Genomic DNA, 205,038 nt, shown 5'->3' with positions numbered 1-205,038 from the left:
CAATACCTGATCCACTTGTTGGAGAATCAGAAGCATGAATCTGAAACCAACTCTGCAGGTCTGCTGCTATGTTTGCAGTCCTTGGATGACTCCAGAGCAGAAGTGCCCAATCCTTCCCATTTGTATGTTGTTATACCCTCAGCAACATGCACCTCTGGAGTGGAAGGGGCAATTCAGCATAAATTGAAACTTCCTGTTGATGCAATCTGGATGGGCTGAAGGGAGGGAGGACAGCCAGGACCTGCCAGGAGCTTTGCCAAGATGAATGCCAGCACATCAAGCCCAGATTGCCGCAAACCCTGCAACCTGCAGGGGAATACAGCAGGACCTGCTGTGCTCTTCCCCTCGCTGTGATTTACAGGAGATGATGGATGCTGGGCTTTGTTTGCAGCCTGAAAACTCAAATCCGTTTCACCTCTCTGTATGCAGCCTGAATTGTGCAGAGGCCTCTGGAGAATCTCCTGGGAGGTGACAACAGGGCTACCTGTGACTCCCATGGCTTCTGGTCCCCTGCCTTGTGCCTCTGTCACTGGAAAAATCAGCGTAGCTGCGTATTCCTGCAGGTCTCACAGGAAGCCCTACCTGCCCTTGCTAGGCATGGCGTGTTGCTTCTGTGTAAGAGGGAGGAGTGAGCACAGCAGGAGCTACAAGGAACCACTTCACCTTTATGAAGAGCTTTTGAGGATGCTGCTCCTCAGAAGGCAGCGCCATCCACACAGGAACATGCATGAGGGCAAAGCCCCCTTGCCTGTGCATCCCTGTTTTTCTCTCAATTCCAGCAGTTTCCGCCCGACTTTGCAGCAGCTGCTCGGTGGCAGCACCTCCTTGCAGACCCGATTGTTTCCTCACATCTAACCCACCTCTGACACCCTCTGGAAAAAAACAAACCTGAGTCATCTCTCGCTCCGAACGTCTCACACCAACTTCCCTTCTTCCCCCAGCTTCCAGCAGCAAAGTGCACAGCAAAAGGTCTTCTTTTTCCCAGGCATTCCTGAGTCACTCTTCAGCTACAGGAGAGCAAATGGTCTCAAGGCAAAAGATCTATTAAAATTATTTTCCTGCTGTTTTCTGGCATTCTCAGTTTGGGATTTTGAAGCAAGTTGGGAAGGGAGTGGGAAGGATGAGGGGATGGTTGGAACTAGATGATCTTAAGGTCCTTCCCAACCCTAACCATTCTACGAGTCTATGAAGTTCCATAGAGGTTTGCATTTTACTGCCGGCAGAAAGCTTGCTTTAGGGCTAGGAGATAAAAGCAGCACAGGAGATTGTGTTTCCCCTTCTAATACAAGATTCATGCCCAATCTGTCTCTCCTTACACAATGGAGTGCAGGCATGCCATTCCAGCAAGCCTCTCCAGGCACCAGAGAAGGAGCAGTGGGCTCTGTTGTAGCTTTTCAGGACAGCTTTATTTTACCTGCTTGTCCGCAGGAGCTGTTGGCTTACTTCATTAATAGCAGGGCTCTTGCACCGTATCAGCTTTCATCTGGAAATGCAGTTTTCCTTTGAGAAATTGCTAATTATTTTCCAGATGAGCAGACTGAAAATGAGTAGTACACCCAGTGTTAAGGGAGAGATGAATTGCTGCCCGGCAAAGGGCAACCGCTCCCTCTGTGCCACAGAGGAGATCGCTGACCTTTACAGGTAAGCCAAAGGAAATGGGTTCTGTCCTCCTTGGTCCTTTCAGAGAAAACCAGAGCTGGAGGTAAACAAGGGGCCAGGGTGAAGCAGTGATATTGTGTTGACAGCGATTTGTGCAGTGTGTAAGAGCCAGCCCTGCTCTGAAAAATGAGACTCTGAATGAATAAATCATGGGCCCTCTCTTAGTAACTTGACAACTCAGTGCAGCCCTTCTGGTGGTGGGAGCTGGCTGGAGCCCTGAATGCAGGGAGGGACTCATCGTCCAGAGGCTTTTAAGGGCAGGATCCACCTGCCTCCAGCTTAGGAGCTTCTCTGTGGGAAGCCTTGCTGTGTAGTGTGGGACCATGGAGGGAAACGCGCACCTCCTGCAGGTCATCTGCAAGATGCGTTCCCAAATCAACAAGCTGGAGAGGGAAAACAGGGCCCTGAGGGGAGAGCTGCGGGTCTGTGGGCAGAGAGCTGAGCCACCGGAGAGAGAGGCAGCAGGAGGAGGTGGGAACAGCAACGTGAGGAGTCTCACCGATGATGATGGGGAAAGACCAGGTGGCTCTCCAGCATCCCTGCATGAAAGCGTCGTGGCTGGTCCTGCTCCAGCACCAAAGGAGCAGAGAGGTACTGAAAAGCCAGGGCTGTCCACGGCACACACATATGCTGCCTGTGCAGTATGTCCCAGCCCAGCTGTTACGTGTCTGCAGGGAATGGGAGACAGCCACTAGCTGTATGTCTAGTTAACCTGATGGAAGAGCCCAGGACTCACTCAGTGCCCATACTCAAAATCATTTTAACTGGGTGTCTCATTCTGTGACCTGTTTAGTGGGGTACCTGCATCTCCCAGGCTGAGCTTAGCAGAGTATTTTGTGGCTGCTCCAGCAGAGTTCAGCTGAAGGAATTTAGCTTGTCTTTGTTAAGCAGAATTTTACTTACTGCTTTGAGTTTTCATGGGCATGCACTATCTTTCCTACGCCTGTCCTCTGCCTGTTCAGACAGAAAAGGACCAGCAGTTGTAATCATGCTGTAACCCTTCTTGCCTTAGCAAAAGGTGATAAAAACTCTACAAATAGCAACAGACACAGATGGCATACATCATGCCAGATGTGCAGTTTGTTTTTGCAGATAATGCAGTCGGTTTTGGCTGAAGGAGAGCCAACATACAGGAGTACACTCTCTTCACAGTTTTATCAGAGGGAAAAAATGGAAATATTCCTCAGTTACAGAAGGCTGGTTGGGACTTGGGAGGATTTAATGAAGCAGGAGTTGGAATAAAATGTTGTTTGGTGTGAGAAGTAGTTATCTAGAATTGGATGTGGTTATTGGCAGCGTCAGGCAGTTGCCTCCTTGTCTGATGTCTGTCTTGTCCAGTCCAGTGGAAAAGCTGCTTCACTAACACAACTTCTTGGCATTAGTGTGGTGTGTGTTATGAGTTGCAGCTGCTGTTACAGTCCATGTGCTCCATAGGTCTGGAGGGTGACCTAGCCTGAGCCCTGAACCATCCTCCTAGAGAGGTCCGGGCCGTGGAGAAAAGCTCCCACAAATTTTGGCAGAGACAAGTCCATGAAAATGAATGAGATGAGAGGCTGAACAGTACAGCCAGATGGGTCCTGCAATCAAGTAATGCCCACTGACAAGCCCACTGAGCCTAGTCCTCAGGTTACTAACACTGGGCCTCTTAAACTGGGGCTGCTGGTGGCTGTGGATGTCTCAGCTTGGGAACAGTTGACTGGTCTTCCATCACACATGAAAGACGCGCACAGTGCTTTCCAACCTCGTGGCATTTCCTCTCCAGCTGACTTTTAGGGGCAAGGGTGGGATCCAAAGGGGCTGCTTGATCTTTCTGCCTGTCAGCCTCCCCACATACAAAAACTTCTTTAAGCCAAAAGAAAGTGATTAAAAATACATCGAGGATATCTGAATTTTCATAGTTATTGTTGTTCCTAACTCTGCTTTTGTCTCTACTACTCAGATACCACCATGACCGTGCGGCGCTACTCCACTGCGCCACCAGCACCTGCTCCTGCCAGCACGAGGGCTCACTGGGTCAGCAAGACACCTCCAAGCAGTGGGCTCTCAAATGTGCCACCAGCCCCTCCTGCTGCAGCACAGCTCTCCAGGGGAGAGGAGAAAGGGCTTGGAAAGACTGCAGCAAACTGTCTCTCCCACAGTCATTCCAGCAAAATGAAACTGTGCCAGGAGCACGTCTGTAAGTGCAGGTAGGTTCAGTTTGCCTGGGCTGATTGCAGGTTCCACCTAATAGCATCTATGGATGTTGCTTTGGGGTTTAGTTTGTTGTCAGTTAAATCTTTGTTCAAATGTATATGGGCATGGGGCAGATGTGAGACGCCTTTTGGGTAAGTTGTCCTTCTTTTCTTTGCAATGCATGAAGATTGCCAGGTTTAGCAGTGTAAATTTGCTAGAAAGGAGAGGCTGAGGGGGGAGAGAAGGGGGTTGAAATCTCTCTATTAAAGCCAGGAAGAGCTTTGCAGATTGATGTGTTGTTCTGACAAGCTAAGCTTGAAAAGGATTTTTAAACTTTGAGCAAAAAGTGTGGACATATCAAGGAACTCTGAACTACACTTTTGAAAGTGTGATTAATGTGGTTCATGGATTTAGATGTACCGTATCATATTTCCACTGTAATTGAAGCATTACAAGTTAATGCATTCAGCCCTGAGAGATATATTCTCAGGACAGCTTCTAAATTAAGTGAAATGGCTGCTGGACAAGCCCGGAGTGTCTCTGCTCACTGATGAGAAGCTTTCCAGCACAGGGCAACAATCAAAGGTAGGAGCACTAATAATGAGACTGTGACACATGATAACCCCGGTCGTTTCCTGGTGCTGATAGACACACCCTGGGATCTGCGTGGATTGCTGGGTTTAGTGCTCGGAAGAAAAAGAATCCAACACAAAGGTGTGTGTTTGAACAGGGAAAAGCCCATGGGTCTGACTGTCCCATGCATGTCCCAGGGCAGGGCTCCAGCGGCCTCTCCTTGGGGCTGCGTGGCTGTGGCAGGTTGTGCTGCCTGGGCTGACATACCCATCCACATGGCACATCATGTCAGGTTTTATTCTGTAGCACCCGCACACAGCAATGTGTCCTCAGAGCAGACCAGTGCGCAGCCCCTCTCACTTCCAATTAGGAGCCCAGCTCCTTGCTGAGAGGCTAGATGGGACAATGAGGTCAAGTTTTCATAGTCACCTAGGTTTTCTTGTAAAGATGTTTGAGAGGGAGATGTTTTACAGCATTTAAACACCTAAACTGAGTCCCTGGCAGGGAACTCATATCGTTTTCAAAAGCACCATGACCCTCTAACTCTGGATTTCAGCATATGCTCCACTGGACTCAGGGAAACTCGAGACTCCCAGTGCACATAAATGTTTCTGAGAGGTCTGCCCTGAAGCCAGCTCACTTGGAAAGCATGTGTCAGGAAACACAGGGTCAGCATGCAGGAGCAGGGACAGCAACAACAAATGCTGCTGCTTTCTCATTAGGGGACAGAGCTTTCAAAATAACAACATAGATCTATTACGACTAATGCCTTGGGACCTACAGGTTTAAAAGCACTGGTTACCCAGCGGCGACAGGAATGGTGCTGATTATTTTATCTCTATCTTTAAAGCTGCCTTGTTAGGTTTGAACAGCAGTGAGTGTGATATTGTGACTCATGCCCACTCAGTGTTGGCTGCTTTAGGAGAAGAAACGGCTATGGAAAGAGCTTCTTACCTAACCCTCTCAGCAGACTGGGTGATACCCTGAAGCACGAAGCTTTGTGTTTCTTATATCAGAGAGAGTTCAATATCTTTTCTGCTCATAATGGTGAATGTTTCTATTACATACACAAAGGTCAAACACAGGCATCGATCTTAGTAAGCTTTTAACTAGTAAGATAATTTGTGACAATGAGTTCAGCGAGCTAATTAAGCCTATTTTTTTTTAGTAATGACATTTTTGCTTCCCAGCTTGCTGGTGCATATCAGTTTTTTGTATTCCTTGCTTATTGCAGTTTACTCACATTCAGCTCCAAAGCTATAATCCTATATGTAAAGCTGAATATTTTTGCTTTAAAATTAACTCTGTAGAAGTATCATCTTGGGTTTATTTAGAGTGCAGTTGCATCTAAGTAATAAAATAACAGCACTGCTAACAAATCATCACTGATTTGCATGTCTACTGCATTTTCATTCATGCTAAAGTATTATTTATACATGCAATTCCCACTTCTTTGGTAAATTAAAAAAAAGAACAGGGAGTCTAAATATCTGAATACCTTGGGGGGAATAAGAGAGGCTGAGAATAGTTTTCAGGGCTATTTTAGTAAAATTACAAAAGGTACAAGGCATCTTTGGTACAAACTATTGTGGTGTTCAGGCTTGATGGTTTCATCTTCCAGTGGAACAGGTCTAATTGGCAGGTGGGAAGGGGTAAGGAAACCTTGGAAGTCCTCTGCCCTGCAGAACACCTCCCAGTAACCACCAATAAATAGTTTCATGATTTTCCTGTCTCATGCTCCTCGAGGGCCTGTGTGAGCTGACAGCAATCGCAGAGGGCAGTCAGAATGAAAACCAAAGTTCTGCAAAACCCAACCCATTAACTTGCCAAACCAAGCAGGCCTGGGACACGCAAAGGAGCATGTTTTCACAGCTGGTGTAATTTACTGTGCAGGCTCTCACTGCTTGAAAACCTTTTGCAGTATGTAGGTACTAATGCATATAAACATCTTCAGTGGCTTTACTGTAGAATTACAGGATCCAAGCTACTTGATTCTGTGATTCTATAAGGCCACTGAAGGACCTTCTGGGTCCATCTGGGTGCTTGTGCACTCTGAGACGTCTGTATGCAAGTAGCTTTGTACATACGGGTCGGGCGCTGATGGAGAGATGTGAGGCTCAAAGGTAAAAAGCAGATGCTTCCAGCAGATGAACAGATAGGCAGACGACACTGTGCTCGGTCCCTTGTGAGACCATGTGAGCAGCACGAAATCCTGCCTCCATACAACATGTAAGTGCTGAAAACATTTACCACCTTCTTGCTGTTGTGTTTGGGTTTTGTTTGTTTGGTATTTTTTCACTCTCTTTGCACATTTTATACATCTGTAATCCTCATAATGCTTTCTCTTTTTTCTCTAGGGGAAAAATCAAGGCTGTTACTTTCCTTTTACCAATGGATATGTCATCATATTCTGAAAAGCAAGATTCCCTCAAAAGCCCACAAAATCAGAGCACAAAACAGCTAACCACCATCGCTGAAAAGGATATGTAAGCTGATGAATTTTTAAAGGCCCATTGATCCTCAAGATAAATTGGCCTTAAATGATAGCTGTGTGTCGGGTTCCTCTCCTGCAAAACGCTTGGCAGGATGCCTGCAGAGAACCACCCAGCTTGTGTTTCGGGTCACTGGCCTGATGTTTAGCATGGAAATGGAAGCCACGACAAAGCCATCTGGAAGCCCATACACCATGATGAAGCCACATGATAGTAAAGGCACCTCCACAAAGCTGCTTCACAACATGCATCGAGGATCCCTTACCTTAAGACTGCTTTAACTAGTGTGTTGAAGCTGGTTTTCATGTATTTGTCACAAAAAGTGGAAAAAATGTCACCACTTGTGTTTGCTGATTCCCTTGCTAGGAAGGTATTTTGATGCGAATGACTAAATAAGAGCTATTAAAGAGCCTGTGAGGTTTTCTATCTACATAAAACTTCACAGTACTAACGCAGCAAAGAAGATGTTTGAGAGTCAGTTAATGTTACTCTGAATTTCTGCAAAGCTTGGCAATGACTGTTCATGTCCATTTAGGTTTCACCTCTAAGGGAGTGCAGGGGAGAGTAAGCGCTGATCAGTATAAAAAGCTGACTATAAATTTGTTTCTGGTGTGTTCATCCAGACAGACACTAAAGACTCATGTTTGAACACAAAGGCAAAATATGGAGAACTGTGAATGTCAGAATTTTTTCAGGAATGGATTGTCTCAGCACAGTTTGGATCTAAAATCATTAGCAGGAAATCAGGAAATAGGTGCAAAGTAAATGCGAGAGAGGACTACAAACAGCTTGTAAAAAATGAGGATTTCTTGTTAGTTCTGTTCATGTGAGTAAAAAAGGTGTCCCACGTGTTTATTTTTATCACTAGTATTCATGGAATCAAAATACTGCACAGTGCTATTTCTTAACGCACGGGCAGCATGATGATTAAATATTGTACAGAGGATGCATGAACAGTGGATGTTTGCACCAATAACTTTAAGGAAGACTTTCACCTCATTATCTACTTCCACTCTTGAACTTTCAAAAGTGAAAGCAAAGACCTGGTGGTAAAAAGTCCCTTCTGGATTTTCCATGATGTTGCATACTTGTATACAACTCTGTGATGTTTATTTCCTTTCGCAATTCACCATGTTTTATATAGTCAGGTACAAATTCAGTATATTCTCACCACTGAAGTAATAATTCCAATTTCACTGATATTTTATTAGTGGATTTTTATGTTCAGCTTGGGTCCACAGAGGGCTGCATTGTAACGTCAAAAGTAATGAATCAGACTGCTAGCAAAGGAGGTTACCATTTGTTCAGTAAAACTTACTGAACAGCTCATTTTAAAAGGCATTTACAAGAAGCAACTGTTTAAATGTTTTAAAGAAAGCTTCATTGTCAGAAGATGTGCTTTCAGTTAAGTACCTAAATCCAGCTGATTTCACTTAGCAAAGTAACTATAAACTTTGAAAATCTGGCCACTACACGTTTAAAGTGCCTGGGTTCTTGAATATTCATGTTTGAACACCAAATTTAACAGGATTTGGGAATCCATATGCTTTAGACAGCTTTCAGAAGTCTCAACTTTTAACTTTTCTAAGCCTCAGTTCCATGAAGCAGCAGTGGGAATTCTTTTCTTCCACCCTTTTTGTATCAATTCAATGTAGATAGATCACTGACAGTAAGATTGAATATTGGTAAGCTTATGACAATGTCAGTTGTAGTGGGCTGCTGATTCTGGTGTCACACAAATACATGTAACTTTGCGTATGGTCAAGAAATTAAGCTCACTGGACATGCATTAGAGGTATAATGGTCTTGAACTTTTGTATACTTGTAGGGAAAAAGAACAGAAAAAGTGGAAGGTAAAAGAGGGAAAGGAATCAAAGTAGTCATAGGCAAATGTCAGTCAGCATATTAATGGAAAGATTTATTGTTTAATGATATTTTTGCAGTCTTTAGCAGTGCCCACAGATTTAAGAAGACAAGATGATGCACAGGTACATTAATTTTTAAAAGCAGTTGTGCAGATTTGACCTAGCTCTGCACCTCCAGAAGAACCAGTTTGTAGCAGAGGTCACAGAGAAACCACTGAGCACATCAGTTTTACCACAGCACAGCATGAAGTCACTTACCATGGAGCACTTAATGCCTATTAAAACATTCCAATATAAAACATTCATAGATTGTTCAGTGCAGAAAGAGCAGGTATAAGCAAAGCAGATGTTAAAATTTGGACAGAGAGATGCAGGCAACAATTAAGCCATGGTATTTTTCTTCTTCCCAAGAGGATCCATACAAGTTCAGAGGAGCTCTGCATTTCTACCTAAAACCACACTGGAATATATCTATATTAAGCCTGGAATATATACTAGCCCCTAGTCATTGATGGCCAGTCTTGTTGAACAATTTCCAATTGAAAATTCTTCCTTTAGGAGAGGTGGTCAGTGGTATTCAGCCATGCAGGCATGGGACTGCAAGAGCAGCTGAGACAGCAAGAGGTTCCCTCCTGCATTAGCAGTGGCCACTGAGAGATGTACACTCCTGTGTCACACTTGTGCCTGGGCCTAAGGGGCTTTATATTTCTGTAGCAAATGCCAGTAAAGATGGTGGTGAAATTTAGATGCTGTGTGTCTGAGAGTAGCACACAGTTAAATGTTTGAAATCTCGATACTCACTTTAATAATCCTGAGATGCATCTTCAACCTACAGTAGATCTCACCCTTGCCAAAACAGTGAACAGTGCCTAGATAGAAAAATCCTTATAAATAAATAAATAAAGCAATCCTGCCATTTGTAAAACTGCACTCTCCCAGAATGTTGCTGCTCAGCTGTACCGTGGAAAGTGCTTATGTTAAAGGGTGTATCCACATCAGCATTTCAGCCAGAGTCAGGAGTACTCTCCTGAAGGAATTTGCTGGTCAAACCCACTCACTGTGCTTTGTTTCACATTGTAGAGTCGTCTCAAATCACCCAAATGGATTTCTTACTGTTGAAACTAAGTCAGAGAATGTGCTTATAAGGTAACGGGTATTTAGTGCATGGGAGCACAGTAGCAAGCCCTCTGAAATATCTATAGTGCGGACAACAACACTGTTTTTCACTTGACACATCCTCCTCTGCTGGTCTGAACTACTTCTAATGTAGAAAGAGCTGTAGAGCACCCAGACAGGGGAGCTGCTGTCTCACAGATTTAAAAATAAAATCTAACCAGGTGAAATTTCATCTTCTTGTACTATAGAGAGGAGGAAATGCCTTTCATCAGCCTTACCTCTCTGCCTGGTGTTTAAGGAGCTTCACTCTTGCTGCACACACAGAGGTGGAAATGTGATGCTCCAGACTGTAACAGAGGAGTAATATTATCATCTTCTCCAGTGAGTTCTTGCTTAAAGTTCAAATGGTGTGCATCCTTAGACAATGAATCCACATCCAAAGTGGGTATTGTTATGTGGGGCACATCTTCTGTCCAAATCACCCTGTACAAGCACATTCCACATACTCCAAGCTCCATTTATTTAGGAGTGAGGGCATAATTTATGTGTGCCAAAATTGCCCACAACCTTTATATCCATTGTAGTTTTGCTCCTATGTCTTAAATCACTGACAGCTGAACTTCAGTTTTTCTCAAGCATAACCTAAGGATGTATCAGCATGGAATTAGTTCAGCTGAGGAGCCTCTGACACAAGGTAAGTGATGTTGATCTTTCATGCTGTTATTTTCCATGACACTGATGACATTAATTCTAGCACTGACAGGCTTCCTCTGTAGACCTGAAACTTCAATTTTGTTTAGCTGAGAAATTACATTGCAACTTATTTGAAGGTCTCAAGTAGCTCATAGGCCTTGAACAGTCCTTCAGTGTTGTGATGGATTCAATGCTACATAACTCCATTAAGTGCATATCCTTCTACAATTATCTAAGCACAGCGTGGTTCAATTGTCTCAGATCTTGTTTTACTGTTGGGTGCTATAAAGTGCACAATATTTTCTCTTCAGGAAGGAAAAATACGGGTTGTAGTAATCTATTCTGCATGTCTACTGCACAATGCCTTTACCCAACAAAAGACCTGTTAACAGATTAATCTGTCATCACAGTGAGTATGTAGATCAAATTCTGCTAACCTTACACAGGGAAGTTGTTGGCTGTGTCAAGTCAAGACAGATGGTCACTTCAGGGAATGTTTCTTTTATGGAAAGTGCTTGTTTGAGTAGGAATATTTCAGCGGGATGAGTCACCTCTTTCTCAGTTGCTGCATCAGATAGCAAAAAGCTATTTTTACATAGGGATATTCAAAGACATGGCAGAGGCTGAAAAACACATCTTCGAAGCATCTTTCAGTGGTTTCCTTCTCCAGCAGGAGTATTATATGGCACATATAGATTGAGTAAAAAAAAATAATCCTCCATTGTTTTCTTTTTGCTGAAAACCGTGATGTCTTTTTTCTTTTTGTTTGGTTTTGTGGTGGTTTTTTTTAAAAAAAATCATGTGGTACTTGATATACAAATCAGCACAACAGCAAACTGCACAAAATCATAATAAAGTTGCTTTGTTTAAATGTAAAAAGTAAGAAACTTAGAGTAAAGTGCAAAAATTAGAACGAATGTTTCTATTCCGTGGCTCTTCAGTAGCAGGTTTGACTCTTCCCTGGTTTGGAGGACAAGAACCATCATCTGCATGCTGGTTGCCATGGAGACTCCCATCACTTTTGGTATCGTAAGTTTTGCCTGAAAGGAAATACTCATTCAGTGTGAGTTTTTAATGACTGTAGGTTTGTGTTTGTCAGCACCGTGGATTAACCACCACATCTAAGCAGGTGGGAGGAAAGCGAGTAAAACATTTCCTAGTAATCAGCAACAACATATTTTGTCTGTATAAAATGCACAAAATACATCAGTAGAGTTGCATTAGATTAGACTATTCTGGCATCAAATGCATACCAAATCATGCAGTGTAAATCAAATGCATTAGATTAGACTATTGGCATCAAATTTGATCAAATTAAGTATCAGCTACTTCAAAAGAAAATGAACTTGGGGCATGGCAATAAATCCTTCTGACTCCTGCAGGAAACCAGCTTGAGGACAGCCAGGTGCATAGCCAGTGATGTCTCTCTTTCTCGGGCTGGAGTCAATAAGGGCTTTCCCATAACTACAAATAATGACAGCTTTTCTAGGAGAAAAAAAAAGTATGCGTGAACAAATGGTGCTGTTCATGGGAAGAGCGGTCTAACATTTAGCCATTCTGTTCTGCACTGCCAGAAGGACTCTGGGGTTTGACAGCTATGTCAGCTTCTTTCTCCCTAGTGCACAATTAACACCTGGGATTGCTCTGAAAGTGTATTTGTTTGGCCCTGAGCAGTGTGCAGAATGGTTAGTTTCACCAGCATGACATGTTGGCATGAATTCCTGGTTCGAGTAAAACAATGGTTATTCAGAAGAGGAATATAATGATGCTGCAAGATTAAGCCTCAGTTACTTCCTAGTTCTGTTGTCTTTGTTGGATGGTAACTGAATAACTACCTGTTAAATCTGCAATTTTGGCTTGATTTCTTCTTTTGAGGCTGTTCTGTTCATCTGTGGGGCCATCAGTATATTTCATTGCAATGGCTGGAGTCTGGTCTTTCTCTGGCTGAGTCTGAGTAGCTGAAAGAACAGAAAAAGATACTTAACTGAGTTGTATTAACATTCATTTGTTCAAGAAGGAAAAGCTATGTCAAGTTGACTCTACCTGGTGTTGTTTCCATCCTGCCTTCTTGAATGGACTGAGCAGATTCGCGGCCAGAATCTAAGTCTTTCATTGGCCTTCCCATTATCTCATTCTCAGTTGCAGTTTTATTTCTAATGAGGAAGTATGTGTGCATTTTCCCTTTGCCTTTTACTTCTATTTCTCCTCTTTCAGTCATCTCAAAATTCTTGTATTTTAGGCATCTAAAGTATCAGAAGCAAAATGACACATGAAAATTCAAGATTACTAAAACTGACACCAGTGCTTTAGATAAGATATTGTAATCTAAGCAATTTAATCACAACAGTCTGGGAAAACCAGTATTGATCCATGAAAAACTGAGAGTTTGTTTCGACTGTTTATTCAAGCCTGCTGTGCTTTTATAGCTTTCCATGTACAGCCTGATCAAAAATCAATGGATCACATAGTCAAATACTCTAGTATGGTGGAGGGTTCTTACTGACCAGTAAATAGAAATTAAGAACTGAGGCAGCCAATATCAGTTTGACAAAACTATCTCCATTTATTTCATCAGAGAAGGCAATCATGATTCAATCAGTTCATCAGTCATGATTTACTGGCAAATCCAGAGTGGCTATTCCCAATTGCCTTCTTCATGTGTCAAAAATGGCTCCCAAGAAAACTTGATTTTCACCAGCTGACATGTCATGTGGCTGACATGAGGCTGACCAGCCTATAGTTCACCAATGTCTCCTTGCCATTTTTCTATATAGATGTAACATCTGGCTTTCTTGAGTTCCTACACTGCTGGTCTTCATGACCTTCCAAAGATGACAGCAGCACTGTAATGCCATCAGCCAGCGCTCTCATTACCTTTGGAGGCATCCCATCTAATCCAATACACTTCAATAGATTAAGATTTCTCAAAAGACCCCAGCTCTGATCCTCTTCCAGTACTGGTACTTTACCTACTCCTTGAACCCTGACTCTAGGTGCAAGAACCTTGAAGACTTTGTCAGTGAAGACAGAGGCAAGAGAGGCCTTGAGTAACTCAGCCTTTATTCAGGGCACTGTCACTAAATCACCTGCCACAGCAGGACCATGTTTCCATTTATACTTTTCTGATGTCACAGCAGAAGCTCCTTTTACTGCCTTCAAACCTTCCTTGGCTATTTCAATACTAGTTGAGCTCTAGCTTTCCTAATATCATTCCTATGTGCCCAAACAATGTTTTTGTACTCCTTTGAGCTTGTCCTCGCTTCCACTTCTGGCATACATAAAATCCTTGAAATACAGTATTTGATTTTAGTGACATGAGGTTTAGGAAAGTAAATTACTCCCTGCATGAATAGGACAGTGGTTTAAGCAGTTAATTCTTTCTCACCACAAATTGTTGTGCTCAGAGAGATATGCAGGTTATTAAATGTTCTAAGTGCCTTTCTAGCATCCACATCATTCTATCCGTACTTCTAAATAAGCTATCACAATTATTTTTTTCCCACAGTTTGTTCTCTAGGATCAAAACTCAAACCTCTGGCATTTGAAATAGAATGAATAAAACTCTTTGCAAGCCATGATTTTTGTCAGTAAGCTGCAGAAATCAGTGACTGAACACAGCGCCATCTACATGAAACACTGAAAGCTGCAGTTGCCGAGGCAGTTGGGTTTAGCCCAGATTTTAACCGGGAAAGTGTCCATCACAGTTACTCACTGATAGGCACTGGAGCTTAGATGAATTTTACTTGGGACACCATGACTCTCCATCCGGGAAGCTATATTCACTGTGTCTCCAAACAAGCAGTAACGAGGCATCTTCTCTCCAACAACTCCAGCCAAAACAGGACCTGTATGGATCCCAACTCTAATCTTTACAAAGACATAAAACACCCCCCAAAAATGTCACTTATTATTTAACATCTTTCTTAATGCTATCCAGCCACCTAAGAAAATCATCCTAACACAACAATGGACATCAGTAAAATATCAAATATCCACAGGGAGATGCTGTTCATGAAAAATGTACCCATGTGGGCCTTTCCCAAAGTCACAGAGGAGTCAGAAGAAGCTCTTTGATATCCTACTGCAATATATTAACCGTAAGACCAACCCAAGAAGCAGACAGACACACATGCACCTTTGTGTTAACAACTTACTTGGATAGGGTTTCCAGAAACTGGATTCTGCACATCTTTAGCTGCTATTATCATCCCCAAGGCAAAGTTAGCAACTCGCTCAGCATGAGTGGATACAGGCACAGGGACCCCACCTACTACCATATAGGCATCTCCAATTGTCTCCACCTTTAATTGAGAGGGACAAGTACGTCAGCATCCCATATGTCTTGCTCAGGTTAGTGCTTTGCTGTCTGGGGCTTTTCTTCTCTGCACCAACTCCCCCTTTCTTCTAAATGATGTTTCCAATCACAAAAGAGGTCTAGCACATGTGACTTTCCTTGAGATGGGATCTTTCTTGACTTCACATTAAAAATTCCAATGCATTCTGTCCCTGCTTACCTGACACATTTTAGATATCAGCATCACAGATGCTAAGGAGAAAGAGATGCTGTGAAAGTATCAGACTTTTTGTCTTTCTCTTACCCAGGGCAGACCTATATGCAAAGAGCTATCTCCAGGCACAGACTCCTGAGCCAGGAGGTTATCTGCCAGCTGAATCCTCTTAATTAACTCTAATTCACCAGTGGTGTTAAAAGCATGTTTCTTCTTCAAAAGACATCTTTTTTCTTAAAGCCACAATACAGCAAGGGAGCCTACTCACTGCTGATTATTATTACTAAGGGGTTCACATGCAATTAAGAAATCTCCAATCTCCAGTATGTCAGAGAATGCAAAGTGTTAACTAAGCAGTTCAGGAGCATCCTTCCTTACAACCAGCTGTTTTCCCACAACAAGCTGCAGAATGTGAAACAAATGGTGAAGGGTTTGTCCTCCTTCAGGCATCCAGTTCCCTTGAAGTGCATGATAAGGCACCTGAGAAATAGTTTGGGCTTTGTCCCTGGGAATAGAATAGGCCTGTTTGCAACAGAGAATTCTCAAATGTCTAAAATTCACTGTAAAAACTGTTACACATTAAGGAAATTTTCTAATCTGCTCTTACAAGACTTCACTGTTACATTTACAACCAATAAGTAACAGATCAGTTTAAATCAGATTAATTTGATTTCCTAAAAATGAACACCAACAGAGGAGCAGGAACATAATTTCATCTTTGGGTTTGTTCATTAACATAATGACTTAAAACTGTTCAGGTTGTTAGTCTTGAAAAATGCGTTCTTGTATGTGCCTTCTGTCAGATAGCCAACCCCATAGTAATGCAGTAATTTTCTGTAGCAAATTAAAAACAACTGTAAAAAGCTACTAATGCAAATAGATACCCTAATTATTTTTCAGTCATGGCAGGAGATTTAATTTGACAAGATTTTTATTCATACCTTCAGATGTTTATAAGCTTGGGCCAAGTGTCTTTGATCAATTTAAGTATTTTATTTCTTTCTCAGTTCCCTGAAATAGTAATCTCAACCTCACTCCTGTACCCTAGTCACCTCCTTCAATATTAATAAGAGTTATATACAGGCATCAAAAGGAGATTATTATAGTGACAGATAATTTACTCATGACGGATGATTTAGAATATAATGCTAATTTATCCCCAAATCTGTGGGCCATATCCTGAATGCTTCAATTATTAAGCACAGTTTCCTCGCCAAGTCAGAAATGCTTCTGATTTCCTACTACAATGTATTGCAGGATGAACTGCATGCCTTGCCTGAGCAAGGAATGAATGAGACTTGGATTTCACCCTTTACTATTCCTTCCTTCCTAAATAATTAATGTGGTGGGGACAGACAGAAACTTAGAACTGGCTCTTCAGCTAGTCAAATCTGTGTAGTTCTGGAGATGTTAATAATGCTATTATTATATGTCAACCAGGGCTCTGACCCTTCCAGCACAGTTTGGAGACAAGACATACATTACAGTTTAGATCTATTCAATGCTCTCTGGGGTCAACAGGAGATCTATACCATTGCTGGAGATCTCCATGAAGCAAACAAAGTTGAAGTATTATATGGGTAGAGTTTATAATGTCATTTCCCACTGAAGGGGACATAGTGACCTATTTACAACAGATTGGAATAAAAGAACTAGGAAAATTATTCAAATTGGTCCATAAACTAGGATATGCCATTGTGTTGGTAGGCATTTGAAAGAGATGTATGAAAGAACAGCATCCTGGTGCAATGCTGTGGAAAGCGACTAACCCATGACTGACATGTCTGAAAATTTTAAACATATTTAATCACACCTCTGCCTGTTTTTCAATTTCTCTCTGTGGCCACTACAAATATGCAATATTTTATGGCTTACTTGAAATCATGCTGGAGCAAAGAGGATTTAAGTGCATGTAAACATAAAACAAACAAAATAACCTGACAACAGCAAAATCTTTTCCCAGGTGATTTCTACAGCCTTTGTCGATGAGTACATACCTTGTACACATCATGCACCGTGGTCAGTCTGTCAAATCGCAGGTACATTGAATTTAACATGAGAACTATCTGAATAGGCTCACATTGGGCACAAATGTTGGTAAAGTTCACAACATCACTGAACAATATAGTGCACTCCTTGAACTCTCCTGTGAGCAGAAAGACCAGTAGTAAGACCAGTACTTGTAATAGCTGGACAACCACACCATCTATTTGAGACCTATTTGCAAATATTACTTTCTCATCATTTTTCTGGACATATGACCCATCAATTGTAATACTCATATACGGCTGCTGATATGAAAGAGAGATGTCGATCAAATATAAGAATCATCGCACATTTCAATCCAGGCATCTGAATACATCCCTTTGTTCATCCATATTCAGGATATACTCAGCTCTTTATTCCTAACTTCATATGTATGCTTACTAAAGGAAATCAAAACATCCTCTTACTTGCTGTCCTTAATAAAAATGGGAATCATGATGGTGCTAGCTTTATAGATAGCAAAGATGAACTGTGAGAATTTTCCAGGAAAAAGCAATTTCTTTATTCCTTTCATTTTTGAGACCCCATTTCCTTTTATGACCATGTTAAAAACAAAATCTCAGTTTACTGTTGAAACACTGAATTTTGTTCCCTGAACGGTCAGTTACTACCACCTTTCACCTCCTAGGAAACTATTTTGCAAACAGCTTCCAAAGCTTTGTTTAAGAGTAGTCTAATCTTTATTACCAGAGAGATTAAGGGTCTGTGATCCTCCTCCTACCCATGAATGTCACCAAGTTGAAAATGTACTCCATGATAGTGGCAAAGGACTGTGCCAGCAGCCCCCGTCCCTCTATCACCATCACCTGGTGCATGAATGCATCCTGTTCATTCACCTGCCTCAACTCTCTTCCCCTCTTTCAGCTGGTTGGCCACATGCTGAGGAAGCATGGCATAGAGCAGAGCTTCAGTCTTTTTCTTCTCTTCCTCCAGGTGCTTTGACAGTATCCGCAATTCTTCCTTCTTCCTCTCCAGCTGGTTAGAGAGCTCCATCTCTGCCAGTCGCTGCTGATTGAGAAGAATCAAATCCCTGGTCACGTCATGAGGTGCAATGTCTGCAATATGCATCTGTCGCTCTTCCAGTTCATGCAAAGTGCGAAGCAAAGGCGAGCAGAGATAGAGCATGCACTGCAGAGACTCCATCCAGATCATCTGGCCTGTTTGAAACAAGTACTGGTAAGAGTTTTCAGCAGCTTAGACTTTCACATGATACTCAGCATTGCTGATCTCAATTTTAGGGGGCGAGTTCTAAGGACAGTGTCTTTTGGTAGGGTCCGGATCAATATAGTAATTACTCTGTTTCAGGGAATTAGAGCTGGACTTGTTTAGAGGAGGTACACGAGGCAAATAAAAAGATAATCAGGACCCAGAGAGCAGTCACTCACTCACTGCAACTGCTAGGCAGAGCCCAACCATGCTTCAGGTCCCTCCTTTTCATGAGGAACCCCAGTGCTCACAGCATCTCTCCTCTGCTACTAGCTCTTGAGCTGTTCCTGAATCCAGTCAGTCAGCATCATGCACAGGGGAACTGAGACTCACATGATTAAGTGAAACATTCAAAGTTTAATTTCATAGTGGATAATATGTAGGCCAAATAAAATCAGCAGAGCTTTCCTTCCTGGGAGCTGGAGCTTTCAGTCACTATGATCACCTAAATAAGCATGTACAAAAATGCCTGAAAAGTAGAATTGATTTTTGGTGGGGGGGTGAGTTGTTGTTTTCTCAATTGAGATTTGGTTATGTGTTTGTTACTATTTTTTATTTGCTTCATAAGTATCCTCAGTTTCTGAACAGCAATCTAGGAATTCCTATTTATTTCTTCTTCTCTCACCCCATCCCCAGGGCTACTGGATGAGCAGCAGATTGGATCAGTAGGTATACCATGTGAATTAACCCTGATAGCATAAGAGGAAGTCAAATTGTACCTGTGACTAAAGTTCCTTGTTTTGGTAGCACTATTTTTTTTCAAGGTCTCCCTTATCTCTATTTCTTACTGAATCTCAGGAATACCAGATTTGGCACTCATTATGTAAAGGTGAAAGGAGAGAAGGGAAAATTAGGCCATGTTACATAGTTCACAGGAGCAAAATTGAGGTCACAGAACACTTAAACCAAATGCCATTACAGTTACTTGCACACAGGAGAAAATCATTCCAAACTCATTCCTCTCAGAAAAATCAAGCAAATAAAATAATTCCAATTTGTAAATTCTTATGTAACATTGGGGGGTGGAGGGGGCAGGGGGTGAAGACAGAAATCAGGATCTGAAAATGTGACTACAAAAACTAAAAGCACAGCTAACTAATCTATTTTTATCCGCACTTGAAACCCAGCCAATAGCACATAACACCCCTCAAAGGCATAAATTAAGAATGAATCATGTATTCACATTTTAGGAATCAAAATGCATGAAGTCACAGGGGAAGCCGTTTCTTTCCTCCAACAGTAGCAATGTTATCAGGACTTTGTCTCTAAGCATTTCCCTTGCCTCTGCCCCTCCTTGCCCAGCAAACAGGAATGGAGCATCACTGGTAGGAGTGATGCTTTAATTGTATTATCATGGAAATGCTCACTGCATGTTTCACTACTGTCTGTATGTGGCAGAGATGGAACCCAATATCTGTGAACTGGCACTGCCTGTGCTGGGTGGCTGGGTTTAAGATGCTGTTCCATGTGCAAAGTAGTAATTCCTTCGGCAAAGAAATTAGCAGGGCAAAACAATTCTGTATCAGGTGCATAGGCTGGACCATATGTCATGTAAAGAGAACCTAAGAGAGCTGGGGTTGTTCAACCTACAGAAGACAAGCCTCAGGAGGGAACTTATCAATATTTATAAATAACCTCATAGGAGGGAGTAAAAAAGATTATTTGTTTTATCCAATGAAAGGACAAAAGACACAAGACACTAACTGAAATGCAGGAATTCCATTTAAACATAGAAAAAACCTTTTAACTGTAAGGGTGGTTAAACACTGGAATGGGTCACCCAGGGAGGTTGTGGAGTCTCCATCTTTGAACATACTCAAAACCCAACTAGACACAGTCCTAAGTAACCTGCTGTAGTTGATTCTGCTTTGAGTTGGGATGGACTAGACAATCTCCAGAGGTCCCTTCCAAACTCAACTGGAGTTGAGTCAATTCTGTGACTCTGAATAACTGAGATTAGAGGTGGTTCAGAAAACAATCTAATCCTCCTTTGACCTTGCCTCTGTTACTCAGGAAACCTGCAAAGATGATTTTTCAGCATTGGGAAAACAGTGTCTTTCTAAGCCTTTCAAATGGAAACACAGGTGTTACTTCGACTGAAAGCCTTCAAAATCTGGTGAGGTAATAGCTGAATTTGTCTACAAGTATCTTATAGTACTGTCTTTAATCAGAGCCATGCAATCTTCTCCTCACTGCACAAAGGCAAAGCCATTTATAGGATTTATGTGAAACGAGGAGCCTACAGAAATGCATTAGTTCAACTCCAGCATAATTCCTGATTTAATATGAACACTTAGCTACTGAAAACAGTGATGTACCTCTCAGCTCTAGCATTGGCCGTTGTTTCCATGACTCTGGCATCATCTCTCTTCTAGTCTGGAAAACAAATTGACTGTTGATGAATTTCTGGATGCTAGAGATGGTGAAGGGTACTTCTGGGTGAACAATACTGAAATAGTGATCCAAGCAGATGCCCATGTTCTGAAGGCCAGGTACAATCTTTTGAATGCTCACACCAGCTTGCTTCACTCTGAGCTTAAAAAGAGAATATGGACAATGTATTATAATTCACATCCTGTTTAGGTTCAGGCCAAGCTATAGCAGATCATTGTTTATACACTTACATGCACTTTGGTTTGCTATACTACATAGCTTATTTCTGAGCAAAGTTTCTATTTTATTAGTGGTTTACCACAAAGCTCTGAATGAGTGTCCTTCACAGCAAGACAAAGTCCCCAGAAAGGAATGTTATTATCCAAATGCTCTTCCCTTTCGATAGTTAAAAAAAAAGAAGTTATCTATTTACATTTGTGCAGGCCTAACAAATAGCTTTACAGATAGCTGCAAGTGAAAATTAGCAATATCACAGTGTCCCTTGTGTTCCAGAAAGAAAATAACTGTGGCATAAAATGTTTTGGCAAATATTAATTTTCTAATGGATGCCATGGGTTGCCTTCTCTTAACTATTGCTGTGTAGAGGTTTAGTTATTCTCTTTTAGCCTGCTGACCATACATCAGTGTTTAACTCTTGCAGAAATATCCACACTGCCTTCACTGCTTGTCATCAGAGTTACTGAAGCTCTGACGTAGCTACCAGTATGCAGGACTTGCCCTCTCTCCACACTAGTAATTTTATCAAATTATGCAGACTGGGTGTATTGAAAGGTTTAAAACTCTGGCTAATGTGGACAGTGGCAAAAAGCGGACTATGCATTCTGGACTATGTGTTCTGGAATCTCTATTGGTATGATGCCAAAACATGTGCCCTGAGTGCCTGTATTCAGCCTTTTTTTTCTGCTGTCCTATTTTCCTATTCTCAGCTTCTCCTTTCTTTGCTCCCTTTATCTTAAGATAAAATTCTATGTACAGAATTGTGAGCAAGAGGAACTGTAGCTTGGTGGGAACTCGGGCTGGCTAGAAACCAGACTCAGGGCAGTCCCTGCCAAGACAAGGGCAATCCCATTGCTGTATAGTATGTGTGCACAGAAGAGGACACTCAATCCTTCCCTGGAAGATACAGAGATTTTTGGGTCTAGTTCCTACTAGATGAGGTTGCATGCTGCCAGATTTAGTAGATAGCTGGCTTTTTGCAGCAGGAACATGTAGAGCCTCAGCTGACGGCAAAGCCTTACAAAAGCCTTTGGATAGATTAATAACTGGGAAGAGAGGGTGACTAGCTACAAGTACAAAAGTACAAAGCCAGTTTAAAGGATGGGTCATGTCTCTGGCACATCCAAGTACAGGAAGGTGGCCAGGAACCTCAGAAAATTCTGTTCAGTGTTTGGTAACGAATAGGCTGCTGCAATAAACCTTGTTGGCATATTTGCAGCTCTTTCAGATGTGGTAATCTCAATAAATTCAAAGGAGATCCCTCTCTGAAATGATCCAGATCCAATTGTTATGAGTGACTTCCTATTACTTGTCACTGTATGGAGCACTTCTGCAAATCCTGCAAATGAGTGTGCGCTGTATACAGAGCACACACAGCAGTGAACCGTAGGACAGTCAAAACAGGAAAAAGTTACTATATGTTTTATGCAAACTAAAGGCCCTTACCACATGCTTGTCCTACCTGTTTGTCAAAAACCATATGAAAAGGAAGTCCATTGCAAAATGTTTTTGTGTCAATCCAAAGACTCTTAGGATAAACAGGATCAAATCCTCTCAGGAGCTTACCTGTGGCAAGATAAATGTGTAGCTTTTAATTGGGTCGCACCTCATGAAACCAGTCAGCATTACCTTTTAGCACTGAGACTGGACCCTATATCATAATGAGCAAAGACAAAGTAAACTGTGTGTGGGTCCACAAAAGTGCATACATCTGTGCTAAATGCTCTGCAGTTTAATCCACAGCTGATTAGGAACCGACCTGAGTAGGCTGAGAGGTCAAAATCTAACCACACAAAAAGCACAGAGCATTAGGTACATGAAGTTACGTGGAAACAAACAGTAAGACTAGACGAACAACTGTAGACATTACTGCTCTATGAATTTGCAGATATCATAGCAATATAATACAGCTGTATCACACAAATAATGTACACAGAAGTACATTTAATATATTTTGCTGGCTACTAAGGACCACTTACGGATAAAAAATCCAGCATGGTCTGGGTTTCAGTCTCCTATAATAAGAACTGTAATTCATAGCACAAAGATCAAATCACTGTTTGGTTTCTATTTTATTTACCTGGAGGTTTTTTACAAAATGGTCACAGATCTACAGAGGAGCTATCTACAGATCTAGCAAACAGATATTTCTCTAAAATGAATGAGTAAAACGAAAGGACTTATCTAACTGAAGCGCCTAAAGCCTTTGATCTTTGCAGTATAAACTGGATTATCCAGTAACCCACAATGATCAAAAGGATGATTAGTTCAAGTGATCTCTGTCCCCCAGAAGGTGGCTACAACAGTTACTACAGTAAATTCTTTGATAACAAATGTTCAAGTCATTTAGGAGACTAGTGAAGAAGATTACAAATACAGGCCCCAAGTTTATACCTTTTACTGCTTCAGGGTAAGTCAGCATGGGTTTTTCATTTTTCAAAGTCTGGATCTTGATAACCCTTGCACTTATTGTTAAAGGATTTTATTCTGTTTTTAAGTAATAATGCTACTCTAAAGTTTTATTTTGAGTATATGTTAATTCATTACTCAATATATCTTCCCTTGTAATGCATGTGACATTGCACCAGATGGTAGCAGGTTCAGTTTTTCACTCCACACAGAATCCAGATATTTTGGCAATACTGAGCTAGATCCTCATTCCTCTTGGGGAGTTAAAAGATCCTAACAGAAAAAAATCCTTCTGTTTTGCAAAGATATATAAACATATCATATATGAAGGTATAAACAGAGATTACTAGATTGGCAGTAGATTTTTGGTAGCAGTAGGTGTAATTTGGCTTTCAGAATTAACTACAATTGGTAACTTTGGAAAGGATAGCAGCTACTAAGTTAAACACTCTTAAATTCATCATCAGGCTAGATGATGTCTGGTGACATGAGAAGAAAATATCAAAAGTACCACACAATGTCATTTTATAGAAGAATACATTTCAGATGAAAATCCTGTTTAAGAGACAGAAGTGACAGGTCATATTCCATGTAAGTGTCTGTCATTACTAAGCATGCTTATTATCTGCAATTTTCCTTTGATAACCAGTGTCTAACCAAAAGAAACATAACCAGAAACATTTTGAAAAGAGGCAGAGGAAATATGAATGGTAACTTTAAAATGGTTCGTGGAGAGGGGGAGGCTTACTGACTGTCTTACTGAAGACTCAGAAATGGTGACAAGATCCCTTTGAATGATCTCTCACCTCTTCCTACTGTAATTATTCCTCTTATTGTTTTCCAGTGACTTTTCTTGACAGGACAAACAGAGCTTCCTCTGTCTCTAACTGCATTCTTGCCTTTTTCAAGGTCCTGTTGAAATAAATCCAGAGGGAAATTCAAGGGTGTTTTTATTTTAATCATATCTTAATAATACAATGATAATGACTATTACAATACCTCTTTATTCTGTTGGTTCTCAATTTGTTTTGCAGAGTCAGGAACATGTTGATGTGAGGAAGAAAATTCACTTCTTTCCTTGTATGAAAATACAGGGGTTTGAGTAACAAGAAAAACAATATGTTCTTTTTTCCCAGTTCTTTCTTCTTCTTCTGTTTGATTGACTATTTCCATTGAAAGCTCAATATTAAAAAAATCCAGGGCTGCTGCACCAATAATTCCTGAAGGAGAAACAAAAGACAAAGTATTGCCAAGAACAAACCCTTTCCATTTCCCCTTTTAAGAGGGCCCACAGTGGAATTTCACTGTTCCTAAAATCATTTTTCCAAAAGACGCTGGAAGTAGAAAGCAACCTATGTCATTCCTACTATTATTGTTGTGATAAGAATATGTGCATAAGAGATAAGTTTTAAAGTTACTGTTTCTTTTTCCTTGTCTGATGCCAAATACTTATTTTCACTAGAAGCAGCTCAGCAGGATATTAGAAGAATGTGTCCAAGCAGTCATACATACCAACAATATTAATTCCTATTAACTCAAAAAGTGCAGGGATTCTAAAGAGCTTAACAATCCATTGCTGTTGTTGCAGACCATTTTCTTTTGAAAGGAAGGAATTATCTTTCATGAAGATGTAACATCAGTCCTCTCATTTCTGCTTAGCTATTAGGTGAAATATTGGACAATTACATGAAAAGCTCTGTCTGATATTCCAAATAGTTCTGTGCTTCAATAGGAATATGAAATGAGTTTTGACAAAGAGGTAAGTTTTGGTAAGCTTCTAAATTCAGCGGTATCTATGAAAGAAATGAATATGATCATCTCTAACAGACTTACAGTTATTTAGCCCTTGCAGAAGTACAACTGTGGAGATTCCTAAAAATGCTGGTAAAGGATTCAGTTTTGAGCAGGGGTCAATACTAGTTTTACAGACTGCATATACTGGAGGACTATTTGTTACCGGATGAATGGGTGGATGTCTTCAACTATCATTTCTATTTCACTGTAATTTAAGGAGCAGGAGTCTCTGAGAAAGGATCAACAGTTGGACAAAATACACACCATGCACTTTATTTTTTCTTCCAGGAAGGCAATTCTATAGGCGTTCTATAGCAGGAATGGACCCTTATGGCCTGCATTTTTGTATCATAAGTCTTGATAGAAGCTACTGGGAGCTAGGAGTGATCAGGCAGTAGGAAAATAGCAAGGGCAGGTATCTGGTGACTAAATTCTATCAGGCTCCAATTCTGTGGCCAGTCCTTAGCTGAAAAATGATTCTGAAATCTGATCAAAGTGTGACTGCAACTATATGATTATGCAGCATATATAATGCATTACCAGCTGATCTGCACTCTGCATTCTATCTGATTACCTGGCACAATATGGCACAGACCTCTTCTGTCTGAATAGTAATGTAAATGCATTGACCCATCTTCATTCTTTTCTACCCTAAAAGATGGTGCATTCATCTCCTGAGGAAAAACAAACAAAAAACTCTTCAGTATCTTTTTTTGAGGAAGAAAACTGGTGAATTCCACTTGTACAAAAGCATCCCATGTCTTAGTAAAATAAGCAGTCATGTGAATAAGCTGAATACCAGAAAATTAACTATGCTTACCTGTGAAGGAAAATCTACCGTGCATTAGAGCCAATGGTCTAAATAATATCTAATGCTGAGGACTACTCAGAAAAAAAAAAAATATTAAAACAGCCCTAACACTTTGGAGTTATTCATTTCAGAACGTAGGAGAGCCTGTTATAGCCTTTTTTCTATTATTTATGTATATATATTTTTATATATTCACACCTATGAGATGCTGTTCCTCGGGCTGCAACCTCTGGCAGAGTCTACCCATACCTGCTCAGTAATTACTAGTTGAACTTGCCTGGTAAGAAAGGGACAGGTAGCTGTGCAATGCATCCAGGTTCTCTATGAACTCATAGAGATTTCCACCCAGTGTCCTCAGCATGTGGTCATAGCCTGAGCGTTTACAGAATTCAAAGAAATACTCTCCAAACTCTCTCAGAACCATGTCAGCAGGAACACCTGGCAAAATAAAGGTACCTTGAAGAATAAGAAAGGAATGGAAGCTCTTGAAATGTTGTCAGGTGGATTAAGAGTGAATGCAGAAAAGCTGCCACATAGGGAAAGTATTCCAAAGAGCACAGGAGACTAAAAACTAGGCTGCAGTCTCAGGCTTAACCCAGGATGGTTCATTTTTTTGAGGCACAGTGACACTTACCTAATATTTTGCAGGCTTTGTCAACGAGCTGCATTGTGATCTCATCTTTGTAAACCTCAAAAGTCAAGAAAGAATCTTGGACTCCAGCCTGCAGTCTGCAACAGAGAAGACAATATTCTGGTCCTAGCTGTGCTGTAAATATAACATGCTTGGGTGACTCAACTGGCACTCATTTAAGCACTGTTTGCTGTTAAACCACTTCTCAACCTCCTCCTTCAAGCATTATATTGGAACACACTACTTCCCCTAATGGTTTAAAGGTGTTGCTGTAGCATGGCTGAATGGTGGCATCTACCTCTCCATTTCTGCTGTTTCATGTTGTGATATTATGGTAAACTGTCTCTAGCATCATACTGTGGGGTGCTCAAGCAAGAGGAGTCTTAGTTTGTCTTCTGCTCTACTGGGTCATTGTTCCATATGCCAAAAATATCAAGCCCTTGGGTCTCCACAGGCTTGACAAAAAACTTATTTTTTTTATATTGGCTTCAATGGCTATTGTGTGTTTGTATATAAGTATCATTTATATATCTTTATATCTTAGAAAATACCACAGAGCTCATAAAGTAAGGGCAAAACCAGAGATGATACATTCAGTTGCTTTTCTGAAAGTGCTGGAATTAAACTGACTTCCTATCAAGGATGACATCTTTTCAGTGTAATTACTTCTCGATATTGTCCCAGTAAGCCAGTAAATCTGTTTCACAACTGTCTGCAAGACTAAATGTCATCCTTAGTTATCTGATATGACAAATTAATTGGGACAAATCAGTAGAGTGTGAAGGTAAGAAACTCTTCCTTTTGCTCTGCTAGTTACTTCTTATAATTACTTGAGGTACACATCAGCTGCTGTTTATCAGTGAGAAATCATAATCCTCTGCTCCTAAATTCCTCAGCATTTTCTTTCAATGCACTACATTTATTGGGAACACATTACCTTAGTTTTTCCCATGTTTCTTCACCATACTTTTCAATCACCAAAGACTTCAGGCATGTATTTATAAATCCATACTGTAAAAGCAAACACATGAACATGGAAAAGCCATACTTATTTTCAAAATACAGCCCAAACATGCCATCTTTTTACATTTAAGATTTTATGTGGCAAAAGAGGAAGCAATAACATTTGACAGCAGTTATGCCTTCCAGTGAACATCACAGCCTTTACCTCAGCATTTCACAAGCATTCAGAAAAACAGCGCCAACGCACTCAATTTTGCTGTGCAGAGAAGGGCCCAGAGGCACCAGGTCCGGGATCACCCAGCCTGGAGCACGCTCCCGGCGGTGGCTGAACCGCAGACACGCACCGCTGCCGCAGCGCAGGTAAGTTTGGCTTTGCCGTGACTGTTATTTTTCGCGTTAGTACTGACAAACGGCACGCTCGAGATGGGGGTGGGGGGACGTAGGGAGAATAACCCTAAGTAGCACTTTCACAGCAGCAACAGCCTAAGGATGGTGTGGTTCACATCCCCCAAAGCAACGCGGGTTAGCCTCCTGCCCCCCGCTGGTCCCTCAGGTAGGAGCTGTCTGCCCCCAAGAGCCGTCTGTCCCGATTCCTCCCGCCCATCTCCTCCCGCTGCCCTCCCCCGAGGCAGCCCGGCATGGCCCGGGGCTGGCGGCGGGGCCGAGCTGCCCGCCCCCTCCAGCGGGTCTCCGCAGCCCGGCCCGCGGAGTCCCTGCAGCCCGCCCGCCGCTCACCATCCTGCCGCCGCCGCCGCCCACGGGCTCCGGCCGCCTCCCCAAGCGCCGCCGGTGGCGTCCGCCCAGCTGCTCGCCCGGGGGGCGGCCGCACGGCCAGGCCCGGCCCCGCCGCTCTCGCCCGCGGTGGCAGCCGGTGGCCGCAGGCAGGGACGCTCTGCCGAGGCTCCCTCCGCCTGCCCGCCTGTCTCTCAGCAGAAAACGTGGGTTTCCCGTAGTTGCCGGTGTTGCAGGAATTCCGGGGGATGCCGAAGAGCATCTCGGTGAAATGGCATCACTGTCACGACCGCAGTTTCCCGATCCCGCTGGTTCCCCGTTGCTGGAGCCTTTGGCACAGCCAGGCGGGACATGGTGCGGGTAGACCCGACGGGGGGCTGCCCAGCGCAGAGGTACACCGGGCCCCACCTCTTGAAGCCCCGGCTGGGCCAGCAGCTGAGAGGGTGACCAGAGGAGGTGACTCTTGACAAGGCTTTCTTAAAACCAGTCGTAGCAGAGCAGGAGCAGCAGTGGTGGAGTCAACAGCCACACATGCCCCAGGATAGGTTTGTAGGGAGAATCAGTGTCTTCCAGTTGGCTGGTGGGTGATGCTGAGACATGTATTGCAGCCGCAGGCCTGACAAGAAGCAGGAGATGAAGCCACTTGCCTATAGCTCACATCATCTAGGCTGTGTTTGCAGCCACTCAACCCATCTGAGAGGGAAGGACAGCAGCAGGGACATTAACAGGAATACAATGATTGGTTTTAGGTGCAATGAGTCAATGGAGTTTAGTGCCTGGCTCTTATCCCTAGTTATCTCATCTCTAGGTTGGGAGGGCTTTTTTGGGGAAAAATTATTCATAGGTCACTTCGGAAAATGAATCCTGAGAGGAAATAATGGAGAATTGTCTGGGGGAAAACACTCTCCCCTGATAAAGATGAGTTCCTGTCCCCTGTCAGCCAAATTCGTACAGGCACCCCTGTGGGTGATGAAAGCCCTGTTTTACCCACCTTGTTGCTGCTGTTTGATGCTGGGTTGTGGGACCATGTACTGAGCCAGTGTGACAGTCTGGCAGGGAGGGTTTTGCTCATGCTCTGGTGATTCTGAGATGTACTTGTCGTTCTGTCTCCAGTCGCTCAGCCCTCTTTACAGGTGCTGTACGTGTTCAGCATGCACATCGAAATCCGTGTGGCAGCCCCCAGTGGGCATGGGCGCTGCTTTCTTAATGATCAGAGCACTCCCACTAGCCCTGCTGTCCCTGTCCTCCCGCAGCCTCCTCTCTGCTCCCCTCAGCCCTTCTATCCTGCAAACACTGGTGACTCTACCACAGCCTGAGTTTCTTAAGAGCTGTGAGGTCGGATCCAGGCTCAGGAAAAGAGAGCTAACGGAATTCCATGTCCCTGCTGTATTCCCACAGCTGGGTTTAGAGGGCTTGCTAAGCATAGAAACGTAACTGTAAACCCCGCTGTATTTCCTGGACAACACCAAGTATGTGTGGAAGCACAGGCCTGAGAGGCCAGCGCGGCAGCAGGTGACTTCTCTCTTGGTTTGCTGTCTGTGCTGCACCCGTGTAAGGAGCACCCTTGCCCGCTGCCAGGCAAGAGGCAGTTCCGGTCCCCCAGACCCCAGACCCCATCCCCACTGCATCCCGGCCGGTGACCCCTAGGGGGTGCTTCTCTCCGCCGGAGCCGGCGCCCCGCTCCCCACCCGCTGTTAGCGGCGGAACTGCGTTCGGTACGGCTCACCCCGCAGGAAGGATGAAGACACCCTCATTTCTGTCACCTTAAACACAGTGCGTCGACGGCGCAGCCGGGCCGGCTGCTCCATGGCAGCCTGCAAAGTAACTGAAACCAAACCTGGTTAGGAGCTCACGGCTGTCAGCGCTATCGATACTAATGTAAGTCACTACGAGGTTACTGATTTTTTTGTGTGCAAATTTTACCCACATGAATCTGTTGCTGCTATGAGTGCAAATAATTTGAGACTAGAAATGACAAATCAGAATGATAACTCTGAAGGAAATGAAAAATTTATAAATTAATTTCTATTATACATAAATAAAACTAATTTTCAGGTTTATAAAACTTGAATGATTGGATAGATTTTCAAGTAAAGTAATTATTTTTGCTTATTCTCTTCTAGTACTTTACTATCTTTACTTTTTCTTATCGTACGCATGACACCTAAATATGCAATCCAATGATTTTTATCAATAAAGATTAGCTACTACCTAAAAGGTTTGGGGACGCAATTCGGATAAGCTATCCAAAATTCACATTAATACCTGTATGCTAAATCTGTATTGCACAAAGTAGTTCATACTGGAATGAAATTTATCATTATTGCTTTAGACCTTCTTTGGTTAGAGAATTAATCCTACTATTTTTTCAGATCTGTTTGTTGTTATGAGAGAAAATTGGATGAAGACTCTGCAAGTCAGGATTGTTTGTGTGCAAGTCACTGGGCTGCTCGCCCTTTGCAGTTCATGGCCCATGATGTGCCCTCAGCCACCTCTGTCATCTCCAGCTGAATAACAGAAGCCTTCCAAGTAAGATAACAGAAAATGAGAGAAAAATTAACACTACTTGTGGCATGACTTTGTAAAAATTTTCTTTATTCCTTTGGCAAAATGTAATTGGTACTTCCTAGAATTTTGAGACCAGCAGTTGTTTATGTGTATAATCACCAGTCTTTAATCAAAGACAAAACACCCTACTTGTTTCTGTATCTCTGCCCACTCTGTATGAAATGAAGACAACAATACTCCCCTTTTCAGTCTGTTACTGTGCTCCAGTGACAGTGATGATGGTCTCTCTTGGTGCAGTCTATTCAGGTCTCCCAGTCTTTACTGGGCCCCGCCACAGTGGCCTGACATTGACACAAACTACCACCTGCAGCAGAGCAGTTGTATTTGGGGGAGTAAAGGAGAGGCTGGAGCAGGATGTCTTTAGTTTCAGAGGGCTTCTTGCTTTCCAGAACACATAGGGTGGGTGGGGATAAGCTCAGACAGAAATGCACACTGGTATTCTGGTCTCTATTCTGTGAGGCTGAGCCTTGTTGCTTAATGGCACAGGATACCTTCAGCTGAAGTATGTCTGAAAAGTTGCGGGCTTCATGTGTGCACAGCCTATCCTCCCATAGCCAGCTCAGTGTTTAGTGCTGAGGATGGGGTCAGCTACTCAGCAAGTGTATCAGTCCCTTATAGATTGCTAAAAGTGACGTGTCTAGGAGGCAAACGGCAGCCTAGAGCACTGTACTGCTAACCCCATAAAGTCCTGCAACCCTTCCCAGCAGTATGTGAGAAAACTTGTCTTATATTTCTTTTGCCTTTGTGGCAGAAGATCCATTAATTTGGAAAGGGGGTGCTGTGGCCTTGCAAAAAAGATACTCACCCATACCTGAAAAAAATAACTATACTGGAAGTCAATTTCCCTTGGCCTTTTGTTGTGCTTGTACCCAGCTTGTACTAAACAGCATCCTTGAGCTCTAAGTAGTTCAGCAAAATAAATGGGCTAGATGCAAAATATATGCTGTTTTTTCAATAAGATGAGAAGCAAAAATATGCAATATAGCAATTTATAACTTCTGGTTACAGCCTTGGAAAATGCAGCCATAGACTTTCATCGTCTGCGTATGCAAGGATGTCCTACTTTTTACTTCTTTTTCTTTCTGTTGTGTGATTATTAGCAACAGTGCAAAGCCATATGTTAGTCGCCATGGTGGAGGGGCTGCTCCCACAACCGTCTGAGCAGAGCACATTCTAAACATTGCCGTCTGGAGCCCCAAATACCACAGCAGTAACAGAATCCTTTCTCCAAGTGGTTGCCAGCACTCTCTCCTACTGAAGACCCCTAGGACACAATCCTTTTCTGCATACTTCCTTCAAATGCAGCCTCACATCAGTTGTTCAGATATCATGCGTTCACATTTGTCTTGAATTAGCCTGAACAGTGACTTTGTAGTGACTCAAAGAGAAAAAGAATCTGTCCTTCTACCAACAGGAACCAAAAAGGAAGTTTTATATATGTATGTATTGGTAGGCTTCCAGTACTTCACACTATCAAACCACAAGGACAGCTGATGTAAAGTCTAGATTAGGAATAAAAATAAACACTGAAGATGTGCTGCCCTGCATAGTTCAGATGGCTCCAATTTTTGAACTAGATATATAAAAACCCCAACAGTTATATTTGAATTCCTATTAAAGACCCTGAGCAAAATTTAAATGTCATTAATGTAGATGAACTCAACAGCAGTGAAATTGTACTAGTGCAGGTTTTATCCTCAAGAAAGCTTTCAGAACCCCAATTCTTCTGGTTAACTGTTAAGATGAGCTGGTGATGGGAGGCTGGGTCAATAGTATTTAAATTGGCTTTGCAAAACTGTTGGGAAAAGTTACCGGCTCAGGTCCAAAATCTATTCACATGTGCCCTTTACACACTGATGGGAGGGAATTGAAGAAAAGAATGATTTGCTCTAAGAGCTGGTTCGCCTTTGGCATCGTTCCTTCTCCCCTGGCTTTCCACGTGTGCTGCCATGGAATTTCTTTCTCCCTGTGCATGACCTGTCCTGGCACTCATCTTCTCTGAGCTGGGGAAGTCACGGCTGCTTCCGTGAATGTATGTGTCATGAAGAAGGCGAAACAGGCCCTGTGGGTATGTTTGCTGTGTGAAACTTTCTGGTTAAGTCTTTGTGCATGTTGCTCTGGGTATTTTCTTTAGCTTGCCTCTTGTATCACTGCTTACGTTCAAAAGCTATCATCTAATATCTTTGTTTGCTACACAGAAAATAGCTCATTACTTGTATTTTTGACTCTGATTGCTATTTAATGAAATTTGTTCCAGCTTTAACATCACTGCAACAAGCCACAAAGAATCATTTGTCTCAACTGCCTGAGTCAGGCTTGCTCCTGCTGCAGCTCCCAGACGGCACAGTTATCCAGGAGACAGGAAGAATGAAGTCAAGAATGATGCAAAAATGGGTAAAAGCCAAGTCTCATCAATCTTTGGTGCATGCTATTACCTCTGCATTGTTCTCTGAGCCATATAGCTCAAACGTATTAGCATACAGACCGTGAAAGTGGGGCCTCACGATCCTTCTGGCTTTTTGGGTTTTAAGCAGGAGGTGTCAGAAAAGTTACCACAAGGATAACTGGCTTGTGGTGGCCAAGCATTCATAGCAACATCGCTTTTTGATCTTTCGGTGTTGAGTCTTCCTATCATTGTGAAGCAGAATTCACCAAGTGTTGGATTGTTCACCAACTAATAGGGAACGTGAGCTGGGATTAGACCGTCGTGAGACAGGTTAGTTTTACCCTAATGATGATGTGTTGTTGCAATAGTAATCCTGCTCAGTACGAGAGGAGCCGCAGATTCAGACCCCTGGTGCGTGTGCTTGGCTGAGGAGACACTGGCGCGAGGCTACCAGCTGCGGGCTTATGACTGAACGCATCCAAGAACCCTCCTAGGCACTTGTTGTGCTATTGCGTCATTGGTCACTTGTGATTGACCCAGGAGATGACAGTCTTGTTCAGAATGCATGGGTAAAGGTCTTCCCGAATCTTCATTAGTGAAGATTTCCATCCTCATAGGAGAAGGAAAACTCCTTTCTTCAGACCCGGGCTGATGGAGCTCATCTAGCCTTGTATGGTCTTCCATCGAAGAGAAGGACACTCTTACAAAACCTACAACCTGTGGACTTTGCTGTCACCGTCCTAGCTCGCTAGGCCGTGGCAGTTAAACCTGAGGTGTAAAGGGTGGGGCCAGGTCTGCGCAAGCTGTGCTTCACCTAAAAAATCCACTGCGCAGGCTGGAAGGGCTCACTCTCACTTGTCTGTATGGACGGGTGAGGGTCTAAACAGTAGGTGACAAGGTGCATGGGAAGCTGCAGATCCAACGCTGCATGTGGGTGGACCAGCGCATGGGTAGCTCGAGTTAGCTTAGGAGTTGACAGTCCTGGTCAGACACTTCCTGATTGCCTAAGCACCCTTTTTGCCAACCAGATTTGGATATCCCACTTGCCCTTGGTCATCGTGCTTGTAGTAAGCGCGGTTAAAGCCCTTCCCAAATCTTTGCTCATGAAGCCAAGCCATCAATCAATCACTCAATCAATTAGCATATAGAGCTGTTTGGTCACTTTCTGGTGTCTTGTTCCTTTGGAAAAGTAACTACAGACCTCAAGGTGCTTATAATAGTGCAATACCAGACCGTGCAGGCTGTGCTGTTAAACAAGGTTGTACCTGAGGAGTCTGTGGTATATTTCTCTTCCATCCCATCAGTGTCCCTTCCCTGTGCTTTGAAAAGGGGGCTTTTCAGGTACTATTTGTGTCACCTATCATCTAATAGGTGAAATCAAAAAGTTCAGCTCAAGAGCCTAGAGCAATTTAGCAGCACATCCCTAATAATGTCAAACCAGTAACAGGCAAATGCTGGCAGTAGCTTTATTTGGCTTTAACATTGTGAGAAATTGCTGCATTACTTTTGGAAATGATAATCCAGCTATCCTCCGTTGTGGCATAGTAGATATCTGGGGTTTTGTTCTTAAGAGGTAGCCTCAGGTTTTCTGTAACTGTTAAATTGCATATCTTATTGAATATGCTGATGCCTTTACTTTCCTCTTGGCTGAATTCTGTCCCACCCTCCATTGCATCCATCTCTTTCTTTTAGTAAGCTTTCACCTTGGCTACCTTTTCCCACCAAACCACTTACCATGGATGCTCTCTTGGCACTTTAAATGTAACATTCCTCTTCCTTGCTGCTTTTACTCCTCTGAGCAACATTTTGCGAAAGTATTAATTATACAGTGTGCTTAGATACATCATAGCATTATTAACAAATACATGTTTACTCTAGCTTTCCTCGTTTGAAAGCTCCTATCTGTGAGCTATATCCCATGTGTTATCTTTGACTGAAAAATACCTGGATACATTCTGTGCAAAAGCAAAGTGTAACATCCTTTTTGTCAATGGGGGCAAACTGTTCTACAGCTTAAGGAGGGGAAAAAGTCCAGCACGGTCTCAGTTTTCAAAGGACTGCAGTTCCCATGATCCCCACAAAGAATTGGACGTGAGCTTTCACAGTGATGCACATTGAGAAAATAAGGAGGCATAAAACAAATTTCCCTTGCTTAAGCAACAGAATTTTGTACGTAATTAGGGAGTCTTAAATAGGGAGTAGTAAACTCTGCTGGAAAATCCAGGTGGAAATCTGTGTGATGGTAAACTGCGAGAGGTCCAACTGAGAGAGCCTGAGAGAGATGGCTAAGGAGCTCTAAGGAAACTCTGTAGATTTCAAGTAGAAGGGCTATTAACCAGGAGTGTTTAAATGTCCAAGTAAGGATGACTAACAAGTTACAGGAATGTAAGTTTTAAGTAAAAAAGCTTAGATCCTAGTGAAGTGGAAGGGAAAGGAAGACTGAAAGAATGAAGTGCTTGCCTCCATGCTCCATGTGGGCCCACGGGTCTTTAAAGGCACAGTGGGATGAAGGCTCCTATTTTTCCTGCACCAGGACAAATGCTGTGATCAGGAGTGAGGAGTTGATAGATGCTGGTTGGTTGTTAGAGCAGCTTTAGTTTTTGTAATGGGCTTTACAAGGGGCAAGAGCTTAAGGGGCGAATTAAAAGTGACCTCCCTGTCTGTGATAGGGTAAATTGGTGGGATAAGAAACTTGGATACAGACTTGCTGGTAGCAAGTGGTAAGAGAGACAGTTGAAGGTAGCCTTGTGTTTTCTGCATCTCCACCTACAACTGCAATCTCCATTTTGATCTCTCCTTTCGAAACTGCAGGTGTTGGTGATGATCTAACCAGCACCTGACTCGCCACCCATTTGTCCTTGCAGTGCTGGGTAGGCATGAGGGCAGCTGTATGGTGTGATGGGAGTGGCTGTCACCCTGGCAAATCCCTTTGAAGGATTACCCCAAAATCTCCATAATTTTCCTTTTGACCTTAAACCACCTCCAATTCATGATGAACAAACTTGAAAGGCACAGGTGTGCAGAGCAGAGAACATCTAAGCTCCACACTACCAAAAAACCACAAGGAATGATTCCTCTGATACACTTTCTGATGTTTATTGTGTACTCTGTCCTCCCTGTGTATCTCTATACAACGAATTTACTGTAATGAAGGAAGGTCAGCACAGGCTGGATGTGGCTTGAGCAACCTGATCTAGTGGAATGTGTCCCTGCCCATGGCAGGGGGGCTGGAACTTGGCGGTCTTGAAGGTCCCTTCCAACCCAAACCATTCTGGAGTGTTCTATAATGTCCTTCCCCCACAGATCAGAACAATATAGCTAAACCAGCTAGCATTAGATGTTGGAAAAGATTCCACCCCCAAATTAAATTGCTGGCCTGACTCCTGCTGTGGTTGATCACACTAATCCTTAGGAACAGAAAGTACCTTCCTGTAAACTAGCAGTAGTAAAAAGAAAAATCTTACTAGCCCAGGCTAGCTACTGAAAATGCACTGCATCTTTTTGGTCTGTTTATAATGTACTGTGGTTACCCAACAGATCACATGGGTTAATTCAGGTACAACAGCAGTCTTTCTTTTGATTTGGGATTTGTGCTTGGTTGTGTACTGATAGGAATACAAGATACAATACAATTGACTTATTAAGGTTTTAATATTAAACATGGACCTACATATATTTGCGATCTCCAGCAATTCCCCTTGTGATTGATTTTTTCCTCTGATAATTGGTCTTGCCAAACCCAGTGTTTTCCACTCTTGACTTGGATCATCTTGGTTTCATCAAAACTGGTTCTATATAGAGTGTATTTGAGTGAGGATAGGGAGTAAATCTCTCTCTTATTTTAAGATTAATTATTTTGTTGAAAGGCTATTTCGTTTAGAATAAGAATGTGTATCTGTGCACCTCTTGTTTGCTTCTAGTAGTTCTGCCCCAGCTGGATGAAGTACTTCAGTTGTAGCTACAAACTTTACAAAGACAAAGACTGTAAAGGCTGTCCAAGAAGCAGGATAAATAGCTTGAGCTCAACTCTGGGCTGCTAGTAGGATCAGAATTGGCCAGTTACAGTATGTGTCCCATGTTCCAGTATAGACTTGTCATATATTTAGAAAATGGCATTGTCCTCATGATGGAAGTAGCAGAAAGCTGCCCAGATTCGGACATGTCATCAGCTTTTTAAAACATTTTTTGTAACTGCGGCTAACTCCTTACTGCTGTGTGTGTGTGTTCCAGCTTTGCTCCTTTTTCTCCTGACTAGGACTGCTGCATTCACTGCTGAAAGCAAGGGAAATCTATGTCCTGGTCTTTCATGGAGGGCAGGGTGGGGCAAGAGCTAGGATGGGACATGCTGTGGAATTAGTGAAGTGGGATGGTGTGCATATGCACATGTAAAACAGGAGCTCTACTGCAATGCAAATTACAGCTCAGAGGTGTAATACTAACTTCGGTTGCATGAGATAATACGGAGACAGCAAACACACTGTATTTTGTTTGTGTGGTCAGCAAGCACGCTGCGATTTATTTGTGTGCATTAACTATTTCAAAGTGTGCAGAACCACACTGCTGTTGGAGTAATTTGTCCTCTCTGTTGCATGTACAGTAGTGCCTGCAGCCCCTCAAGAAGCGTGCTGTGGCTTTCTTTGCCTCCTTTGTTGCTGCTTGGCTAGTTTCCCCCTTTTTCTTCTCCCTTCTTTTTCCTACTCTGATGGAATAGCTTTCTGGGAAAGCTGAGTATTTCTGAAGCACTGCAATGCAAGCAAACCAGCTTCAAATTAACCTTGACTGGGAAAATCTGTGGCACACAGCATAGCCATCCCAGGGTGCAGTATGTGTGAGCAGCTAGAAAAGACTGCCATAATGGTGAGGAGCCCAAAGGACCATGCATCCTCACAGTCCTTTGCCAACAAGAAATAGGTTTAAACTAATTAGTGAATTAGTTTTAAAATGTTAATTTATTCTTATTTGATAGGCCTGTACACTGTATAAAGTAAACATCAGTTACCAGAGTATGCTATACCACCTCTTCAAACCCTCGTACAAGTGGTATTTGTAATGCAGGTGAATGGTGATGTACACATTATCCCAAGGGGAAACAGAAAAGCTGTGCAACATGCAGTGGGGTACAGGGGAGATGATTCAGTATATAACTCTAGAGCTTCTGGCCAACAGATTTGTACTCTGGACCTTCTTTTGTTAGCTGAAGTAAACCAGTACAAACATAAAACGGGAGAGATGTGAGTTTCTAATTGAGAAGCAGAACCACCAAGCAGCTAACTAGGAGGAGGCTAGTTCCAACTTGTCCAGCTGTTCTGTCCCAACAGCTCACCTGATGATGTAATATATTAAAAACATCAGTAATCCTCCTGTCCAGTAACGTGTGTAGGCTAGTTACTACAGCTAAAAGCAGAGATGTAGGAAAGAATATCACAGGTAAAGCCAACCCAAACCTATGGCAACAAGTCTTTCAAAGGATTGGCCATTGAGATGACAGACTCTTAAGTTACACTGTCTTCCACTGCTTACCAGACTGCTGCTTGCTGCCCCTAAGCCCTCAGCTTCATTCCTCATTTTGCCCTGTGGCAACATCCAGCTACCAAAAATTGTAATGCAGTTTTATGCGTGGAACTTGCTGGGGCTTCTAGGGCAACATGTCTTCCCTTGCTGCACATGTAGGTATGGGCATTAAAGAGAAGACATCATTGCCTGCTTCCACACCTAAAGCGAGAGAATTGTTAATTGAGTAGGAAATATTAGGCTACCTTTTGAAGCTGTTTTTCTAATTTAGACTGACACCCTTAGCTGTATGCCTTGGTTCCCATGCTTTGGGGAAAAGAGGTAGAAACAGCAATGGAATATTCTGATGACAAAGCCGCACCTGGTCCTGAGCAGCAGGGTTGCTGATGTCATGCAGGCTACCAGGGCACTGGGCTTGTCTGATGAGTACTGCTTATGGCATAACTGTCTGAAAATCTGTCCCATATTCAGGATTGTTCCTATGACCCTTGCATCTTCTTGTGCATTGCAAATATTTCCTTGCACAATGCTTAAGCAAAGGGAAAATGAGCCAGAGCTGTTTGAACATCAAGCCATCCAGCAACAGAGCACTTAGTGCTTAAAGTAATCATGAAGAATCTTTCACATGCCACCAGAATATAATTAAGATGCAGGATTACCCAACAGACTTCTTGATTCATAGGACTAGGACTTACAAGCATGAGAAAAGTAATAGATTTTATTGGGTAATCTGTGTGTTTGGACGCACAATCCTTCAAGCTAAGTCATTCTTGTAGGCCTGGGAAATCCTTGAATGACGATTTCTGCCATTGCCACAAGTCTTTATTAAAACACAGAGCAAAATCCTCTGCATTCCACTTATCACGCAATACCAAGGAGAAAACACTGTCAGTAAAAAATCTTCTCTAATGGTTAAACTCCTGCCAACCTAAGTAGATATCTTTTTTTCTTATGGCTGCAGAAATGAGTCCTTGGATGAAGCTCCTGTCAGCAATAAGTGATTAAGCACTGTGTGCATCTGACTGCCAGCTTGAACACCGCCTCCCCAGATGTAGCAGCTGGGCTCCAATGGATTTCATGTGCAAGTAGTCCTGAAAGGCACAATAATTTTTAAATAAGTGTTTAAGTTTCAAGTTTTGAAGGGCTCCTTAAGATACCTGTCAGTAATAGGTAGGTCTTAAGCTATGTATTGCTGGTAAGCAAACTAAAACTCTCTACTGAGAATAAAAGTACATCTATATACATGTGTATATATGTGTGTGTACATATATGTGTATTTTTGAAGAAAGACATCTGGCAGAAGCAACGTCTTGCAGCAATGAGAGCCTCCTGCCTTGCTCTGGTTGGTGTGGCAGTTTCAGAGACCCTGATGGCTGAGGCAGCTGTGCACAGGAGGAGTAAGCCACAGATGTTGGTACAAAGATCAGAAGGGAAAATCCTAACAATAATGTCACAAGCTAATGCTGACACACATGGAAAGAGCTTGGCAGAGTTATGTGAAGGATTGTTTGGTATTGTGTAGATTTCTATGCAGGGAAGGCTGGTTGGATGTTTTCTGTTTTTTGGTGGCAAATATCTAGGAAAGAGAGAAGTGGAAAGGGACATGAAGAGACAGAGACAGAGAGTGTTAATGGTTTGGGTTCTGGAGAGCTATGACTAGAAAACTATTTTTTCCCTATGGAAAGAATTGCATCTATTTTTTTTCAGCTATTCAGCCCTCTTCAGACCATACTGGCTTTTTAGGAGTTTGGCAGAAGGTATGCAGAGCCAGACTTCGATCTTCCTCTCTTCTTTCTGCATGCATACTAAAAAGCAACTCTGGAATGTCCTAACATTTCTTCACATAGGTATCTTTTGGTTTTCTTGTTAGTAAGAACCATATGTCACTATTTCAACAGCCCAGTACTGTATTTACTGGAACCCGAGTGTATGCAGTAACACCACAGCTCCTGTATATGATGTACCAGCTATACATTACACCAAACTTCAATAAAGAAGTCACTTTTAATCATTTCTCCCATCTCAGAAATGCATTTATATATGTGTTCTCTTACCCACGGTGAAGCAGTGTTTGGAACGTGCTATTAAGGGTAACAGATGTATTTGAATAATGGGGTTATTTTGATGCCTTATCGATGATTGGGATAATTCCTTGAAGTCAGGGCAGTTCTGAAACATGAAAGCAGCATTAAATAAGAAATTTAAAAAACAACAACAAACCCATGACACTCTCCCTGAGTGAAAACCTACAATGAAATTAATCACTCTTTTAACCAACTGAAAAATTCTTTAGATGTGTTTCTGCTATGGCAACCGGGCCAGCATTAGGCTGGCTGATGGGGTTTGTGAAATCATCTTTAGAACCTTCCACTCTGATCAAAAATCTGTCCAACTCCTAATAGTCCAGCTGGCCCAGTCTCTTTCAGCAACGCAAGTATATATAAGTCCTTGGCTCTTTTCCAGCCACTCACATAAATAAGACCATGTATTGAGTGCTAGGTGTGAAAGAAATATACATGTCTTTAAAAGTTAACAAGAAAAGGATTTTTGTTTTTTTAATTTAGAAGCCAGCATTTTCCTTCCTGCTTTTTCTAGTTGCTAATAGCAGGCAACTTCAATCTCTGCCAGGTCCTGAGAACAGCTAGAGGCACTGACTATACAAGAGGACAGGATTTACACCTTTCCATTTGGCTGACTTTGCCTAATTTGGCAGAAGAAAAATCTTTGGCATTCCTGAGAAATCTGCAAACTAAGCGAAGCTTGGTGAACTGTTGTCTGAGGTCTGGGTGTTGCTAAACTGTTACAGCATTTTGGAAATGAATTGGCTAAAATGGCACAAACATTGCTTCTGTTATTCCTAAAACACCCTAGAATTTACCTGCTTTTATTTTCCTTCACAAGCCAGTACTGGGACAAGGTCTGCAGTTAACAGTCATCCCACGTGTATTTCATCAATACACATTTGTTCAGTTCTTGTTCTGCTAAGATGAATACTTGATTGAAAAACTAAAATAAATTTGGAAATCTTTGAGGAGGAGAATTCTTGAAGGTCTTTAGCTAAGGTGAACCCAAGCCCTTTCAAGTTAATTAAGAGCCTTCTTAAAGGCAAGCAGATTGATGGCAAGGTCACAAAAGAACATTGGCCTGTTTGGGGGGGAACTCTTCATGCCTAGATCAAAGATTATTTTCTAGAAAATGAAAGGGAAAGAAAAAAAGAAACCTTGCTCAGTACCTCTGTATACCTGGAAAGCACTCAGTGCCTCGGCCTGGCACTGGACATGCTGAAAAGTGCTCAGGTCTGAGACCTAGCCTGTAGGTCAGCTTAGTCTTGGTTGGACCCTCTAGAGAGCAGAGACAGTGACAGGCAGAGCAAGGCATTGGCATAGCTTGGCCACTTCCCACAAGTGGCTGCTGCTGGTGGGCGCATGGGGCTGTGGGAAGGTGGATGTGGCCTTTCCTTTGCTAACCTGCTACAGAGAGGCCCCTCTGCCCAGGGTTGCCAGCCCCCCTTGCTCCCTACCAGGAGGAGTCCAGAGGAAGAGTGGTATCAGGAGAGGAAGCCCTGATGCCTCCTGGCTAGTCAGTGACCACAGGTGCCACCATCCAGGTATGCCTGACAGCCCTCCCGGGTCGGGACTGGCTCTGCTGCTGCACCTCCTGAACTTGGAGGAAATATTTGCTCAGTGACTCAGGGAACAGGGGCTGGAGCCTCAGCCAGCCATAAACACTGTTTTTTCACAGGCAAATGAATGGGAAGTGTTTCTAATGTATGTATATACATACAGTTACCCTCCACATTGCAGACGTCAGAAATAACCCTTACAATGGCCTTTAAAGTAAAATTGAAGGGAATGTAATATTGGTCAAAAAAATGGAACTGTATCATTTTGAAAATGCCAGCATATTGTGATTGTTTTGTATTTTCACCTCCTTTTGTTTGTTTTTTTTTTATACTATAGTCCTGAAACACATAGAAAGTAATGAAGCATATAACTAAATCTGTATTATTGGTTGAAAAAAGTTTCTGAGGATAGCACATGCCTGTTCCTAGTTGCTATAACTTCTCAACTAGAAGAACCAGGAAAGTAGGCAAGGGAGATAATAGTCAAGCAATTTGCAGGATTTTGTTGTTTTATTTCTCCACTCCCAGGCAGGACTCCATTGAACTAAGAAGACAAAAATTATATTCCAGAAATAATTCTTACTGCCTGTCTTAAATTTACTACTAGTATTCTCTATATATATTGAAAGAAAAGTGTTTTACAGATTGAGATTTTCTTTACAGTGAAATCAAACTTGCTGTTTGCTCAAATTAAGGAATATCATGGATATGTGCACTAAAGAGTGCTGTGCACAGGGTAGCTCATCTGAGGAACATTGCTTGGCTTATGCCATACAGGCGGATTCTGCACACACTCTAACGGCATTTTAAATCAAAATAGTGATTTTAGTAATGACATGAATATAGAATCATAGAATAATTAGGGTTGGAAAGGACCTTAAGATCATCTAGTTCCAACCCCCCTGCCGTGGGCAGGGGCACCTTACGCTAAATCATAACATAACATCCCCTAGCCAGGTAGCTGGAGCCAAATAAGCCTGGTGATATGGCCACAACTGATTTCAAACCCTAGAAAGAATTTGGCTCAGAAAGACACACTAAGAAATGTGATTGCCAACTTGAGTATCACCTGGAAAAGCTGTTACTGTTTATTACAATATCTTTGGGGCTTTTTATCAGCACAGAGTGTTGTATAAAATACATCAGTAACAATGAGCTTTTGTTATCATACGCTGCATTTATACTAGGAAGATTTTGCCACATATCTGATACATCCATCCTGGGAAAATGGTCTTGAATATACATTTTCACTCTAGTGTATGTAGCTTTTCATCCATTATGAACTTCGGTTTTTACTGTACTTTGTCTTGTAATATCTTGAGAAACAATAGCCATTTCATGGGAGTTGTGCTACCAAGTATTAATGTACCAGGGAACTATTTATTTAGGGAGTTCCTGAAGGTGAAACAAAATCTTTTGGCATCAAAAGCTTATCCTTACCTTGCATCTGTCATGACTGCTCAAAAAGCCAGCCTCAGCACACATGGGCCTGATTTACCAAGCCTGCTGTACTCTCTGCACACATAGATGATATATGCACACATAGATGAGCTTGTGCATGTTCACAGTAGGTTCAAGATATCTAGTATGGGATTTTTTGTCTCTCCTTTACTTTAGGCCTTCCTTCAGACTGAAAGTCCAGGAACCATAATCCCATTCCTGAACACACACACACACCTTCCTTCCTGCCACACCTTCCCCATAACCTGCCTTATCTACATCATTTGTGAGCTTTTCTATAGAAGACTGTCTATTTTTTTGTGTTTGTCTAGTGCTGTATAAAGTGCTATAAAAATACTGGGTTTTGGCCCTTCGATAACAGTGTAGTAAAGGTAGCAGCAATAATCTTATGGTTTAAAGAGGCATCTTGCCTGAATTTATTGTCAAGGTATAAAATTTGTTAAAAGGTCATTTTTTTGCATTGAACTCAACCTCGTCAGTTGAGAGCTGTTTAGCAGCTGGACTTCATGTTTTACATGGATTTCACATTTTTTATGCAGAACTAAAGAAGTGAACTTTGCAATGTACTTAACTCTTTGGAGGTTATGCGCCATCACCATTTTGCAAACACCTTTGACTGCTGAAAGTCTTGCTCCAGTTTTGCATTTTCACCATAGCCAGGAGTTACCACTAGCCCAACTCTGTCAAAAAAGTGTATCCAGGTTAACAAATGCACATCACTCTGTTTCAGGCAAGTTCTGCTGGGTTAGTTCAAACAGCTGACAAAGGCAGGCTTGCACTAACGAACGCAGTTTGTCTCAGGCAGATTAGGAAAAGAGCAGCACAATTCCAATTTATGGAGCTGCAGGAAGGGTCCCGCTTTCCGCAAATGTACATTCTAGATGCTTGGCATCTTTAGCCTGCAGAGCCAGGTCTGGAAGAGGATGTTTACCGTCAGCCTCCAAAATAATGACTGCTTTGTGAGGCTACAGTCATGCGGTCATTGTAGAAATGGCTTTGTGGCACTTGAAGACATTCATTCCCACCCATAAACTGGAAATTACTCTCTTCCTGGTACAGCTCAAATGTCAGAATAAATCATCTGGGCATGTGTTTCAGCGCAAAGGCAACAGGTTAGTATTCTGGTAAGAGTGATGCCAGTTCACCTACCTGACTTTCCTCTGGAATTTAAACACTGGTTCTTTTATACAAGTCTTTTACACTAAGCAGCAGGGCTGACTGTACAGCCGCTGCAGAGCGATGACAAACACCTGGATGTCAGTGCCATCTTAAACTGACACCTCTGCTTCCCCATTAAATATCTGACCCAAGGCTGAAGATTAGTCATGCTGCTTCTCAAGGCTTTCTACTGCACTGGAAAGTATCTGGAAAGTATGCAAAGTACAGCTGGCTTAGAGATTTCTCCTGTGCAGAAGCTGCTTTTAAAACAAGTCGTATCTCTCAGAAGGAGGAAATTCCCGTGTGGGAAACCTAGAATTCTTACCTGAATGTGAAAAGGCCACAAATGTACAGGCATTTTAAATATGCCAGGCGACAAATTCTCTGTCACTTAGCAAACAGGAAATGTCAAAATAGCTGAGGTGTGAAAGTCAGTAACAGCCACAAATAAAATAATCTCTGGTGAGTGTAACTGTGAAAACTCTGACATGTGTTTCTCCCTCAACTTTCAAAGCAACTTCCTCCAGTCCCAAAGAAATGGAATTGGTGTTAAGAAAGTAGATCTCATAAGAATAAAATCTGTCAACTGTTGAGGAGCACATATTCTCTACCAGCATCTTGTGTGCCACAGCAACACAGTGGGTGAATGCTACCAAATAGCTATAGTGCTACCAAATAGCTCCAGTACCCACCTGCGTCTGCATATGGTGCCAAGAACTGCTGATGATATTACTGCTGAAGTGAGTGCCTCAGCAATTCCAGAGCTTCTGTTTGGGAAGAAAGTGGCAGTTAGCTAGTCCTGACAAAATCCACCTTGTTGGGACTCTGACTTGGTATTTAGTAGGTTACAGAGCTTCATTTGACAGGTTGAATAGTGAAGGATGTGTCACATCTGTAGGTAAATAGTTTTAGGGAACCTTTGGTGTTGCATCGTTTTTAATCTTGCTTCACTTTCCAACTGTTTTGTTGAGCTGTCTTTTCCTACTTGATTTAAATGGCAGTACTCTCAGAAATCACTTTCCCACATGAGTGCTTTATACACCAAGATCAGGTCCCCCCTAACCTTTTGATAGGTGTTTGTGTAGTATGATGGTGCAGTGCAACCTTTCAGTTTTCACTTGGATTTGTGCACAATATTTTCTGCCATGGTTTTTAACAGAAACTTTTTTATTTTCCTGAAAAGTTGCCTTGAGTGTTTTGCAGCATGGCTCTTTCTGGCCACCTTCTGACACATTATGTACGCGCTTGTTTGCCTCTCAGAGCAGATTGTCGTGGTGCGGTAGGAAAAATTTCTGAACCTGAACCATGTGTCTTGCTGCACCACTGCAGCTTTCACTGTTGGTTGCAACTGCTGCAGCATGAATTTCTTTTGTAATGTGAGTATTGCACAAAAGATTTGCTCTGACCAAAATCTCCTGTCACACTACTAGAAGCCAGTAAAAACTCTCCACTTGACAGTGAGGCAATGGTCTCACAGCTAGAAAATGGGTCTGTTAACATAAGAGTGTCTTTTCTCAATGTGGTAGCATCTCCTGTTCTAGCGGTGGCAATGTAGAGGAGACACAGTCATTTATCCTGTTACATTGTACTGCTGTAGTCCTTGTTTGACAGAGACCAGAGTGTGTGTGAAAGAAGCTGATGGTGCAGTAGTTACAGCTATAAGAGAAGCTGCAGTGCTGGTGAACTACAGGCCATCATTTTGCTGGTGTATTTTGCAGTCCTACTGTGCAAGATGACTGTCAAAGGCATGCATTACAGAATTGAATTTTTACTTGAACTGAGACTTGACTTAATCTGTTAAGCACTTCATTATTATTCCATGTGTTATTCCAACAATCTTGAAGTGGGTCAGGTACTGAAAGGGAAGCCAGTGCTGGTTGGACAGCATTAATTTTGGTTATTATGAGCATTGTCTGGTTAGACCTGTTTTTAAAATGTGCCACTACATGATGGGCTCATTATAGCAACCTCATCATCTCTGCTGCCAGTCCTGTAAACAGTCCACTCCGAGTCTGCTGGCGCTAGGGGCAGGTCTTGTGCAACAAGTGGTGGTGGAGTCCGCTGTTGGGTTGGCTGATGAGATGTAAAGGAATACACAGAGCTCTAAGGAAGAGCATGGCCTAACAGACAAAAACCCTTCTTGGTAGGCACAGCTGAACTCAGGTCAGTAATGAGAAAAGAGGGTTGAGATAGTACCAACATCTCTTTTTCTTCCTGCCTGCAAAAGTATTTGAAAGTACATTAGCCTGTGTTAATTTGGAAACTGTTGAGCTGTTTAGACTGTCATCTTTTAGCATTTACTCTATTTGTGGTGGTATTTAAATGCATCAGAAATTAAATTTAAACACAGCCCAGCCAATGTTCTAAGTAACAAGTTTCCATGAGGGAATAAGCAAATAACTTTATGCTGCCAGTTTTGTTTCTTGCCTCTTCACAGCCTTTCACTGTACCCCCATGCATCTCAGCCAAACCCACTGCCTCCAGCATGTAAAAAAAAAAAACCAACCAAAAAAACCCACAATAAAATCTAACTGTGCTCCTTTTTAAAGAAAATAAAATATTATTTACATTATTTTTGTAGAAGGAAAGAAGCAAAGGGAAAAAATATTACATATTCTCCAATATTACATATCTAGTTTTATTATGTTGAATTATATTTTTCCCTAAAGTCCTTTGAAGCAGTGATGGAGGAAGATAAAAACAAGCTTTTTCTTCATCCAGGATATGCAGAAACGAGGTCTCAAAGTGGATAGAAATGATGTGAAACAGTATACTTTGTAATAATTCTGTTTCTTTGAAGAGAAATGCAATATGCCCTGGTAAATCATGTTTCTGAATATTTACCATCTTTTTACAGGAACCTATTGTCCTGGTACCTGTTGTAATCTATCAACCTTGTACACAGATCAGTCAGTAACTGGTGTGATATGCAGGGGAAGGATTAAGGCACTAAAACCATACATTTATCTGGTTGTAATGAGCTTTGTTGTTCTTTCAGTGATTTGGAATAAGATTTTTTTGGTAGAATCCTCAATGCGATCTATTAAAAAACACCCCGTGGTTCATTCATTGGATGCTTGTTTTGCTGGTGCATACCTCTGTGTTGTTACAAAAATATATACTTTTTTCCCCTGAGTTTATAGAAATCGTAGAAAATTAATTTGTTACTGTATCTCCCAAAATAGTATCATGGGAAAGTGAGAGAACTGTCTTACACATTCATTACTGTGTCATCATTCATGCAAATCTGAACGTGACCATCACATGCAAAGTGATGCAGGCACTTACAGGAAGAAAAAAAAAAAAGGGGGGTGGGGGGTGGAACACGGAAGGATGGGTAGGGGAGAGAGGAGAATAAGCTCCCTTCCTGATTCTGGGCTTTAGAAGGAAAGAAGTCACAGTTTTTCCTACCACAATATACTGTTTCTGTTTTTTTTTCTGCAGTAGGTCCTTAAAGAGAGGTCAACCCTGAAATGCTCACACCTGCGTTTGCAGTCAGGCACCTCAGTGCTCTGCTGATCAGGATGCGGTCATTCTGTTTCCTGCTGCGATAGAAGTGCTTGTGTATTTCAGTGGTCACACACCACTGATGGTTGCAGCAGTGAGGGAGTATGTAAGGAAGACCTGAGAATATGTGTGTATAATTCCATGGAGGTGATGGATACTTTAAAGAAAAAAAAAAAAAAAATCTAAGTTCCTGGCTTTGGTAGAGGATAATTAAGCCTATAAAATATGATTTCTTTATTTCAAATGGTGACTTTTGACATAGTAAAGCTTGATTTTTCTTTTTCCTGTAAGTTAAAGAAGAGCCACGTTCTGCTTTTAAAGGCCTGATTATAAAAATGTAAATTTAGATTGATTCTAATGTAATGTACTCTTCACATTCTTCTAAAATTTCCGTCACCCTTTACATGATTAAGGTAAGTGCTAATTCAGATAATAAAAACAGTGTTTAAATAATTAAAATTTGTTGCTGCTTTCAAGATGCATGTGTCCATGAAAAATGTCAGTCTGCATGGTGACATGTCATTCCGGTGAAAATATTCTGTGTGGATTAGTAAGTACCACAGCAACTTCCACTGTTATTCATCAGTATGTAAAATCAGAGGACTGATAGGACCTCGGAAAGAAACCCAAATCCAGTAAATGACTGCTGTGAATAATGCTGAGCTCTTTTCTGCACACCTTAAGTTATTTGGGGGGCTTTCATATCTCTGCATGTTGTGATTGATGTAAAAGGTGTTTAAGGCTGCTGTAACACAAAGATATGAACTTCCCAGCAGTGACGACCATTCTACACAAGAACCGTTACTTCACTGCCAGGCTAACACAAGATACATAAGATATGTATGTGAGATAGCAGAGGTGACCCAGTTAGACAGTTGGGTGGCTAGCTCTTCCTATGCTAATCTATCCTCCTCCACCCGCCTGTCTTCCTTCTGGCTTGGACCTGCCTAGAACTACTATTACATGCACTTAGTGAACCTCTAAATTAGTTCTTTGTGTAAGCTCAAAGGCAAATTTTTAGTGAAACTTCATTTTGTACATTATGCATAGAATGAGAAAATTTGCACTAGAAAAACAGTTACTGTCTCCACCTAGGACAGCCACAGAACAGAACTCAGACACAGAATCATAAGCTATGGATATGCTAGTATGTTGTAGGTATAAGCTCACAGTGTAAAACAAAACTATTTGACATGAGAATTGAGATCACTTGGTGGGAGAGTAATTTTGGTTTCTGTTGAGCGTACTGTGACAGACTGAACAGTGTCTAAGCATGAGTCAGCACTTTTCCAACTTTCAGATAAAAATGTGCATTAGTAGCAACTTAGATGAAGATAAGGCAAGATGCCAGTGGTCCTGGGCTGCCATAAGCTTAAGGCCGGTAAGAGCAGGCACAAAAGCAATAGTTAGGGAAGTTAATCTAGGACAATCTGCAGTAATGGGTACAGTAAAAGTTGCTCTTTTTCTTCTTTCTTGAAAGAAGAAATGCCAGTTAATCAAAAAATGTGGGGAAACTTTTGGGTTTTGACAATGGCACTAAATTTGTTGAAAAGTACTCTTGTAACATTTTCAAATGGAAAACTCTGTGTTTCAGTACAAATTTACTTCTCACTTTTGTTTTTCAAACTGTTTTTACATGAGTCAAAACTAAACCTTTTCAAATGACTCAATCTTAACTGTCATGGAATGCAAAAAAAACACCCAACATATTAACATAAAAGGTTGTACTCATTTGCCAAAGGAAGTACTTAGGAGGGGAAATAAGACTGAAATGATATTGAAGCAATGTGGAAGCTGTGTTCTTCATATTAACAAATGGCAATCTTTCCCTTGTCCTTTTTGTTTCATCTGCATTTTGACTACACTGTAATTTTGTAAAGCACTGGTTTGCATTGCAGAGTCATGGCGCAATCATTGTTTATTGTGTTGCTGTTATATAACATCTTTTATAGGCGTATATACTTAATTCTGATCAGATTAAAAACCACGTCGTATATGAAAATGTATAGGGAAGTGGTTGTAACAAACTCAGAAAGACAAAAACGGTGAAATTACTCTTCACAGAAGGTACACTAGCTCAGAGAAGGTACATCGCTTCAGTACCCTGAGGGCAGTTGCTGCGTAGAGGCACCTGTAGGAAAACAGTAATGACAGAGGTAAGTGGAGCTGGATGCAAAACGTACATTACAAGACGTCTTGGTATTCAGAGTCCAGTTCGAGAGTCACCTAAAAGAAATTCTTTTCCTGGCTATGCCACGTACTTCCTCTGGGGGATCTTGAGCAAGGCGTATTTTGACCCAGATTTCAGTTTCATCCACTAACTTTTCAGTTAGTCCCCTGGTGACCGGCACCTAGATTTCCCTGGCTGAGCAGCCTAGCTTTCAGAGGTACCATGCTGCTGCTAACTTACAGTCTGACATTTCCAAGACACGCTTCCTTTTACAGCCACCGTCCTTCCCTGAATGACCTATATTTAACTCCAGGCTCATGTAAGAGCTGCCTTAGGTGGCACCCTCATCTTTCAGGCATGCATTGCGACAAAAGCACAAAACATAAATAAATAAACCCGCCTTGCATCATGCCATCCTGCGAGCCTCCGCGGAGGGATACGCCTACCGGTGACATGATTCAGACTGGGGGGGACAACTGACATCCGGGAGACTTCAAAGGGCAAGAAATAGGAACAAACCGCCTCTCTTTTTTTAGCTGTGCATAGCAAGGTTCATACCAGTTAACCAAAGCACGGGGTAGGTGCTGTCTGTATGGGGCCGCAGCCCGTTTTCCACAGGCAGCGCCCACGCCACGCATACTGCCCGAGGCCCGCTCACGCGTGGGTGCCGACACCTGCACTTTAGCCCTAATGAAGCACGGCCCACAAGCACAAAAAGCAGGCCACCGACGGAGCGGGAAACGCCGCCCAAAACAAAGCACAACAACTCTACAGCATCCGCGCGTCTCCCGGCGCCCCTCCGGACGGGAGGCGCCGCAGCCGCCGGGCCCGAAGATGTCGAACCTGAGCAAGGGGACGGGCAGCCGGAAGGACACCAAGATGCGGATCCGAGCCTTCCCTGTGAGTACCGGGCCTAGGCCGGGCTGAGCGGCCGCGCCAGGCCCCGGCCTCCGCCTGCTCGCAGGCCCCGCGGCCTCGCCGCCCTGTCAGCCGCGCCGTGTGCCCGGGACCGCGGGACGGGCGGGCTAGGCCGGCCATGAGCAGAGGCGGCCTGGGAGGGTGCCGCGGGTGCGAGCGGTGCCGGGTGAGCTGTCAGCCGGCCGGCGGTCTCGGACAGTCCTATGCGAGCTGCGGGGGGCTCGAGGGGGACGTGCGGGACCTGCATTCTGGGGAGCAGTGGTGTCTACCACACGGCGAGTGGGAGGTGGAGGAACTGGTCCCCGTGATTATCGTCTCCCTCATCAGTCAAACAAATCAATTACGAAAATCCAAGTACGGCTTGGGGGGGGGAGTGGGGAGGGGGGATCGCTTCTTTGTTTTCAGGGAAAAAGCCTCAAAGAAGTCCGAGATTATACGCCTACATCAACGAAATTAGTTAGCCCCGGAAGGTGTGTGTGTGGGGGGGGTGTATTTATTTACGTCTTCTGGAGAGTTTCCTCTTGATGAATTTACCGCACTCCCTGCTCTGTAAAAGAGGCTTTAAGTCGTATGATTATGAGATTTAGGTGGCACAATGCCAGCTATTCAGAAGATGTTACTGTAAACATCTAGGTGTAGGTAACTTTCATGCATGTTCGGTAGAGCCATGAGCGTGCCGTCCCTTTGAGTTACAGAGGGGAATGAGCCAGATGATTAATTTAAACTGCCATAAAGCTTGCTGTGTTTTGACAGTTGGTTCAATTAAAGCTTACAACAGCATTAACAACTACAGTGCTATTAATGGTATTGAGAAACGAGAGAAATAGAAAAGTTTCAGTCTGCCAGAGGATGGCCAGAAAGTATGTATGTATGTGTTTGTCACTGTATACATTAAAAAGAAGATACTTGGTTGAGTCTCTGGCTTTTAAGGTTTAGTGTTAACTTTTTGATGCTATATCTGATCCCAGTAGGCAGTAGTGTAGAACTAATGTGGCTTGCCTTTATAGAGAAACTGGACATACCTGTTTATCTTCTCCAAGGAATATATCAATGTGTTCGTTTCATCAAAACTTTTACTGATGAAATTAGGGAATTCCTTATATGCTCAGCAGCTAGCTTAATCGTAGCAACCTGATTTATGCATCTCTTACGCTGTCATCTACTTTTAATCATTGACAGTTCTATTTAATGGTAAAAGTTAAAAAGAAAAAATGGCCTATGAAGTTATGAATTTCAGCTGATGAAAGGTTTTTGATCTCCAAATGATATTTACTTCTGTAAACACCATTTTCAAAGAAGTGTTGGATTGTAGGAATAAAGAAAAAGACTTACTGCAACATGGATAAGGCTAGCACACACCTGTAAAAAATAAACCATGACAAAACCAGTATGTGTATCTTATTAGAAACTGTACTAAGAATATGGCCATATTTTAACTTGATAAACTGATTCATTTATTCCAACTGTGAGTATGTCAGTATGGATCAGCCAACAAAGGCAGACTTAGCAATAGGATGAACTTTAGTTTGTGTTTTGCTTTTTTCACCAATATTGTAAATGAGCATCTGCAGTTTGTATAGAGAATTGCTCTTGCATAAGGTTAAGTGTGATCATCAAGGTTTTTTGCTTCCAAAACTGTTTTTGCTAGCATTGTCTGGCTTTTCAGTTGCTTCAGGAATGTCTAGGTTAGAAGTTTTTTTTTTAAAGTCTTCCTCTCCCTAAAGTAATTCAGTAAGTCAGTAGGCATCAATACCTACAGATCTTAAATGTTGACATCTCTTGACAGAATTTTTACAGGTGTCCCCTTCAATGGATTTCCTTTAAGACATTTAATTGACAAGTCTGTTGATGAAGTCTTTACAGAAAAGAAGCATGTACTTGGTTGAGAGATCTGGAGGGTTTTCCTTTCATAATTGCAGAAGGGAATAGCTGCAGTTTGTGCAAAAATTTTAATATGGATTTTGTGGAGGCCTAAGGGGATGTATAGCTTTGGTCCTGCGAATAGTGCCACTGGCTGCAGTGGGATTATTCCTGTCAATGAGGTTGCATAGGTGTAGGGGATAGAGCCTATATTTAGAAAGTGTACTATTTGTACTTCAGCTACTGAGATTCACTCTTTTATTTCAAATTTGGTGGCTCTGCACTTCAGTTCTCAATTAAAATATGCTTCCAGAGGTGACTTCATGGGCTGCTTCAATTTGTCTTATTGATCATCTTTCTTCAGCAGGTCTGTCCGTTGTAAATTAGTTTGCTTCTTGCATGGAGGTAGCTATTTACTATTGTGTTAAATTAGAAGTAGCCAAATTGGACAGGAGGCAGCTACCCCCATGTAGGTTCTTTAATATTTTTTTCATAATGTTTTTATATTTCTGGTATTGATGTATTCTATAGTAGCTAGAGGAAAGGAGAAATAGTCATATATTACTGCACCAAAGTTTTCCTTTTCTGCCTTACTAGAAACTAAGTAGAAATTGAGCAAAACCTTTGGAAACCACCAGTGTTGCACATAGAGGTTATAATGTTCTGGAATTAGTTCTATTCTGTATTCTTTCTTTATTTTTTTTTGCAATTGGTGGCAGCTTATCTGTCACCCCAAGTGTCCATTACTGTTTGCTAGCTCCTGGTATGTGCTCTGTGCTTTTTCTTACCTCAAGGGCAATGACTTTGAGTACATGGCGTACTGTTTTGAAGCAGGTTGTAGAGTAATCAAAAGTGCTTGAGGAAAATAGTTTTCTGTACATTTAATCAAGTTTTCTGCTCACAATAGAAAAAATGTATTTATTTTTCTTTTTTAAACATGAACTTAGTAAAAAGAAGTTTCTTGTCTTCTCTTGGTGGTCTTGACTTAGACAGCGATAAACTTTGCATCAGAAGTAATCCAGCTGAGGATGCAGTCTTTCTTGAGACTTCAGACTTGGACATTTAAAAAAAAAAAATCTGGAAAGAATAATGAAATATTTTTAATGGAAGTACTGTATGTTCGGTAAAACGAACTGATGAGATTGTTTGTGTAGTGAAGTAACTGCATGTACCACTGTAGAAGACTTTGATTGTGCTGCTTTCAATAACTGCTCATGATATTTTTTATAGCTTCATCATATATAGCTGTTCTATATTTGTATAAGGCCTATCCAGGTAGCATTCAGAGCAGAGTTAAAGGGAGAGATGGAATAGAGTAAGAGTGCTTTTGAGCGAGTGTAGTTTTTTTTGTTTCTTAAGCAGTCTTTAAATAAACTTTCTTGTTTCAAATTCATACACATTGCAACAAATAGGATTATGTTGAGGTTGGACACTAAAAGTAACAAAATAGAATGATTGGGTTGGAAGGGACCTGAAAGATCATTTAATTCCATCCCTCTGCCATGGGCAGGGACACCTTCCTCTAGAAAACTGATTTCTTAAGTGTCAGGTAATTTTCAGTGATGTAAGTTGGATGTAGTTTGGAAGTTTTTAGGTTTTTGGTTTGTTTTTTTTTTAATGATTTGGAGGAGTGCGGTAGTATTCTTGCTGAAAGCACAGTATGTACATTATGCGAAAGTGCAGGTTTGGTACTTTTGCAAAACATGAATTAAGTGCACCTATTCTGAGAAGTGTTGGGAGTTGTTTTCTTACCTTCTGTGGTTTAGTATATAATATTCTCAGGGTCTCAGATTGGCTTTCTTTGTTTAACCGTCAGTGAGCCCATTACTGCTGGCTACAAGAATACTTTAAAAGCTCTCAAACAAGCTTGCAACAAACTTAGTGTGTGGATGATTCAGTTGATTTGTGAAAAGTGGTGCCAAAGAATGTTAAATTTGCACATAAAACTTTCGGAAAGATGTGATGTCTGTACCAGAGATATAGCATGTATAAATTATGTTTCCTGTAAGCGTTTGAGCTGTGTTGCTGTGACTGTTTAGCTAGTGGAAAACAGTAGCTTTAAATGTGGTTTTGATGGAAAAGTTCTACAAAATTAAATAATGCACTTCTTACAGAAGTAAACAAGGAGAATTTGGAAAGCATTTTGGGAATTTATTTTCAAAAATCATGGAAGTAATGTTAAGTTGTGTTGAGTGAATGTTTTTGCAAGAACATACAGCCCTTTTCTCAGTGCAATGTGTCGGTTGTCACCATAAAATAGTTTGGACAGATCTGTCTGAAAACCAGCATGACTTGGTGTAGGTTACTGGGTTTGATCTTTATAGTCAAGGTTTTGTTGAGTGCTTTTAATCATTTTCATTTCCTGCCGAGCTATATCTTCTCTAGAGCAATGCTACAAAGTAGTGTTTTGCCAGTTCTCCAACTGTTCCAGTAGATCAGTATTGCATGGTTACATTATGAATTCTGAAAAGTATTTAGAGATATCCTACATATGTATTTGCAATAGAATGTCTTTCAAGTATGTGTGTTTATATATATGTATATATGTATAAAAACTTCACTGATTCATTTTGTTTGAAATACCTGTACCATAGAAAATTCTCATTTCATCTGGTCTTGTGCAAAAAGGCAGACAGCCTTTTGTTTCTTTCAGACCCATTTATCAATTGATGTTGCTTCTTCCTCAAAGTTCTGTAAACTTAGAAGTAAATGGCTTCAACTGTTCCATCAGAAAGTATTAAGACTCATATTTTCATTGCCACTGCACCATTCTCCTCAGATCTAACAGCCACTTGTTTCATGCTTTGTGTAGGCAGAAGGCTTTTTTTTTTTTCCTCAGGGAATGCTGACTGCTTCTGTGTTTTGTTCTGAATTTGGGGGAACTGATGCAAGTTGAGATGAGGTTTGTTAAATTTACGCTTCAACCTAAAATGTGTAGATCTACCAATTCAAGAGGTTGATCTACATTTGGTGTCTTCTGTGAGCATTTTATAGCAGGTAAACCATAGAAAATGTGCTGAACTGTAATTAAGTTTTTATGTGTTCCGATTGTGTAAGCAATGCTTATATTTCTTCTGTGGCCTATAACCAATGCGGCATGCGTGCTATACCAGTGAGTGGATAGAGTCATGGAGGATGGGATGAGGTTAGAATTGGAGACAGTTTACTGCAGGCTTTTTCAGTTCTGATTAAAATAATGTAAGCCCACTCTGTGCAGCAAGATCTTTTGGTCAACTTAATATTTTACAGGGTTGGTTTTGTGAATCCTGATTGCTTTATATTCTCAAACATGTATATATATAAGAGCATCTTAGCTATTAACTCATATAGTTTATACAGTAGTACAAAGTTAATGTTCACAACTAAAATGCTAATAGGTTTAAAGCCTAGAATTAAACCAAAAAACCTAAAACACTGTTTATCTTTTTCAACGGGAAAAGGTGGCTTGGTGTAGGTCTCTCTGCCCCCTCATTCTTGTGTTATACAGTAGTGCATTATTAAACAGGAGTTACTGTTTTTTCCCTGGTAGTGGTAGGTAAAAGGGCTTTATGAGAGTTGCTGTAAAACTGATCAGAGTTTTTGGTGTTCTGCGTAAAGAGTTACAATAATAGTAAGGAACATAAAAATTTAAGTGAGTTTTCCCTTAGGAAAAAAAGTTACATTGTTTCAAAATGTTTCTTTTTCTTAATCTGTTTTGTGCAGGTGTACACAGTGTAAGTGGCAGCCTTTCTCAATTTCATACATGTATTCTGAAGTCTTTGATCTATAGGGCAATTAATCAGTAGTATAGGTGCTTTTAAATTTTCATCATCTCAACTGATCTTCAGTGTCTGATAATCTCTCTGTATGTGATGAAAACATTTTGTGACAGACTGGGACAGATTTTCTTAAGATTAAGTGCTGTCATAAAATGAATGGTGATTCTGTTAGAGTCTGAAATAGGTTCTTGACCTTATGCGTATGATCACTGGAGGTTATATTTGGGTTGCTGTACCTGTGGAATAGCAACTCTTGAGAAGTGAGCTTGTGTTTCTCATTCTGAGTCAGTTTTTGCAGAAAGAAGGAGTAGGAAAGTGCTGTAGTAGAAAACAATAGCATGGCCAAGCATACTTCTTATCTATAATTTTTCTTAAGTTCAGTTAAAACCAGTAGAATTTTTAAGTCACTAATGACTCTTTCATGAGGGTGAAAGTACTGGTGTATCAGCAGAAGTACCTACTGTTGGATGACTTAAAAGGACTTCCTCATTGATGTTTTTAACACGCATTTTGGGGAAGGAGAAAAGTGCCTTTTATACCCAAGTATAGGAAGGAGAACAAAACTGTAATAAACATGTTTGGATGGTGCATGCTGTGGAGTTGCTGGGATTCTTCAAGTAGTTTTAGGCAAAATTAGTGTTTGAGGGCTTGAAACTGTCTTGCTTGAAGTTTAAATAAGGTATAATAGTATGGAAAAATTTGCGCAGTTACTTGCTTTATTTGTTTATGGTTATGGATGAGGTGTATTTGTGGAAATGCCAATTTTTGGTTTAGTACTAATGAGCATAAACATTAAATACAATAATAAATTATGCATGTGAATGATATGAAGTTGGCTAGCTTATATAATAAAATTCACAACATTCATTTCTTGTACTACATATAGTCTGAGTACAGGCTCTGTGTGTCTCTTACATTTTGCATGGAACAATCTTTATTGAAATAAATTCTTTTTACTTCCACACTACTTCTGCTTTTAAAGTGTTGGTAGCATCTGGGCAGACCAATTTTTTGATAACTGATATTTTTGGGGTTTTAATTAATTATTTTTTTTTCCCATTGCACTCATTCTGGTGTAAGTCTTGCTCTTTCAAGCACTGCTGTTTTGTGCATCCAGTCATGGTGCAAAAATCCCCCCAGAAAAAGGTTATTGTCAGCATGCAGTGGTATTGATTATCTGTAAATGTGTAAGTAAATTATTAAGTGTATCTTCCTTCTCCTTCTGAAGTAAGCAAAAAAGAAGTCCTCTCTACTATCATAAAATTTTATCTTATTTACTGTACAAATCCTTGTATTGTTACGGTGATAGCATAATGGAGGAGGAGTTGTCATCAAGCCCCCAAGGTCTCTAAAAGCCCTCCTCCCCTCCCTTGCCCTTTCTTCCTTTATTCCCCCCCCCCCAATCATTCATTGTGTTCCTTGTTTTGAAATGGCCTCAGGAAATGTGCCTACAGTCTGTATAAATTGGCGTCTATTTCGCGTATTTTCTCTTTAAATAGTGTTGATTTGTGAACAAATGTAAAATATTGAACTACTTGTAGGTTTATCTACAAAAAAAAAAAAACAAAACAAACAAACAAAAAGCACCCACCCACCCCCCTGCAAAACAAACCAAAACAAAAAATCCCCAAAACGAAGAAAAAAACAGAAATGATTCTTGTGGGATTTGCACTGAAGTTCAGTGGGCAAGGAGTGGGCCATTTGTGGTTCAGGGAGGCTTTCTGAACCTAGATCATTGAGGGTGGAAAGTTAATGAACTAATGGATTTGTTTTTTGCAAAGAGACGTGGTACCCCTGAGGAGACTCTACCTTCCACAGAAGGTACATGTGTGCAGAACAGCATTGCTCTTTCCACTGGCAGTTCTTAACTGGGATTGAGGCATGCAGCATCCTCGTTATTCTTTAAAGTCATTAAAATGTTAATATTATACAAATCGTCAATAGAAAAGATTTGCCAAAAAAAACCCACCATGAGTTTACCTTTTCCTAGATTAATGCTGTGGATTTCTACTTTGTAGTGTTGGAATAATGTGATCACATACTGAATCAGAGTTTTAAACTTAGGTTTGGTTTGGTATTTTATCAAAAAGAGAGGAAATATTTCTGTGGGTTTAGGGTTAGGTGTGATATGAGTAGCAGGCTGGGTTCTGATAGTGCTGCTTCTGTGTTCAGTGACCTGTTGTCTGTTATGGGTACTGCATTTTACCTGGGATGCTGCAGTCCCATGCTTGGGTTTTAAAAGGAGATGGAGTGTCAGGGACCTAAATCAGATTGAATGTTACAGCTATTTTTAATCTTTGCTAGTAAGTCTTGTTAAGTTGTAAGTAAACAATCATCTTTCCTTTCTTAAGACTTTTGTGGGTTGGAAGTCATTCTAGTGGAAGAATGAGCCACCTTCCATATGCTGCAGGGTAAGGGTCTGCACATGGGCAGTTGTCCTCAAAGCAGCTTACTTGGGGTATTTGCAGTTGAACAAATAGCTCGCTCATAGTCGCATAGTTCTTGGGTTTTGAAAAGCGTGTCCTTGGCTGTTCTAAGATTTTACCGCAGTGCAATGCAAATGACTTGAATGAAATTTTTAGGGTCTGTCCTTTTTTTGTAGATGAGGAAAGGCAAGCCCAGTAGTTTGTAAAATTTTGTGCCACTGTTTCCACTGTCATTTCACCTTTGACAGGAGTGTATTTAACAGCTATGGGCACGCAGCTGAGCTCTTGAAATGCAGATGTACCTGTCTCTCCCTGTGCCTTCTAGACCTCCAGGATACTGCTGACATATGAGGGTGATGATTCATTCCCAGAAATTCAGCTCTTCTTCATTCCATTTCTGCTGTTCTCGTTATGTTCAAGTATTTTCTTTTAACACTGACTTCATTTAGAATTGAAAACTTAAAGCTATTGTCTTTCAGGAACATTTTTCCTGCTGTTGCACAAGCCTTTCAGACTTTTTCCCCCCCATAACTTTGAGTGAAGTTGTTTTAGGATTGCTGCTTCTAAAGTGGGTCAAGATGGCTCTGAATTTCTCATTAGTCTTCAAAATATCAATACTCATTTTTATTCTTTTGGTCAGGAGAGAGGAAGTAGGCATATTTTTGGTGTCAAATCTTTATATTTGTTCTTCTGTTTCATTCAGAACGGTTTGGTTGGGTTTTTTTTTGTGTTGTTTTTTAAACAATTCTTAAAAGTCTATCCTGACATGACTTCTTTTTTTCCCCATACATGTTATTTGAACTTTAAATAATCAATACAACTACAGAAATAAGACAGAAACTTAATTTATGTCTGAAAATCCTTTTCTTACCTTGCAGAGTTAAATGTAAAAGATCAGACTTTCTGAAGTGTAAGCTTAGATCTAAACTTCAGCTCTGATGGTTTCCAAATTAGTACAGAAGTATAGACAGTTGTTCTATACTACTGTTAGGTTGCAGTGTTCTTAGGAAATAAGTAGTTTCATTGTAGGTGTTTTATAATCCTTCGTTTTCAGGCACTATAGTAATGAACACTGGAGAAATGTTACTGAATGTGTTAAAAAGAACCTTGGTAATGTCACTACTTTGGCTATGTAAGCACTTCCATTCTGTAGTAGTGTCAACTATCTTTTGAACTAGAACTTCCTATATTCAGCCTCTTACCAGTTCAGTTCTTCTAGAAGCTTGCACAAAAGCAGTTGTTACCTTTCTAGAGACGATGCTTTTAAAGCAAGTTTCATAATGGGATGGCAGGTGGGCAGGAGCTTGTACCACGGCAAGGGGAGATTTAATCATTTACAGATGATGCTTTTTCAGAGGCATTTATATTTGTCTCCAGGTGCTGGGATGGGGGAGGTAACTTTAAAACTGGCATTTCTGTATTTTTAATTAAATATTGTTCTGCTAGCCTCTTTAGGCAAAGCATGCAGTTGTAGAATAAGATTCCTGGTGTAATCAGTAGCGTCTTTGAAAATTTACGTTGAAAAGAAGTTAATATTGTTTTTCCACAGTATCCAATCCTTCTGGAGGACAACATCCTTCAGGCCTTCCTGACTAAAGCGTATAGAATCATAGAATAGAATCATAGATATGAAATAAACACGTGTATTTCAAGATGTTTGGGTCTTGTGGAAAATAAATAGTAAGACAGATGAATGTGTAAGAGACAGTTAAGCTTTGTTGAGGTGACTGTAAGTACTGTAGTTACTGACTTTGATTATCCTATGATGTTACTTAACTTACTGATGAAGTTTTTATACAGAACCTTAAAGACTGGTTTGTATGAATCCATATATACCAATAAGTGAATGAAAAATGAGGCTGGTGCGCTATCATTCATTTTTCATTGACCCACTCAGACGAGTAATATTCTGTATGAATATCTTCTGTATGAATGAGAGTTCTGTTTGTATTGGTGAGAGTGACTGTTGGAAGATGTGCTTTGTAAGTTGAGCATTATGAATTGCAAATTGAACCTGTAAGTTGACTTTTAGACTAATGTAGATTGTCCTTAATGGACCTGTAGGAGAGGAAAAAGAAAGGTAAGTTTGTCCATGAACTTGCATGTGTTGTGCAAGAGTCTGAATCTGTAATGGAAAAAATGAAAGAATTGCTAAATCAGAGAGTCTGAAGTGTCTTAGAGTAGTGAATACTCATGGACCTTGTTTTGGATTAAATAGGTGCTATTAAATAGTATGCTCCAGCAATTTACTGTTGACTAAATATGTTGTGTTCTACAGTTGAGAGATGATGTCTTCTGAAAGGCTGTTGACCTTAGTCTTTGTGTATACCATGCATTCTTACAGTTGATCATTAGTAGTTATAACACAAAGCATGAGCTAGTGCTGGGAAGGTGTGGGAAGGTCTGTAAATGGGGAGATGTCTGTCTTCACAGAATCAGCACTGTGTAATTTTGTGTTTCACTTTATGCTTATTTGTTTGCCTCTCCAGGTTGTTTCCATTGTTTATGTATTGTTTAAAGAAATGAAACAATAAGTTTTAGATTACCCTTTGCTTTGTGTTTATTCAGTAACTGCTCAAATTTACATAGTTCATAGTCACAGTTCAGATGAAGTAGGTCATTGGGAGGAGTTGGTGTTCTCATTTTTCCCCCATCTTTCCTCCAGGATATAATGTTCCACAGATTTGTAAGACTAAAGTTGAGGAAGAGCATTTGGGGGAAAAAAGAATAAATTGTATTAAAAGTTGAAATTTAGAGTAAATGAAGTATGTTGGCAGTTTAGGGTTAGTTTCTTTCTTAATCAGTTCCTAAAATGTGAAATTAGTCTGATATTTCTTTCAATTTGTTCAGTCTCCTAGACATGTCAAAACTGTTGCTGCAGTATGACATTTTCTGTTAAGGACTTCTTTTAAACTTTTCATATAGGCTGTTAAATTGCTATTGTGTGGTGAAGCTCTTGTCAGGTCTACCTGTAGTGCTGCCAAACGTTACCTTTTGAGAGGAGGAACAAATCTTTTTTTCCTGGGCTTTAGATTTACTAGAAAAGGAAGTTCTTGGAGGATATTACAGTTTGCTGTAAGGCTTATCAAAACCAATCAACCAAACCCCTTCCTCTTCAAGCTCTCACCCTGAAGCAGCACTTGTTTTGTGATGAGACCAGTAGTACTCCTAGACAATGCCTTGGAGGTAGACCAAATCTGTCAGGCACTACACAGGAGGTACAACACCATCTTTTAAGGAACAATCACATTTTAATCTAGTTACCTCTTTTGCTCCATGCTAGCAGAATAGCTTTTAATTGCTGCAGAACCATTTTAAGCAAAGTGGGGAAGGAAGGGGTTTTGCTGCAGCTCTTGGGTGTATCAGTTGACAAAGTTGTGTGTTTGACTTGCTTCTGCTGCATAAAGCCTGACAGAGCTGGGAAGGAGAGGTGGATATTGTGGTTCCTGCATTTCTGTTACTATTGTCATGGAGCCCTGCCTGTTGTACAGAGGTTCACGCCTTTTTTGGGGGCAGCCTAGAGATGTTTTTTCTCTTGACCTTTATGGGATTACTGTCAGCACTGGTTACTCAGCTCATCTTCTGAGCCCAGAATGGAGCATGGTGCAGGCCGTGAATATTTCTTGCGGGAGGAATCTGGAGAAGTTTAGTGTAGAGATTGCCCACCCAAACAAGGATAAGGCTTGTATCTTAAGGGATGAGTGAAGAGCAAAACACATATATAAAAAAACATACATCAATACTTAATATTGTAAATGATAACTGCCATATGCCATAAGCAAACTACAGACATAGATTCCCACCACCACACACACTCCTCTGAGGGAGTATAATAGTGCAGTAGGCATTTCCTGACACTCCTAGGAGATGTGGATAATACTGGATCATCATCTCCAGTTTTGTTATAAGTCACCTTTGAGCAAAAGCCTAGTTATTAGGATCAGTTTTGATGGCACATTGCTATGACTTCCCTGTCACTCTTTCAGCGGATGGCCAAAGTGAGCTAGATGCAGGAGAACAGCAGTAGGTTATGGTGCCCCTTACTTTCTTCATGCTCCCTCTCTTAGCTTCTGGTTATGTTTTTTGGTGTATAACAGTCAACCTGTTCAAATAACACTATAGAGGAATTTTATACCTGGTTGTTTTGGTAGTTCAGAGATTAGTTGTTTTTATTTGTAAGTGTGTTACAGAGTTGTTAGCTTCTTGAGTGCTGATGTTTCTTAGGCAATGAGGTGTAGCCAGTATATCCTCTTCCAGATATGCTCATTGCTGTACAATGATCAAAACCTCAAAATTTGGAGAAGTATAAATGTTGAGCTCTCCGTTTATCATTAATAGGGGTGCATTTTATCTGCTCTGTAGTTGAAGAATGTGTAGTTCCATATCTTAATATGCTATTTTGAGATATTCTTGGAGCAGACACTAGGCAATGGATCTCCTGTCATTTCCAATACTTGTATTTTAAATTTAACAATATTGGAAGGGTTTATAAAATTTCAAGTAGTGATTAGGTTCTGAGGCAGAAAATGTGTTGCTCTTGACCTTTTCTGGATAACCTCAGCCAAGTTTCATTCAGAGGGAAGGATCCTGGCTAAGGATGCTGAGTTATTGTGTAACAGATTATTTAGTATTATATTGGTGAATGCCCTGTCTTGAAATGGAACTAGACTGTTAGTTCTGTCAGCCTCCCTTGCCTTTTGGACTGTAGGTCAGGACCCCTGTGGTGGCAGTTTTAGATGGCAGCGGTCAGCTCCTGCTCATTTCGTCTGCTGAGGGGCAGGAAATGAGGAAGTGAGAACAGGCTGCAATTACTAGGTGCAAATGTTTGCTCTCAGAACTGCTAACTAACTTTGGTATCCACTCACTTCCTTCAGGGTAGAGAGCGTAAACACTTGAATTCTGTACTTTCAGTGGGTTCTCAGTGCAGTGCTCTGGTGCATTAGACCTAAAGGATTTCATGAAAAGGAATGAGGCAGATGATACTTATGTTTTCTGAAAACTTTGACAAATACTGTGCTGCAATAATCATTTCCAAATTGGTCTGTTTCACCTGGTAGTGTATAGAATTGTGGTAAGTGCTCTGCAGCTGGTCTGTACAAAATTTCAGTAGTGGTGTTTGTGCCCTGTTCTGCAAGTGTGTTTGCAGTCTGTTTAAAACTTCTGAGAATTAACAATGCCCTATTTGGTCTGAGATCTTTGTGAGAACTTTACAGAACTTGTCTAGAAACTTCTTTTGCAAGGATGAGAAGCTATGTCTAGTCTCTAGTACTGTGATTACTAGTTCAAGTGTCTCCTGTTTTTACTGGTTGGTAAATTCCTGCTGGATACTCTTGCTGAAATTCTGTAGGCCAGCTATAGGCTCTTCCTCACTTCCTTCTTAACCACCTCTTGCTTAAGAAGACGAAGTAGCTACTTCTGGTAAAAAGAAGCTGGTGTAAACAATCAAGAATTCAACAGATTCTTAACCGTTTACTGCTGTAAACTGCCTTTCCTTACAATTAATCTTTTAAGGAACTCTTCTAAGTAAGAGGAGCAAGTTCTGTAGTGTTAAGGTCAAAAACACCAGCCAGTTGGTTCCAGCATGTATTAATGCATCATGGGGTTGTTTCTCCCAGGGACAGGATGTTGCACTTCCCTTTAAACTAAATGAATAGGAGGTAGATGGTAATATTTTGCATGAAGTTTTATGTTAGTACCAAAGCTACTTGAATAGAGCTGTTTGACCCTTTTGATTTAAGGAATGACAAAGTTATTTGGAAGAGCTGATGTCTACTTTTAGCTTCTAGGAGGGAGAGATGGAGAAACCTATTCATGACTGTTACTAGCTTTACCTGCTGATGTCATGCTTTTCAGGTGGCAGTAGACTGCTGACAGTGATTGTTCATTCTCAGAGACTTCAATAGGATGGACAAATGTTGAAGAAAAGGGCTTGCATGTGTCTGATCCTGCAGTATGGCAGTACTGTGGCATAAAGGATCTTTTGAGTCTTTTGCTGACTTTTTTTTTTGGTGGATTGATTGCACTTTCATTGTACAATGACATTTTAGTCTAATTTCCTCAAGATGTACTTCTGCTACACTTTGAGCTCAGATGTTTATGTGTTAAAGTTGCATCTTTGAATCATTAGCATTTGGGCAGCGGTTTGTGGAAGTTTTCCAACTAGTGGCTTCTTATAAACATCTCTCTCTTCTGCCAATAACAGACTTGATCTCTCTCCCATTCCCCAAGAAAGGTAATGTTCAGATAAACTGGAGTGCATTTATGTATTTCCTCTCTTTGGACACTGGTTTCTTACTATCTTGATGAATCCAAGAGTAACCACTACTGAAATTACTGGGACTTTGCTTCTGAAAGATTTTCTCAACCTGGGAGTTTGTTTGTTTTGGTTTTTTTTTTTTTTTTTTTTGTTTTCTTCCCAAAGCACCAGCAGAAGCAGTAATCTAGTTTTTGCTTAAATCTGCAAGACTGGAAGGCACAAGCAAGGCATTACAAGTACAACAACTGCAGAGTTCAATTTTAAAATATAACCATTGGAAGAAATCTGGGAATGAGCATGGAAAAACATCTGGATTCTGATCCTGTATTCATATTTGTGGATCACTTACAGGCTTTGTTGTTGATGGGGATCTAGAGAGTTGCATAAATCTTCACTCCTGGGTCAGACTGGGAGATTAGAATCACAGTTGTCTAATAGTGATTTTAGAGATACTTTTGTACAGAATTCTGAAAGATGCCAAATTGTTCTAATGGCATCACAAACTTTATTGCTCAGTTGTCTGTGGGGGTTATGTGTTTGGCTTTTTAGTTTGGTTTTCTTTTTAATCTGCATACAAGCCTGATTTAAGGAAGGGGGGTGAAGAAACATGAACCTGTGAGTTAAATACTCCAAGGGTAGACTTAATCACTGTGATTCTTACATAGCTTTGAGGGTAAATGGTACAGGAAGGCCTCTTCTGTTCAAAAGCTAAACAACTCTTCAGCAGTGGAAATAGTAAACTTTTGCTAAAGCTTTACTGCAGTGACTTACTGTCCAATAGAACTGAGTTATTTAAAGCATTAGGAGTCCTTGCTTTGTTAGAAAAACACTCCTGCAAACAAGCTAGGTCTTTTTTGGAAGATAGTGCTCTTCTAACTTAGTATCTTAGAACTTTAGCAAACCTGATCCCACAAAGCTTCACAGATGCTAATCTGAAGTCAATAGCAGAATAGGAAGCTGCAATGAGAAGCAGAATCCTTCACGCTTACTCTTAAAAGGTAGTAAGATAAGTTCATAATACTATTTCAGACATTTCTGTATATTTATCCCATGGACACGTGTACCCTTTAAAGTTACCTTTTATGGATCTCTCTTGCATTTCCAAAGCAGTTCATGGTGTGTTAATTGTTAAGAGGCAGAAAGCTCTGGGTTTGCATTTATGTTCAATCAGTTCGGAGCAAATAATGTTACAATCATTCCTTGATTTTTATTTATTTTTTTAAAAAAGCATTAGGATTGAAAGTAGGAGGGTTAAACAGTTCACTTATTTAGCTTTTTCTTGAAGAGATCCCAGTTATTAGATGTTAAAGATCGCAGATGTTAAAGATCTTGAACAGATCCCAGTAATTAAATGTGCTTATGTGTAATATACAGAAATGTTTACTGGCTGACCAACCCAGTAAACATAAAAGCAATGCTGCAAATACCTCTTCAGACTAGTGTCTGGTGATTTGCTTGTTTTATACAGGTCACACTACTTTTTTTTTTTAATACAGCAGGCAGTTAAGTTGCAGTTGAGATAAAAAGGTTGTCATGTTGGTTGGGAGATTTTTGATTCACAAAGGGGGAAAATGGCATTGGGAAGTGTTGGTTTAAGTCCATGCTTTGTTTAAAATCAATTTTATTTTTTTTTAAGGAAAACAGGAAAGCTTTCTACTTGGATTACTGTCTGCAATTTTAAATGATTGTCTTCAGTATCAGTTCTTGTAAAATTGCTTGTTCAGGAAGGCTTTAGAAAAGAATTTCCCTGAAGAGGCACCAATGTAGCAAATGTAAATTAAAAAGGCAGTAACTGACCTTTCAATATTACACATAGCAAGATAAGCAAAAAGCGGGGAGGATGACATTCCCCAATTTCTCTGTTACTTTCAGGTTTTGGTTTTTGGAGATTGGGAGCTAAGAATTTTTTTTTCAATGGGTTTGTGATTTGTTTGGTAGGTTTAGGTGTATTGTGACATACCTCTTAAGTTACATACTTGGTTCAGTTTGATTACATACAGGCTAGTAGTTCTGATATCAGGAGAGTGGGAAAAATAGCAGTAGGATTATTTTTATTCTTAAAATATTTGTATTTAACCAAACCTCAAAAAAAAAAAGAGGAGGATGCAGCTTGTTTTGATTTTGTTCAGCAGCCCATTCCCTCCCAATGCAGCAAATGACCTACCCTTATTATGAGCTGTAGTTCTGTTTCTAATACCTAGAAAAATTGACGTTTTGAAATTGCATGTAAAAGTGTACTTTTACTGAAAAGAAGTTCTGCCAGTCATTATGTTTTATTACAAATGCTGGCAAATCCACTCTTCTGTGTCCTTCCTCTACTCACTTGGTGGGTTTTGGGTGGAAGGTGGGGGAGAAGCATACCAGGACTGGTCATGATTTTCTTCTATAATGTCGTACCTTTACTCTTTTACTACTTACAGCTTCTGTTTTCAAGGCTGCTTTGACAATATTTGTAGACTCAAGGATATTTTCTTTCTTCACAGTAATTCTGGGAATAGTGTTTTTTTTTTCCTTAGATGTAAAATGTTAGATCAGTTCTTTTTTTGTATAAAGTAAACCAAACTTAACTTTAAACACTTCATTTTAAATTTTGTTAAATTAAAATGTTTTTGGTGGTTTTTTTTTTTGTTGGGGGGTTAGTTTTTTTTGGTTTTTTTTTTTTTTTTTTCATTTGGCTCAATCGCAAACTTTAGGCAATACTGACATCTGATACCTTGTTGCTACTCTTGCTTGCTATCCCAGATGCTTCTTTATCTATAAAGCATCTTATTCGAAGCACCTTGCATTGGTAAAACACAGTTGTAAACTGATTCACACTAAGCACTAGATAGTAAATTTCAAAAGTTGTTTTGCTGTTACATTGAGACTATTTCTTGTAAGAGTTTCTCTCATTCTCTGATTTCTTCTTTATTGCTGTAGCTTTATGTGAAATACTTACTGAAATATATAGTGTCTGAATAACAGACCAAGCAGATGCATATTCTGCTAACCACTTGATGCATATCCTGTAGCAAGTTATTTAACCACATTTGTGCAAGGGAAATATGTTCAATACAGTTGTTAATTTTGGACATTTGTGGGGTATTTCAACACCTCTAAGTACTTAAATTATAGGGCACAGTATTGTAGGCATGTAATTCTTTGGCCATTAGTACATTGCTGTAAATAAAGAATACCTAGTTAGCTCAAACAGATGACTAAGTAAGTTTGCTAGTTTGCTAACTCTGTGTCAGAGACTATTATCTTCTATTGTACAGGTTGATTTGGGGTCTGGTTAAGCAGAGCAGTGTTGCATTATGATTTATGAGCTGTCAAGCAGCATGTTAGTATGGGGCGAAACTATGAGGACAGTCATTGTCAACACTGCAGAGAAAGTGTAGGGAAGGAGCTCATGTCTGTGATTACCTGCCTTCCCACTGTACAGGCTCTGGAGCTGGGTTCTGTGGATTTGCAGCTCTGAAGTAGAAAAGCATTAAAATTTTGCAAATCATGATTTCGATAACTATTTCTTGAAATCCCCATGAGGTTCATAAGTAGTTTTTCTTCTGATAAATTTTGAGAAACCTTGTGATAACAGAATCAACAAAATGTGGCAGAAACACTGCTCCTGGAGTTACATTTTCCAGAGATATCTTTCTGTAGTTATCATTCTTGAGTCTAAATGATACCGTATTGTTCTGTTTTTACAGATGACTATGGATGAGAAATATGTGAACAGTATTTGGGATCTTCTAAAAAATGCAATCCAAGAAATCCAGCGTAAGAACAATAGCGGTCTCAGTTTTGAGGAGCTGTATAGGAACGCGTATACAATGGTGTTGCATAAACATGGAGAAAAGCTCTACACTGGACTAAGAGAAGTGGTCACTGAGCATCTAATAAACAAGGTATGTCATTTTATGAATTAAAATCAGTGTCTTACACAAAAGAATTCTAAATAGGTACTTAAATGACAAAACCAGAACTTAATTATACGATTGTGATTATATTATTATGTTGCCTTGTGTTGAAATGGTATTGCCATCCTCAAAAATGGTAGCTTAGAGCTAACACCAAGTTTAAATGACTTCACATTCCAGATACTTTTTGCTGTAAATTACTGATGGAGGTCAGACCATATCAAGTATTCGAAAGTGTATAGTAGGAAACAACTTAAGCTGAGGCATAACTGTTGAGAGCTGGGACCTTTTAAGAAAAGGTTTGTGGCCTTTTGGTGGAATTTTATGACTTTCTCAGAACAAATTTTGTTTCGTTTTCTAGTCAGTTTTCTTTTGTTTGTTTGTTTTGGGGTTTGGGTTTTTTTTTCAGTCTGTGGAGCAAAATAAATACCAGTGTAAGAACATGTTTGTTATGGGCTAATGAACTAATTCATAAGTTAATGAGAGTTGTGCTAGGATTACACAGTTTGAAGAGGGGGTAGGCAATGTACAAAAAAATCAGCGTGGCAGCAACGAAAAGTCCTGAATAGCCTGCATTCTAACATTTTAGCCTTTTCAAAACCATGTAATTTGGTCAAAATGTTATGCAGAAATTTCTTGTTTCTGAATATGTGAAGAGCTCTTTTCTCAGATGATACATCTTGTCTTGAATCAGTCTTTGTAAGGAATGGTTAGGGTTGACTAATAATATGTCACTGAAAAAAGTTTAAAACTCATTTTTTAGGAGTCTAGATAATATTTCGTGGTAATAGGATCCTAAGTGTAGGGAAGATGCCTTACTCTTTGTGGTAATATCCATAGCTGCCTGTCTCTGAAAAGAGATAAATATCCTTGTTTGATCCCATACGCTGACTATGGGTCCAGATGGAGTATCTGTTCTGTTATTATAGTATTTGGAAAGGAAAGTCATGTGTGTTGAATGATCACTGCTGGCTGATACACAGAATGCGGTTGGGAGGTTAATGTCTGAATAATGGGGAGTTTCTTGTTCTAACTGCTGTGGCACAGGAGTGTATTATTTCTTCTAAAATCTTAGTTTTTAAAAGTGTGGTCCAGACAAGTATAGTCTAAATTGCTTTGCATGTGGGTCTTTTTAATTGTTTGCATGAGATGAAACATCCTGTATGAAGTAGCTAAATAATTTATGGCTCTCCTCTATACTTGTGGCACATCTGTGGCTCTCAAACACTTCTGTTTTCATCATCTGTGCATTCGTAATCTGCGCTATTCATATAAAATGTGGCAAATGGCTGAGGCTTTTTGTGCCTTGTTCTTGTATATGGCCATGTTTAAAGTCTATACTTAATCATGACACTAACCTTTTGTTCTTCCTCTGCTTTAAATTCATCCTAGTTTAATTAGAGGAGAGCTGCTTATCTTTGTGCTTAGCTATTCTACATGTTAAAAACCACCCATGTGCAAAATTAGTTATTCTGAAGGGCTGATGGGGCAAGCTGACAAAAGAGCAGAAGATCCTTTGAGTTTGTTGTGTTACTGCACTGGCTGAGAGGGTTGCACAGATACCAGCATAGAAAAAAAATGACAATTAAATGCTATTGTATCTGATGCTTAAAAAAATCTAGAGCATCTTCTCTAGTCATCTACTTTTCTAATCTTTAATATGATTAATCAAATTATATCTGTGTGTCCAGGTAACATAAAACAGATGATGATCAGAAGGTTGGATGTTTATTTTCTAAATAAAAATGCTAACTACTGAATTTTAGTAGTAAAATGCTGTAAAGCTTAAAAGGTTAATTTATCCAGGTGTCTGATGATGCCAACCTATAAATGAAATAATCCCAGGGAAAGATTAAACAAAAATAAAAATTGACCTCTGTCAGAAAACTCTGAAGAATAGATAACTTCTGTAGGCTCAAAACTACTCCTTTTGGTGGTTAGCTTAAGAAAATTGAGGTGGTTACAGATGGAGGTATGGGAAAAATAGTGCATTGTTTATTAAGAAATAGGATCAGTTCTATAACAGCATCTTATGATTGTGCCATTAGTACTTGTGAGGTTAAACAAAAACTTTCTCTCTTACACTTATGTAACAGTAGTTTTAGAGGAATCTTGAATTTTCAGTGCCTTTGCAAAAGCAGTTCTCTGTTAAATGTTAAGTAGCTAATTAATAATAAATGCTCTCATCACAAGTCTTTGTAATCTTCAATTCAGAGATTCAATGGATGCTAGAGTTTAGAAGAGGGGGATTTTGCCAACTGAAGTGTTGTTCATAAAAATCTCTTAACTTTTTTATCAAAATGAAAATGTGCAACATGAATAGATTTTAGGAAAGGGCTACATTCAGTTCAGGAAGTATATCTGAGGAGCCAAACCCAAATTTTGAATTGCTAGAATCCTTGAAACATAATTGTAATTTGCTGTCCACAGCTGCTGGTTATCTTCCTACAAAAAAAGTTACATGCCTGTAGTATTTCAGTCATGCTGGTTAATTAAATGTAATGTAAAAGACTAGGTAGAGGCAGTGTATTTGTTCATGTATTTTTACAAATAGTTTTCAGACTTGGAAAGAAAAAAAATCATTTTTGGTGTGGCACAGTTAAAAGAGATATTTATGCTTATTTAATTGCTAGATGAAAATTGTGCTTACTTAGCTTGCTGTTTATTAGAAAGAAACCAAACACTTTAAAGAAGAAAATGACTTGACTTCTGAACAAGAAAACATAATACTGTGTATTGTCTTTACAGCCTGTTTAATGTAAAATGATAGGTGCCAGCATGATCTGTACAAGATACAAGCACACAAGCAAGTTACTAAAAAGTATGCTTGGTTTTGAACATGCAGACCCTAATGGCTTGTAGTTGCAGTCACCAGGTTCTGGCTGCTTGATGAAGGTAAGTAGTAAGCCAAGTAGCTTACTGCACATCATTGACAGGAGTCAGTGGTCTTGAACTACCTTGGCTTTACTACAGGGTAGTAAAAGCTAAACCTTGTCTTTGCCTGTGTATTTACATCATTATTATAGTACATTTAGAACTGAATTTTAAAATAGTGTGGAATAAGAAGTGCTGAAACCTTTTATCTTAATTTAGACATTTAATTCTTGTGCATTTGGTACTTCATTGATTCCTCCCCTTCTTGTCCTTTGGCAATCCTGTAGCTTGATGTGGACACTCTTCCTTCATGTTTCTCAAGCCTAGTCTCTTACTTTTTCACTCAAATGTTGTAAAAGTGTTTTAAAAAAATAAACACACAAAGCTTAGTTTGCAGTTCTCTAAATCACTTGATGATAAACAACATCACTTGTGTTGGAATTAAAAAACTTCAAGTTAAAAAGTTTGCAGGATAATATTTTTAAAGTTTCCTTAGTTTTTACAAACACTTCATAGTCTAGTGAAATCTAAACCTGTGACTTGCAAAATACTGTGCACCCTCTGTGTGTGTGAGTCAAAGGAATTGATTGGTTTGTTTGCCAGGCCCAGTACAGTTTGGTTGTTTCTTCTGTCCAGTGTGTGTGTCAGATTGAGGTGTAGGAGACTCTTCTAAACTTAAATGAGCTGAAATGTGCTGGTTTGAGGAGGTACTAGAGCATTACTGAACAGGCAGAGGTGCTTGGGATGTTCTCATGCCTTGTAGGACTTCTTGATCTTACTGAACATTTGTATTACTTTCTGTGGCTGACATGACCAGAATGCGTTACAACATGGTGGTCATTGCTCTTGCAGCTGTTAGAGTTCAGTAGCAGCAGTGCGTGCAATTTCAGAGTAGTAGTGAAGGCACACATGTAAGAAACTCCTTCGGTAAGGAGGGTATGGAGCCAGTCATTGTGTTAAGTATAGAAGGAATTGTAGTGGTACAGAAGATTTAGGGTGAAGAAAGTGTTTCTACTCTGGGGCTTACAAAATAATGTCTAGAATCCTTGGCAAGCTTTAAAATTTGCTACAGTGCTGTTGCAGAAGGAAGGGGAGAGAGAAGATAGGAAGTAATTTCAAGCTCCTTTTAGAGTTTGAAATGATGTCTATGAAATAGGAATGGCATGAGGAGTTGTGTAGGAGACGAATTGATTAGTGAGCATTACAGTTTACTGTAAGTCTGAAGTCTGCAATTTTATGGAGGGCAAAAAGATGCAAGGGAATTCCCAGGTAGTGAATGCAATTCAGAATTGTCAATATTCTTCAGTTGTGGTTGGTTTGTTGTTGTTTTTTTTCCTTTCAGTGAACAGGTGGTTTTGGTAAAGTTAATCTGTTGGGATGGTAAGATTTTAGAATACTGTTTCTTGCACTACTTGGACTTTTGTAGAAGATGAGGAAACTGTTAATAGAAGTTTTGAGACTTTGAGCCCTTGATTCAGCAAGTGCTGTTCTATACTGCTGCTGCACACAGGAGGTTCTGGCTATCCTTACAGTAGTGGAAATTATGTAATTGAGCTATTTGTGTTGCTGTGTCAGGCTAGGCACTGTAAGAGAAAAAATATAAGGCCATAAGTCTGCTTTGTGTACATTTAGTAGAGAGTTATTTAAAGGTATTGAAAGCTTATGCCAATTCTTCAGAGATTGGCGGGGGAGGATGCTATATTTCCTTGAGAGTTGAGCCTGAAGTTATGTAGAAGATTTCATTCTTGCAAATACAAGATGACCTTACGTATGTTATAAAGTTGTTTAGTTTTGAGACTATATGAACAGTCCTTTTTAAGCTGGATGTGCCTGCCAGTTTACTGCGTAGCTGCAAAGATTGTCATAGAAATCACTATAAGCTCAGATAGTTGAAAGTAGCACTCTGCTGATAAAAAATCCTTTGGGATTCAAATTTTCTAAGGCTTTGGAAGAGCAGCAGCTCTGTCTCTGAAGGAAGGGCTTCCTCCTCTGTAGAAGAGTTTGGATTTCCAGGGGTTTTTAATTACAAGTCATTTATTGCACCACAGGGGTCTGACTGCACCTTTGCATGGCTAAGATGTTTTGTGCGTTATACTAGTTTTCCTGTACTATTGCCTTATTCACAGTCCATAGAAGGAATGTGTTCAGTGCTCATTAACTACACAGCTATTGTAAGCAGTAATTTGGTTGACTTTTGTAGCAACCGAAAGAACAGCTTCCCAAACCTGTCTGCAGCTTAAAGTAAATGTAGGAGAATGTCATTGAGAAGCTTCACAGAGACTTTTAGAGTAGTTTTGTTGTACTGCACCCATTCCTGGATTTAATATATATTTCCATAGAGCCACATGGCATACTATATGGAGCAGAGGGGGCACAGATCTCTGCATTCCTCTGTCTATTTGGAGGCTTGTAGCAAAAGGGGGTGCTTGCCACCAGGTGGCAATGACTACAGTTTGGTGTGTGATTTGGCACTGGCTGGTCTAGGAGGATTATTCTGATGGATGTGTTACAAAGGCGTGCTGCCTCTGTGTTTTAAAAAAAAAAAATCCCTACCCTGGTTATCTGTGCTTGTAAACTACACAGGTGTTTAGTTTTGGTTTGGTAAATTTTAGTAGTGTAGTTGATCTACCAATGTTTTTCCATATTGACTAAAGAAGTGAAAGCAACTATGCCATGATTGTTTCTTTTTTGGAAGATTTCTCTTTTGGAAGATTTTGCACACACTTTACAAGCACAGTTGGTGAAGTTTTTAATGCGTATTTACATTTTAGCTAAAACCTACATAGATTCGATGACAACAGAGCACACCTTTGGGAAACCCAAGGGTAAATGATAATCACTATCATAAGGAATGGCACTGTGACTTACAACTTCATACTGTGTTTTCCAAAAGTAAGGAGGAGGGGCCTTGCTCAGGTCTTGGGAGTAGGTGTTTGAAGATTTTGCAGAGCTTTGAATAACCTACAAACATATCTGTATTACCTAGATTCAATGAAAAGGTGAAGAGCTTCTCCAGAGGAGACCATTGTGTTTGTATGCTATGCTATGCTGTGCTATGTTTCTGGTTCATCTAAGTTTATGGAGTATATATATAGTAGTGTGGCAGACTGTTGTTTTTGCCTAATAACATTGTAAAAATTAAATGACAGAATGAAGCCTGTCAGATGGTTGTGTCTGATGTTGGTGCATCTTGTGGCTGCTTGTCATGTGTGTTTCGGTTTGCTCTTTGAATGCTCTGTGCTATATCACACAAGTATAAATGCAAATCTGTAAATGTAAAAATATGTTCTGTTCCATTACAAAAAAGACAGGATGTATTCTGCAACTTGTATCAGAAGTCAGTTGATGCAGTTAAACTCTGAAATATTTTTTTTTTTACATTCCCTCAGGTTTCTCTTTTACATGTGTTTAAAGCTTGAGCACTGTTGTATGTGCCTACTGTGTGAAAATCAAAATATGGAACTGAATCTTCTCTGGTTTTATGAGTGAGGAGGAGTGTCAAAAAGAATAAAGCTTGAAATTGATGGGACAAATGAATCAACTAACATACACATTTGTAAAATGATGACTTTAGTTTGTAGTATGGAGTCTTGTTGGCAATTATGGACTATTAGTGTAAGAGTCTGGTCTTTACCAAGTGATTGTTTCCTTTCAGAACTGTTGTTTGCTGTAACTTTGTGCTGTCTCAGCATGTCTTTCTAAATGTCATCATGGCCAGTTTTCCACCTGTACTTACTCCTGTTTTAACATTCACCAGTACTACCCAATAATCTGAGGTTACTTGTGATAGTAATGTTAACATTAATGGGAACACTATAGCACTGGAAATGAAGCATTTGAGTTGTAGAAAATACTTTTAATATTAGAGTTTTCAGGTATTCCCTTGAAATGTAATATCCATGTTTATTTTGTTGCTCTTGTTTCTAGCCTGTTTTTTCTTACTTGTGTGAAGTCTTACTTTTCCACAGAAGTGAAGTACAAAGTGGGGATGATCAGCCTCCAGGAAATGCAAGAACTTGTTTGGAATATTCAAGTTCATAGAGGAACAAGATTTTTTTTTTATTTTTTCTTTTTCAAGCAAAGCTTGTAGAAATACAGGTGGTGCAGGAGAAACTGACTTGGGTTTATGACAATGTGCTGCTTTTTTTTTTGCTTCAGGTGCGAGAAGATGTTTTAAACTCCTTGAATAACAACTTTCTACAAACACTAAATCAAGCATGGAATGATCATCAAACAGCAATGGTGATGATTAGAGACATTCTGATGTATATGGTGGGTATTCTGCTTTTTCACACCTTTAACTTGATGCAATAAATTGTCTCTTGTCAAAAATGAACAGATGAGATGCAGGGGTAAAAAACCAAGGCATCCTTACCGGTCTTGTTCCCAAGACTGCTCTCTGTTCTTTGTTTTGAGTTTGCTGTGTGCATGCAAGAATTATTACAGGTGTGTGATAAATTATAATTGGATTCTTCTTTGAGGTTATCTCATTATCACTTGAAAAATGCATCTGAAAAGTGGTTGGAATTCACAATTCTTAAAAAATGTCAGACCCATTCTGGCAAGTTACAGATGTTTTTTGCATGTGGTGCTTTCTTACTGTGGGAAGTATGGTGTAAAGTGTCCTGAAACTTACAATACAGTTGTTCTTTAAGCTTAAGGGTTTGAAAAGGGTAACTTTGCTTAGGTACAGTCTGTGTCCTTGAATGTTGAATTTTAATTTAATCCTTTGCTATTCATCTACAGCTTGGGTACAGTATTATTTTATGCTCTGTCCCTCACAGTGTTCAAGACCAGGTTGGACGAGGCCTTGGGTGATATGGCTTAGTGTGAGGTGTCCCTGCCCATGGCAGGGGGGTTGGAACTAGATGATCTTAAGGTCCTTTCCAACCCTAACGATTCTATGATTAAGCAGTATACATAGTTTTTAGTTCTAAAAGAAAAAAGAAAAGCATTCCTTGCTTAATAGCTAATAGAAAAGGCCTTTTTTGAGAGAGAGTGCCTTAGATTTTTGTGTCTGGATTGTGTTATGCTTTAGGTAGTTGGTATATGTTTAAATTGCCAGAGTGGTGGGCATGTTCAGAGGATGCAGGAGAGTGTATTTTTGCATAGCTTCTAGCTAAAGGCTTTACCTTCAGGAAGGAAAAGAAATATGTGTTGAAATACTGTGGTTTGTTTGGTTTTATGTAATATCTTGTTTTCCGAACTGTCATGCTGAAGGTAGAGCTTCATGCAGTATTAGCCAGTGAAGGTCAGGTAATGCTTTCTTTTTATTTGTCAAAGGCAGGGTGATGATCTGAGATTGTACTCTTACCTGCTGAGCAGTTGATCTTAAGATCTTGTAGCTCTTAAAGTTCTCATGCTGTAACATTGAACTTCTTTGTATTAGCTGTGAAATCCTGCTTGGTTAAAAAGCTACTAAAAGCTGAGGAATTTCAAAGAGTAATTGTTGAAGACACAGTTTAAAATTTAATTATTTTTTTGTTAATGGATTTACTCGCTTTTGTGCTGTGGGGTTTGGTTTTGGTGGTTTGGTGGGTTTTTTGGAGGGAGGAGTGGTTTTGTTTGGGTGGTTGAGTTTTGGGTATTTAAGTTGGGAAAAGACCACATATCTAAAGATAGAGGACTGGACAACATGCCTTCAGTGATAGTTAATGATCTGTGTATCTTATCTTGGAAGAAGAAAGATTGAGAAAGTCTTATTTTGAAGATGTACGATTTTTACTATGAGAAATCCTGGAATCACTGTTATGTCCTCTACAGAACAAATACAAATCAGTTGCTGCTAGGTGCATCTGGACAAAGTCAAGAGTAGCTAACAATTAGAATAATGCTCACCAAAGCTAGTGGTGAATTTTCAGAGACATGAAGACATGGAATTCAAAGCTTTTTAAGGGAGTAGCTGATTATGTTTTAGCCATATACATAAAACTGATATGTTTTAGCCATATACTATGTATTATTTCAGTACCGAAAGTGCTGGATGCTTCAAGGTGTGTAGGTGGTCAGAGAGGATAATGCAGTGTTATCTGTTGCTCTAGAATTCAGTAAATCTTTGACCCTTCAGGCAGGGTAAGAGAAAGCTGTCTTATCAGCTATTCCTGTTTTATTTGGGTTTTTTTGTGTATTGACCAGAAAACTGAGGATGAAGCCTTCCCTTTGGGGAAGGGTTACATGCTTCAGTTAGCACTTTTGAGGGGAGATGAGAGCTATTTCCCGAGTATTTCTTGTGCTCAGGAGAGCAATGTCTTAACTTTTGTTTGAAGCTTTCAAGTGCAATTAGGACAGTCTTCTCTTTTGCCAATGAAATTCCAGAAGATGGCGACCTGAAGCATTTGTGCAAGTGCAAATTGGACTTCACTGTGTTATAATTTAGATTCAGAACAGAATAAAAACCAAAGAAATATGAATATATAGTCCTTCATGAGCTATTTGACAGTTCCTAGTTTCAAGTGGGTGTGCAGTTGAGACCTCCACGACTAATTATTTGCCTCTTGTAGACTTGTACCAAAATGAGACCCAAAGAAAGAGAAAAGAGGCATCCACAATAAAATGTATAGTGTAAAAGTAAAAATATAGTAAATTTTTATTTCAGAATGTTTGTATAAAGTTGTCAAACTTTAGAAGCTTAAACATAATGTAACATGGGTTTTATGATTATAAATTGGATCTTTATTAAATAGAACCGTCTAACACAAGGAACTGATAGAATGGGCAGACTCCTTCTTTTCTTTGACTTGGAGTGCATAATACAAATTGTCATTAGAAAACACATGCTTTTTTTTTTTACAGACTAAAGTATAAGCTATGGTTTAAAAGAAGACTGGTCTGAAAAATTTGAAGTTTCAGCTTTGTCACTGGGGTATCCTGTTGAGTCAAAGGTGATTCTGCTCATTGGAAAGACTAAGAGCAGGAAACTTCTAGTCTTAGTATGTGTTTGTTCAAAAAGCTTGAAAAAGCTGCTAGTATCACAAAATTATAAAGCAAGGAACATCTGCCAAAGATGAGACCTGACTGCTCTTCAAAGCAACAGTTTTCAATAACTTCATAAAATAAGGAATGATTTGTTCTTTTTTATTACTTTGAGTCTGAATCAGATGTAGTTTTATAGTGATGTGTTTGTCAGCTGTTGTTTATACTTTTTTACTCAAGTGCGGCTAATATAATTTACATTTAAAGTATTTTATCTTAAGAAAACCAAACACTGTAAACTCAGTCACCAGACATTGTTAATTGATATGCTTGTGTTCCACCAGAAGTATATTCAATTATATAATGCTTATAAATAAAAGATAACCCAGTCCTTCTCCTCATATCCTGTAGGCTGTCTTAACTCCTTACCCATTGGTTTCAGGAAAAATACCCATTGGTACCCAGCAAACCACAGTCTGACATTAGCATCCTCTTGAATTCTGATCTTACAATCACTAGGCTGAAGAATGTAGGAGAGTACATTTTAAACTATATCTGGTTTAATGCCACATATGTTTTCAAGTTTATTTTCACCCCTTAGCTCCTACATGATCTAAATCAAAACAAATACCTTTTTGTCTTAATTTTCACTCTGTTTAATTTTGCCACTTCTAAATTAAAACTAATTCAAATAGATGTTTTTTTAGAAAGGTGTATGTTTTGTACACTGGGGTTTGTGCATTGTTATGATACGTGCTGTCTGGGGTTTGTGGCAGGATTTTGTTTTATATGCACAACATCTTCTGCAAGACACTCATAAAGCTTGCCCCATAGCTGCATTTTTAAGCATATTATCTTCTCTTGTGTCATGGTTACTATCTGGTAAAAGTCTGCTTGGTTTCAGGTCTGTTGCATTTCCACTGTAAGGTTTTGCAATCTTGAATTGCACAATAACGCTAAATCCAACTTTCTTGAGACGTTCCAGTTCCCACAATTGAATTTGAAGTTTGCATGGTTCCACTGTATTTTGTAGGGTATGTGCACTAGCTCTCCTCCTTCTATTTTACATATTTAGGCTACAGGAATCAGTGCCAGAATAGATGTAGTAGTCTGTAAATTCATGGCACTGTGTAGCAAGCAGTGAGGTACCAAAGCAGTGAAGTCATGTCCTAAGTAGCGTCTTCAGTGAGTCAAACCATGTACTAAGACATGTTGAAGTAGTGAAGTAATGTATTGCACTTGGGCATATCTGAAATTCAGTCTCACTTTTGGCTGCAGCATACCTAAAGTAGTTTCTATTTAGCTACTGTATGTAACAGGAGCAGTGGAGGTTCAGTTGTTTGGTCTTCTTTTCAAGCTGCGTAAGTGTATTTTTGGAATGTCTTGGGGAAACTGGGCTAAACTGGATTCTGTGGTGTCCCTTCTTTACTATTTGTACTTGCTAAATTTAAAGCAGTTTCAGGTATGCAAGCACAGCAGTCACACACCCCTGGCTGCATTATAGGCATGTGGGTAGTGCCAGTTAGTGTCAGAAGTGAACAATTACTCTTACTAATACAGCTGTGTGTTTTGCAGAGGGCAGAGCATTCTCTTCTTGCCTGTCCAGTGCACAAAGCCAGTGTCTTGATTTAAGCTGGCACTGAGATCTGCAATGTGAGTTTTGATCTTAGGGCCTATGACTCTCATTGTTCATGGCTTATGCACAAGGTAGTAAGGAGAAGGGGTGTTTTTATTTTGAGAACAAGGGACCTTCCTCTCTCTCTCTCTCTCTCTCTCTCTCTGTATGTGTGTGTGTATATATATATATACACACACACACACAAGGGTGTCTGAAGGCTACATCATCCAGGTGCATCTATGCAGAGATGGGCAAAATGTGGCTGGTGATACTTAACAGTAGGTAACTTGGTTTATTTGAGTTCAGAATTACTCTGCAGTTTAAGCAACATTGTAGTTCATGAATAATTGCTCTCTGAAACTCCACCCTTGTCTCCTGAGAGTTACTCTTACCTTTAAGTACCTGCTGCTTCTCCCTCCAGGAAGTGATTGCTGTTTGGTAGCATGTAATCTTGTCAGTCAGACCTGTTCCCAAATGGGGCTTACTGTCTCGAAGACTACTGTTTTTTTTTTTAAGTTGGAGACCTTCCGGTAAACAGTAAAATTGCTCTGTTACCAAGGGTAAGCAAATCGGCAGTATCAGAAACATTAATGCTGCTACTGTGATTTGGGTATTTTAGAGTGGTCTGGCTTTCTAAAGAGGTGTTGCTGTTACATTGAGACAAATTTCTAGTGCAGCCACTATTTCATAGTGGCAACATTTAGCAGTGCCACAACAGAAGCTGTGCAGATGAGTCAGGGCCATGGCTTTGATTCATTTTGATACCCTGTTGCCTGTTCTTCACAAGCCTGAATATTTTTTGATAATAATGTATATATTCTCAAGTTATATAGTATATTAGATACTACTTTTTAATTTTCTCTTTCATCTCTTTGAAAGTGTACTTTAAGCTTGTCTTTATTTAGAATCATATTTCCTTCTGTTCTTGGCACAAGGGAGTGAAATAAATAACTTTCTTTCTAAATAACAGAAAAAATAGGGTAACGTATTCCAGAGATCTAGACTACTATGTATTATTAAATTGACTTTAGTAGACCAGTTACTAAACTTTTTGCTTTGAGGCAGAACTGAGCTTGCTTCATGGGCAACAGAGTAGGCACATTTGACCTGTTCCCATCTTGGTTTTTCATTTAAATGAAGTGCTGCATGTCTGAAAGGAGTGAGTAGGAAATCAGTCATGAACACCGTGTTTTGTGTTCCTTTGGTCATCAACTGGCGATCTGGCATATAATTAGTATATGAATAATTTTGCCATGTAAATTCAGCTGCTGCAGTAGTAAGGGTGTGGTGTCAGTTCCTTATGGGTTGTTGTTTGGGTTTTTTTTCTAATTGCAGAATTTATAAAAACTTAAAATTCATATTTTTTTTAATACTCTGGAGCATAATTTTTTTTTAATAGTTTTGTTCTCTAGGTGTTTGAGTAACTTTACACTTTAATTCTGAGTGCGGTAAAGTACTTAAGAATTGATGGAACTAGTGGCGAAGCCAATCTTTCTACTCTATTTCAGACATTTTCTTTATATTCCATTTTGAACATTGACCTCCATCCTTTATAGAATTTGTGGGTTTTTTTGTTTATAGCTGTATAAATATTCAGAAAACCTTATCACAGATTTGTGAGTTGTACAGACACCTTAATTTTCTCTAATATCATCATCCTGAGGCTTAAGTGGTAGTAAAACAGTATTTTTAGTAATTACCCAAGCTATTACATTAGAAGAATGGATTATGTCCTGACAGAAATGAAAAAGTAATCATTGTTCATCACAGAAATAGTTTGTAAAACAAAATTTCTGTTCTTAATGTTGTTTTAAATGGGCTTACCTGGTACAGCACTCCTGGATATTAAGTGAATACACTGATTTTCTGTCTGCTACTAAATTTATTAATAATTTTCCTTTTCTAGAGAGTTGGTAAGTTGGGAAAGAGGAATATAAAGGGGAGACCAATTTTTTGAATATTTCTGCAAGTAGTAGTAAGAAACTCAGGGTTTCTGCTCAGCAGTGTCTCGATCCACTCTGGATGATGGGTTTTGGGTTATATAGACTTCGAACACTGTTCTGAGGACCATTCTCAGTTTATAAATGTAGGTAGTATAGGGGTAGCAGATGAGAAGCTTGATTGTTTCTATATGCTACGATTATATAGGGAGATAGAATTTAAACCCATATAGATACACAAAAATTGTTCGTTCTTCACTGCCTTCTCTTCTTTTTTGGGGGGGGGGGTGTATGTGTGAGATCTTAAGGAAACAAGATAGTTTCAAGATACTTGCTCGAGTTGAACAAAAGTGAATTTTTTGGGGGGAGGGATGCAACAGAAGTTCTTATGTACAATTTTACAATAACAATTTATAAACATTTTGACTGTAACTATTCTCATTTTGGCTTTACTTTTTCTTTTGCTCATCTAATGATGCTATTTCAGGAAATTTCACTGAATATTGAGGGGGAACTTTCTGCCTGAAAGGAAGTGGTAGGAAGATGCATAGGAAATGGTGAAAGTGAATTATTTTTTCTCAGAGAACAAAAAGGGGTGGATGGAAGTGGTTTGAGTAGGTAAAAGTAAATAATAAAGTAAATAATAAATAAATAAAGGTAAAATCTCTTGAGTAGATAACTAAAACCACCCCACCTGGAGTACTGCAGTCACACCAGTCCATAAGAAGGGCAAGATGGAAGACCCGGGTAATTATAGACCGGTCAGCCTTACCTCCATCCCTGGAAAGGTGATGGAACAACTTATTCTTGACACCATCTCTAGACATATCAAGGATGAGGGGGTCATTAAGAGCAGCCAGCATGGTTTTACCAAGGGCAAGTCATGTTTGACCAACCTTATAGCCTTCTATGAGCAAGTAAGTAGGTGGATAGATGATGGTAGAGCGGTAGATATAGTTTTTCTTGATTTCAGTAAGGTATTTGATACTGTCTCCCACAGCATCCTCATGGATAAGCTAACAAAGTGTGGGCTTGATGATCAGGTAGTGAGGTGGATCAAGAACTGGTTGGAAGGAAGAAGGCAGAGAGTTGTGGTCAGTGGGGCAGAATCTAGCTGGAGGTCTGTGACTAGTGGAGTCCGTCAGGGTCGGTGCTGGGACCAGTGCTGTTTAATATTTTCATCAACGACCTGGATGAGGGAACTGAGTGTACCCTCAGCAAGTTCACTGATGATACTGAACTGGGAGGAGTGGCTGACACACCAGAGGGCTGTGTCGCCATTCAGCAAGACCTGGACAGGCTGGAGAGTTGGGCGGAGAGGAGCTTGATGAAATTCAACAAGGGCAAGTGTAGAGTCTTGCATCTGGGGAAGAACCACCCCATGTACCAGTACAGGTTGGGGGTTGACCTGCTGGACAGTAGTGAAGGGGAAAGGGACCTGGAGGTCCTGGTGGATAGGAGAATGACCATGAGCCAGCAATGTGCCCTTGTGGCCAAGAAGGCCAATGGCATCCTAGGGTGCATTAGAAAGGGTGTGGTTAATAGGTCAAGAGAGGTTCTCCTCCCCCTCTACTCTGCCTTGGGGAGGCTGCATCTAGATTATTGTGTCCAGTTCTGGGCCCCTCAGTTCAAGAAGGACAGGGAATTGAGTGAAGGAGTCCAGTGCAGAGCCACAAAGATGATTAAGGGAATGGAACATCCCCATTATGAGGAGAGGCTGAGGGAGCTGGGTCTCTTTAGCTTGGAGAAGAGGAGACTGAGGGGTGACCTCATCAATGATTACAAATATGTAAAGGGTGAATGTCAGGATGATGGAGCTAGGTTTTTTTCAGTGATGTTCAGTGATAGGACAAGGGGCAGTGGGTGTAAACTGGAGCATAGGAGGTTCCATGTGAACATCAGGAAAAATTTCTTTACTGTGAGAGTGACAGAGCACTGGAACAGGTTGCCCAGGGGGATTGTGGAGTCTCCTACGTTGGAGATATTCAAGGCCCGCCTGGACAAGTTCCTGTGTGATGTACTCTAGGTTACCCTGCTCTTGCAGGAGGGTTGGACTAGATGATCTTTTGAGGTCCCTTCCAACCCTTGGGATTCTGTGATTCAGCTCTGGGGTCTCCAACACAAGAGGAACATGGACCTGCTTGAGTAAGTCCAGAGGAGGCCATGAAGATGATCAGAGGGCCAGAGTACCTGTTCTATGAAGGCAGGCTGAGAGTTGGGCTTATTCAGCCTGGAGAAGGGAAGGCTCTTAGGAGATCTTAGAGTAGCCTTTCAGTACCTAAAGGGGCCTACAAGAAATGTGGGGAGACTTTTCACAAGGGCCTGTAGTGCCAGGACAAGAGGGAATGGCTTTAAACTGAAAGAGGGTATATTTAGATTAGACATTAGCAAGTAGTTCTTTTCTGTGAAGGCAATGAGGCATTGGCACAGGCTTCCCAGAGAAGCTGTGGCTGCCCTGTCCCTGGCAGTGCTCAAGGTCAGGTTGAATGGGGCTTTGAGCAGCCTGGTCTTGTGGTAGGTGTCCCTGCTTTTGTGGCGGGGGGTTGGAGCTAGATGATCTTTAAGGTCCTTTCCAACCAAAACCATTCTCTCGTTTGACGATTATGTGATCCTGCCCCTTTGCTCTTCCTGCCCCTTTACTCTGCTCTTGTGAGACCTCGCCTGGAGTGTTGTGTGCAGTTCTGGTGTCCTCAACATAAAAAGGACATGGAACTGTTGGAACAAGTCCAGAGAAGGGCCATGAGGATGATCAGGGGACTGGAGCACCTCCCGTATGAAGACAGCTGAGGAAGTTGGGGCTGTTCAGCCTGGAGAAGAGAAGGCTGCGTGGAGACCTCATAGCAGCCTTCCAATATCTGAAGGGGGCCTACAGGGATGCTGGGGAGGGACTCTTCATTAGGGACTGTAGCGACAGGACAAGGGGTAACGGGTTCAAACTTAAACAGGGGAAGTTTAGATCAGATATAAGGAGGAAATTCTTTCCTGTTAGGGTGGTGAGGCACTGGAATGGGTTGCCCAGGGAGGTTGTGAATGCTCCATCCCTGGCCGTGTTCAAGACCAGGTTGGATGAGGCCTTTGGTGAGATGGTAGAGTGTGAGGTGTCCCTGCCTGTGGCAGGGGGGTTGGAACTAGATGATCTTAAGGTCCTTTCCAACCTTAACTATTCTATGATTCTGTGATTCTATGACTTTCAGTCTGTGCCATGAATTTTGTCAGTGTTTGGAGATTCCCCTGCCTGCAAACTAAAAAGTGTCAAGGCTGTAGATGGTCCTGGTGTGCTTTAGTCATAAATACTGTGTGTACAGCGTTCAGCAAAGTAGACTTTCTGTGTAAGTGAAGTTTTGTAAAATGGAACTGATTTTTTTGAATTTGAGGGTATTCATAATTTCATTTTATGGCAAAAGAAGAGAAGATTAATTTGGTCCTTTCTACAGTGGAAATATGACCAGTCTCTTGCAATTGAATAGCATGGGTGTACTGAATTTTTAATTTGATTCCTGTATGTTCGCTTTGTAGGACCGTGTATATGTGCAACAAAATAATGTGGAGAATGTCTACAATTTGGGCTTGATTATTTTTCGAGATCAAGTTGTACGCTACGGCTGCATTAGGGATCACCTGCGGCAAACGCTGCTGGATATGATCGCAAGGGAAAGGAAAGGAGAAGTTGTAGACAGGTAAGATGTTTGTATGTGACTGTCATTTGTTGTAAATAATGCCTGTCATTTTTTTGAGAGTGAATCATGAATGTACACAAATAATTACTTAAAGTTGCATTCCTGATTGCAAGTAAAAATTTTTTTGGAATCTGGAATAATGTATTTCTTTGTACATTAAGGTTTAGCTTAATGGTAAATAGAGAAGCTTGTGAATACATTCTTTTAATACTCATACTGTGTTTTTTATTAAAACTTTAATTAAATCTCTCCATTACTGCCTTGTGCCAAAGCATTTGGTTATAAAGCTGAGTATTGACAGTTCTCTGCCTCTTGCTACCCTCTATCTTCTCTGTATTGAGGGATGGCTTAAATTTTCTTGTACCCTTTTTTTTGTGTTTTGGGCAGAGGGGAAGGTTACTTTTGTTGTGGGTTTGGTTTTTGGTTGAGTTTTTTTGTTTGGTTGTTTGTTTTTTTGCTTGTGTTTTTTTTTCTTCATATTTCTTACTCATGTTTTGACCCATCTAGTTTTGGTAGTTCACTTACATCTCTGAGCTTTCAAATTTGTTCTTGTGTTCTCCAGCCAGTTTAGTAGATGTGAAGTTTTACATCACACACTGCAGATACTGCAACTGGAGTTGAATTTGCAAGTTTTCTTGCGCTTCTCTAGTTTCAGAGCAGCTGTTGGGTGTGGAGATACATAAACTCCCAGCTACTTTGGCTGCAATTCTGGGACTGAGATTGCCCAACACACTATTTATGAAGAGAAAAATACTCCTTGGCAAGAGCTGTGTATTGTCCCCTACTGCCAGAAAGTGGAATTTTTTCCTGGATGCATTTCTTTTGTTTTCACATTTTATTGATGTGTTTCTATGCCTAGCCAAATATTTAATTTGCTGATACATTTTTCATTTTGTGACTTGTTTGGGATTGGCTTTTTTTATATGTTGTGGGGTTTGGTTTTTTTGTTGTTTTTTTTTTTTTTTTATATGGTTGGGTTTTTTGTTTTTTTTTTCAACCAACCCAAACCCCCAAACTTTGCACAGTACCTTCCATCTGTGCAATTGTTTTGAATTGCTCGATTCCAACCTATGTGTGCAGTTTTCTTTGAAGTAATATTTTTCTTATTTTCTTGTGTGTTGAAATATACTTAATAGTTTTCCAAGTTAATAAAACTTGAGACCTGCTTCCCAGTGTTTAAAGTATTTAATGAACATCATCAGCTTCTTAGTTTAGAACAAAACCAGCCAATCTTGTTCCTGTAATGTTCTTGAAATCCTGACATGTACCATACAGACTTAGGATGGCCTTTCTCTAATTATATTTGACTGAAGTTTGTATTTTATTCTGAGTTGTTATTCTGCTATGTACTCTGTCTTGCAAGCATGTAGATTTCTCAAGTTGTTAACAACTTACTTTTTGGCAGAGGCGCAATAAGAAATGCTTGCCAGATGTTAATGATTCTAGGTCTTGAAGGAAGGTCAGTCTATGAAGAAGACTTTGAGGCTCCATTTTTGGAAATGTCAGCAGAATTTTTTCAGGTACAGCAATGTTGTAATATTGTTTGGAATGTCGTTAAAACTTCCTGGAATTGTGAGAATTGGTTGTACTTTAAGTAATTGCTGCTTATAAGTATGTCCATCACCATTAATTGAAATGAGAAAAAAAATAACAAACTTTGGAAAAAGTAATACAAATTTTGCAGAATTACCATAATTTGAACATAGTTCAGACCTGCTTGTGCCAATAACATGTAAAGTCATTATCATGCCAACCTTGTGCCTGCTTTGGGCTATTTCACGCAACTTAGTCTATCCCTGCATTGCGGCTACAGTCTTTTTGAAACACAAGTGGCATGAAAGGTTCAAACTGTTTCAGGCTGGGAATTGAAAGGGAAGACTACCTGCCAAACTGCCTTTGAGGAAGCTTTGTTTCCTTCATGGTTTCTATATTTGTGGGTTCATTTTTTTTGTAATAAAATGAAGTGAATGGAGAAATTAATCCAGATGGCTGTCCATTTGTTGACCAGCTACTGAATAACACATTTTAAATATTTTTTGAGGATTTTTTGTGAGATAGTTTTGGAGGAAAAAGCCAGTTGAATGGTGGTTGCGTGTGATCATGCTCCTCTATTGTTGGAAACTGATAGAAATTGTAAAAGCATGTTAAAAGATATCTAGATAAGATGGTTTTTCAGACTCCCAATTCTTATGCAGGATCTACTGTCATATCCTCTGATCTCAAGATTTATTTGGTAATCGGAAACATATGTTACACAGTGATTTAGAAGTCATTATATTCTGTTTTTCTTTAGTGCTGCATAAAATGAAGAGAATCATAGAATAGTTTGGAAGGGGCCTTCAGAGGTCATGTAGTCCAACCTCCCCCTACAATGAACATGATTACTTTTATTTAAGCTTTATTTTTTAGCTCTGCTTTGGAAAAAGTTATCTTTCCTCTGAAAGACTATGTTGACCAGTATGGATAAAAACGGTTTGATATGGAATAATGTTCTCAGCATTGTCACTAATGAAAATGAGAACTGTTGATCCTCACTACTCATAAATATGCCATAAACTGGTATTTGAAAGGAATTTTTTGCCTTTTCCCTCTCCCCATCCTTCTGTTTTCTTCGGACATGTAGCTAAAACTGTAGTTGGTAACTGGAAGCTAAGTTGGCTTAAATTGTTTTATTATGAAAAATACTGTGTTCATATTGCATGTACCCCCTTGTGTATGCAACACAGGGTAACAGAACCTTTATTATGTGATAAACATGTATGTAAATCTTGGGGGTATGATGATCTCATTTCTTCGGCATGCTGTTTGATTTCAACTTGTTTATAAATGCTGATCTGAAATAAATAGTACATTTCCTTTTCTGCTTTTAAAAAGAAGTCTAAAGTATTAATTTATGTTAATTGCAGATGGAAAGTCAGAAATTTTTAGCTGAAAACAGTGCTTCTGTATATATAAAGAAAGTAGAAGCTAGAATTAATGAAGAAATAGAACGGGTGATGCACTGTCTGGATAAATCAACAGAAGAACCAATTGTGAAAGTTGTTGAGAGGGAGCTTATTTCGAAGCATATGAAAACGATAGTGGAAATGGAGAACTCTGGGCTTGTTCATATGCTGAAAAATGGGAAGACAGAAGGTAAGACTGCATCGTGTGTGAGACAGAAATACGATACTTCTTATTGCTTTTAAACTTAGGATAAGTCAAACTTAAAAGTTGTGTTCCTGTATAACTGTAAAAACACTTTGGTGGCTCTGTTTCATAAATATCTGAGAATCTTACTTCAGAGAGTTGGAGGGCTCTTAAAACACAGTCCATATGTATAACCTGTTTCTGTTTCGTTCCAGACACAGGTACATTTTTGGTAAGCCAGCTATCTCTTAAGAAAAGTACAAATTTATGGTAATAGGTTTTGTTACCGGTTTTCCATGAGCCATTTTATTACTTTCATTCCTCTAGAATGTAGCTGTCAAAATGCATGGAAGTTTTTTGGCCCATAGGCAGTTATTTAAAAAGTACTAGTGTAAATGACTTACTTAATAGAAGTATTGTGGGACCAATTCTTGGGGAAGGGGCTTTGCTGCAGAGAAAAAGTTGGCTGTTTTTAAAGGGTATGAAGCAGCTTATTGAAGTGGTTGAAAAAGAAGGACTTGGCTTGGTTTGATTTTCCTGATAGAGGTTAATGTGGGACAGAATGACTGAATGAAAGTTACTATGGAAAAAAATAGAGCATAAGTTTCTAAAGCAGCAAATGAAGAAAGTGATTGTAGTATCTATATTTAGAAACTGGTGCTCACGCTAAAGCCCTGAGAATGGGGAACAGACTTGCTGCTTAGATTAATGGCCTTTGTTCATTAAAGCAGCTTCACAAAGTGATAGAGTGACAGAGTGAGCAAATTTCTTGGCTGTAAGAAAAAATTACTATATTGAAAAGGAAAGTGATGATACTATACTTAGCGTTTTTTTTCTTTAATATCTAGTTAAGATAGCCTTCAGGGCAAAGGTACAAGGATATTGAATGGTATTTTTAATTTAGAGGGATTAGTTTAACTTTTATGACCTTGGTTTGATTTAGTTAAATACTTGAGAGAAAATACTTGTTGCGTTGTGAAGACAAGATTTCACATAAATGCACAAGGATAATTCTCTTTTGCAAAGTTGTGTTTAACATAACTTCTCATGATATTAGACAGATGAAACAAAGTAGTGTAAAATTATATGGCTGACTTGAAGACAAATATTAATTAAACTCAAATTTTTACCAGTTTTTGCTTTTAATACAGATACAAGCATCTGTTTGCTTTACCTTAGATTTTTGAAACAACTTTTAATATGGTATTCGACTTCTAATCTTGGAAGCTACATTCTTACATACCACTTGAAAACATAGTATTACTGAAGCTTGAAGTGTGCTATCCTTTAGTACAAGCATAGACATCTGCTGGCCTGGGTATCAGCAATAACACATTCCTTGCTGCAGACAACCTGGAATAACTGAATGCAGTCTTTAGGTTGAATTTGTGACTGTTGTGGTCAACATGTTGTCAGGAGTGAAGGAAAGAAGATTCTAGTGCCTGAGGTGTTTTGGGGTACTTTTTGTGGTTCAAGTGGCTGAACTTTTATTGCTGTGTCCTGCATAATATCTTACCCTTGTTTCCAGACCTTGCTTGTATGTACAAGTTGTTTAGCCGTGTGCCAAATGGTCTGAAGACAATGTGTGAGTGCATGAGCTCATACCTGAGAGAGCAAGGCAAAGCACTAGTTTCTGAAGAGGGCGAAGGAAAGAATCCAGTCGACTACATTCAGGTAGTTAACTTATTTTACCTTTCTTTTCTTCTGTCTTTCCCACAGTTAACTTATGTGATTGATAAGGTAAAGCTTAATATTGATTCAAAAGGGATTCTTTCTAATAAGCTATAAGTTTGCTTCTGAATTCTCAGACATGTTTAGAACGCCTTTTTTACTTAAGTTACTTGAAAAGTGCACCATCAGTTTTCGTGCTTTTTCGTAACTGCTTTTATTAAATGACGTTCAGGCTAATTACCTAATTGCTGAGAACTTCTTGGATTATCCTAAATGATATTTGCTTCGAGTGACTTACATGTGTGCTTCCAAATTGCTTTGTAGTGTCCATTTTATTTAATTTTATGTAACAATAGCTATCAATGTTTGAGACAAAAATCACGTGACATCAATTCGTGGCAAGAGTAACTGAGAGGTGAATGTGATATAAATCAAAACTAATTGCTTGGTTAATTCTCAATCTCCCTGAGAACAGAACACTTCTGCATGTTGAAAGACCTAAGTGTTCATTCTTGTTCTCTCACTAGAAGTGATGTGTGCCATTAACTTATCAACATCACAAGATACGCTTCAGGAGTGTTTGTTGTCTTTTTTTCTCCCATTGTCTCTGAGAAGATGGTTTTAAATTTGTGCATTAAAATCTTTAGAGGTCACTGAACTTTAAGGAGATGTTTTTATAGCTGAAAGATGTTTTATACTTAATGGAAAAATGTTCATTCATTAAACTTTTAAGATTTTACTTTTAAATGTGTAGTTGAAGTCCTTGTGTCTGTTCTTCATGAGAAACATTTAATGCTGTATGCCTATCACCTCTACTGCTTTGTTTGAAATCAGTAACTTTGCTAGAACTGGTTACTATTAGAAGAAGCCAGTTGAGTGTAAAAAGATTGTTGATTGGATTATTAATTTTCTGGCAATGCTGAAGCAAACTTCTTACCAAGCTTAGACAAGAATCACCTCTCCAAAGATTGTTAAAAAGAAGAGAGAACACCCTTCGAAATTTATTCGGCTTAATGATTAAGGACTGTTATGCTTTTTGTGATGGTATGATTAAAAAAAAAAAAGGCAAATGATGTGGAGAATAAGTGTCTGGATTACTTTGAAGTAATTTACACTCCTTTTACATCCTGATGAACCTAAAAGAGGAATATCATTAAAAATTTAACTGAGAATGAGTTAAAAATTCTAAAGATGCTATCGATTTTTTTCGTGCTACAAAAGCGAATGGGATAATGAAGCTGAAGGAGACTTAGAGCTATAACATGTGGGCTTTGGCAGAGCTCATCCTCTCAGCCCATTAGTATGTACCCCAACCACCTCATGAAGATGCCCTAGGGAAGAGATTGATACATTATTACAGCTGAACCACCCCACCACCCCCACCACCCCCCAAACAGGTTTATCCTTCACTACCTTTGGGACAATGGAAGAATAGAAAAACACCTGCGAATTGAGAAACCTCACTCAGCCGCGTTCATCTGAATCTTTCAAGGACTTAAACAGCAGTAAGACGACAGACAAGGAAGCTACAGTATGCCATCAAGGAAAAAACTTCATAAGAGTCCAGCACTGCTTCTGCTTCATGACATCGCCAAACGCTGAGCGTAATTGGCAAGATGATTGCAAAACCATTGCCAGGGGATTAGATTTAAAACTTATAATAATTTGAAGGGATGTTGAAGTGCTGCTGTAATTTAAGGTAGTAACAGTTTCTCCTGTTTAACACCAGGTTGTTCAGATGGTGTACTCCTGGAGGGGAGACATAAGCTAACCTTGGTTAACAGAAAGATAGTGAGATTTACTTTGAATTTAAAATTTCTAATATGCATTAATTAGCCTGCCTAAAGATCATTCCTTTTAAGTGAGACGGTGAGTTCCTAAGAAACATTACTACTTCTTTAAGTAGTTCTTGAATGGCTTCAAGTAACCACATATAAACTACTTAAGAAACTGAGGATTTTAAGAGCATTTAAGGTGAACAGTTTTTGTGGGCACTTGTTACCCATGATAAATTTAACTCTCAAGTGAAATTCCTGCCCTCCTCCATACTGTCTTAGTTATGTCTAAACCCTGTGCATATCACATATATAGTTAGCAAGGTGCTCAGGTGATTTTAAGATGCTTCCCCCTTCTGTACTCAGTTGTTTTAATTCTGGGTGAAGATGGTGCAAACTGTAAAAATTATGTTAAGGATCTAATAAATTTAGCTCAGAGGAAGTACTTTAGGCCTGTGAACTTCACACTGATAACTGGAGAGCTATTGCTTGTATCTAACTTCTGTATGTTCACAGTGACTCTTAAAGATCAGTAGAGAAACATGTGACTAAATAATGTGGTGTCCTTAGATTGAAATTAGAGGGGGAAAAAGCCTGCAAGATTGGGCCTGTTGTTGCAATGTGTTTTCTCAAACTTGTTTAAGTAGCCCTAGGGATGTAGTTAATGGGTGCCTAGCCCCAGCTTTCCTGCATCCTGAATTTATGATAGTGACTTTGTCAACATTATTCCAACAAATTACTCCAACAAATATAACAAATACCTCTTTTAAGTTGTGGATTTAAAAATAAAATCAGCCTGTTTAACAAGGGTAATAAAAAACTTCCTTAATCTTTGAGTAGCTTGTTAAGGCAAACTGCTTGAGTATTTGACACCAGTATGTTAGCCAGCTTATCTGAAAATTGCTTCTATGCCAAACATAGAGAGCTTTGCAGAATCTCTGATTGTAGATGTGCTCTTTTCTATAACTTATGACATCACATCACTGAAAATGTTTTTTTCCCTTTTTTTTTAAAGGGTTTACTGGATTTGAAGAGTAGGTTTGACCGCTTTCTGCAAGAATCTTTCAATAATGATCGACTCTTCAAACAGACTATTGCGGGTGACTTTGAGTACTTCCTCAACCTCAATTCTAGGTCTCCTGAGTACCTCTCATTATTTATTGATGATAAGCTGAAAAAGGGAGTCAAGGGAGTAAGTATAAATTAAATTAAAAGATTATGCTCTTTGTCACGGAAACGTGGATGAAATTAAAATAAGCTCCTTTCTGAAGAATTAATTTTGCATTAAGATAACTGGCAATACTGCCTTAAAGTATATGTAACACAATATGATCTCATAAAACTTTAGATAGAAATGTAAGGTCTTTTGTATAGCAGAGGATTATTACCTGTCTCTTCTTTCTTAAGTACAACTGTGTTCTTCAATCTTACTTCATAGCTTCTTTCATGAAATTTTGTGAGGTATGGCACCTGGAGCTGGATAGGATGGTTCAGCTGAGGCTTCAGTGGCTTTGAATAAAGCTGAATATTATTATATGCATCTTATGCTTTCGCAATCAAGTTATCAAATTGTACTTATTTATAAAATAAGTAGTCATTTTATTTGTTGTGGCACTAGATAGGCTTTGCAAATGAGTCTTAACATATAAAATCTTTCATTCTTAGCTGACTTTCCATACTTACAATGCTGCATTCCATCTGTGCTTGTTTTTTTAAAATACTTAAAAACTCACCCAGGAGCTTTTACTGTATTTATTCAGACATTAAACCCTTCTGTCATTTTCCCTCTGCCTCACAATTGCTTTTCCATCCATTTTAGCTCTTATCTTCTTCTCCACTCTGACTTTGTGCACTGTTCTTTTGGCTCGTTTATATGTTGGATGAGTTTTGTGGGCTTCTTTATATGCTACTGCTAGACCATATGCTTGCTGTGAATTACTTTAGGTTGTATAAGACACTTGTGCTGGAAGATTTAAATGAGAAAATTCTTTCTTTTACAGCTAACAGAGCAAGAAGTAGAAACTATATTGGATAAGGCAATGGTTTTGTTTAGGTTTATGCAAGAGAAAGATGTTTTTGAACGCTATTACAAACAGCACTTGGCAAGAAGACTTCTCACAAACAAGAGTGTTTCAGATGACTCTGAGAAAAATATGATATCTAAATTAAAGGTAAGACAGTATCTGCATAATTTTACTTGATTTCCCCCCCCCCCCCCCATAAATACAGTTTCTTTTGGTTTTACATCAGGGATATGTAGATAACATACATCTTGATTGCTATTAAGTACAGGTTTGATTTTTTAAAGCCCCAGCAGAAAATATTAAAGGCTTTTGTGAATAATTTTGTGGAAAAAAAAAAAAGGAAGAAAATAGGAAAGCACCTGTGATGCGAGCACAATCTTGGAAAACAAGGCTAGTATTTTTCACAGTTTAAGACTTTCCAAATTAGAGGATAACTCCTGTTTATCTAGTAACTGGATTTGAAGACAAGGATGTGCTTTATCCTAGGTTTTCTGTTATTCACAGTAGAATTTTCTATTGCATGCACAGTTGGTTTTTTAGTTGCTTCCATCTACAGACTGATGATAAGACTCAATTCCTTTTTGTTTAAGTAGTTTGAGATAGATCACGGAAATACAAAATCTTCATATTGGTGGGTGGAAACATGTTTCCCTTAGTTGCTTCCATTTACTGATTAAATACGCCAAGAGATGGAGAAAAAAAAGTAAAGCCTAAATGTGAACAGTCCTTGAAGCACCTTCTAGTGTGGCTTCTTCCTAAGTGGCATGATAAATGTCTAGTTAACTTCCAAACCAGAGTGATTTAATCTTAAGGTCAAACTTTACTGATCCTCATTTTTGGTCTTTGTATTCTGTCAGTGAGCAAAGCCTGATTGCATCAGATTACTCCAAATTATCAGTATTAATTACAAATTATCAGTACTAATTCCTTCAGTTACCTCTCTACCTCTTCTAGCCTGGTGATTTAGAAGTGCAGGGGATACATTTGTGATATGGGCCATCCGTTTTCTTACGCAGAGTGTTTAGGATGCTCAAGTTAATATACTTTTCCTTTGCCGTAGACACCTAAGTATGTGTTAGAAACAAAGTCTTGTAGGCATAACTGAAATGCATGTGTTAGTACATGTATGTGTAAACATATTCACAAAAGGTGTAGTAATCTCACCTGGTAATCTGCAGTAAACTCTTAAAATGATACACTTGGGGGACAACAGGTTTTTTCCTTACACAAAGAAAGTTTCTTTCCCTTTTATAGTATCATGCTCAAAAGCAGGTGAGAGTGTGTGCCTCGGTCTGATAAGGTTTAGTTTTTTTCTTTTAATAAGATGAGGTAGGCAGCTAAAAATAAATCAGAAATCCAATACTGGAGAAAAGAGAAGGAAAGCAGGTTTCGTTACATGTAGGGTCAGATCCTTATATGAAATATGAAACTTACGATAAGATCTGAAGTAAAGCAAAAGGGAATCCCAGTAATCAAATGCAAAAAAGTATCATTTTTAGTAAGATTTATAAGCTAACTATAAACTAACAGAAGCTCTGTATTCCTAGTGCTGGCACAACAAGATATTTTTGTATTTTTAGACTGAATGTGGATGTCAGTTCACATCTAAACTGGAAGGAATGTTCAGAGACATGAGCATCTCAAACACAACGATGGATGAGTTCAGGCAACATCTTCAGGCAACCGGGGTAAGAGTGTGTGGTCTGTGTGCTTGTCCTTTTACTTCAGTGCAAACCGTAGACTTTTTATCAAGGCTTGTGGTTTTTAATTTGTTTGCACATGGGAAGAAGGATTTTGTTAGCACACTCCAATTGTACTTATTACTGTGTTCGTTATCTTACAAACTTCGTTACTATTTCCCGAAATACATACGTCAGTTCGAAGCTGGAATGGTGCCAATCTCGTTCCGTAAAATCCGGTTTCAACTTCCACTCTATCTACATGCTCTTGCGAGGGCCTCTGCAGCAGGAGCCCCGGCCCCGGCCCAGTGCCGGGCGGCTGTGCCGTCGCCGGCCGGCAGGGGGCGGGCTGTACCCACCCGCCCGCTCTCTTGTGCCTTGTCACCGTGTCACCACCGGTGTTCCCTTTCTCATTCTTTAAAGGTAGCCTTCCTTGCGACACGGATTTTATGCTAACAACAGGAAAAATCTTGCGTGCTGCAGGTATTTGGAAAACACACCATCTCGTTTTTAACTGTCCTGATGCTACTGAAAACCAGACCTGCCCTTTTATTCAAATTACCAAATATGTACATAATTGTTCAATCCGGAAGTGTTACACCTTGTTGTAAAAGTGGACCTCCGGAATGTTGCATAATGGAGAGATTGCTTATATTTGAGATCAGTTTGCATGCTCTGAACACACTTTTTCTATACTGATACTCAGTAGCACTTCATAATATATAAGCAGCCGCTGACCTTTACCCTGCAGGTAAGTAAGTCCACTTATCAAGCATGTTTGAATCAGTTTCAAGAATGTGAATGCCAGCAGCAAGTTTGTGGAAGTACTCTGCCCCATGTCCCTGGTTGTACAGGGTGGTCTGAAATCTTTGCTGTCTTGAAGCAGTAAGCCGAATTCTTCCTCATCAATATGCTGTGAATCATCATGAGTGAAAGAACAGGATGTTCTTAATGTAGTTTCAGAAAAGGTTGTAGAGGATATGGATAGGTGTATATTAAGGTGCACAGGCAGCTTTACTGCTTTTTTGCTTTAGAGGCTAATCATGTTTTCTCTCTGAAATGCTTGAAATATTATTTTCAAGAAAAAGGTTGTTAGAGCACGCCCTGTTTTTAGGTACCATGTGGGACTTGTACATGGTGGGGCATATGTTAAAAGATTCATGTGCTTCACATGACAGTTTTAAACTGAGTTACTAAATGATGTCTCTGTCTTCTTCAATGTAGCTACATATGGCTAATAAGATGAATTCAAAATGTTAGTAGATATTCTTCCAGGCCTTATTTGAAACTTCTTCTTATTCTTGGCAAGGGACCAGCAGTTCGCCTGATGGTTGGTTGCCTTTGGTCAGCCTAGTCATGACCACCTAATGAAATTTCTGGTGTACTTACTTATGATGGAAATGTATATATTTCTATTACTGTCAACAATATTTGAGAGGAAATACAAACAGGAAGATTTTGGAAATTTTGTGTTACTGATAACTTGCTGGTGGTACTGTGTTTTGTATGAAGTAGTTTATTCTACTCCTTTTTAAACAATTTGTGTACCTTGACTGTGTCTGGTGCCTCCTAGAGGAGTTGGGCATCTGCTCTTCTCTAAATAATCCTACCTGCAGAGTCTCCTGCTGGATTCTATGTCCTGAGATGCAGGTAGTGCCAAGGACTGTGCAGGTGATTGGTTTGCTGTCAGTAAATGGAAAGTTCAGCACCAGGCAAAGTCCCAGCTTATAGATGATGAATAATTTCTGCAACTGCAGTCCTGAAACATCCATTTGTTATATAAAGATTAGATCACTTCAGGACACTTTCCATTAGTTCATATCATTTTTATGCTGAAAAGACATCTTTTAAAATAAACTGTTTCCGTTCATTGAGGTGAGGCATTCTAAATTAATGCTGTCTTCTGGTCTGTCTAAGGGTAAAAAAATTTGGGAAACAGTTGCCATATTAATTAAGATGTTTTGGTTATAGATGAAGTTGTTTTCTGTGGCTTTCTATCTGCATTGATGACCTTTCCCTACTCTTTGGCTGGGGGGAGAAAACTGTTGAAGCTTTTTTTTTTTGTGATTCACAGATGAACTAGGTTTTTGTGTCTGAATGCCTGTTTGCATTTCTCTTCTGAGCCTCATGACATCGGTGATAAGAAATTAGAAGCAGAGCAGTAACGTTGGCTACAGAACAATCTTTACATAGGTGTTTACATACTTGTACAAATTGTTCCTCTTAAAGCTTAATGAAATTCAGTCAAAGGGGTTTCTGTACGAGTAGCCTGTCACCGGTCTCTCTAGATTTTTCAGAAGTTTCCTAGGCACAAGATTGCTGATGCACACAGGCATTCAACAGGCACAGTATAAAAACTCCTATGCGGTGCGTGGAGGTACTACTCTGCTATTTAATAGTGAAAGTTTCTGAGTTCATATGACAGTTTTGACCTACTGAAATATAATATGCTCTATTTCTGTGTAGTTGGTTTATAACAGGTTGGATATAGTATGCTTTGGGTTTTCTTGTGCTTAATTTGTGTTCCTTGAATTAAGTTTAATAATATTCAGCTTAGCTAAGATACCTAGTAAGGATTGTGCCTTGCTGATAGCCAGATGTTTATCACCTTCTAATACAGATACTTTATAGATCAGCAATTCAACTGTAGAATGTTTCCTGACGAGTGCTAAATATTTATAGTTATAGCTGTCTTTAGGGAATGTGCCTAGGTTGTGTCTGTGAAAGTGAGTAACTGTTTACATTGCAGTCCAGAGGTAAATTGCAGGGAAAGCTCCCTATGGTTTAACGTTAGATATTCAGTATTACTCTCTGATTGCAGAGAGTAAATTTATGAACAGTTGCTTTGAAATAGATACCTTTAGTAACCTGGCTTTACTGTATGCAGTCAAAAACCTGTTTAGAAAGAATTGTTATATGTATTACGAGTTCTGTTTATGATCACAGACATTTCATTCTTGATTAAGAATTTATTTTGTTAAATTCTGTGCACTCCTAAATGCCAGAAGGAAATAATGTGGAGGATTTTTGCTGTACCATTTATTCTGATAATGATGAATTCATTTGTCTGGCTTCATAAAAAATAATAAGCATAGATATATGTCTGTATTTTTCTTAGTCTGTGAAAATTCTATACATTCTATGCCGATACAGAAAGATGATGAAACATGGTCCTGTTTTAAAATAGTGTATGTTTTTTTTCAATTATCCTTAGGTCTCATTAGGTGGTGTTGATCTTACAGTGCGGGTCCTCACAACAGGGTACTGGCCTACGCAGTCAGCTACACCGAAGTGCAACATCCCTCCGGCTCCCAGACATGCTTTTGAAATATTTAGAAGGTATCTATTAAAACAGATTTTTTCAGTAGAGGTTTTAAGAAGATACTTTATAAACTTAACGTACAGATATATTTTACCATTAAAGACATGCTAGCATACTGCCGCTCTTCATGCGAAAATTGGGGACTGCAATAATCACATTATGAGGCTTGGGTTTTTGGGTGCTACTACTTAAAGTAGAAATCTAACAAGAGTTAATGTTTTGAAAAAGCAAAAGTTAGAAGTTTCTAACTTACTGTCAAAGCCTATGTAACTGTTTAAAGCAATTTTCTCTTGGATAGATGAGCTATGTATTAAGTTTTCAATTCAATTATGTTACAGATTTTATTTAGCCAAACATAGTGGGCGACAGCTGACACTCCAGCACCATATGGGTTCTGCAGATCTCAATGCCACTTTCTATGGGCCTGTTAAAAAGGTAAAGTATCAAGGTTATGAAAATATTGCATCTTTTTTAAAAATAAGCAAATGCACATTTGTGATAACTTCAGGATTTTATAAAACGAAGGCTTAGCCACTGATAGTATCACGAAAAAGATGCCCGTCATAGGCTTTATAGTCTGATTCTTCCTTTGTAGCAGTTTTGTCCAAATCTAATTTGAAATCTAATTTGAATGCATCGCTCCGCATCATCTCTTCATTACCTTGTAGGAAAGTAGTAATTTTGATCTTGAAGGGACCTCAGTGGTTGAGTATTTGGGGGATTTTTGGCTGTTAATTGGTCAGAAGTGAAATGAAACTTGTTTCTCTGCAATTTTTTTAGTGTGAAAAAGTGTTTTTAACCCAAATTTAGCCTGCTTTTCATATGCAGAGTGCTAGCAATGTAGACAACAGTTTTTTCAAACTCAAGAATCTTAGTAGAGTTACTAGAAGTATTAATGCTTAATGTTTATGTATACCAGAAAATGATTTGCTAGTAATTTAGACCAGCATCACCTCTAGCTTAGCATTTTAGAAATGGTGTGATACTTGGGAATGTAGAAGGAAACGCAGAATGAAAAATTATTATAGCACAAAGTGTTAATAATATGCTTTTATAAGGGTGTTAAAATTGTATTACTTGATAATTTTAAAGCTAAGAGAACTGAAGTAATGGAACAGGGGCCAGAGAGGTGGTAGAGTCTCTGTCCCTGGAGATGCTCAGTGCTTGAGTGGACATAGCCCTGGGCATCCTGCTCTAGATAGCCTGACTTTGAGTGATGGCTGGACCATGGAACCTATAGAGAAGACTCCAACCTCAATCACCCTGTGATTCTAAGCTACTGGAGAGACATTGTGGTTATGCTGGCAGGTGTATGCTGTTCTGTCACTTGTGTACACTGATCTCCTAGGTAGATATTTCATCATAAAAATTCACTGTAGTGAGGTAAGATATTTTGCAGTGGGGAATAATCTAATAGCAGTTTTGGAATTTTAAAACAGGAAGATGGCTCAGAGGTTGGCGTAGGAGGTGCCCAAGTAACTGGCTCAAATACACGGAAGCACATATTGCAAGTCTCCACTTTCCAGATGACGATATTAATGCTCTTTAACAACAGAGAAAAATATACCTTTGAGGTAAGCATTGTGGTATTATCATATGATGTTAAGTAACCGTTTCAGGCACTTTCTTGACCTCTTGAATAGACTTTTGAAGATCAGCTGTGTCTCCTTCTATTTGAATGTGGATCAGACCAATAAATACAGGAAGCAGATCATTAGCAATGCACCTGGGAAGCAGTCCTAGGGGAGGGAATTATTTGGGGATAGGAGTTTTCAGAATGTTGAAGAATTGTGAGTGTGGTTATTCCTAGGCCAGAGAGCTTTAGAAAAGCTGAAGTTGGAATGCAGACGGTGGCTCCATTTGCTCGTTTTATCTTTGAGAAATTAGATTTAGAGGCTAAAGGGCGGAAGAGTGTTTGTACCTTGGCTTTTTAAACACTGAAGTGCTTAAATTGGCAGGTTGGAGTTAGCTGTAGGATGAATCAAAGAAATTTAATCCCTTCTCTGACATGGTGAGCCAGACAAGACAATAAAGAAGGTCCAGATAGATTCTTAACAAGGAGACTTGAGGGGAAATACTGGGAAAGGTTGAAGCACTCAGCTGATAGACAATGATGAAGGTGGCTTTCAGAGTGGAGGAGGATCCTGTGCCTATGAGGTTTGACCATTGTATTTTAATGTCAGTAGTTTTGCTTTAGATGTTACCTTCTGTTTGAGAGAGCATTGGCAGCCTTGAAAAGCAGTGTGGGTGCTATTTGAATCAGACTGGTTTTCCAGGTTTTTCATCTAGTTTTGACTGTGCTGTGCATAGTAATCATTTGCCTTTTTGTTTGGATTTTGTTTTCAGCTTATTGGCATACTTCTAGCCTGTTAATGAAGATGTTTCTTTGAAACAGTCTCAGTTGGGATTAAGGAAGGCAGGTTTTGATAAGAGGCTTGTAATAAGCTACTCATAGTTCAAAAAAAGATTATTTTACAGCAAAAAAAGTCTTGTGTATTCTGAAATCTGTTGTAGGAGCATTACAGCTTTGAGTGCTTTCTCTGCATAATTCTTGGGGACAGAAGGGGAGTCAGTGGGAGGGAGAAGAGGGGGACTTAACAGCTCATTTTTTCTTGGTGTTGAAATTGGGCTGGTGGCTACCTTATTGCACAAAATTGTAGGCTTGATGAGTAGTACAGTCTTACACATATATGAAAAAAATGACATGGTAGAGCAGTGAAAAGTATAATTTTTAATACGTGCTCTAAATTACAGTTTGTTTTACTTAAGACCAGATGATAGATAAATATGTCCATGTGCTTTTAGGTAGTATATATGCTTTGTTTGTTTCTGGTTTGGAAGTTCTTAAACTCTCACTTAGTGTCCCACTGTAACTAAAACATTAAGAAGGCATATTTGTTTTGTTTGGTTTCTTTGGTGAAGTGTGTGGGAGTTGTGTTTAACTCCAGCCAGGAGAGCTTATGAGAACTTAGAGTAGAATGAATTTTATCTTTGTTCATTGATTATTGAATACCATGATAAACTGCTGAGTGCTGGGCAACTGTTATTTTTCTGTCATATCACATTAATGCTTTTACAGTAGCATAGCATGAGAGATGACATGGTATGTACTTGTATCAGCACAAAACTGTCTGATATACAAGTGTTTCTGCAAATTCTCGGCTAAACAGATTAATTTGAAGCTACCTTCACAGCTGAGCACTTTGCTGTTTTGTTTTGCACTCAGTATGATTACCAACTGCAAAATTGACAAGATCCTCACAATAATCCTAATAGCCATTAAGCCATGTGATTACAAGAAAAATGGGATAATGATGATACAGAAATGCATAAGATACTACAGTTACTTAAAGGATTGTTGCAAAGTAAAATTCCTTCACAAAAATATACATATTTGTTGTATTCCTGTACAGCAACATTTTATATATGCAAAAGAACTGGTGGACATACAGTTCTAAGTTAATGCTACCTGAATCTAAGAGAAAGGAACTCCATGTAAACCTTCAAAGAATGCTAGTATTTTCAAATAATTCAGTTTCTTCTAATCAAGTCTCATCTAATACTTAGCATATTTTTCTGTTAGCTTACAATACATCTCAATATTTTAAAAGGTGAAATAGACAATTTTTAATGATAACATAAAAAAAGGGAAGATTTTTGGATCTTCCTTCAGGTTTAACAAAGAAATACATATGTGACTGTAGTACAAGTTGTTGCGTAATTCTACAAAAATAAGATTACTGTTCAAAACTGCCTTACCTCTTTTCTCTTGCTGATCTCTGCTTTGGAAGATACACAAGTGGAAATCTGCAAATAAAAAAAAAAAAAACTAAATTTTCAACATTGCAACAAAATGACATGTTTTCCTTCTGATTGCTTTCCACACATCTTCCTTCTAATAAGCTTTTTTCTTGTGTAGAACTGGACAGAGGCAGTTTTATACCTAGAATCGTCTCTTTTGTAGCCTCCAGATAAAGCTCAGCTGGTAATATTTTTAGAACTAAGACTGGGTAATCAGTACTGCTCTTGTGCATGACTCCAGTGTGGTCTTTAAGGCATTTTTGGAGATAGGAATAAAACGTATAAATTTTTCAGTGTTATATCAAAGGCCTATATAAAAATATGTTTGGAAAAGTGATATGCTACAGACCAAAGGAAAAAGAGAGCACAAGAACATCTGTTATCCCCATTTACATTCATAATTATGCACTTTTTTTATCCAACTTGAAGTTTTTGCCTTCTTCTGAGGCAGCATATTGCAGTGCAATTCTTCCTGTCGTTCTTATTTTAATGCTAGCTTATAAATTCTGAAGCCCAAATGGTTCACATACGTTAGTGGCTGAGTTGGAATGCTGTGGAGTGAAGTAAAAAAAAAAAACAACAGAAATACATAGTGGTTAGTGTGAAGTTTAGCATAAAAAAACCTTGAATTCCTTTTTAGCTCTTTGTTTCACTTCCATCAAAAGCAGGATATATATATTTCCTTGTAGAAGTGATTTAGTTTTGAAAGAATTCATTTTAAGTCTTGATAAAAAAAATGTAGTTTGCAAACATGCATGTCGTTAATAAGCTGTATCTGATTTGTAGCCTCAAGATTTTACTTTCACCCAAGTCCTAAAATCTAAATGTTGCCTTTGGTTTGTTAAATTTATGCTGATCAGTCTGTTTCAGTAAGAATATTTGCTGTGACCATGTAAAGGATTATAGTGGGTTTGGGTGTTTGTGGGTTTGAGGTTGTGGGGTTTTTTTGTTTGGTTTGGGTTTTTTTTTAATACTACTGTTTGCTGGATCTGGAAAAATTTTGGGAAGGCGACAAAGGTGACAGCTGTGTTTTCAAATAAAGCAAGGTGTAGATGAGGCCGTCAGTGATATGATTTAGTGGTGGCCTTGGCAGTCCTGGGGGAATGGTTGGACTTGATCATCTTAAAGGTCTTTTCCCACCTAGTTGATTCTATGATTCTGTAAAGTGAAGAAACAGTAACTTTCTGTGTGCTGCTTGGGAAGAGACATTTTGTTACTAGCTAATAGGTAAAGTATGAGGATGCCTAGTGAGATGCTGTGTTTGAGATGCGCTGTCGTTAATTGCAGCGTCTGAATAGGTGCCAATACATCCGGATTGTTTTTATTGCATGTTGTCCATGGTGGGTGACCACAGAAGGGTAGCATCTTTTTCTGGATTGATTTTAAAAAACTTGAGTGTACTCAAGAAATGACATCATTTAATATAAACTAGTTGTACTCCAAAGTCTGGGGTTTTTTTCTGGTCAGTGTTTAAAGAACTTTTTAACAAGTTTTTTTATAGTTCTTCACAGATCTTAGCATTTTGATCACTGGGAGTTGTTACTGCTGCTTTTAGCCTGAAGGTCATCAGTTCGACTTGTGTGCCATGAGAATTAGGAAGTTATGGGGACAGTGTAAGAGTTTTATTGCTCTTAGAACTGAAGGTGTCAAAGCTGAGAAAGTGACAGCTCATGTGGACAGTTACATGTCTGTGAGGTTTATTTTTTCTATTTGGTAGTTTAATCTTTAGCTGCTAGAGGTCCCTTGTCTGAATGGATATGTCTGCAGTTTCCTCAAACTAGAAAAAGGAAGAAAATAGAGGTAAGGCTAAAATGAACTTCTAATAAGTGGGAGCTCAGTAGACAGGTTTTCAGGAAGCAGTAGTAGTTTCCTTATTCCTAGAAAGTGCTTGCACATCATTCTGCACCCAGTATAATTTGCTTACTAATTCATGATCACTGGTGACTTGCCTAACACATAGGCTCTCCTTTGTCAAGATCTTATTTTCAACAGTGTTGCTGAATGCAAATGCATTTACACAGTTCTTAGGAATGCTCATGAACACTGTGGATGGTTTCCATTACTGAGTTAATTAGAAGGTGAGGTTTCACTGTTCAGCAAATGTTGGAAACAGTGAACAAATCCTTTCAGCCTTCTCAAAAATTGCAGTGAAATGAAACTGCTGGTTATTAATTTCTGTTTCCAGCTCATGGTGACTATTTACATGACAGAATCACTGTCAGTATGTTGACCCAGGTGGATCATTTTGCTACTGAATGAATTCAAACTTTTCAAGACCTTCAACTGTCACAGAAATATTTTGTATGCTTGAAGGTGGACATTAAGCGATCAATGCTGTCGGTGCAAAACATGGTACTTACTCCTGCCATAGCCATAAACTAACTAAGATATTTTTCTTTAGGAAATTCAACAAGAGACTGATATCCCCGAAAGAGAACTGGTTAGAGCCCTACAGTCCCTTGCATGTGGCAAACCAACGCAACGTGTTCTCACAAAAGAGCCTAAATCAAAAGAAATAGAAAATGGTCATATATTCACAGTGAATGATCAGTTCACATCTAAACTACACAGGGTCAAGATTCAGACGGGTAAGTGAGCTGTATGTTCTACTGTCTTGCAGTCCCAAAACTGTCTTAAAATGACAAATTATCTTTTGCAGGATTGACATCCATCCAAGTAAAAGAAATAAAGTAATATATCTCTTTAGTTGATGATTAGTTGCATCAAAGTGAAAATTTAAATACTGAGAGAAGTGTGGAAGTCATAGTTAAGCCTTTTACGTTACAGAATTTGCGATTAGCTATTAAAATGAAATGTTGAAAGAAATAAAATTAAAATTTTAATAAAATTAAAAATATGGTACTGATTGATTCATGAATAGGAAAATTGTCTTATAAGTTGCTCTGCTGCTGTGAAATTGAGTGATGTTTTTACAGCCCATGGTGTAACAGCCATTTCGAAGTGCCAGGTAGCTGTAATGTTTTTAGGCAATAATTTGGGTTTAATAAATAGAACCTCATCAGTACAACACCACTTCATGGAAGTGTTGGCTTGTCTTTTGCATAAGTAACATTGATACCTTTAGTCTGGAAATAATTTCTGATTTGTAGCATTGGTGTGGGTACACCTCATAGAGTGTTTTGGAAGGTTAGTTCTTAGTTTTAGTACATCTAAAAATATTTTCTGACTTTGCAGGTCTCTGTATATAGCATCACTGGCAGTGTTTTAAGTGCAACATTGGTAATTCACATGCTGTTTGTTGCATGTAGTATAACTTGCTGGGCTTTTGTGCAGCACAGTGTGTGCAGGGACGTACGCATGTAAAACACAGTACCTACATACATGACATTGTATGTATCCCTCTGCATGAGAGCTAGGCTGTCTCTCCGCACACATGCAGGGTGCTGTGATATCAAGACGTTTGCCATGTTTTGAGAATTTTTCTGGGGAGCAGGTGAGCAGCAACTAAATGAGGATGTTGAGAATCCTCTGATCTAGGCCCAAGGCATTTCCCTGGCATAATTAAAGCAAATTCTGAGACAACTGCTGGAGCTCTAATGGAATTCTGCTTTTTATTTTCCGCTCCAAAATTGTCTGTGAATAGAGAATATGTTTTGGGGTTGAGGGTAGTTTTAGAGCAAAACTTGATTTTGTGATTTTATGTTTCTGTCTTACACAGAAGACTTTTTATGTGAATCTCTTGAAAATTGAAAAATACTTGAGGCTTTGGGGTGAAGAAGGGCGGGGGGGGGAAGTGGTATAGTGGTGTCGGTGTTGGAGGAAGGCTTGGTTATAATGATGTTTGGGTGAAAGGGTAAGAAAAGCTAGACATAAGGGTAGAAATAAAACATGAATAGAAGAGCAGAACAGAATACAAAGAATATAAATAACTTGGAGAAGATAAAGTTGGACTGTTTCCTCTGACTGACAGACTTTTAAAGTATTTAGCTAGTTTGTGAAGTAAACTTTTAATCCATTTCTATTTTAATTACTGTATTATTTGCTATATTAAAGAAAAATAATGGGAGCATGGGGGTTGGTGGTGCCTGTGAGCAGATTTGAATGCTGTTCAAATTTTAACATAGCAATAATAAAACAACAGATTGTTACCTTGTCAGTTGCTATCAAAATATGCCAAAAAGTGTTATATGTTCTTAAGGCTGCTTTTCATCAAAAAGAACAAGTTTAAGAATGTCAAAACTCAGGAAAATATAACTTGATGAAATAAATAGTGAAAGCTAACACACAAGGAAATCAATTTAAATTTTGCTAATACGCTTTACATTCTCTTTCTTTTCTTTAAGTTGCTGCCAAACAAGGAGAATCTGATCCAGAAAGGAAAGAAACAAGGCAGAAAGTAGATGATGACAGAAAACATGAGATAGAAGCTGCTATAGTTCGGATAATGAAATCTAGAAAGAAGATGCAACACAATGTGCTAGTAGCAGAGGTATACTTATACACCGTTTTGATACGGGCTTGGGAATTCTTTTTGGTTTTCATATTAATTCATGAAAGTTATACAGCTCTCGTGTGATCCTGAAGGGCTTTGAGAGATGTGTTTAATCTGTCCTTTCCCCTTCCCCCCAACCCTTTCCTTACTCTCTGTATCAGATACTCTGTGTATCTGAAGAGATCTAAATCCTTACCCTTCAGTTTAGGATGTACTCCTGGGTATATCTAATTTTACTTCCTCCTTTTAGTCCTGTTGTGGTGTTATCAAATTCTTTGAAATAAGTTGGCAACAAAACCCTCTGTACTTAACGTGAATTATTTTATGCTTTGATGCTGTTACTGGCTGTTGGGTCCAGGTTTGAGACCTTTGAGCTCTTAGGAAAGAGAAAGTCTTGCTGCTCTTAACTCCCGAGTTCTGGCATCTTTGGGAATAGTACACGTTTTCCATTCTTGAACTCCTGTAGGGTTGTGAAATTGAGAGGATTCTCAGGTTGTGACCATGCCTCAGTAGAGGTTCAGTTCCTTGAATCATACCCAAAAATGATCAAGCAGGTGATGGGGCGGGGGGAACTGTCAGAAGTTTGCAGACTGTACACTTCACAGTTGTAGCCAGCCCTGCCTAAATGTATTTTTCTGATGATTTTGGTCAGTTAGGGTACTTAATGATCTTACTTGTCCTGTGGTGTCTTACATTATTGGTTTTGACCTTATTTTTTTAGGTAACTCAGCAGCTGAAGGCCCGATTCTTACCAAGTCCAGTTGTTATTAAAAAACGTATTGAAGGACTTATTGAGAGAGAATATTTGGCACGAACACCTGAGGATCGCAAAGTATACACTTACGTAGCATAAAATGCGTTCAGAAAATTTGATTTATTCTTGGACTATACTCTTCGCATGAACTGGGAAGTTCTTTTAAATCATTAATATTAAGACGACCATCTCTTCTATTAAATTACAGTACATGTTCTAGACCATTCAGATCAAGCCTTTTACTCCTTTTGAGAGTTTTCAACATCAATTGATTGAGCTTCAGGCTTTTCAACGTTATCCCTGTAGAGATCATCCTTTACAATTCCTCGGGAAAATGTGAATGTGCCGCGTTTGTTTTCAATACTGTATGAAAACAGAAAAATAAAAACAAATTTAGAAAATACAGCTCATTTAAAAAAAATAAAATTGTTGGAATTTCATTTCCCCAGGTCTTCAGTGTTGATGTAAATGTGTTTCTGTAGTGTTGCTTAGCACTTCGCACATTGTATAAGTTGGGTTTAAAAGAAACCACAACTGGTAGGGCAGAATTCTCAATTTTATTGCTCTGCTTCCAATGTTTCTTTAACTAGCCATGTTTAATTTAAATATTTGGTAATTTTTTGAAGGCCCAAGAAGACAACTTGAGCATGTTTCACTCTTCCAGCTGCACTCACTGTTCCAACAACATGAATCAGGAGCTTCTGGGGGCTCAGAAATGACCATAGTAATTTTGGCTTTCCCTTCTGTAATTTGAGTTCTTCTAAATTAAACTCTATATTGATTAGGTTTGTTCTGGTTTCTTTATAGGAAGAAGGAAAAGATTTTAGTGTGTATAAACTGTATAGTAATTTTCGCTGTTGTACTCACTGCTGATGGTGGATTGTACAGGGCTATGTTTTTATTTCACTAAATGTAGACAAAATAAATTTAAAATAAATGGATTTAGTGTACACAAACAAATAAGTGTGTTAGAGTACAGGGTCAACAATTTTTTGGAGCTAAGTATTGTCTCCTGGGGAAACATATTGGGATTATGTTTTGTTCATAAACGTCATAGATGGATCCATAGCCCCAGGGCTTCCCATTTTAAGTGTATATTTCAGGAGATTAAAGAGAAGCCAGCAAGAGCTATTTAAGTGCATTTTAAACATGCAATAAAAAATTGTTACTGTAATGAATTTTTTAGTTTTTACCCTGGAACTTTTTTCTTATCAGTATACTGCAAAAATAGATTACAAATTGCAGTTTAGTGGCATCATTATTCTCAGAGTTAGAAATTGTTTGAAGTGTGCATTGTACTGCAGAGCTTTTATTAAACAATATTTCTGACATTCCAGTGCACATATTATATATCACATGATTTCTCAGCTGTCGCTTTTTCTGTTCTAATTCAAAACAGGTGGTTTGGGTTTTTTTCTTGGTTCACATTACTTTCATAAACAGATATAAAAAATTATAGTTGGGATGTGCTTCCCAATGTGTAGTACTGCAGTTGAAACAAAAACTTAGTTTTAGAACATTAAGATACTGCCAGAGCGTTTCTTGATTGACTGTATAAAATATGTGGTGTGATGTGATGCAGCACTTGGACTGGAGAGTGTTGTTCAGCATGTGTCCCCAGTTTCACACCTCTCTGGACTGTTAAGATACAAACCCTGGCTATTGTTCAGTAGTAGGATGTTTCTTCTACAGAGAAAAGCCTGGAATTGGGTGATATTTTTAGCCTGACTATTCTGAAGCTTTTGTAAGAAGCTTTTACTTAAGTACTGCACACCCACCAGCACACACATCAGCTTTTAAGTAATCAGAGGGGAGGTGGCTGAGGGACATTTCCTGTGTCAAGAATTTCCTGTTCGTCAAGAATTTAGCTCCAAAAGAAAACATCTAGTCCATAGGCCATTCTAAAAATGTGATGCTGACCATTGTTAAAATGCCTGTGTGTCCCTGTACAGTATATGCAAACCTTAAGTAGAAATGTAATCACTGTTCAGCCGTAGTACAAGGCTAAATAGAGGTTGAATGAGTTCTGGGGTTTGGATTGTGATTTAAGTCATCAGAAGCATCTTCCTCAAAGTGTAACTCACTCTTCTGTGTATCAATGTGAAGGTTTTCTTTTATGCATGAATGTTGTGATAATTGCATGTTAATGCTTTCCCATGTGTTTTTCAGGGACAAAGGTGTTCGTCTGTTCTTCCCCTGTGAAGCTTATACAGATACTAATGTTGCTATCCATGATAGGAGGACTTCATCCTTAATGTTGTGATTGCACTTCTGCTGTGCATCAGCTGAAGTTTCTACCTCTGCTGGCTTTTGGAAGTGTTTAGCCTGACTGTTGTATGAATGACTGTATAATTATGTGTTTAAGGGTGTTTATTTTTACAAGCTATGTGGGCTAGAGTGTTTGCTAGAATAGTAACAGGAGATGATGGCTATCTTCAGTAACAAATACTAAGAGTCTAGTTTCCATTAGAGTTTTGAAGACACTAATTATTCAGAAAATGATTTTTGCTGAAGTCACCTTTTGGAAATACACCCTTTACCACTGAACAAGATGATCTGAAGAGAATGTGAAAACTGGTTAGAACAAGATGTCACTCAGACTTTGTTTAAGGTGAGTTTGATGCATGTGCCTTTAAGCTCTGTGTGTATTTGTGGGACTTCTCTTACAGTCCATAGCAGAATTCTGCTATGCCTTATTTCACTTTTGCTGCCTTTCTTAATTTACATTTGAAACTCCTTTGTAATTTTGTTTAACATTTCATTGGTAGGATTGTAGTTACACAAATTGAGTGTAGTTATTAGTAAGTTTGGTTTCTTTGCCTTAACATGCAGCTAAATGCAGTAGCAAGACATAATTAAGATGGAGTTTACAACTTCTAATTTTTTTTATTAAAAGTAGGAGTTTTTGGAGTTTTATAGCTATTTGAAGGTACGAAGGCATGTGCTTTGCTTGTCTACAAGTTCTATTTTAAAGGGTTGAGAGTAGACTTCATTTGCTATTGTAACAAATAAGATTGTTCTGTATCTCCCTCATTAAGTTCTTGCTGTTTTCGATCTTCACTGTCTTTACAGCTTTGACTTGCTCTTTTTGTCTCCTAGAATTAATCCATGCAATTTCCCTGTTTGCTGCAGAATAAATTGACGTTAGTCATGTCTGCAAAGCAGACTGAGTCTTGGATGCTAAGCTACTCCTAAATTAAATGTCTTTTCTCACCTCCTTTCCTAAAGACAAACTTTGCCCAGTTGACCTTAAAGCTCTCAGTATAATACTGTCTGGTTTTCTTGCATTTGCTCATTGAGAATTGGCAGCTATCAAAAGATTGATTTTTCTGGACCTTTAAAAACAGAAGCATTGCACTAAAAATTCCGGATTACTGAAATATTGTCACTCAGGTGTTTTGTAATTAAATTGTACAGGTGGCACATGTATGTATGGTAATAGAGTCTGTCATGATGCATGGTTTAGGGGATAAGCTTGCACAGAGATGGGGTTCCCCTTTTGTCAAAAGCAACAAAAACTGGGACTGTGTGTGACTGCTAGTTGTATGTCCAAACCTGGCCAGAACCCTTATAGCTAAATTGAAATCCGCTTTGTTAATCGCAGTGGTTAGAGGCAAGGTGGGCTCTCATCCTTGGCTCCCAGTTACTCAGAGCCCCTGTGGCTTTAGAACAAAGATTTGACAATCCAGAGCTAGGCTCACAGCTGTGTGTAGTGCTGGTAAGAGGCATCATCTTGTGTCTATACCAAAGTCCAGTTTTGGTTAATAGTCGTTTTGTTACCTTGAACGGTAAATAAAATAACCAATGTGCTCTGAAGCATGAGTTTAATGGCTCCTCTGTCTCGTAGAATGTGTCATGTTTGTAAAATATGTAACTTTGTATGTATCCAACTGAAAGCTGGGTAAAAGAACAGGAGAATTATTCACCCAACTTTCTGTTCTTCAGTGTGTGGGGAAGTGTTCCCAGAGTGTGCCTGAGCTGGACTGAATATTCTGAATTATTCAGCTGGCTTTATCCATGTTTTAACTCTGTATCTGGCATGGCAGAAATGAATGTTAATGTAACAACGTAAAGATGCTGTTTTAAGTGAAAATCATGGCACACCTTCAACAAAGAGTGGTGCTGAACAGGCATTGTGCAACAACAGTCACATCAGTGCAACCTGGCTTATGTTTTGGGGTATTGTGGTCTCCTTCAGAGCAGCAGGTCTCCGCAGGTGTGGTGTGACCTTCCCAGTGTGACTGGAGCTCTCCCTGCAGGAACGTGCTGCTGTGTTGGCATTAATACGTGTCAGGTTTGTAAAACAGCTCCATTTCGGTCAGGGTCTTGCTCTTCGTTTCTCCTCCAAAACTGGAACTCTGGGGAGCGAGTCCATGGGAGCTAATGCATTTAGTTTCACTGAGATGAACATGAAGTTTATGGATAGGAAAAGAAATAACATTTGAACTTACAGCAGTGATGTTTTATTTATTATTCTTCTCCTGCAGTTCAAAACTCAGCTTTTACTCCAGGTACCACAGCCACTGAGGAACCTTCCAGTCTTAATGACTGCTATTCTGTTCTTCCTCTTTGAACACCGTACTGCTGCCATTCACTTGATTTGTATGCCTCATCCTTCAAACAGTTGCAAAGCATTGATGTTTGATCTGTCAGAAGCTGAAGCTAAAGCAAAGGTGGTGCAGTGCGCACACAGGAAAGCAATGTTTAGGCAGCAAAGTGACATGTGCTTGCAGTGGGGGGGCTTTTCTGCTCTCACCATAGCACACCGGCTGTCATGCAGGGAGGAAGGTGCATCTCTGGGGAGAGCAAGGGAGGTGTGTGGAGCAAAGCTTGCTCTGAGGTGATGGTGGGCAGGTGGTTGTTAAACCTTGAGCATTTTATTATGTATGTATTCTCGTTATGTTAGTACCTGAAGCCTTTGTTGTGATCATATTTTATTTATCCAGTATGTGGAGAGCTACAGCATTGATTCTGGCTTTAAGGAGCTTATCACTGTATTTCTTTATTGTTACATTTGGAATTAAGCCAAGTTTTTCAAGGACAGATCAGTTGTTTTAGGGAAGTCCTCTCACAAGCTGTGGTTCTGCCTCATTTCATGCTAAGGCTTTGAGGTTCAGGCAGATACTCCTGGTCCTTCAGTCTTCTCATGCCAAACACAAACTGACCTTTGTTTTCACTGTGTTTTTTGCCTTTAAAGAAAATCTTGCAAATGTGGTGTGACTGAAACTAACACAGCAGTATCTGCCTGAGTCTCCAGGCAGCCTGACACTGCCTGCCTGCTCTCAGCAGCTGTTTATCCTGAAGCAAGAAGGTGTATTGTTGTTTAAGAGAGACAGGCCTGTCTCATGTCCTTGAGTCCTGGAACTGCTGATGTGGATTACCTGTGGACAAGAAACTGGAGAGATGGTGCTCCGAGAGCCCCATGCTGCTGTTTGCCTGAGGAGAAGCTGAGAGGGAAGGGGAATCCACCAGGAGGTACAGATTCTGTTCATTGTTGATCAATAGCTTCTAGCAGTCCTGTTCTTGGGAAGAAAAAAATTGCAGTGGAGAGTCCTGAAGTCCTCAAAGTGAAGCTGCATCAGAGCCTGATAGTGCCTTACTATGGTCTTTGAGTTCGTAGTAGTTCATAGCTTGGAGTGCAGCTTTTTCTTTGCAAAGTTTGCTAGAACATGCCCTAAATACCAGTAACACGTAAGTAGTTTCTTAGACCTTGTGAGCCACTTCTGCTAATACCTGGTGTTTGGGTATTGCTTCTTTCGAAACTCTATTAAGGATGAAGCTAATAATCCTGCAGCTTGTCTGCCACACCATTTGTTATCAACTTAATTATGCACGTCTGTAACTCCAACATAACGTGTGATGCAGGCCAACACTTGGGTTTTCTTAATTAGAATTTGGGGTGTATCATTCTGTATCTTGGGAGGGTTGTCCTCAGGAAAGGGATTAATTAGAAGTCTTCACTCCATGTAGGCCTGGCTTGTTTGTTAAGCTGGAGGTTGGACTTGTTGGCGAGCTCACAAGCTCCTGGGGATTTGCTCTTATTAACGCTCGGTAGGGTGCATTTTCTCAGCGTCTGCTGCTGACCTTCCAAGAATTTTGCCTTGAGTTGTCTTCAGCAATGCTGAATGTAAGCTGGTTAAGTAAACACTTTGCTGGGCCCTGCAAGTCTTCGTTTGTTTGAATGTACCTGCTTTCTTTTTCTGGGAGGTTTTTAATGGAAATGTAACTTACGTAAAACTTGGTAGGTTAAATCTGTCAGAAATGAGGCGCTGAAGCAAGGCGCTTCAATTCACATGTAGGCAAGCTGTCTGCCCCCTTGTCCCACACAGACCTAGGTGGGAGTTGCGTTGATGCTGGGGATGTGAGCAGAGGGCTCCCAAAGATACCATCTCAGGTCAGTGCTGGATTTTGGCTCTGTGTAGTCAAGTCAACAGATTTGACTTTGTTTCCTAATAGTGATTTCTGCTGTAACCTCCTTTTGGCTCGTTGTGTTTAGTGGGCCTTGGTTTGTGTGTGTGGAGCGCTTTGGGGGATTTCTGATATATTTTAAACAAGCTGAAAACTGAGGAAAAACCTATCTGTCTGCAAGCACCCCATAACTTGCTGGAGACACATAGCCCAAATTTGGTTGCAGCTGAATGCAAAAGCTGCCTTGACCAGGTCGTAGAAATCCAAATCTCTCAAACTCTGTGTTTGTGGCTCCAGTGGCATGTCTGTAGTCAGACAAAGACATGCAGTGCCTTTTTGTGACCTATTTGTTACTAAAGGGCAAAGTGTACTTCACAGCATGTTGGGGCATGCAGTGTGTGCCTGGTGTGGGCATCAAGGCTTGAACTGCATAGGAGTTTCTGCTAAGAAACTTGTGCGTTTTTGATTACATGCACTTAACTTGGCAGGCTTTCTACTTCTACCCGAGTTCAAACTGCTTGGATTTGAACCATCTGAATGAATGGAGCCTCCTTTCTGCTGTTTGTGCTGTTTGTGGCTGTAGTGGCCACCAGCTGTGTAACTGGAAGGGCACCAGTATCTGTCAGAGGCATTTGTATAACCATGTGTGTCTTGGGCATCTTAGGGCATCAGGAGTGGAAGAGCTGACTCCCGTACACAGAGGTTCTTGTCCTGCCATTGAGTCTCTGAAGAGGGGTTGGAGGGTGGTGGTGTTGGTGCTATCAGTGGACTAGCTCTCACCTGACACCATTACAGACTGCAGCAGCATCCTCTCTCTCCCCATTGCCTTTCCCTTTGCTGAAGCAGATGGGAACTTGCTTGGGCTGGCAGCTGCAGTGTCAGTCTCATTCACATCGCTGCAGTGACTGGTTTAATGTGAAGGCTGCAAGATGCTGTTGATGTTGGTATGTATTTAGAAACTCAGTCCTTGGTCTCAACTTTCCTTTTCCTGGGAGATCATTCAGGTACCAATGGTAAAAGCTTGACTGCCTCAAAGACAGTGGGAGTTCTAACATGGGCTTCAGCAGGGCCACAGTTTGGTCTGTTGCCAGTGAATCTCTCTCATCTCTGTGTCTCAGTGCTGCTCTCCCAGCTTTGCACTTGCACCAAGGTCCATGTAGCTTGAGGATAATTTATTTGCTTCACTTTTGTAAATGCAGTCACTAAATGTGCAGGGAAAATGTGGTTTGATCCTAGTTGTTCCACTGACGGTGTGTGCTGTAGTGCTGCAAGGATGCCGGTTCCCGCAGCTGCTGTGGCTGAGGGTCAGGAGGAGCCTCTCTTATTTAGTTTACCTTTTGTATCCCATGAGCCTTGAAACTCTGTCTTGTCCATGCATCTCCCAGCATAGTGTTTCTCTGGGCAGGAGTCTCAAGTCATTGGGTCCCATCAATGGAAGGAGTTGCAGCCTGCTACATCAGTGCTACTGCTGCCAGATCAGAGCTGTGATTCCCAGCAGCAGCTGAGTGTCAGCCCTCTGGGTAGCAATGCGAGTTAAGGCAGGCTGCAGCAAGCTTCCCTGGCATCTTTGTAACGGGGTTTGTTTTTCCTTCCTTTTCTTTGTTGTGCCCATATATGCTTGGATCCTGATTCTCAGTGTGCAGTGGAGCTCTTTATGTGTCTCCTGACACACCTGTCTTGGATTCCTGCTCCTTGTTAGGTGGTTAAAAAGAAGGAACAAGAACCATTTGGGAGAGAAGTCTACTTAAATAAATGTAGTAGGTTAGATGGGTTTTTACTCTTTTGGTCATTGGGGTTTTACTTTCCTCTGAAGTGATGTTGGAGTCACAAGGTTTGGAGCAAGACACAAACTCTTTGAAAAGCTCATTGCATTCAAGTAACACCTTAATCCTGATTTTTGTCTCAGTACTGCCTATGCTGTAGGTAATTGTCACCTAACTGGTTAATTTAGTGTTTTTGTCCTCATTACACGCAGAGTTTGAGGTAGGCATAAACCAAAAAAATATCTTTTAAAAGTTAGTAAGCCTAAGACATTGCATGTATTTAATGAGGCCTGCTCCCGAGGTGCTAGGTAATTCACACCCAGTCTCTCTGAAGTTAATTATGTGCTAGTATACAAAGCCTAAATCCTTATAAAGTAGGTTCCTTACAGATGATACTATGAACTTATTAAACCTTGTGATGCATCATCAGTCTTGTTGGTGTCGGTGAGAGTGAAGGGCTCTGAGCACTCTGGAGGACTAGGCACATCTTAAGAATTCATTATGAAAAGGCATTTTTAATTATCTTGCTGTGCCTTTCCACCACAAGAGTTGAAAAATACAGCAGACAGTATTCTCTGAGGCTGCACGCAATAAAGCGTGTTAGTTACTTACATTCAGACTTCATTTTATTCAGGGCTTACTGGTGTTTATATTGGTGGTAGATTCCAGTATTAATATTTGACCTGCTTTTATGCAAAGCTGGACTACCCTGGCAGTCTGCTGTGTTGTCGGTCACCATTATGTGGGAACAGGGCTCTGATAAACCTTGAGCACCATATTGCGACTGTTCTTCCTCCTGCCTTCCCTCAGCAGAGTGACTTCACATAAGATTGAACAGCTGTTTTTCTAGCCTCTTAAATAAATCTTTTTTGGCATGTTCAGTAGGTCACTATGGATAATGGGCTTCTCCATTTGGCAGCCAGACTGGAAAGGTAGGGAAAGGGGAAGCAGCGAGGAAGGTAAGGACTCATTACTGTGGACTGTGCATAGCCAGGGTGGTGGGGCTGCCCTCCGAGGGATGGGCTCAAGCAAAGGCAACCCCAAGCAAAGGTTCATCTCATGCTGCTCATGGTATGAATGTTGGTGGATACCCCTGACTTGGAGCTGCTGGAGAGCTTATGGATTCGAGAACCAGGCCTAAAACTGTTCTCTGTGCAACTCCATCAGATAGAGCTCACAGGTGAGACTGCTTCCCCATCCCACTCCAGCAGGTGTGCTGCTCACAACACAGCATGGTGGCAGGGTTCAGGATTTATCCATCTTTGTGTATAGGCTCAGCTTCTTGGCTGTTGTAAATCTGGTGATGCTGGAAATGGATGGCTGCTAAGTCCCATCCCATCTCTGCACAGGGGAGATACTGGTCACCTTCAGCAGTCCTTGTGGGAGGCTCCTGTCAGTTTGGAAGCCCTCTTGGGAGCTGGAGGGAGACATGGTGTCTACAGTGTTTCCTAACCCCACTCCTCCTGGCCCTTACTCTCCACAGCTTCTTTTCAGGAGTTCACATTACCAGCACTTTATCTTCTTTCCTATGATATCTTCTTTGCTACAATAATGCTGCTCCCACAGGGTTTTAAACAGCCAGGGCGATGCGATTCAAGTGAAGATGGAGGCAGAGAGCTGTGCTATCCTGTAGTGATGGATGGCACGGCACCATTGCCAATAGGGACCCTGAAATGCAGCTCATGCTTCCAGCTACAAACTGAGCCCCATGAACTTTCTTAGTTTTGGTGTTTCCTTGCCGAAGCAAAATTTCCCTTTTCCTCATGCACAGGAAAGGCAGATGAGGGCTTGCCCCTGCCCTATAGCAAAGAGTTGATGAATCATTTCCTTCTCCATATTTCAGTAAAATTGTGCTGTTCAGAGCTCATGTAGGGTGCGTTAATGTTTTGAGCACTTGCACTCTTCTCTTTGTTCTCTTCCTGCAATTGTCCAAAGGCTGGATTTTTTGTCTCCATCGCAACAATTGTGCTATTTGCTTGGCAGTGTTAACGGATGGGTTTGCCTCTATCAGTGCAAATTAGGGGTTTTTATGCATTTTCTAGTCAGTCTTTTAATATTAGCAATATTTTTTTTTTATTGTGCATTGATGTTCCGTCAGTCCAGTTTTAAAACATGAATGAGTATTTCTAATAGAGAGAGTGATCTTCTACACAAAGGAAACCAGGACACTGCTACTTTTACCTTTAGATCTTGGAGGTCTTGTTTGGAATGTTGAATATAAAGCTAGCATTGTATTTAAGAACATACATAGTTCAGAGTTTTGAGTAACAGGCTCTTTTTAAAGCTGGGCTTTCTACATGGTGAACTACTGCTTTGTGTGCCTGGCTGTTTGACAGAGACATTGGTATGTCGGAGAGATGTGCTGCTCTTAATTAGATGGAGCTGGATGCATTGTCAGAGGCCCTAGTTTTGATTTAAATACTGGCTGCAGTGGGGGTACTTCAGTATAGAAAATGGGGGTTGGCTTGCCTTGTATGTAATGCTCTTGGGTTGGCAAAATAAGGAGATGAAGGTACAGTGCGTTTTATTGTCTAGGCAGCTGAAGAGACCTGGGAAGAGGTGTTTTTTCAGCATTCGTATATTGTAGTCTACACAATAAGCTGAACTAAGTTCCAGTCTATAAACCCAAGGAACAAGGAAAAATGCCTTAGAGTTTGCTTGAGGGTCCTGATTACATGAGTATCTTGGAGAAGGAGGAGGAAAAAAGAGGCAAAACCAGGGCACTGAAAGGAGGGAGCCTGGTACCCAGCTTTTATGGGCTATATATTACAACTCAGGACCAGCTTTGTAGCTGGTCAGCAAGCTACTTGTGTTGTGAAATGCTTAACTAGGAGCAGAGGTTTTTTTCCCAAAGCTCCTCTTTCCTAAAGCTGATCTGTATCTGCCCTCATTGTTATCTGTTGTGTTCACACGGTGGTTTTTTTCTTTTGTTAGCCTGCTTTCCTTCCTCGTTTTTAAAGAATAGCTTATCTGCATGCCCCAGAAGGGTGTGCCTCACAAAGATCACAAGCTTTTCACAGTGAGCTGCCGCCAGCCTGCTGACTACCAGAAAACACGCTGAGCTCTTCAAAATCGGTGCCACATCGCCTTTGAAAAGGTGGGGATTGCACTGAGATGCGCACTGGTGCGACTTGCCTGGATCTTGAGCGTCCATTTCCACTGCTGGCAGGCAAGTGCTCCTACAGCATCAACTCATCTTGGAGAGTTACTCCTTTTGTGTTTCAGAGCTCTTAATCTCTGGTGCCCTATGGAGGGCAGGAGCAGTAGGACACGGGTGTTTCTGGACATGCCAGTCGCATCTACACCGTGATCAGAGTTCAAGTTTTGGAGTCAGAAGATGAGCCTTCGGCCGATCTGTGCTGTGATGTAGATGACCTGGGAATGGGCACATAATGCCTCGTTACTCTTTGCCTGCCTCCTCATGTACATTAACTGCATACCTGCGTATTTCATTGGGTTACTGCAAAGCCAGTAGGAGATTGAATTCATTCTGTTGGAGTCTTACAGTACAAACCTCACATTACTGAGGCCCCAGCAGCAGAGGAGAGGGAAGGCACCCTCTTTTTTCAGGAACCTTTGCGATGGACGACGGAGCAGACTCTCTGACAGTGCATCTCCTCGCCAATTCAGGACATTCATTGCTTCTGCAGCAAACTTTGGATCGGCTTTTAGAATGGATCTGCCTGGACATTCGCCTTTTCTTTGTGTCTGAGAGGGTTACTCCACTGAAATACTGTGAGAGATATTGCAAGAGAAGCTGTGGCTTTCCTGGAATATCTGTTCTTCTTTTTCTACATGAGGGATTGGGAGAAGAACGGATTTTCCAGGTCCATGAGCAATTCCAGCGTCCACCCTGGCGCTACCGCTGTGCCCAGATTGCTAATGGGCAAAGCTACCCCTATTCCCTCACTCACCAGGACTTCTATAGCCTGGATGACCAGATGCCTGTGTGGGGCACCAGGCGGGTGCACTGTGGCCCTGAAATCCTGCGTGTCACCCTCTACTGCAGTTTTGACAACTACGAGGACGCAGTGAGACTCTATGAGATGATCCTACAGAAAGAAGCAACCATGCTGAAAAGTAACTTCTGTGTCTTTGTGTTGCATGCAACCCACACTATTGTTGTGCAGCTCTGCTTGAAGCAGCTGCCCATCGGAGTGGCTGCTGAGCCGAAGGAGTCATCAGCCTTGCAGTTCAAGGTGCAAGAAATAGGGCAGCTGGTGCCTCTGCTGCCTAACCCATGTATTCCCATCAGTAGCACCAGATGGCAAACGCAGGACTACGAAGGAAATACAATTCTGCTTCAGGTATGTGTCTGTGGTGCTCTGAGAGGAGGTTTTTGCACAGATCATTGGAATGTTTTTATATTGTTAAATTCACATCATTGCTGCTTGTCTGACATTGAATGTAGTAATGCTTTTTTGAGCAGGATAGTTTAATGTCTTCCCTTCCCTGCTTGAATTAAACAAACATAGCAGCCTATTCTTTTCCTGTAAGTCATTATGTTCTAAATGGTTTCGAAAGCAGATTTTTGACATCCAAAACCAGATGTACTGTAAGTATAGTGGTTGACGCAGCACTACATGCAATAGAGTTTGTGATCTTTTGAGTGAGTCACTGTTGGGCAAAAGTGGCAGAGAAATGTCATAGGAAACCTCTGCCTTGTCTGTTCAAGTGTGTGGTCCTGATGTTTGTGAATACAAATAAGTAAAAACTGATGAGAGGCTGTGCAGAGATGATACACAGTGGGAATTATGTATGTGAGCAGGGGGGCAGTTTGGGTCAGTGTGTTCTTCCATTCAAACAACCCCTCCCATCTCTGGTTGGTTTTTCTTGTACTTTGGGTGTTTAAATGATTTGCCCACCCTCTGTTATTTCTTTTCCCTTCCAGAGCTCATTTGTAACAAATCAAGTTAATTATTCTGCACAGCCTATTTCCATGCTACTCTGAACACTAATCCTCAGGGCTGCCTTTGCATACTGCTCATTCAGTATCACTTTGTAAACTGTTTTGCCACCCGCTTGGATTGCACAAGGCCCTGAGCACCTTCGTGTCACTTTGAAGTTGGTCCTGCTGGAGCAGGGGACTGGGCTCCAGGGACTCCAAAGGTCCCTTCCCAAATTACTCTGTGGTTATTCCTGCTGTAGACACAATGTCGTCAAATTACAGACATACATGAATTCACTGGCAGGAAACTTGGAAGCTTTTTTGAGGGGTGTAGCTGTGCTGCACTGTGCTCATGGTGAAGGAAGCTGGAGCCCACTTGAACTGAGGGATGTGTAACTCGTGTCCCTGCTCTACTCAGCATGCTGATAGCCTAGCACATGGCACTTCATTCTTAAGTTCTTCAGTTAATGCTGTAAATCTTAACTCTAAGTACCTGAAAATTATTCACACGCACCCCCTGCACACTTTCTGCCTTACTGCAAACCCAATCCAAGGGTCTGCTTGTGAATGCCACCCACAGGGAGTTATCATTCCCCCTGAGCCTACAGGAAGTCTTGGTTTTATTGATGAGATTTAACCCAGGCCACCTAGTTTGATAAAGAAGCAAATAAACCACATCCTCTCCCTTTTTGTGCTGAAGTTTCTCACTAATTACTGTTTAATTTTTCCCCAGGCTTAAAATTCCCATCGTACACAATTGTTCCTTTACTGTACTTGCAGTTATCCTTGTTTTCCATTTCTGAGCATTTCCAGATCCATGACACTCTGTTGTCTGCTGCAGGTGAGGGACAGGCACCATGGTCCAGCTTTGGAACTAAAGCTGCACTGAGCATAGCAATGTTCTCCATTTTGTTTGGAATAATCCTTGAGGTTTCATTTGTTTTCCAGGCTGCTGTCAGGCATGAACTGATGCTAACATGGTGCTGTCTGTAACAGAAATGAGATCCCGAGTTAGTCAGCTTGCAACCTGGCACTTTGTATGTGAAGCGGGGATTGTTTTTCCTCCATGTGCATCACTTTGTCTGCATTAAGCTTCATCTGCCATCACCCAGGCTTGTAGGACTCCTATGCTGTTCTCTAGCGGGGCTCTGATTCACACTGCAGGTGATTTCAGCACTTGGTTAAGCTAGAATGATATGTTAATGGAGTTCTCTCCGAACTTCCTTCAACAGGTTCAGGAGAGCTCCAAGCCCCATGAAACAAGTGTTGGGCTTTCCCATCGGCATGATAATGCAGGCAGTGACGAAACCCTGCAAGACTCTGTCACGGCTCAGCTCCCTGTCAAGCGGGGCAACCCTGGGGGACGAAGCCAGGAGGTAAGAACCGCAAAGGGCAAAACAAAACCCGACCAGAGCAAAGCTCTCGCTCCTGATCCCACCAGCGGTGACCTTCGCACGCGCTTCTGCTCTTCCCTCGGTGGTGCAGCAGCCTGGCCGTGGTGGGAAGCCACGTCCCTGCGCAGGCAGGGGAGCAGCAAGCTGCAGGCCTCTCTGCAGCAGGGCCGTGCGCCCCGGCAGGCAGCCGAGACCAACGTGGACACCGGGCTGGCCGTGAGCACCGCTGCGAGCTGCGGCGCACTGAGCCGCTTCCATAGGGACCTGCGGAGCAGCCTGCTCCAGCCGCGATCCGGGGCTGGCAGCACCCTGCCCTCTCGAGGCTGCACTCGGCGGCTCCAGGCTGCAGCCAGATGGGACAAAAACACAGGGCAAAGAGTGTGGAGCTGCCACTCGCAGACACAACGCACCAGTCCTGACAAGAGAGTGGAGGATGATGAGGAGGAGTTCTTCATATGACTGAAAACAACCGTGCCGCATGGGGCTCATCGCTTCCAAATGACAGCGGAGCACGTGTGTGCGTGCGTGTGTTGTGCCTGCTTGTGCTGTGACCGTTGATGCTCAGCTTACCTCTGAAACCGTGACTACATTTCAGTAGTGGGTTCACTGAAGTATATGCTTACTTTCCATTGAGTGATGCTGAAAAGGCTGCAGGCAAAGCAGGAACTGTAACACTGTCTTTACAAAAAGGTTTGGCTTTTTAATGCGGAATAGATTGGAGGATTTTTGTGCAATGAGTAGGAATAAGCCATATGACTCTATTCCAAGATGCTAAAGATAGCCAGTGACATCTTCTGATGGGGTTGGACAGTGCAGTTTGTCTAAGCTGCCCAAGCAACTGGATGCCCTCAGGGGGGCTCGTCATCCCTGTCTGACATATTGGAAACAAGGTAGTTGTGTTGTCACAGTGGTTACATCAATTTTCTCTGTGTCCCTTCTCACTTCCTCTGTTCATGGTATTTAAAAGAATGTTGTAAATTTTATGCAAAATGTGAAACATAAGAATGTTCTTTTAAAATATTTTTGAAGAAAAAGCAGTCCTAGAGAGAGCTTTTCCCCCAGTTAGCACAGTGCACACAAAAAGCAAACCCTTGCAGAGCACAGTTTGAGCTCCAGGAAGACCTGTGGCTACCTATTCATGACACTCACCAAAATAAACTCAGCAACAGGCTGGGCTCTGTTAGACCAGTGTGAGTTATCAGCAGGCAATCCTACTTGTGTTTTAATTAACAGAAGACAACAGAAGCTAATAGTCTTGGCTGAATGCTGGAGAGTAAAAAGGATACAAGAAGTGAAGTAATGTTTCAGCAACAGATGACGAAATAACTCCCATCTTGATCAGCACTTCCTTTTCTCAGGTGGGATTAAGTAAATCTCAAAGGGAAAGAGATGGGAAAGGTATGACAGAGGAATGAAATTATAAAGAGAAAAGCCGAATCTGCTCATACTTACCTTCCAAGCAGCACAGCAAAGAGGTGTTTTCTCCTTCAATGTCTGAATTCTGCTTTACATGAAAGTGTGAATTTATTGGAGACTTCCTTCTCTTTGCCTCTTCTTTGTTCATAACTCAAGTTTGACAGGCAATGGCTTCTAGTGGCCCAAGGGGAGGCAGGGTATGATGTGCAGCAGCAGGAGTTCTGCAGGGGAGTTCTGCACACTTTTATGGGTATTAACTTGTACGTGTGCCAGCTGAACACAGCCCACACTGCGCTGCCGCAGCTTCAGTACCCAAGAACATCCAAACCCACCCCTCTGCTGCTGGTGGGCTCTGCAGTCCGGTGGGACTGGAGCGTGGTGCTGCTGGTGTGTGTTAGCTTGGCCTTTGGGAATGTTCTGGGGAAGTCTGGAAGTGCAGCTGAGCTGTTCTGAAGAGCTGTGGGTGGGAGTAGGCCAGTCCCTGCTCTGTGCCTCTGTGTCCTCCCTGCTGGTGTTGCCCTGGAAGCACTCCTCATGTACCCTTCAGTGCAGGGAGCACACCCTGCAGAGCGCTGAACAGGACACTTATTTCATGGACATCTACAACCATGTTTCCGTAAGCTCTGTAAAAATTCTGGAGTTTTTAATAAATCATTCTGTGATTCTTTACATCTCTGAAGGTGATGATTTAATCTTACCTAGCATGCTAGGAACAGCCAGTGCTTTTCAGAGCCAGAGAACATGTTTGGTTAACTATGAAAGCAGCAAACAGGAGAGCTTGCAAGTGTGTTGGCTCTCTGGGTTCACTGCAGTGTGTGTGAGGGTGGGCTGGGAGGGATAAGGAGAGAGGAGGAGGATAGGGGTAGGGCAGCAATCTATACAGTGGGCATAGATAGGATAGTCATGAACCCAGGAGAAAAACCAAAAGTGAGATTCCTGGAGAAGCAGCTTTACAGAGAGATTTCATGGCCTTCTCTCTACTCAATCATGACAAAGGCACTTAAGTGTGAGCCTAATCTCATTTTCCCTACGAGGGTGCTTAAAAGGTAGAAGGTCAGTATCCAGCATGGGGGAAATGCTCTATCATGTAAAACAAAAACAGAAGAAAATGAGACACAGGATTTGAAGAAGGCTGAGGTTCTGAATGACTTCTTTGCCTCGGTCTTCACTGGCAAAGGCTCTGACCAAACCACCCAAGTCTTGGAAGGCAGATGCAGGGACTGTGAGAATGAAGACCTTGGGCCCACTGTAGGAGAGGATCTGGTTCGAGACCATCTTAAAAACCTGAACGTGCACAAGTCCATGGGACCTGATGAGATCCATCCGCGGGTCCTGAAGGAGCTGGTGACTGAAGTTGCTAAGCCGCTGGCCATCATATTTGAGAAATCATGGCAGTCAGGTGAAGTTCCCGATGACTGGAAAAAGGGAAATATAACCCCCATTTTCAAGAAGGGGAAAATGGATGACCCGGGGAATTACAGACCAGTCAGTCTCACCTCCGTGCCTGGCAAAATCTTGGAGCAGATTCTCCTGGAAGGCATGCTAAGGCACATGAAAATCAACAAGGTGCTTGGTGACAGCCAGCATGGCTTCACTAAGGGGAAATCCTGCCTGACCAATTTGGTGGCCTTCTATGATGGGGCTACAGAATTGATGGACAGGGGTAGAGCAGTTGATGTCATCTACCTGGACTTGTGTAAAGCATTCGACACTGTCCCGCATGACATCCTTGTCTCTAAATTGGAGAGACATCAATTTGATGGATGGACCACTCAGTGGATAAAGAACTGGCTGAATGGCCGCACACAAAGAGTTGTGGTCAATGGCTCAATGTCCGGCTGGAGACCAGTAACGAGTGGTGTCCCTCAGGGATCGGTGTTGGGACTGGTCTTGTTCAACATCTTTGTCTGTGACATGGACAGTGGGATTGAGTGCGCCCTCAGCAAGTTTGCCGATGACACCAAGCTGTGTGGTTCGGTTGATACGCTGGAGGGAAGGAATGCCATCCAGAGGGACCTTGACACGCTTGTGAGGTGGGCTGATGTCAACCTCATGAAGTTTAACCATGACAAGTACAAGGTCCTACAGCTGGGTCGGAGCAATCCCAGGCACAGCTACAGGTTGGGCAGAGAAGAGATTCAGAGCAGCCCTGCGGAGAAGGACTTGGGGGTGTTGGTTGATGAGAAAATGAACATGAGCTGGCTTCAGTGTGCACTCACAGCCCAGAAAGCCAACCGTATCCTGGGCTGCATCAAAAGGAGCATGACCAGCAGGTCGAAGGAGGTGATCCTGCCCCTCTGTTCTGCTCTTGTGAGACCTCACCTGGAGTATTGTGTGCAGTTCTGGTGTCCTCAACATAAAAAGGACATGGAACTGTTGGAACAAGTCCAGAGGAGGGGCACGAGGATGATCAGGGGACTGGAGCACCTCCCGTATGAAGACAGGCTGAGGAAGTTGGGGCTGTTCAGCCTGGAGAAGAGAAGGCTGCGTGGAGACCTCATAGCAGCCTTCCAGTATCTGAAGGGGGCGTATAGGGATGCTGGGGAGGGACTCTTCATTAGGGACTGTAGTGACAGGACAAGGGGTAACGGGTTCAAACTGAAACAGGGGAAGTTTAGATTGGATATAAGGAGGAAATTCTTTCCTGTTAGGGTGGTGAGGCACTGGAATGAGTTGCCCAGGGAGGTTGTGAATGCTCCGTCCCTGGCAGTGTTCAAGACCAGGTTGGACAAGGCCTTGGTTGATACGGTTTAGTGTGAGGTGTCCCTGCCTATGGCAGGGGGGTTGGAACTAGATGATCTTAAGGTCCTTTCCAACCCTAACTATTCTATGATTCTACATGAGGTTCATCTACCTGCAGTGGATCACAGAAGAGAAGGACTTCAAGTCAAAGAAAAACTGCTCTGAAAATACTGCTTGTAATTGGTATACAAAATCCATGTATTTTAAGTGCAGGATAAACGTAGCGCAAACGCCATATTACACAGGCAGCTGATAAGAGGGCGCAGTTTCTCCCTGAATGGACTCAGCACTTGAAGGCAAAGATTCACATTATCCATAGACAGTTCATATCTCTGCCACCTTTATTTTACATTTCTTCCTTGCACACTTGCCATTTCTTTCACGTTTCATATAAAGGCTAATGAGAGTGCAGGTTGGCAGGGGTCTGCTGGAGCTCTGTGTTCCAAAGAACATGTGAGGAGGTCACAGGTAAGCAATCAGATCCCACAGCCTCTTAGGAAGGGGCAGAAGTGTGAGGTGTGCAGGGTTGGCAAGGCTTGGCAGCAGGCTGAGCTGGGGGCTGCCTGTCCCATGTGCTCATCCCAACAAAGCATCCGGGGAACAAGGCCTTGGTGGAAAACTGAAGAGGGAGTTTTGAAGTTATGCTTAGGGATAAGGTGGCATTGCAACCCTGAATGGAAGAAAATGAGGTGTGTGGGGGGGATGTTCTTTTTTACCATTTGTATGTGTCGTGCTTGATATAAATGATTTAGTCTGGTAAAATGCTTCTAATGTAGTTGTGGCCATCAGGGGACACAGCACTGCACCAGCTACTAGGAGAAAACTGACTGCTACTGCTGAACCCAGGACAAGGGGCGATGGTGCTGTGGATACTGAGTTGCTGACTCCTCTCATGGACACCTTGACAGACAGCAGCCAAGGGTGGTCAGTGTGGGGTGGTACCTGCTAACCAGGATTTTAAGATGTGCCCTTTTTGGGGGTGGTGGGCATCATGCATTGTGCTGGTCTGTCTGTCAGGAGATGTTGCATCCGGGAGCAAGAGCATGACCCTGGGTCTCCTGAAAGCTGTGCTGTTGGGTGACCCTGTTCCTAGGAGGGAGCAGAGATGTTGCTGTGTTGCTCTTCTCACAACCGATAATGGTGAACAATTCCAGGCCAAAGGGAACAGCTTTTCTCCTAGGCCAGTTGCACAGTCTGGGTGATGGAGTAGGGAAATCTCTCTTTGCAGGAGCAGGAAGCGTGCTGAGAGTGGTAGCCGCTTGCAGCCAGTCAGGTGGAGCTGGAGAGCTTGTTCTGGAATCACCACAACCCAGAGGCAGCTGCTGTTGCTTTTGTTGTTTTAGCCCCTGGCTAACAGGAATGGTCTTTTGTCTCCTTTGAAGCAGCACAGTGGTATTCCTGAGGAGATCGGGAGGAGCGGGAGTGCTCCCCAGTGCAGCCCACTCCCTGTGCCTGGCAGGGTACTGGCGGGCACCCAGGCAACCCTGACCTTGGCAGGCGGCTGCTGGCATCGGTAGTGATGCCGCAGGCTTGGCCTCTCCAGCTAAGGAGAAACTGGCAAACTTGATTCTTTCGGGGAAGCAAGTGCGCTCTTCTTTCGTGGGTTTTGGGCCAAGTTCAGCTTTCGTCAATGCCTGGGTAAACCCTGATGCGGTACAGCGAGCACAGCCGAGCTTTCCAGAGTTACACTGGCAGGTCTGGGAGGGGGAGTTCCTATTCTCTCAGCTCGGGCAGGCTATTCTTCATCTGCATGGATGCTGTGCTCTGCGCCCAGGGCAAAGCTTCACGGCCACTTGGTGGAGGAAAAACGTTGCACGTATCAGAAATCCTGTGTTTGTGATGGAATCACAAACCAGAAATGCTCCCTGTGAGCCGAAGAATGTGCAGCAGCTCCCCCTCCTCCTTGGGCTGCCCCATGGTGTGCTCCTGGCTCCTCCACACAGCACAGCCACAGCACTGGGTCTCTGTTGCCATAAATTGCATGGAAAGGGTGTGGGGTCACTGCCTGATGGGTCCCTCCATCCATCCAGTATGTGCTGTAAGCAGTAGTGTAAATTTTCCTCTATTGCTGCTCTGCTCTGCTTGGAGTCCAGCCAGGTGCCCCATCCCCTCACCTCTTGGCATTTCTGGAGTGTGCAGATCCCCTCCTTATTTTTTCCTCTTTTTTTTTTTTTTCCTTATTTCCTTTTTTTTTTTTCTGTCTCTTCTTTCTCTTTTCTCTCTTCTTTCTCTTTTCTCTCTTCTATCTCTTCTCTCTCTCTCTCTCTCTCTCTCTCTCTCTCTCTCTCTCTCTCTCTCTCTCTCTCTCTCTCTCTCTCTCTCTCTCTCTCTCTCTCTCTCTCTCTCTCTCTCTCTCTCTCTCTCTCTCTCTCTCTCTCTCTCTCTCTCTCTCTCTCTCTCTCTCTCTCTCTCTCTCTCTCTCTCTCTCTCTCTCTCTCTCTCTCTCTCTCTCTCTCTCTCTCTCTCTCTCTCTCTCTCTCTCTCTCTCTCTCTCTCTCTCTCTCTCTCTCTCTCTCTCTCTCTCTCTCTCTCTCTCTCTTTCTTTCCCCTTTTTTAAGGGCTCATGTCTCTGTTTCTCTACTTTTCGCCTAGCCTGGCTGTCGCGGCCTGGGGTGCCCTGGATCGGTTCCCGAGGGTGCGTGATGGTGGCTGCAGGGTCGGGGTGCGGGTGAGGGAGGGGGGCTTAGGGCCGTATTGCGGGCGCCCATGGCCGCCCGTCCCTGACGCACCAGCTCCGCCTGGTGCCCGCAAACGGCATCGATTCACCAGCGGGTGCGGTGCCGGTGGGGGCTGCGTGCTCCGGGCTTCCCCCCCCGGGAGCAGCAGAGGACTGGAGCACGGGGGGCTGCCTGCAGCCCACCCTGCCCAGGGGACCCCCACCCGGCTCTGCCTTTCTGCAGCATCAGGTCTTCAGGCTCAGCTGTGGTCCAGTACCAGAGCTGCTTATAAGCCTCTTCAGTCCCCCCTGCCTTCCAGTAATTGAGGGTTTTAATCCTCACTTTTGTGAATGTTAAAATAACCTGATATGTAAAGGAAAAAAAAAAAATAGAGATATTAGCAACAAAGAAAGTAAATTTCTCTCATTTACTCATTTTTCTCTGCCAGCAAGCTAGTTAATTTGGGAAGACCTGTTGTCTAAGTGATAGGGAAAGAGAGTTCTTCCTTACCGTGCTTTACTGTTTTAATGGCAGCCTCAGACATCGATGCTCTGCAATTTTATATGCCTTTGTTACTGTGTATCCGCTGAGTGCAGAGAAAAATAAGGCACAGTACTGACATGCTTGTTACAAAGACGTTTTGCTAAAAAATATGGCAGATCATTTAATAACTGAAACAAGCAAATAATTAGTTTTAACTGTGAATAATTTAATTTCAAAGGTTAAAAAATTCGACTTTTCCCGTTTTCATCAATAGTCAATCACCCAGGGTTGCCCTTGGGTTGTCATAAATTAATCCCATTCCCCTTTGTGAAGGCAATGGTCCATTGTGCCGTGGAGCAGGGTGGGAAGAGGGACCTTTGTTTTGGTGGGGCAGAGCAGGAGGAGATGCAGAGCACTCTGGGGTCATGGCTGTAGACACTCAGTGCCTTGCTTGCAGAGCAAATTACGAAGCTCAAAGGCCCTTAGGCTTTGCTTTTCTTCAATAACAAAGAATAGCCAGGGAATAAGAAATCTCTACTAAAGAAGAACAGGAAATTTCAGCTGAAACCAAAGTGAAGCCAAGAGGTTTGGGCTGTGAAAGGGAGGCAGAGGGCTTGGGGGTGTCCCCATGGCAACCTCTGGCACATCCTTCTCTCCTTTCCCCCTGCCAGGCCGTGTGTGTTAGTGGTTCACCTCTCAGCACAGGAGTAATGGAAAGATGTTTCAGGACAGGGAGGATTCTCCATGGCCCTTTTGCCCACAGACACTGCTGGGGCTTGGAGGAAGGCCACTGCCCTCTTGCATGCCAGGATCTCCCTGCCCATTCCTGTGGCATCTCCTGCAGACAGGCCCAGCTGTGCAGCAGGTGGGAGGTCCCTGCTGCTGGGCTTTGAGAGAGAACCCTAAGTAAATCACCAAATACTACTGGTCATGTCAGCCTGACTGGCCAGTGTAGGCAGGCAGGAGTGGAGTGGGAATGTGCATGTGTCAGGGCTGGGGACTCAGAGCTGCCGTCCTGCATGTGCTCCTAACAAGGGTTTGTCCTCCTCTTCAGTAAGTGTTTCCATGCAAAGCTCACCAGGACCTTTCTTTTGTTCTTAGGGAGTTGAAAACTCTTTTCACCTTCAGTCTTTTCAGCCCTGATGGTAAGTGCAGAAGGCACATCTCTGCCTCAGGGCGCTGCTTGCTTGTGGGCTCAGGGAACATGGGAGAGGGACTCAGCAGAAGGGGCTTCCTGGGGATAGGTTAGCATGTATGGGAATGATGCAAGTATCCCATCTGGGCCTTGGTAAGAAACCTGGCCTATGATGCACTTCCATTCCAGCAAAGTGCCTGTATGGCGGTGGGTTTTATCTAATTGTGGGGCTGGTTCATCTCTACCGTGACTCAGTGCTGCAGAGGTGCTCTGCCACTTTGTAACCCCTGTGGTCAACCACACAGGAAAGCTAACACAAGAGAACAAAATGCCTTTTAAAAGACCTGCCTGATATACTCCTGCAGTGTATTCCTCGGGGTGATAGCTCTTAGTCAGGCTCCTCTTCTGCCACAGTCAGGTGTGCCTGCAGCCTACACGTCAGCAGCAAGTGATGCACTGGTTGTGTTCCCTTTTTGGTGTCAGGCATTCCCCATCAGCTCCATTTTCAGGAAGAGCTGCTCATTTTCAGTGGCATATCTCAAGCTGAACACCTCCAATCCTTAGTACTCAATTGAAAATGTAACGGCAGTCATACACAATAACAAAATACAACAACAGTCACTGTAAGTGATTTATCTCCTGTTTCCATGTACCAGATTTCATTAAGCACAGGGGATGCACCCGATCAACCTGGATTAAAAATTCAGCTATCCTGTATTTCACAGAAGAAACAGGGATCACACCCAAGTTTGAGAGGGTGCCTGCAGGTTAAAATCGGTGTGTTGGGAAGCAGTTGGTACAGGTCCGTGGTCATGGGCACTGCCAGGAGTCAGTGATACTTCCACTGAGTTTCTCATCCTCCTCTCCTAGCAGATTCCTCCTGACACCACAGCTGCACTGCAGGGTGCTGTGCTGCTCTCCTAATGCTTAATTCTCATAATTTGAGAGAGGTTTTGAGAGGTTTCCAGCTCCTGTGGAGCACCTGCTTAATATTCCGGCTCAGGATCTCAGTTCTGCTGCTGATTACAGGCAAGGACAGATCTGATTCTTATTAGTGTGAATTAATATTCTTTAAGAGTCCTGAAAGCTTTCTTCTCCCCTATCACCCTCCTTCAGGCACTGGCAGCCTGGCTATGCTGGGAGGTGATTAGGTTTGTAAATTTGCTCCTGCAGATACTTGGTGACACCATTAGTTTTCTCATCTCACTTGTGCAGCTGAAATTGTGACAGCCTCGCTGCTTTAATTGGGATCATCTCAAGTTCCATCTCACCATCAGAAGGAACCTTGTAGGGTGCAGGCCTGAGTAGGCATGGAGCAGGCAGGAGCCGCTGGGGCTTTTAGCTGTCATAGCTGGTAGGATTGATCCTCGCTTTCCAAAAATGGAAGATGGGATGAGAGAGAACCTGACAACTGACTGGAGGTGGAATATGTCCCTTGCTCTGAAGTAACCCCCTCCTTTTGACACAGCTGGGATTCTTGGTGTAGAATAAGAGGCAGAAAGTTCCTGGAGTACTGGAGAAATTGCCTCCTCTGCCTCTTGCCTTAGGTTTTGCTCATTGCTGCTCCCTTGGGAGTGGCAGGAGAGGCGGAGGGAGAATAAGGCACCAGAGGCATCACAGCCTTTGTGCCACTTCTGCCCCTGTGCCACTGGCTGTGACATGCTGGTAGCTGAGATCATGCCTGGTGGGTGTGGTGGTGGGAACAAGTGCAGGTCCTGCATCATCTCTTTGCACTCGGGCATCTGGGATAAGAAGGGGTGTAGTTGGAGCTGTGACTCCTTGCCCTGCGCCTGGGCCACCTTTGTTGTTTCTTCACGTGGTGGCAGTGAGCACCCCTGCTGGGCTGGGGGGGGCAAAGGTCTCTGCAGAGCTCCACGCAGCCCTGAGTCACCCTTGGTGCCTGCGTGGCAGGGAAACACCCAGCCAATGCTGCAGGCAGCACCCATCGGCCAGTGCTGCCTTTGCTCTGCTGGCTCCCAGGTCTGCCTTGGGGAGAAACCTCTTTAGTTGCTGTCCCCACTGCTGCCCTGCTACCAGAGCATCTCTTCTTGGCCCCAGCTTTGTATTCCAGCATCATCACTTTTCCTTCCCTGTTCCCTCTCCGGCTGTCCCACAGGTGATGCTCATGGGGTCTTGCAGCTGATGTGTAGGAGAAGGGTCCAGCCGGTGGAGGGCAGGAGGGCAGGCAGCTCCGTGTCTCTGCTGGGGGCAAAGGACAGTGCCCTGACACTGCGGTGGTGTTCCCAGGAGAAGGGAACGGGGTGACCTACTTGGTGGGAGCTTAGCCTTAAACCACAGTGTGTCTTTGAGTACCAGTAAGGGAAAAACTTTGGGTAAGCAGTAGCCTCTGCAGTGTCTCTCACTTCTCTGGAACTAGATGAGCTTTAAGGCCCCTTTCAACCCAAAACATTCTATGATCCCATATGAAAGAATTTTTCTAGGGCCTGAGAATTACTGGCTGATGGGATAGGTGACTGCAGCTTAGAGTGATACTATATATAAAACAAAGCATTAGGCTAATCTTCCCTTGTATCTCCTAGTTTATCCAATCCTGTCCACAGATGGTGTGCTGCTTGGTCAGAGGCTGCAGACGTGGGAGGGCTGTCATCAGCCCCTAGCTGGAGCTCACCACACTCAAGGCCCTCACAGGAGTGATTGAATTGGGTGGTTAGGCCATAAATGTGCACCTATGATCCTGTCATTAAACACCTGCCTGTTCCCATAAGCTGGTCTTTCACCCTACCACAGACGGAAGTGGTAGGGTGTTTATTGCAACCAAAAACCGGAGCTGGGAGAGCATGTTATCAGGGTTGGAGTGGCTGGGACACAGTGACAGCTATGGCCTGCCCTAGATGTTGGCAATGAGCCTGTCTGGCTTGTTGGACTTCCCTCCTCAGCTAGATCCTGCATTGAGCAACACCGCTGCCAGTGGTGTACTGTGTGTCAGGCTGCTTGCTCCAGCCCTGCTCCGAGCCAGGAAGCACAAACCCAGCATCCATAGGGAGCATTGCTGTGTGCTCTGCCCTGCCTTCCTGTGTGCAGGCAGCTGCCCCTGTGTGGGCTGGTGACTCCTTGGTGATGGAGAGGTGTACCTGCACAGTGGTGTTTCCATGTTGCTTTCTGAATCTGAAGCTTCACTGGTGTATGGTTGGAGTGGAAACATGGTTTGTGGTTTTGCTTTTGTTTGCCAGAATTGGCTTAAAATGCTCCAAAAGCATGTGAGTCCCAATTAAAACAAACAAAGGAGATTGATTATATTCAAGGACACTCCCAGAGCAATGTGGGAAATGTAATTCTGAGAGTGAGTACAAAGGGAACATGTTTTGGCCATCCCAAAAGCTAGAGGTTTTGTGTCTAGTGAATCTAAGCAAGCAGATCTCGGTTGTGTTCCTCTCCCTCCCTTATTTCTTGGTCATGTTAGATGGAAGCATCCTCACTGCATGACCACGTGTATTAGGAATGGCACGAAGAGCACCTTCCTTTGAACACAACTGTGGGGAAACTGGTGATGGTTGCTGGAACGGGTGTAGGTAACTGGGATGAAGTAGAAGTGTTGTGAAACCTTGTGCTGTACATCAAATGCAGCATTTTGAGGCATTGATAGCCCACTTCCCATGCATTTCCTTACCCATTGGGTATGGTGGTGGTTGTGCTGGCCTCCTGCTAGTCCAGCCGTTGCTTAAGAACGTAGATACACTTTCCAGAAGTGAGTTGAGTTGTTGGAAGGTGATTCATCAGATTGGTTCTGGCACCACCAGAAGTGTCTCAGCGGATGGGATGCTGAATCCCGATGCCTGGGTTCCGTTGAGGGTCCTGCTTGGTTCCCACTGGCCTTGGTAAGGGTGGTTTGGCCATCAGCTGGTTTCACCTGCAGGTTCGGTGGCTTCACACTGCAGGCAGCACTGGGCTCCCCGCCCTGCAGCCTGGTTCCCCAACCCTACAACCATGGCCTAAGCCAGGCTGTGAAGGTTTCAGCCTGTCCGTGTGAGCTGGGGGGCCAGGGAAAGGGGTAGGATGGGAGCAGAGGTTCCCTGACAATTTCACTGCGGTTTTTCATCTTGATTTAATTCAGAGCTACTGGGCTTTGAGGAGGGAATAGCTGGTTTCAGAAATGCCTCATGCTAATGTTTACCAGATACTCTTTTTAGACGGGAAAGTCATTTTGTGTGACGAGAAGTCTTGCAAATGTTAGTTTTTGTTGCAAATCAGAGTGAAACCAGATTTCAAGAGGTTTAGACTTCTCACAGACTTGAAGTTTTGGCCACCTTTAGCTGCAGCTCTCTGACAGCCTGCTTGAGCTGCTGAGCCACCTCAGTCTGTAGCACATGGTACAAGGTGCTAACACAGTCGAGACAAGATAGGTGCCATGGGAAGCCAAGAATTTTCTATTGTGGAAAAGCAAAAGTTTTACTTTTTGTAGCTGTATTGATTCAGCAATTGTTCTTAGTGGAGACGACTTCTTCCCCCCCCCCTCCCCCCAGTTTCATTGTTTAACTCTGGTAATAACTACTGTTGTGTTTGCAAGTTTTAAGCGATGACAGGCCAAATGCCTCTCCAGCATTTCGTTTCTTCCTGTGTCAGTGTGCTGGCTTTGCCTCCCTTCATCAGCAGCCAGGGCTTCCTCTCTCTAGCACCGCTTGATGTGTAACTGAGCTGTGGGCAAGCTTTATCTTGTACCATGCTGGCATGTGTTACGCAGTCCCTGTGCCTCCCCAAATGGTCAATGCCTCTTATCAAGGTGCCTCTTATTCAAATAGATTATATTCAGTCTGTAATTTGCTGACACCAGTAAGGCGAGTACTTGATGTGGGGGTCCTTAATGGCCTTCATGCTCCTTCTGGACATACTGGGGGCTGAGTATGGCCCCTTTCCATGCACCAGGCCAGGCTGGGCACAACACATGCCAGGAATGGCTCCTTCTTCTTCTCATAGTCCACATGTCCTCCTGGCACAGCTCATCCCCACCGAATCCAGCAAGGGGAGTGCAGCATAAGCAAACCCAGCAGCAGCAGCCGGTGCAACCCAAGAGGAACCACTCATGGTAGCTGGGAGCCGACAGTTCCCGGGATTCAGATTTCAGGATGGAAGCTGCCAAGTCATGGGCTGACGTCAGTCCGGTGGCCCCCCTGCAATACCAGACAGCCCTGTCACGGCCACTTGCACAAGCTGGGTTACTTAAGCTCACTAGAGATGTGGAAAGCCATGCCCCAAAAAACCCTTCTGCTTTTAGTCAAACAAAAAAGGGAGGAGAGGAAGGAAGGAGGACCCATAAGATGCTTTCCTGTAATGTCTCCCAGATTCACAGCCCTTGCCCCACTTATCTGGCTGCTGGGTTTCATTTTCAGCTGTTTGATTCATAAGAGTGTGTCTCAGATTGTTTGGAAGTGTCTGGACTACTTCTATTTCCCACAGTGACTCACGCCATCTGTGGTGAGTCAGCCAGGTAGTGATTCCACAGCCTTGCTCCCTGGGGAAGGGGGAATGGGGTGTTGGGAATGTGGGGGCTGCCCAAGTCCCGGAGCCCCTGTGCAGTTTGCTGCAGTTGGATAGTATGCAACTTAGCAAAAACAGGCCAGGATGGGAATTTTTCAGGCTTAATTTGTGCTTTTCTTCATTCCGGTGTAGCTGTGGGATTTGATGGTCTCCTGAGTTTTCTGCGTCCTGCTATGCTTTTATGGCAGAAGCAATGACGAACCTCAGATCATCATCAAAACCTGGGTTTAAGTTGTTCGTGAAGGAAAGTGTATTGACAATGAAAATACTTGGGAAGCATTGCAAAGCCAATGCTGAATGGAGATCTCCCTCCACATCCACCACAAGGATCTTGGGCCTCCGAGAGGTGGGTGAGGACAGCAAGCAGTGGGTGCCCACGAGCAGCTGACCCACGGTGCACACTGGATATTTGTCTGGATCTTTCAGTTGCTTTTCCTGGGTAGGATTTGTCCGCAAGAGAATCTATCATGGTGCAGTTACTATTTGGGGGGTGATTATTTGAGAGCATTTGTTCTGTGTGTTTTTCCTTTGTGTTCTGTCTTGTTTGATCTGCACACAGAAATGCACATTGGCAACCTCAGCCTATCCATCTATTTTCATTAATGCTCCAGCATGTGTTTTTACTTTATAGGGGATTGCACGGTGCTGCTGATGGTAATGGAAAAGGAGATGTTATGGGCATGCAGCAGCCCTTTTAACACTGACAGCATCTTTGCCAATTTTTAAAAGCCAGAGAAGTCACCCTTATGTTCTAAAAGTTGTTTGTCTGTAATGTTAACTTGTATATAATAATAATAGTAATAACCCTGCTGATGCAGAGGATGTGTGGGAGAAACTGAAAATTTCCTATGAGGCTTTGCCAAGATTGAAGTGATTTTTTTTTTTTATTTTATTTTTTTTTTCCTTTAATGACTGAAAGCCATTTCTCACAGCAGTGGGTAGCAGTTCCAGCTGCGCCATGTCAGAGCTGAACACAGGACCAGGCTCCGGAGGCAGCACGACTGTGTCCTTTTGCGAAGCGTGTAGGAGGCAGCGCAGTAATTTCCCCAGAAATGTGGGAAATGAAGCCCTGGATGTAATCGCCCTCAGCCCAGCAAGGCGTCAGCAGAGCGATCCCATCCTCCCAGCCCAGCTGTTCCCAGGTCCTGCACATCTGCAGCTCTCACAGCTCAGACTTGGACTCGGCCTTTCTTCAGAAACCCCTAGTTCATTCGGCACTGAGACTGCAAAGCCTCTCATCTTGCTGCAACGGATGCAATGCACCCACTTGTTCCAAAGAAGCAGCAGGTTAAGACTCAGTTATCTCTGTGGGACCATGGAGGTCTCAGCTGCATAAATGTAGTTTAATGCCTTGAAACGCAGGGTGTGCAGGGCAGGAGCTGGCAGGGGTGCAGAGCACGCCCCGGGCTCCAGCCATCCCCGGGACCCTGAGCTGAGGCACAGAATTGATGAGATTGTCATAGGCGCAGCCCTGCAGTCACGGTTGAGGAGGTGCTCTCGTCCCCAGCCTCTCTCCTGGGGCTTCCAGCCTCTCCAGAAAATTACCCTGCAGAGTGTAATTTCTCATGTTTATTCCTAGCCTAATGGCGTGCAGTCAGTTTGGGGTTTGGAAGCTGGATGAAAGTTAATTTGAGTTTAAAAATTCAGTCGATCAGACGTGGTTGGTAGAGTTGTGTTTTGTCTTTCATCTCATGCATCATAGATGTGGTGGGCATTGTGAGCAGTAGGGCCAACGTGATTTCGTGGTGGGCTTCATAGATAGGTGGGCGTTGTGAGCCTTAGGGCCAAAATGATCTAAACCTCTCCACTGGGTAGGAAAATAGTATTATTCCCATTTTATTCCGAAGGAAATGGATTTTGCCCAACAGCACAGGGAGAGTCCTTTTAACAAAACCCATATCTCTCATCTCTTAATCTTACACATTAGCTGCAACAGCATCCTCCTTCCTTAATTCTCCTTTCATACGCTTCAAAACTTTGCACTAACACTTTGTTTTTATTGAGCATGGCCTTGATAAGCGATTTCTTTGAACAATAGCCAATTCACTGTCTATTGTTGAGTAGTAATAAGCTGGCTTAACATAGATGCAACAGTACACCAAGACTTCACACCTGAATAGGCATCCAGGGGTCTGAACCCTATGTATGACGTATGAAAAAAGTCCCCATTATTGTTTGGAAGAAGGATGAGAACAATTAGGAAGAGGACGAATGCAGATGTATGGCATAAATAGAGACTGCAATGATCTTGGGTACTTATGCTGGTTTCTCTGCTTTCTGATACCATACCACCACTCCCTGTTTCAATCCTTATAATTTCTCTTTGCCAGAGGGGTAATGAGGTGAAAATGTCACCTTTGATCAGGGATGCTGGGGGCTGAGAATGGCTTCATGAAGGCTAATCAGTGATGGGTGGAATGGAAGTTTTGACATCTGTAAGAAGGGGAAGAAAAGGGATTTTTGGATGACAGTGAAGAAGTCCTTCTTGTCTGGATGAATGACAAGCTATTTAGTGCATCTTTCTTCCATGTCAAGTACAGGCAACCAGACTACAGTTAAGGTATTTCTTGGTGAATCTTAGGATTTCTAGGTAACAGGACAACTCGGAGAGGTGTCAGTGGTGGGATCAGAAATAATTCATGAATGTTGGGTTTTTTTCTCCATGCTCCTTTTGTGTTTACAGGTGTTCATGGAACTGTTTCTGTCTTTTTCCTGCCTTTTAAGGTGCTTATTACCAAAGGCTGCTGGAAGATCCTGGGCACTGCATGGTCCTACTTTGGCAGAAGCATTGATTGTGCTTGAAAATTAAGTTCTAGCAGCACTTAGATTTTTTTACCCTTCCTTTAGTCAGGAAGTGCTTGTTAGAGTTGGGTACTGTACAATGATTTGAATACTAGGGAGGTGGATCCTAATGTATCTTTGTGGTGCTTGTCTCTGGTGGGTTTAAGTCAGTCATCCAACGTATTGTTGTTTTAGAAGTTATACGTCTGTGGGAGGCTCGCTTCTTCCTTTGGGTGCTCTGGTACAGAGGTCCATGTCCACCCATGGGTGCTCCCTTGGTGTGCAGGCTGGGGGTGATCATCTCCCGGCCCCTACCTGTTGGTTGCAGAAGGATGCTGATTCAGCAGCACTGGCTTTTGGGAATATCAGGGCTGCCCCTCCTCACGTGTTGCCCTGCAGAGTTGTGTTGCAATGCTGGTTCTACAAAGCATTACTATATACTGGTTTTGTTTGTTGTTCACAACGATTTTCTCCTGGGGCCATAGATTAGGCAGATTTGGTTTGCTCTTTTTTCAGTTTGGTTTTCATTACTATTGGGCCTCTTTGCTGCTGTTTCTCTTCTGCACGTGCTGTAATTGTAGTTATTTTGCCCTGTGCTGTGTTCTGAGAAAAACTAGGACATACTCAGGGCCTTTGGTAGATGTTATGCTTGGAAGGTGGCCCAGTGCTGTAAGAAATGCTCCTGACTGAGTAATAGAAGCCAAGAAATGAAAAGTTACGATAGCGTTCCAGTTAAAACATGGGAGTACCTCACACAGTTTCAAAGTGGCTTACCCTGTGTCATCACCGTACCAAAAGAAAGGCACGTCCAGAGTACTGCTGTTCTCAGGAGGATGTTGGTTGTATAAATAATCACTCGCATTAGGAGTTTCCAGTGATAGCCTAAAACCACACCTTCTGTCCTGCTCATGTCCTTTGCTAGTTTAGCTGGCAGACAGGCCATCGCCCCTTTATAGGGACATGTCCTTCTCTACAGGGACAGTGTCCTCACATGCAAAGGACATTACTGCAGGCTCAGTACTTATTCAAGAGGCAATGCATTGCCGAACTTTCTGATGGGTGTAGGTTTAGATCTAATGTTCTGCTGTGCTTTCTCTGTCTGTAATTGCTTAAATCTTTTCCATGTGTGCTTCCCAGAGTGATAAGATCTCAGCAACAACAACTGAATTTAGCCCCATCGCCTTTCAAAAGACTCTGCTGTCAGGAGCAACCAGTGGCTCCTCCTCACGGGTGGAGGAGCTCCTTGGGAATGCTGCCTGCAGCAACATGTTTCACTGAGATCATGCTCAAGCAGCAAAGCTGGAACGGGCCATCCGTGAAGGCAAACAGCTGAGAGTGAGTGATGGAAGTGTTAAATGAGATATGGTTGTGCCTATTAAACTCTCCTCTGGGTTAAGTAGAAGGTCGATGTTTGTGCAAGGTAAACAAATACCATTTCTCTTAGCCCACATTCAGAGGATGTGATAATCATTACTTCCAAATAGGAGTTATGGGATACGCAGGAGCTTACTCCAAAGCTCTTGATTTGACCCAAGAGCTGGAAATATCCACCTGGAATAACAGGAATCTAGGTGGGTAAATGCAATGGTGATAGAACCTTTGGAGAAGATGCCTAAATCGGTCAGTTTCCAGTGTGCTTTTGTTAGTGTGACTTCTCTTGACAACAACTGGATCTCTTGTTATATGTTTATAAAGTTCTTCATGTAACAGGGCTCTGACTTGCTGGTGGTATTACTAAGTGACGGCTGAATATTTAGATTTTATTATCGAGTGCTGAACAGGCATAAACTTGCTATTTTATCATCCCCACTGAATTATTCTTAGAATACTGTTGAATAAAACACTAACTTGTCAGCATGACACCATTTTTATTGCATTTGCGCATTGAATCTAACCTACAGACAATGGCGAGCTTCACGCTGTGCTGTGGAAATGCTCCTATCCTTTGTCTTGTGCTCTTCTAAACAAAGCAATCTGTGAACTGTTTAGCTAGAGGTATAAAAGCCTTCCTGTAAATCGAGGCACATCACAGCTTTATAAGTCTTGCATATTAATTTGCTTATTTTCCGTCTGAACAAAAGACCTGGGGAACCCACAAAGAAGGTCACAATCATCTTGATCCAATTTGCTGCATAGTTTTGCTTGACTGCACAGATGTTTTCTATGTGTTTGGCAAAAGAGGGGTCAAACCCTGTATCTCAGCCTACTATTTCTGGCATAACCCTTGATGTTTTTAATCCTTCTTGAACATGAATCGTGTGAGAGCTTATTTTGATTTATTAACCTGATTGTTTGAACACAGAGAAACAATCTGGAATCGTGACCTTCCTTCAGGAAAGTGCATTCTCAAGTATGTAATCTCTGAATCCTTTCAAGCTCGGTGTAGTGTGTGAAGGACCCTGATGTGCACAGCAAGGCTCTTCAGAGACACGGGTAAGCCTATATGCATCTCCATCTGCAATGTTTGGGTATGGTCAGCTTGTAGTCTGTATGGGGTAGTGGGTTCTGCACCATGCAGTTACCTCGGTGAGGTCTGATGGAGGGCTCTGGTGGTATCAACAGACCTCTTCATGGCTGAGGATCCCCAGCCCAGCCAGCATCACATGGGGGTCTCCCCTCTGGAGCGATGTTGAGGTGGGTTGAGTTTGCCTGGAGACCATGACAGGGAATAGCACCGCATGTATGCACTGGCCATTGGCAGGTTTGCTGTCTCAAGAACAGCTGGGTTTTGGAGGATGTGTCCCCACACAGTTTCATTAAATAATCCTCTCTGTTTCACCAGAGAAGTTGAGGAGCTCACTTCTTCCTACGTGCTTTGGGAATGTGTGGTGACCTAGTCTCAGTATAGCTCACATTCCTCACATGTCCCATGGAGGTATTTGAAGGGTCTCCAGTGTAGGTGTTATGCAGACACTGCAGAGGAGAGACAGGCACCATCCTGCAGTGCCTTGCAGTGAAAGTGTATTTCCCCAGTGAGTGGCAGGATGAATAATGATCTCAACATTTTCTGCAGAGCTCCACAGCCTGTGTGACGAGGCAGCAGTCTGGGTCCTTATACCTCCCTTCCTGTTACTCACAGACTTACTGACAAATTCACACATTTCTGGCCAACGCTTTTCCAGCTTGGCTGCCTCAAAGAAGGCACCTCTGATGAGAGTGGATGAGTTTCAGAAGGTGCTAGGGAGTCCCTGCTGCCAGAGTCAATTTTGCAACTGCTAGCCTACATTTTCTGTATAATTGCAAACTCTGTAAGCATTATCATTGCACTTGGAGCCGCGCATCTCTTCTAATCCCATGGAGCTGATCTGAATGTGCTGCAAACAGCCCGGGCAGACCCAGGAGCAGTGAGGATGCACAGTGAGATTGCCACCAGCCCGTGCTGGAGCTGTCTCTGTGGGGCAGACTGCAGTGCAGCTGCTGCTGACAGAGTGAAGTACATGGTGGGTATCTGGGGGGGGTGTCTGCTGGATGCAATTAGCGCTTCTTCTGTGACTGGATGTTGGAAAGGAAGCCGATGGAAACAATAACGGGAGCCAGTAAACAGCCTTGTATACAGCAAACTTTTACATTCTCTATCTTGTGAAAAATAGCAGTTGTTTGGGCCCAATATCATAAACACCCATCTCAGAGTGCTGCTCTCCAGGCTGATGATGACCAGATGTTTAGTCAAATCTCACAAGTTCAGGCTTTTCCTGTGCTCTGGGCCAAACCTAAAGCTCATGGGTATGATGGAGGGCCTCTGTGGGATGTGGGGGCTTTGAGATGTTTTCAAAGCTCCGAGGTTGTTCACATAAATATTGGAAAGTGGTTCTCAAGCGGCTCTCACTGAATTTTGAGGGTTGTTCACTTTTGGGCTTTGAAAATGTGTCAGATGTAGACATCAGAAAAAACACAGCTTTGTGAGTGACGCTGGAATGAAACCTGGGGATAGGGAGAGAGACGATTAGAAAAGCTTAACTCATGCTACTTGTGTTATGCCTTGAATACATTTCTCTCCCTCTTCTCCAGAGAAATCTCAGTGGACACCACGGAGGCTGCTGTGTTTCAGACATTAGTAATAGATTTTATGTACTGACTTAAAGAAAATTAAATTTTGTCCCTTTCTGCTCTTTCCCAAAGCACATACTGCAACTGTATTTTTGATTTGGGGATGATTTGCCATGGCTTTTAATTATCAGTCTTCACCGATCCCAATATGGCTTTGTTACCTCAAGAACCCTTTTTGTCATGAAAGCTGTCTCCAAGGCTAGCTTCATGGGCCTGCGGGTGAAGTTCAGTGGCAGCAGGTCTTGTGGCCTTGCCTTCTCTTTTTTTCTTTAACACAGAAGAATAGAACCAGACAGCTGGTGGCAGGGGAACACTCACTGCCTTTGGCTCCCAGCAACAATGAGTTATCATTCAGATAAGTGTTTCTGGAAATCCTTTTTCACCCATCAGTGCTCCCACTGGTGGAAGTGGTCCTAAAGGAGGATACATACCCAGACTTGGATTCATCTGTTATGGTCTGGTCTGCCTAATGGCCAGGACTGCGAGATCCTCAGCTGGATCAAGACTGAAAAGGTCTGGGAGAGATGTTGCATTTCATGCCTAGGTTGCTTCATCGTTGGCATGTAGCAGCACAGTGTGATTGACTTGGACTCAGAGCTTGTCAGGGACATTTCTCTTTTAATCCATAAATGTAGGGCATCTGTCAGATTTATTCTGTTTTCACTTATCCCATGATACCTACTGTGGCCTCTTTGAGGTGATGGGATGGCTTTGGTGTCCTTTTGACAATTGTCCAACATGTAGGTATGTCCTGGATGTGCACAGTGAAAATGCAGGCAGGATATTTAAGCATAAAACTTCAATGCCTAAATTTCCTCTATAAATCCACCAATTCACATACTCATGAAATCCCCAAATATTTTCATTTTATTCTACCCCTTCTCCTGCCCAACACATTCTCATCTTTTGCTCCCTATTGTAACAAGGCTCAGCAGAGGCAGCGGAAGGCTTGTCTGTAGTCTCTGCAGTCTGGGTCTGTAAAGCGTACCTGAATTATTCTTCACCTATCTAAGGAGCCCTGAAATTCTTAGATATTGCATGTGCACACCAAACAGCACATTTAATTTTATTTTAAACCACTTCTCTTTCAATTGAGCTCCGATGGAGGCAATTCTGGAGGAGGTATCTGTGTGCTTTCCTGAACCACCATGCATTTTCCAAAATTGCAGCCTTCATGCCTACAGCTTGTTTCCGACACAGGACAGCCACATTCAGGAGCTTGAACTGTGAAGTGATGAGCAGAACCCTCAGCTGCCCCATGTGTTTCTCCCCGAAGATGAAGATCAGCACAATGAAGCTGGCTTGGTGTGTCCAGATAAGCTTAGAGGAGGTTTAGCAGGTCAGTAAATAGCTGTCTGTTAGAGAAACTTGGGGTGGAGATTTTCATGGTGGAGAATGAATCATGAACTTGTGGACTACCCAATGTTCTTGTCTAAGAAAACAAACAATTTGTATCCAATCTGGACAAACAGGGATCTATTTTTTGAGCAGGACTTGTTCTAGGCCAATGATGACAGCATGTCTCATCCCAGGTTGTTACCAGAAATCCTACGTTCAGCTCAACTCTCTTAATAGACTCTCTGCCTACTCATCTGCTAGGAACAGAAATGATAGTAAGTGCTTTGTATGTTTTTTTTCCCCTGGTATTTCATATAACAGCACCAGCACTGATGGCTTGCACTGGTGCATCCTAAATGCAAACTGTAAGAGCAATGTGCTGCTGTTGACAGCGATGCTAGCAGGATCTAAAAGGCTGGTTGTTGCTCTCCTGGCAAGCTCTTTCAGGTCCCTTGGTCCCTCTGAAAGGCCAGATGGTGCCTCTTGGATACATACGGCTGTCCCAGGCAGTTGGGGAGGATTGGAGGGGACCAGGGCTGTGGCAGCACTCAGCCTGTGCACCAAGCCACCATTGGGCAGAGAGAAAGTGACCTCAGTAGCACCAGAGACCACTCTTGTTCTCAGGAATTGATTTGATGTGGACCAAAACACCCCCGTTGTTCAATACCAAATCTTGCAGGCAGCACAAGGGATAAGTAACCTCCATGTGTTTATCTGTTGATTGATCAGTGTTCCTCTGGGACAGATTAAGCTGTCTCATAGATCTGGCCTGGCCTGGCCTCTTGTCTGCTCCTAGCAGAAGGAAATGGAGCCACCAGTATCTATTTGGTTTCCAATGACTTTTGAATTTACCTGTATCCTGTGAAGAAAGAGCCCTTTGTGCACCCCTCATGTTAACCATGGTAGGATGAGGCATTAGTTTTGCTCCTGTCTACTTCCAGGCAAAGTTCCTGTGTGTGGGCAGAAGGAAAGCAGGTTTGGGGAGTGCTCATCCCCCTGCAGGCTCCCGTGTCAGGATGCACAGTGCTCCCTCACCCCTGTAAAGGGCAATGTATGTCACACACAGCTCTCCATTTCTGCCCATGTGTCTTCCCTTAAGAAAAAGGATCTCTGTCTTAGCACTGACTGTAAAAATTAGGAAACGTTGGTGTTTTGTAGCTTGTCAGGCATGGAAGCGGGGGCTTGACCGCTGTGCCGTGAGGGGACAGCATGTCCTCCCTTTCACTGTTTAAAATAGGTTGATTTCAACATTAGAACAGATTAAGCCTCTGTGGGTGTTTAACTTTCAGGATGATTGATCACCTCTCGGAGAGAGGCAGATGGTACCGTGACGAGTTCCAGATCCTTTCAATTGAGCATCTCCAGTGAAAGCTTTATGGACCATGCTGGGGGGGAGGGTGCTCTTAATTAAATATATTTTTTAAAACAATGTAGGATTTCAAAGGAAATTTCAAAACCAGTCACTATAAAAATCGGCTCATTTAGCACAAACTGTCCAGGACAGTTGAGGGTGTGGGTCAGGTGAAAGGGCCTCAGTTCACAACCCCCTGAAGGGACCCCAGGTCTTGTCACAGCTACATGGTCTTGGAAGTTGACCAGTACCACTTCCTTGGCTCTGCTAAAAGCGTCTCCAATAATGCCCCTGTTTGGAATACCTTACTTACACACTTTTGAAACTTGGAAAAGGAATGTGCTTTCAGACCCACTTAAAATGTTCCAGCGGCTGTACTGGAGCTGTCAGCCCAATGACCCCATAAGTGGGCTGATGCTCAATGAGTTGTCATTGATCTTCACCAGTGAAAAGCCATGAGCAACTAATGAGCAAAGCTCAGCAGCTTCCCTAACACATCCCATCTCCCTGCTAGCCTTGGTTGTCTGAGGCGGGGGAGAATTGATTAGAGTCATTTGCTTTCTTGCTTTCTGGTATTGCTTTTAACACTTCCCAGCAAGCGTGCCATGTTGCAGTCAGCCTTCGCTTCAGCTGAAACAGGTTCTCCCCAAGCATTCCCAGTGTCTCAGAGCAGTCGCATGTGCCTCCATGTTGGAGGCTGCATCTCCACATTCCTCTTGGTCCCCACCATTTGCCAGGGAGTAACACGCTGGCTTCAGTTCCCAAAGTGTTAGCTGTATGGGTGTTCAAGGAGTAGTTAGGTTTTCAGAGGCAGTTTCTGGCCTTTACGGTGATGTGAAGTTCCTCTGTAAGCCAGTTGGCAGCAGCGCCTGGGTAAAAGCCCGTGCTGTGTCACTCTTCCTTGAAGCACATTCCCAACCTGCCCAAATCCCAGCTCTGTGCCTGTTTGGGCTGTCTGGCTTGACTTCTGCAATTAGTTAAAGGTTATTGTAGGCTTAAAATGTTGCCTGCTTTGGCAGTATCTGCAATCCCTTCAGGCAAAGATGCCTGTTTGCTGTTATAACACCAACTAAGCACAACACAGTGAAGTCTCTGTAGAAAACAATATTTGAAAAGTGATATGGATTTTTCTTTTAAAGAAGTCCTGGCTGGTCTCTGAAAAGCCATTGGAAAATAATACTAAGTTGTCTGGGTTTTTTTCCCTACATAAATCACACCTTGGAGCTTTTGTTACTCTGCTCTCTACCTGTCATATCTTCCCAGCACTGATAAAGAGCACTTAGCTGCTGTCCTGGATCCCCAGAGGGGAGCAGAGCTCCTGGGGCTGCTGAGGGTTTCCCAGGGACTGAATGAGCTGTGCTCTGGCCCTCAGGCACCACACGGGATGAGACTGTGGTCAGCCGGTGCCACGGCAGCAGCCCAGTGTGCGGTGGTGCTTTACCAGTGCTGATGGCCCCGTCTTCTTATTTATTCAGTCACAGTGCTTCTGCTGCATAAGCCTGTTTGCAAGCCAACTTTGGAAGCAGCATGTTGGGCTGGGGAGTAACGAAATGACTTTGCACTAGGTGCTGGTTTGTCTTCACCAGGGTCCATCAACAGTGTTTTGTGCTTTACATGAGCATCAGTGGTGTTAAGACGGTCTGCCTGTGTAGTCTTGTTTCTTTATGCTGGACGATGGAGATAAAACCCCTAGTAGTCTCACTCTGCTTCTGGCCCTGGCAGACAGGGCTGCACAAGTGTAGGGCTGGTGGCAACATGGCTCTGCTTCGAAAAGGCCAAGAGTTCTGGGGGCTGCTGAGCTGCCTGGGGCTACTTGGCACGTATTAGTGGCAGAGGTGACAGCATTGTTCCCTGTATGCTGGGGGGTGGCTGATCACCCTGCTTAGGGCACCCAGGGGTGCCTAACTCTGCTAGGGGGTCTGTTGGAAGACACCGCATACCAGACCTTCCACAACACCTCCTCTGTGTCTTGGTGTTTTTAACACCAAATACTCAGCCACCAGGTGAGCCACCTCCAAAAGGAGGATGTCCCACTGTAGGATGGGCTTGTATATGTGTTAAAATAAGCAAACACCCTGAAATCTATTTTGGGCTTATCTTCAGAGGAACTGGAATATCCAGTTTGGTATGAGAATCCCTGCATTCCTCAGTTGAAGTGAGGGATGGCTGGGAAGCAAGAGCCTGTCTGTCAGGCTGCTTCAAGGGTTTGAATGCTTGTGTATTTTTATATGTCAGAGCAGAACCATATATATATGTAATATATGGGCTCATCTTTGAAGCCTTCCCTGCATTCCACTGGGGCCACGTGGAGAAGGAACCAACCCAGTTTTACTGTGTGCCTTTGTTTGAAGCACATTGATGTGAAGATGTTAAATGAGAGGAGAATTCAGTCCTCCTCCTGCTTAAGCTCAGGTGGGTGTAGGTGGCAATCCTGCTGCTTGGAGAGAGGAGGCAGCCCTGCTGCTTTTTCTGATTATTCTAAGCCAGGTAATTCTGGATCATTGTGACAATTTGGAATACATACTGAGGTCTTTTTAATTCTCCAGCTCACTATAGCAGACACTGATGCATCATTCTGATCCTTTTCTACTATTCACCAGCAGGTTAACCACAAGTGAAATGGAAATATGTCTGTGTAGTTCATACCTGACCGTATAGCCTGTGTGCTGGTTGGCTGCCTGCTTGGAGTGTCTACTGACGATTTTCCAGTGATCTGGCACATGATGAACTGGAATGATTTCTGATTTCACTCCTGATCCCCCTCATCATGCATGCATAATTTACCAAGAATAATGAGCCACATCATCATGATACCCCAGCTGATGAAATGGCCTATCATCTCTGCAGATAATAGTGCACCCTGATGAGAGCAGTGGTTTGAATGTTGGCTTTTACTGAGAGTGCCGAAACTTCTTAGTGGTTTCTTTTGCTTTTCTCCTTGCATTTGATGTGAACTTCATGCTAATGCATCTCAACTCTCTTGATATCCCTGTCAATATTCCAACTTTCACACCTTTGCCAGTGAGGAGCAAATCAATCAGGTCCCTAAAACTTCACAGGACTGATGGTTTCAAAGCAATTGCTTGTAAACACATTACTCAAGGAAGATTATTAGCAGAATATTGATGGTATAGGTTTATCTTCCAGAAGGAAAAAAAACAAGTTTAAATATTTCTGTGTGCTTTATCTGTCCCACTTTACCTTTAGGGGCTCTGTAACTATTTGAGATTCTAATATTACATAAAACTCGTATTTTTGAAGAAGGGATAGAGATTAAATATCTGCCTAAATCCTGAATTGTACCTTTTTTTTTCCTGCTTTGTTACATGGCAACTGTGATAATGATCTTCTTGGAGGATGAGGTTTTAATAGCAGTGGATATTATAACAATGTTTTTCTAAAAGCATCAAGTGGAATTTACACTTAAATTATCATTTGATTAAAAGCAGGATTACGTGAACTCACAGTAATGACTTTTCAGTGAGGATAATTTCTCTCTCATGTCTCTGAGGGAATGCTGGGAGCAACCCTCCTGCAATAATCAGGGTCACAGTGTTATTGTAAACCTCCCCTAGTTTCAAGAAGAACTTGGGACAATATTTATTTGGAATACAGTCATAATACATGCCTGTAAAGTTACAGTGCATCCACTGCCTTTCTTTATGGTGGGTTGCAAAAATCCCTTTAGACCTCTTTTTGGTAAAGATGAGTCTGAATATTGTGATTCTTAAAAACCTTTTATAGGGGTAAACAAATCTATAATCCCCTATAAAGTTATCTTTTAAATTTAAATTTAGTTTAAATTTTAGTTTAAATTTTAAAAGTCTCTGCCAGCTCTCAGCTGGGCAGGAGAGGAGCTTCCCCTGCAGCCCTCTGCTTGGTGAAGTCCCACCACTTCACTGCTTTCTCTCTGCGTTTTAGGAACCATGCGTGTCTCTCAACCCTTTGGGCATGTAGTTTACCAATGCTTTGCTGCAGCCCGGAGCCAGGGACACGATCCTGCAGAGCCTGTCAAGCCACCAGAACAAGAAACAGTTCCTCTGCTTTCTTTGGTCTCCCTAGTTTTAGAGATAAGCTGTTTTTCTCCCAGCTCTGTTTGGATGCCATCTTCAGAGCTTCTTCCCTGCTTGAGAAGACCCTGTAGATAAATGCCTCTCTGGCACTTCTCCACTCATATGCATAATATAGGGGTGCCTTGTGTGTGCCCTAAATTACCAAAGCAGAGCTTCGCTACTTTGTGTTGAGGGATTATGGAATCCTTTGCCATTGTGCACATTGGACCTGAGACTCCATTGGGTGCCTGTCCCACATGCTGTTACTCAACCAGGGGATCAGTTGACATTTCACAGGCAGCTGGGGGTGAGCACCCTTGCAGCTTGCTGTTGACAGCTCGGTGCCTTGCGCTAGGGATGTAGCTGGTTGCAAATACAGAGACTTCTCTGGAAAGACTTTGGAAGGTTATGATGTCCTTTGAGAGTTATGGTTGTACCATGGGCTTTGTATTAATTACTTTTGACACAAATATTAAGTTTGATGGGAGAACTGAACAGAATGGTTTGGGGGTAGTTATGTCAATGCTAAGCTGCTTTCCCATGTTAATACCCCATAAATAAAAGGCAGACAACATATTCTTTCTCAGAACCATACACAGGCTGTTGCACAATATCCTTGCTTACTGGAGAGGAGCTTCATTTTCTGTGATTTTTGACTCACCATGGCTGGAGCACGAGCAGCCAGGAGCTGGGGCTGATCAGAAAACAGGCCCCTGGGATGGAGCAAGACAGGACGCTGCAGCAGAGCTGGGCCAGCAGCAGGGTGACCATGGTGGCTGGGGAAGGGTGCATGGGCTCTGGGTACATGGTGGGAGCTGTGCCCCGTGAGGGGAGGAGTAGGTCTCGATGAAGGTGCTCCTGCATATCCACAGCAGCTGATGGTGTGCAGAGGAAATGACTGGTGCTAAGTGTGGTGTTTCCTATGTCAAAATTGCAGCTGGTGGCTTAGGCTGGGGACTAGAGACAACTCAGCAGGGAGGGGATTTGTCTGACCCCTCACCAGCTGACTTCCAGCCCTTTGCCATGTTTACAGTACTTGTTGGTCAGTGTGTATCAGGGTCCCTCAGTTAGCTGGCAAGAGCCGCACTGATATCCTTGCTGTAGTGGCTGTCTACACAGGCTTGCAGTGCCATGGTGTACCCTTGCCCCACATATTCTGACACCACAGCCCCTTTCCAGATCTTAATGTCCTTCCAACCCTAACTATTCTATGCATGACAGTAGCTCTGCTTAATCAGGGGCCTGATCCTATAATGCTGGTGCGCAAAAGGAACAATTTGACTGCTGCCAGCATTTAGATGCGCAGGAAACCTCTTGTCTTGATGAGTTCTGAGCAGCAGCACACAGCAGAGGGCTGTGAAGTGGGATGCTGGAATGCAGTTATCCAGTGAAGTTGTAATACTGACATGAACCTCCTTGCCACGATGCTTCAGGGCCAGTGATTTCCAAAGTTACACCGGGTAGCCCCAGAATTAAATCATGTGCACAGGGCTGCTTTTGCAGGCAGGCCACAGCAGGCTCTGCTCAGAGTAAGTCTGTCTGTGTAGAACAGCTCAAGTCTGTTATTCAAATTATTTACATACTCAGCAAAAAATCACTGATGTAAGCACATTTGGTCATTAGAGGCAGCCCTAGGACCTTGCACAGGGTGTGACCTCAGATGCCACTCGTGTTTTTAAGCTCACTTCTTGTGCTTCAAGTAAATACCAGAAGAGCTGAGGGACACAAAGTACAGGAGGATACCAAAATGAGCTGCCACTTCCCTTGTGGTGAAGCTTTACAGAGGCAGTAGGGCCTTGCTGTCTTGCAGGATAGCACAGCCCTTATGAAGGGCCAGGTTCCTCCTTTTGCTCACTGCCTGGCTGCTTGCCTGCAGATTTTAAGCATCCATTCAAGTAGAAGCTAAGCAAAGCTGCCCTCCCTGCTCACAGGCTCCCAGTTTGTCTCTGTTGGCTGTACACTGCTGCTAACGGGAGCTGGCAATGCCGAGTACCAGCAGATCTCATGGCAGTGCAGATGGAAAGTCCAACGGGGGAGTGAGCACGTGCTCTGTGCCTCGCTTTCCAGCTCCAAGCCAATACGATTGAGCTGCCAGTGCCGGGCAGAAGCCTGAGAGAGCCTGTGGGTCGGGAGAGGCTGAGCCGAGTTTCCACAGGAGAGGTCCAGCAGGCTCTCCTCCAGCTCCTGGCATCACAGAGGCTCCCAAGCTCTTGGTTCACTTCCCGGGGTGTTGTTCATGCTCTATCTCAACCAGTGCAGTTTATATGTTCCATATATTTTGTTTTTTCCCACCATCCTTCAGCAAGGTCCCAGAGTAAGCAGCAGCAGCAGCAGATTCCCAGTGTTTCATCTGTAGGCAACATTTGGAAGGGATGGAGTACTTGCTTCTCCCTTGGATATCATGGGCAGATGAGTGACAGACAAGTTTCAGAAACTGGCTCTGTCTTTGGGGATATTTGCAGTGATGATAGCTCCTTTCAAATGCACTCATCCCAGCTAATATCCCTGTGTTGGGCTGCTTTCCTTCTTATCTCTAATACCCCTAATTTCTCCTTCTAACTTCCTGTCTCTCCCCATTGCATCCCCTATCCTGTAGCTGGGGGACAGTTGTGGCTGGGTGTCTTTCTGTAGTGGTATAGGATGTAGCCTATTGAAGCAGGTACTTGCAGAAACACTGAAGGCTGCTGAGAGCACCCCTCTATGATGCCAAACCATTGCTCTGCATCCAGATCAGCCACTGTAAGGTTTTAACTGAGTCAAAATGAGTAATTTTCTTTTTCCTTCTTATTTCTGATGCAAACATTCCCACTAGAATCTTCCCAAAAAACAGCCTCAGGGAAACACGTGGCTTGGGAAAAAGCTCTCAACATGATTGATTTCAGTGGTGCAGCTTTTAAAAGCAAATGAAAATGAAAGGTTTGGAGGCAGGAAGCACTAGGCAGTTGGTGGCTACAGCTACCTGCAGCACCTGGGAAGCCTTGGAATGGTGAGAAAGCAGCTGGATGGAGCATGCTGCTTGCACAGCACCAGTGGCCAAGGCCAAGAGTGGACCTCAGCTCCCACTTCATCAAGAATTAAAGCAAAATGCTATCAGGTTTGCCTTTCTCATTTTTGCTTTTCAGGGGCCACACAAATAAGCATTAAGCATGTAGCAGCAGAGCTTTTAGTGCCTTTTGAAAGATTTCTTTAATACCAAGCCTGATTGGAAGTAGGTCAACTGAAAAATGAGTAAATTACACTTGCAAGAATGCATTAGGGGCTGTGATGTGCATAAATCTAAATGCCATTTAGAAGAGGTCCTAACAAATTAGAGATTAAAGTTTTAGATAGAAAAGTTTTCCAGGCTGCTGTGGGCAAAGCAGCCCCTGCCTCTGGGCTCTTTGCTTGCCCTGATGTTGCTCTCCACCCTGCTGGAGAGCTGCAGGAGCAGCGTGCAGGGCAGCTCGTGGCATGGCTTCATGTGTCAGGTCTCCTGTCCTTTTTAAGATTAGATTATTCCATATAAACTTATTTCTTGGTATACTCTTTGTAAAACGGAACAACGATGCTACCACAAGCAACACCCTGTTCAGGGACAACAGTTGTTAGGCACTCATCTGAAAATCAAAACCTGCAGCTTATGTTGACACAGGATTTGGGCAGGACCAGGGGTTTGAAGTTGAGAGCCTTCAAAATCCTTCCAGCCTTGGTCACTAAAAAGCCAAGCTCTCAAACATGCAACTCTTGCTGTTTTTCTAAAAGGCAGGGGAGGGGGGGGGGGGTGTCAGTGTGGGAAGAGGCCAAGAGAAAATACAGTTTCAGCAACGAAAGCTGAGTCTTTTTTAGTTTCCTTTTTAGAGAAAAAAACAAAGCACCCTGAAAACCCAACCTTTCAAAACTGTAGCCTGAGTATGCCGCGCCAGAAATACCAGCAGATCTGTTTCTCAGAGGATGTTCTTTAGTCTCTAACAAACATTTTAAATACCAAGTCTCCAAGCAAAAGCAAAGCAGGTTAATGTAAATACGTTGGGTGAATTGTGATGACAAATACTTGGAAATAAGCATTAAAAAAAATAAAAAGTGGTTTCTTGCTCTCAAGCTTGTAGTTTCTGGGTCAAATACCTTCAAACTGCAGAAAATCATGATTTTTCCTCCTCTCCCTCCCCTCCCACTTAATCCGAATGTTTTTCTCTCTTCCCCAGTGTGGTTCTTGTTCTGCTGTCTGCCAGGCATGCTTCCTCCTCCAAAGTGATACAAAACTAGTGATGTATTTAAAAATCGATGTTTGTTATGCCCTCGAACCTGTGCTCATCCAGCTTCAGATTCATTTGGAGGTTAAGAAGTACTTGGTTTTCTTTAAAAGGTAGCAGAAGACTAGTAGACAAGAAAACAGCTTTTAAAAGTGCCTCCCTTCAAACACCTTTCGGAATGCTTATTTTACTGACTGTACATGCTTTCAAATACCCAGGCAGGGAAAGTCCTTCAGCCTGTGCTGCTGAAATCAGTTAGATAATTAAATTCAAAGCACAATGTGTAAGCGCATGCTCACCTATATTGCAGTTATGCCACACTAATCACAGTCACTGGGGAGACCTGAGTGCTGCCAAAGGCAGTTGGGAAGGAAGACTTCTAATTGCTACTTCAGTTTATGTCATATTACTTTCACCAGTGGTAATAGTATGTAAGCCTGGAAAATTTCAGTTTAACTCTTCATTGCTGCTAGAGCTTCTTTATGGTTTCATGGTGAGAAAATTCATCCCGTACCACAGACAATGTGGAAAACCCACAGTGCTGTGCTAAGCCCTCTTGTAAAGCAGAGGCATGCTTTGAAATGTCAAGAGACTTCTTCCTTGCCTGTCTTCATTTCCTCCTCGCTTTCACCAGCTGTTCTGCAGTGAATTTGTCATCCTTCTCACTGCATCAGTTTCAAAAGCAGGGCTGTGGAGTGATGCCACCACTGAATTCTTTCTGGTTGAAGGGGAAGTATTTACCTGAGTTTTTCTCATAATATCCTAAAAGAGAAGCAAATATGAAAACTGCAAAGGTGTTTACAAATGCAGCAGTTCTCCTGGACAGAGCATCCCTATGACCCTGAGGAGCAGGAGCTTCTTGCTTTGCTAGATTAATGGTTTGTGTGCTCTAAGGCTCTGGAGGTCTGAATGCTAAATGTACGACAGTCAGCACTGGAGTCAGGAAATGTAGTTACAGTTGCAGAGATTAACATCTTGTCAGCTCATGAAATTGCTGTCCCTTGTAACCATTACCCACATGAGACAACAAGGCCTTGTAGTAAAGTTTACCTGCTTACCAAAACCCTGCTGTTACCTGTTTTCTTACATCAGCTGCATTTTTTTTGGCAGTAGCTTCTACTTGGGGCCTTGGTCTGAACTTCCAAAATACCTTCTTGTGCCAGAACCAAGGGTCTGTATTTGTTACATTGTGCTGACTGTCAAGCCTGTGTCTTTAGGTCTCCACAAAAACATTAGAACACTGAGAAAGCTATAGCAATTCTACTCTAGGTTAAATGTTGTCTTAAATGCAGGAAGGGAATTAGTTGTGGACAGCTAGCAGTTTCATTGTATTTTAAGTGTGTTTTCTCTCACTCTTAAATGTTTAATTAAACAGTTTGCAGGTATTTCTATCTCTGTTCTTGTTTTCATACCAACGCATGTGTTTTGGGGTGTTATTGTATATACTACTGAGACAAAGGAGGAAGACATAAGTCTGTTTCATGATGCAGAAGTATTTCTGCATCCTCAACGCCATATGTAGAAGCTGATGCCTGACAGAAATTCCATTTCTGAGCAAACTCCGCAAATTTCTCCTGGGACTGGAACAGAGGCACATGGTGCTAGGGATGAGACTAGGGCTGCATACCAAATCACACGTGTGCCACTGATGGCTTTTCATCCTTGCTTGCACTGGGGTTTTCAGCCTTGTTAACGGAAAGAGCACTGAGCCTTATGAGTGTGTAGAATCCTAGGAAGAAATAAAACCCCTGCCCAGGAGCTTTGCTGAGGCCCAAGCTGCAGGAGGTGGCTTTGGCCAATTTACTGAGAGAGGTAAATGAATGGGAATATTCTCCAGCTTGCAAAGGCTTTGCCACAGGAATCCCTTATGGATCTGGAGTGTTTTGGCAGCATACAGAGTCTTCAATCCATATACATACACACAGCAGATGGCTGTGCCTGTGCATTCAAGGCATCTTTCAAAACTGCTGCTGTGATGTGACTTTAAACTGATGCTTTCCATGCTCCCGTGCCCTGGCGTGGTGGGTCCTGCCTGTATAATGGGATTATCTGGGGAAGGCTGAGACAATGGAAAATGAAAAAGCAGTTTTGTTTAAATACAACAGAATACTTACCTGGAAAGAGAAGCGATTCTGCTACTATCAACAAGGTCAGGCCTGTGTACCAGTAATGTGTCAAGTGCAGGACTGTGGTCTTCTGGTTTAATTTTGTTTGAAGCTTTTAAAACCATGGCCCTTCCTCTCCTTGGCAGCTGTAGAGTTGCACAGCTCCACTGACTGCCGCAGATCTGTGCTGGTTTGCGTCATTCGGATGTTGTTTTGCTGCTGAAGGTGATGGTGAGTGCTATGGAAGCACCAAGAGTGCTATGACGCTCAGCAAGGATGGCAGCCCTGGAAAGCAGCCTTGTCCTCTGTCTTGCTGCCTGACTTTGCTCTGCACAGCATGGGCTGGCATGCATAGCTTCCTTGAAAAGATTTATTGGTTTCCCTCTAAATAGGGATGAAGGCACTTTGGTGCACTGCTGATCGCACTGCTGATCGCACTGCTGATCGCACTGCTGATCGCACTGCTGATCGCACTGCTGATCGCACTGCTGATCGCACTGCTGATCACAGTTTGGGTGAGGACTGGTCTCTCTTTGCTTGGCTTTTCTTAACAGTTACCATTCAAAGAATTCACCATTTCAGAGGAGGAGCAGAGACTGGCATAAAGCCCATGGGACTGCCCTTCTTTTCTGTATGCAAGTTGCTTATTATTCCTATACATTTTGTCACTTGGATTGTACATAATCTGAAATCAAAGGCAAGCAAAATCAGGATGGTAAATACATTACCATAAGCAAAACATACAGAATATTTGTGTTCTTTCAGTTAGCCATTCTGCACAAGGTATTTCAACAGTAATTTCTCTTCTTCAGTTAATCTGTGTAACTGTATTAGCAGATGTTGAACTAATGATTGCTAATGATAGGTAAATTACTGTTCAGCCTGGTGAATCCCACATGTTTTTGTTACCTATTAAGGTTTATCTGTTGAATATTCCTCTACAGGGGGCGAAGAGAACTGGCCCTTCAGATCCAGGTAACCAACTATCTTGTGTCTATTACTAGCAGAGGTTATGATCTACTTAAAGTCTGACTTATTCCAAATGTCACTTCCAGATGATCCAAAGAGAAGTGCTTACAGATGCCTGAGTTGAGCAGAACAGCCAGCGAAAGGGTATTACATACATCCGTCTCATCAGGAAGTTTTGTCACATTGCCAAAACCCCAAAACATCTGAGTTGCCAAACCCGGTTTCTCTCATCCTCTAAATCAGTTCAGTATGCTGTGCAGAAAAGCAGCATGAACAGCAGTGTCCTTGAAGGAGCTAGTATGGTTCACTTATGTTTAATTGAGAATAATGAACCAGGCGTTCAGCATGTACTGGGAAACACAAAACGCATCGCTGCTGCTGTGGGGCCAGACCTGTGACTGGTGGAGCAGAACCACATGTTGCCTGCAGCACTTTCCTCTTCTGGAGCTGCTTGATGTCCCACTCTCTTCCTTGCATGTCATCCTTGGGCCACAGTAGGGCTAAGTGTTTGTGCCCCAAACCTTTCCCTACCCCATCCCACACTGCATCATTGCTGACCCTAATCCCAGCTCCCAGTGACTCAGCCCTTTTGCAGGGCAGCTGCTCCTGCCTGCCTCCCCCTCCAAGCCTGACCTTGCATACACCCAGATGCACTTCACCGTTGCATTTCATTTTATATGCTTATTTGGAGTCACAAAAAGCATAAGTGGAAAAATAGCTGCTGTAACAAGTTACCTGACTTGTCCTTTTCTATGTGGCTTGGCTGCCACCCCAGCACGCCAGAGCAGTGCTCAGTAGTCCCCAAGCCTCCCAAGCTCTCACATCTGGTCGACTGTCAACTGGAGCAGAAGCCAGCCATTTACAGAGGAACGGTGCTTGTGGGAAATGTTTGCATGTGGTAATGTGCTCAATGGCTCTCAGTATAAGTAGTGAAAAATGCAAAACACCCTGGAAAAACTGCTGGCCTTTGGTACTTAACTCTTTGGAGATCATGTAACAAGCAGCTAACAACTGTAATAACTTGTTTAAAAGTGCATTTGTTTCCTCTTTTGCTGTTTACTTAAGAAAGAAGTTAAGTCTGACTTCCCAGCCTTGTTTAGGAAATCTCTGTAGACTTTTCTTGTTGATATAAGAGATATTGATATTTACTTCACTCTTTCTATTCTATTTCAGGTTTAATATCCTAGAATTTATTAATTTACCATTTGTGTCATTAAAAAGTTATCAGTTTTCAGGTCCTAGCAAGGATTAATCCATCAAGACCCTGCTTCAGAGACATATTTTCACTGGGACTTGTTGCATTAATCTTCCAAATCACATGTTGTATATGAGCATCATTTTAGTGACATTTATCTCAGGTGTCTCTTCTTTGCAATATGAAAGTGGTCCAGACTTGTACCACCAAGGAAGGGTGACAGAAAAGTGATGCTAACATCTCTGCAGGTAATGTCTGACAACAAGGTAGGTGATGGCTGGAGCATTCACAGTGTGCTGTGGGAGAGGGCTGCCCAGGCTTGAGGCAGTATTCCCACCACGCCCATTACAGGGCAGTGGCAGTGGGGCACTGGGAACACAGAGGTTATGTCAGAACTAAAATGCTTATGAGAATTTCAAGGCCTAAATAGAAAATGGATTTGGGTACATAATCTTTATGCATAAACACGTGTACAAGAATGTGTATTATAAAAACACATTATAAATTCCAGTGTACTTACAGGGTGTATATACCCTTAACATCTTCAGCCTTAGTCTTCTGTGTGAAAATGCACAAGCTCCTCCATGAACTTCTGCTGATCTTTGGTCCTTCTTCTAGCAATCAAGTACATTGTTTAATTTTTGTCGACAGTGTGCACATCACTGACAGGCACCTCATAAACATAGCTAAATCCATCCTGGCAGGCTTCACCTCTAATTTTGCAATGTGGTTTTCTGTGTGAGATGACTGAAGTTTTTTCCTGTTCTGACAAAAGCATTCAGCATGATTCAGGTTTATTCTCCTGTCAATTGTACATGTTGTGCATCCAAAATGACCAACTCTGTCATCTGGAGGGCTGTACAGTGCTCATGAAGCAGCAGGTGAGATGCTTTAATCTGAGATTCCTGTTGCAAAGATGGTGCAATCAGTCTATCTGACTTCTCAAGACCTATGAGTGGGTTTTTTCCCCTCTGTCATGAGGAGTGACTCACTGACTTGTAACTTCCCTGAACTTCTCTGCAGAAGCAGCCTGCTTATCTGTGATACTTGCCCTGCTCCTGTTTCTCTCGCTGTTGGAAGCAAGTTGTTGAAGAGGTGCTGCAGTTTTGGTCAGTCTCTTGGTGCTCATAGAGCCAAAGGTTTTACTGGATTTTTTTAATGTGTTTTGCTTTCCTCCCTGTATGCATGGTCTCCTTCTACAAGCTTGGAAAGCAGAAGCATTCAGAAACAGCTGGAGCTGCTGGGTGAGAGGAAAACCGTATCAGCAGTTGATTTGAATGGGAGTAACAGAGCTGCTGTTGGGAGGTCAAGGCTGCAGTATGTCATGTCTAACTGGCCTGTTTACCTTCTATAGTTCCTTCAGAATGTTTCTTCACTGCTTTTATTTTTTCTTAATGGAAAATCTGGGGGTGGTTCTTTTCTTTCTGCTTGTAATCTCTGGGTTTAGTTAAACCCACAAAAATGCTGAGAGGAATTGCTTAATCCCACTGAAGTCTGTCATCATCTTTCTGCTCAAAATAAATTTTTGTTTGATTTTTCAGGAAACTGTCATGTAAAGTGTTTTTGGGGCCATGGCAGAAGATAATATCTGTATGTCTCATGGGAAGATTTTTAATAAGTACAACTAACATATTCTACACATTCAGTTCTTAGTGGTAGGTCAAGGAAAGGTCCTAGGGTCAGGCTGAGCAGGCTTCGTGTGCTACACTCAAGCTAGCACAGGTTTCACCGTACATGACTACTAAGAGTACATACCTGTAAAGGGTTTGCTTTCTGCTGTGTTTTGCTTTTATATGTCAAAGAACTCACTCTTAGTGCAAAGCTCAACTTCCAGGCTTTATGGCATTGCTGCAGCCCGCTCCAAAGGAGATACTTCCTGTGCTCTCCCGTGTTACTTCTAATATCACCTTTCATTGAACATACATGCTGTGCTCTGGGTGGTTACAGGTTTGGCAACCTGTCCATGCGCTTGGTGGGACAAGGTCTGTAGCAGAACAAAATAGATTCATAGATGTATATAGGCCCTGGCTTCCCAGAGGGGTTATCAGTAAGAACCCTTTTTTGGCCAGAACATCCATGGCTTAGCATCCATCACTGATCTCTGAAAGTTGTCATCATACCTGTCAAAAGTTCAAGTTTTCTACAGTTTACAAGTTTCCTAAAGTGCTGTATAAACCTTCTTTAAAGTTTGTTGATGTATTGAAAGGACAATCTCTATTATCTGAGTAAGCACTATATCTCCTTCCCTTTACCTTCCGTCCTTCCAAAAGATCTGCTTGTAACTATGGCAGGTGTTTGTGTTCAATTTAACACTTCAATAAGAACAATAAGATGATCTTGTACATAGTGCTTATGTCCTTATGGATGTGTTTCAGACTCATGGCTGACACTGAACTGAACTTGCTGTTGAATTCTGCAACAGCCTGAAAACATCTGGACTCTTGTGACCAGACTGCAAAAGCAGCAAAACTCTGTTTTTCTGTTGTTTTTTGTTTGTTTGAGATACCCATGTGCTTTTGTATTACAGGTTTCCTGTGTTTTTTCCAGGTTGAAGCTTTAGTGATGAAAAGGCAACACAGTATAGTATTCCAGGCTGGCAAGACACCTCTTGAATGGAAAGCCTGCATCTCTTGGTGTCAGATGCTGTACAGAAGATTGCTTAAGCTGAGCTATCTGGGAAGTTACCCTCACAATTTCCTGAGAGAAATAACGTGGTTTCAGTAAAAGGTAGTGTTTCTTTTTTTAGAAAAGAAAAAGCGAGCGCTTGATGTGGGGGAGGAGGGGAATGCAATTCTCCATCAGGGAAATCAAGAGGAGAAATTTCCTCTGGGAAATGTTGATGAAATGTTGATGCTTGTCTGCTTTTACAACGGTGGCTCTGTGCCAGCATTTTGGCTAAACCACAGTAGCTTAACACCCTCCTGTGACTAACTCACTGTGGGGTAGGTGCTCTGTCAGGAGTTCAACGCACATGTGCAGTGAGGAGCATGGGGCCTTCGAACCCAGCTTGACAGCCGCTCATCTGAGCAGGTTCATGTGGTTGATTCCCCACAAGAAGCATTTGAGCCAAGAATGCTCTGAGCTCCCACGCTTCAAGGGAGGTTTCAAAAATGTGACCTTTTGTGTTCCAGTTTAGGACAAAGCCAAATGGAGTTTCAAATGGGATTAAACAGCGATTCTTCAGCTGTCACCCATGGCCCACCTTAAGGTCTGGTAAAGCAAGCTGGGTAGTACAGATACACAGGCCCTAGAGACAGTTGAAGGCTGAGCCAAAATATTTTGCCAGGACTGCAATAGAAATGGCCAGGGTAGATTGTTCTTCTGTCATCAGCTCTGCCTTAAAGAAAGCACTGCTATTTTAAATGAAGAGTGAAAAACTGCATTTGAAAGATACAGCAGTTCAATACATTGGCTACGGACAGCAGCAATAGCTCTGACTTCGCCTTATGCAGAGTGTTTCCACCTTGCGGAGCACAGCAGCAATAAGGTGCATTTAATCACATCTGTGTGCATGCCTCCACGAGAAAGGTCTTGCCTGGGACTCTGTGCTGACTGCAGTCCCTGGTTAAGGTGGAAAGCATCTCATTGCATTGTTGGGAACTTTGGTAAGGCAATAGGAGCATGGGGAAGTGAGAAGCAAGTGCTAAACTTTGGGATGGAAGAGCATAGGAGCCATCACTGGCTTGCTTAGAAAGGTGTGACATCAAGTATCAACATCCCACCTTGCTCTCTGTGTCACAGGGCTGCTGCTGGGCAGTAGGTGAAGACTGAGCTTTTCCACCTAGTTTCCCTGTAGTTCTTCCCAGCTGTTTTTCTGTTGACTGTGGACATTGCAAAGATTGACAAGAGGCTTTGCAGCACTGAGTTATTCCTAAATGACTGCAAAACGTGTTCCCTGCAGCTCAGAGGAGGTACATAACACATACAGCTGGATTATTTTGCCTTAGTAGAAATCATACCTCTGGGTCATAACAGATAAACCAGACTTGATCCAGTGGGCAAACAGAAGGCTCACAGCATCACCCCACTCACATCCCACTTGGAGGTTTGAATAGAAATGAAGTTCTGACTACAAATACCCTTTTTCATGGGAAATAAACTATGCTTCCTTATGGAGGATTAACATAAAGCTGAAGCTCTACTGATTTCCCTTGAAAATTCCTTAGGAAGACCAGTTGCAGCCAGCTCTTGAAACTAACTTCACTTACAGCATCTTATAAAATGATGTGATAGATGAGGAACATGTGTCTCTTTTGCCTGTTTTATTCTGACCTACTTTAGCTCCCTTCTTTCACAAAGCCTGTCTTTTGCAGTATGCCTTAGCTTGATGTAAGGGCTCCTTCTCAAATCTACATTGTTTCCACTCTAGTTAAGCGTGGAGAAAATATTGCTCAACACAGCCTAAAAAATGAGCATAAGAAAAGTCTCATCTGGATAATTTTTGATTGATTGGGTTTTTTTTTCTTTCCTTTTTTTTTTCCTAATTAATTGAGTTAAAGTAGTCACAAATTGTACAAACCCTTGTGGAAAAATGCAGCCAGCATTAAATGTGATAGTTAGGAAACACCCATTACAGGGCTGATGACTGTAATGGTAAAAACCTGACAGAAGCCAACACCAGCTTGTTGTTGGTATTTGTTGGTATTGTTGATATATCTGTACTTCTAGGCAGTAAGAATTAGCTTCCCCGTTCCTTCCTCATGGCATCTGTCTCACACTAACTGTAAAATGAGGATGCTGTGTGGCAAAAGGTAAGGCAAAAGGTACTTTTGGGGGCTCTGGTGTCCAAGGCTGAGAACAAAATACCATGACAAGATGAATCCACTGAGTCATCTGTCTTGGGAACAGTGTGTGCTTCTGGAAATCGTTATAGCTGTTAATTTCCCAGGACAACCCTTTGGAGCAGTTCGTTTTCCCTGACATGAAGCATTCGCTGTAAGTTTAGGCAGGAGATTAATTGTTTGCATTTCTGATCAGAAGGGTCAGAGGGATGACTTGGACAACCAGCCTTTGGCCCTGCAGTCTGGATGCATGGGCAGCATAGCAAAGATGGTGATCATCTCGCTGTTTGGGAACAGATGAAGCAGCTTGGCGAGGTCACTGCTACATTAGTCCCTGTAGCATCTTCCCAGCTTCCTGGCAGCCAGTATTTACCTGGTGTTGAGAAATGAGTGTTCTACCCCATGCACCCTTTCTGACAACCAGATAAAGAACTGAAACATGAAGCTGCCAGCAGCAGTTTCTGGTGGGCTCCAACTGTACCTCTGAGAGCAAGTGTCCATCTTTGGGGCCTCAGCATCTGACTTCAAGCAGGGATTGCCCAAAGCTGAGCTCCTGCTAAGAGAGCATGGGTAACCTTCAGGGCTTTCTGCACCAAGGAGGTCTTTAGCAGGAAGGAAATGAAGGGAAAAACAAAACTCAGGCTTTTAGAGCAGATGAAAACCGCCTCTCTGATCCGAGAGCCAGGATTAGCTCTACCTGTGTACAGAATAGGAGGAAGAAGCAATCATTTCCTCAGGCCTCTTTGTGCTTGTTAAATAATGAATGTCTCTCTAGATCTATAAGACTAGTTTAAGCTTGAGCACCTGGAAAGCTTTAGGTTGCATATAGGCCAAAGAAAACATGGGTTTGCTATTAAAAGCAATCTCATTTTATCTCGTCATCTTACCTAAGCATTTCTTGCAGCCCATGCTAATGTTTGCAAAGGTGAGTTTCTTTTTCTTTCCCTTTTCCTCACATGGAATTATTTAGTTGGCCAAAGGTAACAGAAGGTCTCTGGGGAACACCTGACCTCACTGGAGAGAAATATCCTGCTCTGGGTACAGAAGGTAAAAAACCTCATTTAGCTTATTGCAACTTGTGGTCACCCTCTGGAACAGCAATACCAGTGCTGAGGGCAGTCATGTATGACTCTGTACAGACCTGGCTGGTGGAGTCATCAGGACCTGATACTGGCAATCCCCAGCAAAGTTTCTGAGCTGACCATAAGCAAGGCAGGCGCCACTGTGGGATGGGAACTCTGTTATGAGGTGACAGGAAGGAAATCTCAACCTACCGCCAATAGCACAAGGGAAGAAACTTACCTTTTCGTAATGAACTGAAGTAAGTGTGAGGCTGTGAATGAGTCTATCCTTTTTTTTGTTTTTTTTTTTCCCCAGTGTTACTTCATAGAGCACCTGTAAAAGATAAGGTCTTCCACAGAGTTTGTTTCTCCTTAACTTCAGGAATTTATAATAGGGAAAGATGCCCCTGATCCAGTATGTCACTGGTTAATCAAAGGATATCCTGTCTGTAAATCTGCCCTTGTAAGAAGGTGTCCTACAAGTGGGTGAAGGCTGTTGGATGCTGTGCTGCTTTTAGTGCCCAGCTTTCACTAGTTGCACTTGTCCTTCACTGAGATGCTGATAACAGAGCCAGGGCTCTACTGGTGGAGTCCTTACTTCAGTTAACCTGCTAGCATTTCATGCAAGGTGAATCATTTTTGCTTTTGGGGATTGCTTTTATCTATAGTTTAAGCATTAATAGTCTATTTAATATTGGTGAATTAGCAGTAGAATGAGGAAATAACTTGGTAAATTAACCCTTTCAAACTGAGGTGTCCAAAGTTATGTATACAGCGCAGCAACTTGGTTTCCAAATGCTTTGGAATGAATGTTGGCCTGGTTTTCATTAGCCTTTCTGTGTCTGACTATCCCTTGCCACCCAAATCCGGAAGCTGAAGCTGGACACTAGCCAGGGGTGAGGCAGGTGGAGCCAGCCCAGCAGCCAGGCTAAGGAAGGGAAGGAAGGGCCTCCAGGATACACCCTGGTTGATGCTGGAAGGGAAGAAGCCTGCAGCCTCTTCACAATGAGCACCATCTTGGGCAGGCTGTGCACGGGAGTGATGCTGTCTCTCCACAGTGACCTTGGGAGCTAGGTGTAGTGGTGAGGGAGGTGAAAGACTGGAGTAATAACTGCTAATGCACTGCGAAGGGGCTTGGGCTCTGGAAACTGTTACCATTAGATTTTACTTGGTTTGGAGAAAATATTCCCATTCCATCTATGTTGCTGGTAACAGCTGGGCTATCCACAGGCTCTGTGGCAGGCTGTGTTTGCCAGCATCCTTCCCTTGCCTGTCTGCTCTTGCTCGTGTTTATGGTAGAAGAAGAAAGAGATGTTAGGAGAGATACAGCCTTTAAAAGACACATGTCTCCAGGTCTCTTACTCCCATGCCTCTGATGGGAATATTTTTCCAGGCTTTTCAGGTGTGCAGCTGTTGTAGATAGCCCTTGGTACCCTAGCTGTTAATTTAGAGAGCTAATAGAGCTGCTCTCTTTCCTCAGCCCCTGAAAAGCTGGCACAAAGGGCTCTCAGCGCAGCACTGGGAAGAAGCTATTTTTACTTTGACTGTTGTTTTCTCCTGCAGCATTTCAGCTGGGAACAGGCTTGATCTGCTATCCTAAACAGAGAGGACCCATGGTTTTCCTGCATGGTTGATGGAAAGCAAAATCTGCATGGCATCCCTGGCAGGGCTGGGGGGAGCCACAGCAGCAGTCAGAAGAGGGAAACCCAGATTTCTCCACTGACTCCAAAACCAGAGCTAATTGCAGGAAAGGGCAAGGTGTGAATGGAAAGCATGCTGTGCTGCTGCACCCCAGCAAGCCCTGACATGCTGGGGTGGGCAAGGCTCCTAGACAGGAGCCCAGCATCACCCTCAGGTCTGCTGCTCAGTGGAGCACTCACAGCTCCCTGGTGACCGGCTGGGAGAGGCTCAAGGAACTCTGATTCGGCAGCCTTCCCATGCTCCATCAGGCAAAGTCTGTGTCTTGGGAATGGCTGTTGTGCGGAGTTATTGCAGGGCTTAGGAGTGTTTGCTGTGGCTTGTGCTCCCTGCTGTGCCTGCTGCTGTCAACGATGAATAAAGTGGGATGATTCCTGCTCTCAAAACAGTGAACCTTTGTGGGTTAAGTGATTAATGGAGCTGTTCCTACTTTTATTCCTACAAGGTCAAACCATTTGTTTTCCTGGGATATGCTAATATAATCTATTTTTTTGTTCTTTTCAGCCATCTCTTTAAAAAAAAATCGTTCTTGGAGGTTTGTTTGAGGAAGCATTGCAGATATGCTTCTACGTGACAAATTTATGCATACCATCACTGATCTGAATTCAGCCCTGAACTACAGTAATAACTGATAGGTTGCAATGTTTATAAACATGGCTTTGAGGTTTAAATTTAAGAGACAGGCATAGGAAATAGATCTTATCACAACACGCTGTAGCCAAGTACTATCCCAATAAAGACAAATAAGGAAAACAAATTTTATATCTGGACATTAACATTCTCCCAGATGTTGGGTACCATCTGCCAGAAATTTTTAGCTCTAAAGTAAGCTGCTTTGTAGTGCCTCTAAAACAGGTGATTTCTTCCCCTCTTCCTCCCCTGCCACTTTTGCAAAGGAAGGATATAGATAATAGTAACTCAGGGTGAAAACTTTCTGTTGGTGTATGTGGAAAACTGCATGGCACATTCAGGGGGACTTGGCTGCATGTGCACCACCAAGCTGAGCACTGAGAGGACTAAGTTGAATCCACTCTAGCAGTGAGCAGAAGTAGAGCCTCAGTTCCAGCTTCCCATCACAGGTGCAATGGAAGGTGATGCTGCAGCCAGGGAGGAATCTGCTGCTCCATCGTCATTCCCACCTCTGGGCTACCCCAACCATCAGCACTGCTGGGAAGGAGTTTTGTAGGTGAGGAGGTTTTTATCTTCTAGGACATTCATGTTTGAGATGCTCCCAGTTTACTCTGGCTGGCAGCTTTTTGCTACTTCCAGATACTTGATGTCTCAATTTTGACCTTACAGCTATGTGCTAGCTATATCAACAGCATATTTTGATTCCCTGGAACTCAAATTTTTACTGGAAAGAAGTTGATATTTACTGAAATATTGAAAAGTGTTGTCTAGTTTTGTTTCCATTCTGGATCCCAGCGATTCCACATAAAGATGAGATTTATTACAGGCTTGAATGCTCAGTTGTGTGCATTATTTCCATTGGATTGGAAGCAGATTGAAAACCGGAGAATTGGGCATTCACATGGTCCAAGAAATGAAAGGTACAACTGGCACTGAGATTTTTTTTTTTCCCTCCTCTGAGTTATGCTGACAGCAGCCATACCATTAAGGCTGAGAAGTTTATTTACTATTAAAAAGCCATATTTTCCCTTCTTATCCCAGCTTTTCTTGGCTTTCCTTGCTTGGCAGTATCCCCTTAACCACCAACACCCAGAGGCGTGGTATTAAACTGGGGTGAAAAATGAACATGTAGAAGAATACTGGAGATTTAAGTGGGTACGATTCTAAGAAAACTGGTGGAAAATATGTTTACTCCAAGCATCTGTAGCACCTAATTGAGGCAGTGATATTTTCTGTGAGAACGTGGGGAATGCTTTTCTGCTTTCTCTTTGGCTTTGAATTTCACTTTGAATCGACGTGACATAATCCATGGCATTATTTTCTCACAGCTGCAATGGAAACTTTTTGCCAATAGACAAGGATGTGTTAATCGGGGTGAAAAAGCTGACATTCAGTCCAGCTTTGTTGCTTTCTGAGGTCTTTGTTAGGATCTCTTGCTTCCTCCTAATTTATAGAAATCTAGTATACAGTAAACACCATTATTTTCGAACTATTAGTGTTGCTATAAATTTGAATGGCTAGAAAAGTGTGGCAGATTGTGATCAAATGGGAGGTGATCTACAGCTGTGTGTGAAATCATCGCCGATACTAAATGTGACAAAATGAAACACATATTTATGCGCCCACAAAGGATGATGTAGCACTCCTGGGCCTGCAGTATTGGCATCATCAAACGAATTTCTGTGAATCTAATTTAGAAGAACATAAAAGAACCCATACCACCTCTAGGGCATCCACCAGTGCTGCTGGTTGGTAGGTTGTTGTCTATTCATATCGCTAATTTCTCAGGCATTGCTAATTTGAAGGCTGGGGTTCCCTCCTGTGGACATGCAAGACTGGGGAGGGTGCGCAGTCCTGCTGGGATAGGGGACTGGCTACGGATGGCCAGCAGTGCCACCTGGCCAAGGGAAAGCTCCTGGCACAGAGGTCTTCCTCTGGAAGAGGTGATGGACTGAGAGTAGGTCCTTCATGGGGAGCTGCCAGAGTGCTGCACACTGCTCCCTGTCATTGCCTTGCTAATGCTATGAGTGTACCTGAGTCTTAATTAAATACAGCTAAGTCCTGGTCAGCAGTTTTAGCTCATTAAGGTCATTACTGGTCTCGTGGTTCTCCAGTGCTGTTTCGAAATAAATAAATAAAAGGCACTCTGTATGTCTGATGGGAACACACGGGCAGGGAATAACCTTTCCTGAATCCCTCTCTCCTCCTTTTTTGAGGCAGTGGGGTCCTGCAGCAGCTATCTCTTCTAAAAGCTACCCATTTAAGCATCCAAATCTTTTTCACTGCATTAATCTGTATTTATACAGGTCACTTATCTTCCCAGGGACACATCACAAAATGTGGGCAGTAAACAAGCCCAAAGTGCATTCGCATTGCCCAGGGAGCCACAACAGTCTCAAACAGGTAGGGACTCCTCCAGCCTCTCACCTCACAGTAGCTGCACAGCCAGGTGGGCACATCCGCTGCTCACTGCTTTCATCATCCTTTCACTCTTTTCTCTAATCACCTGAAGACAAGCTGCTCCTGCCAGAGCTGTCTAGGGAACAGCCTGGTCCTTCACTTGGACCATGCCTGTAATTACCAGGTAGGGTCAACCCTGCAGTGCTGCCCACTGTGCCAGCAGTGACGGCCCCAGCCACTCAACAAAAGAGGGAAAAAGGGCTTCCACACCTTGCTGGTCACTCTGGCTTTCCATTTCCTTGTCTTTTGTCTCATGTGCTTAAACAGGAGCTGTTTCAAAAATGTACTTTTTTTTTCTCTCCCAAAATACAGATTTAAATTTTTTCAGAGAGCTTTGAAGATCTAAATCAAACAAGATAAATTATAAAGCTCTTCTAATCCGCATCACAGCCCTGGTTTGTGCCATATGGAGGCGCAGAGGAACAGACTGGAGATGAGAGCGAGATGGGGTGGGTAATGCACCAAATGGTCACACCAGTGCAGATAAGCCCAAACTGGGAGACTTAATGGGCAGTCATGGCCATCACAACAGGGCATGACAGTGCTATCAGGGTGGCTGGAAAAGACTAGATTTTCTCATTTAACCAACTTGTGTTTTGAAGATTAACGATGAACGGAAGAGGCTACTGGTGCAAGCGCTTGAGGGACAGCGACTTCTACCTGCAAAACGGTTATCAAAAGCCCTGACTGAAAACAGCAGTGCAGTGTTCAGGCTGCATGAGCAGGGCCAGCAATAGGCTTTGAGTAGTGTCATGAGCGTACCTGTGGGGAAAACGGTCAGAGTAGACAGCCCCAGGTGCACAACAGCAATGTAATACCCATCTCATTACAGGGACTAGTTTCCAAACGTTTGCTCAGTGAACCATTGAAAGAAAAGCTAATGTCACTTCTTGGACAAATTTTTTCTACTCTTCTTTTGGCCGGCTGTCAGCCTGAGAGGTAGGCTCTGTCTTTGGTGTGGGGTACCATGCCAGTGAGGAGGTGGCTTCACAGCTGGCTTACAGCATTTCGTGCAGCAGAGAATGCTTTAGGGATTTGCTTTGTCTGCCAGAGCTGCATGTTGTGAAGGGAGGAGGCTGGCTCCCTATCTCTGCCAGTGTCACTGCAAAGCATTTTGTTGTGGGGTAACTTTTGGCCTGGTGAGAGAGGGCTCTGACCTGCTGAATAGCCGTGTGGTTGAAAGCCCCAGGACAGAGCAGCTCAGGAGGGTACAGACCACAGCGGGGATGGGAAGAGGACTCCTGCTCACCTAAGGATCGATTGTCACACTTCCCATCATGAAGGGCAGGGCTTTATTTCAGATTTAGCTCCTGGGCATAAGCATGGCTCTTTGAGGCACTGGGAGCAGGGTGGTGCAGAATTCAGCTCCACAGACTCTGTTGGTGTGCACAAAGAGCAGTTGAGGGGGAAGGACTGTGGTACCTATCACAAAGCAAAAGCAGAGGTGAAAAGAAAGTCCTTGATTTAAAGAAGACTGTTCAGACTTTGTCTCCAGCTTCCCACACGTTCAGTGCGGAGCTACATTCCCTTCTCAGTCTTAAAAACTCTTCAAACCCTGTCTCACTCTGAGTGCAGAAAGGGCCTTGATTCTACCACTCTTTTCCACCTCTCAGTCCTGTTGCATAGTTCAGGTTTGGTTTTGTTGTGGTTACTTTGTTCTCAGCAAGATTAATCAAAGTGTAAACTGATGGGCTCAGAAGGGCAGAGCTCTTCCCTGCCTTCCACCTGTGCCTGCAGTGGAGACCTGTGCCTCTACCTTACAGGGCTGGCTGCTGGGAAGCTCCTGTTTGTTGACAGCTCTTCTGGGGCAGCTGGACTTTCACAGCTCTGTAGATATCCAGACACTGACAGGGATTTCTAAAAATGGTTTTGAAAGTGTGTTTTTACTATTGCAAGTACCATCAGCCCTCGCTGGGACCTCTGAGTTGGGCTGCAAAGAGAGTCCACAACGTCAGGCACTAAAATAGAGAATATTTATGTAAGGAAGTAAACCATTATAATTCCTTCTCTTTTCTGGTAAGTGTAAATTAATGGCAGCTCAGTGCTGTGCTGAAATAAGTGGGGTGAGATTGTGGGAGAGCTATTTTTAGGCAAAAATATGCAACACTTTAATTGTCACCCACTCATTTGCTTTTTAATGTGAGCAAGGCTTCAGCAGGCTCCACAGAGCACATACCCACTACTCACACCAGCCCTGCTCTGGAGCGGCCTCATCCAGGGACCTCCAGTGTGTCCACAGGCAGGTTTTTAGAAGGTAGAAGATGTCTGCTCAAGGAGACAAATTCCACTTCCTGCATCTCTGACTGGGAAAAGAACTCTGTGCTTTCCAGTAGTGGTAAGTTAGCAAAGGAAATCTGGGACCCCCCCTGGTTTCCCACAGGACATTAATGGTTGCTAATCACCTCATCAGCTTCTGTGGTGAGGATGTGCACACAGAGAATGGCAATCCCGTGCTGTAATGGAAGGTGGTCAAGCTTTGGGTATTTTCTTCCCCATGTCATGATGGATTTTGGAAGGGGAAGGAGGGCTGCTCTGTGTGTGAGGGGTTTTCAGAATCCTCTTGGTGGCCTAATCCTGCTGCCACTGGTCTCAGCTGCAGAAGAGTCTGAGCACTGCTAGGGATTTCTGGAAGTTAGGTCCGAACACCTAAGTGATAATCCTGCATGGGAGAGGGGCTGGACACCCCGGTGGTGATGAGTGATGATATTAGCCAAATAACTCTTGAGAACCACCTCTTGCTCTCTGTGTTCCTTCGTATCAATGTGCAGATTTAGCTTGAGTTTTCCTTGCAATTTGCTACCAGGGAAATGGAATAATGATCCTCTCCATTGGTAGTGGAGTTTGAACACCATCCTCAACAACGCACAGAGGCCTGCATCCCTGGAGCTGTACTTGCTCCTGGGACCTTCCCACACAATAATGCAGAATAACCCAACACTAACAAACTCTGTGTGTTCAGTCAGGATCAGACCTGCCGTCCTCCTTCCCAATGAAATCACTGCTGATCTGCTAGTGTTGTTTTTCCAAGTGTATGCTATTGCTATCTATTTGAGTAAGTCTTCATTTTGTTTCAAGCTTTATTCTGAACTATCCAATGAAGCCAAAGAAAGGCAAAGCCAGGACAACAAAGCAGAGATGAATGCGTTTAAACTGGAAAAATAAACTAAATAAATAAATAAATAAGACAAGACCCATGGTTCTCTTTAATTTGCAGTTTATCTGCAATTTAAAAGAGTAAACACAACCATGCTGAAGGTGCATAAACACAGCTTGGAGAGCCATTGAAATCTAGGTCAGGGTTTCAGCTCTGCCTGGGGATCTCATTATGTGAATCAGGGAGACTCTGCGCTGCTCCATGAGCCAGGTGAAGAATACTTCTTCAAGGGAATAATGAAAGCAGGTAGGTTTCTGCACAATCAACAGCAGCTCCGCTGCAAACTGATAAGCAGGGCACATAAGCCATTGCTGCACTGAGATTGCTAAATTATTACCGAATCACACCGTGCAGCAGCGGCTAAGGAAGTCTGCCCTTTACTCTCTAGCGGCTTTGGTCTACAATTGTGTTCCAAGGAGGACCTAAAGCATTTGCCAGCAGTAACCAAATTGCCTTCCAGGTGCTTGGAGAAAAGTATAGAGCTGTCAATCTGACAGTTGTTAACAAGGTAGAAGTTTTTTGGGAGGGGGGAGATTGGGGAGGAGGAAGCTTGCACTGACCCAAGTTCATTTGATTTGCAATCTGAGCATATGACTTTTGCAGAGCATGAATCTCTTCTGTATTTGAGACCCAGTCTGTGTTTGTATTTAAAGCTAGTCTTCCAAGCAAAACATGTGAAAAGAGAACATTCAAACAGGAAGGGTTTGCTATTTTTTTTTCCCTCATAAATTTCTGTAGGTCTTGTTGCTGCTAATTACTGGAGATCTCAGCACAAGAGCTTTCCTTTCTAGCAAACCAGCTTCTCATGTTTCCTGCCCTTCAGTTAATCAGTTATAATCTCCTGCTCTGTTTGTTTGTTTGACTTTTAAAAAGCTAATTGACTGTTTGTGACATGAGTTGGCCTGAGACTGCAAAAGCAAAGTTTGCTTGTACCCGCAGAGCAGACGGAGGGTGGGCTCTGGCCGTGCCCACAGCTTGCTGCTGTGTCCTCTGGATGTTCCGTTCCTGACGGCCACTGGCCACCGGCCACCGACGTGCATGGAGGGTAGGTTCAGCCCAGCCTGCTGGCTCTGCCCTGCCGTGCCTGCCCATGCACCTTCCAAGGAGGCTGTTTCCCCAGGAGGTGGTTGGTCACTGGGGCTGGCTGGCAGCCCAGCGCCCACACAGGTAGGCGAGGGTGTGTTAGGATCAAGTAAGGCAGGGATGCACACAGCCTCATCTCTGATTCTTCTGGAGGTGCTGGAAAAGCAGGTTAGAAAATAAAAAATAACGAGGCGCTTTATTTCAGCCTCATTTGTGCCTCTTCTCTGTTAACTGATGGAACATGCTTATGGTGAGAGTGGTGGGCTTGGTTCTCTCTTGTTCCACTTCCACATCCCCTTCCTGGCACAGACGTGCTCTTTGGAAATTTCAGGTACCTATTTCACACTGTGAACATGCAGCACAGGACAGTAGCTCCAACCACAGCTTCTTACTGCCCCGTGCCCTGGAATCAGACTTCACAAGATGCAAACCAGCACATATGGGTGTCAGGGTTTCTCTGCAGCCAATATTGTTTTCTGTACATACATAGTACCCATGTCTTCAACCTGAGTACCAAGGAGGTCTCTCCCCAGCATGTGCTCTCTGGTGGCTCCACACACAGCATGCATGAGACTGGGGCTTGTATGAGCCAGTTGGGTTGGGGTATTACTAATGGCCTATTGAATCCTCTGAGCAAGATTAGGAGATAGCTGTTCTCAAAATCTGTTAATTGATTGCAAGTGAGGTTTTTTTGGCCATGTGCTTTTTGCCTTGACCATGCAAGAATAACAAAACCACACAGGTTCTTTTCTTTTTCCTTTCCCCTTTCTTTTCCCTTTTCTCACTTTTATAACAGGCCCCTAGGTCACAGCAGACTTTGACGCCCTTCTAGCTTTCTGTGGCATCACATCGCTACAGTCGCAAACCGTAAGGCCAGCGGAGAAATCCTCTTGCCTAAGGGGAGTTTCTGAAAGGATGGGTCTGCTACAAAGTATCTTAGTCGTGCTCATGCATGTATATTATTGCTACGAAAAGAGACTTCTTTTTGGCAAGGATCTGCTCCTGGGATTGTAGTTCAGAGGAACAGGCTATAATGCAGAGATTCGTCAGAAAGTCCCAGCTGAGTTCCCAGTATGACAAAACTACCATTTAACCTCAAGCCATCAAGTACGAGCACCCTCTGTTGCCAAAGTGATTTGAAACATTATGCACAGTTCTATAACAATGCAAGCCAGAGCTGCTGCATTAACTCCTGTAGTTCAGGAGGTTTGGAGGAATTGGTTCATCATTTATCATGGAAAAAGCACTTCCTTAAAGCCATGGCTGCCACATCTTCCTTTTTATCAGGCTCTATTTGTGCTTATAACATGGCAGTTTATTTCCATGGCAACAACTATAATGTGATAGATAATTTGTATCCATAACCACTTCACTATTGTTAGAAAAGGTAAACCTGGGATGATCGTTTTAAAACAAATTATCTGGTCCAGCTGAAATAGCACACTATAAAAAAGTTAAAAATTAAGCAAATTTCTTGGGTATTAAATCATGAGATATTGAGCTGAGCATATGATTTTTCTCCTCTCATGCAGAGAAGTTGCTTGATGTACTGAGGGGCAAGCCTGTGTAAGCAGGCTGGAGAGCTGAGGCTGTGGATGAAGGAAAACACAAGCACTCCCACTTGTATTTTACTTCAGCTTTGCCAGTATTGCTCTCTGTTTTCCCTTCCCTGAGACTCCAATTACTCATGTGCTGTTTTCCTTCATTCTACTAATTGATGCACAAATTGTTTCTGCATTCCAGTTTATGATATCCTTCTCTTCAGTGTGCATGTGGATAGTGAAGATGCTGCCCTGCTCCTCAGGAAATGAGCAGGCTGCCTGACTCCAGCCTGAGCTGAAGGAGTGGAGCTGGATCCAGGTCAATGGAATTACTATGGCTTACCAGTAGCTCTGAATCAGGATTTACCCAGCATCGACAGTTATTTGGTGGTTTTGCACGTGTTCAGTCTTTCCCCTGTGTCCAAAATCTCAATGTTGTCCTTCACTGACAAGTTTAGGACATAAGTTGGGCTCTGCTTGGATGAACACTGTGTGCAATCATTGAGGAGCTAAGGGGAAAATGCCTTTCCCTTGGTTCAAATTCCAAACCAGCCACAGGGTGTCTTTCATAGCTCTGTCTGCTGTGGGTTTTGCTTGCTTTAATTTTTTTCAGAACCCAGTAAAGGTGTTTTTTTTTCTCTTGTGCATACACACACACTCTTGTTTAACCAAATAGACGAGAATCCTGCTTGTGTGATGAGACTCACCTACAGAGGGTGTGTAGGGCTCCACACTTGCCTGGTCTTCAATGCCATGTCTTGATTTGAATCATCTTCTGTTTTTATGGGTTGATTTAATCTATTTTAGCTGAATACTCAGCAGCGGTCAGGCTACTGGTAACATAAAACGGGGTAAGAAATACACCGTACGTATGCTTTCCTGAAAATCTTGTATTTCCCCCATAAATAGAAGTAAGAAAGCTGACACTGAGATACAGCAGGCTATCAGAGAGGTCAGTTTGGCTGGTGTACTTGTTCTTCAGGTGACATGATTTTTCATGTATTACTGACTGCATAAGCAGGTTGAGAAGTTAGACTTCTTTGAGAAAGGTAAGAGCCATATGAGCCATTAGATCCACATGGTCATGAGCACTTGATCCTAGCCTGAAGCAGCTGGGGAAGCAAATATCACTTTTCTTTTTTGTGTGTGATTTGGGTTGAGAGTTAGAATTACGAAACAAACCTCCTCGCTGGCTGCTTTGTCTCGCTGCGTTTCCATAGGCCAAAAAGAACAAGAAGGCCCACATCCAACAATGCAAGCGTGGGCTTGCCTCAGCCCTGTGTTCCCTTGCCAAAGGGTGGTGAGAGGTCTCTTCCAAGCCCCTGAACACTCCTAGGACATGACCTACAGCTCAGCTGGTCTGGGTCTGCCTGCTCTTTTTGGGTGCTCTTCTCGCACATGGTGCTCACCTACACTGGGACATGCATTTGGCAAGTTTGTGGTGGCATACAGATGTTCTGCAATCCATTAATTAATGCACAGTCTTAATTAGAATGCAGTTATGAAGAATTGGCTCTGATGTTATTTTTGGCAAAGCTGCATAGGCCAAATTTGAATTTTGTCTTCTTTTAAATGTCCTGCTTTTCCTATTGCAAGAGATTGCAGTCTTTTAACAGCTATAGGAGTCACCATGTGACATGCGCTCCTTGTTGCTGTGTGCGCTTATTTTTTGCTTCACATTCAGAGTATTATCAATATTGATTCTCAAGATGGTTTTTGTGCCGTTTCTAGAGAGACATGCAAATCGAGCACTTTCCATTTAATATTAACTGAAACTCCCTGGAGCATTATCATCCACATGGCAACCAGCAGCCCATCTGTGACTGACATCAATATTACAAAGTGAAAGAGCCTGCTTTCTACATGATAAATACTCATTGTGAAAAATCCTTATCAGATCTGAACATGAGTTTGGTGGGAAAAGGCACCCTCTCCCTAATGCTAACAGCAGGTCACATTATATTTCTGCTGTGAATAATGGACAGCAGTGATTCACTCCACAGCTAGTCTCATGAAAGTCTAGTCCTTATTCTCTGAGATGAATAGCAGTGATATTTTCATAGACAAGTATTAGTAGTAAGTCCTTTTTGGTCAATTTAAACATGCAACCCCTCCTGACTCCCAGCTTCGTGCAAACTGGCAGATCCGCCAGTCAATTCAAACACAGGTGCTGGAGAGGTGCTTTGTAGGAAACATGTTGGACAAACCACATCATCAGAGCTGGGAACTGGGAACAAAACTACACCTGAGCCAAATATCAAAACTCAGGAGTGCTGAGCTATACTTTTTAAGGGACAAAGAAAAGTGCCAAGTGTCTGCCAGGGAGGAAGAAGCCTGTTCATCTAAGTAACCACAGAGAGGATTTTCACATCTTCTGGGGGCCTTTTGTCTATGGGTGACATCAGTGCAGGCTCCCTGTTGGGGTTGTGTTTTCCTTCAAGTTAATGGTGCTCTTCTGCTTACAAGAAATCAGCATAGTATTAATTTTGCTGTGTCTTAATTATTCCTTTTCTGGTTTTCTACATATACGGCTGCTTTTATGCCTTAATGCAATATTTTCCATTAGACAATCTTAAGCAGTAGAGCAAAAACCCTCACTCTTATAACAACATGCATAAGATTAAACTATTAAACTCACTGAAAGTATACAGTTCATAAATTTAAAGTGCATATGCTCATACTTTAATATTGATTGCTGAGTTTATAAAAATAGAAGAACTTGCCCTTAGGAAACAAAAATCATGGTTCCTTAAGCTTTTCTTTGTCAGGAAGCCAAAAAAGACAACACTGCATGGAAATGTCGCCATTTGCTCATGTCAAATGGAGTTTATTCAGTTAGATATTTTATAACTCTACTGAGTTATATGAAGGAGGCTAATATTTTTTATTTTTTTTTCTTCATGCTGTGCCTCTAATACACACAAATATATCTTAGCCTAGTAAAATATACAGTGTAATTTGGTAATGTGTTTATTGGATTCCAGTAAAAGACTGCGAGAAATTATTCAAGATTTTTGCTTCTTCAACTAAAAAGGTTTTTCTTTCCTTTTTCTTTTTTTTTTTCCCCATAATCTTGTAAGCTTTTTGTTTTCTGAAAATGCTTTAAAAAAGAAATTGCTGGAAACACAGTTACATTTTTTTCCCCAAGAGTCAGGAAAGAAAGACTTTCTGGAGAAGGAGGTCTGTAGTTACTCATGTTTTCCGAAATTTAATTGTCTATGGTTCTGAAATCTATCTGACATATTGCAGAATGCTAAATGCAAGAGAAGCCTAAATTTACAATAACTTGCCCATTGAAATTGTCTTATGAAGGGCTCAGATCAGTCACGGTTTTATGGATGTGGTTTTATGGTACTCTAAACTAGCAAAAAAATATTCATTTTTCTTGTGGAGTTAGTTTTCTGACAGATTGGATTCTGGAGCTCCACTCAGCTCCAGGGGTCAGATAAATGCCACTGGTGATGCAAAGGAGAGAGATGGGGACATGCAGCCAGTGTAAGGGAAAGAAGAAGACCAGAGTGACACAACTTTAAGTTCACTTAACCAGTGATGGAACTGCAGCCTAAGCAACTGGATAAAGCTATAGGCATGCTCATGATTTTTATTGAACTGGGACAGTGGTACCATGCCCTGTGCAATGGCTTCGCCACAGACATAAGGAAAAAGAAGCAAGGCTGGCTTTGGGCAGAGAACCATGTATGCAGTCCATGGTTACTTCCTAAAAGTTCCTATAAGCACTTTCGCTAAGTGAACCTACAGGAGGTGATATTTCTTAAGCAGACCAACACTCTCCCTGGAAAAACTGCAGAAGTTGGGAAAAGGTGGAAGTTGAATACTGCCACCCCCTTCCTCTTGTGTAATTTCAATTAGCTTATCTTAGGCAGCAGAAGTTGCTGTACCTATGGTGCTGGGTTTAGGGCTTTTTTGTCTCCTGTTGTATTAGGAACTGCTGTCATGTTTGAATTCAGCTCATGAGGACATAAAACCAACTGCAGTTTGGCAAGCCACATATACTGGAGCTAATGTTTGTCCTCTGTTAATTTACCTGCCTGCGGCTTTTTGAGCTGCCCAGGATTTGATCACAGCATGCTCATGAGATGCTAAACACATTTGTCTGAAACTGCTGACTGTTGACGGATGGGCAGCAGCAGTGTGTCATCCTGTCCGAATACTCCTCCCTGTGTCTGGGCATAGCTGCTATGCTGTAACATGGACAGACCCCAAGCCTAAGGTTTCTCTGGACTACTGCATCCTAAGTAGATGAAAGGAGCATTGAAAGGGTCTTTCACAGCAAGTACAGCTCTGGCCTTCCCTGCCTGGTCAAAAGCTAGTGGTGCTGATGTGCAGAAACCCCTGCGTCCAGCTGACAGGCTACACAAAGAGCAGAAGTGCAGGAGAGGATGATGTACTGTGTGGTACAGTTGGTGGACTAGCCTCTGGGAGGGATACTGTAAACTGTGGTGACTAAGAAGGGCCTGGAAGCTAAATCCAGTGTAACTAAGGGTGTAGGTTCATGAAATGCTTAACCCTATTTAAACGCAAGCTGCTTCCAACAGAGGTGGCCTGTCCACATCCCATATATGCATTCCTGCCCTCTCCCTCCTTTTGCCTCTGGGTATCCTGGAGCCGTGGGCTGAATTGGATCATGTTGTTCATCCAGTACAAATCAGCTGACATTCTGTGTGTTGTAGGTTCAGTTTGTGTTGGGCCATAACTATGCATATGACAATCTGACTGAGGAGGCCCTGTCTGGTAAGACAGAGGGAAAAATACTACTCTCTTTGGTAGCCTTCACTTAGACTGGCTTAAGTAAAAGGAAACTGGACTACAGGAAAACCAATCTGAATAATACTTTGGGATGAACTGGTTTCAGCAGCTCAGGAGACTGAAAAACAGAAAACCACTGGAAATGCCTCTTAGCTACCTCAGGTAGAAGCCACACAAAACCTAGAGCCTTGTACCAAGCTCCAGTGAGCAGGACTGCAACAAAGGAGCCTTCTTTTGGAAATGTCCTTTGGAAGAAGTTAGTCAGCCAAAGGTGGTTTGATGGAGTTGGCTGATACATAAATGCAGGTCAACAGTCTAAAGGCCGGGAAGGAGCTCTGGTTTCTAGATAAATGCCCTCTCTCCCGTTCACTTTACTACAGGTCACAGCTCTCTCCAATTCACTTTACTAATGTTTGCTCCTGTTCAGGAGCTAATGGAGGGGATGGAAGGGTTTCTGGGACAGGGATGGGACAAGGTTTGAACAGTGCATGTGGTTGCACAGTGCTCACATAGGAATACAGCCATGGTATCATCTACTCCCACTGGCATCCAAAATAAACACCCTCTCATTGCTGCTCTTCTTATGCTTTTATTTTAAACACAACTTTTCCATTTCAGATGCAAACCCTTCCCAGGATGATCACCTCTGATTTCTGCAAATGGACATTTGGAAGAGCAGCGTACTGATGGGGTAAGTTCCCAGCCTCCAGCAAACTGTTGCATGGGGGCTTTCCTTCTGAGCATGAGATTGAGTCTCTGCATCAAGAAGCCTGTGGTATTACTTCTTCCAGCATTGTCAGATGAGTATAGTTGCAGAGTGCTAGCAAAAAGTGTTACAGGACTGCTGGGAAGAGCAGTGGCTCAGGGAGGTTTTGGGAGGTGCAGGTGGGAGCTGAAAGTGAGGGATAAGGAAGGAAGTGAAAGGCGCGCCATTCCTGGAGTGTGAAAAATATTTGGTAGCTGTGGGAAGGATGGAGAAGACTTCTGGCTTTTATCTGTAATGGAAAAAAAAAAACAAAAACAAACCAAAAAACCTCATAGAAATCAGGACATAAAAGTGGGGATAAAGGCAGGAAAAAATATGGGAGCACTCCTTCCAGCTTCTCCTTCTCTGTCCTGCTCCTTCTGTTCTCTCTATGCTCTGTGTTGGTGTTTTGCTGCTGTATTCTCTTGCCTGCAGTATTGTTGTGAATCCCAGCCATCCTCCTCCTTGCACAGCTCACAGAGTGGGTGCTGCTGGAGGTGTTTTCTGACATGCACAAGTAAAGGCTTTAGCTGGGTAAGCGCCCACCTCAGGCAGGAGGACTGGGAGCCTTATGCATTTCCAGGAGGAATGTCATGTCCACAGCCCAGCACCAGGCACCCAAACCAGCACGCATGTGGGATTTGCAAGGCTTATGTGCAGAAGTGTGGCTTCCCCATGCCAGCATGTTGTGGGTGAAAGTCAGATGAGGAAGAGAGATTTAGCAGCTGCCCAGACAACACACCTTCCGATTTAAGCCCATGGGCTCTACAGTAGCTTCTCTGTCAGAGCTCAGGGGTGCACAGCCTGGTCAGCTTGCCCCTACCTCTGCCACTTGCCATGGACAGTGACGGGAGCAAGCGAACACACAGACCACAAGACCTGACCTAAGAGAGGGCTGCACAGGTACCAAAATAGAATAAATTAATTTAGATGGCCTGCTCTACACAGCACCTACTGCATGTACCATTGCTGAAGTCTTTTAACGAGTTCCTTCTACAGTAAATTCTGACCTTTTATTGTTATTATTTTTAAGTCAGCACAGTTCCAGAAATGTCATCCTATTTCCCACTGTCATACAAAGAGCCCAAGGCTGGGACTGAAAACCTTATGAAAAGACTCATACTCTGTTTCTAATCTGATGCTTTTCTGCCTTTAGAGCATCTGCTAGTTTCTTTTTGCCTGTGTGCCTCTTCTGTTTTGATCTAACATCTTCCTTTCCTCTCTCTGTTGCAATACCTCTGTCTGCAGCACTGGTTTCTCCTTCACACACAGTTGATGTGAAAAAAATATATTGCCCCATATCTGGGCAGGTCAGCTTCAAGCACTCCAGAATCACAGCTTCCCCTGATGTTTATTGTGGCTAACAATGAAAAGATTTTTTTACACTGAGGATCATGGTGTATTTTGCACTGTAAGATAACCCTTAGATGTAAAAATCATTATTTATTTAATAGGAACATCAAAGAATACCACTGCAGAAGGGAACTTCAAAGTTTCCCAGAATAATCAGATATCTGCTATTATGTGGGATTTTTTTTTTCTCCTGACTCTATAATAATGAGTAATAAAAGTGCAGTTATCAGAAATCATTGAAAGCATTACTAAATTGAGCTAAAAAAAAAAGAGAAGTGTTTCCTTAGAAGCTAGAAATCTAGTAAGTGACAGGACTGCAGGGCTAATGAGAGAAAGAGGAGGCTGATTTGGAGCAGACTGCAGTGCTTCTGAAACCCACTCCTAATTCCAACAGAGATTTTATTTTGGGGAGGAGGAGAAGTACCATTGGGAAAGCTCGTTGCTCAATTTTCTACAGGACTTGCCTTAATTAAATGCTTATTTAAATAAGCAGGAGCTCAGCAATACAAGTATCCTATAGCATCATTGTATATTGTGCTCCAGTGGTATAGAAGCACCACTGAGGACAGGCCTGTCCCCAAGCATTACATATTCTAGGTAGAGAGTGCCACAGAAAAGACATCCTTTGTGGCTCCCCCACTACAGATTTGTCTGAATGACTTTCTAAAGCCTCTGATGACTGACCGTGAAACAAGGCCCCAGTTGATTAAGGAACTGAGTGGTTTGGCAGAAGAATGGGGTCCTTCAGTTTAAATTCAGGCCAGTTTCCGTTTTCTTAGTCCTTTCTGTGGCTCACAGAGAAATTCCTCATCATTTTTTAACTCTTTGCGCTGCGTGGCTGAGCCTGGGAAGATGTGGGCTGCATGGGTCACTGTGGGCTCCCTTTCTCCCTCCTGGGCCAATCCTGCAGTTCCGTAAAGCCTCAATGCAGGAAAAGAAAGATTGCCAGGCAAAGCTTGTGGGAAAGGTGGGTCAGCTTTCCTGATGGCAGAAGGGAGGAGCTGAGGGAAAAGGGAGGCGTCCACCAGATGAAGCATGAATCTTCCAGTGGGAAGCACTAAGGTCTAGGTGATGCAGTCTGTGTCTGGAAGGGAAGTGTGGTGGTCTCTGCCAGCCCCAAGCCCATGTACAATTTGCTGGCCCTGTGTGTGATCTGCCTGTGTCTGATGAAATTTGGGTGGCAAGTTCCCTGCTGTGTGTGTGCCACTCAGTGAGCAGGCATTTGTGTCTGATGTTAATATATGCAGCTATTACTCCAGTCCAGGGATGGTTGTGTCCACAGAATTGGCAGGTTTTGCTAACAGTAGTGAAAGGATTCTTCATCCTGAAAAAACAGGGCTAATTTCCTATTCCCACAATAGGTGCATTGTTTGCATGCACATGTGTTGGGAAGGAAGAACAGTTTCTAAGTGGGTAGGGCAAGGATTAAGGTCTCATTGGACCTGGATTCTTGTCTCACAGCTGTCAAGGATCTGGTCAATGGTCTCCAGCAAATCACTTCATCTCCTCATGGCTCAGTTTAGCTACTGTGAAACAGAAATAAGGGTGCTGACCCTTGGTGAAATTCATACACTGACTTTTATTAGCAGGGGGTATGGGAGGTTATATCAGTATTATTATTACAGCATGCATAAGGAAAACAATAGATAGAATTGGAACAAAACCAGATGCGGGGGGGGGGGGAAGGATGGAGCTTAGACTAGAAAATAATATTTTATAGCAGTGACAGCAGGCAGGAAAAAGAGTTATATGAGAGCATGTCCTGTTGACTAACCAGTCCCCAAAATAAAGTAACCAGTGCTGTCTGTACATTAGAAGATGTGGGTGACCTTTTGGTATCTGTGTCTGATGTCCTCAGATTTCTCAACAATAATTTGTGTATTGCAAAGCTCTTCCCAGCCTTTGGTTTTGTTGCTTGGTGTTCTTTGTCAGCACTCCATGGTCCTCTGTAGGCAGCTGCAGCATACATAGCCCATGGTCCCACCTCACTGCTGGCTGCTTGTGGTGCCCCAGCTCCCCAGCCTGAGCTAAAGAGTCTTGCAAGGGCTTGTGGTGGTGCATCTGGCTGGCTCATAGGATGGCTGTAACTCACTGGGCCATGTCTGCATAGGGCCTCTCTGGCCCAGATGGGATCTAGCTCGCCAAATTACAATTGTTTTAGAACCTGGCTGGTGAAGAGCAGTGACACCTCCAAAGACAGCTTAAGCTGCTTGCAGTTAGGTGTCCAGGAGCTCCAGCCAGCACATCACCCTGCCAGGGATGGCCAGTGCCATCACCAAGGTACCTGGGGTCTGTATGCAGCACAGGAATGTTTCAGGGTGGGCTGGGCTGCGGAAGGATCACTGAGTTTAGACATTCTGAGGTACTGCATGGATTAGGGCTGTTTAGGAGAGCAGTGCCTCATCTAATGTGGCGGGAGACAATTCATCCTTCTGTAACTCATGCAGAATTGTTCCCTCTGACACCACTAATGAACATTTCTCTTCTTGCAGGTATTGGACATGTGAGCTGCATTCTCGGCTCAAGCAAGATACTCTTTTTTTCCATTTTCCTCACAAGAGCAAAAATGAAAGGAAGTTAATTGAAACAAAACCTTTCACTTAGCTGTTTAGAAGGGGGAGCAGAGGAAAGTACTCAAAGTACACAGTGGCTGTTGCAATTGCTCCCTTCACCCATCAGTTTAGAGGCTGGACTATTTACCCAGGATGTGGGGGTTGTAGCCCTGACTCTTCCTTCCAAATTGCACAGGTCTGCTGGCAGAACTATCACCACTGCAGTGCTGCTCAAGACATCCTGCGCTGATCCCCCAAGCCTGAGCTGAGAATGAGTACCCAGGGATAGTGCCACAGGTAACGCTGCGCTGGAGGGGACAGTGAATCAGTCCATCCCAAAGATGAGTTCAGGATTTCACCCTGGTGGAACCATGCAGCAGGGATGGACTGAGGAAGACTTACCCAAACCCACCATGAGGCAAACAGAGCCTGAAAGAGGGTGAGAAATGGAGGCAATGATTTAGGCTGAGAGGCACTAGGAAATAGGGAAATACTCAGAGGATAGCCTGATGAGCTTAATCCTCAGAGGACAAAGAATTTTGAGACACACAAAATAGAGCATTTATGCGTGTGATACCTGGGAAAGAAGGAAGGCAAGGGACTACTCACAGATTTTGGTAACATATGGTGACTTAAGAAAGAAGGTTGCCTAAACTACAAAAACAAAGATGATATTCAGTGAGCTGTATATGAGTGATCTAAAAATATTCTTGAAGTTCAGAAATAGTTCTGAACTTGCAGATTTTGACAAGTTGCATAAGTTATTTTCAGAAGGCAAAAGAATATAATAGTATGACTGAAAAGGAAGAATATATTTGTCCTGAGGTCTTGAATGTTCTCTTTGTACTTGCAGATTGCATGAAAAGCATAGTGGATAAAAAGAGAATATGCTTCCTTTCCTAATAATGAACAAAATGATCGTTTGTTCTTATATATGAAGTCTGATTCCAGAAATATATGCAATACTATAATAATAAAGTAATATCAAATACAAAGATATATTTTCCTTTTCCCTAAATGCCACATTTTTAAAATGTTTGTGGTTCAAGTGGTCCAAAGTAGATGACTGAAATCTTCTCAGAGATAATGTTCTGCAAGCATGTTCAAGCCCTGGACTCCGATGGATCTTCCACAAAGAGTCCTTCCCAAGGAAAGGGGCTCCTTCTTGCGGGATGTGCAAAACAGTAAGAATGCAAAGCTTCAAAGAATACTGATCTATGTATAGCTGGCAAAGATACTGTCAGTTTAATTCTTAAATCAATACAGGCACTTGTAATGATTCCTAATTGCATGAATCCTGATTCTTACATCCTTTGGGATTAGGGCTGGTGAAATCAGTGCAGAGAAGTTAAATGTGAGATTTGTACAGCTGTAACCATACCAAAGGACAGGAGAGAAGGGCCGGAGATTCACAGTGCAGTTCTCCACCAGAAGGATTTTTACTGGGTCAGGAGGAGTAAAAAGGAGGCCTACCCTCAACACAATACAGTATTTTGGGGATAATAACACATGGTAGCATATAGAGCTGTTATAAGGACAAATTTTTATGGATCAACCCTTAAGGAACAGGGGCTGGACCGAAAAAGCCCTGCAATAACATGTGTGATATAGTACCTTCTTGAACCTAGAAAGCAAAATTAGAGGGGCTGGAAAGAGTAGTATTCTATATGAGATTTGTGGTATTTTTGTGGAGAACTGACTAACAGGCACATGATGCTTGGAGCAGCTTGGAAGAGTGGGGCGCAAGTGCTGGGACAGAAACCTGAGCTTTCAGAGAAATTAATCTCCATGACGTTAAAACAACTCCAGTTCACACATTAGTAGGAAAAAGACTCAAGTGAGAGATTTCTAATGAAAGGGTAGCCATGATCAAGCCATGAACAGCAAAGAGGCATGGCAAAGGGTTTTTAAAAATGACAACATATTGAGGAAAATCTATATGGAATTTGTTGGCTCCAACTGCAATATTGAGACAGCTGTTGAACTGCAGCCTGAAAAAGCGTAAAATGTTGAGAACTGGTAACACAAGCTCCAGTTCTGAAACACTTGTGTGACAAGAACAGAAACTCGTTAGGCAGCTGAAAATGTCATGGAACTAATTGCTTCATTTTGCTAGCTACCTTCTGCTACATGCACATCAAAAACCACTCCATAAGATGGAGAATATTCAGCTTTTGAGGAGCAGTAGTAGACTCTGTGGCATTTGAGCACCCCCATGCTCCAAACTTCTGCTGTCTGGCACCACAGTAAATAAATGCCACTACTCCCATTTCACAGACAGGGATGTAGATCAAAATAAATGAAGTGATTTTCTAAAGGTTGCACTGAGAGTTTGTTGGCAGGTCAGGGACCAAACCCAAGACCTCAGAGAAGTAGTTAAATTAGCCACTGGAATTTTTTATTGCTGAATTGTGAAACAGGTATTTTTTGATAATCCGGAATTGTTATTCTTCTCTTCTTTGACAGATTTAAGAGCTTTCATGTGCCACCTCCTTGTTCTCTCATGTGTTTATATGGAGCATTGCACATTTGGTTGAAAGCCAAATGTGCCTCAGTTCCTCATCTGCTCTTTTTATGTTGCAACTTATCTCCCATCCCACCTCAGCATTGTCTTTTATAAGTGTATCTCTAATCTCAAGCAGCATTTAGCAAACCAAGATACCAGTGTCACAAGGGGTGACTGCAACAGTGGTGCTCCTAATGATCCCCCCTAGTGCATCTATGGAAAACTTGAGCAGCCCTAGGAACAGATCACTAGGTGTTTGAGATTATTTTCAAGAACCTTCACTAAGCATTCACCAGGAATAGGGGGACAGCTGTTAACACTCCAGAAATACCAAGTGAAGGTTTGAATGCCAATCCAGAAAAGGAGTTAAAAATATAGTAGATGATTTATCAAGGGCATATTGGAGAAGTGTGAATAGAGATGGTGCTGTCATGATGTATCTCACAGTGCCTGATACTGGAATGACTGCTAAGAGATTTCCAGTTAGACACAGCAAAATTTATGATAATTACAAGTGTTGAGTGAGTACCAAAATGGGTACCAAAAGACAAAATGGGAAGAGCCTGAGGACAAGGGAATTTGTTGAGGACAATGGAATTTGGGTGGTTGGGTTTGTTGTTGAGGTGTCTTTTTTCAGATCTGTTGTTTGGTTTGATTGTGTTGTTTTTAAATGTTCTGACAGAGTTTATTATAAAGAGGTAAGAGGAAAATGGCATTTTATCACCATCCCACTTGCCATCAGCAGCAGTTCTCCCCCTCCCTAGCTCCAGAAATCAAGGGATGGAGAGAGGACAGAGGTCTGGGGAAGGAGTGCTGAGTGCTGCATTGTAGTGTGGGTGGTGAGGCCTGAAGGAAGAGCATCTGCTGCTTTTGTTTCCCCCACTTCATCACTACTGATTTTAGAGGCATCTGGAATGTAGCCAATCATACAAAGGAAGTAACTTAATCCAAATAATAGGCATTTGTAATAAAATACAAAAGCATACTTGGCAAGAGGTTTTACAAAAGAAGAAATGTTTTAACATGAGGTGTGATCACACCTGAGGTGTGAACTGCTGAATGCTGTGTGTTTAGGAAAGATGGATGCAAAATTGAAGGAGCTGCTGGCACTGCTTGAGTGATATGTGAACTCAGTTTCATCTACATTACTTGGAATTGGCTTTTAGCTCCTGCTTCTCTATTATCTGCACTGCTTTGACAGTAACTTAATAAAAGTAGGAGCCAACTGCTCTGAGGGATCTGTGTCTCCAACCTGGGTGTTCAAGTCCAAGTCCAGCCTGGTAGCTGGCTGGCCATGTGTGTGCACAGGTGCCACTTCTGTGCACACAATTGCTATGCTAGTGCCAAGAGATGCATCATGTACGATTTGTGCAAGCACACATGCAAATAAACTAGATAACTTGAAAATCTAGTCCTGAAAGTATTCCAGTTATTACCAGAGATGCAATTTACCTTGAATTTGTTCAATAACAGCATTATAGAATGAGGCAATCCTAATGATTACAAAAAGCGACCTGCAATAATTTCTCCTCACATGTTCCATTAATTTTGAATACAGTGTATGGACACTAAGCTCCGAGTCTCTGCCTTTGATCCTCTGGTAGCTATTTATTCCTACACAAACAGGACTCTAAATGCTGCTGAACTGGAACTCAGTCATCCTGCATTGCTCTGCTAGCGTGAACAAACCATTTCTGAAAGGTGAGTGGGCTCTGTAGTGTTTGGTGGCAGTCTGAAACTGGTTCTACACATGTGAAAGGCTGGGGTCAGCCTCGCCGTATTTGGCTGGCTTAGTAAACACTCAGGCTTAGTAAAAATTCCTTTGTTTCACCTCTGAAAAGAAATCATATCCAGTAGGCAGTTCTCTGCTCTTGCTGACAGTGAGCACTCAGTAGGAATGATGTAATATAGATTGCTGTCGTCCTGGGTTCAGGACAATTGCTCAACACGACATGAAAAAAGCTTATTAAAAATTGTGAAGATTTTTTGAGATAAACTGTGGCAAGCTACCAGGAATTACTCTGTGAGAGAAATAATCATCCTAAGAAAGCAGAGCCCAGGACACCTGGGAGGACTGGGCTGGTCAGAAGTGGCAGTGAGAAATGCTTTTTAAAGGAAGCAAAGGGAATTCGAAGTGCTCTTAGAAGAAATGAATGGATATGAGGGACTGGTGCTTTGAGCTGTCTCAAAGCTGTTTTGAGACTAACTCCTGACCTTTCTCTTACAAGTTACTAAAACCGATGGTTTGACATATGCCATTTATCCATCATAGATGATTGTTCAGCCTGAACAAATACCAATCACAGGGGGCAGGCATAAAGGTACCAAGATTGCTACCTTTGGGCTAGCACATAAAACAAGTGAGACATGACTTAAGAAAAGTTGAAGTTGCTTTATGTAACTCATTGCCATCTGGATTACTTTCCTGGACCTTCTCGATAACAGGAATATTGCCAAAAATAGCTTCCTCTGATACCATAGGGCACAGGAACCAACTACATAATAGTAATGTTAATGCATATGCCTCCTGTTGCTTTTCATGTCTTTTGCCCCTTCCTTTCTGAGGCATAATTAGAAGAATCCTCTATGAGGGGACTTAACTGCAATCATTTTAAGCTGGGTGGATGTTTTATAAAACGTCCGCCGCAACTTCTGAATCACACAGTACACCAAACGAATTACAGATATTGGCATCTTCAAGGCATTGCGAATAAAGGGACTAGAGGGAGATAGGTCCATATTTTACTGCAGAAATACAGTTCTTGGTGTCAACTGTCCAGGAACTCATGAAGTTAGAAACTGTAATCCACGTATTTATGATCTTCGAGTAACTAACTCTGGAGATAAGCTGCAATGAGCCAGCATTTCTGTGGTGATCCTTTCTCCTCAAGCACTGACAGCTTTTCTGAGTGCTGTCATCTCAAGGGAAGGCACTGGGGCTAGAACATCAATCATTTCTGAGCTGTTGTCAAGCCCAATAGGGCAGGGCAAGCCTGAGCTGGGCCGCTGCTGCCAACATGCTAGTTTTCTGACTTAAAAGCTTATCCACTGGGCCCAAACGGTGTGAATGGAAAACAAAGCAGCAAAACCCTAGCTGACAAAAGTGGATGGAGGGAAGCCAGGACTAGAACAAAATAAAAGCTGCAAATAAAATCATCTCAGCCCAGTTGAAAAAAGAAGACTCTCATGTCGCTAGGAGAAGTCTATGCAGTGATAGGCACAGAGTGGGTTTGGACATTGATTTATGTCCTCTCTTACAACACTGAAACATGGTAGGGAAGGCAGAGTTATCCGCCCAGCACAAAAAAACAAATAGTCATGTTTGTTTTCTCTTCAGAAGGAGAGACAACCTCCAGTTCATTGTGTCCTGTCTTGGTTTAGGAGTAGCTTTGGTCTCTGGGCTGTGTGTGTTTGACGTGAAGAGTTGCCGACCCAAGGAAGACCCTGAGAGAGACTTTGTCGCAGAGCTGAGTTTTTCTTAGGCTAGCCCATGAGCCCAGCAGTTTACATGTGGTTTCAAAATGCAGACAGTGGACGCAGCTTGGAGATACAAACTTATCCCCAAGCGCTATTATGATAGCTGTGGAAGTGGCAGTCACTGCAGAGACACAGCAAGACAGATCACTGCAGCCATGTCCTCTGTTCGTGAAGGGGCTCTCGTCTTCGGGTGCCAGCTAGATGTCCAGACCTGGGAGGAAAAAGTGCTCTGCCAGAGCTGTTCAGACTCCTAAGATGATTTCATTGTGCTTCTAGAGGAAACCATCGGATGGTATAACTTCTGGCGTGGTGAAAGTTTTCCAACCTGGGACACTCTGAATGTCTTCCTTAGCCTTCCTAGTGATGCTAGGGTTCACAGACAGATCCATCTGCTGAAGCCTCAGAAAGAGATTGAGGTTCCAGAGGTGCTGCAGGGAGGAGGACTGGCAGAGACAGGCCTGTGCACAGCAGGGGCTGGTCACAGACATCTGGCCTGGGCTTGACCTGTCACAGCCACCAAAAGGGCCAGAAATAAGTGAAGCAGATGGGAAGTTGTGGTGGAGGCTAACCGCAGGGCAGGAGCACGGGCTGCATCTGTCCACAACACCCACGTACCATGGGAATGGCCCTGTTGACACCTGGAAAGCAGTTCAGCATCCTCTCTGTCCCCTGCTTCCCTGTACTTTTCTTTGTGTAATACCATTCACTGTGAGCACTGACCTGAGCGGATGTAGTGTATTCAAGCTTCAGGCAGGACTTACTCAAGTTTGGCTGTAGCTGTATCTAAACCACTTGTCTCAGAAAGGGTTTTGGCCATTATTTTCACCCTTGTCTTAATATAAAAACTTAAGGTTTTACTTACTAGCAGCAGCGTGATGAGAAAGGCCCCTGTAGACTTCAGGGCAGAGGCACTGCATGGGGAAGTACAAACCACATCCACCAGAGGCAAGGTTTCTTCCCTTGTCTTGTCATTACTGATGAACATCCCGAGGTTTCAGCCAAAAATGAACCCCACTTAGGGCACTATCTACTATCTGCAGTTGTGTAAGAGTGAATTGAAGGCAAATGTGGTTTTGTTCCTTGGCTGCTGTTTAGTTGTATACGGAGACTTCTAGAGCTTTCTTAGGTACCTCTACATGAAAAAGGACAGAGTTGTTTCTGCCCAAAAGTCTGCCTAGCTGTTTGTGCTACAAGGCAATGCCTTTTGTCATTACAGGTGCTTGTTCTGTCATTGGTAGTTGTAAAAATTGTTTCCTGAACCTTTCTGTTTCTCCTTTTTTTATCTGTCTCCCATAGTGCTACTGGGTTTTCCCTTTTAATAAAAAAAAGTCATATATGCTCTTATCCATATTCATCATGAATTGAAAACAGGAAACAATTCCTATAGACTGACAGTAGGCTGCTGACAGTCCTAATGCACAGTAGCAACTTCATCTAAAGAATCAGATTTGTCTTCATCTTTGTTTTTACTATATCCTGTCAGCCAGTCCTCCAAAGCAGACTGCTCTTGTACCTCAGAAAATAGAGACATTAATTCACAAATTAGCCTGGCATTGTTAAAAGCAAACTCCACCCCTTTCTGAAAGAACAGGTTTGAACTGTGAACCATTCGGTCTGCTTCTGCCTTCAGAAACTGAAACCACAAAAACTTCAGAAACTATGACTTAAAAAACTGTTAGCCTGAACTCCAGCTCTGAGAAGGGAACAGGGGAACCACCTTTCCCATTGTCTCTCAAATTATCAAGATATGTCTTAATTCTTAAAGCTTTGAGCCAATTAAACCTGTCTTTATTGTTGCAGCACAAACAGACTCAATGGGATGTCTGGACTAACCTATAGACAATAGAAGTTAAATCAAATCTCTTCTACCAAGCAGAGAGGACCTCAGGCTTGGAAGAAGCTGAAATGCAGAAATGAATGCTGGAATGCAGAAAGAGGTAGGCAAACCCAAGACACTGAGGTATCAAACATACCAAATGGAAGTGGTGGGTGGAGAAATAAATTGGGAGATTAGGAAAAGAGTATCAGTATGGTGATAGACACTTTATATAAACAAAAGAAATAGCTATATAAAAGATGTGTATAAAACTTAACGAGAGGTGAGTGTTCAATGACTAAACCCTAGAGACCTAGAGAGGTAACAGAAAGCACGACAGAAGCAACAGAAGCTGAAGATCATTAGCATGATAAGACTATATCTTCAGGCAGGAAACTAAAGAGACCAGAAGGAAAGTATGAAATATCTTGCTAAGAAATAACAGGGTTTTGGAAGCAAGACCTGAAGTATGTTATTAGTTGAAAGGCAAGAAACCTTTACTTTTAGCCAAAGACTGCCTAATCTGCCATCTTCTGTGTCATTGGGCAATAAATGAGTGAAGAAAGATTTGCTGAGTACTACTCTAGCTGACAAACTCAGAAGTTAGCCCTTGTTTTGGGAAAAGGCAAGCTAACTTGAAATGCTGATATTTAGCTATGGTGTCAGGTCTAGCTGACTTGTGATGAGGGAAGTGTTCCAACAGAAAACTGAAAGGCTTGTCTTTTGGGGCTGTGTCCTTACCCTGACACACAAAGGAGAAGCCAGGTTAGCTCAGGCAGGCAGGAGCAACCAACATTGCATTGTAATTTGGCTGCCTGCTGCTGAGTTTCCTTCCTGCCTGAATGGCAAGTGATTACAGGCTGCAGCTACTAATTATTTCAGACAGTAGTTTGAACATTTGAGGAATCAAAGGCATAGCATTTATCTTCTGGACTCTTTCTTACTTTAGATATTTACTACTGGTGGAGCAGGGCAACAGCATGTTCTCTTGGACACTCTTAGCAGCAGCCTGTTTCACTCAAACAGGTTGAAATCAAAACCCCGAACCTTGTTTGTCTACACTTGCTGAAAGAGAATAGTAATTTAAATTGATTTAATATTCTTTGGCTGAATACAGAATTTATGTCTCTTTAGACCTTATCCTCAGAGGATACAAAGTACTTCTTAGCCTCAAAAGTCACTTAGTTGTTTGGGTTTTTTTCCCACTTGGGTGGAAAATAACAACAACAAACTGAAAAACCCAGGAAACAAGACTCTAAAGTCTTAATCTATATGTAAATCTCTGGGGAGAATATTAGCTTTTTATTGTTTCCCTATCAATATAATGCAGGAAACAGTCCTAACTGCCCCACCTCTACAACTTCCCATTATTTATCACAAGAAATGTTCCTTCTAGCCTCTTTCGTTTACTAGAATTCAGTGTATGGAACAGAACAGATAAAACTCTGTTCAACAAAATGCAAGATGCCTTCGTGTGATGCTACTTCAGAGTGTGAGCTGACCTCTGTTTGGAGAAGTCACTGTGATTGTATCACTAACTGAGAGTATGAAAACACCCAGGTAGTCTTGGGAATAAGGCTAATCAGAAAGTGTTCCTTGGAAAGCACATTTTGCAAACTTTTGTTTGATAAATATTAATTTTTTAAATTAAATTTTAGAAGTTTTCAGATAAAGAAAGCCCTAAAATGGTGAAAAGAAACTTCAAGTTTTAAATACTTGTGTGTCAATTTATGTAATTTTTTTCGATATTGCCTATAACTTCTTTTCTTCTTTTTCAGTTTGAAAGAGCCGCAGAAACTAAAATCTACAAAAACCTGCCATGGGCAGAATGCAGAGCCAAGGCTAGGTTTCCAGAAGAATGTGTCAGTAAGAAAGAAACCTACAGCTAATAAACAAAATGCCTGGAGTTGTTATCATTAAGTTATCTTGAATAAACTATGTATTGTCTATTTCCTGAAGAGCGTGACCAAAAACTCACTGAGACCATAGATCTCCCAGTAGGTTATGGCTAGAAGCCCAACTAATGTTTTATGCCTCTTCTTGGTTCACATCCCAAAGGTTTTCTTTGTTTGTTTTCACTCATTCCTTACTCACAGAAAAGAAAAAATCCCAACAGTGAACTCAGTGGGGTTTGCAATACAGAATTAATTTTTCATTTGTTAGAGAGCACTTCCTCCAGACTACAGAGAAATTGTTTCCCAGCATAGAAAGATCAGTACTGATGTGGCTCAGACTTAAAATTTAGTAATGTATTTCCTGTACTGGGGACATTCTCAATTTCTTTAGGGCATTAGTGAATCATTCTGGTGGTGGAACCAAACTCAACTTATTTGTGTTGAATGGCAAAACAACAACAAAAACTTGCCCAAATTTGAAATTATCACTGAAAAAGAATAAAAGCACAATTGTCTTCAGCCATTATGGCTGCCCTAATTTGAATCACACAGGAAAATGCTTTGTTAATGGCTTTCTTCTTTTACCCTTCATTGGCAACAAACCAAACCAAACTAAACAAAACCAAACCCGTTTCTTTGTTCTTTTTCCTTTATGCATTGCTTTTTCATCTGGTTTGAGAAGGAGCTGGTCCTGTGGGTTAGAAATTATGCTGAAATACTAGAGATCTGGGGTCGTTTCCACAGACTTCCTTAATAGCCACAGACTGACCACTTTACCTCTACTACTATTCTGTAAAATGGGAATAAATCCACTTTTCCTCACAAGGGTGTTGTTAGAAAACCTATGTATTGCTGCAAGATGCCCAACCACCACTGGAATATTCAAGGCATATATATTTTGTATTTTTCCTTACAAGTGTGTACTGTGTAGAGTTTAAGCTAGTAAGTCCTGACAATGATTCATGATGATATGATGATTCATAAGAGGAACAAATTTGAATAGATTTAAATATGTGCATGTAAAAGAAATATGTGCAGTCTCCCAGCACTCTTTGAAATATAAATGTGAGAATTATTTTAGGTATAATGCTGGAAACCTTCACATTGGACCATAATGGCAGGTGCCAGGAAGAAGTAGCCAGCCAAAAGGACAGATTTGTTCAGCTTTCTGTCAGGAGACCCCAAAAGCAGTAGTGGCAGGATGCGTTTCACTAATGACATCTGCTTTTAAGCCCAAGTAGGTAGTTTATTCCTGTGTTTTCTGGACCTGTGGTCTTCTTTCTTTTTCTCTGCTTTTCTACATCAGTTTCTCCAAGTTAAATTTTCATTTTATTCCCCATTTTATTCCCTTCCTTATAGTATTATTTACAACTGAATAGCAAAACATTACAGGCTGAGCAGACAGGGCACTATATATAGCAACAGCAGGGCTGTTCCCCACTCTAACCATCTCCCTCTGTTTTTATGTAGATAGTAAACGATGGGCCACTGAGGGAATTGATATTTGTCTCAAGGAAATGCATGTCAAAGAAGTTGAAGCACTGCATCCTGCCCACACCAAGGGAAGGTAATTTAGGCTTGACAGAGCAGTACTGGCTTTTCCTAGCACTGAGGAGTTGCAGATGAGATCTTTCCTCCTTCGGCTGGGTGCCGAGAGCCCGTGTTTTAGAATAGGGTATTTACAATAGCAAATGGTAGTGTTCCCAGCCTGGAGTAACAGGCAAATTTCAGCCAAAAAGAAAAAAAAAAAAAAGTGGCATTCATTCATATCATCACCCTCTGCTGACCCCACTGCCGACATAAGCCTCTCTCAGCCTTGGGAACCAGGCCATGCCTTGGCCGGTGGCTCTGCTCTGACCCACCAGGGCCTGGACCAGCCTCAAGGCTGCCATTTGCTTTGTTTGTGCTTTGGGCTCATTCCTCCAACTTGCCTCCCCCGAGCCAGCTGACTTGCCTGTGCTTTTTTTCCTCTGCCAAGTCTTCCTTGCTGCCTTCTTTCAGGTCTGGAGCTGCTCTGCTGCCTGCTCTTTTTACAGCTGTCCAAGTGAGCAGAAATAGTTGAACCAACAATAAAACTTTGCCAGCTCTGGTCACTTGGGTCCTACAACTTAAACACAGCATGCAAAAGCTTAAGCAGCAGCTTCGCTGATGGGGCTTAGCACCAAATCCATGCAAATCCAAGGTAATCTGGAAGCAGCTCACTGCCTTTTCTTAGTATTAGTGTCAGGCAGCTTCATCTGAGGTGGAGGCTGAAGGAGCTGGGAGCTGTGTGCGTGCCTTGTCAGAGAAAGTTTGTGATCTAAAATTTTATAATCTGCATAGTGAGAATTGCCAGAAAGTTTAGTGCAGAGGTTCTGCTTTCACCAGTGCAGAGCTACAGGGCATGAGTTCAGGCCCAGCTCCAAGAAGTGACTGAGGTATTGCAATGCAAAGGAGCAAAGGAGATGCTGTTTACAAGGCGATTGGTTAAATTTTCTGCCCAGCCTAAGGGTTGTTCATGTATTTTACCCACTGGTTGATTAGTGTAAAATACAATAGTATTCTGTCTGGCAAGTGGGGAGTAGAACTGCAGTCTCCACCCTCCCAAAGGATGACTTAAATATGAAGCTATGGTGACATGCTTTTCCTTTCCTTCTGCTGATCAAATGCATTTTTAATTCTTTAATGCAAAGTAGGAAGGTGCCAAAATGAGAGTTGAAAACCCTCTCTTTCTCTAGAAAAGCTTCAGACAAGGTGGATAGAGACCTCTCTTAGGAACACCACTAACTCTCCTCCTGCCTTTGATGGAGTTGAAATCATACTACTCATGTTCTAAGTGACCACATAATCCATGACGTACAGGACGAACAAAGTGTTACCTCCTCCCCGGCACTGTGCTGGAGCATTTTGTACCCAGGTTGCAGCAGTGGCTTGCAGCAGTGGCCAGTCATCCAGCGAGCCATGCCACCAGCCTGATTGTACAGGACCTATGGGCAAAAGCAAAAGCACAGGTTTAGTCACCCAAGGGATATGAGGTCTTTATGGTACACTGCTGGATTTCAATGTACTTTAGGAAGCCACTGCTCAGTAAGAATTGTTTTATACCCTTTGGATTATACAGAACATGCATGAATACAGTGGTCTTCCAAAAATTAAAACTGGACAGACTATTTACTCCAGATGCCTACTCATTACAGGCAAAGCATTTCAGATACCAATGAAAGGAGTTAGTAATCTGCTGTGTTTGCAGGGTGAAACATGGTACAAATTTTTTTAATCCTCTATCCAGAGCTCACCTAAAAGATTTAGGGCCAAATATTTATCTTATTTACACAAGTGTAAATTTAGAGACATTTCATCTGAATTAATGTACCACCAGGTGGTAGATTTTGCCTCAGACCTCATTATTTGTTGGACCATTATTTACATTCAGCCACTGTGTATATATACATATACAAAGCAGTAATTTTGCCAGCAATGAGAAGAGAGTAGAGTTTGCTATATAAATCAGTATTTCTCAGTCAATATGTTTCAACCCCTGAAGGGGTTATAAAAACCATCTGGGGGCTTGTAAAGCACTGAAAATTCTATAACAATCCAAAAGCAAAGAAAATGTCATTTCTTCCACTCTCCATATAGCAGCACCATTCTCTTGGCAACCTGTCAAAACCATACATAAAACAATAAATTCTATAGGCTTATCACATTTACCATAATTTTTTACTTTAGCTTTATAAAACATGTATGGTAACTGTGAAGTTTCTTTTATTTTCATATAGGATTTCCAATCTGAACGGCTTGAAAAATGTTACTCTGTTTGGCCTAAAAAGGTGGTCATTTTCATTAAGAGCCTCTGCCTTAGTCTTCTCCTAAGCTGCTTGTTAAAACTACAGCCTATTTTGTCAAGCTTAGGCTTGTTTGTGTTGGAGCCAGTTCTTCTATTTCACCACAACACTATGCCTGTCAGCTTCCTCTTTAAGCCTAAATCATACAGGGAAACACCAACATTTCCCTCTGTGGGAAGAGATGTTCTGCTTCAAGTGGAAAAAAATGGATGAGATTTCCTGTATCCTCATTAGCAACTTGGTGCATGGTTTGAAATCTACCCTTTCTAAGGTGGGATACCATCTGAAGAACCTCTGTGCTTTTAAGTATAGCCCCACAGCACGTGCAGCTTGTCAGTGAACTTTGCTTTCACGTACACAGCTTTCATCTCTGTGCACAGGTACTTAACTATGAAATTAATTCCAGTAGCAAGCAAGTGCATCCCACATGCACTCACCTGAAGGGATCTACACCAGATCTTACAATGCCTCCTGTGGATAAGTTTCTCCAACAGTTTAAGCCAGTCTTGCTCCTGGCTGCTGTGAACCTGGCTCCTTTATTGTTCCAGTGGCTCCAGTATTCATTGAGCCCCTCAGAAGTCTCCTTCATAGATAAATTCAGAAAAAAAGTTCTGTGTTGTATTTTTTCCCTGCCAAGATAAGATGGGTCACACAAGGGCCTGACAAGCAGCAGAGCCAGTAAGGGTCTGAGACCCTCATCTCAGAGGGGTTTGGGAAAAAGGAGGACTCTCCTTTTGGCAGTTGTTAGGTTGGGTGGCCCAATCTTATGCAGCCTCAAACCAAACTCCCCTTCAACTTTTTTTTTTACCTGATGCTTGTATTTCTGCAAATGAGTCCTTTGCTGATGCTAAGTGCTTAATATGTGTGATGCTTCATACTTTCTGAAGTGTGACTAGTTAACTGCTTAACAGCCAAAACTTTGACTGCTTAAACCATTTCCTAACAAGGAGAAATAGTGATTTCTTGCCTGGGCAAGAGGTGGCTGCCCACATCTAGAAACTGTAGCAGCCATGGGCTACATGGCAATAAGAAAGGGGAGGAACAGCACTGCCTTCTGGCTGCAACTCTTCAGCTTGCTTCACTGGATTAAAACTGTGTTGTTCAAACTGAATGTAATCAATACTGAGACTATTTTACGGTAATTTGTTTGGAAGGTAGCTTCCCTTATCTCTGCCCTGTTTCTGCTAAAGACAAACTACGAAGTTTGCACCTGCAAATGCTGGGTTCAGGACCAAGCTGAGGGTGTTTGGGGGGCTTGGCTGTTGGCTTAGGTCTTCAGCCTGTCAGACTAGAGCCTGGATTCTTACCCCAAGATCTGTGTGCAGCTGACTGGCTCTTCTGCCTCCTCTCCGTAAGCCAGATTGTACCAAAAGGCTCCTAAAACCACTCAGTAAAATTTTTCCATGTGGTTTTCATGATGTTAAGCAGTTGAGCAGGAGCTCTGACATGGTTTGCATAGCTTTCTGTCTTGATCCATGAGAGAAAATGGGTACTCCAGGGTTGTCCCTGTTAATATGAAAAACCATGCAAAAGGTGGCAGTTTTGTTGTTATTTTTAATTCATCTCATTCTCAACTCAGAAATAGATCTGTGTTTGTAGAAATGATGATACAAGGCATTTAGGTTAGGGGAGAAGGAGACAATTTTTAACTAAAAATAGCAAAATTAAGCTAGTTGGCAAATGGCTAGTAGACAGTCTGAGAAACGTCCACCTCAGCTGGCACTGCCCATGAAGACACCATTCCTCGACAGCCCAGCCTGCTGGTGTCAGCACCTAGTCTCAACCGAATTCCCCTTGCCCTGGCTGAGGCTGAACACCCTGCCTCCACACACTGCCATGCTGTGCCACCTCCTTCATCCTGCCTGCCAGCATCCTGCTTTTGCCCAGGCACAGGGGGTCTCCATAGGGAGAGAGCCCACCTCAATGAACACAAGGCTCTCCACCTTAAAGAGCAAAGCAGACGCCACCACTGTTCCTCCAGCTGCAGCCAAGAGATGGGTTGGGTTTTTTTTTATCCAGAGAAGTCCAAACTCCTGAGGGGAGAAACGTGGTTTATTGCATACTTGTCCTGTTCCTTCAAAGCTGGACTGCGCCACGCATGAGAAATTTTTTGGAAAACAGGAAAGGATGACTTAGCAAAGCAGTGTTGTCCTCTGCCGGACCAGCACACTGCTTGCTTCTCTGGGCTTGTCAGCAGCACCGTTTTGGTATGAACAGTGGAAATTCCATCTTGCGCTTCGTCAGCTGAGGAGTCAGGGGCTGTCAGTCAGTGTTAACATTCACATGTGTTTTCCCAGGATTACACTTCTGTCATGCTGCCGTGACTGTGCCCATGCTGTTACACTGGAGTGGCAGCTTGCCTCCCTCGCAGCCTCCCTTACATAGTTTGTGAAGAGTAAAGCCCCAGCATCATATGAGGTATCAAGGTCCTAGGCCACTGGCATGTTTCCTCACCCTTGCTGCTAGAGGACATGGGTGCAGCAGTCCAGCCGTGGGGAACATGCAAGGTGGTGGGAGGAGCTGTCCCTTCAGCCAGAATCCTTCAATCTCCCACAACACCACTGCCAGGAAGGGGCCTCATGGTGTCGGGGGCCGCTGCAACCATTGGCCTTAGTGATCCATCCCCTCACTATCCCTGCTCCATCAGCGGTCCTGCCAGGCTGAGGCTTCCCCTGCGCACACCACATCTGCCTCCACTTCCCCTTCTCCCCTCCCTATGCCCCAGAAGAGGGGCGAGAGCAGCCGGTGTGGCTCGGGAGGCACGCTGGGGGGACTAGGGCAGGAGCACAGGCGAGGGGGCAGGCGTGGGGCGATGGGCCCTACAGTGCTACAGGCGGCACGGGGTGCCGCCGTGCCGCCCGCTTGCAGCCTGGCATCCCGCGGGCAGGCCGGGCTGCCTCCTCAAACGGGGTCGGGCCAGAGCTTCCCGCCGCTGCTCTCTCCGCCTCCCCGCTCCGCTGGGGCGGCCGCGGGCAGCTCTGCCCCGAGGCGGGCCGCCGCGGGGCTCGGCGGAGGGGCGGGCGGGCGGGGCGGGGCGGGCCGCGGACCCTATAAACGCCGGGCGCCGCCGCGCTCCGGCCTGAGCGGCGCGGTGCAGTGCAGCGGTGCCGCGGCGGGACCAGGCTGCGGGGCACGGAGGTGAGTCAGAGCCGGCCGGCGTGTGGGCCGTGTTGCTGCAGGCGGGAGGAGGGCGGGCCGGAGGGCCCGGAGTTGCTGTTCGGCGCCCGCTGGAGAAGGGCTATCGGGCGTTGCGCGGGCTCCGCGAGGCAGGCGGCACACAGCAAAGTTTCCCTATTGACAACCGGAAGGCTGATGGCCGTTAGTGGTCGATCCGGACGCGTTATCCCGGGTGCCCGCGGGCTCTTCAGTGTGCTTCGCCTCTTACCTGGTCCCACAAGTTTCCTAGCGCCGGGTGCGTGGCGATGTGGCGTGAGCGGGTGCCGCTGGCGTGGGGAGCTGCTGCTTTTCCCTGCTGTTTCGGAAGCAAGGAGGCTTTTCCCCCCTCAAGAGATGAGTTTCCAGGCTGGTAGCCTTGCGCTTTGCCAGGGTCGGCCCGGCTCCGGGTGGGAGCGCCTGTCCCCCTCTGCCGTGGGCTCCATGCGGTGAACCCGGCGCTGCATCCCTGCGCCAGTCTGGGAGTCCGCTCCCCAGTTATGGATGCGAGAGGAGGCACTTCCCGAGCATTGGCTTCATCGTAAAAGCTTGAAAACTGGAAGTTGCTCACTTCGCTAGTGTCTCCCGTCCTCTATGAGGAAGAGCTTGCTTTCCATGTACTTAAAAAGCCACCAAAAATTCCTAATTCAGTTAGTAACCGAGATTTTCTTTGCATATCGAGTGATGGAAAAATAGAAGTGTTCACATCCATTGCAGTTCAGGGAGGAAAGGGTGTATATATTCTATTATTGAAACAGGATTTGGATAATGTTGGTGACATGAAATTGTGTGTTGAGGCAGAGAACTGGTTAGCTAAAACTCTTTATCTTGGCTCTCTTTTGAATAATGCTGTAGTATGCTTCATGTAATGAGTTCTGGGAGGATTGGGAAATGCAAAGTATCTCACTTCAGGAGAGAGTCTTTTGTCTTCTGGTTAAAATGGTGCTCAGTACCTTGGCTTAATGTTTGGCAGCACAGGAGGATCTTCACAGAAAAGTAAGTCCTTTGGAAATACCATTGTGCTAGCAAGTAGCTGTTAAGATGTCAGATTTCCCTTCAAATTTGGGCATACCTGCTGCAGCAGTAGAGGCCTCAGTGTGTTTAGTGTGATTTACTTCTCTCCCCCTTCCTCATGCCTGCAGAATATTCCGAAACGTGGTTTGGCTTTGTGGTTTTAATTGCATTCTTGGGCAACTTCCTGAAAGAGAAACCCGGTAGACTGATTTTCTTTTTTTTTAACTGCACTGAAAAATGACCTCTCCTTTCACTTTCTCTTATGTGAGAATTTAGTAACGTCTTACCCCCTGCTATCCACAGGAATTCATTAGAAATGTTTTGTAGGGACTATTCACAAAGCGCATGTAGCTGTAAGCTGCCGTCATGTAGCTTTGAAAAAGGGAAGAAGCTGCAGAAATCCACAAGCAAAGTGAAAAGCAGCTGCGTGCCTGAGAAGCGATCGAATAAGTCCTTAAAGCATGTGAGGTGAAGACCAACACCAAAGGCAGAATGATTAAGTAGACTGAATCAAATATGTATAAGATGTGCTAGCTTGGAATCATAGCGTTTTATGAGGTGTGATTATACCTGTGAGAGTAGCAGCTTTTTGGCACAGGAATGAAGTTTGAGTAATGAATGCTAATCCACAGCTTCCTTACAATTATGGACAAGTTGCATGTCAGACGGTCTGTAAGCAAACTTTGTTAGATCTTAAGATGCTGAAAAGCTGCTTGTGTGGACATTACCCGTGCATCTGCTACCTAGACATCAGGATGTTATAAAACCTCTGCTTTGGATGATGATGTGGCCATCACTGTAGACAACTGTCTATATATAGCTCTATGTACCTCATGTGGGAGGTGATATAAACTCATGTTAGTACGAAAAAGAAAACAAAGAAATCTGCAGTGGATTTTGTCTCAAGGTGTGTATACACGAGTGTTGAAGCTTCTGTTTGGTGTTGTCATTGACAACCAAGAGAATAGCATGTCTTAGTGGCATGCAGAGACTTTTAGTGTGCGTCTCTAAATTGCACAGCCAGAAATGTGTTCCAGTTCTAAAGCTTTGTAACAGCATACTGTTAGGCAGGAAAATGTCAAGCAGTGAGCCCAGTTAGCCTGCACTTGGCATTTTTAGACTAGATTGAAGAGTGTGTGTATGCATACAGATATATAAAAATAACCACCTCACCTTATTGCTAGGAATTAAAATGGGGACATGTATAAATTATGTGCATCTACAGTAAGAGAACACTTTGTTCAGAGGGAGCTCTGGCTAGAGACTGGTGATGGGCTCAGTATCTACCTGGCTCACGCAGCTATTTGAGGCTTTTGATTCTTGCTAGGCAACTGTAGTGTTCATACTTGAAAAAGCTGAGGCTCTCAGTTTTTCTTGGAAGCTAGAGTTAGGGTTTTCTGGACTGCTTGGATTGCTTAATCACAAGCATGCATGAGAGAGAATGCTTTTGTAATATTAACTGGGGGAAAATCCAGTGTAATCATCAAAGCACTTACAGTTAGTTGGTGTGTTAACCGGATTCTACTGTTCTTTAGGGTCAAAGGTTTTATACACGGGAAGACAGGGAAAAGATGGATTAATCATCAGTAATCATGAAGTGTTGCTGGGTGCAGTCATCTTTGTGTGCCTCTGGGCATCTTCCCAATTTCCTGTGACATAACTTAGAAATCATG

General features: G+C 42.2%; 4 protein-coding genes and 4 long non-coding RNA genes across 10 annotated transcripts; 7 read left to right on the top strand and 1 right to left on the bottom strand.

Moving 5' to 3' along the window:
• Nucleotides 1-1,461: 1,461 nt before the first annotated feature.
• On the top strand, nucleotides 1,462-7,675 carry CCDC195 (coiled-coil domain containing 195). The gene is made up of 3 exons (XM_057417169.1): nucleotides 1,462-2,250; nucleotides 3,599-3,845; nucleotides 6,762-7,675. Exons 1-3 carry the CDS (start codon nucleotides 1,983-1,985, stop codon nucleotides 6,892-6,894), a joined length of 648 nt encoding a protein of 215 aa, XP_057273152.1. The 5' UTR covers nucleotides 1,462-1,982; the 3' UTR covers nucleotides 6,895-7,675.
• Nucleotides 7,676-11,416: 3,741 nt separating this feature from the next.
• LOC130603415 (guanylate cyclase soluble subunit beta-2-like) lies at nucleotides 11,417-28,649 on the bottom strand. 2 transcript variants are annotated; one of them, XM_057417163.1, is made up of 16 exons: nucleotides 28,284-28,649; nucleotides 27,523-27,596; nucleotides 26,589-26,683; nucleotides 26,232-26,392; nucleotides 25,718-25,817; nucleotides 24,349-24,569; nucleotides 24,156-24,261; nucleotides 22,403-22,506; nucleotides 20,649-20,865; nucleotides 17,961-18,281; nucleotides 17,076-17,224; nucleotides 14,725-14,871; nucleotides 14,283-14,437; nucleotides 12,614-12,813; nucleotides 12,406-12,528; nucleotides 11,417-11,610 (listed from the first exon to the last, which is right to left on the bottom strand). In XM_057417163.1, the coding sequence occupies exons 1-16, from the start codon at nucleotides 28,284-28,286 to the stop codon at nucleotides 11,459-11,461; spliced, it is 2,328 nt and encodes a 775-aa protein (XP_057273146.1). In that variant the 5' UTR covers nucleotides 28,287-28,649; the 3' UTR covers nucleotides 11,417-11,458. The 2 variants fall into 2 exon arrangements, with proteins under 2 accessions (XP_057273146.1, XP_057273145.1); XM_057417162.1 differs by lacking the exon at nucleotides 28,284-28,649 and having other exon boundaries at nucleotides 27,523-27,706.
• Nucleotides 18,203-19,060, top strand: LOC130603422 (uncharacterized). Its single transcript, XR_008973167.1, has 2 exons — nucleotides 18,203-18,300; nucleotides 18,967-19,060. It is a non-coding gene; the product is annotated as an uncharacterized LOC130603422 (long non-coding RNA).
• Nucleotides 27,915-48,998, top strand: LOC130603419 (uncharacterized). 2 transcript variants are annotated; one of them, XR_008973162.1, is made up of 3 exons: nucleotides 27,915-28,101; nucleotides 30,653-30,809; nucleotides 48,431-48,998. It is a non-coding gene; the product is annotated as an uncharacterized LOC130603419 (long non-coding RNA). The 2 variants fall into 2 exon arrangements; XR_008973163.1 differs by lacking the exon at nucleotides 27,915-28,101 and adding an exon at nucleotides 29,982-30,158.
• A 2,448-nt stretch (nucleotides 48,999-51,446) lies between these two features.
• On the top strand, nucleotides 51,447-110,193 carry CUL3 (cullin 3). Its single transcript, XM_057417164.1, has 16 exons — nucleotides 51,447-51,563; nucleotides 69,571-69,768; nucleotides 76,813-76,926; nucleotides 86,641-86,801; nucleotides 88,207-88,321; nucleotides 89,708-89,936; nucleotides 91,459-91,604; nucleotides 94,392-94,568; nucleotides 95,377-95,547; nucleotides 96,981-97,088; nucleotides 100,294-100,418; nucleotides 100,740-100,836; nucleotides 101,841-101,975; nucleotides 106,604-106,790; nucleotides 108,507-108,652; nucleotides 109,377-110,193. Exons 1-16 carry the CDS (start codon nucleotides 51,498-51,500, stop codon nucleotides 109,506-109,508), a joined length of 2,307 nt encoding a protein of 768 aa, XP_057273147.1. The 5' UTR covers nucleotides 51,447-51,497; the 3' UTR covers nucleotides 109,509-110,193.
• A 10,267-nt stretch (nucleotides 110,194-120,460) lies between these two features.
• Nucleotides 120,461-125,320, top strand: FAM124B (family with sequence similarity 124 member B). The gene is made up of 2 exons (XM_057417165.1): nucleotides 120,461-121,887; nucleotides 123,701-125,320. The coding sequence occupies exons 1-2, from the start codon at nucleotides 121,162-121,164 to the stop codon at nucleotides 124,319-124,321; spliced, it is 1,347 nt and encodes a 448-aa protein (XP_057273148.1). The 5' UTR covers nucleotides 120,461-121,161; the 3' UTR covers nucleotides 124,322-125,320.
• Nucleotides 125,321-162,459: 37,139 nt separating this feature from the next.
• LOC130603421 (uncharacterized) lies at nucleotides 162,460-167,454 on the top strand. Its single transcript, XR_008973165.1, has 3 exons — nucleotides 162,460-162,582; nucleotides 162,987-163,163; nucleotides 167,261-167,454. It is a non-coding gene; the product is annotated as an uncharacterized LOC130603421 (long non-coding RNA).
• An 8,951-nt stretch (nucleotides 167,455-176,405) lies between these two features.
• On the top strand, nucleotides 176,406-194,537 carry LOC130603420 (uncharacterized). Its single transcript, XR_008973164.1, has 5 exons — nucleotides 176,406-176,582; nucleotides 181,649-181,721; nucleotides 189,791-189,887; nucleotides 193,464-193,600; nucleotides 194,429-194,537. It is a non-coding gene; the product is annotated as an uncharacterized LOC130603420 (long non-coding RNA).
• Nucleotides 194,538-205,038: the final 10,501 nt, after the last annotated feature.

The sequence above is a fragment of the Pezoporus wallicus genome, unplaced genomic scaffold, assembly GCF_028554395.1.
Source record: "Pezoporus wallicus isolate ANWC-B61680 ecotype Strahan unplaced genomic scaffold, APGP_CSIRO_Pwel_v1 contig_360, whole genome shotgun sequence".
In the NCBI taxonomy this organism is placed as follows: Eukaryota; Metazoa; Chordata; class Aves; order Psittaciformes; family Psittacidae; genus Pezoporus; species Pezoporus wallicus.
Note: the sequence above shows the minus strand (reverse complement) of the source record. Positions and strands in the feature narration are given on the sequence as shown.

Coding starts and splice junctions, on each gene's coding strand:
- CCDC195 (XM_057417169.1), top strand. CDS start 1,983: ATGGAGGGAAACGCGCACCTCCTGCAGGTCATCTGCAAGATGCGTTCC. Junction 2,251..3,598: donor AGCACCAAAGGAGCAGAGAG/GTACTGAAAAGC, acceptor TCTACTACTCAG/ATACCACCATGACCGTGCGG. Junction 3,846..6,761: donor GAGCACGTCTGTAAGTGCAG/GTAGGTTCAGTT, acceptor TTTTTTCTCTAG/GGGAAAAATCAAGGCTGTTA.
- LOC130603415 (XM_057417162.1), bottom strand. CDS start 27,659: ATGTTTGGGCTGTATTTTGAAAATAAGTATGGCTTTTCCATGTTCATG. Junction 18,282..20,648: donor GCCAATGCTAGAGCTGAGAG/GTACATCACTGT, acceptor TGTTTCAAACAG/GCCAGATGATCTGGATGGAG. Junction 17,225..17,960: donor GGGGAAGAGAGTTGAGGCAG/GTGAATGAACAG, acceptor TTCTGCTCACAG/GAGAGTTCAAGGAGTGCACT.
- CUL3 (XM_057417164.1), top strand. CDS start 51,498: ATGTCGAACCTGAGCAAGGGGACGGGCAGCCGGAAGGACACCAAGATG. Junction 91,605..94,391: donor ATCCAGTCGACTACATTCAG/GTAGTTAACTTA, acceptor TTTTTTTTAAAG/GGTTTACTGGATTTGAAGAG. Junction 108,653..109,376: donor ACAATGTGCTAGTAGCAGAG/GTATACTTATAC, acceptor TTATTTTTTTAG/GTAACTCAGCAGCTGAAGGC.
- FAM124B (XM_057417165.1), top strand. CDS start 121,162: ATGGACGACGGAGCAGACTCTCTGACAGTGCATCTCCTCGCCAATTCA. Junction 121,888..123,700: donor GAAATACAATTCTGCTTCAG/GTATGTGTCTGT, acceptor TTCCTTCAACAG/GTTCAGGAGAGCTCCAAGCC.